This window comes from Myxine glutinosa, chromosome 9 (genome assembly GCF_964187855.1).
Source record: "Myxine glutinosa chromosome 9, kmMyxGlut1.1, whole genome shotgun sequence".
Lineage (NCBI taxonomy): Eukaryota > Metazoa > Chordata > Myxini > Myxiniformes > Myxinidae > Myxine > Myxine glutinosa.
The window spans coordinates 42,346,987-42,583,205 of record NC_136269.1 but is presented as its reverse complement, the minus strand read 5'-3'; the positions used below and the strand labels follow the sequence as shown (position 1 = coordinate 42,583,205).

Here is a 236,219-nt window from a genome sequence, read left to right as displayed (position 1 = left end):
TCATTAGAAAATTCTACACGTGGAGTTGCACCTATGGTGAAAATTTCCTGTCAATCGGACAAACGGTTGCAGAGAAAATCATATTTATTCTGTGCGGACAAACAAACAGACAAACAGACAAACAAACGGACTCAAATGCAATTCCCTCTCCTCAGGCGAGGGTAATTACTGTAGAGTTTACAGCTCATGTTAATGCTAAATATGCAGGAAGGAGACAAAACTACTTCACATGCAGACTGCGGCTGGGGAAACGAACAAGTGGTGGGGCAATTTGCCCATTAACACGGCTGGGTGTGTACCTTGACCCGGTGACAAAGGTACAACTACAAACTGTTTTGCTGCCTTGGAGCGCAGGAGTGTGTAGGGCAGGTGTGCCTTTCACACGTGTGTTGTTCTTCCACATTCTGTTCTGATCTTGAGATTGAACATCGATATCAATCACTTGTGGGCTTTCTGCTGGACTCGGTAAAAACAACCTGCTTGAGTTATGCCACTTTCGGTAAGTCACGGAATGACGGATCACAATTTATAGGTTTGTGGCGATGAAAGAGCTCAAATAGTTTTATTTTGAAAAGCATTTTGTAAACTTTCCGGGGAAATTCTTTGTTTAAATATTTTTCATGAAGGTGTTTTGACTGTTTTTGCTCTTGCTGGTCCGGTTTGGGAATTACCAGCTGAATATATCCACCTATTCCTACCTGTCCTATCACCAGCCCATCAACTGTCCAACTCTTATCTATCTATATATATATATAAAAGAAAGTTTTTGTTTGTTTGTTTGTTTGTTTGTCTGCACGCGCTAATCTCCTGAACGGTGAAAGATAGGAGGAAACCTCTAAAACAAAAAATGTCGGGACGGAGCCCGGGAAGGTTACAGCCTAGGTGGCGAGGCCGGTCGAGGCCTCCTCGGCCGGGCTAGGCCCATTTCGCAATAAATCTTCTTCTTCTTTCAAAATTATCTTGAAGTACAACTTATGCACTTAATAGGAATATCTGACTGATTGCAACACATGCTTTCAAAATTCTCTCTCGCGGGGTCCGACAGGAGAAAGAACAAGGAATCGTTGAGCACTAACTGATACTGGACTCGCGTCAGACCTATGGACAGAAGATTAAATTCATTCAAAAAGAACCCAGGCAACGCCGGGTGCATTCAGCTAGTCGAGATATATAAAAAAGTTTTTGTTTGTTTGTTTGTCTGCACGCGCTAATCTCCTGAATGGTGAAAGATAGGAGGAAACCTCTGAAACTAAAAATGTCGGGACAGGCCCCGGGAAGGTTATAGGCTAGGTGGCGAGGCCGGTCGAGGCCTCCTCGGCCGGGCTGGGCCCATTTCGCAATAAAAGCTGAGCTGAATTATAGTAGTCAATCTTCTACGGCCGCGAGTAAAAGCTGAATTATAGTAGTAAATTCATTCAAAAAGAACTAAAAATGTCGGGACGGGCCCCAGGAAGGTTATAGGCTAGGTGGTGAGGCCGGTCGAGGCCGCATCAGCTGGCTGGGCCCATTTCACAATTAAAAGCTGAGCTGAATTATAGCAGTCAATCTTCTATGGCCGCGAGTAAAAGCTGAATTATAGTCGTAAATTCATTCAAAAGGAACCCGGGCAACGCCGGGTGCTTTCGGCTAGTACAGTATAAGCCTTAATCGCTCCAATTAAAAAGTACCAGAAGTCCCATTTATGCTGAGAATTTAGGAATGATTAACTCTTTAATGGACCTGTGATGGACTAAATGGCTCCTTCCTGTGTCTCAGTTTCTTTGGACTATCTGTGATTCTCTGCCCGGAGGCAGATTCAATCCGGCCAAAGCAGCCAGACACTATGTGGTTTGCCTCTGTCTTCCCAGTGGTAGTCAGGGCAACCGGGCAGGAATTTGGAACTTAGCCAGGATGCCAGTAGTAATTCGCCAACTCTTCGTGGAAGACACCGTGGGACATTTGATGTCCACCAATTAATGCTAGCACACGGGACACCAATAGCTTATCGTCCAACCAAGGGATGACACACTTTGTGAAGGTGCCCTGCCTGGGAAGAACCAACCTGAAAGTTTATAATCGGGTCGGGAATGAAATACCGACTGTAGGTATCCAGAAAGTAAGTGCACAATCTCGCACCACCCTGTTGGATCCTTGAATTATGTATGCATTCTAATAAAAGGAGAGAGTCAGACTGAGAGAAGAAGGTGATTCTACAGGTGTAAGCGAAATAAGGATGATCAGATGGAAGTGGACAGTAAGTTTGCATCTAGGTTGAGATATAAGAATTCCGCGATAGATCGCCTACTCTTCGCGAAGGAAACCATGGTATTTTTTATGTCCACTACCTAAGGCTGATAGACAGGATGTCCAATTTAATGTTCATCATAGGGACGGCACACACATTGATGAATTGCCCTACCTACGAAACACCAGGATGGCAGTTTAGAGCTAGGCTAAGATTCAAACAAAGGCTGGCTTGGCAGCTCAAAGACAAGTAAACATACCTTACACATTTAACCCCGTCTGCTTGGTCCACATGGTGGCCCTCATGGCCACTCTTGCCCATCGCCCATACCAATTCCCGGACTCAGCTGCATTCTCCCAAAGCAAAGCAAGGTGTGTCATGAGTCATGACAGTGGGGAAAGGTGAATTTAGTTAATTCCCAAATCACACTCAGGAGTTATTGTTCAATTCTGGTACTGCATTTTGTAGCCATTCTTCCTGGTCCTCAAAGCCAATCAATTCCAGAGCACTTGCCCCAACAAGAACCTATATTAATCACAGCACACTATCTGTGGAAGGATAAGTGAGCTCATCTGGGTGTTTTTTATTTATTTATTAATTTTTTTGTATACAAGATCGAGGCTCGTGAAAGAACTAACATTAATCACACAAAAAGTCAAACCGACACATAAAACACAAAATAAGGGGAGCGGTAGACAAGACGGGGAGAGAGGGGGAAGGACACAAACACAACATTTGAGAGCAGGGACATCGAGAGAAATGTGGGAGGGCGAGGGCTTGGGGGGAGGTGGGAGAGGTATAAAACATATAGACACTGCAAGGACTTCCAGGAAAGAAGTTTGAATTTCAAAAAAAAAAAGTATCTGGGGTGAATTAGCGGGGGTAGAAAAGATCAAGGTTTTGGATGGGGGAAGATAAGAGATGGTGGTGAACAGCTGTTTTAAAGACCTGGAGGGAGGAGTGGGATTGAAGGGAGTGGGGGAGTTTGTTCCAGAGGCGGGAGAAAAGGGGAATGAAAGAGTGAAGGTGAGCAGAGAGCCTAGATTTTGGCAGTTTAACCATAAGAGGGTTGCTGGCAGATCTTGTGCGACCTGTAGGACTATTAGGGGGACAGAGCACAGAGAGAGCTGAGAGAGCAAGGCCGGAGAGGAGTCGGTAGAAGACAGAGAGACCAGCAACCTGCCTGCGGTGAGTGAGTGAAAGGCCCTCGGAGTTAGCTTCATCGCAGGAGATTCCAATGATTCTGAAAGCTTTGGTTTCAACAGCGTGAAGCCGAGCTAGGTGAGAGGCAGGAGCACCGGCCCAGAGGGGGGAACAGTATTCCAATGAGCTGCGGATGAAAGCCTTGTATGTGGTGAGGAGCTCAGGTGTGCCAAGGAAGGACTTCGCACGACGGAGGATGCCCAGTCGGCGACTGGCTTTGGAGGCCTGCTTGGAAATGTGGTTTTCCCAAGAAAGATCATGGCAGATAGTGAGACCCAAAAGCTTGAGCGACAGCACTTCTTGGAGAGGACTGTTGAGAAAGTAGATGGGAGGGTTTTCCAGTCGGTCTTTTCGGAGAGACATAGTATGAGTGTGCGATTTCTCAGGATTGAAAGACATGTTCCACTTGTTTGACCAGTCTGGGATTTTGTCCAGGTCTGCAGAGAGTGAGGAGGCTGCAGACTGCCGATCTGAGGGATGAGGGATGGAGCGGCAGATAGTGGAGTCATCAGCAGAGAGATAGAGAGGATTTTCCAGAGAGTCGGAGAGATCATTGATGAAGACCAGAAATACCACAGGGCCCAGAACACGACTTTGGGGAACTCCAGCCAGAACAGGAAGGTTTAGATGAGATGAGAATCTGATGAGATGAGATGAGAAAAGAATGGATGAGAAAAATCCATTCAGGGCCACACGTTGCCTACGACCAGAGAGGAAGTCCGCAAGCCATGAATGGAGATTACCATGGATACCATAGGAGGAGAGTTTGGTAAGCAGAGCAGGGTGCCAGACCGTATCGAAGGCACGTGATATGTCAAGGGAGACAGCTCTGATTTCCTGTTTGGCATTGAGGACCTCCATCCATTGTTGAGACAGCAGAAGCAACATGTCCAGAGTAGAATGACCTGGTCTGAATCCAAATTGATGATCAGAGATCAAGCCATTGGAGAAGAGGAAGGATTTGATATCCGAAGCAATGATGGATTCCATGACTTTGCTGATAATTGGGAGAAGGCTGATTGGTCTGTAGTTGCAAGGATCTCTTTTGCACCTTTTTTGTGTAAAGCGGTAATGTTTGCTGATTTCCAAGATGCTGGCAGATGACCTTGAGCAAAAGAGAGGGTGAAAAGAACAGAGAGAGGGTGAGATAGAGCGGCAGAGCAGGATTTTAGGACCCGTGGGTTGATGCCGTCTGGTCCAGTTGCAGAATCAGAGTTGAGGTTTGACAAAAACTTCTTCACCTTGTCAGGAGAGAAGGACACAGAGTCCGGGAGTAGTTGGGTTCGACTGGGAAAGGTGGTAACAGAGAGAGATGGGTTTGGGACACAAGATTTTGAGGCAAACACAGAGTTGAGGCATTCGGCTTTGTCATGTGCGGTGTCAACTGTGTAGCCATTTGAGGTAAGGGAGGGGATGGAGGGGGAACAAACACCAGAAACGGATTTGACCAGACGCCACCAGGATTTGGAGGAAGGAGACAGATTTGAGAGTTAATTTGGAGGAAGGAGACAAGAGTGTTACCTAATCATGCTCACAATTTAGCACCTTAACGTTCCAAGATGCTTGTTGGTACTCCGGTGGCATGAGTCAAGCCCAGTCCTTGCTGGTACACTTGTTCATCGACCAGCACAGCACAACAGTTCTCCACATTCTGGCCTATCCCCAAGCCTGAGCAAGAGGCTGCTGGACAACTGTCATGGGTGGTTTCCTTCTAAGGCCCTCACTGGCCTTCAGAAGTTCTGCCACCAAGGCATAGCACAGCCACACCTGCTGCTAGTGGTCCTCTAAGCTACATCTCTCAAGGATGACCAGGAGGGACCACCTCAGAACTCCAAGGGACTTACCCCCTATCAAGATTTGGTTGAGCATGAGTCTATACTTCAAGCTGCACCCTGAGGAGTTGGGGTGTGACACACCAATACCGCCAGGCTCCCCGTGGGGCCTGGCCAAAACCAACCACTTGGCCATGCCACACATCCAAAATCCGTGCCTCGCACGACCTAATTTACCAGAAGAGTAATTTCTCTTAAGCCTGACGATACTAGCCCTCCATCTCGCCCAACCCCCCACCTCCCCAATACTACTCACTGACTTGTGCTGCCTATGAAGGAGAAGGAGAATCTGATCTGTTGTTCTCTGTAAAATTATAAAACAAATATTAAGGCAGTGGTGTTTGCAGAGGTTTCAGGATGTGATGCAGCATCCTCTGCTTTGAGAATTTATGCTCTTCTTCATGGTAGTAATATGTTGCAAATACCACTCATCTGAGATGTTCAAATGTGATTTTGATCCTTGGTGGAGTAAAATCTCACTACAGCAACACTTTGGGCGCAATGCCAGCCAGGAAAACAGCATCCTTACATCCACCGCCAAAGGTGAACTGAGGTTATGTTTTCACCCGTCTGTCTGTTTATTTGGCTATGAGCACGATATCTCAATAGGTTATAGACGGATTCAGACAAAACTCGGTGGACAGGTTGTGTATTTGACAAGGAAGAATTGTTTTGATTTTGGTGAAGATCCGTTCACCACTACACGATAAAAATTCAATTAAAAAAAAAAGTGATTCTTTACTATTGAGAGATAGGGCCAAAATGATGAACTGTATAGTACAATATCTCAAAAAGTTGTAGATGAGTTATAGTCAGGTTCACTATGTCAATAAATTATATTTCGTTCAAAATCATGGTAGATTAGCAAACCTATACATTTTTGGAAAGGTTATAGCATAAGGAAACTAAAAATCAATGTTTACATTTGGAGAGATACCTGTATGGCGGCCATTTTGGATTTTCAAAATGGCCACTGTAAAATACATATTTTGTTCTATTTCTGCCTCTAATTACCCTAAAAACTTTTAAACATATACTAAACCTATATTTTCAGGGACAAGGAATCCAATGAAAGTATCAAATTAGTGCTATGGGGAATGGTAAGACACAAATCAAAGGTTTTGAATTGCAAAATACTGTCTTTATATTCGCGATAAGTTGCATAATCAAATACATGTTATCATTTTGTACAGGCAGTTAATAACATCAAAATGTGTCACAATAATTCATATCACCAAACATACACAGGCAGTCAGCAAAATCATATATACACACGCAGTCAGTATAACTTCACATCTACACAGGCAGTCAATGACAAAATATACACAGGCAGTCAATGGCATCAAACATACTCGATTACAGAATATGCCATTTAGAGTTCGTCATCACTGTCCTGTGTGTCGTATCCGACAATATAGTCCGCATCGTTTTCACAGTCCGTTCCACACAAGCAAAGGTCGGTCAAATTGATTGGCAAATCGAATTGGTCGAATGGTCGATCGAATCGAATTCGATGAATCGAATCGAATCGAATCGGTCGAATGGTCGAATGGTCGATCGAAGCGATTGGTCGAATGGGTCGAATGGAATTGGTCGATTGGTCGAATTGGTCGAATCGAATTGGTCGGAATTGGCAAATGTAAACATTGATTTTCAGATTTTCCATGTAATAACGTTTCCAAAAATGTATAGGTTTGCTAATCTACCATGATTTTGAACGAAAAAACATAGTGAACCTGACTATTATGACAAAACTTGGTGGATGAGTTGGGTAGGTGACAAGACCAAGCCGATTCAATTTTGGTTCAGGTCCCAATCCAGATATGACCTATCATTGGGATACAAAATATAATCTGTTCAGCCTGGCGGAGGTATGTGCTCTGCCAGTGTCACTCTATTTTAGCTTACAATACTTTGAAGGGATTACGCAACAAGCTTACAATCCCATTTGGAAACATCTGGAAATTAAATATTTTGGATTCTATTTCATGAGTCGACCTTTTTGGCTGGCGCTATCTTTGCACAGCCTTTTATCTCATGGTCTGATGTATTTCCTCGCTTTGACGATCATTGGGGTGCTGTGGAAAATCTATACGAGAAATGCCCACCTTTTCGGCCAACACAGACTCCATCAGTATCGCCTATACAGTGCCTTCAGAAAGTATTCACACCTCTTGACTTTTTTTCACATTTTGTTGTGTTACAGCCTGAATTTAAAATGGATTAAATCACAATTATGTTTTCAAGTTGTCCGTCCATCCGTCCGTGATAGGTTTTCGTTACCACGATAACTTAAGAACGGCTGAATGGATCTTAGTCAAATTGGTGCAGGTATGTATAATGAAGTAAAGATGAACTGATTCGATTTTGGGGTCACCAGGTCAAAGGCCAAAGGTGAGAGGTCATGCTAGGTAAAAAGCCTGTTACCGCGATAACATGTGAACCATTGATGGGATTTTGACCAAATTTGGTACATTTATGTAGAATGATGTCAAGATCATCATTAATCGTGATCGTCACCGTGACATTCTTCCTCCTACCGCACAATCTGTCTCTCGATATATATGCAACTCCTAAATGCTCAACATCTTGACCTACCCCTTTGCTGATGGGGTTTATCAAACTGAGTAAGATTCAGAAATACAAGAATTAAACAATTCCTTTTTTGACTGAAATGCTTAATTATGTTATGTAGGTGAATAAAATCAACTACATGCATAATATCTACCTGTTGTTCTTCTTAAATTTTCTGCTATTTTAGGTTATTTTGTTGTTAGAATTTTGTTATATATTTGATTATTGTTTGATTATGTACGTTTGTTTATTCCAGACACTTATTTTGATACATAATATGTACAGTGCATTCAGAAAGTATTCAGACACATTCACTTTTTTCACATTTTGTTATGTTGCAGCCTTATGCTGAAATCGTTTAAATTCTTTTTTTCCCTCATCAATCTACACTCAATACTCCATAATGACAAAGAGAAAACAGGATTTTAGAAAGTTTTGCAAATTTATTAAAAAGAAAAAACTGAAAAATCACATCGACATAAGTATTCATACCCTTTGCTATGACACTTGAAATTTAGCTCAGGTGCCTCCCATTTCTCTTGATCATCTTTGAGATGTTTCTGCACCTTGATTGGAGTCCACCTGTGGTAAATTCAATTGATTGGACATGATTTGGAAAGGCACACACCTGTCGATATAAGGTCTCACAGCTGACAATGCATATCAGAGCAAAAACCAAGCCATGAGGTCGAAGGAACTGCCTGCAGAGCTCAGAGACAGGATTGTGTTGAGGCACAGATCTGGGGAAGCCTACAAAAAATGTTCTGCTGCATTGAAGGTTCCCAAGAGCACAGTGGCCTCCATAATTCTTAAATGGAAGAAGTTTGGAACAACCAGGTCTCTTCCTAGAGCTGGCCGCCCGGCCAAACTGAGCAATCGGGGGAGAAGTGCCTTGGTAAGAGAGGTGACCAAGAACCCGATGGTCACTCTGGCTGAGCTCCAGAGATCCTGTGTGGTGATGGGAGAAACTTTCAGAAGGACAACCATCACTGCAACACTCCACCGATCTGGGCTTTATGGCAGAGTGGCCAGACGGAAGCCTCTCCTCAGTGAAAGACACATGAAAGCCCGCTTGGAGTTTGCAAAAAACCACCGAAAGGACTCTCAGACTGTGAGAAACAAGATTCTGTGGTCTGATGAAACCAAGATTGAACTTTGGCTTCCGTTTTATGAAATACTGTTTTATTATTGTAAACATTGACAAATTTTTGCCTTCGGACTGCCTTGTCCAGTGTTTAATGATTTCAATAAACCAAATGAAAAAATGAAAAATGAAAACTTGAAAACGACTGAAGTGATCTAATTAAAACCCGGTACACATATGTATAATTATGTAAAGATTAACTGATTCAATTTTGGGTCAAGAGATCAATGGTCAAAGTCTGTAATAGGTCTATAACCTGAGAACGGGTATAGGGATCTAATTCAAACTTGGTACAGATATACTTAATGATGTAAAGATTAATTGATTAGATTTTGGGGTGCTGAGGTGAAAGGTCAGAGGTCATGTCAGGTAAAAATGTGATAACTTGCGAACAGCTGAAGGGATTCAAATTACAACTTGGTACAGTATGTATAATGATGTAATCATGAACTGATTAAATTTTGGGGTCAAGAGGTCAAAGGTCATGTCAGGTAAAAATTTGATAACTTGAGAACAGCTGCGTGGATTTAAAGCAAACTTGATGCAAGCATTATAATGATGTAATAATGTGGGCGGAGGCATATCGGTCGACGTCGAGACGTCAAAGAGTGTCTTTCTAGTTTGTCACTGATCTACACACAATGCCCCATTAATGTCAAAGTAGAATTTTGCTTTTAGAAATTTTGACAAAATAATTGAAAATGAAATACAGAAATATCTAAATGCCAAAAGTATTCAACCTCCCAAGTCAATACTTCATAGCCTTTGGCAGCGATTACAGCTTCGAGTTGTCTTGGATATGTCTGCATCAGCTTTGCACATTTGGATTTGGAGAGTTTCTCCCATTCTTCCTTGCAGATTTTCTCAAGCTCTGTCAAGTTGGATGGATGGGGGAGTGTCGGTGAACAGCAATCTACAAGTCTTTCCACAGATTCTCAAAGGGATTCAGTTCTGGGCTTTGGCTGGGCTGCTCAAGGACTTTCACGTTATTGTTCTGAAATCATTCCAGTGTTGCTTTGGCTGTATGCCTGGGGCTATTGCCCTGTTGCAATGTAAATCAAATGAAATGAGATCTTTTGCACTAAGATCTTTTGATCTTTGATCTTCTTTGATGAAAGATCTAAGATCTTTTGCACTCTGAAGCAGGTTCTCCTCAAGGATTTTCCTGTATTTGGCTCCATTCATTGTTCCCTCTATCCTTACAAGTCTAACAGTCCCTGCCACTGAAAAGCACCCCCATAGCATGATGCTGCTACCTCAGTGCTTCATGGTAGGGATGGTGTTAGATGGATGATTAACTGTACTTAGTTTCTGCCAGACGTGCTTTGCATTCAGGCCAAATAGTTCAATTTTTGTCTCATCAGACCACAGAATATTTTGCCTCATGCTCTGAGTCTTTCATGTGCCTTATTGTAAACTCCAGGTGTCCTGTCATCTGCCTTTTTCTCAGGAGTGGCTTCCATCTGGCCACTTTCCCATAAAGCCTATATTTGTGTAGTGCTGCAGAGACCGTTGACCTTCCGGCAGATGCTTCCATCTAGGCCAAATAACTCTATAGTTCTGTCAGAGTGGTCATTGGAATTTTCGTCAACTCCCTGACCAAGTTACTTTTTTCCCAGCTGCTCCATTTGGTCAGATGGTGAGCTCTAGGAAGAGTCTGGGTAGTTTCATTTTCTTTCCATTCCCTAATGTTGGAGCTCACTGTGCTCTTCGAAACTTTCCACACTCTAGAAATTGTTTGATACCCTTCCTCAGATCTATGCCTCCTTGCAATTCTATCTTGGAGTTATACGGACAATTCCTTGGGCTTCATTACATGCACTGTCATCTGTGGGACCTTATATAGAAAGGTGTGTTCTTTCTAAATCATGCCCGTTCATTTGAATTGGCCAAAGGTGGACTACAATCAAGTTGTAGAGACATCTCAAGGAGAATCAAAGGAAATTGGATGTACCTGAGCTCAACTTGAAGTGTCATAGCAAAGGGGTTGAATACTTATTGATTCAAGACATTTCAGCTTTTCATTTTTAATTATTTTGTAAAAAGTTCTAAAAACAAAATTCCACTTTGACATTATGGGATATTATGTGTGGTATCAAAAACCAAACCAAAAGACAAAAACCAAAAATGATCAGTGACAAAAAAAATCTCAATTTAATCCCATTTTAAATTCAGGCTGTAACACAAGAAGATGTGAAAAAGTAAAGCGGTGTGAAAACTTTCTGAAGGCACTGTACTGTATATATATATTTTCTTTTAACATGTAAGGCTTATGGAGAAACTTGTACAGTAGATATAATACATGTAAGACAAAGGCATTAGAAAACATCAATGCTCTTTTACATGGGTGATACAAGAACATTCGGAGACAAATGAAAAGTCAACAAAGTATGTGGAATTTGAATGTTGGATTCCAGAATCACGAGTTGTGAACTCAGGTGGGAACACGAGACAGGCCACATTAGACACAGAACATTGGTGTTCATTTCAGTAGTTTCTTCACATGTAAGGTGTGAGCTGTAGATAAATATAATGATTTTTTCAATGGTAATGTATGGTATATGGAAGTGGATGCACTGTATTCACTTTTTTTCATGGCAGAGATTAGGTTAAATTGAAAAATAAACAGTTAATGTGATTTTTATATGACAGGATGGAGGTAAATAGCTTACTTTGAATGAGTCCTTATAAGGTGATAGGTTTGCTGCTTTTACTATTTGTCAGTTCTTTTCTGTTTGCTGTGAATTCAGACTTTGCCCAGCAACGTGATTTGGCAAACGTGAAACAAGCTTGAGAATGACACTATGTAATTCATGAGATCAATTAGAACAGCACAGTAGGGTGACGTAAGTGAACTTTTGGTTATGTGGTTTTGATGATTTTTTGAGGATGTGGGAGAGATGATTAGTAAGTCCGTGGCCGAGGAGAGAAGTACAGCAAAAAGGATACAAGGATTTTTTTGAAACATAGTCGAAGCTTGTGGAAGAGCCAGAACAGAATGGAAGGGAACAAAATGCAAAGGGGTAAACACCAACAGCAGAGTAGAAGTGAGAGTGAGATCAAGGGGAGCAGGAGATGGACATTAGGGTGAACCAGCTTCACACAAGCTGGATGAAACACAGCAAGAAGAGGAATGGGAAAGTGTGGATTAAACAGAAAAGGGACAAACCAAACGACAATTCCCATCAAAAAAAGTTGTAGGAGAGGGAGAAAACCACAATAACCTGGAAAAAAGGGATTGGTTTGGAATGGGGTGATTTGAGGCAGAAGAGATCACAAGTATGGATGAGGGATGTGTTCACCACTATACCTTCGGTTAGGTAATGGCGAACAGCTCTCTTGAAGCCCTTGATTGAGGAATGGGATTGAGCAGGTGGGAAAGTTGGTTCCAGTGGCGAGAGAAAAGAGGAACAAGTGAGTGGTCGATTAAAAAGCAAGGCACTTTAACCAATCATACATGTGATCATTCGAATACTCCTCTGAATTGATCTATCAGTTTACTGATCTTCTATGTAATTACCCCATTTATGTGCATTAACCTAATATAACTTCACATCCACATCCCTTTACACTGCAGTTAACTTACATTTCTCATTTATTGGAGAGACAGGGATTTGGCCTGGATACCCCAACTCAGTTTGAGTAATTTTCTGGGATCCTTAATTAAGAAAACCAAATGCAAAAGAGACAGCAGCCTTTCCATCCTCCTGTCTAAATTTGAAAGACAGCATGATCCTATGTAGTATATACAGTGCTCCCTGCAGGCATATTGCACGATATAATGTATGTTTTCATCAAATTTGCCATCAAAAGAGAACAAATCCAACACGAGACACCTCAAAGGTAAAATCACTGTTCACTGAGCTGTCCTTCAGCCAATAACATCGCATATTTTCCATGGAGGTCTCCCAGCTCTTTCACGAGCCTCGATTCAGTATACAAAAACAAAAACAAACAAACAAAAAAAATCCAAGTTACCTTGCAAGACCTGATAGGATTGGGCATATATTTGAGTAAATTGTATACCAAGTCATGTGTGTACATGCTATACCATCAGCGTGAATACTTCTCATGGAGAGATGTGTGGGTGAGAGAGATAGGAAACTTGACTTTTAGGTCCTTTTATTACAAAAAATATAAGAAATACAAATGTATGTATGTATGTATGCATCAAGAAAGAAGAAGCACCATTAGAGGCCATTTTTCCCTGCAGAGCAGGGGTTGGCCTTTTTCAGGCACCGTGGTCCCCTTTTTGAAGCAATTGTTACGGATTCATCACTTCCGTTGTTGTGGTTTTCATCCACTTGAAACATTTCTGGTTCCATGTATTATTATTATGGTGGTTTGAGGGAAATGACGGTTATTGTTGTCAAAAGGTAAAAAGGTTAAAGTTTTAAATGAAACCGGAACCGGACGACGAGGAAGCGGAAGGAGAAGAAAAAGAGGGCGGAGCGAAAGAGTCAGAGAAGAAGCTGGTTGCTTTGCGGTCTGGATCAAATGTTGTCAAGCAAGAGTCACGTACTTTGGATTTCCTGGGGGAAAAGGATTCCTGCGATAAAGTGGTTATCACTGTGACTGATCATCCTGCATGTCAGGTTTGGCGTTAGATTCCGAAGAATCATCGCCAGGTCGTTGCGACTCGAGAACGAGCCATCGGCCATTTTGACTCGCGCGCTTCGCGCGTCGAGCAAACTTTCCTTGCTTCGTCAACCGTTTCCACCGCTTTCAGACGTATCTGTGGTGTGTGTGTGCACCGAGGCTTTTGACGATTACTTTGCGGCTCGCCGACTGTGAACAGTGAAAGTTCATACCTGAAGGGCGCCTTTGGATTTCCCAGTCGCCGTGAGTGCGCCTTTGTGCCGCTTTAACCACGTGACCCTTTTCTCCGCTTTGGCCGCGTGCGCCTGTGTGCCGTTTTCGGCGGCGTGACTGTGCCTGTCATCTGAACGAGATTCTGGGTTCGATTCGAAATCGTTCCGTTGCTCACTGGAGGGATCAACTCTGAGCTCGAAGACGGGAATATAGAGACATTGTGGAATGTTCTTTTCCACTCACTTGGAGAACAGTGAGTTACCTTATGCATGCTAGCTGATGGTACCATCAAAGGAGATATATTGATTGTACTCTTGATTCCTATTATTGTTGTACTGTTATTCTTGTGTGATTTTTAATACAATATTTGTTTATATTATTGGTGTTTGTACTATTTGCAATTGGTGTGGTTTCACCATTAATTTTTGACACAGGATAACATATTTTTCTGCCGTGACTCCTTTCGGGGCTCGGAGGTACACCGTGACCAGGGGGTCGGGGAGCACGTAACAGAAATTGGGGGCTCGTCCAATTGGCTCGGAGGCTCGAAATTGGGTCTTCGTCCGGGATTAAATTCCCTGATAACATTCGTCAGGGATAGAATTCCCTAGCATTCCCGAAATTCCCAAACTTTGAATTTTTCTAACATTCCCAAATTTTCCAAAAAATTGGAAATTTTTGTGTGAAGGTTAACAGGTGCTCACTGATAGTCACCATGGTGTTTGACGCAGAACAGTTTGCGGCGTCCCCTAATGAGGCACAGGTCCAAGCGTTAAAAAAATCGGAACTCTTGATATTGGCCAGACATTTTAACTTGGAGGTCCGAGTCAATATGAAGAAAGCAGAGATGCAGACATTGGTGGTAGAATCTCTAGTGGGACAAGGAACATGGACAGAGGTAGCCTTGGATTGGTTACCCGAGGAAAAAGAAAATGTGGAGCTCCGGAAAATGGAGATGCAACTGCAGAGCCAGGAAAGGGTAAAAGCAGAGGAAAGGAAAGCAGAGGAGAGAAGAGCAGAGGAAAGGAGCGCTGAAGAAGAAAGAAGAGCAGGGGAAAGAGCAGAGGAAAGGAGAGCTGCAAGGGAACTCGAAGAAAGAAGAGAAAAGGAAAGAGCAGAGGAGAGGAGAGCTGAAAGGGAGTTAAAGGAACGGGACATGGATTATCAGAGAGAAGTTGAACTCAAGAAGTTGGAATTAATGAGAGAACGGGGAGAAGTAGCATCCATGCCGGCTGGTTCGACAACTAGTCAGAACACCTGGGATGTTGGTAAACATGTGAGGCTGGTTCCACCCTTCAATGAAAAGGAGGTAGCCAAGTTTTTTTTACACTTTGAGAAAGTGGCTCAAATGCTAAAATGGCCTGTGGGGTCCTGGACTATGTTACTGCAAAGTGTTCTGGTGGGTAAAGCTCAAGATATATTTTCGGCTTTACCGATTGACACATGTACAGATTATGAGGAAGTGAAGAAAGCCATTCTCAAATCCTATGAATTGGTCCCTGAAGCTTACCGGCAAAAATTCCGGAATGCCAGGAAGAGGGAGAGTGAGACCCATGTGGAGTTTGCCAGAATGAAGGAAACCATGTTTGATCGGTGGTGTGACTCCAAAGGGGTTGGAAAGGACTTCAAACTGTTGCGACAATTGATCTTGGTGGAGGAATTCAAACAGTGTGTCCACGCGGACATTAAAGTACATCTGGAGGAAAAGAAGGTACCAGAGTTGTATGAGGCAGCAACTGTGGTGGATGATTATGCCTTGACACAGGATGGGGTTCCATAAACCTAACTTCCCGCCTAGAGTTCGCCAGGAGAGTTATGATACATCCGGTGCGGAGAACGAAGATTCATGGGGGCGGCCTAGAGATGATTATGAGGACAGATCGGATACCGCGACTCTTAGGGATCAGAAGTCTACAGTTCCAAGACGGACTTATCTTCCGCGGGGCTCGAGGCAGACCACGAGTTTTTCCTCTGGGCCTACTTGCGCTTTTTGCAAGAAACCTGGACACTTGAGGTCCCAATGTTATGCCCTGGAAAGGAAAAATCAGGAGCGGGGTCAGATTAGTACAACTCTGAATGCATTGGCAAATGTGAGAAATCGTCTTTGGAGGACAGTGCCTTGTGAAGGTTCCCATGCCAAAGTTACGGCATCACAGAACAACCTTGTCCAAGAGGGTTACAAACCTTTTATGTCGGAGGGGTTTGTGTCACTGGATGGAGACTTAACGAACCAGAGGCCTGTTAGGGTATTGAGGGACACAGGAGCACATCATCTTTGATGCTTGAGGGCATTTTGCCATTGTCGGAGAAGACGGCAACTGGTGTCTGTGTTCGTTTACAGGGGGTTGGTGGCTATGTTAAAGCCCCACTTCATGTCATCCATTTGCAGTCTGATTTGGTGTCAGAACCAGTCACCGTAGGTTTACAAGCCACTCTTCCTGTAGAGGGAGTATCTTTTGTTATCGGGAATGATTTGGCCGGTGGTCAAGTTTCTGGTAACCCGATGTTTGTTGAAAAGCCTAGTATGGAAAATAACACCGCACAGTTAGAGCAGAAGATTCCGGGTATCTTTCCATCCTGTGCCGCGACTCATGCTATGGGTAGGAAGAGCTCTGAAGAGAAGAGGAAGGTACTGACGTCACGGTTTGCACAGGCACGTCTTTTCAAGTACCAAAAACGAAGTGTCAGCGCACACAAGTCATGGATGGAGTCCATGTTGGCAAGCTCTTTGTAGGTAGACTGAACTTCAAAACAAAGGAAGTTGTTTTGGATTCTGTCTTCGGCCAATATGGACCACTCTTGGAAGTGCGGCTGATAAAATATAGGGAGACGCAAAAGTCAAGAGGGTTTGGCTTTGTCACGTTTGAAAACACAAAGGACGCCAAAGATGCAGAAAAGGATTTGAATGGCAAGGATTTGGATGGTCGGACCATAACAGTAGAGAAGGCAGGCCATAGGTGTCGAGGGGGCTACAGAGGAGGAAAACGTGGAGGTAGTTTCAGGGGTGGCTATGGCTCCTGCGGTGGGAGTAGTAGTTTTGGTGGTGGCCGCAGTCGATATTGCTATGGAGGCTCCCAGAGTTACGGCAGCTCCCGAAGGGATGATTAATCAGGGTAGTGGCCGAGAAGGAGGCCGCTATTCACGTGACTACAGCCACAAGCGTTTCAACCATGATTATTATGAAAGTTAGGAAGAGTTGAAGCACTGAATGCTGCGGAGCAGCCGAGCCAAGATTCCTACACGGGTTAACCGTGAACTCCACGTTCTTAAAGGCGTCCATGTAGTGAACTTTCCTACATGGATTAATCGTGAACTCCACGTTCCTAAAGGCGTCCATGTAGTGAATACTTCCAGGCCTCACCACCCAACCACCATTAAACCTGGCTCTCAGCTCGGCCTCCCTAAAAAGTGTTATAGATTTGCTTGCCTTTGGATTTTTGATCACACCCCCTTAACCTTCATTCAAAAAAAAAAGAAAAATAAAATTAGAGGTTGATGAGATGGAGTTTGGCTTTGCAGGACTTCAACTTGGAAATTGAACATGTAAAGGGCAGGGACAATGTCGTTGCGGATGCTTTGTCCAGAGTGAACTAACTTTGGAAATATCTGTAGGTTGTTTGAAGTTTGTTGCTTTCCTTTTGGAAAATATTGATTATTGTTGCTCACGGGAATTAATGATTTGAGGGTGAGTTTACTTTTGTTTGTTGGGAGAGTTTTGCCTACAAAGAAAGTTTTCACGATGTTCAAACTTTCTTTCTTGAGGGGGGGAAGTGTTACGGATTAATCACTTCCGTTGTTGTGGTTTTCATCCACTTGAAACATTTCTGGTTCCATGTATTATTATTATGGTGGTTTGAGGGAAATGACGGTTATTGTTGTCAAAAGGTAAAAAGGTAAAAGTTTTAAATGAAACCGGAACCGGATGACGAGGAAGCGGAAGGAGAAGAAAAAGAGGGCGGAGCGAAAGAGTCGGAGAAGAAGCTGGTTGCTTTGCGGTCTGGATCAAACGTTGTCAAGCAAGAGTCACGTACTTTGGATTTCCTGGGGAAAAAGGATTCCTGCGATAAAGTGGTTATCGCTGTGACTGATGATCCTGCGTGTCAGGTTTGGCATTAGATTCCGAAGAATCATCGCCGGGTCGTTGCGACTCGAGAACGAGCCGTCGGCCATTTTGACCCGCGTGCTTCGCACGTCAAGCAAACTTTCCTTGCTTCGTCAACCATTTCCACCGTGTGTGTGTGCACCGAGGCTTTTGATGATTACTTTGCGGTTCGCCGACTGTGAACAGTGAAAGTTCATACCTGGAGGGCGCCTTTGGATTTCCCAGTCGCCGTGAGTGCGCCTTTGTGCCGCTTTAACCACGTGACCCTTTTCTCCACTTTGGCCGCGTGCGCCTGTGTGCCGTTTTGGGCGGCGTGACTGTGCCTGTCACCTGAACGAGATTCTGGTTTTGATTCGACATCGTTCCATTGATCACTGGAGGGGATCAACTCTGAGCTCAAAGACGGGAATATAGAGACATTGGGGAATGTTCTTTTCCACTCACTTGGAGCACAGTGAGTTACCTTATGCATGCTAGCTGATGGTACCATCAAAGGAGATATATTGATTGTACTCTTGATTCCTATTATTGTTGTACTGTTATTCTTGTGTGATTTTTAATACAATATATGTTTATATTATTGGTGTTTGTATTATTTGCAATTGGTGTGGTATCACCATTGATTTTTGACACAGGATAACATATTTTTCTGCCGTGACTCCTTTCGGGGCTCGGAGGTACACCGTGACCAGGGGGTTGGGGAGGAGCACGTAACACAATGTTTTACAATGTATGTATGTATGTATGTATGTATGTATGTCGGATTGGAGACTTAGGACTTGAGACTGAGACGAGGAACAACTGATATATTTATTGGATTCGTCAATACACAGGCTGTGGAAAGCAAAAGTCGAAGAAGAAGACTCACAGAGATCAACTTTCCAACTGAATGCTCTAAAAAGGTTCGATCAGGGCTTCATTATATATATGAAATATAGAGGTGTGGTTTAACATCAGGATAGGTGTTACATATTTATGTGAATGTATGTGAATTACCATTCAGGTCTTTGCTTATCCGTGTGTAGTATATTAAGTTGTTGTGTAGTTGTTGTGGTTGGAGGGTCAGGAGCCCTTCTGAGGGAGTGGCCGGAAACGGAAGTGACCGGAAACGGAAGAGGAAAAGACACGAGGAAAAAAGGACGAGTATGATTCTTCCTCGCCCCGCTCCGACCAAAAGGTGGGATCGACCTTGCGCTGCGTGGAAAAGCGGCGTTCCGAAGCCTGTCTGGCGAGAGGAATCACCGGGACGTGTACCGGCCCGGTGGAGACGTCAAGTTGACGTGGGGCCGTGCATCGACCCCGCGTCTGGTATCGTTCGCGGCACCGTCTAAACAGACGCGTGCGGGTCGCACGTTGGGGCCTAACGCGCCTTGCAAGCGGCGTGGGGTTTGGCTTGCTCTACCGTATCCGCTTCGCGTGGCCACGAGGGGCTGCAGCCACGGTGCCTGGTACGATACCTGCCCGGTGGAAACACGTCCACCCGGGGTTCGTTCAACCGCCCGAGTGCGGCGACGGCGACCATCATCTTGGTCAGGAGGGGCCCAGAGACATTGTGCGGGACCGAGACCAAAAGGGTGTCGTGAGTACTCACCGGGACACACATGTATAAGATGGCCATCTTAATCCTAGGGAATTGATTGTGAATTGGGAATTGGTGATGATTGTGTATTGTTGATTGCTCGGGGAAAATCTCCGTGGTTGTGTCATTGAAATTGTATGGTATCATTACCATTGGAAATATATCCTTGAACATCAGTTGTCTCCTGGGTGAAATTCATATGGATTGCGTGGCGAAAGCGCATATATAGTACAGCTTGCTGGCGGAGTTCCTCTCACGGTCCGGGGGTCACCGAGACCAGGTATTCACCGAGGGGACCACGTAACAATAGGAGACAAGGGGTGAACAGGTGGCCCCCCCACAATAGTCCCTTCCGGTTTAAGGAAGTTCGAGGCCAGGCAAGGGTTATGCCCTAATAAGTCTATGGTCAGTATGAGGCAGCATGATGACAACATAATCATTGAAGCTTGAAGGGACAATCATTGAGGCTTGAAGGGAAAGTATAAGGAGATAAGGAGTGGACAGCCATGAAGCTGTCAACAAGGAGAATATTGAGAAATTGGAGGAGTGGAGGAGTATAACAGCTGCAGCCGAGACCACAGTATGAGAACACAAGCTGGATTTCGACAGTAAAAGAGAACATGCCTTTATCAAGTAAAGGCATAAAGTCACACAAAGCATATATAATCCTTTAAAAGGCATTACAAACAAAGTAATGTAACATAAGTCCTTTGGTTGGGAAAGTATAGAGGGAGTGGACAGTCGTAAATGTGCCAACATAAAGGAGATTGGCAAAAGCCTCACTGGAAGGCTAGAAAGATAACAGTTGCGACCAAGGCCATGGAAGGGGGAACAGGTGGTTTTCCACAAAGTAAAGGATTATGACATCACAGGGCCTGGCTTCATAAAGCATATACTTCTTTATAAGGATATAATAAGTTTCCAAAGGATGTGAAAAGAACAAAGGATTAAAAGGATACAGAAATCAATCAAAACAAAACATATAATTGGTTATACTTGGTAATTGGTCAAACAGTAACAAGCATCAAAGGGGGAGGGGGATCTCAAGCCCCACATGTATGTATTGTTACGGATTCCGGATTTATGTGAATTACTATTCAGGTCATGGCTTATTAATGTTTATTCCATTAAAGGTTGTTGTGGTTAAATGGTTAGAGGCGCTCCTGATAACAGGAGACCGGAAACGGGATGGTGAACCGGAAGAAGAAAAAGAGACAAGGTCAGGGGAGAAGCGGCCATCTTGATCCCCGACCAGCTCCGACGCGAGCCGAGTCGATCTTTACCTGCTTTGGAACGCTGAGTTTGAAAAGCCCGTCTGGCGAGAGGAGTTACCTGCGCGGGGTGATTGCCTGTTACGTGTCAGGTTGCCGTGGGTTCCTGGAAGGAACCAAGCGTCCGGCACTGTTCGCCTCGACGCCTCCGAGGGTGTGTACGGGTCGCACCTTGGGCCTCACGCGCTTTGCGAGCCGTTCACAGCCCAGAGGCCGCGATCACGGGCTCCGACCTCGGTGGCTTGCCGAGGAGGTGTCCGCGGCAGCAGCTGTTCCCGGTACGTGACGTGCACGTTTGGAGCACGTCAGCCAGGGGTCTGTTCAACCGCCCGTGTGCGGAGAAGTCGACCTTCACCTTGGTCTGGAGGGGCCCAGAGACATTGTGAGGGACAGTGACTATTGAGGGTGTCGTGAGTGGGGAAAGGGGGGAAATATATGAGATGGCCATCTTAGTAATATTGTTGATTGATTGTTGTTGATTGATTGGGAATATATTATTGATTAATCCGGATCCTTGGTGTGGGGTTTCTTATTGACTGGAATTCATATTGATTGCGTTACGAAAGCGTATAAATCATATATCTTTCTGGCGGGGTTCCTCTCACGGTCCGGGGGTCACCGAGACCAGGTAGTCACCGGGAGGACCACGTAACAGTATGTATGTATGTATGTATGTATGTATGTATGTATGTATGTATGTATGTATGTATGTATACCGTATTTTTTACATATATATATATATATATATATATATATATATATACATATATATATATATATATATATATATATATATATATATATATATACATACATATATAAGAGAGCCGGCTAACCCCTGCTCTAGCAGGGAAAATGGCCTTAAAATTCCAGTTGTGTTGTTGTATATAAGAGAGCAGTTGGTCTGTGTTTCGCCATTTTTCTCAGAGATGGCTGAACAGATCTTTGTCAAACTTTCAGAGGTTCATCAGTGAGTGCCTGGGCGTGTTTTAGGCAAAAAAAGAAAGTTTGTTTTTTTTTATTTGAAAAAAATCGCTCTGCAATGCCTAAGCCTTTTTGATTAATGACAGTTATATACTGTACATGTACACATTCGCATAAATAAATACAAAACAATTATCAGACATTTGAACACAAATAATAAAACAATTCCGGAAGTGGACCAAGTTGGGGGTAAGGCTTCTTCTTCTTCCTGATCGTCATAATACGAAACTCAGAAACGTGATGAACAGCACATTCACCAGCATATATTAAACGAAAAGGTAAAATGATGATTTGACATTTGTGATGGATTCTGATTTGGATATAATTGCTTTTCCATTATATTTGCCCTCATTTCAAATATGTTAATGTTTCTTTTTCGCTTGAGCAACGCCGGGTACTCCAGCTATAAACGCTTTCATACTTTAATCGGGGGAACAAATACAAATACAACTTTGTCTGGGAGGTAACATCGGCTATGTGGCCGCGGCCTCATTCAGCGGTGTGGGGGACTGGGAGAGGGGCGTACATTCTCTATGTGAATGTGTACCGTACAGCGCCACCTGGTGATGGTGGCAGAGGGTATAACAATTTCCTTTTTTACCTGCAAGACACTGAGGTTATGAAGCAGTCTTCGACGGGAACATTTTTCCTCCTTCCCTTCTCCGCCTCCCCCAAAACGGAGGGGCCCGTCAAAGCTACCCACCCCCCAAAAGAGGTATATGTAATATATATCTTTCCCCTCTCCCCTCAACTCCCCCTCCCCTCCCCCTTCCACTGCACCCACTCCATTCCTCACCCCTCCTTCTCCTGCTTCTCCCCCTCCCCCCTGGCAACGCCAGGTACTCCTGCTAGTATATATATATATATACTCACATATATACATATTGTTATGAATGTTCGGGTAGGGACATATATAGATTCAGGTAGATCTTCATAGGTATCATGCTCTGGTTGTCATGATAGGGAATCTCAATGTAATAAGTTCTGTTTAGGCGGTTTGTTCGGATTAAGTGTATCTTTGTGATCATACAAGGATGATAGAATAGGGATTATGCTAATTCCCCGGTGTGTCAAACCTGTGATCATACCTGTGTCTCGTATGGCAACGCACAATAGACATTATTTAGGCCCATTAGTGCACACACTAATTAATCCCCTTCCGCCACAATAACAATGGAACTGACCGGAAGAACAGACAGGAAGCGCCCACGCATTAATCCGACTTGAAGACAAACATTGCTCAGGCAGGCTGAGGCCACGCCCACCTTGCAAAGGATTGGTCGAAGGGTTGATGGGGAGAACGAGGCAGGGCGAGTAAGAAGCAGGCCGCCGATTGGCAGAGTAAGGAAGAGCTCGTGATTGGTCAAGCGAGGGGCAAGAAGCTTCCCTCAGCTTGGGGGACGTGAGTGGAGGGCAAGAAGTGACACACTGATTGGCGGGGAGAGAGAGCTGACGTCACAAGACGGCCAATAAAACGACTCGCAAGCAGGCATTTATCCCCCTTCTTGTTCTGGTTAATCTCGTTGTTGGACTGCCTCTTGCTCTGGAGCCTGCCTATAAGTGTGTGTGGACGATTTGCGTTCTGGACCTCGGCGCAAGTGGTTGCGTGCCGGCCTCGTCTTCTCGTTCCCCTGTTCGTTTGGCATCTGGGATTGAAACAGCCGACAGGAGAGGTGGCGCGTGGACGAGAGTACGAGCGCTGCAGCATGTGAGGACATCGAGGCCTGTTTCGTGCCAACGGCCGAGCAGTTCCCGCCAACACCAGTGCCGCGTCCGGACTGCGTGCTCGAGTTGGCGACGTTGACGAGGACACACACTGCAGACGGAGATAAGCTCGCACCACACAAAACACAACGGTTCTTTTTGATATATCCCCCTTCGTCTGTTGGTTACGTCCGGTGTGGGAGTGCTCCGATTTAGGTTCATATTTATTTACCGGTGCGTTCTTTGTTCTCGGGGTCCGGCAATAAAGCCGTGTTATTCTTGTTCATTCAAAATCCGTGTTTGTGAGTTTAATTTCCTGCAGGTTTGAAGACTGCTCGGGGATCGTCAGGTAAAGCTGCCGCTTCTACTTCTTCTCTTTTTATCCCGCGCATATATATTGAGTCCGTATTTGATAACGCCTCAAAGTAAGCTCAATTGGTCATCCATGGGTGCTCCGTTGTAATAGAGCCATCCACAGGACAATCCACATGACAATACAACTCTCAGTTAACACCGAGAGTACGCCACAGATGGCAATCGAGATTAATGAAGGCGTTATCCAATTGATGGTGGATGATACGCGAGACGCAATGAAAAATACCAACTCACCTGGACGGCCGGCGCACAGGCGTCTTCACCCTGGAAATTAATAAACCACACGAAACTGAATTTATGTACAAAAATAAACGCGGCTTTATTGCCGGACCCCGATACAAAGAAACGCGCCGGTAAAGCCAAACCTCCTAGTAAGTGCTCTTACACACAAACTTGCACAACAGACAAATGGTGAGGATAAAGTAAAATAAGCGTTGTGTTTGTGGGTGCGGGCTTTTCTCAGTCTAGCTGAGATGTGTCAGGGTTCGTCAGGTCCGAGCACGTCATCCAGGCCCCAAGCGTGCAGTCCGGACGCGGCTCCGGTCGGTGGGAACTCGGCCTCGATGCACCCTCGTTCGCGCTCCACCAGGCCCACGTACGCCGCTGCTCGCACGCAAGGTTCCGCATGTGAAAAACAGGGGAGGATGATCGTTGGCGTTCCACCATCTCTCCACTGTTCTTCGTCGCCCAACGAGCAAGGGTCCAAATGGAAAGAGATCCAACGCAAGAGAAGGCAAGAAGGGAAGAGAGGTCCGGGCAGGATGGAATCCAAAAAAACGAGGGAGAGAAATGTCGGCCAGCGAGTAGTTTTACCAGCCATCTCGTGACGTCAGCCCTCTTCCTCTCCCAATCCCTGCCTCGCTTCTCGATCTCTCAAATCTTCTGCTCGCGTCCGCCCCTTCCATTGGCCGAGCGCTTGGCGCCCTTCGTGTCATGACATAGGTCGGTGGCCAATCAGTCCGGCGACCAATCAGTCCTGAAAGCCAACTCTTTCTACCTTCCTTCCACCAATCACGGGGAAGCCTTCTGCCCCTCCCCTGATCAATCACACGTCCTTCCCCACTCTGCCAATCGGCGACCTGCTTATTGTGGTGTCTTCCTTCTACCAATCCTTCGCAAGGTGGGCGTGGCCTCAGCCTGCCTGAGCAATGAGTGTTGCCATGCAAGCTGGTGATGTGGCTGGCTGTAGCTGCATCGGCGGTGCCCCCAAACTGACTTCCTGTGATTCGTATTGTTATTGTGGTGGAGGGGGGAATTTAAGTAGAGTGTGGTGCGCTAATGGGCCTAGCTAATGTCTATGAGTGTGTTGTCATACGGGACACAGGTATGATCACAGGTTTGACATACCGGGGAATTAGCATAATCCCTATTCTACCTATCACATCCTTGTATGATCACAGATATACACTTAATCCGACAAACCGCCTAAACAGATCCCTGACTTACTGTACATCGAAATGGTTCTTCTTCTTCACGAGATCGGAGCACATACCTATGCAGATCTACCTGGATCTATATATCCCCCTACCCAAAATTCATAACAATATATATACATGATTTCAAAACACACCTGGTCAATAAGTGTGCCTCACTGAGCGGTTCCTCAGTCGAGGTCCTCAGCATCATCCCGTTTTGGCCCCTCAACCTCGATACGGTCAGCTAGGGTGGGCCAACAGGGGCACATACGCCTCCACATACAGCAGCTACACCTGGATGCGTACATACCCCCACCCCAGCCAGTGAGAACACAGAATACAACAACAAAACCGCCTCCACTTCCAGAATCCACAGCCCTACACCCACTCACTCACACACCAAAAAAACCATACCTAACCAACCGACAGCCTACCCTTACAACATGCACCACTCAAACAAAAACACATTCATGCAAAACCACCCCACTCCTGCAACACACACACGCACACAACACACACCATTCATACATCTCCATTCCTCTTCCACACTCAGTCACCACTCCTTTCAGCTGAAATGAACCACCACCCACAACCTCCACCTACACCATTCGACGTGCCTCCATAAAATTCCTCCAAATCCAAAGTGAGCCTTTCAAGGCAACCTGGGCCACTCTGTCACAAATCCTCCTTCTTTCTGTCCCACACACTCCAAGCTGAGCAAGAAATGAAGAAAAGGCATTGCCAATATACCCTCTAAACCCCACCTCAAATGGCTGACATGAAACCCACCAACCCTTCTCCTGACATTCTGCCTCCAGCTCACTGTACTTTCCTCTCTTCCTCTCTTGCACCTCCTCCATGTTCTCTTCCCAAGGTACAAACAATTTCCCTCAAAATATCATCACCTGTATATACATCATCATCATCATCATCATCATCATCATCATCATCATCATCATCATCATCATCTGTATATACAAATATAAAACCGAAAAACACGGTCCGTCCGGGAAGCCGTGTGATTATATGTCTATTGATTATGTACTGTTTGAACGTCAATTGTATCCTGTCTATTAATTACATACATCTATTAATTACGGACTGTTGGGATATACTTTTCGACCCTTTAGACTGCTGAGACCTCTTCGATCTTTGGAGACCCATAAGTTCCCCAAGACCCTTAAAACCACAAAGACCCAAAACACCCCGAGGACCCAAAAGACGCTGGATACCCAGAATAGCCCAAAGACTCTTAAAGACACCGAAGACCCAAAAACCTTTACATAAATGGCTTGTGCATATCTAAAGCCACTTTCGCACAGAACTATCATTTAGGAATACTCTTTGGCACCAGGTATGCTTAACCTCTATATCGGAATGGTATTACGACAAACAAGATATCAACAATATTTTCCGATAAAAGGTTAATAAACAATAAAATTTATGATAATAAAAAAAATGATGATTGTCATCATGCTAAAAAAAATTGGGGTAATTCTTCAAAGCAAATACCGTATTGCAAAAAGCAGGAAACGTTGTGTATGTTGTAATCCCTTTATTACTATACCCTCGCCAGCGGGTTTGAGTCCGTTTGACAAAACGCATTTGAGTCCGTTTGTTTGTCTGTTTGTCTGTTTGTCCGCACAGAATAAATATGATTTTCTCTGCAACCGTTGGTCCGATTGACAGGAAATTTTCACCATAGGTGCAACTCCACCTGTAGAATTTTTTAATGATAATTATGACGTCATAGGTCACGTGGTTCTGTCGCCATCTTGGAAAAATCGAAAAACTTTGCACTTCTATATCTCCGAAAGCGCTGAATAGGAAAAAATTGAGACATGGCTCGTAAAGAACTCTCCATGGGGAATAAAATATGTTAATGATGATGTCATAGGTGCCTCCATTATGACGTCATAATTCGACAACTACAAAACTTCATCGATCAAGATGAAATTTCTTGAGCATAATCTAGGAATAAATTAGTTTAGAAATTTTTTTTTTATTATGTCATCGGTCACGTGGTTCGGCCGCCATGTTTGTTTTAACACAAAAGCCTTAAAAAAAACACTGAAAATACATCCTGGCGAGGGTTTGCAATCTCTGATTGCTCTTTTTCTTGTTATTACATGTACTAGGACGTGCCCGTACGTGGGTGCCCGTTCCTTGGTGCGGCCCAGCATCTAGTCGAGACCCAGTCACCCAGGCCGATCACCCATTCCGACCCCAAATTCCTCATCGACGATAACTAAACAATATATTATATGAATCGCACCGTACATACCTCCTTCTAGATCTTGTTCTTGTCTTGCTATACTCACTCAGGCTCACTCTATCACGACTGAGTCCTCCCAGCTCCTCCAAATGGCGCCCGCTACGCCTCGAATTCACATCGGCCACGCCTACGCAACAACGTGTTCTGTGATTGGCTGGCCTACCCCGCAACCTGTTCTGTGATTAGTTTGGTAAATAAATCGCCATAGCTCGGTAACTACTTCTCCGATTAATATGAAACCTTGAAAAGGCACATCCTCAGGTCCCCAGCAATATACCTGGCAAGTTTCAAGTATATCGGACCCGTGGTTGTCGAGAAACAGCGGTCACAGACAAACACACAGACACACACACATACACACACACATACACACAGAGATTACTGGAATTATAGATAGATGACATGAACAGCAAGCTTACGTGATATCAGGAAATATTTGTACGAATGAATTTTCTCAACAAATGTTTTTCAAAACAAATGTTGAGAGAGATATGCAAAGTGCTAACCAATGGGAGAGATGGTGATGCGACGTTTCGGGTTTGAGCCCTTCTTCAAAGCAAGAGAGATGAAGGGCTCAAACCTGAAAGGACACTTCACCTTCTTTCAAACAGCGATTAGCACACTTCCCTCAACATTTAGTTCAGAAGGTTAATTATCCTTATATTTCCACCTATGCAGACTGACTGACTCTATTCTCTATGAATACTCGTTTTCCATTGTTTGGAGGCATGATTTACCTGTGGTTGAATGAGAGTGACATGCATGAGAGGGGTGGAATAAGAAGGGGTGGGGATGTAGTGGCACTTGCTTTGAGCCTTCATATGTGTATGAACAATGCAACTATGGTCTCACTTTTGGAGATCTCATATGCCTTGTTCAGAGGATTTATCAGTTATTGCGTTCCCCATCCAGCTGGCAAACATTCACTTAAACTCTTAAAGTAACACGTCACTGGCATGATTGTACGATGACGTTTTTTCAGTGGACAAGCTCTGACAAGCTTGTGGTCAGAGCAGAGCATTCTCCTACTATATGACGAGCGGTGTTAATAGACCGCCCAAATGTTTTACTAATGTTTAGAATAGTTCCAGACACACCAAAGTTTATCTTTTGTTTAAAAAAAATTTAAATACATCATTATTAAGAATAAAATTCCAACTATAATTGTTAATACTTACGTATTGAAAAGTAAAAATATGTCGGAGTATCTCAGACAATGATTATGAGTTATATCAATTGTTTGTAGAACGCCCCTAGTAAGTTAGTTAATCAGCGTCCTGTAACATTGTTGGATACTTTTGGGCAAATGCACCGTGTAAAGAATTTAAGGGGTTGTAACGGAAGGGAGTGGTTGACAGAGCTGCAAATATCTTGGTGTAGGGGAGTGAGGAGGAGATGGGTGGAGTAAAAGCTTTAGGCCGTGTCTCCGCACGCACAGAGGAATGGTTAGCATGTACTTCGGGCACTCGGTCGACTGGCTGATGCTGAGTGGACAGGGAGTTACCAGCGGAATCTGCATTCACTATGAAGCGTGGGGTGAGACAAGCTCCCTATAAACATACGCCTGTGCTAGCGATTCTCCATATAGGTGTCTCGCATCTCCTTTCTTCACCATCTGTATCATCTTGGTTGCTTTATCCACGAATGCGTGTGTCCGTCTCTGCAGACGTTTGCTTGTATATGTGTCAATCTCTTTATCCTTTCATTAAAACATTGGTCTTGTTGATGAGGTGGGCGCAGTAATCCAAAACAGTGTTGCCCAAGACCTGTTGGTGAAAGTTTTTGTACATCGGCGTGCCCGTTACACCACTGACCGTTTTGATAGGTAGTCTGTGTTGCTGCCCTTTGGGAGCTCCTTCTCAAAGAGTGATTTGCAATATACTTGCTTGCACATTGCCCTGATAAATTGTTGTCTTTGTTATATCTATGCAGTCTCTCCTCCCTCTCTCTCTCTCTCCTTCTCTCTCTTTTGCTCGTTTTCCCTATCACTTTCTTTTTTTAACTCTGTCCGATTTGATGACCATTGGACACAACCAATGCTAATGCTGCTGAACCTGATGTTTGGAGAGGTTATTTTTCCCCCTTTGTTTTCTTCACAGAAACGAGGCTCATGGAAGAGCAAGATTAAAGGGATGAAACTGCGATGATGGACAGTTCCCAGCTGATGATACAGATGATTATTGAATCAGGCAGAAGGACTTCAGATATTTTCTTTCTTTCTCTTTCTTTCTCTCTCTCTCTCTCTCTCTCTCTCTCTCTCTCTCTCGCGCCCCCTGCTGGCCGTTTGTGGTGGGTGTGGCGTCATGGCGGCTGTGAGCAACTGCTCTGTGGTGTAGTGAGTTATTTGTGAGTTTTTCTCCTCTTCTGCCCTCCCCTGCCCCCCCCCCTCCCTCTCCTTCCTATCCTGTGTACTTTGGCATTTCGTTTCCATCCGTTCTGCACCCTTGTCTTCGAGAGAGAGAGGATTGAGAGCGAGCCCATTTTGGGTGCGGCCTACTGGCTTTGACGACGCTTTGTAAGCCTTTTTTGTGCTTATAATGCACGTTTATTATTTACTTTAGTTCGATTATTTAGGTTTGATACCTTCTTGTCCGGTTCGGACAAGGGGGGGGGGGGGGGGGGATTTCACCGGTATGGCGAATACACGCTCTCGTTACGAGGCGTTCGAAAATTTAACGCGTAAGCATGCATTCGCATGTGTTCCGCCCGAAGGAGCTCCTACTGAGGACATTATCCTTGCCGTGGGATCCATCATAGGAGACGGTAATGTTCGTGCGGCGTCACGAATGAACCAAAAATTTGTTGTCTTCGTGTCAGAAGAAAAACTCGTCCATGACGTCGTTAGTACCGGTCTAACCATAAAAGGGGGCCATTACATTACGGTATCCCCTATGGATACGCCAGCTACCAAGATAACAATATCCAACGTCCCACCATTTGTGCCAGGCGAGAAACTCCTATCCGTTCTGTCTCGTTATGGTAAAATTGTTTCCCGAATCTCAATGATTCCGCTCGGGTGTCGCAGCGATCGTGTTAAACACGTAATGAGCTTTAGGAGGCAGGTGTACATGATCCTCCCGGATCGCGGAGCCGATACAGGTTTAAATATATCCTTTAAAGTATCGTTGGATGACCGGGAATACCACATGTATGCTTCCTCAGCCTCCTTAACTTGCTTTAATTGTGGAGAATTCGGACACGTAAAAAGATTCTGTCCTAGGGCCGCTTGTCCGAAGTGTGGTGAACCGGGACATAACGAAAGGGCTTGCAAAAAGGCCAATCCCTCCACCGCGCCTTGCGACACCCCGACCACGCTCGCTGACACCCGGACCGTATCTCCTGTTACCCCTACCGTACCTTCCGTCACCCGGACCGTACCCTCTGACACCCCGACCGCACCTTCGGACGCCCGGACCGTACCTTCTGACACCCCGACCGTACCTTCTGACACCCCGACCGTACCTTCTGACACCCCGACCGTACCCTTTGACCCCCCGACCGTACCCTCTGACACCCAGACCGTACCTTCTGACACCCCGACCGTACCTTCTGACACCCCGACCGTACCTTCTGACACCCCGACCGTACCTTCTGACACCCCGACCGTACCTTCTGACACCCCGACTGAGTCGTCTGTCACACCGGTGCTTTTCGATTCCAATGTGATGACACCCACCGATGCGACTGACACAACTAGCATTGCCCCCTTTCCCGAACCCATGAACGAAGAATCCATAGTGTTTGCTAAAAAGCGAAGAGCACCAGCGCCAAGCAGTTTCGCTGGTGCTGCAAAGAAGGCGGTCATGGGCGGCACCATTCCCGGTGCACATGTGTCCGAGTGTCCCTCTGACATTCCCTCACTAACTGAGTACATGAATACCGTTGCCAATGACACCAGTGAGTCTCATTATGTAAATGAGCCAAAAAATAAAATTTGTACCTCTCACCTGGAAGTTTCCGAGTGCGAAACCTCCAGTGAAAGTATTACCATTTCCGAGCTGGGAAATGTCTTTCCGCCTGCCCCCCCTTTAAATACCGAGCAGACTAAGGATTCAATAAACATTCCCACTGTACAAACGGGGCCAGCAAATCTGAGTTTGCCGGGATCTCAAACCCAAGCTCCGACCCCAGATACAAATATCCACCAAAATGTTAACGAGTGCTCTCGGGAACACCTTGAGAAACTTGTGAAGGTGCCTCCAGACAAGACCGCGGGGGCAGCGAGTAATACCCCAGATCCCGACGACATGTTATCTGACGTGTCTGAGTCCGAAGATGACATTGAGGCAACCGCGCTGTCACAAGCGATGACAGGTCACTCGCAGGTATCCCCTCAACTCGTTCTTACCTTCCTTAACGAAACGTATCGTCACCGCAACATTGTCATTAAAGACAATTTCCCTGACTTGGCTGCATTCATGTGCACCGCAAAGTCAATAATCAAAGCGCGTGAGGATTTTGACCTGACGAAATCTCAACTCCACAGGTTAAGAAAGTTTGTTACCCGAGCAGGTGCAGAGTGTTCCCAAGCACAGGGCGATTTCATTACCACGGAATGAAAAACATTTCCTTTGCGACCTTAAACATGAATGGTGGGGGTGCAAGTCACCTCCGTCAGGCCCAAGTCAAAAACTTGTTTGACCGTAAAAAGGCAAATGTTCTTTTACTACAAGAGACCCACATCACACCTAACGTGGAACATGACTGGTGCCAAACTTTCAAAGGGCAATGCTATTTTAGCAATCTGTCAGCCTCATCTGCTGGGGTTGGGTTTTTTCTAAAGCCAGGCCTAGCTTTCGAGTCTTGTCATTTTCAGGAAGTCATAAAAGGCCGGCTTATCTCCCTTCAGCTTGCACATCAAAACTTCCGCTGTACCATTTTCAATGTGTACGCACCTAGTGAGAGCAGGGACCGAAAGGCCTTCTTCACCTCCATGGTAAACCACCTGAAATCAGTTGATCTCGACCAATGCGTGTGCATTGGTGGTGACTTTAATTGCACCTTTGACCCTTCGAAAGATAGAAACTCGACAGAACCCCACCCCGAGTCCCATGCGGACCTATCCCGTTTCTTTAAGACGGCCGGTCTACTGGATGTTTGGCGATTGCACCACCCCAACATAGTCCAGTTTACCTGGTGTCGATGTGCCAATGGCCGGGTGTCTTCGGCAAGACTCGACCGCTGGTACATAAATGTACCCTTTAAGAACGTCGCGGCCTCGTCAGGTTGTTTTCCGTCATTGTTTTCAGACCACCATATGGTAACCTTAGATCTTTCTTTTCTTCGACCCACATGCAGAAATAGTTACTGGAAGTTTAACGTTAAACTTTTAGAAGATAGTTTATTTACAGACTCCTTTCGTGATTTCTGGGCTGAAATGAGTACTAAAAAATCTTCTTTCTTCTCAATTAGCCTCTGGTGGGATAACCTAAAGGCCCAAATTCGAGTATTTTGTCAACAATTTAATTCGCACTGTACCAATGTAAAACATATCACGATGGCTTGCTTGGAAGCAGACATCTTAAGGTTAGAGAGCAAGTTGGCCAATGAGAGCAACCCAGTGAACTATCGGTTGCTACTCGAGAAGAAGGCCCAATTAAGGGATTTGATCCACGAAAAAGCAGCGGGCACACTAGTTCGGCTAAGAATACAAAATATAAAGGTTTCAGATACCCCAACTAAGGCTTTCTTTCACCTAGAAACTGTAGAGAAACCAGCACGACTCATATCTTCGGTTTTGGACCCAGGGGGGAGCATCCTAACAAATCCAAGTGATATAAGATTAAATATAATCGATTTCTTTTCTGAACTTTTCAAGGCCAAAACAGTTTCTCACGAAATGATGAATGTTTTGACCTCTCATCTTCCTTCCGTGGCTGAGGCCCAACGTCTGGAACTGGATGCCCCAATTACCCTTCCAGAGCTATCCGGTGCACTCGCTGAGATGGAGTCGGGAAAAGCCCCTGGCATCGATGGCCTACCGGCCGAATTTTTTTCGGCATTCTGGGACATTTTGGGCCCAGAGCTGCTCAATGTTCTGGATGCATCTCTTTTATCCGGCGAATTACCGCTCAGTTTTAGAAGAGCAGTACTCTGCCTGCTACCCAAGACTGGCGATCTCCGACACCTGTCAAACTGGCGTCCGATCTCTTTGTTGTGCACGGATTACAAACTGTTTTCCAAGGTCCTTGCGAACCGGTTGAAGACAGTTATTGGGGACCTGGTGTCACCTGATCAAAGTTGCGGCATCCCTGGCAGATCCATCTATGACAACATATTCCTAGTCAGAGATTTGTTAACTGGTAAATGTGTTAAAGAGGATTTCGGATTGGTGTTTCTTGACCTTGCAAAAGCCTTTGATAGCATTGATCATGAGTTTTTGTGTCATGTGTTACAAGCTTGCGGGCTTGGCACTAATTTTAGAGCCTACATAGCTTTGTTATATGCAAACATCTCCAGCTTGATCAAAGTTAACAACGAATTTTGCCCACCCATAAAGGTTCAGAGAGGGGTAAGGCAAGGTTGTCCACTTTCAGGTCTATTATTTGCCCTCGCCTTGGAGCCCCTCTTAATCGCCCTCAGAAAGGATATCCCTGGACTTGTCCTTTCTCCAGGACACCCACCTTTGACCCTGTCAGCCTATGCCGACGACCTTTGTGTCATTATAAAAAGAAAATGCGACAGTGACGCCATGGCAAAGTGTTTGTCGGACTTCAACCTTGCCTCATCATTAAGGTGTAATTGGGAGAAAAGCAAGGCTCTGTGGATCCCCTTTCCAAAAAACGACTTACCTATGCCACCGTTATTACCACCACCTCCCCTTCCTGCAGAACTAGTGTGGGCAAACGATGGCATCAAGTATTTGGGCGTCTTCCTCGGACCTCCCCAGTATGCCCAGAACAATTGGGACAGGATCATTGACCAGGTAGACGGGCGTTTGAGCCGATGGAAAAGAGCTCTACCCCACCTTTCCTATAAGGGTCGCGCGCTAGTTGTCAACAACCTCGTCACTACCCTTTTGTGGCACCGGTTCATCTGCCTGCAACCACCGGAGGTTTTGCTCCAAGCTATCCAGAGGAAACTGGTGGATTTTTTTTGGGGAGGCTACCACTGGCTTCGACCCAGCGCCATATGTTGTCCCTTGGCCGAGGGTGGTCACGGCCTAGTCGATGTGAAATGCCGCCTGTTGGCCTTCCGGCTCCGCTCCATCCAACGCTTGCTTTATGCAGAACACCTACCAGGAAAGCCCTTAGCCTGCTCCATTCTTCAACGAGCTGGGAGGCTCGGATACGGACAGGAACTTTTCCTGACCAACCTTCAACACATCGATACATCTCTGCTCCCAGTTTTTTATCAGAGCCTCTTGAATGCCTGGCAGGGCGTTTCGATAAGTCGCCAAACAGACTCGTATGGCACTAACATGTATGCACATGAGCCTTTATTTTTCAACCCACTTTTCCCCGATATCCCGAGGAGTCGCGACTTCTGCCAGCATTTTATAGCGGCCAACATCCTGAAAGTGTGTCATCTCCGACACGACTCTGGACAGGGATGGAAGCCTGCGAACGAGCTGGCGGACCTAACAGGTGTTCGGTCCAGGAGGCAAATCGAGAACATACTAAGAGCGGTGATCCGAAGGGGCCACCAGCTAGGCCTACATTGGACGCGGGACGTAGAGGTTGAGCCCACAGTCCCAAAATTAGGTGTCGTTTTTACCCCAAACGAGCTGCCCCCCATGAGCGCAGGGTCACCCCCCTTCCACGTTATGAGCAGCAAGAGTATTTATAGGTCTTGTGTGAAACTTCTTCTTGGGGACCCACCTCTAGCTGGGGTTACCCGGTGGAAAGGACTCTTGCCTCCCGGTCCCCCCTCTGAGCCTTTATGGGATACAATGTATGCTGGACTTATTTCTAAAAGAACAGGTGACCTTCAGTGGCGTTTGGCCCACTGGATTGTTCCTTCCAACGCTGTCATCCGTTTTTTTTCCCCCATTTCCGGCTGTTGCCCCTTTTGTCCGGTGAGGGAAGATTTGTTTCATGCTTTCATTAATTGTGAAAGACTTTCTCCTTTGTTTCATTGGTTAAATTTTATTTCCCATAGATTGCAGGTTACCTTTTCTTTGAAAGCTTACATCTTTGGCTTTCCTCCCAAAAAGGGAACCACATCCATTGTATTCGGGTTCCTAACCGCTACTGCTAAACTGGCCGTATACCTGTCGCGGAAGGTGAAGCTGGGCGGCAGACCCATGCAGGAATGCAGTATTATGGTGTTTTTTTAGTTCATTGGTGTCAGCAAGGCTCAAGCTTGAATTTGGCTGTGTCCAAACGGCAAACGACCTTGCTAATTTTGTTGCGACCTGGTGTGTTGGAGGGATTTGTGAGGTCCAAGAAAACAAATTGCTAATTTCTGTATAATACAGTGCGGGTGTTTCTTATCGTGTGTTGTTTTTTTTTCTGGTATTTGCACCCTTTCTGTTGCTGGGTTTGCAGTGCACCGATTGTTTTTTCCGTCCGGGATTGCTATGATTTTACTGATTGCCCTGATTGAATTGCTTTTGGTGGTACTCTTGTTTTATACTTTTATAATAAAAAGAGCTTAAAAGTCTCTCTCTCTCTCTCGCCACCTGTCGGTGCGTTGGGTGTGGCGTCATGGCGGCTGTGAGCAACTGCTCTGTGCTTTGGTGAGCCCGTTGCGTTCCCCCTCCCCCCTTCCCCTGCCCCCCCCCTCCCTCTCCCTTTTCATCCTGTGTGCTTCGGCATTGTGTTTTCATCCGTTCTGCACCCTTGTCTTCGAGAGAGAGAGGATTGAGAGCGGGCCCTTGTTGGGTGCGGCCTACTGGCTTTGACGGCGCTTTGTAAGCCATTTTTGTGCTTATAACGCACGTTTATTATTTACTTTAGCTCGATTATTTAGGTTTGATACCTTCTTGTCCGGTCCGGACAAGGGGGAGGGGGAATTTGATCTGTTTGTTGGTGTTCGACAAACATTGGGTTCTCTCGGTTCTTGGCTACGAATTTGTCTTTGGTCGAGTTAGAATGGCGGGCGAACGTTTCCGCATTGATACGTACGAATCGCTAACTCGTAAACACGGGCTAGCTTGTGTTCCTCCCAACGAGGTGGAAATTAACGATGTGCTTTCCGCCATTGGAAACATCTTTGGTGCACACAGTATTCGCGCTGCCTCTCGTATGAATAAGAAATTCGTCGTATTTTTGTCCGAAGAGCACATGGTAGCGAGTGTAGTCGAACAAGGCTTGTTCATTGAACCGAACACGTTCCTCTCTGTGTTCGCTTTACAAGCCCCGACGGTAAAGATTAACATCAGTAATATCCCGCCATTTATTAGAAATGAGGATTTACGTGAACAATTAAACAAGTTCGGTAAGGTCGTATCGAGGATTTCGATGGTGCCGATGCGAAATGTTTGCGATCGATTCAAACATGTCATGTCCTTCAAGAGAGTGGTGTACATGATACTGCCTGCAAATGTAAAAACGCTCAATGTCGTGTTGAGTGTGAAAATCAACAGCTTTGAATACAAAATGTATGCCTCCTCGGAGGCTATGACGTGTTTCGGGTGTGGGGCTTACGGGCATGTGAGGAGTGCATGCCCCAATGCGGGTACACCGCCGGAAAGCAGAGGGTTGGTGAGGAGCGACTCCTCTTCACCGCACAATGAAGGGGAGGAGGCGGATCGAGTGGTTAATCCACCCATCGCACCGACTGCGGTGAGCGAAGCGACAGACCCGACCACCCCAACCGGGGGGGGGGGGGGGTGGGGGGGGAAGTGATAGATCTAGAACGTGAGGTGACTAACCCCGCTCCTCCATTTAAGGTGGGAATGAAAGTGGTTGAACCCTCTCTCATTTCGTCCATGTTACACGACAGTGCGGACGATAACATGGAAGTATCGGTAGCGGACACCAGGAAAAAAGGTCAGAAGCGTTCAAGTGATGAATCCTGTGATTCCGAAGAAAAACAAAATAAGATTCAGATCGTGTCAGGCTCGCAGGACCTCCAGGGTGAGGCCTACACCGGAAACTCCTTGGCGGTAATGGAGATGGTACCGGAAGTGTATGTACGTGAGGAAGATTCGCTTGCACCACTTGCTGAGATTGAGTATGACCTGGAAAATAGTCGATCCTCTCAGGATGTGGTAAGTCCTTGTCCTGATAACCAAACTCGCTCAGACGAGTTAGCAGCTGGATCTGCTAGTGAGGAAAAAATAGATAAAGGGGAAAGTCCTTGCGACTGTGAGGATAACGTTAACCCTTCCCTGGCAGATAGAAATGAAAGGGATGATGAGCTGGGGGACATACTTATAGCCACTGGGGATATGGTAAATCTGGAAGGGTCTGCAAAGAGCGCGGAGGTCCTTGACCCTGTAGAATTGCTGTTTCCAAAACTAAGTGTTCAACAAATAGTAGGAAAAGGTGCAGATCAAGATGAAGCACTTGATTCTGATGAAACCTCTTCTACTCCACTCTTTCGTGCTTTAAGTGCTCAAGAGAGTGAGGCGGGTGATGACAATACCATCACCATGGTTTCTCAAGAAAATGTTATCAAGTTCCTTGAAGAAACGTTCAGGAAAAGACATGTAAAAATCAAAGACTACTTTCCGAATCTGCATGATTTTATTTTGACTGCAAAGAACATGATTCGTGAACCTTATCAGGTTAACATGTCAGAACCTCAATTCCAGAGGCTAAGAAAATGTGTAACTCGAGCGGGCAAGGAACTGTATGAATAGTTAACAGAGTGGAGATAAAAGTAGCATCCTTAAACATCAACGGTGGTCGCAGTTGTGTGCGTCGCCTCCAGGTGTTTCAAATGTTTCAGAATGAAAAAATTGATGTGCTGATGTTACAAGAGACGCATGCAAATCAGTCTTCTGAGGTTGAGTGGCGTAATATCTTGAAAGGTTGTCACTTTTTCTCCAGTGCTTTCGTTGATGCCAAGGCTGGTGTTGCAGTAGTCTTACATCCTAGACTCCAGCCGTCGGAGATCAGATGTAGAGAAATTTGCAAGGGCCATTTACTATCTGTGGAGTTTGTCAGCGGTAACCAAAAGATTTGCACGACTAATGTATACTGCCCTAGTGCTAACTCTGCAAGAAGTGCTTTTCTTCACAAGTTAGCAGGTTTTTTAAGCACTATTGACCTATCCATGTTGGTTTGCTTGGGGGGAGACTACAACTGTACCCTCAACCCACAACTTGATAGAAACACTCCTGAGCCTCATCCACCGAGTGCAAGGCCTTTGGCACAGCTCATTAAAAAATTTCAACTTGTGGATGTGTGGCGGGTACAGAACCCTAACATCCGGCAGTACACGTGGGTTTGTGCCGCAAGAAATCTTTTGACAATGGCTCGTTTGGATAGAATTTATGTTAACCATGATAAGGTAAATCTTGTCAAGAATTCTTATATAAGGCCGTCTGGTTTTTCTGATCATCACATGGTTGTTGTTGTATGTGGCTTACCTCATCACGTGTGTAGAAGTGCATATTGGACTTTCAATGTCAAACTTTTACAAAGTGAGCATTTCAAAGAAGCATTCAGAATGGTATGGAAGGAATGTGAAATGCAAAAGTTTTCCTACCTAAATTTAAGGCAATGGTGGGATTGCACAAAATCCCAAATTAAGTGGTTTTGCCAGCAATACTGTCGTTATAATACCTGTAACACACTCAGTGTGATAACTGCCTTAAAAAACGATATACTTTATTGTGAGCAGAAATCTGGAATGTCCAATGAAAATGTCCAGCAGTTGTCAGAGAAAAGAACACTACTGGCTGAAATGGTGAGAGAGCGTGCATCTGGTGCTTTCGTCCGACTGCGAATGGACAATATCCAACTTGACAAACCAAACAAAGACTTTTTCAACTTGGAAAAGACAGCCAAGATCCCTCAACAAATTCACGCTTTGCGCTCTTCTGCCGGCGCGCTTCTGTCTTCTCAAAGTGACATCAAGGATGAATTACGAAACTTTTATTCAAAGCTGTTTGCCTTGAGAACTGTGAACCAGGAAAACAGAAATGGGATGTTTGAACTGCTCCCATCTCTGTCTGAAGACCAGCAACAACAACTGGAGCCTGGCATCTCTCTCAGAGAACTTACTGCTGCTCTTAAAGGAATTCAAGATGGCAAAGCCCCTGGACTTGACGGCCTCCCAGTTGAATTTTACAAGGCCTTTTGGGACATCCTAGGCCCTACTCTACTTGACATCTTTCATGATTGCCTTGAACAAGGTGAATTGCCACTAAGTTGCCGGAGGTCAGTTTTGTGTCTCCTTCCAAAAAAAGGGAACTTGCAAGACGTCACATATTGGCGGCCTGTGTCACTCCTAAATACGGACTATAAAATATTGTCGAAGGCGCTCGCGATACGTCTAAAGGAAGTCATCCCCCTTTTGATTGATATTGATCAGTCTTATTGTGTTCCTGAGCGTTCTATTTACGATAACATTTTTTTGGTGAGAGGCTTGATCAGTCTCGGTCGTACTACATCTCATGGTTTTGGTTTGGTTCTTTTAGATCAAGAAAAAGCTTTTGACAGTGTTGACCATTCTTTTTTGTTTGCTGTACTAAGGAGAGCTGGTTTTGGACAAAATTTTGTTTCCTATGTTAAGTTGTTGTATGAAAATGCATCCTGTCTGTTGAAGGTAAACAACAGCTTATGTTGCCCTTTTCCCTTTCAGCGAGGCATCCGTCAGGTCTGCCCGCTTTCAGGAATGCTATACAGTCTCTCGGTCGAACCTTTACTAGCTTTGCTCCGAAACTCAGTGGAAGGAGTCTCCTTAACAAAAAACCACAAAATGGTTACTTCAGCTTATGCGGATGACATTTGTGTTGCTGTTTCCAGCCAAAATGATGTGGGTGAGGTCTTTCGATGTCTGTCCCAGTTTGAGCTCGCCTCCACGGCAAAAGTAAATTGGAACAAAAGTGTTGCCTTATGGGTGGGCCCCAGTCCACCTTCCTCAGCTCTGCCTGTGTTACCAGGAGGAATGCAGTGGAACAAAGAGGGGTTTAAATATTTAGGGTTATTTCTCGGAGTCCAAGCATATGAACAAAAAAATTGGGAGGGTCTCTTGGAAAGAATTAAGCAGAAACTGGCTAGATGGAAACGGTTGCACCACCTTCTATCGCTTAAGGCAAGGGTGACAATAATAAATAACCTGGTGGTTCCTTTTATTTGGCATAAAGTTATCCCCCTCCAACCTCCGAGATACTTGGTCACAGGCATTCAGAGGGTTCTAACTCAGTTTTTCTGGGGAGGCCACCATTGGCTTGGACCAGACACGGTGTGCAGACCCCGAAATGCAGGTGGCCAAAGCTTGATACATGTTCCGAGTCGGATAATGGCTTTCCGCATGTTGACGATAAAGCGTTTATTGTATGGTGAGTGTGTCCCGTGGCGGCCTCTCACAAACGCTTGGCTGCAGGAAGCAGATGGGTTGAAGTATGACCGAGAGCTCTTCCTCATGGACCTGCAGCATGTCAACACGACTCTGCTCCCCGAGTTTCATCAGAGCCTTCTGAATGCCTGGCAAGTCCTTGGAATACAACGATTAGAGGTGTCCTACGATGCAAAAAAATATATGCATGAGCCATTGGTCCTGAATCCTTTATTCCCTGAAATTTCAACCTCCAGGTCATTTATGCATTGCTTCACCTGTAATGGAATAAACAGAGTGCGAGACCTGATGAAGCCTTCCATAAATGGTTGGTTATCCACCGGTTCTCTCACATCAAAAGTGGGGGTTCGGTCATCTAGAATGGTGGACAAAGTTTTGAGAGTTGTGATTAAAACTTTCAGGGAATTAAATATCGGGTGGACTGGGGCAGATGAAGTGGTGGACTCTCGTCTCTATTTCCCCGAGCTCCAAGTCACCTCAAAAAAACAACAGTGTGTCTTCTCAAAGTCAGATGGTTGCGGTGTGTTCCATGTGATGGGAAAAAAAGTTATTTATGGGATATGCCAAGAGGTGTTTATACCGGGTTTCACAAAACCTTTTAAAAATCGGTGGGATGAGATCATTCCGGCTAGTTCCTTCCTATCTCCAGTGTGGAAAGAGATGTATAGGTCTCCAACTTTAGGTCGAACCGGAGACTTAAATTGGAGACTAGTTCATCAGGCCCTGGTCACCAAATACTTATTAATAAGTTTGATCCTTCTGTACTGAATGTTTGTCCTTTTTGTGAAGAGGCTGAAAATGTGACCCATGCTTTTGTGAAATGTAAGAGATTGGTACCCCTTTTTTGTTTCCTCCAACAGTTTTTTTATAAATTTAAGTTTGTTTTTTCTGTTGCAATTTTTGTGTATGGCATTGAAAGGAGCACCAAGAGCAAGACAGCGGTCCCTCTCTTGAATTTTCTGTGCGGAATTGCCAAACTCGCAATATATAAAACTAGGAAGAGCAAATTGAGTGGCAGAGATGAAAATGTGCTGTTTTGCTTTAAAGGAATAGTGTCGGCCCGGATAAGTTTCGGCAGTGTGAACGACGATTGTTTTACAGATGAGGTGTTGAGTTTGTTTTTGTAAATTATACTTACGCTCAATGTCCACATATACATGTATATACATCCTTTTTGCTTGTACAACTTTCTTTTTCTTGTAAAAATTTTGCGGTGTTCTTGATGTAATCTTCATCCCTGGTGTTGGGCTAGCGGCGAGGGTGCCGGCTTAGGATCCTAGGATCCTGGGTTCGAATCTCGGTCGATCGCCGAATTAATGCCAGGGGGGTTGACTCAGCCTGTCATCCTTCCGAGGTCGGCTAATTGAGTACCAGTTCACTGGTAATTCCCTGTTTGTCATTGAAGGCGGCAAAAAGGGTTGGCGTCAGGAAGGAGCATCCGGCCGTAAAACATTGCTTCAAAAAAGGGACCAAAAAACAACAACTACCACGGTCCCCGAAAAGGCCAATCTCCGCTTTGCGGGGAAAAATGGCCTCTAAACGGTGTTTTTTTTTTTTTTTTTCCATGTGTGTTTTGATACTTTTATAATAAAAGCACATAAAAGTCAAGTCTCTCTCTCTCTCTCTCTTTCTCTCTCTCTTTCTCTCTCTCTCTTTCTCTCTCTTTCTCTCTCTTTCTCTTTCTCTTTCTCTTTCTCTCTTTCTCTCTCCCTCTCACCTTCTCTCTCCCTCCTCCTCTCCCTCCACCCTAGATTGAAGGGATTAGTAACACTCTTTCTCTCTCCCTCTCACCTTCTCTCTCCCTCCTCCTCTCCTTCCACCCTAGATTGAAGGGATTAATGAATAAACACGTTATATTTTCCTGTTTCTATTTGTTTCTCAAAAGAGGTTCAATGAAATAATTGAGATGGAAAGGGACAGAAAAGTAAAGTTAGGAATCCATGAACTTGAAGCAGCTTGTGATCTGATTACGTTGCACACTATGAACCATTCGTGTGGAATTTGAGGGTTTTTTTTCTGGTCTGACCAGTTTCTCTTTCCTTGTCAGTTAACATGGTTTGCCATAAATTGTATTCCATGCATTTTTAAAACCTTTTTTTTCCCCCATTCGAACACAATTATATATATTTTTTCCAATACAATGATGATCAATGAATCAACAATGCCACTGAGTTTGCCTTACATTAGCCAAAAATAATTCAATGAACTCTGGACTAATTGGACCGTTAAAAGACCAATGGTAAAAGTTATCAGCAAACAGAAATCAAAATAAAATTCTCTACAAGAGTGAGGCTCATGGAAGAGCAAGGTAAATTTGACAGTTGGGTAGTGGGGCAACAATTGGGCACAATTAGCAAGGGAATAACAAACAAGGAATAGAAAGAGAAGCAGAGGAAACATTGAAACCTGCATATACGAGGGTTGGATGTCAAAGGATCAATTGGGGTTAAAAAAAAAAAGAAGATCATGGGTCAGGGTGGGGGAAGACAAGAGTTGGCACTGCACTGCCTGCTTGTAGCCCTGTTACACTTTCCATAGATAAATCTATTCCATTTCCAAATACATAATGAAATAGTGAATTAGATGAGAACTTTATTAAGAAGCCATTGTCTTTATTACTTTTATTATTATTATTTATTATTATTATTTATTATTATTATTTATTTATTTATTATTATTTATTTATTTTTTATTATTATTATTTTATTATTTATTACTTTATTATTGTCATTGTCTAAGTACAAGTAATCAGTCTTTTGTGATTGTCTTTTATGTCTCACAGAACGTACTTGCCAAGGCGACTTTTGACAATAAGGCCGAATCTCCAGACGAGCTGAGTTTTCGCAAGGGAGATATCGTCACTGTGCTGGAAAATCCACCGAACGATCTTCACGGATGGCTACTATGTTCTTTGCGTGGTGTGCAAGGTATTGCCCCTGCCAATCGTCTGCGCATCATATCTTGGGAGTATGACAATGTCGGTGGTGCTCGGCCTGCTTCCATTTCCACTGAAACTCCGAGCTCAGATCAGACTGTATACCAAGTCCCAAAGTTGCAAAGGGAATCTGAAAATGGTCACGATTTATACGATGTACCAGGGAGCAATAATCCTGAAGATTCCCTCTACCAATTACCATCATTTCAGGTAGAGCAAGATGAGAGCATCTACCAAGTCCCCAAAGGTGATATTGATTGCGTGGAGAGTTTCTACAATGTTCCCTCACAGCCAAAACATGCTCAGGAATCAAAAGAGGATGTTGTCGATGGGCCTTTCAAAATTTCCAAACCTACCAACAAGGTATGAAGAGGGTGTTTGAAAGATCTATAAAGGATATATTTTGTCAACAAATACTCAACATTTTGCAAAGTTAAAAGTAGTTTTAACCTTGGATGATACCAATATTTTTGTCAGTTTCCTTCAACTGAGGTTTTCTCAACAAAATGATCAATGGTTGCAGTTGTTGTTACCATGGTTGGTTGTTTACTTTACATCTTGTTTCCTGACACACTGCTGACATCTTCAATATTTTGTCTTCAATTTATCGTACATATTCTTCTTGAGTTGCCTAATCTACACATTCAGAAAAATAATTTCTGCCATACCCATCATCATTAACTTTCACTTGTACCGACAATATTTCCATCTCAGATTTCTTAAGATACCTCCAAAGTTTTCAAACTACCTGTTTCTCTTCTTACAAGCTATTCGACTCGTATCCCAGCTTACTGCCTCCTGTAAATTCAGATAAACTAATGGATTCTTATTCAGTATCTTTTCTGCAAATGACATTAATGACGGACCTAGAACTGATCCCCACTACACGTAGTTGTTCTTACTTCCTATCCTGATATATACCCATTTATTGGCACTCTTTTACTTTTCTAGAGCCATTTTTACCTCTGCCACCGAAGGCAGATGGAGGTTATGTTTTCACCCGTATGTTTGTTTGTCTGTCTGCGAACAAGATATCTCAAAAAGTTGTGGACGGATTCGGACGAAATATGGCAGAGAGGTAGTGTATGTGACAAGGAAGAAATGATTAGATTTTGCTGAAGATCCGAATTCGGATCCGGCTACGAGAATTTTTAAAGTGATTTTTCACCATTGGGAGATAGGGCCAAACATGATATATAGCAGGATATCTCAGAAAGTTGTGCACGGATTTGGACGAAACTTGGTGGAGAGGTTGGGTGTGTGACAAGAACGAATTGATTTGATTTTGGTGAAGATCTGAATATGAATTCGGATACGAGGAGTATTTTTTTAAAAAGTGATTCTTCACCATTGGGAGATAGGGCAAGAAGCGATTATATAACAATGTAGGAGTTGCGGACAACGAGGGTAAAAACTTCTTGACTTGTTCAAGGCTCCTTTATTTCCACAGAACTCAAACCCGACAGGAACTCATGTCTTTTAATATCCCCCATGACTTCCGCCCGCTCCTCTTAAAGGGGCGTGGCTCCAACACCCGAGCGCACGCCACGCCCATACCGTCAATAGACCCACTGGTCCCGTGCTAGTGAATTATGCCTCTATGGGGTATCTCCCACATGCGCCCTCCCAAAATTCACTCGCACGAGCAATGTCAGTTTTCTGGGAGCCTTAACTACCTGGCCGAAACTACCTCTGATGACCCGAGCAGGGACTGTTAGTGGCTTGGCGGTAGGCGGGCCAACCGGGGGCTTACCCGACGGGGGACGGCCCCGCCGTGGGGGTTTGGCCAACCCAGGGGGCTGGTCCAGGTCTAAGTGAGCCGGCTTGAGGCGGTCCACCGAAAGGTGGTCCGGTTTGCCGCCGATGTCGACCACGAAGGACTTGTCCCCGGCCTCCAGAATGCGGAAAGGCCCATCATAAGGCGGCCGAAGCGGCCCCCGGTGTGCGTGCGAAGCGGGACGTGGACCTGAGGCGTGGACCGTGGACCTGAGGCGTGGACCCGCTGTACGTAGATCCGGCGGGACGTGGACCTGAGGCAAACTATGTTGAGATGTGGGCACCGGTGCAAACATCTTGGCATTCTCCCGGAGAACCGACCGCTGACGGGCAGCGGACCAGGGGCTTGTGGCGTCAGGAATGAACTCCCCGGGAACCCGCAGCAGCTGGCCATAGACGAGCTCAGCGGATGAGGACTGGAGGTCTTCCTTAGGGGCTGTCCTGAGGCCCAACATTACCCACGGGAGTCTGTCGGCCCAACTGTCATCCCGGAGGCTGGCCCTGAGAGCAGCTTTCATAGAGCGCACGCCACGCTGGCGTTGTTGACGGGCAGACCACGGCTTCGAGACCTTGGCCATGGCAAAAACCAGGGGCTTGTGGTCCACAAACGCCGTGAATGGGCAGGCTTCCAACAGGTAACGGAAGTGTCGGACAGCTAGGTAGAGGCCTAGGAGCTCACGGTCGAAGGTACTGTACTTTCGTTCGTTAGGGTGGAGCTGCCGGCTAAAAAAAAGCAAGCGGCTGCCAGGCCCCGTTGACCCACTGCTCGTGCACGGCGCCAACCGCATAGTCCGAAGCGTCCATGGTAAGAGCAATCGGTGCATCGGGCGACGGATGCGCCAGCATGGTTGCGCTGGCGAGGGCCAGTTTAGCATCCGTGAAAGCCTTGGCCATCTCCTCGGTCCAGTCGATGGCGCATTTGGTAGGCTTGCCCTTGAGGGCCTCATAAAGGGGCCGCATCAGCTGGGCCGCACGGGGCACGAAACGATGGTAAAAGTTCACCATGCCCAAAAACTCCTGCAAGGCCCTGACGGTGAGGGGGCGCAGAAAACCCTTCACAGCCTCCAATTTAGACGGCAGTGGGATGGCCCCCTCCCTCATGATGCGGTAGCCAAGAAAGTCAATTGAGGCCACCCTGAACAAGCACTTGGCTGGGTTACTGATAAGGCCGTGCTGACTGAGGCGTTCAAAGAGCGCTCGGAGGTGAAGCATGTGCTGGCGCTGGCGATGAGAATATCGTCCAGGTAGACGAACAGAAATGGCAAATCCCGCAACACGCTGTCCATCAGGCGCTGGAAAGCCTGGGCCGCGTTCTTGAGCCCAAAAGGCATACGGAGGAATTTGAAAAGCCCAAACGGTGTAATCACTGCGGTCTTAGGAATGGCCTGCAGCCGGACGGGGACCTGGTGGTAACCACGAATGAGGTCCACCTTAGAAAAAAAAACTTTACCGGACAAGCGGGCAGAAAAATCCTGGATGTGCGGGATTGGGTAGAGGTCAGGGACAGTGGCGTCGTTAAGGCGGTGATAATCCCCGCACGGGTGCCAACCGCCACCCAGCTTCGGCGCAATGTGGAGAGGCGAGGCCCACAGGCTGTCGGACCATCGCACGATGCCAAGATGCTCCAACGTGTCAAACTCCGCCTTTGCAACAGCGAGTTTCCCCGGGTCGAGGCGTCGAGCCCGGGCGTAGACAGGCGGGCCGGTGGTCGGAATGTGATGCTCCACTCCGTGACTGACGACAACGGCCGAAAAGGTGGGCCGTGTAAGGGCCGGGAACTCGGTAAGGAGGCGGGCGAACTCATCAGAGGTCGAGAGCGTGCAAGCAAGCCTCGTCGAGGTGGACCCGCTGAGCGAGCATGGAAGTGAACTGAATGTCTCTGCATTAATGAGCCGCCGATTTTTAACATCCACCTATAGGCCGTTGGCGCAGAGGAAATCAGCGCCCAGCGAGGGGGTGGACACCCTCGCCGTGACAAAATCTCATGTGAACCGCTGCCCGCCAAAACACAGTGCCACATTTCGTTTACCAAAAGTCTGATTGGCACTGCCGTTGTCGGCTTCCAGAGCGGGGCCGTGACTCCCGGCCTCCCGGTCCAATGCCGACGCAGGCAGATCACTCAACTGGGCACCTGTGTCTCAGAGGAAACGACGCCGGAGTCGGTGTCCGAAATGAACAACAAACTGCCCGAACGGCCGACGCTCATGGCAGTTAACGAGCGCTGGCCACTCCGTTTCCTGACTCGCTGAAGCTGCAGGGTGGCCGGCATGCCTTGGCATTGGGACCAAACCTTGCGTGGTAAAAACACAAGCCTGGGGGCTTCCGCCGCTGGGCCGTAATGGCGGCCACAACGGTGCCCACCAGCGGCGTAGGCTCGACGGGGCCGGGGTCCCATGCAACCACACTGCATTGCTGTCTGGTGGAGAAAAACTTGTCTGCTTCCCTGGCCAGGGCGTGGAAATCCTTAACGGGCGAGTTGGCCAAGGCTGACCGTACCTGTCCTGGCAGCTGCTGCAGGAACAGCTCCTTGAAGAGAAAACATGGCCGGTGGCTGCCCAGGAGAGACAACATGTGGTCCATCAGCTCTGACGGCTTGGAGTCGCCCAGCCCGGGTAGAGAAAGGAGCTGACGGGCGCGCTCGGCCTCAGTGAGCTCGAAGGTATCAAGCAGCAGGGCCTTTAGCGTCTCGTACTTGCCGCCCTCCGGAGGATCCTGGAGAAAGCTCACCACCCTGGTCGCGGTAGAGCCACTGAGCGCAGACACGACATAATAATACTTAGTGTCGTCAGCAGAAATGCTCTGAATGGCGAATTGGACCTCAGCTTGTGCAAACCAAATGGCAGCCTGTCGTTCCCAAAACTCCAGCAGTTTGATCGAAACTGCGCTTGTCGCCATGTTCGTTCAAAGCTCCAAAAACGTTCAAGAGTAAGACGGGGTCACCAATGTAGGAGTTGCGGACAACGAGAGGGTAAAAACTTCTTGACTTGTTCACGGCTCCTTTATTTCCACAGAACTCAAACCCGACCGGAACTCATGTCTTTTAATATCCCCCATGACTTCCGCCCGCTCCTCTTACAGGGGCGTGGCCCCAACACCTGAGCACACGCCACGCCCGTACCCTCAATAGACCCACTGGTCCCGTGCTAGTGAATTATGCCTCTATGGGGTATCCCCCACAACATGATATTTAAAAAGGTTGTGGACGACTTATGAGTAAACTTGGTGGACGAGTTTGTTAGGTGACAAGAACAAGCCGAATAGATTTTGGTTCAGGTCCGAATCCAGATCCGGCCTATCACTGGGATACAAAATTGTCTGGTGGAGGTATGCGCTCTACCGAGTGCCGTTCTCGTTAAAAATCTGCTATTCTGTCCTGCCTCCTCTATTTTCTGTTCAATAAGTTGTTTTTTTTTACTCTCAAACTACTTCCCTGCGCTTTCCAATATCCTTCATGTTCTCGGTAGACCATCTATCTGTTTTTCTTTAGCTCCATTAAATGCCAGTATCTCTGTAAATCTCTGTAATTTCCTTGAACTTCACGTTGTAATTCCATAGACACTTTTTGCATTCCCTTCCAGAAAATGTTATGCTTCTTGTAAATGTTTTTAAATGCCCTGTTGTATGAATACATCTTGTGATCCAGTCTTTTTGCTAGAATAATGCCTTTTTGTGCAACAAACTGAATGTATGTATGGAGATTACCTTATACTCGTATTATTTAATGATGAAGCTGATTCTGAGGGCCTTTCTCTCTCTCACCGCAGGCAGGTAGGTGGTCTTTCTGTCTTCTATCGACTCCTCTCCGGCCTAGCTCCCCCAGCTCTGTCTCTGCTCTGTCCCCCAAATATTCCTTCAGGTCGCACAATATCTGCCAGCAACCCTCTTCTGGTGAAACTGCCAAAATCAAGACTCTCTGTTCACCTTCACTCTTTCATTCCTCTTTTCTCCCGCCTCTGGAACAAACTCCCACACTCTCTGTAGTCCCTCTCCTCCCTCTAGGTCTTTAAGACAGCTTTTCACCACCATCTCAGGTCATCTCTTATCCACCACTGTGACATGTTCTACCTCCATTAGTCCCAGCCCCCCTCCACCCCCCCCCCCCTAGTCCACCTCTTTCCAGGTTTACAGTTTTTCCTTCCAATTCTGTGATTGAGAGTTTGTTCCTGTATCCATCTTCACCTCTCGTGTCCTCATTCTTCCCCAGATCCCTTGTTTTTCCAAGTCTCCCTCTATTTTCCTTCAACCCTTCTTCAAGCAGCCATCAATCATCTGGACTGGTCTCCCATCTCTACCGCCTCTGACATCAACTCATCCTGGGAATTCTTTCAAAGTAAATTGCTCTCTCTCATGCACAGATTTATACCATCTCATCTTCAGTTGTCATACCCTTCCTCCCGTCCATGGTACACGGAATCTTGTGGTGAGGCTGTTGCCCTGAAACAACTTGCTTTCGTCTCCTGGAAAGCAAATCCAACGGAAGGAAATCTCATTTCCTTTCACAAAGCCCGAAACAAGTGTGTGTCCACCCTCAGGAGAGCCAGGAAACAATATCTCACCATTCTCAAGACCGAACTCTCTTATCTGTCTCCCTCTTCCAAATCCTGGTGGCGTCTGGTCAAATCTGTTTCTGGTGTTTGTTCCCCCTCCATCCCCTCCCTCACCTCAAACGGCTTAAAGGCTGACTCCGCACGTGAAAAAGCTGAATGCCTCAACTCTGTGTTTGCCTCAAAATCTTGTGTCCCAAACCCATCCCAGTAGGTGATAAATGTTGCTTCTGGGACACCTCCGTTTAACATGGGAAATCCCTATCTAATGTCATTTACCCCTTGTCTTTTTCAAAAATCATAAACACCTCTATTTCTCCCTCTATGAACCTATAATCCTTCTCACCTTATGAACCTATGATCCTTCTCGCCTTATGAACCTATGATTTTCTTCCTTTATGAACCTATAATCCTTCTAGCCTTATGAACCTATGATCATTCTCACTTCCATGTAATTTTTACCCTATTCCCCCCACTAGCCCCTTAATGTAGTTCCTTAGACCACTCTACTAATGAGCCTATAAATATATTATCTCTTTCTAACTTTTTTAAGAGTTCCATTCTCCTATATAACTCATCCCCATCAAGTATATTTATAAAGTATACAGGTTCCTTAACCTTTTGTTGTGAAAGTATAAAGTGGTATGTTTCACGGAGGGTTCTTGTTTGACCTCCACCTCTCCCACATACCATTTTAAAATTATAATATTTATTATCCGATTGATATAACCATTAATGTTCTCACTCCACTCTAATATATTTTTCTTCCCGCCCTCCATTACCCCACTTAACAAATGAATACGTTTATCCGTCTTGAGAACCTTCTGACCAGTGATTCTCTCAACCTCTTGAATCTGATATTTTTCACATTCGTTATGTTTTCCATTTATATACCAAGGTTGATTACACCTCCACTCTTTAGTCTGGTTGATACTTGGTTCTATCATTTATATAATAGTAAAAAAGGTGGCGGTAGCCCGTTAAAATCCCTAACCCCCCTTTTTAACTTATCACTTATATATATATATATCTTATCACTTATATATATATCTTATCACTTATATATCTTATCACATATATCTTATCACTTATATCTTATCACTTATATATCTTATCACTTATATATCTTATCACTTATATACTTATATAACCATAAGGGAGACTATCAATTCCATTTTCTAAAATAAACCTCTTATCATCAAAAGCCCCCAATGCTTTCTTATTCACCTCTTCTGAATATAATTGATGTTTATAACTTCTTATTCCATTAATCTTTCTAAACTCTTCTTTCTTTGTTGTTAAACAGTTATAATAATCCTTAAAGTTTATTGTTTCTTTAATGACATTTTTCTTTATACCTTTTAACTTCTTATCAGTCTTTTCAACGTTATTCACAATGTATTTATAAGCATAAGCCTTCGACCTCAATCCCACAAATTCACTCATAACATTTCCTCCCAATTCATCCTTGAACTTTCCAATCACCTTTTTATTTTTAGAAGAGAACAACTCACTCTCTGGACTGTAATTACTTGTATCATAGATATTAATGTCCTTTTTCATGTCTGAATAAACATCATCAGTATTAATTTTCAAAATAAAACTATCAGTATCCATATACAACAATGACACATTATCCTTATACTTTGATTTTAGATTAATATAAAAGTAATCATACATTAATGACTTTGACAAGTCAAGAATTGATGTTCCAATGTAAATAGGTTTGTCCATTTCAATACTCTCTTTAACCAAATGGATCGCACAAAAGTTCTCAGTAAAGACCTCAGCTCTAGTAAAACTCGGTCTATTAATTAATTTTGATGCTTGTTCCCAAGATGTTGCTAGTCTGATATTTTGTCTTTTCCTCACATTCTCCATGGTCTTACCAAAGACCGCATTATTCATCAATTTATAAAAGTCTTTCTCAAAATCTGTTTTTGACTCTGTTCTTCTTTGTGTATTAAAATCAATGTACCCCTTTAACCAATGACTTTGATTGAACTTTAGAACCCTGTGGATCTTCTCTACTCTTAGACCTTTTGATAAATATTGTCGCAAATTTCTTTGGTGTAGTACATAATTTTTCTTGTTATATAATGTAGTAAGTAATTTTTCTGTTGATTCACCTATATCAAACGATCGTTGATAATCACTCAACCATTCTTTCTTTGGACTTTCTTTCTCACAAGCAAATGGAAGATCTTTATGTTTGATATGAAGTTCTTCAGGATATTTTAAATCGACCTCAAAATAATAACCAACCTTTGAATCATCCAATTGTTTTTGTGTAGAGATACATACATCTTGTAAAACCTTTGTGTAGTCTTTTTCCTTTACCCATCTTAGTTTCCCATAAGGAAGAGCTTGAGACATTGCCCAGCCATACAAGTTGTTTGCGTCATAGTACATCAAGTAAGAACTCTCTTTCGTTGAATCATAATTTGGAAGATATTTGTTATTTGCTTTTGCGTATCTGCTCGAGCATACTTGTGAAATTCCACCTCTTTTTGCCTTTTCAATCATCAAAAGCATATCGACATCGGTTATCAAATCCAAATCTTGTTTTGTCATTTTCAACATCGCGCTCCAAGCCAATCCAGGTGCTGTGTAGTAGTGAGCAGGATCCAATCCATATCCAGTGCGACAAACAGATCTAAAGGCTTCAAATACATCGGCCAATAAAAGCACATCAGTTTTGAGATACAAATCGTGATACTCACCAAGATTCTTGATGTTATATTTTTCCCAAACATTTTGTGCGTGTACATAATCTTTATCAGATATATGACTGTTGTTTAATTTGTTATCGAAATTTTCTTTTAAAGGAAGTTGTGTTTCATTGAATCTCTCAAATGAGTCCATATAGTCATAGGGGTAAATTCCCTTTTGTGTTAGAAAATCTTTATCTGAAAAATACTCTGAAAGACATGGAAACTCTTTTAGATTTTGAACCAAGTTAGCCAATGGACTTGCCATGAATTTAAATGTATCAAGAAATCTGATATGAGTAATAGGAGATGTGTGAATTGTTTTTGTGAATGAAATGTATTTCTGATCTGTGTTAGGAATTGCTGAAATGTGTCCAGATGTCTTTGAAAGTTCATTAATAAATAGATGCGTATCATAATGAGCATTGTTATGAAGAAAGACAGGAATGAAAGAGGGGAGTTGATAATTAATATTACAACTTTGATGAGCTGGACCTCTATATTTACCAGTGAGATGACAATGATCTCTAACCTTTAGACCTTCACCAATTTTTTCCTCACAAATATGACAAACATTGTTTTTTCTAAATTCCCTTTTCTGTTCACTCGTCAAGGACATTGGTTTATTAGTTTCTCTCATTATCTTGGTTAATCGGACACAGTCTTTTTCTAGTCGTTTCACAAACTCATCTGGGGTATTTGAGCCTCTATACTCCTCTAACTTGTTATATTTATCACCAACGGATGATTTGATATAATAACAAAAACCGCAAGGAGTATGTTTTTGATATTTATTTGTGTATGAATCTTTTGGATCTGGAGAAGCAGTATCTATTTTTTCTAGAATACTTTCAAAATCAGCATATATAACAAATGGATGTTTGATCTTTTTCTTTTCATCTTTGAATGTGATATTTGAGCCTTCTTTAGGCATATTGATTACCGTTGATTTATGTTCACCACAATAATTTGAATGTTTATCTAATCTTTCTTGTGTATGGAAGAAGTTAAGACAACGCAAACAAATATATATTTTATTTGTTCTTTTACATACTTGTGGTTTTATTAATTTAGCAATATCTTTAATGTATGTATAATGTGAATTTTCCTCTGAATTAAAATATAGAAGATTAATATGAGTTTGTTTACAATTGTCAGAAAGCTTTAAAACCTGAATGCTGTTTGTTTCTGTTAGACCATAAACATTAACTGATAAATTATTTATCTTTTCAAATTTAGGAATATCATTTAAAGCCATCGGAAACTTTAGATCTTTCGTATTTAATGTATTCTCATATTTTTTATAATGAGATACTCTTTCATCATGAAAATGTGGAGGATGTAAGTGTGCTAGAATAGACCAGAGAAAACATTTATTGTCTTTATTTTTGATATTGATAACTGCTTTTCTATTTTTGATAACACTGGGTAAATCAATGTAGGAAGAAGCTTTTAGAGGATCTGATTTAAGAATATGAATGTCTATGTAAATAATTTTTCCTATATTGAATCCACTTCCTACGATTGAATTATCCACATCTTGCTCTTGTTTAATAAGTTCATCATAGACTCCTGATGTTTTAAAATCTTGATATGAAGATATAAAGTGTGGCTCAGTTCTCATGTATGGTGTATCTATAACTCCTTCGTCCTTTGTCATTTCTAATTTTACTCCCATATAAAATTTAAGTGGTTTCATTTCTTTTAGTGTTTTTTCAATCAACGTTTGAACAGCAGGTTTAACTATTTCTACAGCATCAACTATAGACTCTGGTTCAGGAGGTTTGAAGTTAAAGACTCTTATTTTAATATGTTCTTTGAATGCGCCATCAGAGTTTTTAGTTGTGATAAAATTTGATAAATGTAGAATTGTTTTAAGATGTATTTCGAAGCCTTTCTTGAGGATATTTTTATTACATGCAGAACAGTGTTTTGTTTCCTTCTGAATAGGAGATAGTAGGTGAAGTAGATTAAATGTGTGTTTGTTAGTTTTAAGGTGTCTTTTGTAGTGTTTATATTCTTGTTCACAAACATCACAATACGTTGCTTTGATCATATTTATTTATATAGTAAAATTATACTTAAAACAAAGTGCCTTTTTAGAGGCTTTTTAAAAGATGAAACTGTGCTTAAAGTAAAACACCTTTGAGCTTTTCAACTCGTTTTATGTATATAACTTTACTTAAAGTAAAACACCTTTGAGCTTTTCAACTCGTTTTATGTATATAACTTTACTTAAAGTAAAACACCTTTGAGCTTTTCAACTCGTTTTATGTATATAGCTTTACTTAAAGTAAAACACCTTTGAGCTTTTCAACTCGTTTTATGTATATAACTTTACTTAAAGTAAAGCGTCTATGTATTAGCCAGAAAGTTTAGATACTCTAGTTCATCAATTTCAATTTCACTATCTGAGTCATCAATAAAGCTACTCTCATAACTATCATTTGAACACAAACTATTAGTATCATAACTATCTTCAGATCCTAGACTCTCAGTATAATAACTCTCAGAGTATTGACTGTTAATATCACTCATTTACATACCATTAAACTTCCATCAATATCTATATGTTTTCTTTCATTAGAACTAATAACCACAATATTTTCTACATTAAATGTTATTTTCAAATAATCTCTAATAATCAGAGTACGGAATGATAGTTCACCACTAATATTCATATTATTAATTTCACCCACATCTTTGGGTCTATTAAAGAATATACAAATGTTTCCTCTAGAATCGTTGATGGTCTTATCATTCATTTTCAAAGCTTCTTTATCAATGACCTTTTCAAGCTTTGAGTAAATTGTTAGTAGTAGTGGAGAAACTTTTGTCAAATTTACTTTAATAGAGTTATTAATTAACATAGCTTGTCCCGTAAATTTAATAAAAGGACACATGTTATTCTCCATTATGGGTTTAATCCAAAAATTTCCATATTTATCTTTGTTCAATTTAACATCTTTGACATATTTTTCTATATCTTCCACCGAAGTAGAGATTGATTGAAATTTGTCTTTTGTGTTTTGAAACATTGTATTTATTAGCTAATAAATTTGCGTTTAGTTTAAGTAAAGTTATATACATAAAACGAGTTGAAAAGCTCAAAGGTGTTTTACTTTAAGCACAGTTTCATCTTTAAAAAAGCCTCTAAAAAAGGCACTTTGTTTTAAGTATAATTTTACTTTATAAATATGATAAATTCTGAAGGATATTTAGAATTTCCAGACTCTCCATATGATAAATTAGAGAATTGTCTGGCTTGTGGTAGAGTGGGGCTTAATACAGAATCAGAAGCATATAAACAATGTATTTTCTGTGATTATCTTCTAATTAATGATAACAAAAAATATAGAAAAATATATAACTCTTTTAAATTAGAACCAAAAATGAATTACTTTACAAGATTAATAAGAGAGATGAATGTTAAGTATTATGGTGATAATACACCATTTCTTACAAGGGAAGAGACTATTTGTATTGAGGAAATGTATAAGGGTTTAATGATATTTATTATTCAAAATAATTTTAATGGAAATGTTAATACAAGATACTATATAAACAAAATAATGGATTATTTTGAAATTAAACCTGAACTCAGGATAAAATATAGAGTTTCTCAAAAAACTCAAAAAAAGTTGGATGACTTGTTTTCCAAATATATAAATGAATGATTTTTTACCCGTTTGGGAAAATAAGATAAAATTTAATAACCATAAAAATCTTCCAAATTCATTGAGATGTCTAATAGTCGGTTCAAGCGGATGTGGAAAAACCTGTTTACTTTTAAAGATGCTCCTTAGTCCTAATTTTTTAGATTATGATAATTTAATAATTTTTACAAAGTCAAGTTTTCAACCTGAGTATCAACTACTCTCACAGGGTTTTAATGCGGGTCTTAAAAAGGAAGACATTATCGGTTTATTTAAACTTCAAAACAAACTAAATGATTATAATATTGATGATATAATACAATTATTTTGTGATACACAGAAATCAAAATCAAAACTAAAACCCATAACTTGTATTCTCAGTGATAATACGGATGATATACCTTCACCTCAAGATTTAGATAAATCAAAAAAGAACCTCGTTATCTTTGATGATTGTGTTAATGAGAGAAACCAAACAGTAATGGATAGCTACTATACAAGAGGGAGACATTCTTCTTGTAATTGTATTTATCTTAGTCAGTCATATTTTCAACTCCCTCGGCGCTCAATAAGAAACAATGCTAATACTTTTATTTTATTTAAGTTAAATTCAATAGATACAAATAATTTTTGGAGAGATAATTGTTCTACATTACGTAGTAAGAAGGAATTTGAAAATAATATGAAACACACGATCGGAAAATATAAATATATTGTTGTGAAACAAGATGAGATACTAAATGATATTTTTCAATAAATAAATACAGAAAATGAATACCGAAGAAAGAGTAAGAAAGTTTAAAGAACATCAAGAGTTGGTTTCAAAAGTTGTAAAGCAACAGGAAGACATAAAGAAGAAAAGGAGACAGAAACTAACTGGTGAAGAAGCCTTTGAAAGAAAACAAGAGAAATTTTTTAAACCACTTTTAAAAACTCAACAAACGATTTCACCTACAGTTCCCACGGTAGAATTTACTCCAAAAAAATTTCAAATGCTCAAAGATTTTAGTCAAATGACAGAGCAAGAACTTGGAGAATTAGAATATGATGATGAAGGATTATTTCGGCATCTTGAGAAGGTAAATAAACTTTCCAATTATATTGTAGAAGCTCTTCAAAACAATGAATATTTGAAGGGTTCAAAAACCAGAGCAGGTCTCATTCCAACAGAAGAACCAGCACAGTTCCATCTTGTGAAAGAAAAGTTATTGATATTTAATGATAAATTGGTGTTCTTAAGTTCTGACCAACCAAATGTTGAATTAACCCCAAGATTAATGTTTCTTCTAACAAAAGATGGACATTCTAATTCACCTTATTTTGATGAACCGCTTGATATGGAAAGAGAGGAAGATAGAGAGTATATTGAGTTGCTAAACGCACTTGATTATGGAGTTTCTGTTGCTGGTAAAAGTAAGAAGAATGAGAAGGAGAAACATATTATTGATGCTTTAAGTAAGCTTGGTTCGGGTGTTAGTTTTCTTCCAAATGACCCATCACAATTAGTTAATAGGTTATTATTGTTGTTAGGTAGTAAGAAGGCTGGAAACAACAATTGTTTTAATGAAGCATCCGCCATTTTAGATCAGTTGATGAATATGAAAATAATTAATAAATGTCAATACAAAGATATTTTATTAGATATTAAATAAGATGAGAAGCACAATTCTTAGTTTTAATTTCACAACGAGTGATTACACAGCTTCATTCCCTTACCCACTACAACTTGACCCCAAAAAAGAATATGAGGCTTCTTTGTTGTCAATGGAGACTTACAATACCCTTTTTAATATCACAGAGAAAAACAACAAGTTTAGTTATAATCCAGGAAGTGGATATAAAACTATAACCGTTTCACCCGGTGCTTACGAGATTTCTCAAATATCTTCAGAAGTCTCTCGCCTTATGAAAGAAAAAGGTGATGAACCAAAAAATATTGTAATAGATATTCAAAAACACACTTCAAAATCAACTATTAAACTTAAAAATAATTATAAAGTTGATTTCACGATTGAAAATTCGTTCAGAGAGCTATTGGGGTTCTCTTCTAAAAAGATTGAAACTAACGGGACGTTTTACAGTGATAATGTCATTCAAATATCCTCCGGTATAAATTCAGTATTAATTCATTGTGATTTGATTGATGGTGCTTATAACGATGGAATAAGAACAAATACAATATTTTCATTCAGCGCATACTCAACCCCGATTGGTTATAAATTTAATATGGAACCAAAAAATCTTGTCTATTTACCTGTGTCAGGAAAAACCATATACAGAGTAAATTTTAGGATAACCGACCAAGATAATCGTATGATATCCTTTAATGATGAAATTATATCCATCAGAATTCACCTACGTGAAGTTTTTCAATAAATAAATAATGGTTATTGTGAGAAAACACGAGTTGGGAAAATATAAAATAATTACAGGGGATGGGATGTTCCTTTCACCATACTATAAGGGTGAAGGTATGTTTCTTGGGAGAGGATACTATAAACCAAAGAGACAACGGGGTGTGGGACATCAATTTAGAAATAAAGGAGATGGGATAATTGATACTCTAATGGGTATTGGTTCAACCATCCTTAAACATAAAGACCTAATTGGTTCAACTGCTTCAGCCGTGGGCTCAGTTGCGGGTGCTATAAAGAGTATAAAAGATGCTCAAAAGGAGTCTCATAAATTACAAGCAATCAAAGAAATTAAAAAAGGTAAAACTCAACTATCTTCACAAGAACGACAAAAAATCATTAAAATACTTGGGTCAGGGTTTCAACGATTTTAATGCTATATAAATACAAGTATGGAAGCGATTGATAGTATCTATGATTTGGATGATACGATTATCATTTCAAACTCTACTAAAAAGGAAGACTATTTTAAGGTAAATGCTATAACAGGAACAGACTGGAATTCAAACGGAACAAAAAGTTTTGAAATAAATAATCAACAAACTTACTTGAATATAGCTGATAGTTTCTTGCTGTGTAAATTTAAATTCACTAAGGCTGCGAATAATACTAATGCTACACTCGTAAATGATTTCTTCTGGAAAATGTTTGATAGTGTCCGCCTGTATATTGGAACACAAGAGGTTGAAGCGGTTGATTATGTCTCTGCTATATCTGAAATGATGAAATTTACACTATATTCGTTTAGTGATAGAATGGGTAAGGGAGCTGTTGAAGGTTTTATTCCTGATATGTCAACGGGAACAAATGCTGACCCTGGTTATAGTCAAAGGAAGTCAATGTATAATGATGATACAAAAGCAGAGAATAGTTTTACGGTAGCAGTACCTCTGAAAGGTATATTTGGATTTTGTGATTATGATAAAGTTTTGTATGGCCTTAAAATTAGATTTCAACTACAAAGGAATGATAATGTAAATAGGTTGCTTTTTGGGGATGAAAATGCTTTTGGAGAAAATAATAAATTTGTTATTAATGATTTGTGTTGGTATATCAGTGAATATACTCCTAATCTTAAAACGGAAGAGATGTTAAATAGAAGACTTAACTCAAAGAAACCGCTAAATGTATCATACCTTAAAAGAAGATGTCAACACGTTAAACTGGAACACACTACCTACACTTGGAATTTGGGTGTTCTTGAAGGAAAGCCACGATACCTCTGGCTCATTTTAAAAAAACCAGATGGAGAGGAGGGTACTAATAAGAATAATGCGCTGAGTGATAATGCTAAGGTGAAACAACTTCGGGTTTCTCTTGATGGAACATTTTATCCGCGAGATAGATTGGAAATTGATTGGGAAAAAAATGATTATGCGGAAGCCTACAAGTCCTACCAAAAGGTGTGTGAAAGTAATGGTAATAATGAACCTATTTTGGATATGGTTGCGTTTCAAAAACTTTATACAATCTACGCAATTGACCTGAGTTCTCAAAAGGAAACTATAAAGTCTAATAGAGTGGATACTTCTCTATACATTGAAAGAGGAGAGAATGAAGAAGTTGATGCTTATTGTTTGCTTTTGGAGGAAACAGAATTACAGATTAATACAGATAATGGTGTTATGATTAATATCACATAGGTTTTTTCTCATAAATAAATGGTAGGGGTATATGTTAATCAAATCAATCTTGATAAATTAACATCTTGTATTCAAAATCAAAAGCCTTGTATTATTAATGTTAATACATTTCAAAGAAAAGGAGCAGTAAGAATTGATGTTTTACTCACAAGAGAGCAGGTGAAAACACTAAATGATGCTGGATCACTTAAAATTAAAATGACAAAACCTATGTTAAAGAAATATTCAATAGACGAGTCAAGAGGAGGATTTCTCCCGTTTCTAATTCCTTTATTTGCTGGTTTAAGTGCGGCAGGAGCATTGACTGGTGGTATTTCAGCAGCGATAAAAACTGCTAACGAAAGGAAGGCACAACTAAAAGCTCAAAAAGAATTGGAAAGACATAACAAGGAGTTGGAGAAACAAATTAGTGGAAGTGGTGTAATTGTAGATTTTGCTCAAAAACTTGAAAGTCTACCTGATAAAGCTAGATTGTTAGTTGGAGATATGCTTTCCTCTATCGCTCAAGCGGGTGTTAAACTAACTAAACGGGGTAATGGATTGTATCTTTCTCATAAATAAATGGATAAATGGTTTAAACAATTTGGAAAGAATACAACGTCAAATATAGAACTAGCTAAGTATTGTAAAACACTAAAAATTGATAATGTGGTTATTTGTATGAGAGATGAATTAATACATATAAATAAGAATACAAAGAATATTATTATGAATTTAGACACACAGAATGGTTCTCATTGGGTTTGTATTCATAATAGTCAGGATAAATATTATTTTGATAGTTATGGTATGCCACCACCTGTTGAAGTAATACAATTCTTACAGAATGGTGTTTATCAAACATTTCAAGTTCAAGAAATTAATTCTAAATGTTGTGGTCAATTATGTTTATATGTATTATTTCAACTCAACAATAATGAAAATTTTTATGATATCATTTTTAATCTAATATAAATGACTTATGTTGGAAAAGATGGTTCTATCTTTGGAAAATCCTCTCAGGATATTGATTTATCAAATTATTATACAAAGGCACAGGCTGAACGACAAAAATATAGTGTAAGTAAAAATATTAATATGAAGAATACTTATAAATTAATCAATTATCCAAACCCTACAGATGCGAATGACTTAATTAGATTAAGTGATTTATCACAATATATATTTTTAAAGAAAACAGCACGTTTTGTTAAACAAGTAAAATTTACAACCACAACACCTGGTTATACTGACCATACACCTTTCCTCATTGAATTTAACTACCTGCTTACAATTGAATTTTATAAAGAAGGACATTTAGTTAATATGCGAATTAATAAATGGGGGTATGATATGCCTGATTTAGGGTATAATTGGTCTTTTTCAATAAACATAGAAGACCTACATGATTTAAATCAGTCTCGTAAAGAAGAATATTATCCACTTGGTGAAGATAAGGATTTATGTGGAAGTACAATTAGTAAACAACAAATACGTGATTTTAAGAAAAGAAAAATATATGATAGTATAGCGATGGTTCGCATGACAAAGAAGGAAGGTAATGAGATAAGGATAGAAAGCCGAGGAATACAAACCGATTTGGTAGTGGGAAGATGGGGTGGTATTACCTGTCATAATATTAATCTCACATATATTTCTGATACATAAATGGCAGGAAGAAGACTACAAGAGAATTATAATTTTTGTATTCAAGGATACCTACAAGAAAAGGGTGCTCGGTATTACATACCTTATGATTTGGAGCATATACATGGGAATTTTGTCATTAAAAACTGGCCTTATACTGATATTGTTAAACCCACAAATAGAGACTTGTTTAAAATATTAAATAAAAATGAACTTCTCAAAGTTATGAAATATAAAACTCTTTTAGAAATCGTCAACAAATCTTATTGGTATCCTATTATGAGAAAAATAATTATAGATACAAGAATATCTCAAAATCCAGATGAGTATATGTATAATATTCTTTGGGGTTCAAACTCAAGGGTAGCAAGGGATGAGGAAGGAGTTGAAGAAGAGAAGGAGGAAAGAGGGAAAAAGGAGAAGGAAAGAGAGAAAAAGGAGAAGGAGGAAAGGGAGAAAAAGGAGACGGAGGAAAGGGAGAAAAAGGAGACGGAGGAAAGGGAGAAAAAGGAGAAGGAGGAGAGGGAGAAAAAGGAGAAGGATGAAAGGGAGAAAAAGGAGAAGGAGGAGAAGGAGAAGGAGGAGAGGGAGGAAAGAGAGAGGGTGGAAAAATATAAAAATATGACCATTCCTGAGATTAATGAAAGATTGAAGGTATTACGGCAAATAAATAAATCTCAACGCACTGAAGAGGAAAATAAAGAATTAATGACTCTTACGAACATATTGGTTTTTAAATTTGCTATAATGAATTCAGAGCGCAGATATACAACATATAGTTGATGATGTTGGTGTTATTGACTTTAGTTAGTTTTATTTGTAAATAAATGGAGGAGAGAGTGAAGCCATTTCTAAGGATTCTTTATGTTTTAAAAATCAAGATAGAAATGTATATGTTGAAAACCAAAAAGGTTTTGGCACTATGTAGGACTTTTTCTCATAAATAAATATGAGTTATTGTCTCAAATGTAAAAAGAAAACTAAATCTAAAAATATCTCTTATGTTAAAGCTAAAAATAATAGAGTTTATCAAAAAGGAATATGTCAAGTGTGTGGCTCTAAAAAGTGTCAATTCATCTCTCCTAAAAGTGGAGGAGACATACAAAAGTTTTTGTCAGGTAGCAAATTTACAACAACTGGAATTCCAGGGGAATTACACCTTCCAGGGTATTCTTTCTGTGGCCCAGGAACAAACTTGGATAAAAGATTAGATGAGGCTGACAATCCTAAACCTTGGTCTAAACCTACAAATAGGGTTGATGAAGTGTGTATGAAGCATGATATTGCTTATGGGAAAACCACTACGTTGACTGAAAAACATAAAGCCGACAGAGAAATGTTGTATAATTTGTCTTTGATACAAAATCCAACGTTGAGAGAGAAAGTTGATAGGTTTATTGTGAGAAATTTGATAAATGCTAAATTGAAACTTGGCCTTGGTTATTCACCCTCAAAAAACTATTAGGCTCTCATGATGTCATCAAGACTGAGGAGCTTTTGGCTGATGAATTACATAAACCTATAATCACAAAGTTTAAAAGAAGGAAAGTTTATTCTAAATACACCGACCACATATGGTCCGCTGATTTAATTGAACTAAAAAATGATAAGGGATACAAGTATGCTTTAACCGTTATTGATTTGAGGAGTAGATTTGCTTGGGTTGTTCCTTTGAAAAACAAGAGAGGTTATACTCTGATGTTAGCCTTCCAACAGATATTTAATAAAAGTAAAAGAAAACCAAAGAAACTGTGGACCGATGAGGGAACAGAGTTCTATAACAAAATATTTATGAAATTTCTTAAGGGGGAGGGTATTAAATTATACAGCACCTTTAATGAAGGAAAAGCAGTTGTTATTGAGCGTTTTAATCGTACTTTGAAAGAGAGGCTATATAAAAAATTCACACAACTCGGTTCTCAAAAATGGGTGTATTTAATTCAGGGTATTGTAGATAATTACAATAATACCGTTCATTCATCAACAAAATCAAAACCATCAGAATCATTTACAAAATTAGAATATGAAAAGGAGATTAATTTGAGAAAACCGAAGTTCAAAGTTGGTGATATTGTAAGAATATACAGATGGAAAAGCCATTTTGAGAAAGGTTATACAAAAAAATGGACTAATGAATTATTTAAAATCGTTGATGTAATGGATACAGTCCCTTGGACCTACAAATTATATGATTTAAATGGAGAAGAAATCTTAGGGTCATTTTATTCACAGGAATTACAAAAAACAAAGCTGATAACCCTTGAAAATAATAAATAAATAAAAAAATGTAATGGGGATACGTTTTTAAATCTGTGAACCCCAAACACAGAATCCCACAACTTTTTAGTTGGGGCTTAACTTTTGTGTGTATAACGGGGATACGTTTTTAAATCTGTGAACCCCAAACACAGAATCCCACAACTTTTTAGTTGGGGCTTAACTTTTGTGTGTATCATGGGGATACGTTTTTAAATCTGTGAACCCCAAACACAGAATCCCACAACTTTTTAGTTGGGGCTTAACTTTTGTGTGTGTGTGAGTGGGTCATAATAATGTACAAACCCTAACCCAACCCCCACATTAAAACACCATATTTGTTAGTCAAAACAACTGAATCCATTACATCAACCATTAAAAAAAGTTCTTAACTCCATCTCTTTGTATGACCTTCCAATTCTATTTATCTTTTCCCAACTTTTTTAAAACAATTCAATGATAATATAAGATAAATGAGTCTGTGAGGTTTGACATTCATTCAAAAATTCACCTCACATCCAGAACGCTAACCCAACCCAATCCCTAACCCATCCCCATCCCTTACCCAACCCATCCCTAACCCTCACATTCAAAATCCCAACCCTAACCCAACCCATCCCTAACCCATTAACCCAACCCCATCCCTAACCCTCACATTCAAAATCCCAACCCTAACCCTAGCATAATCTTTTTTTCCTTTTCTTTTTTTAATACGTATTTCAATATTTTTTTAAAATGTTTTTTAATACGTATTTCAATATATATATTTTTCCTCTTCCTCCAATTCTATCTTTCAAGGCTTTCAAGTTGGAAAAAGTAGAAATGGGAAGAAAGTATTTTCCAGCATCTTCTTCCCCGAACTTTCTTGATATTGCTGAAATACATGTAAAAAAGAAATATATTACTTATCTAATATTGAATGAAATAACATATACTTTAATTGATTAATTAATCAACTGAACTTACCTTAAATCAAACGTCATTAAAGAAAGAACATTGTTCATTGCTTTAGAATCCAAAGAGCCTCCAAGGTAAAACTCTTTCGTTGGATTATCAAGGTAAAACTCGTTCTCTTGGTCATGGTCTTTAAACAAATCGATCATTTCACCCCAGGTTGTGGCAAAAGTGGTATTTTCATTTTGAATCTCAGATACAATTTCCTGTGAGAGAAAATAACAACGTATTAATTAATTATTTTTTACATTTAATACACAATTATTATATGTATATTAAAATAAAATATTACCTTCATTGATGAGAAATTTGAATCGAGTTTATCAAGGTGAAGGTTTAGCTCCACACAGCTAGAGTCTCCAAAACGAAACCAGTTTTCAAAGTCTCCAAGGTAAAACTCTTTTCCTAATTTTATGAAATTTAGTGAGTCTCCAAGGTAGGCTCCACAGTTAGAACCATCTAGGCAGACCTCATAATTTGTTTTTCCCAAATTTAGTGAGTCTCCAAGGTAGGCTCCACAGTTAGAACCATCTAGGCAGACCTCATAATTTGTTTTTCCCAAATTTAGTGAGTCTCCACGGTATAACTCTTTGGCTGGGTCATCAAGGTAGAACTCGTTCTGTGGGTCTTGGTTGTTCAAAAGGTCTTCAAACAAATCAATCATCATTTCACCCCAGGTTGTGGCAAAAGTGGTATTTTCATTTTGTATCTCAGATACAATTTCCTGTGAGAGAAAATAACAACGTATTAATTTAATACAATATTATTATTTATATAAATCAAGCTCTATGAATATTAAAAGAAACTTTGATGACTCTTGCACGAGTCTTATCTAAAAAAAAAAAAAAAAAAAAAAAAAAAAAAATACAAAAAAAAAAAATACAAAAAAAAAAAAAAAAAAATACAAAAAAAAAAAAAAATACAAAAAAAAATAATACAAAAAAAAAAATATATATATATATACAAAAAAAAAAAAATACAAAAAAAAAAATACAAAAAAAAAAAAAAAAATTCAAAAATAAAATATACAAAAAAAAAAAAAAAAAAATACAAAAAAAAAAAAAATACAAAAAAAAAAAAAATACAAAAAAAAAAATACAAAAAAAATAAATAAATAAATAAATAAATAAATAAACTTACCTCCATTGATAAGAGGTTCGAGTCCAGTTCATCAATCTGAAGGTTGAGCTCCACACAGGTAGTAGGACTCCAAGGAATGTCAAAGTTATCCAACTCCTTTTCAGCATAGTAGTCCATTCTCAAGTGAAGCAGAAAGTGTGTTTGAAAAGGCCTGTGTGGTTAGTGCCTTTTATAAGAAAGACTGGGTGTGTCATTTCCTGTGGAAATTCCCTTGGGCAAGTGTGGGCAAGTCTGGGCAAGTCTGGGCATGTCTTAACTGGAAATGATGTAATGTCTCAACAGAAAATGATGTAATGTTTCAACAGAAAATGATGTAATGTTTCAACAGAAAATGATGTAATGTTTCAACAGAAAATGATGTAATGTTTCAACAGAAAATGATGTAATGTCTTAACTAAAAATAATGTAATGCTGGAGAGTTTATAAAGTGGGTGGGCTTTAGTAAAACGTGGGCGGGGCCTACCAAAACGGGGCGGGGATTGACAAAAAAGTGGGCGGAGCTTAACAAAAAAAGTGGGCGGGGCTTAACAAAAAGTGGCGCGGAGCTTAGCAAAAAGTGGCGCGGAGCTTAACAAAAAGTGGCGCGGAGCTTAACAAAAAGTGTGTGGCACAGGACCCGAACATAATCAATGATCAATGAACAACAATGATCATTGATAGTAAGAGAAAAAGGCCCATAAGACCAAGGGGGTCAGGAATAGAGGTGTTAAGGGGAAATGAAGAAAAGTGATGGTGAGAGGGAAATTTACATGGAAGTGAGAATGATCATAGGTTCATAAGGCTAGAAGGATTATAGGTTCATAAAGGAAGAAAATCATAGGTTCATAAGGCGAGAAGGATCATAGGTTCATAAGGTGAGAAGGATTATAGGTTCATAGAGGGAGAAATAGAGGTGTTTATGATTTTTGAAAAAGACAAGGGGTAAATGACATTAGATAGGGATTTCCCATGTTAAACGGAGGTGTCCCAGAAGCAACATTTATCACCTACTCATCCCTCTCTGTACCCACCGTACCCAGTCGTACCCAGCTGCTCCTGGACTCTGTGTCCTTTCCTCCTGACAAGGTGGAAAAGTTTCTGTCAACCCTCGACTCTGATTCTGCAACTGGTCCTGACGGCATCAACCCACGGGTCCTAAAATCATGTTCTTCTGCTCTTTCACTCCCTCTTTCTGTTCTCTTCACCCTCTCTTTTGCTCAAGGTCATCTGCCATCTGCTTGGAAATCAGCCAACATCACCGCTTTGCACAAAAAAGGTGCAAAAACAGATCCCAGCAACTACAGACCAATCAGCCTTCTCCCAATTATCAGCAAAGTCATGGAATCCATCATTGCTTCAGATATTAAATCTTTCCTCTTCTCCAATGGCTTGATCTCTGATCATCAATTTGGTTTCAGACCTGGTCACTCTACTCTGGACATGCTGCTTCTGCTTTCTCAACAATGGATGGAGGTCCTCAACGCCAAACAGGAAATTAGAGCTATCTCCCTTGACATTTCACGTGCCTTCGATACGGTCTGGCATCCTGCTCTGCTCACCAAACTCTCCTCCTTTGGTATCCATGGAAATCTCCACGCATGGCTGGCGGACTTCCTCTCTGGTCGTAGTCAACGTGTGGCCCTGAATGGGTTTCTCTCATCTCCTCTTCCTGTTCAGGCTGGAGTTCCCCAAGGTAGTGTTCTGGGCCCTGTGCTTTTTCTGGTCTTCATCAATGATCTCTCTTACTCTCTTGAAAATCCTCTCTATCTCTTTGCTGACGACTCTACTCTCTGTCGCTCCATTCCTCATCCCTCAGATCGGCAGTCTGCAGCCTCCTCACTCTCTGCAGACCTGGACAAAATCACAGACTGGTCAAACAAGTGGAACATGTCTTTCAATCCTGACAAATCTCACACTCTTACAATGTCTCTCCGAAAGGACCGACTGGACAACCCTCCCATCTACTTTCTCAACAATCCTCTCCAAGAAGTTCTGTCGCTCAAGCTTTTGGGTCTCACTATCTGCCATGATCTTTCTTGGGAAAACCACATTTCCAAGCTGGCCTCCAAAGCCAGTCGCCGACTGGGCATCCTCCGTCGTGCGAAGTCCTTCCTTGGCACACCTGAGCTCCTCACCTCATACAAGGCTTTCATCCGCAGCTCAATGGAATACTGTTCCCCCCTCTGGGCTGGTGCTCCTGCCTCACACCTTGCTCGGCTTCACGCTGTTGAGGCCAAAGCTTTCAGAATCATTGGAATCTCCTGCGATGTAGTCAACACCGAGGGCCTTTCACTCACTCACCGCAGGCAGGTTGGTGGTCTTTCTGTCTTCTACCGACTCCTCTCCGGCCTTGCTCCCCCAGCTCTCTCTGTGCTCTGTCCCCCCAATATTCCTTCAGGTCGCACAAGATCTGCCTGCAACCCTCTTATGGTTAAACTGCCAAAGTCTAGGCTCTCTGCTCACCTTCACTCTTTCATTCCCCTTTTCTCCCGCCTCTGGAACAAACTCCCCCACTGCCTTCAATCCCACTCCTCCCTCCAGGTCTTTAAAACAGCTGTTCACCACCATCTCTTATCTTCCCCCATCGAAAACCTTGATCTTTTCTACCCCCGGTAATTCACCCCAGAGTCCTTGCAGTGTTCATATGTTTTATTCCTCTCCCACCTCCCCCCAAGTCCTCCCGATGTCCCTGCTCTCAAATGTTGTGTTTGTGTCCTTCCCGTGTTTTGTGTGTCGGTTTGTCTTTTTGTGTGATTAATGTTAGCTCTTTCACGAGCCTCGATCTTGTATACAAAAAAAAAAAAAAAAAAAAAAAAAAAACCCTGCTGTTGGTGTGTTCCCCCACCACCTCTCCCCTTCTCGTTCTGGTGTTGTATTTGTTCTGTTATGTCCTGATCTGTTTCCTGATAGCTCCTCCACAAGCCTCAACACTGCATACAAAAAGGTGCAGTGATGCTGTTTATCCAGTGTATGGCAGGATTTTGCAATTTGCCAAGGGTACCAATACAAAATGGCCGACTCTTTTTGAAAATGCAGAAGTTGATGCACCCTTGATTTTTATTTCAGAGTAAACACTTTTGTAAATAACTATTTTCCTGCCTGATTTGTCAATCTGCTTCTGATTTGCATACAAATGAAATGGCAAATTGAACCTGTTTCCATACAGGTTGAACCCCGTCCAAGAAGTCCTGCATTCCCCACTGTTAGGGCCACAGAAGAGGGCAACTATGATAATATTTACGTCTCACCAAGCAACCAATGGAAGCGCGTGATGAATAAAGAGGAGAACGACGACAACATTTACGACTCACCAAGCAACCAATGGAAGCGTGGGATGAATAAAGAGGAGAACGACGACAACATTTACGACTCACCAAGCAGCCAATGGAAGCGTGGGATGAATAAAGAGGAGAACGACGACAACATTTACGACTCACCAAGCAGCCAATGGAGGCGTGGGATGAATAAAGAGGAGAACGACGACAACATTTACGACTCGCCGGCCAGCACGTGGAAATGTGCAATGAAGACAGAGGTCAATGATGATATTTATGACTCACCTAGCAGAACATGGGAGTGTATCGTGACTGATAATAAGGGTTTAAATGTGCATTAACTTTTCAACACCTTACTTGACCCTTCAAAATTGTTTGTGTGTGTTGTTGTGTTTCATTGGTGTCATTTTGGATTTCTAAAAAGATTCAGGCGTTGTTCAAACACGTCACTTTTGATCCCCTTCCAATATGCTCAGCAAGCGAAACATCAACACCCCTCTAGTACATTTCCTTGTTCACATTATGCAATTGCAACTTGGTTGACAGCATTCAGGCAATGTATCATCAAACTTACATTTCGGCACCACTGTAAGGCTTCAAACTGTTAAATGTGACCAAATCACCTCCATGTCTGCAGTGCATTACTTCATGCAACTATCTGCATGCAAAACTTGCCCATCTCATCTCCAAGTCCTTAGCATTTTTCCTTGATACAATGCATATTGAAGTGAATCAAAGAGAGACTTGGGGGTATAGTTGGAGGGTTGATCACTCGACTATCTCCTCACTACAACATATTCAGCATATTGAAATGACTCAGCCTATCTGCAAGAAACTTAATGGCCTTATAAAGCACCACTTGCTTCAGGTGTTTGTCACATGAAGCTGGAATGCCTTAGAACAAGCAAAGATTTCTTGAGAATCGATGTACAATAATTCTCAATGTTCCTATTGCCACCATCCAGGACAGCACAAACCAGCACACAACTTACCGTCCCATGCACCACTTTTGGTTTTTTGTCCCCCTCGGATATTGAAGTGCAGCTTCAACTTTCTATGACACCCGAGCCTAGGCATTAGCTCTCACTTTCTACAATATACCTGTGTCAAGTCTTGCTTTCCACAATAGGGCTCAAAGACAAGCTGTGTTACATTTCACATTTTCACAACAGCACTTTATGTCCCTCGTAATATATGTACAAGTTACTCCATGAGCCTTAAATCATTGAGGGATGTACACTACCAGTCAAAAGATTAGGGACTTTATTGGTGTACTTAACACTTAAAAGTGTACTTAAACTTTTGTCTGGTACTATATATACAGTCACGTGAAAAAGTAAGTACACCCTATGTAAAGTTTTGACTTTTTCAACATATTTCAACATACAGCTATTTGATCTTCATTTCAACAATATTGATAGATAAAGGTGATATAATATAACAAATATCATGAAACATTTACATTTTGTAGTCCACTGTATAATTTAAATAAACATAAATGCAAATTTCGCATGTGGAAAAAGTAAGTACACCCCTACATTTATCACTACTTCAAATACCTAAAATTAGAATCAGGTGCACCAGCTCAGGTGCAAATGATTAGAACTTCGTTAGAGAGGATCTTGGAGGAACCTGTCTTATTTAAACATCAGACATTTAGTTTGGTTTGCTCTTTGTTGTTGAAGTGTGCGGCGTCACCATGCCGAGATCAAAAGAGCTCTCCAAGGCCTTCAGAAAGAAGGTTATAAATGCCTACGAGTCTGGGAAGGGATTTAAAAAGATCTCCAAACAATTTGAAATCAATCATTCGACTGTCCGGAAGATCATCTACAAGTGGAGAAGATTCCAAACAACTGCCAACTTGTTCAGGCCAGGATGCCCCAGCAAGTTCAGCCTGAGAGCAGACCGCAAGATGCTGAAAGAAGTCTCTAAGAACCCCAGAATGTTATCACGGGACCTACAGGTAGCTCTTGCCACTGTTGATGTCAAAGTGCACGAGTCTACACGAGTCTACGAGCACTATTAGAAAGAGGCTGCACAAATTTGATCTACATGGGAGGTGTGCCAGGAGGAAACCTTTGCCGTCCAAAAAGAACATCAGGGCAAGACAAAAGTTTGCCAATGAACACCTAGGCAAAGACCAGCACTTCTGGAACAATGTGCTCTGGCAGATGAGTCAAAGGTAGAGCTATTTGGCCACAGTACCAGAAGACATGTTTGGCGAAAACCAAAGACAGCATTTGACCACAAGAACCTGATACCAACTGCAAAGCATGGTGGTGGAAATATTATGGTTTGGGGCAGCTTTGCTGCATCAGGGCCTGGGCAGTTCACCATCATAGAATCCACTATGAATTCTTCATTGTACCAGAGGGAGCTTGAGCATAATGTGAGGCCATCTGTCGGCAAGTTGAAGCTCAACCGAAGGTGGACCTTGCAACATGATAATGACCCTAAACATAATAATAATAATAATAATAATAATAATACATTTATTTTATATAGCGCTTTTCAAGAAGCCCAAAGACGCTTTGACAGAGTACAAAAAAACAAGTGCACAAAGACAAAAATCAACAGGTAAATAATCAAAGCAAAAGGAAGGAGAAGGAGAAGAGATAGTCAGGGGTTAAATGCTGTGGGTTAAATGTTGAATGCAGTGTTGAGCAGGTGGGTCTTGAGTGATGTTTTGAATGTGGTGAGTGAGGAGGAGTCTTTGATGGTGTGATAGTGTGATACCAGTAAATCCACCAAGGAATGGCTGAAAAGAAAGAAATGGAGGGTTCTGGAATGGCCAAGTCAAAGCCCGGATCTAAATCCCATCGAGATGTTGTGGGGGGATTTGAAACGAACTGTGCATGCAAGAAACCCCTCAAACATCGCACAGCTGAAATAATTCTGCATGGAGGAGTGGGTAGGAAATTCTCCTAGTCGATGTCACAGACTGGTAGACAGTTATAAGAAACGCCTACTTGAGGTTGTTTCTGCCAAAGGGGGCAATACCACCTATTAAATCCAAGGGTGTACTTACTTTTTCCACATGCGAAATTTGCATTGATGTTTATTTAAATTATACAATGGACTCCAAAATGTAAATGTTTCATGATATTTGTTATATTATATCACCTTTATCTATCATTATTGTTGAAATGAAGATCAAATAGCTGTATGTTGAAATATGTTGAAAAAGTCAAAACTTTACATGGGGTGTACTTACTTTTTCACATGACTGTATATACAGACTTGGCATTTAATATGGAATATTTTTTTTGTGGGGGTGAACCTACTTTTCAAGATGTCTTAGAACCAAAAGTTCATTGGAATTATGTTGAAATTATTCTAGGTTTTGTTAATGTGACCTTTAAAAGAAACAAAAACCACATTTGACATTTCGAAACAAATAAATTGATCCTTGAAAGTGATGTAAACTGATATCGAACTCAATTCATGGACAGTACTGTGTTAAACTTCTGTACGTTTTCCAGAAGTATCTCTTTATTTTGCACATTAGCCAAAAAAAATTTTCACAAAAACAAAAGGTAAATTACGACTGGGATTACGGACAGTAAAATTACAGTTCAGTACGTAACCCCCACGAGCATTCAGGAGAGCACGTACACGTTGAGGCATGTTGTTCATGAGATTTGCCAAGGTTTGGACAGGAATCGCTTGCCATGCAGTGACAACAGCCTGCTGCAATTCACGCACAGAGGTCGGCTGCTGGTCCAAGTGGTCGATTTGACGCGTTAATTCTGCCCACAAGTTCTCTATCGGATTCATATCCGGGGACATGGCAGGCCACTCCATATGCTCTACACCACGATCAGCAAGAAAGTGTTGGATCATGCGAGCATGATGAGGCCGTGCATTGTCATCTTGGAAGACAAAGTTTCCTCGAAAGGCTGCACGAGCAAATGGAAGCAATGTTTCTTCCAGAATGGCCCTGTACTTGAACTGGTTTAGGTTTCCATTCAGAACAACCAGGTCAGTTTTGCCCCCTGCACGAAAAGCAGCCCAAACGGTCACCCCACCACCTCCAGCTTGGACTCTTGGCACTATACAATCTTTGTTGTAGGCTTCATGCACTTGTCTGCGCACTCGGACGCGGCCATCTTGACGATAGACCAGAAATCTAGACTCGTCACTGAAGATTACGTGATTCCAGTGTCCTGGCTGCCATTGACGGTGCTCTCTGGCCCACTGCAATAGGCGCTGGCGGTGTTGTCTGGTCAGGCGTGGCTTTCTCAGTGGGCACCTGGCACGATAGCCTGCTTGATTGACTAGCCTTCTGGATACAGGCACATTTGTCAGTTGCTGCCACTCAGCCCGAAGCCAATTAGCTGACTTGGTACGGCCATTGCGGACTAACCGGTGCAGCTGGCGATCATCCCTCCTTGTGGTTCTGCGGGGACGTCCTGGCCTCGGTATTGGAGAAGGGACACCCCTCTGAGCATTTCGTTTCAGGATCTTTGACACCTGACTTTGAGTGATGCCATACTGCCAAGCAATAGCACGCTGTTTCATGCCGTAATTTCGTAAAGCCAGCACTCCATGACAAACAGCATTGTCGAGTTGACGGACCATCTCCAGAGGAAGCGGCAATAACTTTTGGAGACGTGCAGCAGTTGTTTTCCACTAATACAGAACGCAACAACCCTTGTATACCCGACTGTGAAGCCAATCATCAAATGCACCTGTCCGTACATTTTGCCACGCCACCTGTCATATAATCCTGTTGTTGACTTCTTGCTGCGACAGACAATCAGTGACATGGTTCTTCTTACAAATAAATCACCAAATTGTAAAAGAAACTCACCAGATTGATATACTGAGTTAAGAAAGTCAACCCAAGTCAAGAAAAAAAATATATTCCATATTAAATGCCAAGTCTATATATATATATATATATATATATATATATATATATATATATATATATATATATATATATATATATATATATATATATATATATATATATATATATATATATATATATTTATTTATTTATTTATATTATATATATATATATATATATATATATATATATATATATATATATATATATATATATATATATATATATATATACATATATATATACTGTATATATATATATACAGGGTGAATCAAAAGTAGCGCCCTCGCCCGATTTCTGTTTTTTCGGCTGTCATATTCTTTGTCATTTATTTCAACATGTCATTCATTTATTTATACCTTCTTGTACACTGTAATACAAATGTCAAACAAACAATCAACTGACAGAAATATATATATATATAAACAGAAATCGGGCGCTACTTTTGACTCACCCTGTATGTATACACACATACAGAAATACACACATACACACATACATATATATAAATATATAAATATATATATATATATGTATGTATATATATATATATATATATATATATATATATATATATATATATATATATATATATATATATATGTTAAATCAGAATGAAAAATATATTTTGCTTCTAGAATATAACAAAAACAATGTTTGCTTTCATATGTACCTGTTCAGAGTTGCTATTGCGTTGTAATTGTTTTTAATTTCCTTCATATTTATTTTCCAGCAGCCGGGCTTCCCATTATCACTTCAGGAAAATTTTGAATCGACAAGTAATGATGACATTTATGATGTTCCTCCTGGATGGGCCTCGAGCTCTATCCCTCCAAATCCCAGAAGTACAAACGAGCCAGTAACACAAGTGATGGAATCTACTTTCATCAATACTACTTGCGTGGATGAAGTTTATGACATCCCACCATTTAGAGCATCCCAAGACAACTATTCAGAAATCTACGATATCCCTCATGGTCCCAAATCATGTTCCACTGACTTTTGTTTTACTGAGAAAGCAAATGAAACACAGACATCAACTCCACATTTTTCAGCAGCACAGAGTCAAAATGTGAATGAAGAAAGCAGTGGGATGGTAGATTTGTACGACATACCACAGCGAGTGTACGCAGCGATCCAAAAGAAAGATGATGTACATAACATGCCACCTTCATTGTCCCTTGAGTTTGGGGGTGCGTTACACCCTACAGAGAGTGCTAACATGGATGCAATGCAGTTGGGTAATCAAACAAGGCTGCTTCCGTCTGTTCCATCCGACCCAGCTAATGGACATGTGGGAAACTCATCTGATGAATATGACTACGTCGAGGTTTGTCTATATTTCATGTTCACCTGCTCGTTGTCCTCTCCACTAGTTATGTTGTGTCACTTTTATTTAATTTAAACAAACATGGGCACCAGCCACAACAACGTTGTCGTCTTTCTTCTGTGATTTTTTTTTTTTTTTTGTATACAAGATCTTGGCTCGTGAAAGAGCGAACATTAATCACACAAAAAGTCAAACCGACACATAAAACACAAAATATGGGGAGCGGTAGACAAGATGGGGAGAGAGGGGGAAGGACACAAACACAACATTTGAGAGCAGAGACATCGAGAGAACTGTGGGAGGGAGAGGGCTTGGGGGGAGGTGGGTGGGGATGTCTTCCATCTGCTGCCAATATCGCACCTCTCTGCTTTTCCATCCGCACAACTTTTAACCACCCTTTGTCTTTGGCTTTCTTTTCACGCATGCACATTTCCCACCTTCATTTTATCTTCTGCACTTTATGCTGCATTTTCCATCTTGGATTCTATATACAATATCCCTCCTTTAAAAAAAATTGTCCTCTATATCCTCTTCCATCTATCTTTCTCATTCAAACTCACTTCCAAGTTGCGCTATACTCCTCCACTGAATCCATTTTTGATATAGCTAAATAAATGTAAGCTCTATTCTAAACCCACTAAATGGCAGAAACAGATGTCATTGAAGTATAAGGAACAGAAGAAAATGGCAGCACCTTTCCATATGTCACACAGTGTGATTTCCTGGTTATACCTAGTTATTATATTTTCCACATTTTTCCTGGTTATTTTCCTTTTATGGTGCCATAGCTTGGTTAAAGTGTCTGTCTAGTAAATAGGAAATCCTGGGTTCGAATCCCAGTGATACCTTTTATTGTTATTCATAGATTTTTTTTCAAACCATGTCGCATTTGCGTTTTTTTTAACCAGACTCGGTGGTGTAATGGTTAGAGTGTCCTCTCTGAGTATAAGAGGTTAGCAGTTCGAACCCTGGCCGAGTCATACCAAAGTCTTTTAAAATGGTAAATGCTGCTTCCTTGCTTAACGCTCAGTATTTAAAAAGGATAGAGTACAAACGTCACCTACTCTTCGCGAAGGACACCATTGAATCCTTAACGTCCACCAACTAACACTGTCAGACGGGACGCCGGTTTAACGTCGTCCATCCGAGGAACAGCACACATTGATGAATCACCTTGCCGGTGAAACACTGGGATGACAGTTTATAGCTGCATCAGGATTCAAACCCAGGCTAGATAGCTCATGAGTGAGTGTGCATACCTCTAGGGCCTAGGCCATACTGTCAGCCCAAAACTGATCATGACAATGACCACTAATTGTTCAGAGTCTGAAAGGATTGTACAAAATTAACTGCAATGTTAAGAAATTAATCCTGAAACACCTGTACAAATAATGTCTTTCTAAACCCTATGAAATATTATGTATCAGAGCTATTTGTTTTTTTAATTATCATCAAAGCAATGTTTGGCTAACAGGATTTAGACAAATCTGTCCTTAACTTCAAGTCATCCTTCGCGAAGAGTAGGCGAGTATCTCCGGCACCATGGCCAAATTCCAAATTCCTCCCCTAACTAGATGAATGTCAGGCCTGGTCAGGCCAGTTCGTGAAAAACTTGGGCCAAGCTTCTCCCGGCCAACCCCACAAAGTGGGATAATATTGGCCATTAAAGAGCAGCAAAAAAATCAAAGCAATATTTCTCACTCCTCAGGATAAACGATTTCATTTGGCATTTGCTATGGACTAATGCAAGCAGGAAGTGGACAAAACTTTGTGGCTTGATATGTGCTTCACAGACAAGTCCATGAAGTTGTCACAACAAGATAACTGAATGCATTATTTGTGTCAGTTGGTTGATTAGTACAAAGTTGATTAGTACCAGCAAACTAACTGCACATAGAATGAATGAATGAATGATCGTTTTAAGGCCATTTTTCCCCGCTAGAGCGGGGGTTGGCCTTGCGGGCCCCATGACAATCTTGGTTCCCTGTTTGAGGCAATGTTTTTATGGCCGGATGCCCTTCCTGACGCCAACCATTGGTTGCCTCTTACGATGCGCAGGGATACGGTGTACCTATTCTAACCGGGGTACACACCATGATCATTCATCCCAGCAAGCTGGTACTCAATTTGCCGACCTCGGAAGGATGACAGGCTGAGTCAACCCCCCTGGCGTTAATTCAGCGATCGACCGGGATTCGAACCCAGGATCCAAGGATCACAAGCCGGCACCCTAACCGCTAAGCCAACACCAGGTAGCTCAGCCAACACATAGCCGACTACTATATTATGATAATCTAAAATAAATTCAGGATGCAAAGGACAAATTGTGTGTACCATGTAAAAGAAAAATGTCAATTTACTTATACCTAGCTGTTGTATACATATGCAGTGGATAGAAAACCAATAATTATTGCAAACTTGCAACTGGCATTATACTGCCTAAATAACATAAAACAATTCAGATTTTCATACATTTCAGAAATTTAAAATATTGTGCTTTATCAAAATTAAAATTGTTGTTGATCGCATAAAAAGTCTTATCTGTGTACCATTCACCACTGCCGGCACAAATGAAAGCTCTTACATGAACCTAATTACAGCACTGGGTAGAGCGCATAGTCTCACCTCTCGTGCTCATTCTGAACAAAAATACCATCATTAACTGAACACGCTACGATTAGGGCCCACTGACATTATGACCCATATACCTGTATCATCCATGCAGCCTATTATGTCACATACATTGCCATTATCCGTAGCTTTATTGATTAATAATGAGGATATTTAACGACCACTTTTGTGCGCATTAAGGCTAAATTGCATCAATGAAGGAGAGTATGAAAAAAAAACTTCAAATTCTATTACCAATGGCTGGTTTCCTTTTTTTTTTATAGTTTCATTTTTTTTTGTTTAGTGGTTTTGGAGAAAAGTCCAAATTTTATCCTTCAATCCAATATGGCTGCTATGCAATGTGATATATGACGTCAGAGCTATCCATAAAGTATTCTCCATGGGAACTGGGGAGTCTCCCATGTTTAACGTTTCGCATCTATCGGACAAGCATTGCAAAAAAAATATCAGTTGGTGATGGTTTGAGACTGGATAAGACCGTGTTGATGATGATTTACCTTAGCGAGTGGACAGGCAAAAACATAAAACCTACCTGTCACTGCAATACAAGATTGCATAAAATAGTAACAGAATAACAGACCTTTTTACAGCAAATGTTTACTATTACCACTACAGGTAGAAAGGCTAAGTGGTGTGGATGCATTTGTTGATAGTGCAGAGATATTCGTTGATTTATCATGTTGCCATGACACAAAGATATTCACACACCTCAGGCAGATCTTTGACCTGTCAGTCTTCTTTTGCTTCTTCTCACATCACCCGTTCTACTTGGTTCTTTTTTTTTTTTAGGACACTGGTGAGGTTAGTAATGAAAGTCTCGGAGTGCATTGTACTACTGATATGATGGATAAAACAAAAGTAAGTATTGTGATCAATGTTTGGGGAACTTGGAAGCTTTGGGGTTTGAGGGTTGCTTCGTGTATGAAGGAAACTTTTTTGTGGTTCTGAAGTGGTAATTTCACAGCATGGAACACGAGTAAATGACGTGAAAATTAAACCCACAAGTGGTTGGGTTCATGAATTTAGGATCAAGTAACTTACAAGTGTGGTTAAAAATATTTCCGAAAGAACAGAGTGCATTGAAATTAATTTTAGCCTGACAAGTTTTACCTTAAATATAATGCTTTATATGTTATTGAAGATTTTTTTATATTAGTTTATAAAATCCACTTTTGTACATGCTTTTGTAATTGAAATTGACATTTAAAATAAAGTAAAATAACTAGAACGCTCCTCGGTAGAGAGCATACTTCCACCAGGATGAACAGTTTACGTTTTGTATCCCACTGATGGGTCGGATCTGGATCCGCACCTGAACCAAAATCGATTTGGCTTCTTCTCGTAACCTACCGAACTCATCCATCAAGTTTTGTCATAATTCGTCCACAACATTTTTAAATATCATGCTATTTATAGTTTTGCCCCCATCACTCAATGGTGAAGAATCAAATTAAAAAAAAAAAACTTCTCGTATCCAGATCCAGATCTTCACCAAAATTGATTAACTGTCCGTGTCACACACCGAACATGTCCACCAAATTTAGTCCAAATCTGTCCTTAACTTTTTGAGATATCTGGCTTACAGACTGACAAACAGACATGTGAAAAAACCTCCATCCACTTTTGGTGACAGAGGTAAAAATCGAGGAATATTTTTGAAATAACATATTCAAATATATCAAAGATTGGGATTTGTGCACTATGCTGCCGGCCTTCCGATCCCATCTACCCAGACCCTCCTCCACATCCTCCCTGGGTACACCATATAATCCCCTCCAAAATTTCCATCGACCTCCCATATGCATATATAGATTTCCTGTAGAGTGAGTGTCTGTTGGGTAAGATGTTATAGAAAAAGGATTATGATCATGTTAATGTATGTTTTAGAATGGAGGAATTTTGAGAGAAAAGCACACAGGAAAGAGTATGTCACAATACCAAGCAACAAACGAGTCTATCGATGTCTGGATATATGAACAGAGGGCCCTGGCTGGTGGAATTGACCTCAATTCTCTGTTCTGAGCCACAACATATTCCCTTTATTGTGTGAACAGCTACTGCAGATACTATTCTCATAATGACTGCTTTATTGAGAATATAGTAAGGTCATAATGGGCTGAATATCCTTTTCCACTATTTGGCTTAATCGATATTTCAAAGTATAGTCTCTAACCCGGTAACAGTAGATTGCCTGCAGAATTTAAGGGATCTAAAATGCAAGGAATAAATGATCTCTAACCCTTGGCCTCAACATTTGCTTATTCCACAGGTGAATGCACAGCAATACGTAACAGCCAAGTCCACAAATGGCAGGAATTCAGTGGAGCACAGTCCGTTGGCGTTGCTCTCTGCAAGCTCGCTGCCTCGTTATGATCGCAAATTGCTTCGATTCTACGCTGAACAAAGCGAGGCTCCACAAGCAGCACTCGTCCAGGCCTCGGAGGCCTGCATTGCATGCCTTAGTGCTGAGTCGTCGATGCCAAAGCCTCGGCAAATTATTGAACATGGACGCACACTCATTCTCAAAGGTCACAAGCTCGCCTTTCTTAGCGATGCAGTGGCTAGGTACTCACGGTCATCCCAGCTACGCACTGCGGCCTCTGCCTCGGCCGACTCGGTTAGCGGCCGACTCAGGAGATTGGCCGCTGTGAGCAAACAAGCGGCTGGCGGTCTGGCACAGGCAGGAGATGGTGGTATGGCTCTACGTGATGAGGTGGTCAGGCATGTGGCTGAGTTGGCAGTGGCAACAAAGGACATTACCACACTACTAGAAAAGCTTGCGCTTGATTAATATGGATGTCCTGTTGTCTTAGCTTCAGCTCAAAATTCTCCATTTATTATTCTTTCTTTTCCTTACATTTGAACATCTGTTATTCAGCAAGAATATTTTTCCTCTCCGACAATACTGTCTGACTTTTAAAAAATGATTTCACACCCATACGGTAAATAGCTGACATTTCTTCCAGGCAATGCATCTGTGTTTTCATAATGTCTTCATTAAAATGTGTTTGCAGAATTTGGTATATAATCCAGAAATAAAGATTCACATATGCCATATGTTATACTTATACAATACTTATGTGTGGATACAGTATGGACTGGACGTTAAATTGGCTCCCAGTCTGCTGGTATCGGACGGTGGACATTAAAGATCTCACGGTGTCCTTCGCGAAGAGTAGGCGGGTATTTTCCGGCACCCTGGCCGAATTTCAAGTTCCAGCCATAACCAGCAAGGGCACTGCATCAGCGGCACAGAGTGCTCCCAGCAACGATGTAAACCAGTAGTCACAGGCTGCACACAAAATGAATGACATATATCCCAACACAGATATACATAAATGCATTTACAATACAAAGTACAGCATACGGTCATGCAACAGCTTACATAAGAGATATCCAACAAAGCACTTTCTCCATTTTTAACAACTACTGAGCAATGAGGTTTTTTGTTGTTCAATTTGGGGTTTTTAAAAATGATTTATACCTCCAACACCAAAGGTGGATGGATGTTATGTTTTCACCCCTGTCTGTTTGTTTGTCTGTGAACAATCTCAAAAAGAGGTGGACGGATTCGGACAATATTTGGTACAGAGGTTGGGTGTGTCACAAGGAAGAATTGATGATATTTTGGTGAAGGTCCGGATCTGGATACGAGAATATTCTAAGTGCTTCGCCACCATTGAGTGATAGGGCTAAAACCGATATATATCACGAAATCTCAAAATGTTATAGATGGATTCGTATGAAACTTGGTGGGCAGGTTGGGTGTGTGACAGGGACAAATTGAAATTACACACACACACACACACACACACACACACACACACACACACACACACACACACACACACACACAACAACACAACAACATGCATTTTAAGGCCATTTTCCCTGCTAGAGCGGGGGTTAGCCTTGCGGTCCCCATGACAATCTTCTCCATTTTGCCCTATTTTCTACATCTCTCCTTGTTAACCCCCTTGCCCGCATTTCTTCTTCCACCATCTTTAGCCAAGTCTTTCTCGGTCTTCCCCGTCCTCTACTTCCTTCTACATTCATTTCCATCACTCTTCTCAACCAGTCACTTTCATCCTTCCTCAACACATGACCAAACCATCTCAACCTGTTCCTCTTCACAACATCAATCACAGGCTCTATTCCCATCATCTTTCGCAATTCATCATTTGTCTTCCTCTCTCTCAACGATACTCCGCACATCCACCGAACCATTCGCATTTCCACCCTTTCCAGCCTTCGTTGCTGCTCTACGTTCATTACCCATGTCTCGCTCCCATAAATCATAACACTTCTCACACATGCAACATACATCTTTCCCTTCAGCTTCAAAAAATATATATATATGTGTGTGTGTGTGTGCGTATATATATATATATATATATATATATATATATATATATATATATATATATATATATATATATACAGTATATATATATATGAAAGGTATATTTTTTCCTCCTATATATATATATATCACGATATCTCAAAGTTATGGACGGAGTATGATAAAATTTGGTGGAAGAGTTGTTTCTGAGAGAAAAACAAGCCGATTAGATTTTGGTTCAGGTCCGAATGCAGATCTGGACTATCAGTGAAATACAAAACGTAAACTGTTCACCTGGCGGAGGTTAAAACTGTAAATGACAGCCCGCACAGTATTTCCTCGAGAACCATGAAAGCATCGTTTACATGAAGGCCGCCATGTTGTTAAGCGGTGCCGTGCACTTCCTGACGTTGGAATGCTTGCTTGAACGCTTTGAATCAAGCAAGCCGCTTGCTAACGGAACACACCCCCTGAATTATGTGCGTGTCTGATTGAGGATAAATATTTAACAGGTTATAATTCAATAAAAATAGGAGCAATGCCACTGAGCCAGGTAGAAGTAGAACGAGGAAACCAACGGAGGCGTGGATCATGATCACACACTAAATATGTAACGGAGAAGAAGTAAATACCCATTTTGGTGGGTTAAAACAATATTAATACTGATAATGTCCCACCTCCGCAAGGGGTTTTTTTCCTCCTTGAACAAACGTCATGTCAACGTTTATAAATAGCTTATCATGGCGTTTTCGTGGGAGTAACGGCCTCTAACAAAATTAAAAAGACTATAAACCACAAACACGTATGATTAGCTTTTTAAACAGTCGCTAATGCTGTTTATAATAATAAACAAAGAAATTTGGAGGAATCCGGACATCACTTGATGCTCATCACGTCACTGAACGCACCTGCTCATAGACCTACTGTAGTTTACATACCCCACAAGGATTAATAACACGATCCTGCCACAAACGTGAAGTTCATCCAAGGCGTTTTTGTGGTGTTTTCCCAAAGCCGCTTCATATTACAAAGGTAACAAGAAAGAGCAATCAGAGATTGCAGACCCTCGCCAGAACATGTTTTCAGTGATTTTTTAGGTTTTTGTGTTAAAACAAATATGGCGGCCGAACCACGTAACCAATGACGTCATCGGTTTTTTTTTTCTGCACGAATTTATCCCAAGATAATGCTCAAGCAATTTAATCTTGATCGGATGACGTTTTGTACTTGTAGAATTATGACGTCATAATGGAGGCACATATGAAATCATCATTAACATGTTATTCCACATGGAGAGCTCTTTACAATGAGCCATGTCTCAATTTTTTCTATGCAGCACTTTCAGAGATATCGAGGTGCAAAGTTTTTCGGTTTTTCCAAGATGGCGGCCGAACCACGTGACCGATGACATCATCATTATAATTTTTTTCTCCACCAATTTATCCCGAGATGATGCTCAAGCAATTTCATCTAGATCAGATGAAGTTTTGTACTTATCGAATTATGACGTCATAATGGAGGCACCTATGACATCATCATTAACATATTTTATTCCCCATGGAGAGTTCTTTACAATGAGCCGTGTCTCAATTTTTTCTATGCATCGCTTTCAGAGATATAGAGGTGCAAAGTTTTTCGGTTTTTCCAAGATGGCGCCCCGTACCACGTGACATATGACGTCATAATTCTCATTTAAAAATTCTTCAGGTGGAGTTGCACCTATGGTGAAAATTTCCTGTCAGTTGGACCAACGGTTGCAGAGAAAATCATATTTATTCTGAGCAGACAAACAAACAGACAAACAAAGAGACAAATGAAAAATCACTCATAGTGACACTTGGCAAAACAGAACAAAGTAGAATGGCACTCAGTAGAGCATCCTTTTGACCTCAAAAATAATTAGTGATTGAATTCAGGGAGGTGTATAAACAGGCTCCTTATTTTACCTTGGTGGTTGGTTTCACTAACCTGATATGAAAATCCTTTTCAAATTTCAATCGGATGAAAATTGAGGATTTTAGAAATTCGAAAAAATTGGATCTTATGATCTAATCCGATCTAAATTCTAATGATCTAATTAAAGTGAATAAATTTTAATTCTAATATCTAATAATAATAATGATAATAATCTATTATTATTAAATAATAATAATAATTATTATTATTTATTAATTAATAATAATAATTAATAATAATCTAATAATAATAATAATAATCTAATAATAAATAAATAATGAATACATTCTAATAATATGATCGAAATTGGATCCGACCTTACGACTTATGTTGATCAAAAAATAGTTGGTGGTTGAATTCAGTTTGCTGATATGAAAATCCCATTCAAATTTCAAGTGAATCGGTTGAAAATTGAGGATTTTAGAAATTTGAAAAAAGTGGTTGATCTTTGGCCTATGTTGACCTTTGTCCTATGTTGACCTTTTGGCCTACGCTGATCTCAAAAATTGTTGGTGGTTGAATTCAGTGAGCTGATATGAAAATCACATTCAAATTCGAAGTCAATCGGATGAAAATTAAGGATTTTAGAGACTTGAAATTGTTGTTGACCTTTGGCCTATGTTGACCGTTTGGCCTATGCTGATCTCAAAAATAGTTGGTGGTTGAATTCAGTTGGCCGATATGTAAATCCTTTTCAAATTTCAAGTCAATCGGATGAAAATTAAGGATTTTAGATATTTGAAAAAAGTGGTTGATCTTTGGCCTATGTTAACCTTTTGGCCACGCTGATCTCAAAATAGTTGGTGGTTGAATTCAGTTATCTGATGTGTAAATCCTCTTCAAATTTCAAGTCAATTGGGTGAAAATTGAGGATTTTATAAATTCTAAAAAAAGTGGTTGACCTTTGGCCTATGTTGACTATTTGGCATATGCTGATCTCAAAAATAGTTGGTGGTTGAATTCAGTAAGCTGATATGTAAATCCTATTCAAATTTCAAGTCAATCGGATTAAAATTGAGGATTTTAGAAATTTGAAGAAAAGTGGTTAACCTTTGGCTTATGTTGACCTTTTGGCCTAAGCTGATCTCAAAAATAGTTGGTGGTTGAATTCAGTTAGCCGATATGTAAATCCCATTCAAATTTCAAGTCAATCGGATTAAAATTGAGGATTTTAGATATTTGAAAAAGTGGTTGTCCTTTGGCCTATGTTGACCTTTTGACCTCAAAAATATATAGCATTTGTCGGACCACGAACTCTACCATTTGGTGAAGTTTCGTGAAGATCGGTTTGAAATTGTGACCTGTAGGCAAATATAAGTGAGCGGACAGACGAACACACACACACACACACACACACACACACAAACACACACACACACACACACACACACACACACACACACACACACACACACACACACACACAAACAAACACACACACACCCAAACCGGATTGATCAACATACTGTTACGGAACCCGACGTCGGCCTATGGTTCCCCTTCGAGGGGGGATTAAGCCCCTCGTCTGTTACTGACCGACGTGGTCCCGGGGGTATGACGCCACACCCGGTCGGCGCTGGATAGGGTTTTAGGCCCACAAGTCCTATGACCTAAATACCAGCGCTTCCCGGTACGTGAAGGAACACCCCCCGCTCACGGCCGCAGCGTAATGGATGTTGCGCCGAGCGAAGCGAACCGCGGCATGAGCCGTTTACCAAGACTAGACCCGATCCTGAAACGTTGGCCAAATCGTGCCACAGATATCCAATGAGGGAAAAGACAACAACGACGGATGTAGAGGAAAGAAAACAAGAGGTAGGAAATACGAATATTATTTATTATTACTATTTACAACCAAAAGAAACCAAGGAGAAGGAAGGATAATAAAATAAAGGCAGAAAGAGGGACGGACCAGAAGGACACAGTGAAACTTAGCTTACCTACAGTCTTAATTAACCCAGGACAGAACAAACAAAAGACGGACTCACACGAATGGGGAATTTGCAGGCAGGAATGATTGGCTGGACCGGGAGGATGGTTCAGCTCGGACCAGAGGACGCCGGGCCGGGAGGGAGCAGCTGTCGCCCTTCCTCAACAGCAACGCTGCCGTCAACGCTCAAGCTGCGGCGGTCAAAGCTGCTGTGGTTCAAAGCTGCTGTGGTTCTAAGCTGCTGTGGTTCAAGCTGCTGTGGTTCAAAGCTGCTGTGGTTCAAGCTGCTGTGGTTCAAAGCTGCTGTGGTTCAAAGCTCATGGGGCATCCCTCTTTCCTCTCCTGGATCACGCAGCTTGGTGTCTCTCTCTGAAGCTCCTTTTGTGTAACTCTTAGAACTCAATGGTTCGCTCTCCGTGCTGCCGTGGGGACGTCATGTGCTTTCTCAGGACTCCTCCTCTCAAACGCAACCACCTTGGACTCCTCCTCTCAAACGCAACCACCTTCGACTCCTTGCGCAACTCCTAGGCTTCCGCGCGCGCTTATATCGCCCTCGGGCAATCAAGCCGCCGGCCTCCAGGACGCGCCCATCGGTGAGGTCGCCTCGGCCCTGATTGGTGGGCACGGGCTCTCTGGCTCCACCCTTGATGACGATCGGCGGGCCACGCCCTGGATTCGGCAGCTTCTCCCCCTTCTTCTCCGAGCCCACCTCGTGGCTAATGGAGTCGCGGTGAAAACCGCCCAGCAGCTGCGGCGAATGCAGTTGGCAATCGAGGCTTTGGGAATAAAAGGGGATCTATCTATTTGAATTCGGTGCAATGGAGTGTCAATTAATGGAAGACAAAGCCTTAGCCTAATACACAGAATAAGGAAATAACTACCAACAAGCAGGGAATCTATGATTGGCTAAACGTGATAGTATATGACCTAACTACGGGACGCCCTTTGACCTTTATACACAACAACTGGAGGAAGGAGGGTCCACAATAAAACAATAAAAAAAACACAATTCTCATATCCACAACAATACTTGCAAAAAATTTTTATTTACTTTTGCCAAGTAACAAACTCAAATGAAATACCCATCACTAAGGTGATTATTATAACACTAGGGCATGCCCGTACTATATCTATATCTAAAATTATATCCCCCCCCTCTATTTACATGAAATGGTTTGGTCCAAAGCGAACGGCTTGCGAGTACGGTGACAATCCCCCCCCTCTATTTACATGAAATGGTTTGGTCCAAAGCGAACGGCTTGCGGAGTTTGGTAAAGCAATCGCCATAGCATGCACAAACGCGCAGGAAAGCGAAAGAATCGCAAATTAGTTTTAATTAGTTTTAAAACATCGTTTAACGCCAACATAGCGGCAACATAGTTTGCCAACGTGAAATAAATGAATACGCTCTCAAATGTGCCGTCCGAGGCAGAGTCGGTTCGCCACGTTCGGCACACGTGATAGCTCGCTGCTCTCTGATTGGTTGAATCGTTTTTTGGACATAGCTCGGTAACTACTTGTCCGATTAATATGAAACCTTGAAAAGGCACATCCTCGGGTCCCCAGCAATATACCTGGCAAGTTTAAAGTATATCGGACCCATGGTTGTCGAGAAACAGCGGTCACAGACATACATACATACATACATACATACATACATACACAGAGATTACTGGAATTATAGATAGATAACAACACTTATGATCATGGCATAATATTAATGATATATTTTCAATGACCTGATCCAACATGTTATAATGTCATGAAGGTTCTGATCTTTTCAATGACCTGATCTAACATGTTATTGTTATAATGTCATGCATGTTCTGATCCTTTCCATGACCTGATCTAACATGATATAATGTCATGCACGGTCTGATCCTTTCAATGACCTCATCGAACATCTAATAATGTCATGCATGTGCTGATCCTTTCAATGACCTGATCTAACATGTTATGATATCATGCATGTTCTGATCCTTTCAATGACCTGATCTAACATGTTATAATGTCATGCATATTCTGAAGCTCTCATTGACCTGATCTAACATGTTATAATGTCATGCACGGTCTGATCCTTTCAATGACCTCATCTAACATCTAATAATGTCATGCATGTTCTGAAGCTCTCATTGACCTGATCTAACATGTTATAATGTCATGCACGGTTTGATCCTTTCAATGACCTCATCTAACATCTAATAATGTCATGCATGTGCTGATCGTTTCAATGACCTGATCCAACATGTTGTCATATCATGCATGTTCTGATACTTTCAATGACCTGATCTGACATGTTATGTCATGCATGTTGTGATCCTTTTAATGACCTTACTAAACATGTTATAATATATTGCACGGGCTGATCCTTTCAATGACTTTTATATAACACGTTATAATGTCATGCATGGTCTCATCCTTTCAATGACCTGATCTAACATGTTATAATGTCATGCAAGGAATGATCCTTCAAATGACCTGATATAACATGTTATAATGTCATGCATGTTCTATCCTTTCAATGACCTGATCTAACATGTTATGTCATGCATGTTCTGATCCTTTAAATGACCTGATCTAACATGTTATGTCATACGTGTTCTGCTCCTGTAAATGACCTGATCTAACATGTTATAACGTCATCCACAATCTTATATTTTCAATAACCTGATCTGACATGTTATATCATGCACGTATGCATGTTCTGATCCTTTCAATGACCTGATATAACATGTTATAATATCATGCATGTTCTGCTCCTTTCAATAACCTGATATAACATGTTATGTCATGCATATTCTGATACTTTCAATGACCTGATCTAACATGTTATATCATGCATATTCTGATACTTTCAATGACCTGATCTAACATGTTATATCATGCATGTTCTGATCCTTTCAATGACCTGATCTAACATGTTATAATATCATGCATGTTCTGATACTTTCAATGACATGATCTAACATGTTATATCATGCATGTTCTGATCCTTTCAATGACCTGATCTAACATGTTATATCATGCATGTTCTGATCCTTTCAATGACCTGATCTAACATGTTATATCATGCATGTTCTGATCCTTTCAATAACCTGATATAACATGTTATGTCATGCATGTGCTGATCCTTTCAATGACCTGATCTAACGTATTGTAAAAGTAATAATAATTCATTTAATTGCCAATAATAAAAAGTATAAACCCCCCCCCCCCCCCCCCTTCCCCCGCTGCTACCATAGTGAGTGGGTGTACTACTAGTACTAGTCATTGAAAAAGGGAAAATTCTCAAACGTCATCCATACATCACTGAGGTGATTAATTTTTGTTCCAGCAGAGCTAAAAAATATCTATTCATTCGTTTCAGTTTCAGTTGAGAGCAAGAAACACATTGAGGTTTTGAAGTACTAGGGCATGCCCGTACTATATATATATCTAAAATTATATCCCCCCCCTCTATTTACATGAAATGGTTTGGTCCATGAAATGTTTTGGTCCATTCGCAACGCCAAAGCGAACGGCGAACGCTTTATATGAAATGGTTTGGTCCATGAAATGTTTTGGTCCATTCGCAACGCCAAAGCGAACGGCGAACGGCTTGCGAGTACAGTGACAATCCCCCCCCCCCCCCCCCTATTTACATGAAATGGTTTTAATTAGTTTTAAAACATAGTTTAACGCCAACATAGCGGCAACATAGTTTGCCAACGTGAAATAAATGAATACGCTCTCAAATGTGCCGTCCGAGGCAGAGTGTGTTCGCCACGTTCGGCACACGCGATAGCTCGCTGCTCTCTGATTGGTCGAATCGTTTTTTGGACATAGCTCGGTAAGTAATTGTCCGATTAATATGAAACCTTGAAAAGGCACATCCTCGGGTCCCCAGCAATATACCTGGCAAGTTTCAAGTATATCGGACCGGTAGTTGTCGAGAAACAGCGGTCGCATACACACACACAGACAGAGATTAGTGGAATTATAGATAGATTTTCATTCCTGACGTAAGATCAACAATCCATTTCTTGTTATTTTCACATCTACACATGAATGCCCTCAGCCCCTCACCGCTTGTCGGAGTGGTCGGTATAGTTAGACGGTGTGGTCGGTATAGTTAGACGGTGTGGTCGGTATAGTTAGACGGTGTGGTCGGTATAGTTAGACGGTGTGGTCGGTGTAGTTAGTTATTCGGTGTAACTGTTTGGCCACTTCCTCCAGTCCGAAAACGTCACACAATCCTTCGTGAGCTGAATGGATTTCTCAGTGTCGTGCACTCTATTAAACAAAAACGATACTTTTTTGACGAAAATCCAATTTAATATTACTGTATCAAGGTTTTTTTATCGTAATGGTTTTGTTTAGAATCTTAGAATGTTTCATTTATCCTTTGTGCAATAGCATTAATGGAGGTTAATTTGTATTTAAAAAAGAATACAACGGAGTACTAGGATTATGGGAGGTGTATAAACAGGCTCCTTATTTTACCTCAGATATATTATTGATATTTCGGAAAACAGCGAGAGATGATTATTTTCAATAACCATTACAATCATTCAATATGTTTAAACGAATGAAACATAATCGTTAATCACCTCAGTGATGCGTGGGCGACATTTGAAAATCTTTCCTTTTTCAATGATTAAAACGTTGTAATCTTTTTAGAATTTCATTTTACTGAAAGTAGATGTGATAATGAATGAAGCCTTTGTTATTTTATTGTATATTCCTTCAATTAGAAGAAGACTTCCTGTGGAACAGATCTTTGTGCTTCAACTTCCTGTTCGTTGACCATCTCGCTCTCGGTGGCATTATCAGATTCAGATTATTATGGCTCTCGCTGAAGTTTGTGGCTATAGTGATATCGCCGCCCGGCTGCCGCGGCTCGGTCATCGGCGTGAATGTATCGGAGAACTTCAGGAGGCCTTGGGTAGTCTCTCTGAGCAGAGTTTCGCCATTCCACGCGGACTCGATGTGAGCGTCTCTCGATCGGCGCCGGTTTGCTGCTGAGTAACGTTAAGTCAAGTAGGCCGCAACGAACGAAACCGGTGTTCGCATGTATTGCACTGTTCGGCCTTGTCTTTGTTTAGACAAAAAGGTCGTTTTAGTTTGTTCACAGTTTGTTGTGTATATTTTATCGGGTATGCACTTTTGGTTCTGTATTTTATATCTTGATGCATTGTTGCAAACATTTATTGCCTTGCTCGGTCATACTTCAGAACGCAGTTTTATACATCATTTGTGTTAAGCTGAAGCCATGTTTTGTAGCCTTATTTATTTCTTTTCTCTCTACCCCTCCCCCCCCCCCCCCCCCCCCCCTCGCTTACATCGGACTGGTCCAGTTCAGATGACCCTTGATGTTAACGGCAGTTTTCAAAAAAACATTTGAGGCTGGTGAAGATTTGAATGACACCTCTATTAGGGTGAACAGTTTACGTTTTATATTCTACTGTTTTGGATCTGGGTCCGGACCTGAATCAAAATCGAATCAATTCTTCGTCCTCACATACCTAACTCTTCCACCAAGTTTTGTCATAATCTGTCCATAACGTTTTGAGATGACGATATGTGTCGTTTGTGGCCCCTCTCTCTCTCAATGGTGAAGAATAACTTTTAAAAATTCTCCTATCTGGATTCGGATCCGAATCTAAAGCAAAATCGAATCAATTCGTCCTCACACACCTAATGAAACGGAAAACCAAATGCTCCATTGGAGTCATCAGGAGGAACCAGAAGAAGTAAAGAGCAAAGATAAGGTCATCAGGAGGAACCAGAAGAAATAAAGAGCAAAGATTGAGTCATCAGGAGGAACCTGGATAGGATTCGTGTTTCAGCTGCGACTCCACTACCCTCAAACCCATCCAGGTGCAGCCAAGTGAACCTTAACGAAAAAATTCTGCAAAAATTCACTTCTAAGACAAAAAAAAATGAATGAATGAATGATAGATAAAAAAGAGAGAAATAAAGAAAAAGCAAGAATTAGAATGAATAGAGAGAAATACGAAAAAGTAGAAATGTGAAAAGAATGAAGATGTTGGGAAGAACCCGGATAGATAGATTTAAGCATTACTTCCTCAGGCAAAAACACAGCAACAGTGACGAGCTACCAGAGGTCCATCAGCGGGGAAGCACAGTCCACACATTATCAGGATATGGTACAATCGTAATGAAACGGAAAACTAAATACTGCATTGGAGTCTTCAGAAGGAACAAGAAGAAATAAAGAGCAAAGATGGAGTCATCAGGAGGAACTCATCCACCAAGTTTTGTCACAAATCATCCATAACGTTTTGAGATATTTATTGTGCCATATGTCGTTTTTGGCCCTCTCTCTCAAAAGTGAAGAATAACAAAAAATTCTCTTATCCGGATTCGAATCCGAATCTTCAACAAAATCAAATCGATTCGCCCTTGTCACACACCTGACTCATCAACCAAGTTTCGTCATAATCCACCATAACGTTTTGAGATATTCTGCTCACAGACAAACGAGTGAAAACATTTAACATCTCGAGCAGATATGTCTTCCCAATATTATATATATAAAAAACTTCCCAATATTTATATATATAAAACGAGATCCCTGGTGTTGGGCTAGCGGCTAGGGTGCCGGCTTAGGATCCTAGGATCCTGGGTTCGAATCCCGGTCGATCGCTGAATTAACGCCAGGGGGGTTGACTCAGCCTGTCATCCTTCCGAGGTCGGCAAATTGAGTACCAGTTCACTGGTAATTCCCTGCTTGTCGTTAAAGGCGGCAAAAAGGGTTGGCGTCAGGAAGGGCATCCGGCCGTAAAACATTGCTTCAAAAAGGGGACCGAAAAACAACAACAACCACAGTTCCCGAAAAAGGCCAACCCCCGCTTGCGGGGAAAAATGGCCTCTAAAGGTGGTTTTTATATATATAACGCACACTTATATATATATATATATATATATATATATATATATATATATATATATATATATATATATACACATACATCTTTTCTCTTCTCTCTTCCCTCCTCTCTCTTCTCTTATATTATAAAAGAAAGTTTTTGTTTGTTTGTCTGCGCAAGCTAATCTCCTGAACGGTGAAAGATAGGAGGAAACCTCGAATACAAAAAATGTCGGGATGGGCCCTGGGTAGGTTTGAGGCTAGGTGTCGAGGCCCACCTCAGCCGGGCCGGCCCATTTCACAATTGAAAGCTGAGGTGAATTATAGTAGTCAATCTTCTACGGCCATGAGTAAAAGCTGAATTATAGTCGTAAATTCATTCAAAAAGAACCAAAAATGTCGGGACGGGCCCCGGAAAGGTTATAGGCGAGGTGGCGATGCCGGTCGAGGCCCACCTCGGCCGGGCTGGGCCCATTTCGCAATTAAAAGCTGAGCTGAATTATAGTAGTCAATCTTCTACGGCCATGAGTAAAAGCTGAATTATAGTCGTAAATTCATTCAAAAAGAACCCGGGCGACGCCGGGTGCTTTCGGCTAGTGTTATATATATATATAATGTCTTCCCCAATAGAGACACAGGGCAATGGATGATGCAGCTAAAAGAGATGCAGCTGGTGGCACCCTGCTATTTAATACATTGGTGATGTCCTCCAAGCAATGCCCTTTCCTGGTCCCTAGTTGTTTGTCATTGTGACTCGGTGCGCTCCGTGCGCCTTACCGCATGTCGTTTCAGAGGGATAGGCATCTTTGACCATTTTGTGTATTTTGGGTCCTCTGGGCCTTTAAAGGTTTTTGGGGTGTTTTGGGTCTTTTGAGTGTTTTGGGTCTTTTGAGTGTTTTGGGTCTTTTGAGTGTTTTGGGTTTTTGGGGTCTTGAAGGTCTTGGTGGATTTAAAGGGTCGTCAAAGGTCTGGGGGGCCTCGCAGTGTAAACGTAATTGAGTTCACAGACTGTTTTGGGTGTTAATTTTATTTGAAGAAGAAGAAGACGTTTTGGTCGCATATAAACAAACAAACATAACAATATACGTTTGCTCTATTATAAGATGAACACTTGTTTGATTTGCTAAAATAAATTAGCTTGTGTTTATTATGCAGCAGATTGCAATTCCACTTCAATATTTGTTTTCGCTACAGAAAGCTCAGTTACTAAGCCATTGCCTCATTGTTACTAAGAAATCATGATTTACTGCTCACCTTATTACTGATTAATGATTGCAAGTTTGGCAAAAAGGGAGCGTTGAGAACTAGTCGTACCTTTCTGTACCATGCCTATGATGATTGCGGTAATGGGCCCGTGTGAGGATGTTGTTGCTGTTGCTGTGTTGTCAGGCTTTTGCTCTTGATGCCAATTCCAAAATGTATCATCTGCAAGTTTGGTTTGGTTTTTTGCTTCTTCTTCTTTTATTTTTTTAGGTGTGGCTTAGGGGATGGGAGGGGGATTTTCACATGTGGCAAGTTTAAGTATTGGCTTTGTTAATGATTTTAAAAATCTCTTCCAGCCCGTGGAGTTCTTGAAGCCTTTTGCATCAGGCGAAAGTGACGTGAAAATAGAGTTTCACCATGGAACCACCACATTGGCTTTCAAGTTTGACCATGGGGTCATCGTCGCTGTCGACTCGCGTGCCACGGCAGGTTCTTACGTCGGTAAGGAAACTGGGTTTTGCATGGGCATGTCAAAGCAGAACTTACTTGTCACAATTCAGTGAAAACGTTTTACTGTTGGGACCAGGCACTCGGGACTGTAGAGCTCCCGAGGCTGTCTTTGCACGTGCGCATGTCCATTCATCAAGAACATGGTGAAGGACGATTACTCGGACCATATCACATTCCTCCTCTGCTCATCAATCCATTGCCTCTGCTCCTTGTACCAATGGAAACACAAACAGGCATTTGCCAGGTGTTGTGAGCGGTTTGTGCATAGCAACCCAGCAATGGTATCCCGCCCTTTGAAGTTATTTTGGACCATTTTCGATGATACAGGATACTTGCGACCCGTTAAACTCCGCACACAATTTGTCCTCCATTGTTCTCCTGTTTCGCCTCACAGCCCGGACTCATGCCGAGGTGTATCACACTTGTCGAGTGTGCACTTCCGCCCTCTGCTGACATCACCTTTGAATAGTCCTCATGACATCGTAGCAATTTCCGCAGCCTTTCTCATTTTCGAAGCTTTTCTCACTTAAGCGCCTGCCAAATACGAACCAACAATTACACCCCTTTCAAAGTCGATGAAGTCTCCTCTTGCGGCCATGCTGGCTCGTAGTATTGGATTTGAGCTGCAGCGTGTCTTCGCTGTTTGTGGTTCGCGCGTGTGAGAGTGTGATGGAGGTCCTGTGTACACACACCCAGGAAGAGATGTGCTTAATTCATGTGGCGGGCCCATAAGTTGTACATATGTTGTGGTGCTTGTGTTCCCTGATGTTTCAAAATGTGTTTTTTATCCACTATCGATATGTTTAACTCGGGTTTAAAACTCAGGTAATTTATTGCAATTTGCCCATACCTTGGTTATGTTTGCCCGATTTATGAAGTGAATGCGATGTTGCAGCTTTGGATTGAGCAGGTGATTGTTCTCATCACTCCCATATGTTTTTGCCCCAGCGGTGCCTCGTTTTTCCATTAATTTTCTTTCTATGCATCTCTGCAGCATCACAAACTGTGAAGAAGGTGATTGAAATCAACCCTTACTTATTGGGCACAATGGCTGGTGGTGCGGCTGACTGCATGTACTGGGAAAGAGTACTGTCCAAGCATTGCAGGTGTGTTACAGCTTTGCTCTGAAGATAACTGCTCATATTCTTCGATAATTAAATCAAACTTTTCTTGCTCTTTTCTTCTACATTTTGGATTTTAATGATATTTTCTGCACTGTTTTATAATATTGATTCATTGTCATTGTAATAAATCAACCTTGTTGAATTTCCATTGATTTCTGTGGAGGCAGCCATGTTTTGCCAATTAGGGTCCCTGATTGGTCATTTAAAGGATGTGACAAATGTTACTCGCCGCCGATCGTGGACCTCCCAGAATTTTGTCAAAAGGACTGTTGTCAGACAAGTTACACCCTCTCTCTGTTCTCTTCACCCTCTCTTTTGCTCAAGGTCATCTGCCTTCAGCTTGGAAATCGGCCAACATTACCACTGTGCACAAAAAGGTGCAAAAACAGATCCTTGCAACTGCAGACCAATCAGCCTGCTCCCAATCATCAGCAAAGTCATGGAATCAATCATTGCTTCGGATATCGAATCCTTTCTCTTCTCCAATGGCTTGATCTCTGATCATCAATTTGGTTTCAGACTAGGTCACGTCACTCTACTCTGGACCTGCTGATTCTGCTGTCTCAACAATGGATGGAGGTCCTCAATGTCAAACAGGAAATTAGATTTGTCTCCCTTGACATATCACATGCCTTCGATACGGTCTGGCACCCCGCTCTGCTCACCAAACTCTCCCCCCCATGGTATCCATGGAAATCTCCACACATGGCTTGCCTCCTCTCTGGACCTCCTCTCTGGTCGTAGTCGACGTGTGAATGGATTTCTCTCATCTCCCCTTCCTGTTCAGGCTGGAGTTCCCCAAGGCAGTGTTCTGGGCCCTGTGCGACCGACTTCTTTCCTGGAAGTCCTAGCAGTGTACATGCTTTTGTGTTTTTAACTCAACTGGACTACAGTCCAGTTGAGGTCATCACATACTGAACCCGTCGTTGTCGTCGTCGTCTGTCGTCTGTTAATTTTTCGACGTTGACACTCCAGCGTCCACAAATATCAACTGATTCTTGTCAAACTTGACATGCAGCATCGTTACCCCAAGGACCAGGTTGGTATTACATTTCAGCCCGATCCGTTGAAAAATGGCGGACTTAGGCGACCATTTTGTTTTTGGTCATGAAAATGACGTCAACACTCCAGCGTCCACAAATATTAACAGATTTTGATCAAACTTAGAATGTTTAACCCTTACCACACAAGGTAGGTTGCTGTTGCATTCCAACGATCCGTCACAAAATGGCAGCCATAGGCCGCCATATTGTTTTCAGCTCCGAAACGACGTTAAAGGGCCACAGACACAGAAAATCATGTTTGGTTTAATTCATAGATATTGCTTCACTTAACACTTAATCGTCCTTTTTTTTGAATAAATATCACTCGATTGGCCCCCACCACCCAAAAAACGGCGATTTGATTGCTCATGTGACTGGCTACGTCATCGAGGGAATTTTTGTTGCTGCTGGTAGTTTTTAGCTTGTAGTGGAGTCCCGCCCCTAAAATCGTGATGTTCATTCATGATGTCACCTGTGTGATGTAATTGAGGGAAAGGTTTCTCAGCACGCAATGATAACTGCCTGACCAAGAATCTTCTGATAGTCAAAACATACATAAACACATAAACATGACACATAAACATATAATAAAGGGAGCAGGAGACAAGATGGGGAGAGAGAGACAGAGACAGAGACAGACAGACACAACAGAAGAGAACAGGGACATCGGGATATCTGTTGGGGGGAGGAGGCATGGGAAGGGTGCAGCCCGATTCATGAAGGGTTGGGGGGGTGCAAGAGGTATAAAACACATGGACACTGCTAGGACTTCAAGGAACGAAGTCGGTATTTCAAAAAAGTGGATCTGGGGTGAAATTAACGGGGGTAGAAAAGATCAAGGTTTTGGATGGGGGATAAGAGATGGTGGGGTGGTGAACAGCTGTTTTAAAGACCTGGAGGGAGGAGTGGGATTGAAGAGTGTGAGGAAGTTTGTTCCAGAGGTGGGAAAAAAGAGGAATGAAAGAGTGAAGGTGAGCAGAGAGTCTTGATTTTGGCAGTTTCACCAGAAGAGGGTTTCACCGCTTCACTGCAAAGCTCAGTTTTGGATGCCTTGATTTGAACCTCTGCAATGAGTGACATGCAACATTTTGAATTATTCTCACTCACTTTTCAACATCACCGTAATGTATATGGTTAATTCTTTATTTATTTATTTTAACTTACTTTATATAAGAAGATGATTATTTGAAATACCTGATACCATTTGAAATACCACTGGGTGACACTATACGATGCACATTTACATAGGAAGAATTGGATGGATTTGGGGGTAGAGGAGAAGAAGCTGAAACCCAAATCCTATCCAGGTTCCACCTGATGACTCTATCTTTGTGTATTCGGGATCCTTCTGATGACTCCATTGCAGTATTTGGTATTTCATTTGACAAGTGCAATGAGAAGCATTTATAATTTTCAAATATCTTCTCAGATATTTGATAATAATAAGTATTTACCATTGCACAAATCTTGCAGTCATTTGTTGTGGAACATGTGCATGTGTTATATTTTGAGTCTGTTTGCTTTTTTTTACATTGTATTTTGATGTTGTATACATTGTATTTTTGTATTTTTTACAAATTGTGTACATTGTTGTGTACATTGTATTATTTGTATTGTGTACATTGTATTTTTACATTGCATTTTGGTGTCGTGGTAATCCAGAAATTTGAGGAGTTTTCTCAAAAATTCCTTTTTGGGAATGTAAAGCACTTGGCACTTGTTTGGCTCTTGTGATGCTGTTCTGTCTTGCAGAATCTATGAATTGCGAAATAAGGAACGGATATCAGTGGCGGCTGCATCCAAGCTGCTCGCCAATATGGTGTACCAGTACAAGGGTATGGGACTTTCCATGGGCACCATGATTTGCGGCTGGGACAAGCGGGTAAGCTCTGCCTACTGCCTCATCTCGTCTGTTCGACATACTTGTTCACACCAGCAATTGGTTGTTTTGGATCTTTGCGTTTTGCAAACACTGTTCATCAAATATACCAATTGGGAATCTGCTATTGTAAAAGTTTCAAATACTTCAAACTAATTTGTAAACTCTTAATTTAGTGGCATTATATTTTGATGTTAAATTTCATTATAATTGGCAGCTTTATTGCATTATACTTTTCTCTTACTATAATTCACCAACTGTCTGTCTGTCTGTCTGTTCGAAGGTACCGTAAAAACTGCTGAACCGATCGCAAAGATATTTTGGGTGGATAATCCTGGGATCTCCAGGAGTAAAATAGGCTATTTAGTTTTCCCAATTTCAGCTTTAGTCTCCAGCATTCCCAGGTTTGGACTCCCGCATAACATTCGCGTTCGCATAACGTTCATTGTTCTCATTGTGACGACTAGCAACGGTACCCGCCCTATGGGCGGGGCTTCAATTGGGAGGCCCAACGGATGTTTATATGAATCGTTTAAAATAAAAAAAGCCTTCAATTTCTGATATTTTGCCTTTTCATTTGGGCCTCCCAATTGAAGCCCTGCCCTTAGGGCGGGTACCGTTGCTAGTAGAGATAATAACAGCATGATATTGCACCCATCGGGCATGTGGATGCATTGGACTGGGTTTTGTTTCTCCAGCAAGTCTACTGTTCTGAACTGTGGGTTTTGTTTCTACAGCAAGTCTTCTGTTATGAACTGTGGGTTTTGTTTCTCCAGCAAGTCTTCTGTTATGAACTGTGGGTTTTGTTTCTCCAGCAAGTCTTCTGTTATGAACTGTGGGTTTTGTTTCTCCAGCAAGTCTTCTGTTATGAACTGTGGGTTTTGTTTCTACAGCAAGTCTTCTGTTCTGAACTGTGGGTTATGTTTCTACAGCAAGTCTTCTGTTCTGAACTGTGGGTTTTGTTTCTCCAGCAAGTCTTCTGTTCTGAACTGTGGGTTATGTTTCTACAGCAAGTCTTCTGTTCTGAACTGTGGGTTATGTTTCTACAGCAAGTCTTCTGTTATGAACTGTGGGTTTTGTTTCTACAGCAAGTCTTCTGTTCTGAACTGTGGGTTATGTTTCTACAGCAAGTCTTCTGTTCTGAACTGTGGGTTTTGTTTCTCCAGCAAGTCTTCTGTTCTGAACTGTGGGTTATGTTTCTACAGCAAGTCTTCTGTTCTGAACTGTGGGTTATGTTTCTACAGCAAGTCTTCTGTTCTGAACTGTGGGTTATGTTTCTACAGCAAGTCTTCTGTTATGAACTGTGGGTTTTGTTTCTACAGCAAGTCTTCTGTTCTGAACTGTGGGTTATGTTTCTACAGCAAGTCTTCTGTTCTGAACTGTGGGTTATGTTTGCAGCTGACCTGACAGTCTGTTGTGTAGACAACAATTGACAGTTTATTAAATTGACAGTTTGCAATCCCAAACTAGTTTATGTCCTAAAGATGCTGCATAACAAGTTTCATCAAATTTGATCAATATTTGTGACTTTTAGAGCATAGACGTCGAATTGTTTACAGACGACAGACGGACGACGGACACTGGGTGTCGACAAAAACTCAGCTGGACATAGTCCAGTTGAGTTTTAAAAAAGCAAACAGACTCAGAATATAACACATGCACATGTTCCACAACAAATGACTGCAACTGCGTGTTCCACAACAACTGACAGTCTGCCGCATGATGCACAGAAAGCTAAAATGTGAAATTCATGGCATTTGTACTAGTTTTGTCTTCCACCAGTGGCCATTTTAATTGCCCTGGGATTTGCATGTATGAAAGGCCTCAATGTAGTTGTTGGCTATAGGTTGTGTTTTTTGGGGGTTTTTTTAAGCGACGAAGCTGCTTCAATATTAGGCTTTGTGCTTCCTTCCATCCATCCATTCGTCCAAAATGAAGAACAACCTTTCTAATACACTGTGTTTGATTCTAAAGGGAAATTCTAATGGGTTTCGTTAGTTTCTCGGCTTTGCCTATTTCATATTTAAAATGGCAAACTGAACCGCTTCCTTCGGACACTGGTGCGATCTTTATGCCTCAGCCGACTAAGTTGCCGGAGGCATTATGTTTTGCCGGAGGCTTGTACATACCAAAGGATGTTTATCATCTTTCGTATTGGTAAAATCTATAGCAAGTCATTTACATTGTGCAAATTCCGCAACACGTGTACTCTGTGGTGTCGCACCTTCTGTTCTGTCGAACAACAAACTTTTTAGTTGGTCTATGTAGAATACTGAGGATGGAACTGAATCTGAAAGCATTTCGAGTCTTTTTATTTATTTATTGTGGAACCAAGTTAGCCCTGTCGATACACACCAGACCCCAAGAGTTGGGAAAGTCTCATGAGAATTCCATTTGTAACTAGAACAGCACTCGGTAGAGCGCATACCATCGCCAGGCTGAACAGTTTGTTTTGTATCGCACTGATAGGCCAGATCTGGATTCTGACCTGAACCAAAATCTAATCGGCTTGTTCTTGTCACCAAACCAACTCCTCCACCAAATTTAGTCATAACTCGTCCATAACATTTTTAAATATCATGTTATGTATCGCTTTTCACCGCATCTCTCAATGGTGAAGAATCGCTAGAAAATTAAATGACTCTGGCATCCAAATCCATATTCAGGTCTTCACCAAAATTGAATCGATTCATCCTTATCACACACCCAACCGGTCCACCAAGTTTTGTCCAAATCCAGCCGTAACTTTTTTAGATATCGTGCGATGTATCGGTTTTATCCCAATCACTCAATGGTGAAGAATCACTTAAGGATTAAATATTTCTCTTATCCAAATCCATATTCAGATCTTCACCAAAATTTAATCAATTCTTCCTTGTCACATACCCAACCTGTCCACCACGTTTCGTCCAAATCCATCCTCAACTTTTTGAGATACAACAACACAACAACATGCATTTTAAAGGCCATTTTCCCTACTAGAGCGGGGGTTAGCCTTGCGGTCCCCATGACAATCCTTGCGGTCCCCATGAACATACCATCTTTAGCCAAGTCTTTCTCGGTCTTCCCCGTCCTCTACTTCCTTCTACATTCATTTCCATCACTCTTCTCAACCAGTCACTTTCATCCTTCCTCAACACATGACCAAACCATCTCAACCTGTTCCTCTTCACAGCATCAATCACAGGCTCTATTCCCATCATCTTTCGCAATTCATCATTTGTCTTCCTCTCTCTCAACGATACTCCGCACATCCATCGAACCATTCGCATTTCCACCCTTTCCAACCTTCGTTGCTGCTCTACGTTCATTACCCATGTCTCGCTCCCATAAATCATAACACTTCTCACACATGCAGCATACACCTTTCCCTTCAGCTTCAACGACACTCCCCTCATCATCGGCACGCCACTCAGTTCCCGAAACTTCTTCCATGCACATCGCACTCTAGCAACCGTTGCCGAGTCTGATCCACCTTCTCCATTCAGCATGTCTCCGAGGTAGCAAAATGTTTTCACACCTTCCAGCTTCACGCCGTCTCCAAGATCCAACTCAACATTTCCTCCATCTGCAGCTCCCTCTGTGCACACCTTACATTTGAATGTAGCTGCCACACTGGTTAATGACCCTCTCAGACCACTACATTTTTGATGAACCCACTCAGCGCACATTGTACATTGAATGGAGTTCACTCCGACACCCTTCCTACACACAGCACAGGGCCACTTCCCAGTTCTTTCCACCTCACCACATGCTTTACCACTTGCCATCACCTTCGTCTTTCCGATATTCACCTTCAGACCTTTTGTCTCCATACATTCCTGCCACTTGTTCATCTTTTCCTTCAGTCCATCCATACTTTCCACAATCAACACCAGATCATCTGCATACAACAACTCCCACGGTAAACCCTCCTTTACGTTCTGAGCCAGCACCTCCATCACAGCTACAAATAGTAGTGGACTTAGTACCGACCCCTGATGCACTCCCACCTTCACCTCAAACTCACCACTGTTCCCGTCCTTCGTCCTTACAGCTGTACGCGCTCTTTTGTACATTGCCATCATTACTCTGATCAACCATTCCTCCACTCCTAACTTCCTCAATGCCCATGTCAATACTTTGCATGGAACCCTATTGAATGCTTTCTCCAGATCAACAAACCCAAGAAACAACTTCTTCCTCTTCTCCATGTACTTCTCCTGCATCTGCCTCACAATGAAAAGCGTGTCTGTCGTTCCTCTTCCTGGCATAAATCCAAACCATTTCGTCGATATTCACTTTCTTCCTTATCCACCTCTCCAACACCCTTTCCAATACCTTCATTCCATGCTCCAATAACTTTATCGCTCGGTACGAGCCACACTCCAGAGTCACCTTTCCCCTTGTATAGAGGGACGAGGGTACTCAGTTCCCAATCCACTGGAATGCGGCCTTCTTTCACCACCAGATTACAGATCTCTGTCATTCTCTTCATACCCCAACTTCCTGCTGCCTTCAACATATCTCCCACAACTCCCGTCGGCCCTCCCGCTTTTCTACCCTTCATTGCTTTTATCGCTTCCTCAACTTCCTTCTCAGTTATCTTCTCTGCCGGTCCTAAAACTGGGTAACTTTTTGAGATATCCTGCTATATATCGTTTTTGGCCCTATCTCCCAATGGTGAAGAATCACTTTTAAAATTTCAACGAGCCGTTTCCGGATCTTCACCAAAATCTAATCATTTCGTCCGTGTCACGTACACTACCTCCCTGCCAAATTTCGTTCTAATCCATCCACAACTTTTTGAGATATCTTATTCACAGTCAGACAAACAGACAGGGGTGAAAACATAACCTCCATCCACCTTTGGTGGCAGAGGTAAAAATGGCTCTGGAAAAGTAAGAGTGCCAGTAAATGGGTAGTTGTGTTCTAGCTGAGAGGAGACAGGCGACATTTCCATCTGTTGTGAATGTAATTGAATGTAACACTTTGATATCAATTTCTTGAAAATGTACCTAAATCTGTAAGTGAAGAAAAAGGTCTATGGAAATTATTCCAGTAGCTGAAGTTAAATTACGATAGATCTCTCAGAATTTGCTACACTGTATGACTTTATTAATTTCCACAAAAACGTTGATCAAACAGAGAAATCCATAATCAGCTGTACTTAACTGTAGGCAAACAATCCAGTATGAATTTTATCGGTTCATACATTATTATCCCTCAACCGACGAAGTCGCCAGAGTTATTACGTTTTCAGGTCTGACTGTCCGTCCATGATAGGTTTTCATTACCACGATAAATTGAGAACGGTTAAAGGGATCTTGGTCAAACTTGGTGCAGGTATGTATAATGAGGTAAAGATGAACTGATTAGATTTTGGGGTCACTAGGTCAAATGTCAGAGGTCATGTTGGGTAACAATCCTGTTACCGCGATAACTTGTGAACCAGTGATCGGATCCTGACTAAATTTGGTACAGTTATGTAGAATGATGTAAAGATGAACCGATTGGAATTTGGGGTCAAGAGGTCAAAGTCTGTAATAGGTCTATAACTTGTGAACAGCTTAAGGGATTGAAATTAAAACTTGGTACAGGTATGTATAATGATGTAAACATGAACTGATTAAATTTTGGGGTCAGAGGTCATGCCAGGTAGAAATATGATAACTTGAGAACAGCTGAATGAATTTAAATCAAACTTGGTATAAGTATTGTAATGATGTAATAATGTGGGCGGAGGCATATCAGTCGACCCGTTCTAGTTAGCTCATCCAGAACGAAGTTCAGGGAGCTTATGTGATAGCGCGTCATTCATCCATCCGTCCGTAAACAATTGCAACATCTTCTCCGAAACCGCTGATGGGATTGTGACCAAACTTGGCACGAATGATATTTGTTGTGTTGTGACTAAAGTTTGTTCACGGTATTAAAAAAGTCAGGTCGAAGGGGGTTTACTGGGGTCAAATTGGATCCAGGTTTGACCCCACAAAATAGGAATTAGCTTTTTCCTCTGAAACTACAAATACTATTTCGACAAAACTTGACCACAACCTTCACCACCCGTTATGTACCAAAGTTTGTTGTCCCCCGTCGCACCGCGGAGCGAAAGGGGGACTATGGTTTTCCCCTCCGTCCGTGTGTGCGTTCGTCCGTGCGTACGTGCGTGCGTAAGCAAAGGAACGAATTCTAATTTGGTGTGTGGGTACAACCCACGTCAAAATCCAAGATGGCCACCGCCATGTATGTCTGAACCTTGTGAGCGGAATATCTTGAAAAATAAGCGAAGTACCAACTTCTAATCTGGTGTGTGGGTGTATCTAGGCATAAGGAAGAACGCTATTGAAAATTGGGTCGCCACGTCAAAATCCAAGATGGCCACCACCATATACAGTCACGTGAAAAAGTAAGTACACCACATGTAAAGTTTTGACTTTTTCAACATATTTCAACATACAGCTATTTGATCTTCATTTCACCAATAATGATAGATAAAGGTGATATAATAAAACAAATATCATGAAACATTTACATTTTGTAGTCCATTGTATCATTTAAATAAACATACATGCAAATTTCGCATGTGGAAAAAGTAAGTACACCCTTGGCTCTAATAGGTATTGCCCCCTTTGGCAGAAACAACCTCAAGTAGGCGTTTCTTATAACTGTCTACCAGTCTCTGACATCGACTGAGAGAAATTTTTGCCCACTCCTCCATGCAGAATTATTTCAGCTGTGCGATATTTGATGGGTTTCTTGCATGCACAGCTCGTTTCAAATCCCCCCACAACATCTCGATGGGATTTAAATCCGGGCTTTGACTTGGCCATTCCAGAACCATCCATTTCTTTCTTTTCAGCCATTCCTTGGTGGATTTACTAGTATGTTTAGGGTCATTGTCATGTTGCAAGGTCCACCTTCGGTTGAGCTTCAACTTTCCGACAGATGGCCTCACATTATCCTCAAGCACCCTCTGTTACAATGAAGAATTCATAGTGGATTCTATGATTGTGAGCTGCCCAGGCCCTGATACAGCAAAGCTGCCCCAAACCATAATATTTCCACCACCATGCTTTACAGTTGGTATCAGGTTCTTGTGGTCAAATGCTGTCTTTGGTTTTCGCCAAACATGTCTTCTGGTACTATGGCCAAATAGCTCTACCTTTGACTCATCTGTCCAGAGCACATTGTTCCAGAAGTGCTGGTCTTTGCCTCGGTGTTCATTGGCAAACTTTAGTCTTGCCCTGATGTTCTTTCTGGACAGCAAAGGTTTCCTCCTGGCACACCTCCCATGTAGATCAAATTTGTGCAGCCTCTTTTTAATGGTAGACTCGTGCACTTTGACATCAACAGAGGCAAGAGCTACCTGTAGGTCCCGTGATGACATTCTGGGGTTCTTAGAGACTTCTTTGAGCATCTTGCGGTCTGCTCTCGGGCTGAACTTGCTGGGGCGGCCTGGTCTGAACAAGTTGGCAGTTGTTTGGTATCTTCTCCACTTGTAGATGATCTTCCGGACAGTTGAATGATTGATTTCAAATTGTTTGGAGATCTTTTTAAATCCCTCCCCAGACTCGTAGGCATCTATAGCCTTCTTTATGAATCCTCAGAGAGCTCTTTTGATCTAGGCATGGTGACGCCACACACTTCAACAACAGAGAGCAAACCAAACTAAATGTCTGAGGTCTAAATAAGACAGGTTCCTTCAAGATCCTTTCTAGCGATGTTCTAATCATTTGCACCTGAGCTGGTGCACCTGATTCTAATTTTAGGTATTTGAAGTAGTGATAAATGTAGGGGTGTACTTACTTTTTCCACATGCGAAATTTGCATTCATATTTATTTAAATTATACAATGGACAACAAAATGTAAATGTTTCCTGATATTTGTTATATTATATCACTTTTATCTATCAATATTGTTGAAATGAAGATCAAATAGCTGTATGTTGAAAAAGTCAAAACTTTATATGGGGTGTACTTACTTTTTCACGTGACTGTATATGTCTGAACCTTGTGAGCGAAATATCTTTAAAAATAAACGAACTTCTAACTTCTAATCTGGTGTGTGGGTGTATCTCCGCATAAGGAAGAACGCTATTGAAAATTGGGTCGCCACGTCAAAATCCAAGATGCCCCCCCCCCCCCACACCTGGTACTGGTACTGGCTTCGTGAAGAGAAGGTGAGTTCTCGCTCAACGGCGTTCTGAACAAATTCTAAATCCCTGTCTGACTGATTGCTGGGAAGGCAATGGCAAACCACCCAACATAACCCGTGCCAAAAAACAGCTTTAGCAGCACCAACACTCTGCACATAGTCAAACCTGCTTTCGCAACCACCTGTTCATAGCGGTCAATTTCCCCCGCAGAGAGAGCCTGTGTTAAATCACCTGTCTAACACAACCAGCGGCCACCCTGTTGCCTCCCTTCGTAAGCTCAAGTTTGTACACAATGGTCATCGATTCCATTGTAAATCGGTAAATTTGGTCACCTTTCCATGCGTAAAACAGTTTTCACACAAAACCGATCTGCACTATCGATACCAGTCTCGGTGGTGTAATGGTTAAAGCGTCTGTTGGTGGTTCAAACCTGACCGGGTCATACCAGAGCCTTCAAAAATGGTATGCGCTGCTCCCTTGCTTGATGCTCGGCATTTAAAAAAATAGAGCACAGCCAACCAATGCTGGGAAGGCAATGGCAAGCCACCCAGTTTAACTGGAGAGAAAAGCCACACCATTGTTGTGATGGTGCTGGTACCCTGAATATCTCAGGACATGGCATCACTTCCCAAAACTCTGGCTGTGTTTGACTCAGAAGGACGTGTAAACAGATGACACTGCTGAACTTGATCAAGAAAGTATAACGTTTCCTGACTGCCAAAATGACATCGAGTGAGGTATGAATTAATCACTTCAGAAAATAATTAAGAGTAAATAAAGTTCACCATGGCAGGTTTGCTTGCTGTATACATTTGGGTACCTGTGCTTGAATATCGACGCTGGACTGCAGAAAAATAGCGACCAAGATGGCATCCGCAAACCTGTACAGAGACCACCTGTCTATAAAGGCCACTTTTTCCATTTCCCTTGAGCGGTCTGTATATATCAAACGTACCAGGGTGGATGATGATCGGGAGGTAACGGGACTTTGTAAGCACCCTGTAGAATGGGCACTGTGAAGTGCTTCTTTGTTGATCTGAATGTCTAACAAATTATTTGGTCATGAAAACATGTCGTCAATTATTGTCTCCTGTGACCTTTAACCTTTTTTCCCCACCTCACCCCCGTACTCTAGTTGTGGCAATTGAACTTTGCGTTTATCTATTACTCGTGATTATGGCACACCATACCACCTCTGTATCCTTTATGAACAGCAAATGCCATTGTTGTTAGTCAAATTATAAAAAAGTAAGCTCCTCCCTCCCCAACCTCCCTTTTATCATCTAAAGGAGTTATTTTGGCTCAATGAAGGTAGTTTTCCCAAAAAAAATTCAGAGCTAGTTTTGTTTTAATTACTGGTACATATGTTGCTGCTTGCAGGGGCCCGGTCTTTATTACGTGAACGAAGATGGGACACGGCTATCGGGTGGCATGTTTGCAGTTGGATCCGGTTCCACATATGCCTATGGTGTGTTGGACAGCAACCATCGACCAGACATGACTCCCGAGGAGGCATATGACCTTGGTCGTCGTGCCATATGCCACGCCACACACCGGGACGCGTACTCTGGTGGAGTCGTCAATTGTAAGGATAGCTCTTGCTCATTTTGTTTTGCTTTCTGGCAATATTTTTATTTTTGCATTGGCAATTTAAATGGACCGATGCCAGCCTTGCCATGTGAATCCAAAACAACTTTGTATCGAGCAACCCAATACTATCATTAAAAGCTATGGGGAGTTGATTGCCACTGACCTTTCTCATCTCGATGAACTCGAATGTGATTAAGAACTTCATTAATAACGCAATAGTCAGGTTCACTATGTTAACAAATATAATTTCGTTCAGAATTTTGGTAGATTAGCAAAACTATACATTTTTGGAATATTCAGAGCATGAGGAATCCAAAAATTAATGTTTACATTTGCGTAGACACCTTTGCGAAAATGACACTCAGGAAGGACAGTGATGAAGTCAGGTTCACTATGTTAACAAATATAATTTCTTTCAAAATTTTGGGATTAGCAAACCTGTACATTTTTGGAATCTTCAGAGCATGGAGAATCTGAAAATCAATGTTGGCATTTGCACAGACACCTGCATGGCCGCCATTTTGGATTTTGAAAATGGCCGCCATAAAATACATATTTTGCGCTATCTCGGCTTCTAGTCAACCTAGAGACTTAATTAAATATGCTAATCCTATGTTTTCTGGGTCAATGAATCTAATAAAGGCCTCAAAATAGTGCTCAGGATTATAGAAAAGCAACAAACAAAGGTAATTGAAAACCATTGTCTTTATATTTGTGATATAACTGTATTACATAATACATGATATTGCAAGTCCTTTGAAGTTATAGGTTGTTATAGGAAGTTATAGGTAGTAACAGATTGAACTATAAGTCCTATACACAGGATCTACGAGGTCTATACCGTTCAGGAATATGCTTTTACAGATCTTCATCACTGTCCTGAGTGTCATTTTCGCAAAGGTGTCTACGCAAATGTAAACATTAATTTTTGGATTCCTCATGCTCTGAATATTCCAAAAATGTATAGTTTTGCTAATCTACCAAAATTTTGAACGAAAAAACATAGTGAACCTGACTACAACATCAAGTTTCATTGAAGTTTATTGTAATGCTGACGTCTTCCAAAGTAAATTGCTCTCTCTCATGCACAGATTTATCCCATCTCGTCTTCAGTTGTCATACCCTTCCTCCCGTCCATGGTACACGGAATCTTGTGGTGAGGCTGTTACCCAGAAACAACTTGCCTTCGTCTCCTGGAAAGCAAATCCAACGGAAGGAAATCTCATTTCCTTTCACAAAGCCCGAAACAAGTGTGTGTCCACCCTCAGGAGAGCCAGGAAACAATATCTCTCCGTTCTCAAGACCGAACTCTCTTATCTGTCTCCCTCTTCCAAATCCTGGTGGCGTCTGGTCAAATCCGTTTCTGGTGTTTGTTCCCCCTCCATCCCCTCCCTTACCTCAAACGGCTACACAGCTGACTCCGCACGTGAAAAAGCTGAATGCCTCAACTCTGTGTTTGCCTCTAAATCTTGTGTCCCAAACCCATCCCTCTCTGTACCCACCATACCCAGTCGTACCCTGCTGCTCCTGGACTCCGTGTCCTTTCCTCCTGACAAGGTGGAAAAGTTTCTGTCAACCCTCGACTCTGATTCTGCAACTGGACCCGACGGCATCAGCCCACGGGTCCTAAAATCCTGCTCTGCTGCTCTATCTCACCCTCTCTCTGTTCTCTTCACCCTCTCTTTTGCTCAAGGTCAACTGCCATCTGCTTGGAAATCAGCCAACATCACCGCTTTGCACAAAAAAGGTGCAAAAACAGATCCTAGCAACTACAGACCAATCAGCCTTCTCCCAATTATCAGCAAAGTCATGGAATCCATCATTGCTTCGGATATGAAATCTTTCCTCTTCTCCAATGGCTTGATCTCTGATCATCAATTTGGTTTCAGACCAGGTCACTCTACTCTGGACATGCTGCTTCTGCTGTCTCAACAATGGATGGAGGTCCTCAATGCCAAACAGGAAATTAGAGCTGTCTCCCTCGACATATCACGTGCCTTCGACACGGTCTGGCACCCCGCTCTGCTCACCAAACTCTCCTCCTTTGGTATCCATGGAAATCTCCACGCATGGCTGGCGGACTTCCTCTCTAGTCGTCGTCAACGTGTGGCCCTGAATGGGTTTCTCTCATCTCCTCTTCCTGTTCAGGCTGGAGTTCCCCAAGGCAGTGTTCTGGGCCCCGTGCTTTTTCTGGTCTTCATCAATGATCTCTCTGACTCTCTCGAAAATCCTCTCTATCTCTTTGCTGATGACTCCACTCTCTGCCGCTCCATTCCTCTTCCCTCAGATCGGCAGTCTGCTGCCTCCTCACTCTCTGAAGACCTGGACAAAATCACAGACTGGTCAAACAAGTGGAACATGTCTTTCAATCCTGACAAATCTCACACTCTTACTATGTCTCTCCGAAAAGATCGACTGGACAACCCTCCCATCTACTTTCTCAACAATCCTCTCCAAGAAGTTCTGTCGCTCAAGATTTTGGGTCTCACTATCTGCCATGATCTTTCTTGGGAAAACCACATTTCCAAGCTGGCCTCCAAAGCCAGTCGCCGACTGGGCATCCTCCGTCGTGCGAAGTCCTTCCTCGGCACACCTGAGCTCCTCACCACATACAAGGCTTTCATCCGCAGCTCAATGGAATACTGTTCTCCCCTATGGGCCGGTGCTCCTGCCTCACACCTAGCTCGGCTTCACGCTGTTGAAACCAAAGCTTTCAGAATTATTGGAATCTCCCGCGATGAAGCTATCTCTGAGGGCCTTTCACTCACTCACCGCAGGCAGGTAGGTGGTCTTTCTGTCTTCTACCGACTCCTCTCCGGCCTTGCACCCCCAGCTCTCTCTGTGCTCTGTCCCCCAAATATTCCTACAGGTCGCACAAGATCTGCCAGCAACCCTCTGATGGTTAAACTGCCGAATCACGAGCCTCGATGTTGTATACAAAAAAAAAAATAAAAAAAAAAAAAAATCTCGGCTCGCTGCTCACCTTCACTCTTTCATTCCTCTTTTCTCCCGCCTCTGGAACAAACTCCCTCACTCCCTTCAATCCCACTCCTCCCTCCAGGTCTTTAAAACAGCTGTTCACCACCATCTCTTATCTTCCCCCATCCAAAACCTTGATCTTTTCTACCCCCGCTAATTCACCCCAGATCCACCTTGTTTGAAATTCCAACTTCTTTCCTGGAAGTCCTGGCAGTGTCCATATGTTTTATACCTCTCCCACCGCCCCCTTCCCACGCCCCCCCCCCCCCCCAAAGCCCTCGCCCTCTCTCAGATCTCTCGATGTCTCCATGTCTCTCGGTCCCTGCTCTCAAATGTTGTGTTTGTGTCCTTCCCCCTCTCTCCCCATCTTGTCTACCGCTCCCTATGTTATATGTTTTATGTGTCGGTTTGTCTTTCTGTGTGATTAATGTTCGCTCTTTCACGAGCCTCGACCTTGTATACAAAAAAAAAAAAAAAAATGCTACAGATAATTTGTGCTTGTAATTGTATTTGTACGATAATCCATTCCCTGAAGGGTGGGTTGTTTGTTTTTTTTGTTTTTTTTTGGTATACAGAGTCGAGGCTCGTGAAAGAGCTAACATTTATCAAATAAACAAGCAAACAAAGTATACAAAAAGGGGAGCGGTCGACAAGATGGGGAGAGAATGGGACGAAGCACACAAACACAACATTTGAGAGCAGGGACATCGGGAGATGTGTGGGAGGGAGAGGGCCTGGGGGGGGGGGGGCAGGATAGGTATAAAACGCAAGGACACCAAGGACTTACAGGAAAGAAGTCGGCACCTCAAAAAGTGGATTTGGAGTGAAATTAGCGGGGGTAGAAAAGATCAAGGTTTTGGATTGGGGAAGATAAGAGATGGTGGTGAACAGCTGTTTTAAAGACCTGGAGGGAGGAGTGGGATTGAAGAGAGTGAGGGAGTTTGTTCCAGAGGCGGGAGAAAAGAGGAGTGAAGGTGAGCAGAGTCTTGATTTTGGCAGTTTAACCATAAGAGGGTTGCAGGCAGATCTTGTGCGACCTGCAGGAATATTTGGGGGACAGAGCCCAGAGAGAGCTGGGGGAGCAAGGCCGGAGAGGAGTCGGTAGAAGACGGAAAGACCACCAACCTGCCTGCGGTGAGTGAGTGAAAGGCCCTCGGAGATAGCGTCATCGCGGGAGATTCCAATGATTCTGAATGCTTTGGTTTCAACAGCGTGAACAGGTTTGATACTGATAAAAAAAAAACACCGTTTGGAGGCCATTTTTACCTGCAAAGCGGGGGTTGGCCTTTTCGGGGACCGTGGTTGTTGTTGTTTTTTGGTCCCCTTTTTTGAAGCAATGTTTTACGGCCGGATGCCATTCCTGCCGCCAACCCTGTTTGTCGCCTTTTACGACAAGCAGGGAATTACCAGTGAACTGGTACTCAATTAGCCGACCTCGGAAGGATGACAGGCTGAGTCAACCCCCCTGGCGTTAATTCAGCGATCGACCGGGATTCGAACCCACGATCCTTGGATCCTAAGCTGGCACCCTAGCCGCTAGCCCAACACCAGGGACTAGGAGCTCACCTCAGGTGCGTATTCAGTTGATACTGATATCGACGGGAAATCAAACGGCAGTGATGTAACGGATGTTACGAATGAAGAAGGGTTCAGTGACTTCGCAGGTTAGGGAAGGAATTTGGAATATGACCAGGGTGCCGGCAATAGCTCACCTACTCTTTGTGAAGGCCACCGTGGGATCTTTAACGTCCCCCAACGAATGTTAGCAGGTGGGATGCCGGTTTAACGTCCGTCCGAGAGACGGCACACACATTGATGAATCGCCCTGCCTGTGAAACACCGGGATGACAGTTTATGGCTGGGTCTGGATTCAAACCCAGGCTAGACCGCTGAGAGGCGAATGTGCGTACCTCTAGACCCTCCTGTCAGCCTTAGTAGCTAGCGACGGATGCCTCGTGAAAAGTAAACTTAAAATTCTATATCTTTCGTGGGAGAATGAACAAATGCACCTGCTTATGGTGAGTTTGTTTTGGTTAACGAGCAAAAAGAAATGCATAATTGTTGAGAATCAATAAAAATTACGACCAATTTAAAAAGTCTCTACTTTGCATTGATTACTCTTTTCGATTGGATATGTTTTGATATCGTCCCTTGTGTATTTCAGTGTATCACATGCAGCAGTCCGGCTGGATCAAGGTGTCTCAGAATGATGTGAGCGAGTTGCAATACAAGTTTCGTGAAGAGAAATGATCTGCTCGGCATGTTGGCCTGTCGGTGTACCTGAACCTCTGCTGGAAAAACTCTGTGTACTGATTGCTCGTGTGTTTCTATTTCAATAAAGTCATTTTAAATGTGTGTTGGGTACAAGGCGGGTTGCTCAGCACGGTTTGAATGATGAGTGGATGTTTTGACTTCTATAAATCGTGAAAATGTTAGTCCTATCCAGGAAAGGTTGATTCATTCTTCAATTTATTTTTTATCCTCGCGGATAACGGAGTACCACATTGTCTGGGACACCATGCCAGGGACCAATTTTTTTCTTTCTTTTTAGGGACTGGGTCTCTTCACCACTAGACGATGAAGCCCAAGCTCGTTTTTTTGATGACTGGCAGGGGTACCTGGTGTTGCTCAGGGAGGGGATGGCAGGAGAACTACAAGGAAAAAAACTGAGAAGGGGCTGGAGAACCGTCTGGATGGGGTTGGGGGCAGCGGCCGTGGCGGGGCAGCAGGAATGGAGGTGTGGCTGGTCCAGACCAGCGTCCGTTGAACTCCACAATCCTGAGGGGACAGCAAGCAGGGTTCACGCTCCAGCCACAGCCGTTACACCCAAATACAAACATCCATTCCACTAGGATCTGAATGTAAAGGTCTGGACAGGGGAACACTAAATTGCGGAATAGGAGGGTAAGGGTTAAAGGTTTATCTCCGATGGGAATGAGGCAGGGCAAGGAGCTCGCCTCCATAGGGGAGGAATTTCAACGGGACAGTGCGGTTCTCACACGTCACGTGGTTTTGGGCCCGGTGGGGGGTGGAGAGGGTGGGGACTCAGGTTTGCCGTTAGGAGATGAACGGGTGAGGTCGAGGCCACACCCAAAAAGCTGCTACAATTACATTTCGCGATATCATTTTTAATGGTCATGAATAAACCAAGTAGCTGATGTTTAACAGGAGGTCCAAACTGATGTGTCAAGTTTGGTGTCATTTGACCAGGTAGTTTGGGCGTGATTTGTGTGTTCACACAAACGCAGAAAATTACATTTAGTTATAAGATTATGAAAACGACTTGGTTATTACCATCTTATTGCAGTCACTTAAAGCAAGCTCCCTCTTGGATGGGGAGCGGTGGGGGGGGGGGGGGGGGGGTGGTATACACTGGCACACCACATGGTGGCCAAACCGGCAGACCTGAGCCTTACCTGTTGGAGGTGCATTCACTTTATAATATGGGCTTCATATGGCCAGTTAGTGATCATTTAGATTTTAAAAGTTTGGGTATTGTCGGATATACAGTATATATAATTATATACACATACACACACACACACATATACTGTATATATATATATATATATATATATATATATATACAGTGTGTATAAAAAAAAAGGTAATCCGAATTCAAGGGGTTAATATGCAAAGGTTATTTATTTTGACAATTTACATGTGGTTTACTAATTAAGAGGAGATCCTGAGATCCTCAGCTTTCCATTGATACCTGCCATGCATCATTGCTGTCACACATGACCGAGTACATGTTCATTGAAAATGACAAGTTCAAATCGCATTTTTACAAGCTTGGCCAATCGATGCAAGTCAGGATAATTGGAGCAAAATGAACGTCAGATGTGAACTTTTCTAAGGAATGATTGGCCTTTATACACCCACACCTTCAACATGTCCACCTCCCCTTTCAACACAAAGCTCACAGCGGCGGATCATGCCCTGAACTGCTCGTCTCACCATAGCCGGGTCATTGCGCAAAGCATCCACTTCATGTCGAATACGGCCCTGCATTTCGTCAAGATCACGGGGAGATCATGAAAGTCGAATCACTTAGGCTTTGTCACACCCCCAACATGTCCACCAAGTTTCGTCTGAATCCATCCACAACTTTTTGAAATGTGCTATGTATCGTTTTTGGCCCTATTGCACTCAATTGTGAAGGATCAATAAAAAAATTAAATAATTCTCATCCGAATCCATATTCAGATCTTCACCAAAATCGAATCGATTCTTCCTTGTCACACACCCAACCGGTCCACCAAGTTATGTCCAAATCCATCCACAACTTTTTGAGATGTCCTGCAATGTATAGTTTTTGGCCCGATCTCCCAATGGTGAAGAATCACTTAAAAATTAAATAATTATCATATCCGAATCCATATTCAGATCTTCACCAAAATCGTATCACTTAGGCTTTGTCACACACCCAACATGTCCACCAAGTTTCGTCCGAATCCGTCCACAACTTTTTGAGATGTCCTGCTCACAGACAGACAGCTGGGAAAACATAACCTCCGTGCTTTGTCCGCCTTCGGTGATGGTCTGTCAGAGGTGACAGGTAACTATAACTAGTATGTTATATCATAACTATAAAACATTCATCAGGCAGCAGGCTTTCACCTTTGCGGACGAGGTAAGCCACAATCTAATCCGTGAATACTGCCCGTTGATTGGAGGAATTGCTCCACGTGAGGTGATCGGGGACGCGGGTGCCATGGAGATGTAACTGAGGAAGGAACGGCAACGTTCTCCAGAGCGGGTCTCCTCAGGAAATTCAAACTGAGTGATTCTGAACGTTAATTCATTCTCTCTGCAGGTAAGTGAGTTATTTGAGTTCCGTTAGCTCCCGTTTCCTTTACTGTCCAATTTGTTGTCGCCCAAAGGTAGATCCAGAGCGTTTAAGCACAGACCGAGCTCCTGTGGAAGGCCGTAATTATTATGAGCCGTCACACCTTTACTGCCAGGTACCCGAGGCTTACAAGATCCGTCGACTCCAAGCCGCGTCTTCCCGTGGGATCGAGCCAGGTTTAAGCAGGTATGCTAAGTGGGAATCGCACAAATACCAAGAGATGCTCTGGAGCCGGCAAACCTACCTGTAGATACGCAGTGGTGAGTTATAAAGATTATATAAACCTGAAATGGATTACTATGAATGTACTATGTGTTTTAAACCCGGGACAGAACCTCAAACGAGTGAGTGAGTGCTCCTTTACTGTGAAAGTGCTAACAACAGTTCGTTACCTCCGCCACCAAAGGTGGATGGAGGTTATGTTTTCACCCATGTCTGTTTGTCCGTTTGTTTGTGACCAAAAGATCTCAAAGCGTTGTGGACGGATTCGGACAAAATTTGGCAGAGATGTAGCGTATGTGACAAGGACCAAAATTATTCGATTTTGGTGAAGATCCGGATTCGGATCCGGCTACTAGAATTTTTGAAGTGATTCTTCATCATGGGGAGATCGGGCCAAAAACGATATACAGCGGGATATCTCAAAAAGTTGTGGACGGATTTGGACGAAACTTGGTGGAGAGGTTGGGTGTCTGACAAGGACGATTCAAATCGATTTTGGTGAAGATCTGAGTATGGATTCGGATATGAGAATTATTTAATTTCTTAAGTGATTCTTCATCATGGGGAGATCGGGCCAAAAACGATATACAGCGGGATATCTCAAAAAGTTGTGGACGGATTTGGACGAAACTTGGTGGAGAGGTTGGGTGTCTGACAAGGACGATTCAAATCGATTTTGGTGAAGATCTGAGTATGGATTCGGATATGAGAATTATTTAATTTCTTAAGTGATTCTTCATCAAGGGGAGATCAGGCCAAAAACGATACATTGCAGGATATCTCAAAAAGTTGTGGACGGATTTGGACGAAACTTGGTGGACATGTGTGTGTGTGACAAGGAAGAATCTATTCCATTTTAGTGAAGATCCGGTTGCGGATCTGACTGGTAGAATTTTTTTAAATGATTCCTCACCATTGAGTGATATGGCCAACCAGGTGGAGGTATATTCTCTACTAGGTGCCATTCTAGTTTTTCTCTCTTTTATCTCTTTATTACCTCCGCCACCGAAGGTCTATCTGTGTGTCTGTCTGTCTGTGTCTTTGTTTGTCTGTCTGTCAATCACCTCCAGGTCACAATTTTAAACCGAGGTTTACGAAACTCCACCAAATGGTACAGTTGGTCATAAGGAAGAAGCCAATTGATTTTGAGGTCAAAAGGTCAACAACATAGGTGAAGCTTCTAAAATCCACAATTTCCGTCCAATTGACTTAGTGGTCTGTTTGACAAGAATTGCACATCCGGTCACTGAATTCAACGATCAATTATTTTTGAGGTCTAAAGATGAAAAGGTCAACATCGGCCAAATTTCTAAAATCGCCAATTTTCATCTCATTGACTTGAAATTTGAAGAGGATTTGCATATCAGATCACTGAATTCGACCAGCAATTATTTTTGAGGTCAACATGGGCCAAAGGTCAACAAGTTCTTTTCGGGATTTCGCAAGTCATTTCAATTCACAGACTGTGATGATGGTTTTCATTACTTCCTGAAAGAACTTTAGCCACACTCACACTGTATGTAGGATCAAAATTCAAGTTTATACTCGTTGTACCATCATCTAGTTGTGAAGCTGAAGCTTTTCCAGGAAAAGCATCAGAGCAATGTGCAATTTTGCCTTCAAAACCTCCTCGTATTCCTCATGCGTAAACCTTTTGCACATCCATAAGGAGGACTTTGCGCACGGATTCTGATGCAATTTCATGGATAATTCCACGTCGGGGCCAGTTTTATGATAAGGAAATTGCACACTGAGAATGCATGGTTATTACCATTGGATGGTAGATTTGTTTAACAATTATATGTCTGCCATTTAATAAAGCGCTATATAAATTGGGAGAATTGCAGCGATTTTAACATTTATTTAACACTAATCAGTTTCCCACATGGGACACGCATGCCAAGCGAGTGAAATTGATTGTCCTCAGCATGAGCGTGTGTTTGGTTGCCCTTCATATCCAAAGAAGGCCATTCCAATGAAACGTGCACATTATCTGGTCAATGTGTTTACAGTCCATAAGCTACCCCCCAGACAGCAAACACACTCTTGCATAGCAAGTAGTGTAACCTGGTGTCAAGGAACCTCCAAGAAGGCCGGTCAAGTGGCTACCTGCAATGTAGGCAGGAGCTTGTAATTTGTTCAGGTGCGAGTAATGACATCACCTAGTCTTTGCAAAGGACACCATGGGATCTTTCATGTCCACCAAGTAATGCCGGCAGATGAGACGCCCAGTTCAATGTCCGTCCGACGGCACACACATTGATGGCTCGCCCTGCCTCCAAAACTTGGGTAAAGATTCGAACCGAGGGGTCAAGTGCACATACCTTAAAGCCATCCTGCCAATCCACATAACTTTTGGAATTTGGAAAAATAGGTCATTCAGCATATTAAAAATATCATGGCCTTCAACTCTGTTCATCAGCACACCAGCAAATGTTCCCAAGATTTGGAACAACCGTTAAACAAGCAGTATTTCTTTGAAGATATGATCCGGATAAGAAACCGAAAATGTGGGACTGACCTTGTAGTGATTATAACATGGTTTCCCAATAATGATCACTTGTACTTGCAGGTCAATGGGCGCATGAAACAGATCTCCTTGTGGCCTGCTTTTGCGAGCAAACAGCTGGCCATGGCAACTCGCCCGTTACCTGAACAGTCCTGCGAATCTAGGTGTTGCTGTTTTTTCAAAAAGGTTTATGTGCCAGGGAGGTTGACAGGATCTTTTTTATTATACGGCGTATAAAAAGCAAATTTGCATTGTGCATGATATTGTTCTGCCCTGAGGAAATGATAAAGGAAGTGACATCAACACTGGTTGAGGCATTCTGGGTAAAACCAATATGGCGGCGCGGCCTATGTAGCCTCATCTGATCTGTATCGAGAAGGATACCTGAAATAAATGTGACAATAAAAAATAATAATACGAGTTCCCTTACAAGAAAGTTCACAATGTAGGAGAACGCCATTTGGCCTATCAAGCCTGTGCAATGGTTGCCAAAGTATGGCTGTTTGGCCATGTTTTATCCAATTTTTAAATACCGAGCGGCAAACAAGGAAGCAGCACGTATTTGTAAATGATTTGGTATGACTAGACCGGCGTCGGGTTCAAACAGTTGACGTCCTAGACTCAGATTCCGTCTCTAACCATTACGCCATCTTCTGTGGAACCGAGGTAAATAGTTTAGTTCCTTGTGATGGCAAACATCCAACCAGACAGAATTCGCAGGATGCGCGACTTTCACCTAGTCGTGTGTTTGAAATGGTGCAGTAAGTTTAAAATTACCGTGAATTGCTCGGTTATCTTGATCTTTCTCACCTGCCAACAACTCAATTTTGTCCCTCAACCCTGCTGTTGCTTTTGTTCCTCCCTCTCTTCCTCCTGCTCCTTTTGTGCTGTTACCTCCTGATCCATTCTTTGTTCTAGATCCTCCACGAACCTCAACTTTGTATTAAAAAAATCAAACTGCTATCACTCAAACAAACATACAATTATTGAACAACTAATTTTGGAGAATCACAAGATTACTACACGTCAAATTGCAGAGGAATTCGATGTCAGCGTTGTAAGTGTGGAAACAATTATTTATTAACTCAACTGGACTACCGTCCAGTTGAGTTCATCACATACTGAACCCTCCGGCGTCTGTCGTCCGTTAACCTTTCGACGTTAACACTCCAGCGTCCACAAATATCAACCGATTCTGATGAAACTTGACATGCAGCATCCTTACCCCAAGGACCAGGTTGGTATTACATTTCAGCCAGATCCGTTGAAAAATGGCGGACGTAGGCGACCATTTTGTTTTTGGGCATGAAAACGACGTTAACACTCTAGCGTCCACAAATATTAACAGATTTTGATCAAACTTAGAATGTTTAACCCTTACCACACAAGGTAGGTTGCTATTGCATTCCAACCCGATCCGTCACAAAATGGCCGCCATAGGCCGCCATATTGTTTTCAGCTCCGAAACGACGTTAAGACTTTAACGTCCACAAATATTTATGGATTTTGATCAAACTTGGTGTGTGAGACTCTTACCACACAAGGTAGGTTGCTGTCGCATGTCAACCCGATCTGTCACAAAATGGCCGCCATATTGTTTTCAGCTCCGAAACGACGTTAAGACTTTAACGTCCACAAATATTGATGGATTTTGATCAAACTTGGTGTGTGAGACTCTTACCACACAAGATAGTCAGTTCAGTTGAGTTCTGCTTCCCTGGAAGCTCTAGTTTTAACTTGCGATTAAAGCTCACATTTGATCAAAAGTTAACTCATGCAGTCATTGCAACAAGGCTCCCATAAGAGGATTATGTACTTGAGGAATATTGCAACATGTAAAGAGACTTGGGTCTTTCATATCATGCCAGGGTCTAAGTGAATCAGCAGGATGTCGAGACATTCTTGGCCCCCACTACAAAAAAATATTCCAGCTGAAGCTATGAGCTGGAAAGCTTATGGTAATGGTGTTGTGGAACCATGGCAGTTTACTTTAGGTGTAATTTCTTCAACATGGAAAAAGCTTCACTACGCGGAACTGCAATGGCTTGTTTTGCAGTGAAGAAGAAGGAATACACATATGACGGCCAAACATTCCCTCTCAGGTGTGACTTTACTACACGATAATTGTCACAGGACCATTTATTATACTCATGCCAAGAAGGGGTTGTAAGTTCTGGGTCAACCTTCATCCATTCCAGATTTGTTACATTGTGATTTTAATCTGGTTTGACCAGGCGATGAACGTCTTCTGCGTAGCATTAAGTTTACAAGCGATGAAGATGTCAAGGTATACCTGCCCTGAAATGGCTGCATGATGTATATATCCCGAATACATCCACTCGTATAGCATCAAGTTGCTACCACATCAACATCCACCTAACTCTCGAGAGATTAGTGAAGTTTCATCAACCCTCCTGTACTTTTAGGTTTTGTAGAATAAAAAGTTCACATTAACCTTTTACTCTTCTCATATCTCACGACCTTCCATGAATGTTATGTTAATATCCTTTACGTTTCTGTCTTCTACCGACTCCTCTCCGGCCTTGCTCCCCCCAGCTCTCTCTGTGCTCTGTCCCCCTAATATTCCTACAGGTCGCACAAGATCTGCCAGCAACCCTCTTATAGTTAAACTGCCGAAATCTCGGCTCTCTGCTCACCTTCACTCCTTCATTCCTCTTTTCTCCCACCTCTGGAACAAACTCCCCCACTCTATTCAATCCCACTCCTCCCTCCAGGTCTTTAACACAGCTGTTCACCACCATCTCTTATCTTCCCCCATCCAAAACCTTGATCTTTTCTACCCCCGCTAATTTCACCCCAGATCCACTTTTTTAAAATACCAACTTCTTTCCTGGAAGTCCTAGCACGGTCCATGTGTTTTTTTAAACTCCCCCACCCCCTTTCCCTCGCCCCAAGCCCTCTCCCTCCCACAGATCTCCCGATGTCCCTGCTCTCAAATGTTGTACTTGTGTGCTTCCCTCTCTCTCTCTCCATCTTGTCTCCCGCTCCCTTTATCGTATGTTTTATGTGTCAGTTTGTCTTTTTGTGATTAATGTTTGCTCTTACACGAGCCTCGATCTTGTATACAAACCCCCCCCCCCAAAAAAAACCAACAAAAAAAACACGTATTCTGTCGACAGCCACGTTGCATGTCTATCACTTCACCAGCAGTGGCGGAAACCTCATCAGCGACTTAGCAGTGTTCTTAGTACACCCAACATGACCAAGAAAATGAGAACAAAATTTTCTTGGTCGGAGGTCTACTCGATGAATACTGATCTATGCTATGAGATATGCTTGTCTGTCTGTGTCGCCATTTTTCTCAGATATGGCCAAACAGATCTTTGCCAAACCTTCAGAGGTTCATAAAGTGAGTGCCTGGGAATGTTTGAGGCAAAAAAGTTGGATTTTTGGGGATTAAAAAAAATCGCTCTATCGTGCCTAAGCCTTTGTATAGACTATAGCTACATACAACAGGCATTTTTTACATGAAAGATAATATTAAATGATGCCCGACCCCATTCTTTCGTGTTTTGGGCCCCCACAAAAAAAAATAGAAAAGAAAACAAAATTCGATTTTAAAATGCCAACAGGATTAGAACAGCACCGGGCAAAGCGGAATACCTATGCTAGTTATTGAAGACTGTTTTTGAATAGTGTACACAGGTATACTCCGAAATTGTAAGTTCGCACAGCAGCTCGGTCATGCTCATCAATGTGATATTAATAGTGTGTCACTTTGCCATTTTTGTGTTCTTTCAGACAAAAGATGCCTGAGAAATGTGTCCAGATGGTCCCGAAGCCAAAGTTGCTGCGCGATCTGGAATATTCTCTACGCAAGCAACTGGATGCACTGGAAGAAGATGAACACAAGTCGGACATTGATTCCCAGGAGCAAAAGCTACAGGTGTTCTTTTTCACCATATCTTCATTTTTCACCATAATCCAAGGGTTAGAAACTTGAACAAACAGCAGTTGGTTATTTATCACAGATATGTCAAACAATTGACATCCATTGTTCTTGTATTCAAATTGAATGATTCTAATTGTGGTCTCTTCTTCTATTGCCCCTGCTTACTCGTAACATGGCTGATGTCAGCACGTGAAGACTATGGCAAACTCGCCGGTAGACGGGATGCCAGTTTAACGCATTTCCGAGGGATACCGACACATGCACTCTACCTGTGAAACACCAGGATGAGGATTTATAGATGGGCCTAGATTCAAACCCAGACTAGACTGCTTAGAGCCAAGTGTGCGCACCTGTAGTCCATCCTGCCAGCGCAATTAATATTCTCCATATCCTCATAATAAAGGTTTGTTAAAATTTTGATGACAAAAGCTCAAATAATCAAAAAGGTTATGGCCTGGACAGACACACTGAAGCTCAAATGGTAAATAAATAAAGAAACACGGAAGCGATTACAATACCCGACCGTCTCGTGCTGCGCAGCGGTAGATGTCCTAATAAAAGCTACTTGGTACTTACTGTGACTCTACCCTTTCACCCAATTATTAATTAGTCTTCTCCATATTCTCATAATAAAATCTTGCTGAAAAATTGATGACAAAAAGTCCAATTGTAAAATAAAAAGGTTTTTTATTTGACCTGTACAGTGAAAAAGGTGACCTGTACAGTCAGACACACACACACACACACACACACACACACACACACACACACACACACACACACACACACACAAACACACACACACACACACACACACAGAAGCGATTGCAAACCCTGGTATTTTGCTGTGCGGCGGACGGGCCGGCCGATTTGTACTTGAGCTCTTTGATATATTGACTCGATTATTAGTTGGCTCTCAGATGTTGGTTGGTGCTGCATGTTCTCAAAATAAAGGTTTGTTGAAATTTTCATGACAAAAGCTAAGCTCAAATGGGGAAAAGGGTATGCCATGGACACATACAAACACACACACACACACACACACACACACACACACACACACACACACACACATATATATATATATATATATATATATATACACATATATATATATATATACGAGTATATATATAGACGGCATTTAATATGGAATATTTTTTTTGTGGGGGTGAACTTACTTTTCAAGATGACTTAGAACCAAAAGTTCATTGGAATTATGTTGAAATTATTCTAGATTTTGTTAATGTGACCTTTAAAAGAAACAAAAACCACATTTGACATTTCGAAGCAAATAAATTGATCCTTGAAAGTGATGTGAACTGATATCGAACTCAATTCACGGACAGTACTGTGTTAAACCTCTGTACGTTTTCCAGAAGTATCTCTTTATTTTACACATGAGCCAAAACAAATTTCAACGAAAACTTAAGTTAAATTATGACTGGGATTACAGACAGTAAAATTACAGTTCAGTACTTCGTGTAACCCCCACGAGCATTCAGGAGAGCACGTACACGTCGAGGCATGCTGTTCACGAGATTTGCCAAGGTTTGGACAGGAATCGCTTGCCATGCAGTGACAATAGTCTGCTGCAATTCACGCACAGAGCCAGGCTGCTGGTCTAAGTTGTCGATTTGACGCGTTAATTCTGCCCACAAGTTCTCTATCGGATTCATATCCGGGGACATGGCAGGCCAACTCCATATGCTCGACACCACGGTCAACAAGAAAGTGTTGGATCATGCGAGCACGATGAGGCCGTGCATTGTCATCTTGGAAGACAAAGTTTCCTCGAAAGGCTGCACGAGCAAATGGAACCATTGTTTCTTCCAGAATGGTGTTGTACTTGAACTGGTTCAGGTTTCCATTCAGAACAACCAGGTCAGTTTTGCCCCCTGCATGAAAAGCAGCCCAAACGGTCACCCCACCACCTCCAGCTTGGACTCTTGGCACTATACAATCTTTGCTGTAGGCTTCATGAACTTCTCTGCGCACTCGGACGCAGCCATCTTGACGATAGACCAGAAATCTAGACTTGTCACTGAAGGTCACGTGATTCCAGTGTCCTGGCTGCCATTGACGGTGCTCTCTGGCCCACTGCAATCGGCGCTGGCTGTGTTGTCTGGTCAGGCGTTGCTTTCTCAGGGGACGCCTGGCATGATAGCATGCTTGAACCAGTCGTTGGTTAACTAGCCTTCTGGATACAGGCACATTTGTCAGTTGCTGCCACTCAGCCCTAAGCCGATTAGCTGACTTGGTACGGCCATTGCAGACTAACCGGTGCAGCTGGCGATCATCTCTCCTTGTGATTCTGCGTGGACGTCCTGGCCTCGGTATTGGAGTAATGGAGTAGGGACACCCCTCTGAGCATTTCGTTTCAGGATCTTTGACACCTGACCTTGAGTGATGCCATACTGCCAAGCAATAGCATGCTGTTTCATACCGGAATTTCGTAAAGCCACCACTCCATGACAAACAGCATTGTCGAGTTGACGGACCATCTCCAGAGGAAGCGGCAATAACCTTTGTAGACTTGCAACAGTTGTTTTCCACTAATACAGAACGCAACAACCCTTATATACCCGATTGTGAAGCCAATCGTCAAATGTACCTGCCCTTACATTTTGTCACGCCACCTGTGATATTATCCTGTTATTGACTTCTTGCTGCGAAAGACAATCAGTGACATGGTTCTTTTAACAAAGAAATCACCGAAGCGTTAAAGAAACTCACCAGATTGATATACTGAGTTCAGAAAGTAAACCCAAGTCAAGAAAAAAAAAAAAATTCCATATTAAATGCCAAGTCTGTGTGTATATATATATATATATATATATATATATATATATATATATATATATATATATATCTTTTGTTACAGACGCAGTTTTAGATGTTAGTTTACCGAGCGGTTTGGTATTACCGCGTCCGAACAGTTACTCCCCGATTAGAACCCTATCCCGCCCGATTCCACTCGAACGTTGGCCGAATCGCGCTATGCTAAATCAATGAAGGAAAGGACACAACGGCTGGGATTAATGCAACGACACAAGGGGTACAGTTCTCAAGACCTCCGGAGGAGGATATAATTGGTGATGCAGAAAAGGGGGTAGATTACACGGTAAGAGGTAAAGCACAGAAAAGATGGGCACTTAAACACAGTCTTATCTATCCCCGACAGACCACAGACAAACGGGACAAGACTGACTTACACGGGGATTGATGGCAAGGAAGGACAGGCAGTCGATAGCACAAGGTGCACCTTGGCTCAGGGGCAGAATCAACACGGTCCGGTCCAGAGATGCGGGGAGGTATTTCAGCGCTCGGAGGTGGCGTCTTCTCTCTCCAAGCTGAGGGCGCATCTGACGTCACCTCCCTCTTCCTGCGCATGCTCAGCGGGGAGTGACACGCCCTCGGCTCGTTGGCTCCGCCCCAGATGGAATCGGTCCGCCGCTTCTATTGGGTGCGGGGGGTTACCGGGCTCCGCCCTTGACGAGGAGCTGACAGCGAGCCCCTGCGTGGTAACCCCGTCGGAGCACATGTTCAATGGCGGCTAACCAAACCGGAGTGAGGACGCACACTCCCCACGCCGCCGCCGCTGTTGTTGTTGTTGTTGTTGTACCATGAGGAAGAGCTGCGGGGAGGTATTGGGAGGTCCTAAACTTTCTAACGGTGCCATACAATCACATTCTGGTGCAACGAAGAGTCAGAATTAATGGAAACGAGTCCTTAACTGACATAGACTAAGAATAACTAGCAAGATGTCCTATAGTTGTCTACGTGAGATGCGGTGGACCTGGATGCGACATTTAATGGGGGAAATAGGGGAAGATCGGGTCTACAGAGTGTTGTTTACAGACAATGGGACTAGGGAATGGGGGATTGGGGATAGTTGGGAAGTATTGGGGAAATAGGGGAATATTTACAAGCGGATATGGATGGATCCAAATCCCATATCCGCAACATTGCACCCTTCTCTACCTCGGGGCGTCCCGACCCGATAAATTTTTACCTACGTTAGTGTGGCACTCAGATGTAGTTCCCCCTACTATTAACTCAACCCTGAGTGCGACAGTTTTACAGATGTTCACAAATGAGTAAATATGTCCCCCTGCGACGTTGCACCCTTCTCCTCACAGAAACACACCCACAGGATAACCGAATCGCGGAAAGAATCCTCAAACTAAACATACAGCCGGTAGGGAGCATCATTTATACAAGACTACACTGATATTTACACTACGATCCAGGACCTGTTTTTGGAGGAACACATGCAGATGTTATGCATAGAGAGAGCACGCATGCCAGCATCGATACACCAACCCACGAGTGCTCTGTGGCCCTACGGCCTTTAATAATGTGCAGAGCACCCCATCCAAGCACCAAAAGCACCACCCCATACATACAGTCAGCACCATCCGGTGCACCAATAAAGTGTTCAATAATCACCGGTGGTGTCGCAGCCGGCCGATGTTCTGCCGCTGGTCTTGCCTTCATGGAGCACTTGGCCTTCTGGCTTCCTTAAAAAATAAAGAAAGGCGCCAACCGCGTCCATTTCTAAATTGTGGCTGTCAGGGGGGCCAACTATAAGTGGTTCACCTGTATGGCATAGGTGCCACGTTGACCCAGAGGTCCATCAACGGGTGGTGCTTGCCCGCAAAAGACTGCGGTCCATGGTGGGCGGCCACAAAAATTGCGGTCCATATGGTGTATCGATCCAGGCAGCAAGCAGCGAAAGTACAGGCCCACAACTGCAGAGCCAGCACCTCTCTCTCCTCTCTCTCTGCCCCAAAGCCAGATCCCCGGAGGTGGGAGACAAAAAGAAGACAAGTGAGTAAGGTGGTAAGGGCGCAAAAGTGCACGCAATATTAGGTAATGCACACTAGGGGCACATGGGAACCAGGTGAGACAGGTACGTTCCTACCGTACGCCCCCCCCCCCCCACCAGGTAACCTACATTGCCCCTCCCTTACCCCTTACTGTATCCACAAAACACAACACTACCCATAAACATCTACTTTACACATCACCAAACGTCCCTACTGTCTTCCCCGTTCCTCCCATAAACCAAATTCGTCTTCTCTCCCTCCTAACCAATCAAATTTGCCATTTCCAACTCTCATCAAAATTTGCCATCTCCAACTCAACATCAAAATTTGCCATCACCAATTCATCATCAGTCCCTCCTAAGGAGGGAGAGATGGAATCACCCCAATGTCTCATCCACGTCGTGATGCGTCTCACAAATCCAACAGCAATTCTCATTTCCTGCACACAGAACAAAGAAAACACAGGTGTGGAGTCATCATCACCACCTCAGGTAAGTGGCTGCGTATGGTGCGACAGGTTCATCAATCCTAACTATTTCCTAAATGACTTTAACAACTTTACATTACCCGGGGTCTTTCTCCTGCCAAACCATTGGCCCTCTTACACTCTGGGTTCTAAAAACCAATTCCCATTGACCAAACTGTGGTGCTTCTCAATTTGGGGTCTCACTCCCCCGATTCATCACTCGGTGCCCTCGCACAATTTCTGGGCTGCGACGTGTAGCTCTCCCAGCAGGTCTACCCACCTGCACACCTCCACCACTGTAGTTGCCACCCGAGCTTACCTAGCTCCTCACCCTAACCTAACTAACTGGGGAAGGCCCTCTCGCACTCTCACCCCCTCAGTGCCCTCTCTGGCACGGGCTGCCCGATCCACACCCGGGATCCTCAGGCACCCACTGACACTAACGGCTCCCAGAGCCCACCTGCGGCCTCACCTGGCCGACATCCTCACAGTGGTGGAGTGCCCAAACCAACTACACACACTAACAGGCTACACGCCCAGCCATTTCCACAACACTAATGCACCCATCCACAATACCATTCTGCAACCGCACCACAAATGCCAATATCCAACCACAATTTACCTATACCCTCTACCTAACACTTACACTACCCGCCCCGGGTACTCGTGAAAGGGGTCCACTCTTCCCCCATCCACACCTTCGCACCATGCACACCACTCCGTACCACTTACTCCAACTCTCTCCACACCACTCATTCCAATACTCCATGTATTCCACACACCTGTACTTGCACACCTGTGCTCTCATACTTGGTGCCGCCTGCACCCTTCTCTCCCCCAAGCGCATTTGCGCTGATCCACAACACTCACTACTCCACACACCTGTCCAGTTCTCACACAGCATCATCTCATCTAACTACTCCCCTCTGAAACTTGCGCTTCCCAGTTGTCCCTTTAAGCTATTGCGCTCCCACGTCATTATCATCCACGCTAATCTACCTGCGTCCCCACTACAGGTATCAGTCACTAACTAAACCTTAACGTCACCTAATGTCATCTTCGCTAGATCCCTATTAATATCCTAACCCACCCGGGCTAGTTTTCACTGCCATACACCCCCTAATCTATAGCGCATTTGCCCCACGGTGTTGGTGAGGGATGACAGAGTTGCCATCCCACCACATCGGGCATCTCCCCCTACCAATTTTGCACATCAAATTTCAACAAATCAAAAATTTGCCAATCACTACCCATCATCTGCCAATCATTACTGCCAATCCTTTGCCAATCATCAAATTTTGTTTTTTTTCTAATTTCGGGGCCAAAACACTATCCTCGTCATTACAGTCTACTTACTAATGCCTCTCGGTGCGCCAATTCACTTCTACTGCTCAGCTTCGTACAGCCAAGCCATGAATGCGGGTTGTTTGGTGCCAGCGGCTGGATACGTCCCGCATTCGGTGCAGGGAAGGAGGTTTACCCGGGCCGAGGTCCCACGCACCATCTCGGCAAGGAGCCATCCCATGGCCCGATCTCGACCTGCCGGAATGCCTCAACAAAAAGTGGTCGCCATGACGACCCTTCCTATCGGGCTGCCCGCTCCGCCTAGTGGAGCACGGACGAGGCCGTTCAAAGCGAGGCCCAGCGTGGATCGCGTACGGCGGTCCTTTCGAACCCGCCGTGGCTCGGATCCCCGCTGGTCCTCGCGGCACGCGAAGCCCGGCACGCACCGAGGGCCCGATTCGGCTATAAGTCGTTCTAACCTCTAACCCGGTTACCGTCGATGCTTCACCTGCATGCTTACATGCATACGCTACCCCTTTCTTGCTCATACATCCAGCCGTTTCAATGCTCCTCGTCGTACCTTCTCTAACACACCCAGGTACACTCATTCCACTCACAGCCTTGGTCACACACCTGACCACCGAACACTTTGGCACACATTCGTTGGTCGCACACCTCACCAACACACCTCTTCGCGCCCCCTCCTCGGTCACCTCCTCTGTGACAATCACAGGTGTGCTCTCACTCGCACACCCAACCACGTGCCTCACTACCAATTCCAGCGTGCATTCCCACACACGCTCTACAATTCCAGGTGTGCATCCTTCCATTCCAGGTGTACATCCTTTCTCACCTGTCACAACCAACTCACGCTCCGTGTCACTCTTACTACTCTCACCTCCACTCTTGACAGCGCACTCACCCTTACTCTCGACAGCGCACTCTTTCCTCATGCACCCGTCCGTTACACACCTTTCTCGCGCACACTCTCCCGTCACACCCTCTGTAACACTCACCACAGGTGTACGCTCTTCCTTACTTTTGACAGCGCACTCTTTCCCCATGCACCTGTCCGTCACACATCTTTCTCGCACACCCTCTCCCGTTACATCCTCTGTAACACTCACCACAGGCGTGCATTCTCCCTTTACACCCTCCGTAACACTCCTCACTACGCGCTTCCATGTGCTCCCTCGCACACGCGCTACGACCGACTCACTCTCGACAGCACCCTCACTCCTTGGCACGCACTTTTTCCTCACACACCCCAGAGTCGGACTTTCTCGCACACCTCCTTTTTCGCACACCAGACCTGTCGCACACTTCACCAACGGCCTCTCACGAACACCCGGGTCCATCTCGACCCCCAAGCTCATTAAATCACCTGGCGCATCATACGCACGACCATATTGGTCACCACTTACACCGGGTCCTCTTCCTCTTCGCTTCTCCTCCATCACCTGCGAATCCCTCATCCGGTTAATGAGCACATCATCACGATTCGAACACAGACTTTGGACCAATTCTTTTACCTCCTCTTTTATCTCTTTCTTATCCTCTCTCCGTCGCTTCTTAATTTCGCTCACCCCTTCTTCCACTTCTTCTAATTTCTGCTTCACCTCTTTTATGTCCCGGTACGTCTCCTCAAGCTCGTCCTCTAAGGCTACCTTGACCGTTTCCATATGCGTCCTCACCTGCCGGTCCTTCGTCTCCATTACCTCTGTCACCTCGTCCAACCTCGTTGTCAGTCCCTCACGTACCATCTGACATTCCCTCTTCGTCGCTATCAAGTCGTCTTTTAGTTCTTTCTGTGTCGCTTTAACCCTCCTAGTACCGCAGTGTTCCTTTGTACCTGCTCCACTAACTCCGTCTGTCCCACCGTCAGCTGTTCCACCTCCTGCGTCAGGTCCTCTATGCCCCCTTGTAACTTTACAGTCCCCTTTCTCACCTCCTTCTCCATGCGCTCCTTACAGTGCCTCACCTCCTCGCGCACTCCTCCGACCTCCTCACTCACACCTCTTCTGATCTCCTCTCCCATCACTTGCATCTCCTGCCCAGATGCCACCCTCATCTGCTCCATTTCCTCCCTGTGAGCATCCAATTTAGTTTCTACCCCCATTCTGACCCCCTCTATCTGCTGCCCCATTTTTTTTACTTCCCTTTCCGCTTGGTCCCTCATGTCCCTCAATTTGCCTTCCATACTGTTTTCTAACCCCTCTAACCCCTTTTGCATCCCTTCCATTTGATTCTCTTGAGCGGCCATTCTGTTTTCTACCCCCATTAACCCATTCTTTACCTCTTTTATCCCATTGTCTAACGCCTCACCGGTACCCCTCGCTTCGTCCCTCATTACCCCCATTTGGTTTCCCATTACCCCCATTTGGCCCTCCAATCGCTCACCCTGAGCATCCATCCGGTTCCCCATTACCCCCATTTGGCCCTCCAATCGCTCACCCTGAGCATCCATCCGGTTCCCCATTACCCCCATTTGCTCACTCTGAGCCCTCATTTGCTCACTCTGCAGGTTGAGGGACGCCTGCATTTGTACCATAAATTGCTCCATGAGGGCCTGCATTTGGGTCATCCCTCCCACTTGTGCAGCGGGTGCGGCCGCCGCAGCCATGTGCGAGGCGCCATTTTGCGCGCCCGCACCCTCGTGCGCGAGGCCGCCATTTTGCGACCCTGCCACCCTCACTGCTTCGCTCTCCTCATGTTCCTCAATTTGGTCCTGGATCGACCCTGCCTCACTCTCCTCTACCGGAACCCAGCCGTCTTGATCTGCCATAGCGCGACTTTCAAAATTCGGGTTTTTATTTTTGTAAAACAAAATCAAATTTCGCCGTTAATAATTTCGAGCGCGTGAAGCGCGCTTCGGGTCCGATCTCACTCCTCGACACCAATTGTTACTCTAATAGTACAATTGGTGTTCCAAAATTTGGGCCTAACAAATTTAGTCCCAGGTCCGAATCCAACTCCTGACAACAATTGTTACAGACGCGGTTTTAGATGTTAGTTTACCGAGCGGTTTGGTATTACCGCGTCCGAACAGTTACTCCCCGATTAGAACCCTATCCCGCCCGATTCCACTCGAACGTTGGCCGAATCGCGCTATGCTAAATCAATTAAGGAAAGGACACAACGGCTGGGATTAATGCAACGACACAAGGGGTACAGTTCTCAAGACCTCCGGAGGAGGATATAATTGGTGATGCAGAAAAGGGGTAGATTACACGGTAAGAGGTAAAGCACAGAAAAGATGGGCACTTAAACACAGTCTTATCTATATCCGACAGACCACAGACAAACGGGACAAGACTGACTTACACGGGGATTGATGGCAAGGAAGGACAGGCAGTCGATAGCACAAGGTGCACCTTGGCTCAGGGGCAGAATCAACACGGTCCGGTCCAGAGATGCGGGGAGGTATTTCAGCGCTCGGAGGTGGCGTCTTCTCTCTCCAAGCTGAGGGCGCATCTGACGTCACCTCCCTCTTCCTGCGCATGCTCAGCGGGGAGTGACACGCCCTCGGCTCGTTGGCTCCGCCCCAGATGGAATCGGTCCGCCGCTTCTATTGGGTGCGGGGGGTTACCGGGCTCCGCCCTTGACGAGGAGCTGACAGCGAGCCCCTGCGTGGTAACCCCATCGGAGCACATGTTCAATGGCGGCTAACCAAGCCGGAGTGAGGACGCACACTCCCCGCGCCGCCGCCGCTGTTGTTGTTGTTGTTGTTGTACCATGAGGAAGAGCTGCGGGGAGGTATTGGGAGGTCCTAAACTTTCTAACGGTGCCATACAATCACATTCTGGTGCAACGAAGAGTCAGAATTAATGGAAACGAGTCCTTAACTGACATAGACTAAGAATAACTAGCAAGATGTCCTATAGTTGTCTACGTGAGATGCGGTGGACCTGGATGCGACATTTAATGGGGGAAATAGGGGAAGATCGGGTCTACAGAGTGTTGTTTACAGACAATGGGACTAGGGAATGGGGGATTGGGGATAGTTGGGAAGTATTGGGGAAATAGGGGAATATTTACAAGCGGATATGGATGGATCCAAATCCCATATCCGCAACAATATATATATATATATATATATATATATATATATATATATATATATATATATATATATATATATATATATATATATATATATATATATATATATATACATACACGCGCACACACACACACACACACACACACACACACACACACACACATCTCGTTTTTTCATTTCTGGTCCTTACAATTCTATCCCTCTCTTTCACACACACACACACACACACACACACACACACACACACACACACACACACACACACACACACACACACACACACACACACACACACACACACACATACACACACACACACACACACTTATTAGTGTGTGTGTGTTCACTTATTGCAACTTGCAATAGGATTTAATGTGTTATCATATATTTGTAACTTTCCTTACACACTCTATAATATGATAATATCATTAAATCATTCACATCTTAACCTTAAACACATCAATCGACCAAACAGCATGACCACACCACCTATCTCTCGATCAAACTCTATTTCGAATGTTCAAACTGTCATTTATAACGATTTTTAGCATGCTGCCTTATCCTAGCAACCATTGATTCCTAGCAACATTAATTTGTAGTTTATTGTTGCGGATATGGGATTTGCATCCATCCATATCCGCTTGTAAATATTCCCCTATTTCCTCAATACTTCCCAACTATCCCCAATCCCCCATTCCCTAGTCCCATTTTCTGTAAACAACACTCTGTAGACCCGACCTCCCCCTATTTCCCCCCATTAAATGTCGTGCCCAGGTTCACCGCATCTCATGTAAGACAACTATAGGACATCTTGATAGTTATTCTTAGTCTATGTCAGTTAAGGACTCGTTTCCATTAATTCTGACCCTTCGTTGCACCAGAATGTGATTGTATGGCACCGTTAGGAAGTTTAGGACCTCCCGATACCTCCCTGCAGCTCTTCCTCACGGTTCAGCAACAACAACAACAACAACAACAGCAACGGCAGCGGCGGGCGCGGGAAGTGCGCGTCCTCACTCCGGCTTGGTTGGTAGGGGGTGTTGGGAGGGCACCAGGCCTTCCCAACGAGCCGCCATCGAACATGTGCTCGACGGGGTTACCAAATAGGGGCTCCCTGTCAGCTCCTCGTCAAGGGCGGAGCCCGGTAACCCCCGCACCCAATGGAAGCGGCGGACCGGCCCCAGTGGGGCGGAGCCAACCAGCCGAGGGCGTGTCACTCCCCGCTGAGCATGCGCAGGGAGAGGGAGGTGACGTCAGATACGCGCTGAGCTTGAAGCAAGAAAGACATCCCTTCCGAGCGCTGTGAGGCCTCCCCGCATCTTCTGGACCGTGCTTTATCCTGTCCCCGAGCCAAGGTGCACCTTGTGCTATCGACCTACCTGTCCCTTCCTGCCATCAATCCCTGTGTAAGTCCGCCTTGTTCCGTTTGTCTGTGGTCTGTCTGGGATAAGATAAGACGGTAATTAAGTGCCCATCTCTTCTGTGTCTTTACCTCACTGCCTTGTAATCTACCCCCTTTTCTCCACCACTGTAATTATACCCTCCTCCGGAGGTCTTGAGAACTGTACCCCTTGCGTCGTTTCCTCTTTCCCAGTCGTCGTGTCCTTTCTATCATTGATTTGGCATAGCGCGATTTGGTCAACGTCTGGGTGGAATCGGGGTCTAGTCGGGGAATAACTGTTCGGTCGCGGCAATACCACCGCTCGGTAAATAACATCTAAACCGCGTCCGTAACAATTGGTGTCAGGAGTTGGGATTCGAACCTGGGACTAAATTTATTTAGCCCAAATTTTGGACACCAATTGTGTTATTACCGTAACAATATTTAACTATTATATTGTACTGTATTTACTTAAAGATCTCATGAATAATATTATATTGTACTGTACTTGTATTATATTGTACTGCAATATAATATTATATTGTACACTTAGAATGTTCAAATTGTCATTTATAACACACACACACACACACACACACACACACACACACACACACACACACACACACACACACACACAAAGCACTGGATACTTTGAGTCCTCTTCGGGTTGAGTTCCATCTCCTGAAACCCACCTGTTTGGAGATGGCAGCCAACAACAACTTGCACGCATACACAGATACACACATACATGTGCACACACAAATATACACACAGATACACACACACACATATATATATATATATATATATATATATATATATATATATATATATATATATATATATATATATACACACACACACAGACTTGGCATTTAATATGGAATTTTTTTTTTTTCTTGACTTGGGTTTACTTTCTGAACTCAGTATATCAATCTGGTGAGTTTCTTTAACGCTTCGGTGATTTCTTTGTTAAAAGAACCATGTCACTGATTGTCTTTCGCAGCAAGAAGTCAATAACAGGATAATATCACAGGTGGCGTGACAAAATGTAAGGGCAGGTACATTTGACGATTGGCTTCACAATCGGGTATATAAGGGTTGTTGCGTTCTGTATTAGTGGAAAACAACTGTTGCAAGTCTACAAAGGTTATTGCCGCTTCCTCTGGAGATGGTCCGTCAACTCGACAATGCTGTTTGTCATGAAGTGGTGGCTTTACGAAATTCCGGTATGAAACAGCATGCTATTACTTGGCAGTATGGCATCACTCAAGGTCAGGTGTCAAAGATCCTGAAACGAAATGCTCAGAGGGGTGTCCCTACTCCATTACTCCAATACCGAGGCCAGGACGTCCACGCAGAATCACAAGGAGAGATGATCGCCAGCTGCACCAGTTAGTCTGCAATGGCCGTACCAAGTCAGCTAATCGGCTTAGGGCTGAGTGGCAGCAACTGACAAATGTGCCTGTATCCAGAAGGCTAGTTAACCAACGACTGGTTCAAGCAGGCTATCGTGCCAAGCGTCCCCTGAGAAAGCAACGCCTGACCGGACAACACAGCCAGCGCCGATTGCAGTGGGCCAGAGAGCACCGTCAATGGCAGCCAGGACACTTCCCGCACACGGACCTCCGGGACCCGTTCGCGGACTGACGAGACCAGCCAATTGAGTTAAGTCCACCACATAAATCACACCATTATTTTCCAGTTTATTCTTCCCTTCGTCTGTGTTCAAGTCTGGTGTGGGGAACATCCCGTTTAGGATTTTAGTTTACCGTCGCATTTCTTATTATTGGCATTCCATTTTAATAAACCTGTTTATTTTTGTACATTTGAAATCCTGTTCGTTTGAGTTTATTGTCTGCAGGTTCGGGAACTGCCGGCGGGACCACAGGTAAGTGCTTCAGTTTTCCCCTTCTCTTCATCTAATTCCTTTACAAGTTCTAATGTCTAATGCATATAGTAAAATCCGCATTTGATCATCGCCTCAGAGTTAAAAGTTCGCTATTGGCTATCCGTTCCTTGGAGAGATTTTTATCGCCAGGAACACGACAATATTCCCTGTGATAGGGAATTTGTAATTACTGCAGTAAATAACATTAGTTTAACCTGATACATGAAGTTATTCAATAAAAATGTATGTCTTGTGCCATTGTCCTCCATGCAGACAAAGCCATGTGGAAGGACCAATCATTGTGTTATACACAGCTGCAAAACATTATGAATCTACAGTAAGACACCATGTAATAATCACCATCTCAGGATACCATGTGCTTTTGAATCTCCAAGCACGTGTGATCAAATCTAGGAATGGTGCATCGCGGTCGAAAAAAATCATAATGTCTACCAGTTGGCCTTCTTTGATCAGATCACAAATTAAAGTGAGGTGCACATGTATGCCATCATGTCGTGTGCTTGTGCCAAGTTTGAACAAAATCGGACCATGCATGTTCAATAAATGTTTGGGGACACGTTTAAGTAACAAAATGGCCATTAGTCAGCCAACCTGGATCTGATGTCGAAAGAAAATGATGTGCATATGTAAGCCATCATTCATTATATGTGTGCAAAGTTTGAACCTGATCAGTGAATGCATGTCCGAGAAACGGTTGAGGACGTGTTCAACATCGGGGTTTTTTTTACAAGGAAAATGGCCACCAGTCGGCCATCTTTGATCGCATTGTGAAACAAAATGAAATGCATATGTATGCCATCATGTATTGTCTTTATGCCAAGTATGAACAAAATCGGTCCATACATCTCCGAGATATGGTTGCGGACGCACGCACGCACACACACACACACACACACACACACACACACACACACACACACACACAGGCACACACACAAACACACAGGCACACACACAAACACACACACAAACACAAACACACAGGCACAAACACACAGGCACACACACAAACACAAATACGCACACACAAACACACAGGCACACACAAACACAAACACACACACAAACACGCACACACACACACACACACAAACACACAGGCACACACACACAAACACACAGGCACACCCAATATAAACACACACAAACACACCGAAATACAAACACACACCCAACCACACACACACACACACACCCAAACACACATGCGTGCACGCCATTGCAAAACCCCATCTCCCGCTGTGCGGCGGAGGAGCTAACAAAGGAGTAAAATGACTGACGACCTGTTCACAATTGTCATTTTTAATGATTTGCATTATTTGCAGATTTATCGAATGGTGTTTGAGCGTTTTATTGGAGAATTCACAATCTACAAGCCATTTCTATCATCCATTAAGAAGGAGTATGACAAATGGATTGGTAAGGAGGGGATCGAGTAAACAGGAAACGTTCAATAAGATTGCAGTCCATTTGCTTTGTTTTATTGACCTTATTTGACAATTATTTTGTTGTTTTTGCTCACAGGGTCAAATCAATTTTGGATTATACCAGCAGTGATGAAAGCGTTTAGAGCTCGAAAGTACAAGGACACTTCAAATTTGACCTTCATTTTTGTGTACATTCATACAAATTAAGCTTTTGTGTACCTAAAATAAAGGATGATTACTTCTCAAGGTATTCGAGTCCACCTTGAACTTTACACGTGTCACATCACAATGGAATCTTTGGTATGTGCCTTTAATTAGTCAGGTTCACGATGTCAATAAATTATATTTCGTTCAAAATCATGGTAGATTAGCAAACCTATACATTTTTGGAAAGGTTATAGCATAAGGAAACTAAAAATCAATGTTTACATTTGGAGAGATACCTGTATGGCGGCCATTTTGGATTTTCAAAATGGCCACTGTAAAATACATATTTTGTTCTATTTCTGCCTCTAATTACCCTAAAAACTTTTTAAAATATACTAAACCTATATTTTCAGGGACAAGGAATCCAATGAAAGTATCAAATTAGTGCTATGGGGAATGGTAAGACACGAATCAAAGGTTTTGAATTGCAAAATACTGTCTTTATATTCGCGATAAGTTGCATAATCAAATACATGTTATCATTTTGTACAGGCAGTTAATAACATCAAAATGTGTCACAATAACTCATATCACCAAACATACACAGGCAGTCAGCAAAATCATATATACACATGCAGTCAGTATAACTTGACATCTACACAGGCAGTCAATGACAAAATATACACAGGCAGTCAATGGCATCAAACATACACGATTACAGAATATGCCATTTAGAGTTCGTCATCACTGTCCTGTGTGTCGTATCCGACAATATAGTCCGCATCGTTTTCACAGTCCGTTCCACACAAGCAAAGGTCGGTCAAATTGATTGGCAAATCGAATTGGTCGAATGGTCGATCGAATCGAATTCGATGAATCGAATCGAATCGAATCGATCGAAGTGGTCGAATGGTCGAATGGTCGATCGAAGCGATTGGTCGAATGGTCGAATTGGTCGAATGGAATTGGTCGAATGGTCGAATTGGTCGAATTGGTCGAATCGAATTGGTCGGAATTGGCAAATGTAAACATTGATTTTCAGATTTTCCATGTAATAACGTTTCGAAAAATGTATAGGTTTGCTCATCCACCATGATTTTGAACGAAAAAACATAGTGAACCTGACTAAATGTAGAATTCTCTGCGATACTATTCTCCCCTCATCACTTATTACCTCCAACATGATTCATACATGTCCTTTTGTGTATACAAAGTCAAGGTTGGTATGGAAGAGCGAGAACACTGAACGGGTCATGATGGGATGGAACAAAGCAAGAACAGCAGAAAGAGAGGGGGAAATGCCAACAGCAGGGTGGAAGGGCAAAATGGAGGGAGATTTGGGGAAACAATAGGTGTGGGGAGGAATGAGGGGTAGGGTAGGACGCACGAGGAGGACAATTCGGATACACAAGCAAACTCCCAGGAAGGAAAAACTGAAAATTGGGAAGAGGGAAGAATGACATTGAAAAGGATGTGGAAGTGGTTTCCACAGCCAGGAACAAATGTGGAGTTGAGCAGTGATTCTGGATTCAGGTAGTTTTACCAGAAGAGGGTTGATGGTGGACCCTATGCACCCTGCAGAAACCTGGGGTTGACAAAGCACAGAGCAGAGGGTGGAAGACCAGGAAGGATGTGGTAGAAGACATAGAGACCACTGACTTGTCTGTGATTGAAAAGTGAATGAATGAATGATCGTTTTTAAGGCCATTTTCCCCGCTAGAGCGGGGGTTAGCCTTGCGGGCCCCATGACAATCATGGTTCCCTGTTTGAGGTAATGTTTTTTTATGGCCGGATGCCCTTCCTGACGCCAAAGGCGTGATAGGCCCATATCCAATGGGACATTCCAATAATCTTGATAGCCTTGGTTTCCACAGCGTCAAGCTGAGCTTGGTGTGAGGCAGGGGAGGCAACCCAGATGGGAGAGCAGACGTACTCCATCAAGCTGCAACTGAAGGCCTTGCATGTGGATAGGGATTCAGGTGTGCCAAGGAAGGACTTTGCACGACGGACGATGCCTGGCTTTGGAGGCCAGCTTTGAAAATAATTCCCAGTTTGATAAATTTCATTACATTTGATTCGATAACGAATTCCAAGATAAAATATGAACCGGCCTCACATGTTCATAAAAAAAGTTGACTTCTTAAGTTTTTTGTTGCCTAAAGTGTTTTGATTGAACCCTGATTTTTACCTATACACAGAGTCACATTCACAATGCCTTTGATCTTATCATGCAGAGATCCTGCAGGTCCGAACACAGACGATGCAGCAATTGTGTACTAAACTGGCAAACGTGGAGGGAGGAAAACGAACAAAAGATAAGGGAAGTTCGCGCACAGAGTTTGCTTCTGGTGGACAAATTAAAAGTTGAGAAATCCGTTCTGCAGGACCAGGTGGAGGCAATGAAAGAGGAACAAAGGAGTCTGCCTCAACAGGTGTGGGAATTGCGAGACATTGAAGTTTTGCCTTTTTTTACAAGTCACCCTCGGCTTTGCTGATGATGTCTCTCATAACCATCCTGATTGCCTTATAATAGACACCATTTGAATACTTGTGCTCTCTCTATCCCTATTGAATTCTTTCCGAACTCATATGTGAGAGTTCAATATTTATATTGAGTGATTCACATTTACATAAACCTTCAAAAGTCACAAAAATGTACATATTTGGTGTTCAAAAACATTTTCCCGTTGGTTTTGATACCAGACTATCCGGGCTGTGCTGCAGGTGAAACAGCTGATGCTGGAGCTGGAGAAAGAATACGAACGATATCGGTTTGAGAAGGATGCTCGAATGCTGCTCATATCTCAGATGATCAAAGAGCCGACATGAGGATCAGCGCAGAGTTAAGGAGCGAAGAAAAATAAGGGACTGTAGTTCGGAAGAACAGTGGAGTGAGCAGAAAGAGATTGGTTGAATGGAAGAGGAAGCGATGGAAGTGAAGGGAATGTACAGGAAATGCAAAAATGAAGTATAAGGAAGTCCAAAGTTCCACCATTTTTCCTTGTATAATATTGCAAGATCGTCCCAGTTTCACATCGAGGGAAAAAAGCCATTGGTGTCCCAGTTTCTGGATTTATGAATTATTGAATCTCTCCATGTTATGAACAATAAACCATACAAGGATGGTAAAAAAATATATTTATACCAATTCTTTATTTATTCCAGATTCGCATATTTTACTGTAACACTTACGATCGTTCTTGCCATCCTACCTTGTGCAGTAAGTTATATTATTTTTATTCCATCTTGTACGGATTTAAGATTCGAAGCCTGGCGTTGGCTTAGCGGTTATGGTGCAGACTTGGGATCCTAGGATCCGGTGTTGGCTTAGCGGTTATGGAGCAGGCTTTGGATCCTAGGATCCGGTGTTGGCTTAGCGGTTATGGAGCAGGCTTTGGATCCTAGGATCCGGTGTTGGCTTAGCGGTTATGGAGCAGGCTTTGGATCCTAGGATCCGGTGTTGGCTTAGCGGTTATGGAGCAGGTTTGGGATCATAGGATCCGGTGTTGACTTAGCGGTTATGGAGCAGGCTTGGGATCCTAGGATCTGGTGTTGGCTTAGCGGTTATGGAGCAGGCTTGGGATCCTAGCCTTGCTCTAAAGCATCTTTCGCATGGAGCAGAATATGAGTGTCCGCTTCTTCATTGTTTGCACGTAAATGGGATATGTCCCTCTCGCTAGTGGTGAATGTCTCCATCACGTTCTCAAATCCCCCTGCAATGAGGAAGGGGAAGGGGTCTGAATACTTTCTGAATGCAGTGTATATATATATATATATATATATATATATCAAGGAATGATATATATATATATATACATATATATATATATATATATATACATATATATATATATATATATATATATATATATATATATATACATATATATATATATATATTGTTGCGAATATGGAATTTGACCTCCATATCCGCTTGTAAATATTCCCCTATCTTCTCCGATACTCCCCAACTCTCCCCTTACCCCATTCCCTAGTCCCATTGTCTGTAAACAACACCCATTAGAGCCGATCTTCCCCTTCATTCCCCCATTAAATGTCGTGCCCAGGTCCCCCGCACCACACGTAGACAATTATAGGACATCTTGCTAGTTATTCTTAATCTATGTCAGTTAAGGACTTGTTTCCATTAATTATGACTCTTCGTTGCACCAGAATGTGATGATATGGCACCAGTAGGAGTTTAGGACCTTCCCATACCTCCCCGCATCTCTTCCCATCATCTCAAGCTCCAACAACAACCACAACAACAGCGGCTTTGCGTCCTCACTCCGGCTCGGTTGGCCGCCATTGAACATGTGCTCGACGGGGTTACCCAGAAGGGGGCTCCCTGTCGGCCCCTCGTCAAGGGCGGAGCCGGTAACCCCCGCACCCAATGAGAAGCCATGGGCCGATGCCATATGGGGCGGAGCTAACGAGCGAGGGCGTGACTCCCCGCCGGATATACGCGGCCCCGCGCCGGATGTGACGTCAGATGCGCCCCGAGCTTGGAAGGACAAGACGCCACCCTCCCGAGCGCTGAGCGACCTCCCCGGCATCTCCACCAAAGTCGCGACCCACGAGCGCTGAGCGACCTCCCCGCATCTGCTGGACACCACCGTACGTGATTCTGTCCCTGAGCCAGGTGCACCTGAGCCATCGACTGCCGCTTTCCTTGCCATCAAATCCCGTGTGAGTCAGCGTTGTCCCGTTTATCTGTGGTCTGTCTAGGGTTAATATAAGGTTGTGTCTAAGTGCCCACCTTCCTATGTTTCCCTCTTGTCCCTGTAATCTAACCTTTTCCGCCTTAATATAACCTCCTCCGGAGGTCTTGAGAACTGAACCCCTGGTGTCGTATTGTGTGATTGTAACCCAGCCGGGTGTCTTCTCTTTCCTATTGAGCCAGCGTAGCGCGATTAGTTAACATTCGGGCACAATCGGGTAACTTGTACGGATACGGCGGCCATCCCGCTCGGCCCACCATACCATCAAAGTCGTATCTGTAACAATTGGTGTCGAGGAGTGAGATTGGACCCGGAGCGCGTTTACGCGCTCGAAATTATAACAGCGAAATTTGATTGTGTTTTACAAAAAAAAATAATAATAAAAACCCGAATTTTGAAAGTCGCGCTATGGCGGATCAAGACGGCTGGGGTCCGGTAGGGGAGAGTGAAGCAGGGTCGGTCCAGGACCAAATTGAGGGACATGAGGGACATGAGGAGAGCGAAACAGCGGGGGTAGCAGACGCACGAAATTGCGCCTCGCACATAGCTACGGCGGCCGCACCCGCTGCACAAGTGGGAGGGATGGCCCAGATGCAGGTCCTCATGGAGCAATTTATGGCGCAAATGCAGGCGTCCCTCAAACTGCAGAGTAACCAATTGGGGAACCGGATGGATGCTCAGAGTGAGCAAATGAGGGTTGATAGTGGGCGAATGGAGGGCCAAATGGGGGTAATGAGGGACGAAGCGAGGGGTACCAGTGAGAAGTTAGACAATAATTTTGAGGGGTTAGACAACGGGATAAAAGAAGTGAAAAATGGGTTAACGGGGGTAGAAAACAGAATGGCCGCTCAAGAGAATCAAATGGAAGGGATGCAAAAGGGGTTAGAGGGGGTAGAAAATAGAATGGCTGCCCAGGAGAATCAGATAGAGGGAGTGAAAAATGGGTTAGAGGGGTTAGAAAACAGTATGGAAGGCAAATTGAGGGACATGAGGGACCAAGCGGAAAGGGAAGTTAAACAAATGGAGCAGCAGATAGAGGGGGTCAGAATGGGGGTAGAGACCAAACTGGATGCTCACAGAGAGGAAATGGAGCAGATGAGGGTGGCATCTGGGCAGGAGATGCAAGTGATGGGAGAGGAGATCAGAGGAGGAGTGAGTGAGGAGGTCGGAGGAGTGCGCGAGGAGGTGAGGCACTGTAAGGAGCACATGGAAAAGGAGGTGAGAAAGGGGACTGTAAAGTTACAAGGGGGCATAGAGGACCTGACGCAGGAGGTGGAGCAGCTGACGGTGGGACAGACGGAGTTAGTGGAGCAGGTTCAAAGGAACACTGCGGTATTAGGAGGTTTAAAGGCGACACAGAAAGAACTAAAAGATGACTTGGTAGCGACGAAGAGGGAATGTCAGATGGTACGTGAGGGACTGACAACGAGGCTGGACGAGGTGATAGAGGTTATGGAGACGAAGGACCGGCAGGTGAGGACGCACATGGAAACGGTCAAGGTAGCCTTAGAGGATGAGCTTGAGGAGACGTACCGGGGAATAAAAGAGGTGAAGCAGAAATTAGAAGAAGTGGAAGGAGGGGTGAGCGAAATTAAGAAGCGACGGAGAGAGGATAACAAAGAGATAAAGGAGGAAGTAAAAGAATTGGTCCAAAGTCTGTGTTTGGATCGTGATGATGTGCTCATTAACCGAATGAGGGATTCGCAGGTGATGGAGGAGAAGCGAAGAGGAAGAGGACCCGGTGTAAGTGGTGACCAATATGGTCGTGCGTATGATGCGCCAGGGGATTTAATAAGCTTGGGGGTCGAGATGGACCCGGGTGTTCGTGAGAGGCCACTGGTGAAGTGTGCGACAGGTCTGGTGTGCGAAAAAGGAGGTGTGCGAGAAAGTCCGACTCTGGGGTGTGTGAGGAAAAAGTGCACGCCAAGGAGCGAGGGTGCTGGCGAGAGTGAGTCGGTCGTAGCGAGTGTGCGAGGGAGCACATGGAAGCGCGGTGTGGTAAGTGTTACAGAGGGTGTGACGGGAGAGTGTGCGCAAGGGTGTGCGCGAGAGAGGTGTGTAACGGACAGGTGCATGAGGAAAGAGTGCGCTGTCAGAAGTAAGGAAGAATGCACACCTGTGGTGAGTGTTACAGAGGGTGTAACGGGAGAGTGTGCGCGAGAAAGGTGTGTGACGGACAGGTGCATGGGGAAAGAGTGCGCTGTCAGAAGTAAGGAAGAGTGTCCACCTGTGGTGAGTGTTACAGAGGGTGTAACGGGAGAGTGTGCGCGAGAAAGGTGTGTGACGGACAGGTGCATGAGGAAAGAGTGCGCTGTCAAGAGTAAGGGTGAGTGCGCTGTCAGGAATGGAGGTGAAAGTAGTGAGAGTGACATGGAGCGTGAGTTAGTTGTGACAGGTGAGCGAGGATGTACACCTGGGATGGAAGGATGCACACCTGGAATGGTAGAGCGTGAGTGGGAATGCACGCTGGAGTTAGTGGTGAGGCACGTGGTTGGGTGTGCGAATGAGAGCACACCTGTGATTGTCACAGAGGAGGTGACCGAGGAGGGGGCGCGAAGAGGTGTTTTGGTGAGGTGTGCGAGCAACGAATGTGTGCCAAGGTGTTCGGTGGTCAGGTGTGTGACCAAGGCTGTGAGTGGAATGAGTGTACCTGGGTGTGTAAGGAAAGGTACGAGGAGCATGGGCACAGCTGGATGTGTGAGCAAGGAACGGGCTGCGGGATGTAAGCATGCAGGTGAAGCATCGACGTTAGACGGGGTAGAGTTTAGAACGACTTATAGCCGAGTCGGGCCCTCGGTGCGTGCCGGGCCTCGCTTTGAACGGCCGCGTCCGTGCTCCACTAGGCGGAGCGGGCGGCTGGATAGGAAGGGTCGTCATGGCGACCACGTTTTGTTGAGACGGGCCGGCAGGTCGAGATCGGGACATTGGATGGCTCCGCGCCGAGGTGATGCCTGGGATCTCGGCCCGGGTAAGCCCCCGTCCCTGCACCGAGTGCCGGACGCATTCAGCCGCTGGCACAAAACAACCAGCATCCATTGCTTGGCTTTACGAAGCCGGGCTTTGGACAGGGATTGGCGCACCGAGAGGTATTAGTGAGTCGACTGGGTGATGAGGTTAGTGTTTTGGACCCAAAATTAGAGAAAAGCAAAATTTGATGATTGGCAAGGGATTGGCAGTAGTGATTGGCAGATGATGGGCAGTGATTGGCCAAATTTTTGAGTTGTTGAAATTTGATGTGCAAAATTGGTAGTGAGAGACCCCCGATGTGGTGGGATGGCAAATCCACCATCCCTCACAGGTGGGGGGCAAAGGAGCACTAGATTATGGGGTGTATGGCAGTGAAAACTAGCCCGGGTGGGTTAGGATATGGTGTGTAGGGATCTAGAGAAGATGACATTAGGTGACGATAAGTTTAGTTAGTGACTGATACCTGTAGTGGGGACGCAGGTAGATTAGTATGGATGATAATGACGAGGGAGCGCAATAGTTTAAAGGGACGACTGGGAAGCGCAAGTTTCAGAAGGGAGTAGTTAGCTGAGATGATGCCGTGTGTGTGAGGATTGTACAGGTGTGATTGCACAGGTGTGCAACTGGACAGGTGTGTGGAGCAGTGTATGAGTAGTGAGTGTGTGGATCAGCGCGAATGCGCTTGGGGAGAGAAGGGTGCAGGTGGCACCAGGTGTGAGAGCACAGGTGTGCAAGTACAGGTGTGTGGAGAGAGTTGGAGTAAGTGGTACGGAGTGGTGTGCATGGTGCGAAGGTGTGGATGGGGGAAGAGTGGACCCCCTTTCACGAATACCCGGGGCGGGTAGTGTAAGTGTTAGGTAGAGGGTACAGGTAAATTGTGATTGGATATTGGCATTTGTGGTGCGGTTGCAGAATGGTGTTGTGAATGGGTGCATTAGTGTTGTGGAAATGGCTGGGCATGTAGCCTGTTAGTGTGTGTAGTTGGTTGGGCACTCCACCACTGTGAGGATGTCGGCCAGGTGAGGCCGCAGGTGGGCTCTGGGAGCCGGTAGTTGTGAGTGGGTGCCTGAGGATCCCGGGTGTGGATCGGGCAGCCCAGTGCCAGAGAGGGCACCGAGTGGGGAGAGTGCCAGAGGGCCTTCCCCAGGTAGTTAGGTTAGGGTAAGGAGCAGGTAAGCTCGGAGGCAACTGCAGTGGTGGAGGTGTGCAGGTGGGTAGACCCACTGGGAGAGGTACACGCCACAGCCCAGAAATTGTGCGAGGGCACCGGGAGATGAATCGGGGGAGTGAGACCCCAAATTGAAGAGCACCACAGTTTGGCCAATGGGAATTGGTTTTTAGAACCCGTAGTGTAAGAGGGCCAATGGGTTGGCCGGAGAAAGACCCCGGGTAGTGTAAAGTTGTTAAAGTCATTTAGGAAATAGTTAGGATTGATGAACCTGTCGCACCATACGCAGCCACTTGCCTGTGGTGATGATGATGACTCCACACCTGTGTTTTCTTTGTTCTGTGTGCAGGAAATGAGATTGCTGTGGATTTGTGAGACGCATCACGACGTGGATGAGACATTGGGGTGATTCCATCTCTCCCTCCCTAGGAGGGACTGATGATGAATTGGTAATGGCAAATTTTGATGTTGAGTTGAAAATGGCAAATTTTGATGAGAGTTGAAAATGGCAAATTTGATTGGTTAGGAGGGAGAGAAGACGAATTTGGTATATGGGAGGAACGGGGAAGACAGTAGGGATGTTTGTTGATTTGTAAAGTAGATGTTTATGAGTAGTGTTGTGTTGTGTGGATGCAGTAAGGGGTAAGGGAGGGGCCATGTAGGTTACCTGGTGGGGGGGGGGCGTACGATAGGAACGTACCTGTCTCACCTGGTTCCCATGTGCCCCCCGTGTGCATCATCTTGTATTGCGTGCACTTTTGCGCCCTTACCACCTTACTCACTTGTTTCTTCTTTTGTCTCCCACCTCCGAGGATCTGGCTTTGGGGTAGAGAGAGAGGAGAGAGAGGTGCTGGCGACGCAGTTGTGGGCCTGCACTTTCGCTGTTCGCTGCCTGGATCGGTACACCATATGGACCGCAATGTTTGTGGCCACCCACAATGGACCGCAGTTCGTTTGCGGCCAAGCACCACCCGGGGATGGACCTATGGGTCAACGTGGCACCTATGCCATACAGGTGAACCACTTTTAGTTAAACACCAAGTGCACCACAAGAAGAGCAAGAGACACCTGCAGGGTTAGGGGTTGTTGAAGTTATTTTTATTCCAATGAACAATGGTGACTGCACCGATTGGTGGTGGGGTGGTGCTGTTGATGCTCGGGAAGGGTGCTCTGCACGTTATTAAAGGCCGTCGGCCACAGAGCACTCGTGGGTTGGTGTATCGATGTTGGCAAGCGCGCTCTCTCTATGCATAACATCTGCATGTGTTCCTCCAAAGACAGGTCCTGGATCGTAGTGTAAATATCAGCGTAGTCTTGTAAATAATGCTCCCTACCGGCTGTATGTGTAGTTTGCGAATTCTTTCCGGATTCGGTTATCCTGTGGGTGTGTTTCTGTGAGGAGAAGGGTGCAACGTCGCAGGGGGACATATTTACTCATTTGTGAATATCTGTAAAACTGTCGCACTCAGGGTAGAGTTAATAGTAGAGGGAACTACATTGCGTGCCACACTAAAGTAGGTAAAAATTTATCGGGTCGGGACGCCCCGAGGGTAGAGAAGGGTGCAATGTTGCGAATATGGAATTTGACCTCCATATCCGCTTGTAAATATTCCCCTATCTTCTCCGATACTCCCCAACTCTCCCCTTACCCCATTCCCTAGTCCCATTGTCTGTAAACAACACCCATTAGAGCCGATCTTCCCCTTCATTCCCCCATTAAATGTCGTGCCCAGGTCCCCCGCACCACACGTAGACAATTATAGGACATCTTGCTAGTTATTCTTAATCTATGTCAGTTAAGGACTTGTTTCCATTAATTATGACTCTTCGTTGCACCAGAATGTGATGATATGGCACCAGTAGGAGTTTAGGACCTTCCCATACCTCCCCGCATCTCTTCCCATCATCTCAAGCTCCAACAACAACCACAACAACAGCGGCTTTGCGTCCTCACTCCGGCTCGGTTGGCCGCCATTGAACATGTGCTCGACGGGGTTACCCAGAAGGGGGCTCCCTGTCGGCCCCTCGTCAAGGGCGGAGCCGGTAACCCCCGCACCCAATGAGAAGCCATGGGCCGATGCCATATGGGGCGGAGCTAACGAGCGAGGGCGTGACTCCCCGCCGGATATACGCGGCCCCGCGCCGGATGTGACGTCAGATGCGCCCCGAGCTTGGAAGGACAAGACGCCACCCTCCCGAGCGCTGAGCGACCTCCCCGGCATCTCCACCAAAGTCGCGACCCACGAGCGCTGAGCGACCTCCCCGCATCTGCTGGACACCACCGTACGTGATTCTGTCCCTGAGCCAGGTGCACCTGAGCCATCGACTGCCGCTTTCCTTGCCATCAAATCCCGTGTGAGTCAGCGTTGTCCCGTTTATCTGTGGTCTGTCTAGGGTTAATATAAGGTTGTGTCTAAGTGCCCACCTTCCTATGTTTCCCTCTTGTCCCTGTAATCTAACCTTTTCCGCCTTAATATAACCTCCTCCGGAGGTCTTGAGAACTGAACCCCTGGTGTCGTATTGTGTGATTGTAACCCAGCCGGGTGTCTTCTCTTTCCTATTGAGCCAGCGTAGCGCGATTAGTTAACATTCGGGCACAATCGGGTAACTTGTACGGATACGGCGGCCATCCCGCTCGGCCCACCATACCATCAAAGTCGTATCTGTAACAATATATATATATATATATATATATATATATATATATATATATATATATATACATATATATATATATATATATATATATAATAATAATAATAATAATAATAACAATAATACTGCATTTATTTTATATAGCGCTTTTCAGGAAGCCCAAAGACGCTTTGACAGAGTGCAAAACATAATGCATAGCAAAACATAAAAACAATTGCAAAAAAGAAGAATCAATAGGGAAATATTCAAAGCACAAAGGAGGGAGAAGGAGAGGAGATAGTCAGGGGTTAGATGCTGTGGGTTAAATGTTGAATGCAGTGTTGAACAGGTGGGTCTTGAGTGATGTTTTGAATGTGGTGAGTGAGGAGGAGTCTCTGATGGTGTGAGGTAGCGAGTTCCAGAGGGTGGGAGCAGCGATGGAGAAGGCCCTGTCCCCCCAGGATCTAAATTTGGTCCGGATGGGGGGGGTCAGGAGGTTGGTACCAGCAGAGCGGAGGTTGCGGGTGGGAGTGTGTCTGGAGAGGAGGTCAGCCAGGTAGGATGGGGCCAGGTTATGGAAGGCTTTGTAGGTCAAGAGGAGGATTTTGTACTGGATTCTCTGGGAGATGGGGAGCCAGTGGAGCTTGTAAAGGACGGGGGTGATGTGGTCACGGGTCCGGGAATGGGTGAGTAGACGGGCAGCGGAGTTCTGAATGTATTGGAGTTTATTGGTGATTGTTGAGGGTGAACCATAAAGGAGGCTATTGCAGTAGTCCAGACGGGAAGTGATGAAGGCGTGGATGAGGGTTTCTGCAGCCGTGGAGGAGAGGGATGGACGGAGACGGGCGATGTTTTTCAGGTGAAAGAAGGCTGTCTTTGTGATCTGTTTAGTGTATTTGTCGAAGGAGAGGGTTTGGTCAAAGATGATGCCAAGATTCCGGATGTGAGGGGAGGTGGATACTGGGAAACCGTCGATGTTGAGGGCAAAGTTATGGGTGGACTTGGTGAGCGTTTTTGGGCCAATGATGATTATTTCAGATTTATCACAGTTAAGTTTGAGGAAGTTGATTTGAAGCCAGGATTTTATTTCAGTCATGCAGTTTGTCAGGATAGAGTGGGTGGCGGTGGAGATGGACTTGGTGGAGATGAAAAGCTGGATGTCATCGGCGAAGCAGTGGAATTGGAGACCATGACGGCGGATTAAGTGACCGAGGGGGGACAGGTAAAGGATGAAGAGGAGGGGGCCAAGAACTGAACCTTGGGGGACACCTTGGGGGAGGGGAGCAGTGGGGGATTTGCAGTTATTGATGGAGATGAACTGACGTCTGTCAGAGAGGTATGATTTAATCCAAGAGAGGGCAGTGCCGGTAATGTTAAAGGTGGTTTCAAGTCGGGTGAGGAGGATGGTGTGATCGATGGTGTCAAAGGCGGCGCTGAGGTCGAGGAGGATGAGAATGTTGAGGTTGCCAGCGTCAGAGGAGAGGAGAAGGTCGTTGGTGATTTTGAGGAGAGCAGTTTCAGTACTGTGGTTGGAGCGGAATCTGGATTGGAATGTTTCATACAGGTTATTGGCAGAGAGGTGATGTTTGAGTTGAGTGGCTACAGCGCGTTCCAAAACCTTTGACAGTAAGGGTAGGTTGGAGATGGGTCTGAAGTTATTTAGGGTGTCAGGGTTTAGTCCAGGTTTTTTCAGAATGGGGGTAACAGCAGCAATTTTGAGGGATGGTGGGACGATGCCTGTAGACAGGGAGGAGTTTATTGTTGCAATGATAAGTGGAGAGAGAGCAGGAAGGGAGGCCTTGACAAAGCTGGAGGGGATGGGGTCAAGAGTGCAGGTGGCAGTTTTCATTCCGATGAGGAGTTCAGAGAGGTCAGTAGGGGAGACTGGGGAGAATTGAGACAGGGGATGGCAGGATAAGGGGGGGGGGGCAGGTGGTTTGAGGGGGAGCGGGTGTGGCGGTGGTCAAGCTGTTGTAGATGTTTTCAATTTTGCGTTGGAAGAATGAAAGGAAGGAGATGCAGTTGTCTATTGTGAATGACTGGGTGGTGGTGTTCAGGGTGCTGAGGAGTTTGTTTATTGTAGAGAAGAGTGCTTTTGGGTTTCCGGAGCCAGAGTGGATAATTTGAGAGTAGTAGGCGGAGCGGGCGCGGGAGAGGGCATCTTTATAGTGTTGTATGTGGTCCTTGTAGGCCTGGGAGTGAACTGTGAGACCTGTTTTATTGCGGAGTCTTTCAAGTTGGCGAGCACGAGTTTTCATCAGGTGGAGTTCAGGGGTAAACCAGGGAGCAGAATGGGTGAAAGAAACTGTTTTGGTTTTTATAGGTGCAAGTTGGTCAAGGCAGGAGGAGAGAGTGTGGTTGTAGTTGTCAGTGAGGTCAGAAGGGGTGTGGAGGTCAACGAAGGGAGAAGTGGACATTTTTTCAGAGAGGGTCGATGAGAATGAGGTAGGTAAAAGAGCGTTTAGCTTACGGAAGTTGATAGTGCGATAATGCCTTGGTGCTGGGGTGGGGATGTTGATGGTCAGAGTGATGGCTAGGTGGTCAGAGAGAGTGAGGTCGGAGCCAGAGAGATGGTGCAAAATTAGTCCAGTAGAGCAGACAAGGTCCAAAATGTGACCACGGTTATGGGTAGGAAAGTTGACATGTTGAGTGAGGTTAAAGCAGGTGAGTAAATCAGTGAAGTCAGTGGTTAGCGTGGAGTCAGTGGAGTCCATGTGGATATTGAAATCACCAAGGAGGAGGATTGAGGGGGAGAGGGAACATAGCTGGGTCAGAAAGTAGGAGAAGTCAGACAGGAATGATGGGTGTGGTTTGGGAGGGCGGTAGACAACAGCCATGACTGACTGTGTGTGACCAGAGAGTTTAAAAGCCAGGTGTTCAAATGATGGAGCAGATGAGATGGAGATGAGGTTGGTCTTGATGTCTTGTCGGTGAATAACGGCAATTCCACCACCTCGGCCCTCCGAGCGTGGTTTATTGATGTAAGAATATCCATTGGGTGTGGTGAGGTTGAGCGTGTAGTAGTCCAGTGGTTGTTGCCAGGTCTCAGTGAGACAGAGAAAGTCCAGTTTATTTTCCAGGATGTAGTCGTTCAGGATGAGGCATTTGTTGTTGAGGGACCGGGTATTGAACAGGGTGAGCTTGATGTTGTTTTGTACGGCGGGTATGAATCCAGGTGATTTGGCCAGGGTTCGCAGACAGGAGGTGCGATTTTGTGCGTTGTTGTGACCAGGTGTGTTGGGACGATGAGTGGGAGTGCGCTGAGCCGACCAGAGGATGGGGATGGAGTGACCTGATTGTAAATAAACAAACTTACGACCGGAGCCACGGTGAATGTACCTGGGTCGACGCAGGAGTCCATTCGATTTGATTGCAGAGATGCATGATGGGGTGGAGCGGGTTTTAAGCAGGAGAAGCCTTGCGGCGGAGTACCGCAGAGCCATGCCAGCAAGAGCGAAGGGACGAGCACGAGGCCAAGTAGTCCTTGAGCCAGACCAAAAGTAATGCTCCGGCGGGGGGAGTAATTCTCATTATGATTTTCCATTAGACCAATGTCTCAAGTGTCAGAAAAGGTGTGATGGACATCTGAGAACGGTAGCTTAGTGCCCGGATGGACGCCATCTTTGAAACCACCCAGCTCGAAAATGCCCATTTGGTGGGGTACATTGTTGCACGTGTATCTGGACTTCTATACTAGCTATCGATGTGCGGTTGACGACTAAATATACGTCCGATGTGTACCGTCTAAATAAAAAATAATATGAAGCATTTTGTTTTAGATTAATTATTATAAAAATCAATTATCGAAAAAAAATCATATATTTTTCAATATTTTATTATTAGACTTGTACTTTTTTTAGTGAAACAACACTGGTATGATTTTCCAAATTATGCATTGTGCTACACCGTTTATCTGTCTATAAAAATAACTCAAAAACTAAAACATATCATCCACCACGAGTTTACAACAAATAAATGTAAAGAGGCATAAAATGACTTAGGCCGCCGCTGGCATTATCTATTCTGACGATAACGCAAGTTAGGAATGTCGTACGGAGAGGATTTTAACACCATACGATATCTAATAAGCAGGCGGAAATTGTTACATAGGAAATCTGCACTTTGGTGGCCATCTTGGATTTCAAAATGGCCGCCAATTATATTAATTATTCATTACTAGAGTTTGGAAAGACGTATGGAGCTGATTTTAACACCATACGATGTATATTCCTAATAAGCAAGCGGAGGTATCATTGAACATGTCATGTTTTAGTCAAATAACACCGGTATGATCTTCCAAATTATACATTTTGCTAAACCGTTTATCTGTCTATAAAGATTTTCAGGCAATTTGGCCTGCATTATAATAGAGAACAACATATGCTATACAATATACAGTGCACACAAAGTTAATCATCAGAGTCGCCATCAGAGTCATTGGCATCCTGAGCCACGATAGCATCATCCTGCACCATGTTGGAGCATCCCTGCAGCTATACACACAACAGTGCACTTCAACCCATTCAGTATGCAGGAGCAATCTGACGGTCGACACGTCCTTCTGCATGTGCATGAGATGAGATTCAAGACGACATCTGGAGCTGGTAGACCCGCCATCCATCGGATTGTGAGCGAACCGCCATCATCGAGTTCCCAACCATGTCCTGCTGATGGTGTTGGGACGTCTGGTAGGTTTTCAAGGCTGCGTCGCCAGATAGCCGCCTGATAGTTGGCCCTAAGCGTATGCTGCATCAAGGAGTCTTCACAAGGCGGCAATTGTCCAGATTCGATCTGGCCCTTCTTTGCACAGAACATGTGATAACGGAGCGAATTAACACCGACGATCTTCGTGTCCTTGGCGTACAGCTGACACGTGAAGGCCTGAATGCTATTGAAGACGTCTGTTGGTACATTCCACGAAGATCCCAGATCTGTGAATGCTTGAAGATACAGCTCATTCGCTTGCACAAGCTTCAAAGCCTTTATCTTTCCTTGGCTAGCCAGAGCACTCACAGTGTCACACCCGCTCCATGCATGAAGCCCTGGCAATGCACTGCAAACTCCAGACCCCAATACCGCAGCCAACTTTCCAACGTCGATCATTCTGACTCGAACCTTTGTTCCTCGTCTGATGAAGAGCTGACTATCGATGGTTCTGCTGAGATGAAGACTGATGATCAGAACGTCGGTGTCATCTGCCACTAAGATGATCGTCTTGTAGTGGGTAGCGGCGTGCTTTGCGTGGAGAAACATACGCGTGTCTGCTTCCTCGTGGCTACATTCGAGTGCTTGCACCAACTTCCACCTATCGCGGGTCAGTACCAGACATTTTTCACCACAGGTGACATACAGTGTTCTGTTGCCTAGCTTTTCGCGATTTGTTTCATGTTTCCACGACTCCGCCAGAAACACAACCAGTTTCTCCTTTGTCTGGCTGCAAGCAAGGAGACGCCGCCAGTTCATGATTTTGTGTGCGGGTCTGATCTCGCTGAAACTGATGCCTTCATTTGAACCGCGGTTCACACGCTCAGCTGCTTTGATGGATTCTTCTGTGTATGTGTCAAAGACAACATCGATGCGCTCACTGCCTTGACCAGCGTGAAGCGCTGCAGCAAGGATGCGGTCAGATAGTTCTTCGAACGTGTCGTTCTCGCCATGCATCTTTTGTATGAGAGCCATCGCATCAATTATTGTTGCACTTCGCTTGTCAACGTTCTCGGCTGGTTCCACAAGACCTTCCATGTGTTTCGCAAGTGCAGCTTTGTTCGTTTTTTTCATTGACCCATCAACGTTTGCCAAAGACCATGGTAACGGCCCTAGTGGGTGACAAAGGACAAGTTGCATGTCGAGGTTCCTTGTCTTGGCGATGAGTATCATGGTGGCAAACAGTTGTCTGTCAGCTCTCAGGACGATCTCCTTGTTTGTGCCCTTCACAACTTTCTGCTTGATCTTACCAAAGGTCTTCAAGTTTAGCTTGTTCAATGTGTCATGAAAGCCTGTTCCCTCTTCAAGACGTTTCTGGAAGCTTTGATACGCCGCTTCCCCCTTTTGCAGGGTGTTGAGTAGGTCATTAGAAACGTCCTCCCTCGCAGCCGCTCCGGTAGATATACTGAGAAGACATGACGGATCATCGGCGAATGGATTGGTCCAGTCATTTTCCAGTAGATCACAGATAGCTGTGACGCCAGACTCATCACGTTTGATGCGAGAAGTAGACAAGTCAGGGTGCTTGGCGTGAGATGTGTCGCTGCCATTCACAAGGATAGTTTCTCGTAGTTGCCTCAGTGCAGTAGCCCGATTTTCTGCAGTTAGATAGTATCGTGACACAGCCCCTTGTCGAAGACTAAAACCTCGTGTTCCTCCAGCTGTTTGCGTATCTTTGTTTACTGTTTCTTCTGTTGTCTGATCAACAGCGATTCTGGCAAATGGATTCCCTGGTCTAAGCTGTACGGAGAAGTAGCCTTGATTGAAATGCCTGTACAACTCGGGGCATGTTTCGTGGAGTTGCGTCATCTGTGCATAGTACACTGGTAGATATCTAGCATAGTTCACCTTGTTCATTGCGAAACACCAAGGGATCACTCTTCTGACACAAGCCAAGTGAAGCATCCAGTCGCCTTCTCTATCCGCACGAATCAACCCCAGCAGGGTCTCTACCATATTGTTGCGAATATGGAATTTGGCCTCCATATCCGCTTGTAAATATTCCCCTATTTTCTCCAATACTCCCCAACTTTCCCCAATCCCCCATTCCCTAGTCCCATTGCATGTAAATAACAATCAGTAGAGCCGACCTTCCCCTTATTCCCCCATTAAATGTCGTGCCCAGGTCCACCGCACCACACGTAGACAACTTTCGGACATCTTCCTAGTTATTCTTAGTCTATGTCAGTTAAGGCCTCGTCTCCATTAATTATGACTCTTCGTTGCACCAGAATGTGATTATATGGCATCAGTAGTGAGTTTAGGACCTTTCCCATACCTCCTTCCATCTTCTTCCCCAACAATTACAACAACAACAGAGGAGATGGCGGCGGCGCGGGGGAGGATGCGTCCTCACACCGGCTCGATTAGCGCCATTGACCACGCGCTCCACGGGGTTACCACGGAGGGGCTGGCTGTCAGCTCCTCCTCAAGGGCGGAGCCTGGTAACCCCCCGCACCTAATCAGAAGGGCGGACCGATTCCATCTGGGGCGGCGCTAGCGAGCCGAGGGCGTGTCACTCCCCGCCGGATATACGCGGCCACGTAGCGGACGTGACGTCAGATGCGCCCCCAGCTGGAGAAAGAAGGACCTGCGAGCGCTGAAACAGATGCGCCTGAGTTTGGAGAGGCCTGAGAAAGACCCGCCTGAGAAAGAACGTCACCTCTGAGCGCTGCGACGAGACCTCCCCGCATCTCTGGACCGAACCGTGTTGATCCTGCCCCGAGCCCAGGTGCACCTGGAGCCATCGCTACCTTGCCTTTCCTAGCCATCAATCCCCGTGTGAGTCAGCTTTGTCCCGTTTATCCGTCGTCTGTTGGGAATAATATAAGATTGTGTCTAAGTGCTTGTCTTTCTATGTTGTACCTCTCGTCCCTGTAATCTGACCTTCCGTAACGAATATAATCTCCTCCGGAGGTCTTGAGAACCGTATCCCTGGTGTCGTCATTTTATAACCCAGCCGGGTGTCTTCTTTTTCTTATTGAGCCAGCGTAACGCGACTTCGTCAACGTCGAGTATAGTCGGGTAATTTGTGCGGACACGACGGCCATTCCGCTCGGCCCACTTTAACATCAAAGTCGTGTCTGTAACAATTGGTGTCGAGGAGTGAGATTCGGACCCGGGACTAAATTAGTTAGGCCCAAATTTTGGGAGGGAAAATCGGTTCGGAGCGCGTACTGCGCTCGACAAAATCGAGCCGGAGCGCGGTCCCGCGGTTACTGCGCTCGCCGAAATTATAACGAAAAAAAAAAAAAAATTTGGATTTGTTTTACGAAACTCGAATTTTGCAAGTCGCGCTATGGCGGATCAAGACGGCTGGGGTCCGGTAGCGGAGAGTGAAGCAGGGTCGGTCCAGGACCAAATTGAGGGACATGAGGGACATGAGGAGAGCGAAACAGCGAGGGTAGCAGGCACGCAAAATGGCGCCTCGCAAGAGCGCGCGGTAGCCGAGCCCGCTGTATCAACGGGCTTTAACATGCAGCCGATTGACATACAGGCCCTCATTGCGCAGCTACAGGCAGCTGTACAGATGAGTATGGGGAGCCAAATTGAGCGATTGGGTGAGCTATTGGAGGGCCAAATGGGGGTAATGGGGAACCGGATGGATGCTCAGAGTGAGCAAATGAGGGTTGATAGTGGGCGATTAGAGGGCCAAATGAGGGGTACCGGTGAGGGATTAGAAAAGAAATTTGAGGGGTTAGACAACGGGATAAAAGAGGTGAAACATGGGTTAACGGGGGTAGAAAATAGAATGGCTGCCCAGGAGAATCAGATAGAGGGAGTGAAAAATGGGTTAGAGGGGTTAGAAAACAGTATGGAAGGCAAATTGAGGGACATGAGGGACCAAGCGGAAAGGGAAGTTAAACAAATGGAGCAGCAGATAGAGGGGGTCAGAATGGGGGTAGAAACCAAACTGGATGCTCACAGGGAGGAAATGGAGCAGATGAGGGTGGCATCTGGGCAGGAGATGCAAGTGATGGGAGAGGAGATCAGAAGAGGAGTGAGTGAGGAGGTCGGAGGAGTGCGCGAGGAGGTGAGGCACTGTAAGGAGCGCATGGAGAAGGAGGTGAGAAAGGGGACTGTAAAATTGCAAGGGGGTATAGAGGAGTTGACGCTGGGAGTAGAACAACTGACAGTGGGACAAAAGGAGTTGGGGGAACAGGTAAAGAAGAACACAGCGGTAATAGAGGGGTTAAAATCGACGCAGAAGGAGATGAAAAAGGACGTAGGGGTAATTAAAAAAGAGTGTCAGACGGTACATGAGGACTTGACGAAAAAAATGAACAAAGTGGTAGAGGTGATGGAGGTTAAAGAGCGGGAGGTGCGGGAGCACATAGAAAAAAATAAAGTGGAGTTAGAGGAAGAACTTAAAGGGGCGCACGAGGAGGTGAAGGAGGTGAAGCAGAAATTAGAAGAAGTGGAAGAGGGGGTGAGCGAAATTAAAAAGCGACGGAGAGAGGATAAGAAAGAGATAAAAGAGGAGGTAAAAGAATTGGTCCAGAGTCTGTGTTCGGATCGTGATGATGTGCTCATTAACCGGATGAGGGATTCGCAGGTGATGGAGGAGAAGCGAAGAGAAAGAGGACCCGGTGTAAGTGGTGACCAATATGGTCGTGCGTATGATGCGCCAGGGGATTTAATAAGCTTGGGGGTCGAGATAGACCCGGGTGTTCGTGAGAGGCCGTTGGTGAAGTGTGCGACTGGTCTGGTGTGCGAAAGAGGAGGTGTGCGAGAAAGTCCGACTCTGGGGTGTGTGAGGAAAAAGTGCGTGCCAAGGAGTGAGGGTGCTGGCGAGAGTGAGTCGGTCGTAGCGCGTGTGCGAGGGGGCACATGGAAGCGCGGTGTGGTGAGTGTTACAGAGGATGTAACGGGAGAGTGTGCGCGAGAAAGGTGTGTGACGGACAGGTGCATGGGGAAAGAGTGCGCTGTCAAAAGTAAGGAAGAATGCACACCTGTGGTGAGTGTTACAGAGGGGGTAACGGGAGAGTGTGCGCGAGAAAGGTGTGTAACGGACAGGTGCCTGAGGAAAGAGTGCGCTGTCAAGAGTAAGGGTGAGTGCGCTGTCAGGAATGGAGGTGAAAGTAGTGAGAGTGACATGGAGCGTGAGTTAGTTGTGACAGGTGAGCGAGGATGTACACCTGGGATGGAAGGATGCACACCTGGAATGGTAGAGCGTGAGTGGGAATGCACGCTGGAGTTGGTGGTGAGGCACGTGGTTGGGTGTGCGAATGAGAGCACACCTGTGATTGTCACAGAGGAGGTGACCGAGGAGGGGGTGCGAAGAGGTGTATTGGTGAGGTGTGCGACCAACGAATGTGTGCCAAAATGTTCGGTGGTCAGGTGTGTGACCAAGGCTGTGAGTGGAATGAGAGTACCGAGGTGTGTAAGGAAAGGTACGAGGAGCATGGAGACGGCTGGAAGTGTGAGCAAGGAACGGGCTGCGGGGTGTAAGCGTCCAGGTGAAGCATCGACGTTAGACGGGGTAGAGTGTAGAACGACTTATAGCCGAATCGGGCCCTCGGTGCGTGCCGGGCCTCGCTTTGAACGGCCGCGTCCGTGCTCCACTAGGCGGAGCGGGCAGGCCGATAGAAAGGGTCGTTATGGCGACCACGTTTTGTTGAGACGTGCCGGCAGGTCGAGATCGGGACATTGGATGGCTCCACGCCGAGGTGATGCGTGGGATCTCGGCCCGGGTAAGCCCCCGTCCCTGCACCGAGTGCCGGACGCATCCAGCCGCTGGCACAAAACAACCAGCATCCATTGCTTGGCTTTACGAAGCCGGGCTTTGGACAGGGATTGGCGCACCGAGAGGTATTAGTGAGTCGACTGGGTGATGAGGTTAGTGTTTTGGACCCAAAATTAGAGAAAAACAAAATTTGATGATTGGCAAGGGATTGGCAGTAGTGATTGGCAAATTTTTAATTTGTTGAAATTTGATGTGCAAAATTGGTAGTGAGAGACCCCCGATGTGGAGGGATGGCAAATCCACCATCCCTCACAGGTGGGGGCAAAGGAGCAATAGCTTATGGGGTGTATGGCAGTGAAAACTAGCCCGGGTGGGTTCGGTTATATTGATAGGGCCCTAGAAGATGACATTAGGTGACGTTAAGATTAGTTAGTGACTGATACCTGTAGTGGGGACGCAGGTAGATTAGTGTGGATGATAATGACGTGGGAGCGCAATAGTTTAAAGGGACGACTGGGAAGCGCAAGTTTCAGAAGGGAGTAGTTAGCTGAGATGATGCCGTGTGTGTGAGAATTGCACAGGTGTGCAACTGGACAGGTGTGTGGAGCAGTGTGTGAGTAGTGAGTGTTGTAGATCAGCGCGAATGCGCTTGGGGAGAGAAGGGTGCAGGTGGCACCAGGTGTGAGAGCACAGGTGTGCAAGTACAGGTGTGTGGAGAGAGTTGGAGTAAGTGGTACGGAGTGGTGTGCATGGTGCGAAGGAGTGGATGGGGGAAGAGTGGACCCCTTTCACGAGTACCCGGGGCGGGTAGTGTAAGTGTTAGGTAGAGGGTATAGGTAAATTGTGGTTGGATATTGGCATTTGTGGTGCGGTTGCAGAATGGTGTTGTGGATGGGTGCATTAGTGTTGTGGAAATGGCTGGGCGTGTAGCCTGTTAGTGTGTGTAGTTGGTTGGGCACTCCACCACTGTGAGGATGTCGGCCAGGTGAGGCCGCAGGTGGGCTCTGGGAGCCGGTAGTTGTGAGTGGGTGCCTGAGGATCCCGGGTGTGGATCGGGCAGCCCAGTGCCAGAGAGGGCACCGAGTGGGGAGAGAGCCAGAGGGCCTTCCCCAGGTAGTTAGGTTAGGGTAAGGAGCAGGTAAGCTCGGAGGCAACTACAGTGGTGGAGGTGTGCAGGTGGGTAGACCCGCTGGGAGAGGTACACGCCACAGCCCAGAAATTGTGCGAGGGCACCGAGAGATGAATCGGGGGAGTGAGACCCCAAATTGGAAAGCACCACAGTTTGGCCAATGGGAATTGGTTTTTAGAACCCATAGTGTAAGAGGGCCAATGGTTTGGCCGGAGAAAGACCCCGGGTAGTGTAAAGTTGTTAAAGTCATTTAGGAAATAGTTAGGATTGATGAACCTGTCGCACCATACGCAGCCACTTACCTGTGGTGATGATGATGACTCCACACCTGTGTTTTCTTTGTTTGTTGCAGGAAATGAGATTGCTGTGTGGATTTGTGAGACGCATCACGACGTGGATGAGACATTGGGGTGATTCCATCTCTCCCTCCCTAGGAGGGACTGATGTTGAATTGGTAATGGCAAATTTTGATGTTGAGTTGAAAATGGCAAATTTGATTGGTTAGGAGGGAGAGAAGACGAATTTGGTTTATGGGAGGAACGGGGAAGACAGTAGGGATGTTTGTTGATTTGTAAAGTAGATGTTTATGGGTAGTGTTGTGTTTTGTGGATACAGTAAGGGGTAAGGGAGGGGCCATGTAGGTTACCTGGTGGGGGGGGGGGGCGTACGATAGGAACGTACCTGTCTCACCTGGTTCCCATGTGCCCCCAGTGTGCATCACCTTACATTGCGTGCACTTTTGCGCCCTTACCACCTTACTCACTTGTCTGCTTCTTTTGTCTCCCACCTCCGAGGATCTGGCTTTGGGGTAGAGAGAGAGGAGAGAGAGGTGCTGGCTGCGCAGTTGTGGGCCTGCACTTTCGCTGTTTGCTGCCGGGATCGATACACCATATGGACCGCAATGTTTGTGGCCACCCACAATGGACCGCAGTTCGTTTGCGGCCAAGCACCACCCGGGGATGGACCTATGGGTCAACGTGGCACCTATGCCATACAGGTGAACCACTTTTAGTTAACACCAAGTGCACCACAAGAAGAGCAAGAGACACCTGCAGGGTTAGGGGTTGTCGAATTTATTTTTATTCCAATGAACAATGGTGACTGCACCGATTGGTGGTGGGGTGGTGCTTTTGATGCTGGGAAAGGGTGCTCTGCACGTTATTAAAGGCCGTCGGCCACAGAGCACTCGTGGGTTGGTGTATCGATGCTGGCAAGCGCGCTCTCTCTATGCATAACATCTGCATGTGTTCCTCCAAAAACAGGTCCTGGATCGTAGTGTAGATATCAGCGTAATCTTGTAAATAATGCTCCCTACCGGCTGTATGTTTAGTTTGAGAATTCTTTCCGGATTCGGTTATCCTGTGGGTGTGTTTCTGTGAGGAGAAGGGTGCAACGTCGCAGGGGGACATATTTACTCATTCGTGAATATCTGTAAAACTGTCGCACTCAGGGTAGAGTTAATAGTAGAGGGAACTACATTGCGTGCCACACTAAAGTAGGTAAAAATTTATCGGGTCGGGACGCCCCGAGGGTAGAGAAGGGTGCAATGTTGCGAATATGGAATTTGGCCTCCATATCCGCTTGTAAATATTCCCCTATTTTCTCCAATACTCCCCAACTTTCCCCAATCCCCCATTCCCTAGTCCCATTGCATGTAAATAACAATCAGTAGAGCCGACCTTCCCCTTATTCCCCCATTAAATGTCGTGCCCAGGTCCACCGCACCACACGTAGACAACTTTCGGACATCTTCCTAGTTATTCTTAGTCTATGTCAGTTAAGGCCTCGTCTCCATTAATTATGACTCTTCGTTGCACCAGAATGTGATTATATGGCATCAGTAGTGAGTTTAGGACCTTTCCCATACCTCCTTCCATCTTCTTCCCCAACAATTACAACAACAACAGAGGAGATGGCGGCGGCGCGGGGGAGGATGCGTCCTCACACCGGCTCGATTAGCGCCATTGACCACGCGCTCCACGGGGTTACCACGGAGGGGCTGGCTGTCAGCTCCTCCTCAAGGGCGGAGCCTGGTAACCCCCCGCACCCAATCAGAAGGGCGGACCGATTCCATCTGGGGCGGCGCTAGCGAGCCGAGGGCGTGTCACTCCCCGCCGGATATACGCGGCCACGTAGCGGACGTGACGTCAGATGCGCCCCCAGCTGGAGAAAGAAGGACCTGCGAGCGCTGAAACAGATGCGCCTGAGTTTGGAGAGGCCTGAGAAAGACCCGCCTGAGAAAGAACGTCACCTCTGAGCGCTGCGACGAGACCTCCCCGCATCTCTGGACCGAACCGTGTTGATCCTGCCCCGAGCCCAGGTGCACCTGGAGCCATCGCTACCTTGCCTTTCCTAGCCATCAATCCCCGTGTGAGTCAGCTTTGTCCCGTTTATCCGTCGTCTGTTGGGAATAATATAAGATTGTGTCTAAGTGCTTGTCTTTCTATGTTGTACCTCTCGTCCCTGTAATCTGACCTTCCGTAACGAATATAATCTCCTCCGGAGGTCTTGAGAACCGTATCCCTGGTGTCGTCATTTTATAACCCAGCCGGGTGTCTTCTTTTTCTTATTGAGCCAGCGTAACGCGACTTCGTCAACGTCGAGTATAGTCGGGTAATTTGTGCGGACACGACGGCCATTCCGCTCGGCCCACTTTAACATCAAAGTCGTGTCTGTAACAATATCAATATACATCATCCAGAAGCGAGCCAGGTCTCCATGTTTGGTTCGCAGAAAATGTAGGTATTTCGCGAACATGTCAAAGCTCTGTACACATGAATCATCATCGAGAGCAGCAGCGAGAGTCTCGTGGCAAACATCCTCCTTGATGCTGCGAATTTTGAGGTCAGTGCTTCGAATCTGGGGTTCCTTGTCAGGATGATTGCTTTCTATCCACACCTGGAAGCCCTTCCAAATGATGCGCATTAGTGCCTCGTACATCAACTTGTGGAGTCGCACAGCACGGTTGTATTGCTTGCCTTCCAGAACCCTGTTGATGGAACCTTCAGCGATTACTCCTGACTCAACAGCTACATCCCGAAGGCCTGCATCTCCAAACATTTTCCCAATGCTCGACATGAAGTTACAGATGGTATGGAAGTTCCCCATCATGAGCACGATTCTTCCATATCGATCGACATCTTTCCATGCCATTTCGGTCGCCTTAGCAAATAGTGCCTGGTCTAGCACCACCGGTATACGCTCAAGCTGAAGTGATGACATGATGTTCAGAGCTTCTCTGAGGATTTCTTGCACTGTTGCCATATCTGTGGCAGGCGCGTTTATAGTCGGCAGGTAGCCAACTACATCTTCCGTCACCTGAACACGATCTCTAGTCATGATGTTGAAACCAGTCCACGAACTGATTGTCTGGTCGCATGGTTCCAGCATGCGAGTCATAATCCATACGTGATTTCGGCGCTGCGCAAGGGATGTTGCGCCTGCAAGAGTGTCAGAAAGATCTGCAGGCTTGATTGCAGGTGGGCCCTCTCGTTTCCCACCGCTGTATATTGGAACTAAATCGCTGGATGACGGGATAGATCGCTTCTTATCTGCTTTGGATACTGCCGATGGAGGTTGGGGCGGCAAACACGACTGCGACTTCGGTTGGACGATGATACCGTTGACGCGATGCGATGTTCCGCCACCACTCAGCGATTCCTCTAGCCTGTCGATGTTATCGAATGCTAATACAGTCGGGACCGAAGGGTGCACATGTGACGGAAGTGGTACTGTATCTTTCTCCACACTTGCTAATTTGTCTATGCATAGCGCTGTCTCGATTTCTTCCAGAACTGTGTACGAACATCCGTGCCCGAGTCGATTCAATATTCTGATGACCTCTGTATTACCGATGAGCGTTTTCATGACCCACGGAAGTAGGACATGCTTCGATGTTCTGATGGTACCCCGGTGTACAGCATTGATGATATCTTGAGCCATCGACCATACCAGTGTGTCGGCACGCGCAGAGCTACCCCCACTCCCGCAAATCAAAGTATGCAGAAATACACGAAGAGAATCTGGTATCTTCACGTAATCTGAAGTGAGTTCTGCTGGCTGAGGCGGCCAACGTTCATTGTAATGAGCATCTTTGATCTGGTGTCGCAGTGAAGTAGCTGCACGCACAATGTTACTTTCACCGTCCGTTCGTTCAAATGCTTTCACTTCTGCTTTCAGGTTTACGCACTCTGCAGCAATCTCTCGCTTTGTCAGATTATCGGGCATCAAGTATACACGGTGTTTCACATTGAAGAAGATGAGCGATTCTCCAAACTCTCTTTGTAATGTGCGCTGCAGATTCTTCTTGATGGAGTCACGAACATCAACTGAAAATGTATCTGAAGACAGGATATCTGTTGCAACATCAACTATTGGAACAATCCTCGGGTTCAAGAACAAGTCAGTGCGAATGAAATTGAATATACATCGTATCATTTCTTTTTTCTCGATATTATCTTCAATGTCAGTTTCTACTTGAGGTTTTTGGGGCCGTGTGTAGTTTCTATAGCAGGAGAAGTGGTAGTGAGCCTCAGCTGCAACCATATCTCGTGTAGTCAATGCCAAAACTCTCTCATCATTGCGAGCTGTCGCAGCATCTCTTATTGTCTTATCTGCTCGATGTTCAACAGCCAAGACAACTGTTTCACGGGTACGACTGCCTTTTATGAATTTTGAAGCACGCTGGCAAAAAATGCATTTATCATCGTAGACCGTTGAAGTTGATCCTGTCTCTTCCCGTGATGATCGCCGTCGCACCGCATCGCCAGTATCAACTGAAGAACTTCTAGCTGCATTGGTCAAAGTAGCTAGGTGGTTTTTGTGAGTGAAGTCTGATCTACAAGCCCTATGGTATAATATTGGAATATTAGGAAGTTCAACTGCGCCTTCTTGGACTAGCTTTAGAATTGGATAAAAGTTTCTAACTGCGGCTGCGTCACACAATGTCTTCCAAGAACTGTTGCCCGCTGCCTTGCTTAGTTCAGAGAGTGGCGACTTCTTGCTGCACAGGATGCACGTTCCGGACTCAGGTTCAATCTTCGCCCGTTTCGCCTCGACACCGGCCATCTCAGCTGAAAGAACAAAAAGACTGACGTTAGATTACTCCGATATCCGAAAAGCTCGCCAGCTTACATAGACATACTCATCCAAGTCAGTGAACATGTTAGATGGCGCCACAATACAACTCTATAATAGAGTTGTATGTGGCGCCATCTAACATGTTCACTTTTAGTTCTTAAGCCACCCACCCCCCCCCCCCCCCCCCCTCAGAAATTAATCAGGTCATCGCAACAAATCTCAGACTGAGATATAGAATATAGAATATAGATATAGAATAGACTGACGTCACTTTCGGCACTGGGTTCTGTGGGTTGATTTATCGGCGGGAAATTCCAACTGACATAGTTTCGGTTTGTGGAAAGTGCATGCCTTTTCATATATTTTTTGTGTACACTCGTGGTGGATGATATGTTTTAGTTTTTGAGTTATTTTTATAGACAGATAAACGGTGTAGCACAATGCATAATTTGGAAAATCATACCAGTGTTGTTTCACTAAAAAAAGTACAAGTCTAATAATAAAATATTGAAAAATATATGATTTTTTTTCGATAATTGATTTTTATAATAATTAATCGAAAACAAAATGCTTCATATTATTTTTTATTTAGACGGTACACATCGGACGTATATTTAGTCGTCAACCGCACATCGATAGCTAGTATAGAAGTCCAGATACACGTGAAACAATGTACCCCACCAAATGGGCATTTTCGAGCTGGGTGGTTTCAAAGATGGCGTCCATCCGGGCACTAAGCTACCGTTCTCAGATGTCCATCACACCTTTTCTGACACTTGAGACATTGGTCTAATGGAAAATCATAATGAGAATTACTCCCCCCGCCGGAGCATTCACTTCAAAATATGGCCGGTTGGCTCAAGGACTAAAGGGTGAGGAGGCGAAATATATATAGTCTAGTAGGAAGACTAGGTCCCCCTGCACCCCCCGGAGATATACTTCTAATCAGTGTTTCTAGATTGGAAAAAATGTGTAGAAAATGACTAGCTATGGCCCCAAGCTGAAAAAATGTCCCACATACCATTTTTATGCAAATTACTGCTGCCATTATCAAAAAAAGACTAGGTCCCCCTGCACCCCCCGGAGATATACTGAAACTGGCAGTGACTGGTGATTGAAATGCGGTGCCTTTTTGTGTTTCAGGTCGAGGTACGTGAACTCCCCACGATCTACAGCAACCAGGAAGAGACTGATACCAGGGTGGTTCTGTACCTCCATCATGCTGCTACCATCGGATACAAGAACGCTGTAGTCAGAACACCGGACACAGACATCCTCCTGATCCTGCTCCACCATGCCCACAACATCAAGCTGACGGTGTACCTGGATACAGGGTCAGGGAAGCATCGCCAACTTGTCAACGTCTCTGAGCTGGCAGAATCCCTGGGAGAGGACTACTGTGCCACTCTCCTGGGGTACTATGTGTTCAGCGGAGAAGACTGCACCAGTGCCTTCAAAGGGAAGGGAAAAGTCGGGCCCTTGAAAAAGCTGGAGAAGAATCCCAGGTTTCACAGGGCATTCGGTGAATTTCACAGGGTATTTAGAAAAATAAAACTTTGTGTTAACGTCTGTGTAGACGGACCTTAATATGAGTCTATTATTTCGTAAAACTGTGATTATTTTGTAAATAAAGCACTAATTAGCATACTAGTATACCATAGACACATGTAATCATGTTATGAATAGTTCTATCATGATCTATGCCCTTCAAAACATGGGTCTAGACACCTTCATTTTTCAATTATCTGCAATATTGGCTGAGATATGTCAAAAATCGTTTTTTTGATAATGGCAGCAGTAATTTGCATAAAAATGGTATGTGGGACATTTTTTCAGCTTGGGGCCATAGCTAGTCATTTTCTACACATTTTTTCCAATCTAGAAACACTGATTAGAAGTATATCTCCGGGGGGTGCAGGGGGACCTAGTCTTCCTACTAGACTAATATACATATATATTATATGTATGTATATATATATAAAATATATATATATACATACATATATATATACATATATATATATATATATATATATATATATATATATATATATATCTATACATATGTACATATATATATACATATGTACATATATATATACATATGTACATATATATATATATATATATATATATATATATATATATACATATATATATATACATATATACACATATATATATATACATATATACACATATATATATATATATACATATATACACATATACACACATATATATATATATATATATATATATATATATATATATATATATATATATATATATATATTATATATATATATATATACATATAGTAGTATATATATATATATATATATATATATATATATATATATATATATACATATAGTAGTATATATATATATATATATATATATATATATACATATAGTAGTATATATATATATATATATATATATACATTTAGTAGTATATATATATATATATATATATATACATATAGTAGTATATATATATATATATATATATATATATATATATATATATATATATATATATATATATATATATATATATATATGCACGACATGACCAAAAGTATGTGAACACCTGAACATCACACATCTCATTCCAAAATCATGGGCATTCATATGGAGTTGGTCCCCCCTTTGCTGCTATAACAGCCTCCACTCTTCTGGGAAGGCTTTTCACTAGATGTTAGAATATTGCTGCAAGGATTTGCTTCCATTCAGCCAAAAGAGCATAAGTGAGGTCGGGCACTGATGTTGGGTGATTAGGCCTGGCTCGCATTCGGCGTTCCAATTCATCCCAAAGGAGTTTGATGGGGTTTGATGTCAGGGCTCTGTGCAGGCCAGTCAAGTTCTTCCACACCGATCTCGACAAACCATTTTTGTATGGACCTCGGTTTGTGCATGGGGGCATTGTCATGCTGAAACAGGAAAGGACATCCCCCAAACTGTTGCCACAAAGTTGGAAGCACACAATCTTCTAGAATGTCATTGTATGCTGTAGCGTTAAGATTTCCCTTTACTGGAACAAAGGGGTCGAGCCCGAACCATGACAAACAGCCCCAGACCATTATTCCTCCTCCACCGAACTTTACAGTTGGCACTTTGCATTCGGGCAGGTAGTGTTCTACTGGCATCCGCCAAACCCAGATTCATCCATTAGACTGCCAGATGGTGAAGCGTGATTCATCACTCTAGAGAACGCGTTTCCACTGCTCCAGATTCCAAAGGTGGCGAGCTTTACACCACTCCAGCTGACGCTTGGCAATGCGCATGGTGATCTTAGGCTTGTGTGCGGCTGCTCGGCCATGGAAACCCATTTCATGAAGCTCCTGACAGTTTTTGTGCTGACTTTGCTTCCAGAGGCAGTTTGGAACTCGGTAGTGAGTGTTCCAACCGAGGACAGACGATTTTTACGCGCTACGTATTTCAGCTCTCGGTGGTCCCGTTCTGTGAACTTGTGTGGCCTACCACTTCGCGGCTGAGCTGTTGTTGCTCCTAGACGTTTCCACTTCACAATAACAGCACTTACAGTTTACCAGGACAGCTCTAGCAGGGCAGAAATTTGACGAACTGACTTGTTGGAAAGGTGGCATCCTTTGACGGTGCCACGTTGAAAGTCACTGAGCTCTTCAGTATGGCCCATTCTACTGTCAATGTTTGTCTATAGGGAGTGCATGGCTGTGTGCTTGATTATATATACCTGTCAGCAATGGGTGTGGCTGAAATAGCCGAATCAACCGCATACTTTTGGTCATGTAGTGCATATACTAGCAAAAGTTCCTGGTGTTGCCGGATAACAATGAGTCGCTTCCTGACGGGAATATGAATGAGGGGGGAGAAGAGGAGGGAGGGGGAGGGGAAGGGAGAGGGATGAGAGAGAGAGGAAAGGGTGGTCACCATGTGGAGGGAGTGAGGGGAGGGGTGGAGGGAGAGAAATGGTGAGGTGAAGGGAAGGGAGGGGAGGGGGAGAGGGACAGGGAGGGTGGAGGAGAGAGAGAGAAAGGAGGGAGGAGAGAAGGTAGGGTGGAGGGGGAAAGGAGGAGAAGGGAGGCTGGAGGGGGAAAGGGGAAGAGAGGAGGAAGGAAGCGAGGAGGGGGAGGAGGAGAGAGAGAAGGGAAGGAGGGTGGAGCGAGGAAGCGGGAGGGGAGAGTGACTATATCAGTATATTGCATAAAAATGTTAGTCAATGAGAAAATGGGTACATAAAAACAAAAAGGCCTAGTGTAATGCCATAGCTTGAAAAAGCAGCATTGAAATTACTGTAATGCACATACTGCAGCTGCAATGCACATACTGCATCAAAGCAGCACCTACTGTAATGCCATAAGTTGAAATTGACAAAAGGTTTTGGTCTCCACAATTCTTTATTTCACTGTTAATATTGCAGAACCTTTGTTTTTGATTCAGAACTTAATATATCCTTTTAAATCAGAAAATACAAATAAATGGCATTGACAAAATTATTGACACCCTCGACTTAATATTTGACAAGTACACATACATTCAAAGTACACCGCCCCATGCCAAATAATTAAATATGCTGCAGCGCGGCATTGCCGGGGCGCCTCCGGCGCCCGGCAATACCGCAGTGCAGCTCATTGAGGCTGCATTGGGAGGGAGAGGTGTACACTAATTGATTGATTAATTGTATAATTAAAATCAATAAAAGATTATCACAAAATATTTTCATAATCAATTGGCTAATCGCATAACTAAACCACTCGTGCTTCATCCGAAGATGTATCTTTTAGAAATTTAATTAAATAAGTCATTTATAAAAAATTAAATAATTAATTGATTACTCAATAAATAATTAATCGATTAATCAATAAATACTTAATAGATGAAATGATTAATCAATAAATCAAAAATATCCTTGATAGCCACATCACTTGGTCACTCATGTCCAAATATTAGCTTCCCAGCTCAAAAGGTGCCTGAGATATTGGCCAAATGAGAAAGAAAATAAATAAATGATTAATAATGAAAATAAATAAATAATAATCATAAAAAAATTAAATTATTAATCAATTTGGTCAGAGAACACATAAACTACCACTATTTCATCAGAATCTGTAACTTAAAAAAAAAAAATTTTTTTGTCATTAATCGAATAATTAAATAATTAATCGATTAATTGATTAATTAATAAATCAAAAATATCCTTTGCAGCCAAATCACCTGGTCATTGGCATGTCCAAATATCAGCTTCCTAACTCAAAAGGTGCCTGAGTTAATAATGGTCAGAAGATAAATGAAATTTAATTAATTAAATAAGTACTTAATTAAACGCTAATAATTAAATAACTCCTCAATTAATTGATTATTCAAAAAACAAAAAATACCGTATTTGACAAAGGACTTGCTCACTACTGTGCCGAAATTTCAGCTTCCTAGCTCAAAGGATGGCTGAGATATCGTCCGGACAACCAAGAAAACAAACAAGAAACCAGAGTGAAAACTGAGTACTCTCTTTCAGCGTGCGTCACTGCCGAGCCCCCTTTGGTGCCCGGCAATGACGATTTGCAATGCCTGGAGATGGCATAGGAAAGGAGCGGTGTACAATAGCACGGCCTTTGGACAAAATAACTGCAGTCAAGCGCTTCCTATAGCCATGAATGAGCTTCCTACACTTCTCTACTGGCAGTTTGGCCCACTCTGCTTGTGCAAACTACTCCAGTTCTCCCAGATTTGAAGGGTGCCTTCAACCAACTGCTGTTTTCAGATATCCCCACAGGTGTTCAATGGGATTTCGATCTGGACTCATTGCTGGCCACTTCAGAACAGTCCAGCGTTTTGTCTTGAACCATTCCTGGGTGCTTTTTGAAGTGCTTTTGGGGTCATTGTCCTGCTGCAAGACCCATGACCTTCGACGGAGACCCAGCTTTCTGACACTGGGTTGAACGTTGCACTCCAAAATGCCTTGGTAATCTCCTGATTTCCTGATCTCATTTTTCCTGTTTCAAGGCACCCAGTGCCAGAGGCGGCACAGCAACCCCAAATCATAACTGAACCTCCTCCATGTTCAACTGTTGGGAAGGTGTTCTTTTCTTTGAAGGCTTCATTTTGTTTTCTGTAAACATAGAGTTGATGTGCTTTATTAAAAAGCTCTAGTATGGTCTCATCTGTCCACAGGACATTCTCCCAGAAGGATTTGGCTGGTTCGGGTGTGTTTTGCGAAACTCTAGTCGAGCTTTCTTAGGTCTCTCTCTCTCTCCTACCATAGAACCCCTTTCATTGAGTTGGTGACGGATTATGCAGGTTTAAACGGTGTTACAGGGTCCTCCCCTATCCCCTGGTCTCGGTAAACCTCCGAAGCCCGAGAGGGTCCCCGGCAGAAAGATATGTTATCCTTGGTTGAAATTAACCAATAATGAAACCACACCAAGGGTTATGAACAAACAGTATATTAAAAGCACACAAAAAGCACCATACAACAATGGGGGCAATCAACCCTGCAATCCAACCTTAAGATAGTACCCTAGCTCAGACTCACGGCACCCCCAGGGACTGAAGCAGAGCCCTTCTCAATGTCTCTAGTTACATCCGTATCAACGGTCGTACCTTATGGTTGAAGCTCAGCTTGAATCTGTTTGGTCGTTGATCGAGGTGCTTTCTGCACCAGTGCACCATTCTAACAACCATTTGCTGCAATATTCGATCAATTTTTCTCTTGCGGCCACGTCCAGGGAGGTTGGCTAGAGTGCCGTGGGCTTTAAACTTCTTGTTAACATTACGTATGGTGGACATCATGATTGTTAGACACTAGGCAATCCAGCAACTATGATTTTTGCAGAGCTGCTGAACATATTATCTACAGATACAGTGCATTCAGAAAGTATTCAGACCCCTTCCCCTTTTTTACATTTTGTTATGTTGCAGCCTTATGCTGAAATCGTTTAAATTCATTTTTTCCTTCATCAATCTACACCCAATACCCCATAATGACAAAGACAAAACAGGGTTTTAGAAAGATTTGCAAATTTATTAAAAATAGAAAACTGAAATATCACATTTACATAAGTATTCAGACCCTTTGCTATGACACTTGAAATTTAGCTCAGGTGCCTCCCATTTCTCTTGATCATCTTTGAGATGTTTCTACACCTTGAATGGAGTGCACCTGTGGTAAATTCAATTGATTGCACATGATTTGGAAAGGCACACACCTGTCTATATAAGGTCTCTCAGCTGACAATGCATACCAGAGCAAAAACCAAGCCATGAGGTCGAAGGAACTGCCTGCAGAGCTCAGACACAGGATTGTGTCGAGGGACAGATCTGGGGAAGCCTAATAAAAAAAATTATGCTGCATTGAAGGTTCCCAAGAGCACAGTGGCCTCCATAATTCTTAAATGGAAGACGTTTGGAACAACCAGGAATTCTTCCTAGAACTGGCCGCCCGGCCAAACTGAGCAATCGGGGGAGAAGGGCCTTGGTAAGAGAGGTGACCAAGAACCCGATGGTCACTCTGGCTGAGCTCCAGAGATCCTGTGTGGAGATGGGAGAAACTACCAGAAGGACAACCATTAATGCAACACTCCACCGATCTGGGCTTTATGGCAGAGTGGCCAGACGGAAGCCTCTCCCCAGTGAAAGACACATGAAAATCTACAGAATCTTGTTTCTCACAGTCTGAGAGTCCTTTAGGTGCTTTTTTGCAAACTCCAAGCGGGCTATCATGTGTCTTTCACTGAGGAGAGGCTTCCGTCTTACTATAATTCTTACTATAATTCACCAAATGTCCGTCCGTCCATCTATCTGTCTGTCTGTCTGTCTGTCTGTTTGTTTGTTCGAAGGTACCGTAAAAACTGCTGAACCGATCGCAAAGATATTTTGGGTGGATAATCCTGGGATCTCGAGGAGTAAAATAGCCTATTTAGTTTTCCCAATTTCAGCTTTAGTCTCCAGCATTCTCAGGTTTGGACTCACGCATAACATTCGCGTTTGGATAACGTTCATTGTTCTCATTGTGACGATGTTGTTTTCCCGGGTGCCGCACAAACGGCTGCACCGATCGCTGCACAGCTGCACCGATCAGAGTCGGTGACCTCGGACAAAGACCTTTTATAAGGACACGGGTTGAATCCCTGCTTGAGAGAATTCTAACCCATTTCAACTGAAGGAAACACGTATCGGGAGTACATACGACATAGCGATTGTGAACACTATTATCGATCACGATTCATGATCACGATCATCACGATCATAGTGCATCGATCACTGTGGGACATTTGGTGAATTATAGTAAGATACTGTTTAGATTTTGATGATTTGCGTGTGATATGATTAAACGGATGTTTATATTGGTGCGGGTTTGAGAATCCTGTGTTTTTTTAGTTGTAAATATCACCCTGAGTAGTGTAATGATTCCTTGTAAATATCTCCGTTTTGTGTGTAAAGGTCATAGGTCGTCCCCTTAGTTAATCCATCGCATGCACGTAGAAAATCATATACCTTTCAATAGTTATTTCTTATTCTATGTAGTTTAAGGCTCTGTTCCCACTAGTTGACACTGCATTGCACCGAATTGAAATAAGACAGATTCCCTGCCATTCCCAAAGCCTCCATTGCCAACTGCATTCGCCGCCATTGCCATGTGCTCCAGCTCGGAGAAGAAAGGCGTGTCTCCACCTCGTCATCAGAGGGTGGAGCCAGGAGAGCCCTTGCCGACCAACCAAGCACGAGGGGTTTGGCTTGAGAGGGCGGAGGAAGAACGAGTGGGGAGGTTCGCGAAGGTTCGAGGGTGTGGCCTATATAACCCGTCATGCGACACCCCCAAAGAGATGCGTCAGGGAGTTGTTGAGTACCGCAGTCCATCAGTGGAGGAAGAGCAGTCCACCAAGAGTGGAGTTGAGCCCAGTGGAGGAGGAGCAGCAGCGTGGAGCTGAACCACCGCAGCTTTGATTTTTGGACCAACCGGAGCTGAACCAACAGCAGTTTTGACCACAGCAGCTTTGAGCGTCGAAAGCGGTTTTCGGCCGCGGCTACAAAGCGACGCCGCCATGCGAACACGCCTGAGGAGGGGCGGCGGCTGCTCACTCCCGGCCCGACCATTCTCCTGCTCCAGCTGAACCTTCCTCTCCTTCCTGCCATTCCTGTCATCATCCCCGTGTATGTCGTCTGTTTTGTGTGTCTTGTCCTGGGGTATAAGTAAGACTGAATAGGTAAGTAGAAATTGCACTGTGTCTTCTGGTCCTTCCATCCTTCTGTAAATTATTTTCGTATCTTTCCTTCTCCTTGGTTACTTTTGACTTGTACATAATTAGTTAGTAATAAATTATATTTGTTCTTCCTACCTTGCCTTTCTTTCCTTTACATCCGTTCGTCCTTGTCTTTTCCCGATTGAATACCTGTGGCACGATTTGGCCAACGTTCAGAATCGGGTCTAGTTCTGTTAATGGTTCGAGCTGCGGGCTGCCATCCACTCGGCAAATAACATCTTGTCCACGGCCTCAAACGAGGTTGCTCACCTGCCTCCCCAGGAGGGAGCTGGGCAGCTTCAGGACTCACGTCGGTCAGTCACAACAAGGGGATTAATCCCCCCTTCTTAAGGGGAAAAGGGGCCGACGTAGAGATCCGTAACAATATGAATCTTTTAAAATTTTAAAAGCCTTCAATTTCTGATATTTTACCTTTTCATTTGGGCCTCCCAATTGAAGCCCCGCCCACAGGGCATTTACTGTTGTGGGCGTTGAATCCCTGCTTAAGAGAATTCCAACCCCCTCCCCGCTAACAGGGCCGTCTATCCAACTTACAATCCCACGAGATATGCGGAAAGGACGACCCAAAACCAATATGAACATCATTAAACATCATTCGCATATAAACATCATTAAAAGTAAATAATGACCTCGGGAAAAGTTCAAAGACATTTAATCTCTACATGAGAGAATTCCACATAGCTATTTGGGCGGTGTATAAGCTAACAGATCACTGTCTCCATAGATCTTGCCAAGGCCGTAACACCTATCGGCTCAAAATCCTTTTAACTGTTCATTTGGTAGTTTTTACAATGAAGGAAACATTAACAATGTTGTTAAAAGTTTATTTTGTGATTAATTTGTGGAGTTATGTTGTTTGAAATAAAAAAAGAGATATCGAGTTCAAGTGAATGACGACATGCCGTGATGGTTTCTCCTTTCTGAACGTGAACTTTGCGGATCGCCATATGCAGATTCGCCACGGACCCACGATCGATGTTTCTATACGTGAACGTACCCGTTTGTTTGCGAACGGGTACGTTTTTCATGGAAGTCCTTCACGAACTTGCTGTCCATGTCTGACATGCGACTGAAGGTGCTACAGGAATGTGGAATTTATTGGTTTCATGCTTTAACATTCGCCGTATATGCATTGTCTGTTTGCTTCTGGCCTCCCACCCGTGCGTAGCATCAACACACACGGCACGTGCACGGCACACACACGTAACATCCACACACGTGATTGTGTGGATGTGTGGAATGTGGGACATTTGGTGAATTATAGTAAGATACTGTTTAGATTTTGATGATTTGCGTGTGATATGATTTAACGGATGTTTATATGAATCGTTTAAAATAAAAAGCCGTCAATTTCTGATATTTTATCTTTTCATTTGGGCCTCACAATTTAAGCCCTGCCCGTAGGGCAGGTACCGTTGCTAGTAGAAAAAATTGAGACATGGCTCATTGTAAAGAACTCTCCATGGGGAATAACATATGTTAATGATGATGTCATAGGTGCCTCCATTATGACGTCATAATTCGACAAGTACAAAACTTCTTCTGATCAAGATGAAATTTCTTGAGCATCATCAAGGAATAAATTAGTTTCGAAAACAAGTAATGATGACGTCATTGGTCAAGTGGTTCGGCCGCCATATTTATCGAAAATGGCCGATAAAAAAGTACATTCCGGCAAGTCCTCGGTCTCTGACCAATTTTTCATGTCTGTCTGTTTGTTTGTGCGCAGTACTACGTCTACACCGTTGCACATAGAATCGCCAAACTTCACACACATATTTGTCTTGCCCTGGAATAGATTGTGCCCAATTTTTTTAACTCTGCATAGTGTTTGTGCGGTGCATTTGCCTGCACTCGGTCTAGCGTCCGTGACGTCCGGGTCCATCGACGGTCCCGCATCCCCACGCGGGAACTGCATGCGCTGGCGCAGAGTCCGTTCGCTCGTGCAGGCCCTGGCGCGCAGTTCGCTCCTCTAGCTGCCGAGTGCGAAGCAAGCAGGCCACGCCCGTCCACTCACCATCTGCTCCATGCTGCACCCAGACGACGCCCAGTCGGCACCGACGAGCCAAGGAAAGGACAAAGTGGTCGCTCGAACCGATGAAAGCCAGGGACCAGTAGACAAAATGCTGGGACATGGCCGCCCGCGATGAAATCCAGACACCGAGAGAGATGCACACGCGGCCGCTCGTCACCAAAGCCAGTACCCAAGAAGATAACTGTGACTGCACTGCACCAATATCCCAACGCAAGAGCGTATAAACTGAGTCTGCTCATAATGACTACACCCACGCAAGAGGACAATATGTCGGGGCTCCAGTCTTTTGTTCTCAAGGCTCTTACATCATCCGATGATCCCCGTGCATGCTCCTATCAGCAGGTCCCTCTCATCGCTCCACGGTACGGGGCCAATCACTGCCCTTCGGGGCATGGCCTCACGGACTAATTAACATATCTCCACCCTTCTCATGGGGACAAAGATACACTGTAACACAACATCCGGTCTAAATGGATTCCCTACTTATGGTACATGGGGGATATTCTTCTTCATTGCGACATGCGGAGCATGGTAATCTATACACTTCTACCTGGACTAAGGTATTTCATTGCCTACCCCCCCACAAACGTAACAATATATATATATATATATATATATATATATATATATATATATATATATATATATATATATGTCAGGTCGCAGATTTGTTATTGTTTAATGTTCTGTTATAGACGTCGGTTGACTAATATGTTATGATTTAAATGTTGTTTAAAAATGCTATTTCATAAGTTAATAAAGGGTTTTTCGCTTTGTTATAGGTTAAAATGAGAAAGTACTCGATGCATTCGTGCTGGACAAATGGCTCCGTTGTATACGTGTGCCCTTTCGAGGCTAGATAAGTCCGGTCGTAAAATCCCCCTTCGATCCGCAGACGGCGCTTCGAGCCGCGGGCAGGAGAACGCTTATGTGCGCGTGGAATGTGTAGCTTTATGTAGGATGCTCGGACCGCAGACATATAACCTTTGATAAACGGCCAAAACATTAATTATATTTCGTATAATCACCGCGGCGCTTGAGTTACAATAAATATGCTTTGAATTTATGTTTAAATGAGAAATGTGAACTGAAGGTGCTCTTAACACCTGGGACTCATCAGAAAAACCTCATTTACTTTACGGTCTTATCGGAACCAAGAATGCAATTCTCCTTTCAGTGAGTTACATTTTCTGTCACCTCGGAGCCCTGAAAACACATCTGGTCCGGATCCTAACGGTGCGTGCTGCACTCCCCCAAGATGAAAGAACGGATGACGGTGGGGGCTAGGGATAACGGTGGGAGGAACTCTCGTAGTTCCTTTGTTCTCTCGGAGATTTTCTGATAAACGTGTCCCTATTTAAGCGGACTGTGAATCAATGCATTTTCAGGAAGGCTAGACGTGGCATGACGGCGATTCGTGCTGTAGAAGTCTTCGCTTCCTCCAGATCTGTATAATTGGTATTTTAATAAAGTTTCGTCATTCTCAAGCTGTTTAGTTGGTGAACTTCTGTTACGATCAAGGAGTTGTTGCCCAACATTTTTGGTGCCGGGACTCGGATGCAACAGACAGAGGACGGGAGAAATGGACCCTGAACGACCGGAGGGAGGCTGCCTGAGGCCGGCGCCGGCACGCTGATTTGGTTAAGGTGAGCATTGTTTTATATCAGAGGGCTATTTTCCCAAATTCGTACCTTCCTCCCTCGAGCGGATTCAGTCCGCTTCCCTGTCTTCTGCCCTGCCTGCACTCCGAACAGAAATTGTAAGTAAAGGCTAATTTTCATGCCTTAGAATGACGGGCCTTTGTTGAAATTCACCGAGGGTAACGCTAAGGGTAGGATCTTCGCAAGATAACATTAAGAATAACGCTAAGGATAAGAATTCGCGCAGGATATCAGTAAGGATAACGTTCAGTAAGGGTAACGTTATAGTTAACAAGGAGGGGGAAACGTGAGGTCGGACAGCCATAAAGGCTGAGCCAGGTGGCCAAGAACTTTCCAGGAAGGAACAGCCCAGAGACAAGATGGGGTATGCCATTGCATGCCAGGGAAAGAAGGGCTGTGGCTAACTTAGAGGGCCAAAGGAACATGGCCAGGAATAGGGAAATGCGCAGGTACCAGGTAGGCTTGACAAGAAGGTAGTGACAACTACGAGGTCAAGCCAGGAAGCTCGAGACTGGGCTTTAGACAAGAGGGCAGGAAAGTTGCTGAAGCTGTGGGGACAGAGGAAGCAAGCAACAGAGGTCCAGATAGAAACAGGCCAGGACCAGGTGAACAAGAGAAAATAAATAGGCTCACAGCAAGGGACCAGGTAACCACAGGTAAGAAGGACAGAAGTGGTTTTTGAAATATTGAAAATTTAAGCATTACAGCTGTAGTTATTGAAGCTACAAGGACAGAGGACAATTAAGTAAGCAGTTAAGCAAGTAAATCAGCGGTTGATGCCGCTGGTCCAGGATCCGGACCAAGACCCCGCGACAGGGGAGGTAGCCACCATGCCTCTACCCCCCCAAGCCCTGAGCCCTGTCCCCGGGCCACAGGCGCCACCTCTCCCACCCCCGCCCCTGTTTCCACAGGGGTTAGACCCCCAGAAAACTAGACCAGCCGCCCCTCAGGTTCACCTTAGCCCGGGCAACCCTTTTAGAGGACAAGAAGTTAGTGGGCCGGACAGCGGGTTCGCGGCCCCAGAAGGGCTAGGAGAACTGTACCCCTCATTGGAAGGGTTCACGGAATCAGAGAACCCACAGCCTACAATCGGGATGTGTCCCTTAAAAACCATAGGACTGAACAGGGGGGCACCCATTAACATCAGGATACCCTGGAGAGAATCAGATTTGGCGTCTATGCAGGAGCGGGTGAGAGCCTTGCTGGCCGACGAGCCCGGTCAGATACCGGAACTTATGCGTTTGTGGATACAAAATACAGGCGCAGATTGGCGGGACGTCTGCCACATGGGGAAGGCTGTATTGCCCGCGCGGGTGTGGGACCAGGCCAAAGTACACGCACGCTGGCCAAATGTAGCACCACCCGCGGCCCAGACCCTCGCCGATTGGGATGCCCTAGTCGACCTATTGTTGGCCGGGGTATACACCGCACTGATGCCAACCGACCAATTAGTTGAAGCGGCCGAGCAAAGTAACATGGGCGACGATAAGAAGGCCGATGTGAAGGACGACATGTTGCAAATGCTTGTCCAGGAAAAACATGGCCCCCTCCCCAAAACTGGAAAATGCAGGGGCCCCCTCCACAGCCGCAGAATTGGGCCGTGCAAACCACCACCCCCCCCCCCCCCAAGAACTGAGCTCAGTCCCGGGGCTCTAGGCAACACCCCAACACCCCCCCGCCCTGCCTTCCCTTTCCACCTCAACCCACCCCGTCCAACCCGTCCCAAAAATCCTTTTTCCTTGAATGAGAGACGTAATATGAATGAACAAAGATTGTACATGGGAGTGACTGGAGGAGGGGCATGATTTGAGTCGATCTGATTTTCGCGCGAAGTCTGGGAGACTCACTGGTGTACGAATGAGGAATGAATGTATATTGGGATATTAATTGACGTGTGTATCTGGCCAATGTATTTGTCTGTATGACATATGCAAAGCAGAGGGTTTCGGTGTGAAGCTTTGTAAGTGGTCTGCTTGACGTGCGGGAAATCCAGGCCGGGAATGTCGATTTTAGCGTCTATCCGAGGGACCAGGTGAGGTCCTTAACTGAGTCCGGATTTTCAGTTGTTTGGGAATGTTTGGGAGCGATTTGATACAAATCAGGTCAGGAGAGCACTCGGAGTGCCCTTGTCGACCTACTGTTGATATGAAGTGGTTTCTTGGAGAGGATTGCAAGATGGGCTGCCTTTGTCTTTCGAGTGGCAGTCGAGCAGAAATTTGGAATTCGTTGAACTAAATTCAGAATTCGAATCGAAACGTGTGTTTGACTTGAATTGAAGAGTTCATTCAATGGCAGATTGAAGAATTCAGTCAATTCAACTGAATTCAGAAGTTGGATTTAGAATACGGAGTTTGCTCAGAGTGCAGGTGATAACCTGCCTACTCAAAAAGGATGTGCCCCGCACGGTGGGAGGTCCGTGAATGGTTGGCAAAGGGTTTCTTGAATTTAATGGCAGGAATTATGCGATTAACGATTATATTGTGTATTGGTGACTCGTGGATTGTATGAGTATATCCCCGAGGCCGATGTGACCTTGTGAGTCAATGGGTCGTGTAATGAGAAAGATTACAGTTTCCTGGTGTGAAATTATGTAATGGTGGTGTGAAATGCGGTCAGAGAAAGAAATACACACCTTTGATCTGAAGGGAGAGCGGAGGTTGTGGTTTGTTGGCGGCGGTTGGCGGAGGTTGTGGTTGTGTTTGTCTGTCTGTGGAGTTATGTTTCAGGATATTTCAGGATTATATTTCAGGATGAGGCATGGATTTTAAGGAGGAGGTGTGTGCCCCGAGAAGATTGTGGGTCGCAGATTGGGCACTCTGGGTGGGCACTGGGGCTGCAGTTGTGTGTGCGCGCAGGAGAGTGCAGTTGTGTGGGCGCGAGGAGGTGTGTTGATGAAGTGTGCAAATGAGGAGGGATGTGCGAAAGGTGTGCACCAGGTAGTAAGGGTGCTGCATTGTAAAGCACGTCTCCCACGGAAGTTCCTGGGCGGATTGTGATGGTTGTTTGATTCGTAGAAGCTAGCATTTTGCAATGTGGAGCCACAATAATGGTCGTTTGTCGGTCCGGATGTGGAGTTCTTGCAAGGACGGAATGTCGCCGGACTTGCATTAGTTGTGGGATGAAAGCGCTGGTTACCCCAATTTGAAGTTTGACCTTTCGAAGTTTATTTGACCTTTGTTCGAGATTTGCAAGGGTAAGAGGTCAGAGGTAATTCCCTAACCTTGGAAGAACGACAGGCGGAGTCGGTCTACTGGGTGTTGCTTTAACGGCAGGATATATAACTTAAATCTGGAGAGAATATCGGGACATATACTGTATGTACGTAATTAGTGAACAGAGAATATCGGGACATATACTGTTGATTAAAACTGAGATCATGTACGTAATTAGTGAACAGAGAATATCGAGTTCTGTTTGTTGTTGTAATTGTCGTTGATGTCTCGATTCAGGGGACTCAAGAAATAAACAGATTTCCGGTGCCGACCGGAAGCGTCAGGTACAGTACGCTTTGAATTTAATTTAACCGAGTCGAGTACAGTGACGTGTTTGATAGAGCTCTGGGGATAGTCATGTTAAATGGAGGACATGTGGGAAGATGCAAAGAGATGCAAGTAACATGGATTAAGTTGTGGTATCAAGAGGTGGGTGCCTAGGTATATTGTGGTTATTATAACTTGCTGATTATGGGGGGCGCACCGAGTACAGATCGGGCTGCATGGTGGAGCAGGCATGCATGGAGCATGGAGCAGGGTGGAACACCCCGTGTGGTTGGAGGTCGCAATTGCGTGAAATGCAGTGAACATGCCCGACTTTTGGCTTTGCGAGGCTCCAGGTAGAAGCTGGCATTTCGATACTGTGGATTATATTGTGCCTGTCTGGAGAGGTGATGTCCTGTGCTGAGGCTGGCGACACGCCTCTGTTGTCTGTCTGTCTGTCGGTCTGATTGTAAGTCTGTGATACTATGGAGGGCTAATTGAGTGCTCAGGCGTCATTGTTCCATGGAGGTAAGGTGTGAAATATAGCATAAATAAGCTATAGGTAATGGAAATATGGCAGCGTAAGCTCGCTGAGGAAGAGTTACCTGTAGTAGAGGACGTGGCAGATTAGTGGATTAAACATCGGAAAGCGCAGGTCTCAGAAGGGAGTAGTCAGCTTCGATGATGCAACAGTGTATGAGTGAGTAATTGTCATCTGTTTAAGTGTAAGAGGCGGTGGAGATGGAAGGAGGTGATGAAAGCGTGGATGAGGGTTTCTGCAGCCATGGAGGAGAGGGATGGACGGAGACGGGCGATGTTTCTAAGGTGAAAGCAGGCCGTCTTTATGATCTGTTTAGTGTATTTGTCAAAGGAGAGGGTCTGATCAAAGAGGATGCCAAGATTCCGGTTGTGAGTGGATGTGGATACTGGGAAACCATCGATGTTGGGGGCAAGTTATGGGTGGATTTGGTGAGTGGTTTTGGGTAAATGAAGATTAATTCAGATTTAGCGTAGTTCAGATTTAGCGTAGTTAAGTTCGAGGAAGTTGATTTGAAGCCAGGATTTTATTTCAGTGATGCAGTTTGTCAGGATAGAGCGGGTTGTGGTGATTAAGCTGTTGTAGATGCTGTCAATTTTGCTTTGGATGAATGAAAGGAGGGAGATGCAGTTTCTACTGTGAAGGACTGGTGGTGGTATCCAGGGCGCTGAGGAGTTTGTTCGTAGTTGTATTTGAGGTTGTTTGTTCGCGTTGTAGAGTTTGTTTATTTATTTGTTTATTTAGTTTGTTTATTGTAGAGAAGAGTGCTTTTGGGATTCCGGAGCCAGAGTGGATAATTTGAGAGTAGTAGGCGGAGTAGAGGGCATCTTTGTAGTGCTGTAGGTGGTCCTTGTAAGCTTGGGAGTGAACTGATTTGGGTTTAATAGGCACAAGCTGGTCTAAGCAGGGTGAGAAGGATGGTGCGATTGATGATGTCAAAGGCGGCGCTGAGGTGAGGAGGATGAGAATGTTGAGGTTGCCGGCGTCAGAGGAGAGAGAAGGTCGTTGGTGATTTTGAGGAGAGCAGTTTCAGTACTGTGGTTGGAGCGGAATCCGGATTGGAATGTTTCATATAGGTTATTGGCAGAGTGGTGATGTTTGAGTTGAGTGGCCACAGCACGTTCCAAAACTTTTGACAGAAAGGGTAGGTTGGAGATGGGTCTGAAGTTATTTAGGGTGTCAGGGTTTAGTCCAGGGTTTTTCCAGAATGGGGGTGAAGTTTCACGAGTTTTTTGGGGAAATCGGTATGTGAAGCTGGATTAAGTTGGAACTGCTTGGTGAGCCATGGAGATGGATTGGATGTTTTGTTGTTGGTTGTCTGGGAGTTCGGTTGTTGCATTGCCAAAGGTTTCTGTGTGGTGGACACACCTGTTGGCTGTTGTCTTGTGTGACGTGGGTGGAGATGTATGCGGCTGTGTGTGGCTGCCTGGAGTCGGGAAGGTGGCTACAGTGGTTGATATTGGTTGTGGGTTGCCCGGGGTGCTTCGATTTGCATAGGGGGTGAAGATTGGGATATTACATTATTTTAAGTAAGTATTGGCATGAGTAATTACATAAGTAATTATGAGTTATTATGAGTAATTAGTGGTATGAGTATTAGTTATGAGTAAGTGATTATTTTAGTAAAGTTACATGTTTCGCTGTGTTGTGGATCTGGGGACAAGCTAGTTTGATGGGTACCCTGGGGTCTTCGGCGTGTCTATGTGTTTGTCTGTCTGTTACACCGGACTCTTGAATGGGTTTTCATGAGACGAATTTCAGACATAACAACAGTGAGAATCTATTTTGAGCGAATCACAGTGGGTGAGAAAACATTGTGTGTGACCAGACACCAGAACTGACCATAATTGGAATTGGAATTAGACCAGGTTATTTCTATTATTTGTTTATTCGTGAAAATAAATAAATAATAGGGGGAGGTTCATGGAGGTTAACGGTGGTTTGTTTGTGGTAATTCTAGTTGAAACTCTAGCTGAAATAATTTTCGTTTAATTTTTATTTTATTTATTATTGATGTAGGAAACAGGCAAATGGGGTGCTGAGAGAAGGATTAGAGAATTTAAAATCGAATATTGGATAAAATTGGATCCACTTGGAAAAAGTGGATTAGGAAATTGGTGACCAGGTGTTCCACCAGAGGAAAAAGACCAGGTGTTCGTGGAGCACTTCACCTGCAAGAACGCCTTGGAACCAAGGTGGAAGGGACCAGTCCAGGTGTTGCTGACTACACCAACGGCTGTCTTTTGCGAGGGCAAGACCTCGTGGATCCACGCCACGCACTGTAAGTTGGCCATACAAGCACCAGACACTACACCACAACAACCACAGTAAGGATGGGCCTAATCATAGGTACGATACTATTGATAGCGACAGCAGCTAGGGGAAGCTCCGATTCCAATAGATGCGAAAACGAAACCCGACACCTCACCGTAACATGGGGACAAAGAGTATCACTACCATGTTTCGAACAGAAAGCCCTGCACACAAATTGGGTAAGCGTAAAATGGCTAGCACTGTCGGCAGGGCCTGGACGCGTTGGCATTGTACTACGAAAGCAACGAGAGTTCCGGGAAAACGGGCAAGCTAGCATTAAGACCTTGGCCCAACCAGGATACAAATGGGGAACCCCTGATTTTAAGCTACAAACACGCACGCGCCTAGAGAAAGGCATGACTATGCAGGTCCGGTGCAGCGTCTGGACCCCTGGAGCGGCCAGTGGCGAAACTAAACACACACCATGCATCGAATACATACTCACGCCACACCCCCAGGATAAGGCCCCAAAGAAGGGGGAAAACACATATTGGAAAGTGGCCAGGGAGGTGGCAACAATTCAAAATAGGACACACTGCTGGTCGTGCATGCACTTTCCCCAAGCAGGCACCACAGGAATACACATGATAGTGCTACCTTTGTCCCTCAATGACCTCTGCTCACAACCTATCGATTCCCCATGTTTAGTCACCACGCTGGAAAGAGAAGGGGTTGACAACGGCAAGAGTTGCAATCGACAATTTAATTATCGCCCGTCAATGATTGCCCATGTGGCCGAGAGGCCTGCCCCCGTCTGGGTCAAACCACAGAAAGGGACGGTCTGCCTCCAGGGTTCCGGCCACTTGCGTATGGGAGAATCAGAATGCGCCTACACTCTCCCCGGGAAGCTGGGACAAGGGAGCTCGGGGATTACATTACGAATAGTACTGCAAGATAAACACAACCACAACATAACGGCTATAACATTCTCTAGGGGGGTTAGTAGGATTAATGGGGTGGTAAAGGGACTCCAGTGCTTATCCACCCACCTGGTCCCACCCCATGGGACAATGTTTATATGCGGCGACAAGGCTTACCCCTATTTACCAAATAATTGGGGGGGCACATGTTATCTGGGTTCAGTCCTTCCTGACGTTGAGATACTGGATGAGCTAGACCCAAAGTCCTTGGACAGGCGTTATAAGAGGTCAGTCATGAACGAAGATGGAACCACTAAACTACACGGGAGCCTATGGGAAAAGGTGTTAGGTTTCTTCTTCCCAGGAGCGGGCACAGTCATGGATAGTTTCCGGATAGATAAATTGGCTTTGGCCCTAGAAAAGGTGGCAAACGACACCGCTACGGCTCATGACATACTATTGGACACGGTAATTCACATGCGTACAATGGTGATGCAGAATCGAGTGGCTTTGGACATGCTCCTGGCAGAGAAAGGAGGGGTATGCGGAATAATAGAGGGAAAATGTTGCACTTACATACCTGATCCATCCGAAGGAGTGTCAGCCGCAATAGTGAGACTAAGGGAAACTAGCCACGCCCTGACGATCGATCGGATCGCGCGCGAGAACTCTTATAAATTTAGCTGGCTCACTGACTGGTTCCGGGGATGGACGGGCACTATAGTGAAGTGGTTATTGACCGCACTGGCTGTGATAATCGGGGTAGTAATTTGGGGGGCACTAATGAAATCTCTAGTCCTCCTCTGTATGAGAAAGTACTTTACAGGATGGAAATTAAAGAAGCCGCCGACAACAACTATGGTTCTGACCACAGAGGCCGTCGACCTGAATGGGTCCTTCAACAAGGCAGATGTGACAGGTGCTCCAGAAAATTGTATTGAATTTTGTAATGACTGTGATACTTGTGTTAATCCCATGTGGGAACTGGCTGCTGCCTGTAATGATGTCTGTGATGACTGTGATACTTGTGCTGTAAACCCCTTGCGTGTACTGGCTAACGCTTCTTATGTATTACAAGCTGACAGCTGTACACCCCCTTCCGACCCAACTATGGATCTGATTGCGACGCTGGGTCTGGCGGTCGAGGGACCCGACGTGGATATCCTAGACCCGCAAGCCGACCAGGCGTCCATGGGAGACTTTGACATAAAGGAAGTCCCTCTCTTTGCTTCAAATGTTTTAAGTTCAAATGCTTCAAGTGAATCGGATTTTTACGCTCTGTACCCTGACCAGGAACATGAGACACAAGATACTGACGACATTATGTATTCCCCAGAACAGCAGCACGTGAGGGACCTCATGGGCATGATCGTTGATTAACTTCGAAGATCTGCAAGGACCGCGTCTGCAAAGGGTGGGGGGAGCAAGTTCCGCAGGGGAGGTCACGGGCCCTCTGGCGGGGCAGAACCTCATCTGGACCAGACGCCTTCGTTGTGGATCCGAAACGTTAATGGACTTTCATGTTCTGAGCCCTCAGGTTCCAAGCACGCACCACACGACACGTTCCCCAAATGCACGGGCGAGGCGCTATGGGCGCACGGTATGCCCTTGGGAGATACCCGCATTACACGATTGTCTTTTCAATAAAGCCCGATGTGGCATGTTGTCTCTTGAGATACTTTGTCTCGACGAGACAAGAGGAAGGGATGTCAGGTCGCAGATTTGTTATTGTTTAATGTTCTGTTATAGACGTCGGTTGACTAATATGTTATGATTTAAATGTTGTTTTAAAATGCTATTTCATAAGTTAATAAAGGGTTTTTCGCTTTGTTATAGGTTAAAATGAGAAAGTACTCGATGCATTCGTGCTGGACAAATGGCTCCGTTGTATACGTGTGCCCTTTCGAGGCTAGATAAGTCCGGTCGTAAAATCCCCCTTCGATCCGCAGACGGCGCCTCGAGCCGCGGGCAGGAGAACGCTTATGTGCGCGTGGAATGTGTAGCTTTATGTAGGATGCTCGGACCGCAGACATATAACCTTTGATAAACGGCCAAAACATTAATTATATTTCGTATAATCACCGCGGCGCTTGAGTTACAATAAATATGCTTTGAATTTATGTTTAAATGAGAAATGTGAACTGAAGGTGCTCTTAACACCTGGGACTCATCAGAAAAACCTCATTTACTTTACGGTCTTATCGGAACCAAGAATGCAATTCTCCTTTCAGCGAGTTACATTTTCTGTCACCTCGGAGCCCTGAAAACACATCTGGTCCGGATCCTAACGGTGCGTGCTGCACTCCCCCAAGATGAAAGAACGGATGACGGTGGGGGCTAGGGATAACGGTGGGAGGAACTCTCGTAGTTCCTTTGTTCTCTCGGAGATTTTCTGATAAACGTGTCCCTATTTAAGCGGACTGTGAATCAATGCATTTTCAGGAAGGCTAGACGTGGCATGACGGCGATTCGTGCTGTAGAAGTCTTCGCTTCCTCCAGATCTGTATAATTGGTATTTTAATAAAGTTTCGTCATTCTCAAGCTGTTGGTGAACTTCTGTTACGATCAAGGAGTTGTTGCCCAACATATATATATATATATATATATATATATATATATATATATGAAGAGTTCAGGCGCAAAAACCGATAAACGCCATTTTTGATGAAACTGAACTATGTTTACCGAAGTATATGTTTCAATACCTCCGTTTCAGTAGGCAAATCATTTTCTCCCAAAACCCGATCGCGTCCACGTATTTTAAGATACAGCCCATGTCATTTTGATGGGTTTCACCTGGAATGCACAGCAGAAAATCTTGATTTTCTCATTTCAGCAAAAATGGATATATCTGTTTTTGCATCTGAACTCTTCATATATATATATATATATATATATATATATATATATATATATATATATATATATATATATATATATATATATATATACAGTGGTACCTCGGCTTATGAGTGCCCCAACGTACGAGTTTTTCGGGATACGAGCCGTCGCTCGGGCGGTTTGTTGCTTTGGGATACGAGCCGAGATCCGATGTACGAGCTCAAAAAATTTATTTTTTTGAATTTTCCGGTTGTGGCTTCCGGTTCCGGTCACGTGGTTATCTTGCCGTGAAAGCATCTCTGCTTGGATATAAAACACGCAATCGTCGAAATACATGAGCGAGGAATCTCCTTGCTCCAGCCGGTGACGTCATCGGCGGGGATCCCCGCCTCCAGAGTGGCTGGTCACGTGACCGCCAAAGCGTGTCGCGCGTGCGGGTATAATGAGCTACACCTGTGGATCACGTGACCACGGAAGCACGCCTCGCTTGAGAGGCATGGCTTTCGGTTTGCGTTTTGCTTTATAAGGCGCGATAAATGGGCTTTTGAGTGTTAGCGGTTCATGGCGTTGACGGTTCATGACGGTTCATGACGGTTCATGGCGTTGACGGTCAAAAACCCATTACATCAATTTTACCAGGCACTGTACAGTAAGTACAGTGGACACCAAATGCACGGTGGAAGGCTAGAAGTAGAAGATCGTCCAAGACAAGTGAGAATAAGCCATACTTTGGAGATGACGTCATTCGCTGGTCCGATAACCAAAGATGTGGTATAAAAAACCAGGTGAGCTAACAATGCAGCAATGAAGGAATTCGGCCAAGGCACCGGCACACAACGACCTACCTACATCGAAAGACTCAATGCCAATGGTGACAGAAGCCAAGACGGCCGGCTTAAACACCGCCGAAAGACCACGGTGTACCAACTTACGATGCAGAACATCTTGCACTTAATATGATGACAACAGGTGCCATCCTCTGACGTACCATTACAGGTACAGGTACAGTACACGTGAGCACAGAGCAAAAGTTCACTGAAACCGAGATTAAGAAAAAAGAAAAAACACCTCGTGGTCCGTGCTCGATATCCGAGTTTCAATCTTTTCAAACACATGATGCTCTCGGTCACGGTATCTCCTGCGAGCTGCTTCTCCTTCAACCACACAAACAACAACTTCTCCATATCTTCATGGATAGAGGTCCGGAGCTTTGAAATAATCGTAACGCCCTTGGCTGGCGTTATAGCCTTTATGGACTCCTTCTGCTTCAAAATCGTACATATCGTAGAAGGAGTACGATCGTACTGCCTCGCCAAGTCGACAACACGCACACCTCACCTGGCATGCTCTTCTCCTCTGCTTAATAAAACCAGTTTATTTCTTTACATTCTCTTGTATTATGTACAGTATATACGAGGTCGTGCTTGTTTATACATTATTTGTTATTTATAAAGTACATTTTTGTTATTTAAAAGCACCTAACAAAAAAAATTGGTGTTTTTTTTTTGAGGCTGGAACGGATTAATAGCATTTCAATGCATTTGAATGGGAAAATTTGCTTTGACTTACGAGCGATTTGGCTTACGAGCTCCGTCACGGAACGGATTAAACTCGTAAGCCGAGGTACCACTGTATATATATATAAACAATTCGTGGCCAAAAATATTTGCACCCTTACACTTTTTTCAAATAAAGCACCATTTCTTCCAGAAAATTGTTGAAATTAAAAAAATATTTTGATATCCAAAAATATTTGAAAAGAAAGAAAACCAGAGAATTGTCTGAGGTCAGACACAATATTGTAGCCAAGCATGGACAATCTCAAGGCTTCAAGTCCATCTCCAGAGGCGTTGATCCATCCAAGTCCATCTCCAGAGGATCCTCCTCCGGCGTCCTCAGGGATGGTCGGGGCATCACCCCCCTCATCCTCCTCCGGCTTCCTCGGGGATGGTCGGGGCATCATCCCCCTCATCCTCCTCGGGGATGGTCGGGGCATCATCCCCCTCATCCTCCTCCGGCTTCCTCGGGGATGGTCGGGGCATCACCCCCCTCATACTCCTCCGGCTTCCTCGGGGATGGTCGGGGCATCACCCCCCTCATCCTCCTCCGGCTTCCTCGGGGATGGTCGGGGCATCATCCCCCTCATCCTCCTCGGGGATGGTCGGGGCATCATCCCCCTCATCCTCCTCGGGGATGGTCGGGGCATCATCCCCCTCATCCTCCTCGGGGATGGTCGGGGCATCGTCCCCCTCATCCTCCTCGGGGATGGTCGGGGCATCGTCCCCCTCATCCTTCCCGGGGATGGTCGGGGCATCGTCCCCCTCATCCTCCTCGGGGATGGTCGGGGCATCGTCCCCCTCATCCTACTCCGGCGTGCTCGGGGATGGTCGGGGCATCGTCCCCCTCATCCTACTCCGGCGTCCTCGGGGATGGTCGGGGCATCATCCTCCTCATCCTCCTCGGGGATGGTCGGGGCATCGTCCCCTCATCTTCCTCGGGGATGGTCGGGGCATCGTCCCCCTCATCCTCCTCGGGGATGGTCGGGGCATCGTCCCCCTCATCCTCCTCCGGCTTCCTCGGGGATGGTCGGGGCATCGTCCCCCTCATCCTCCTCCGGCTTCCTCGGGGATGGTCGGGGCATCGTCCCCCTCATCCTCCTCCGGCTTCCTCGGGGATGGTCGGGGCATCATCGCCCTCATCCTCCTCCAGCGTCCTCGGGGATGGTCGGGGCAACATCCCCCTCATCCTCCTCTGGGATGGTCGGGGCATCATCCCCCTCATCCTCCTCGGGGATGGTCGGGGCATCGTCCCCCTCATCCTCCTCGGGGATGGTCGGGGCATCGTCCCCCTCATTCTCCTCCGGGATGGTCGGGGCATCGTCCTCCTCATCCTCCTCGGGGATGGTCGGGGCATCGTCCCCCTCATCCTCCTCCGGCTTCCTCGGGGATGGACGGGGCATCGTCCCCCTCATCCTCCTCCGGCGTCCTCGGGGATGGTCGGGGCATCATCCCCCTCATCCTCCTCGGGGATGGTCGGGGCATCATCCCCCTCATCCTCCTCGGGGATGGTTGGGGCATCATCCTCCTCATCCTCCTCGGGGATGGTCGGGGCATCGTCCCCCTCATCCTCCTCCGGTGTCCTCGGGGATGGTCGGGGCATCGTCCCTCTCATCCTCCTCGGGGATGGTCGGCGCATCGTCCCCCTCATCCTCCTCGGGGATGGTCGGGGCATCGTCCCCCTCATCCTCCTCGGGGATGGTCGGGGCATCGTCCCCCTCATCCTCCTCGGGGATGGTCGGGGCATCGTCCCCCTCATCCCCCTCCGGCGTCCTCGGGTATGGTCGGGGCATCGTCCTCCTCATCCTCCTCCGGCGTCCTCGGGGATGGTTGGGGCATCGTCCCCCTCATCCTCCTCCGGCGTCCTCGGGGATGGTCGGGGCATCATCCCCCTCATCCTCCTCCGGCGTCCTCGAGGATGGTCGGGGCAGCATCCCCCTCATCCTCCTCGGGGATGGTCGAGGCATCATCCCCCTCATCCTCCTTGGGGATGGTCGGGGCATCGTCCTCCTCATCCTCCTCGGGGATGGTCGGGGCATCGTCCCCCTCATCCTCCTCCGGCTTCCTCGGGGATGGACGGGGCATCGTCCCCCTCATCCTCCTCCGGCGTCCTCGGGGATGGTCGGGGCATCATCCCCTTCATCCTCCTCGGGGATGGTCGGGGCATCACCCCCTCATCCTCCTCCGGCTTCCTCGGGGATGGTCGGGGCATCATCCCCCTCATCCTCCTCGGGGATGGTCGGGGCATCATCCCCCTCATCCTCCTCGGGGATGGTCGGGGCATCGTCCCCCTCATCCTCCTCGGGGATGGTCGGGGCATCGTCCCCTCATCCTCCTCGGGGATGGTCGGGGCATCTTCCCCCTCATCCTCCTCGGGGATGGTCGGGGAATCGTCCCCCTCATCCTCCTCGGGGATGGTCGGGGCATCGTCCCCTCATCCTCCTCGGGGATGGTCGGGGATGGTCGGGGCATCATCCCCCTCATCCTCCTCGGGGATGGTCGGGGCATCATCCTCCTCAGCCTCCTCGGGGATGGTTGGGGCATCGTCACCCTCATCCTCCTCGGGGATGATCGGGGCATAGTCCCCCTCATCCTCCACGGGGATGGTCGGGGCATCGTCCCCCTCATCCTCCTCGGGGATGGTCGGGGCATCGTCCCCCTCCTCCGACTTCCTCGGGGATGGTCGGGGCATCGTCCCCCTCATCCTCCTCCGGCGTCCTCGGGGATGGTCGGGGCATCATCCCCCTCATCCTCCTCCGGCGTCCTCGAGGATGGTCGGGGCAGCATCCCCCTCATCCTCCTCGGGGATGGTCGAGGCATCATCCCCTCATCCTCCTCTGGCGTCCTCGGGGATGGTCGGGGCTACATCCCCCTCATCCTCCTCGGGGATGGTCGGGACAGCACCCCCTCATGCTCCTCGGGGATGGTCGAGGCATCATCCCCCTCATCCTCCTCGGGGATGGTCGAGGCATCATCCCCTCATCCTCCTCTGGCGTCCTAGGGGATGGTCGGGGCTACATCCCCCTCATCCTCCTCGGGGATGGTCGGGGCATCATCCCCTCATCCTCCTCCTCCGGCGTCCTCAGGGATGGTCGGGGCATCACCCCCTCATCCTCCTCCGGCTTCCTCGGGGATGGTCGGGGCATCATCCCCCTCAACCTCCTCGGGGATGGTCGGGGCATCATCCCCCTCATCCTCCTCGGGGATGGTCGGGGCATCGTCCCCCTCATCCTCCTCGGGGATGGTCGGGGCATCGTCCACCCTCATCCTCCTCGGGGATGGTCGGGGCATCGTCCCCCTCATCCTCCTCGGGGATGGTCGGGGCATCGTCCCCCTCATCCTCCTCGGGGATGGTCGGGGCATCGTCCCCCTCATCCTCCTTGGGGATGGTCGGGGCATCGTCCTCCTCATCCTCCTCGGGGATGGTCGGGGCATCGTCCCCCTCATCCTCCTCCGGCTTCCTCGGGGATGGACGGGGCATCGTCCCCCTCATCCTCCTCCGGCGTCCTCGGGGATGGTCGGGGCAGCATCCCCCTCATCCTCCTCGGGGATGGTCGAGGCATCATCCCCCTCATCCTCCTTGGGGATGGTCGGGGCATCGTCCTCCTCATCCTCCTCGGGGATGGTCGGGGCATCGTCCCCCTCATCCTCCTCCGGCTTCCTCGGGGATGGACGGGGCATCGTCCCCCTCATCCTCCTCCGGCGTCCTCGGGGATGATCGGGGCATCATCCCCTTCATCCTCCTCGGGGATGGTCGGGGCATCACCCCCTCATCCTCCTCCGGCTTCCTCGGGGATGGTCGGGGCTTCATCCCCCTCATCCTCCTCCGGCGTCCTCGAGGATGGTCGGGGCAGCATCCCCCTCATCCTCCTCGGGGATGGTCGAGGCATCATCCCCCTCATCCTCCTTGGGGATGGTCGGGGCATCGTCCTCCTCATCCTCCTCGGGGATGGTCGGGGCATCGTCCCCCTCATCCTCCTCCGGCTTCCTCGGGGATGGACGGGGCATCGTCCCCCTCATCCTCCTCCGGCGTCCTCGGGGATGGTCGGGGCATCATCCCCTTCATCCTCCTCGGGGATGGTCGGGGCATCACCCCCTCATCCTCCTCCGGCTTCCTCGGGGATGGTCGGGGCATCATCCCCCTCATCCTCCTCGGGGATGGTCGGGGCATCATCCCCCTCATCCTCCTCGGGGATGGTCGGGGCATCGTCCCCCTCATCCTCCTCGGGGATGGTCGGGGCATCGTCCCCTCATCCTCCTCGGGGATGGTCGGGGCATCTTCCCCCTCATCCTCCTCGGGGATGTTCAGGGCATCGTCCCCCTCATCCTCCTCGGGGATGGTCGGGGAATCGTCCCCTCATCCTCCTCGGGGATGGTCGGGGCATCGTCCCCTCATCCTCCTCGGGGATGGTCGGGGATGGTCGGGGCATCATCCCCCTCATCCTCCTCGGGGATGGTCGGGGAATCATCCTCCTCAGCCTCCTCGGGGATGGTTGGGGCATCGTCCCCCTCCTCCGACTTCCTCGGGGATGGTCGGGGCATCGTCCCCCTCATCCTCCTCCGGCGTCCTCGGGGATGGTCGGGGCATCATCCCCCTCATCCTCCTCCGGCGTCCTCGAGGATGGTCGGGGCAGCATCCCCCTCATCCTCCTCGGGGATGGTCGAGGCATCATCCCCCTCATCCTCCTTGGGGATGGTCGAGGCATCATCCCCTCATCCTCCTCTGGCGTCCTCGGGGATGGTCGGGGCTACATCCCCCTCATCCTCCTCGGGGATGGTCGGGACAGCACCCCCTCATGCTCCTCGGGGATGGTCGAGGCATCATCCCCCTCATCCTCCTCGGGGATGGTCGAGGCATCATCCCCTCATCCTCCTCTGGCGTCCTAGGGGATGGTCGGGGCTACATCCCCCTCATCCCCCTCGGGGATGGTCGGGGCATCATCCCCTCATCCTCCTCCTCCGGCGTCCTCAGGGATGGTCGGGGCATCACCCCCTCATCCTCCTCCGGCTTCCTCGGGGATGGTCGGGGCATCATCCCCCTCAACCTCCTCGGGGATGGTCGGGGCATCATCCCCCTCATCCTCCTCGGGGATGGTCGGGGCATCGTCCCCCTCATCCTCCTCGGGGATGGTCGGGGCATCGTCCACCCTCATCCTCCTCGGGGATGGTCGGGGCATCGTCCCCCTCATCCTCCTCGGGGATGGTCGGGGCATCGTCCCCCTCATCCTCCTCGGGGATGGTCGGGGCATCGTCCCCCTCATCCTCCTCGGGGATGGTCGGGGCATCGTCCCCCTCATCCTCCTCCGGCTTCCTCGGGGATGGTCGGGGAATCGTCCCCCTCATCCTCCTCCGGCGGCCTCGGGGATGGTCGGGGCATCATCCCCTCATCCTCCTTGGGGATGGTCGGGGCATCGTCCTCCTCATCCTCCTCGGGGATGGTCGGGGCATGGTCCCCCTCATCCTCCTCGGGGATGGTCGGGGCATCGTCCCCCTCATCCTCCTCCGGCGGCCTCGGGGATGGTCGGGGCATCGTCCCCTCATCCTCCTCCGGCGTCCTCGGGGATGGTCGGGGCATCGTCCCCCTCATCCTCCTCCGGCGTCCTCGGGGATGGTCAGGGCATCGTACCCCTCATCCTACTCCGGCGTCCTCGGGGATGGTCGGGGCATCGTCCCCCTCATCCTCCTCCGGCGTCCTCGGGGATGGTCAGGGCATCGTACCCCTCATCCTCCTCCGGCGTCCTCGGGGATGGTCGGGGCATCGTCCCCCTCAGCCTCCTGCGGCGTACTCGGGGATGGTCGGGGCATCGTCGCCCTCATCCTCCTCCGGCGTCCTCGGGGATGGTCGGGGCATCGTCCCCCTCATCCTCCTCCGGCGTCCTCGGGGATGGGTGGGGCATCGTCCCCCTCATCCTCCTCCGGCGGCCTCAGGGATGGTCTGGGCATCGTCCCCCTCATCCTCCTCCGGCGCCCTCGGGGATCGTCGGGGCATCATCCCCCTCATCCTCCTCCGGCATCCTCGGGGATGGTCGGGGCATCATCCCCCCTCATCCTCCTCCGGTGTACTCGGGGATGGTCGGGGCATCATCCCCCTCATCCTCCTCGGCGATGGTCGGGGCATCATCCCCTCATCCTGCTCGGGGATGGTCGAGGCATCATCCCCCTCATCCTCCTCGGGGATGGTCGGGGCATCATCCCCCTCATCCTCCTACGGCGTCCTCGGGGATGGTCGGGGCATCGTCCTCCTCAGCCTCCTCCGGCGTCCTCGGGGATGGTCGGGGCATCGTCCCCCTCAGCCTCCTCCGGCGTCCTCGGGGATGGTCGGGGCATTGTCCCCCTCATCCTCCTCCGGCGTCCTCGGGGATGGTCGGGGCATCATCCCTCTCATCCTCCTCCGGCGTCCTCGGGGATGGTCGGGGCATCATCCCCCTCATCCTCCTCGGGGATGGTCGGGGCATCATCCCCTCATCCTCCTCGGGAATGGTCGAGGCATCATCCCACTCATCCTCCTCGGGGATGGTCGGGGCATCATCCCCTCATCCTCCTCCGGCATCCTCGGGGATGGTCGGGGCATCACCCCCCTCATCCTCCTCCGGCTTCCTCGGGGATGGTCGGGGCATACTCCTTATCCTCCGGCGTCCTCGGGGATGGTCGGGGCATCATCCCACTCATCCTCCACGGGAATGGTCGAGGCATCATCCCCCTCATCCTCCTCGGGAATGGTCGAGGCATCATCCCACTCATCCTCCTCGGGGATGGTCGAGGCATCATCCCCCTCATCCTCCTCGGGAATGGTCGAGGCATCATCCCACTCATCCTCCTCGGGGATGGTCGGGGCATCATCCCCCTCATCCTCCTTGGGAATGGTCGAGGCATCATCCCACTCATCCTCCTCGGGGATGGTCGAGGCATCATCCCCCTCATCCCCTCCGGCGTCCTCGGGGATGGTCGGGGGTACATCCCCCTCATCCTCCTCGGGGATGGTCGGGGCATCATCCCCCTCATCCTCCTCGGGGATGGTCGGGGCATCATCCCCCTCATCCTCCTGCGGCGTCCTCGGGGATGGTCGGGGCATCCGCCTCCTCACCCTCCTCGGGGATGGTCGGGGCATCATCCCCCTCATCCTCCTCCGGCGTCCTCACCCTCCTCGGGGATGGTCGAGGCATCAGCCCCCTCATCCTCCTCGGGGATGGTCGGGGCATCATCTCCTCATCCTCCTCGGGGATGGTCAGGGCATCAACCCCCTCATCCTCCTCTGGCGTCCTCAGGGATGGTCGGGGCATCACCCCCTCATCCTCCTCCGGCTTCCTCGGGGATGGTCGGGGCATCATCCCCCTCAACCTCCTCGGGGATGGTCGGGGCATCATCCCCCTCATCCTCCTCGGGGATGGTCGGGGCATCGTCCCCCTCATCCTCCTCGGGGATGGTCGGGGCATCGTCCACCCTCATCCTCCTCGGGGATGGTCGGGGCATCGTCCCCCTCATCCTCCTCGGGGATGGTCGGGGCATCGTCCCCCTCATCCTCCTCGGGGATGGTCGGGGCATCGTCCCCCTCATCCTCCTTGGGGATGGTCGGGGCATCGTCCTCCTCATCCTCCTCGGGGATGGTCGGGGCATCGTCCCCCTCATCCTCCTCCGGCTTCCTCGGGGATGGACGGGGCATCGTCCCCCTCATCCTCCTCCGGCGTCCTCGGGGATGGTCGGGGCAGCATCCCCCTCATCCTCCTCGGGGATGGTCGAGGCATCATCCCCCTCATCCTCCTTGGGGATGGTCGGGGCATCGTCCTCCTCATCCTCCTCGGGGATGGTCGGGGCATCGTCCCCCTCATCCTCCTCCGGCTTCCTCGGGGATGGACGGGGCATCGTCCCCCTCATCCTCCTCCGGCGTCCTCGGGGATGATCGGGGCATCATCCCCTTCATCCTCCTCGGGGATGGTCGGGGCATCACCCCCTCATCCTCCTCCGGCTTCCTCGGGGATGGTCGGGGCTTCATCCCCCTCATCCTCCTCCGGCGTCCTCGAGGATGGTCGGGGCAGCATCCCCCTCATCCTCCTCGGGGATGGTCGAGGCATCATCCCCCTCATCCTCCTTGGGGATGGTCGGGGCATCGTCCTCCTCATCCTCCTCGGGGATGGTCGGGGCATCGTCCCCCTCATCCTCCTCCGGCTTCCTCGGGGATGGACGGGGCATCGTCCCCCTCATCCTCCTCCGGCGTCCTCGGGGATGGTCGGGGCATCATCCCCTTCATCCTCCTCGGGGATGGTCGGGGCATCACCCCCTCATCCTCCTCCGGCTTCCTCGGGGATGGTCGGGGCATCATCCCCCTCATCCTCCTCGGGGATGGTCGGGGCATCATCCCCCTCATCCTCCTCGGGGATGGTCGGGGCATCGTCCCCCTCATCCTCCTCGGGGATGGTCGGGGCATCGTCCCCTCATCCTCCTCGGGGATGGTCGGGGCATCTTCCCCCTCATCCTCCTCGGGGATGTTCAGGGCATCGTCCCCCTCATCCTCCTCGGGGATGGTCGGGGAATCGTCCCCTCATCCTCCTCGGGGATGGTCGGGGCATCGTCCCCTCATCCTCCTCGGGGATGGTCGGGGATGGTCGGGGCATCATCCCCCTCATCCTCCTCGGGGATGGTCGGGGCATCATCCTCCTCAGCCTCCTCGGGGATGGTTGGGGCATCGTCCCCCTCCTCCGACTTCCTCGGGGATGGTCGGGGCATCGTCCCCCTCATCCTCCTCCGGCGTCCTCGGGGATGGTCGGGGCATCATCCCCCTCATCCTCCTCCGGCGTCCTCGAGGATGGTCGGGGCAGCATCCCCCTCATCCTCCTCGGGGATGGTCGAGGCATCATCCCCTCATCCTCCTCTGGCGTCCTCGGGGATGGTCGGGGCTACATCCCCCTCATCCTCCTCGGGGATGGTCGGGACAGCACCCCCTCATGCTCCTCGGGGATGGTCGAGGCATCATCCCCCTCATCCTCCTCGGGGATGGTCGAGGCATCATCCCCTCATCCTCCTCTGGCGTCCTAGGGGATGGTCGGGGCTACATCCCCCTCATCCCCCTCGGGGATGGTCGGGGCATCATCCCCTCATCCTCCTCCTCCGGCGTCCTCAGGGATGGTCGGGGCATCACCCCCTCATCCTCCTCCGGCTTCCTCGGGGATGGTCGGGGCATCATCCCCCTCAACCTCCTCGGGGATGGTCGGGGCATCATCCCCCTCATCCTCCTCGGGGATGGTCGGGGCATCGTCCCCCTCATCCTCCTCGGGGATGGTCGGGGCATCGTCCACCCTCATCCTCCTCGGGGATGGTCGGGGCATCGTCCCCCTCATCCTCCTCGGGGATGGTCGGGGCATCGTCCCCCTCATCCTCCTCGGGGATGGTCGGGGCATCGTCCCCCTCATCCTCCTCGGGGATGGTCGGGGCATCGTCCCCCTCATCCTCCTCCGGCTTCCTCGGGGATGGTCGGGGAATCGTCCCCCTCATCCTCCTCCGGCGGCCTCGGGGATGGTCGGGGCATCATCCCCTCATCCTCCTTGGGGATGGTCGGGGCATCGTCCTCCTCATCCTCCTCGGGGATGGTCGGGGCATGGTCCCCCTCATCCTCCTCGGGGATGGTCGGGGCATGGTCCCCCTCATCCTCCTCGGGGATGGTCGGGGCATCGTCCCCCTCATCCTCCTCCGGCGGCCTCGGGGATGGTCGGGGCATCGTCCCCTCATCCTCCTCCGGCGTCCTCGGGGATGGTCGGGGCATCGTCCCCCTCATCCTCCTCCGGCGTCCTCGGGGATGGTCAGGGCATCGTACCCCTCATCCTACTCCGGCGTCCTCGGGGATGGTCGGGGCATCGTCCCCCTCATCCTCCTCCGGCGTCCTCGGGGATGGTCAGGGCATCGTACCCCTCATCCTCCTCCGGCGTCCTCGGGGATGGTCGGGGCATCGTCCCCCTCAGCCTCCTGCGGCGTACTCGGGGATGGTCGGGGCATCGTCGCCCTCATCCTCCTCCGGCGTCCTCGGGGATGGTCGGGGCATCGTCCCCCTCATCCTCCTCCGGCGTCCTCGGGGATGGGTGGGGCATCGTCCCCCTCATCCTCCTCCGGCGGCCTCAGGGATGGTCTGGGCATCGTCCCCCTCATCCTCCTCCGGCGCCCTCGGGGATCGTCGGGGCATCATCCCCCTCATCCTCCTCCGGCATCCTCGGGGATGGTCGGGGCATCATCCCCCCTCATCCTCCTCCGGTGTACTCGGGGATGGTCGGGGCATCATCCCCCTCATCCTCCTCGGCGATGGTCGGGGCATCATCCCCTCATCCTGCTCGGGGATGGTCGAGGCATCATCCCCCTCATCCTCCTCGGGGATGGTCGGGGCATCATCCCCCTCATCCTCATACGGCGTCCTCGGGGATGGTCGGGGCATCGTCCTCCTCAGCCTCCTCCGGCGTCCTCGGGGATGGTCGGGGCATCGTCCCCCTCAGCCTCCTCCGGCGTCCTCGGGGATGGTCGGGGCATTGTCCCCCTCATCCTCCTCCGGCGTCCTCGGGGATGGTCGGGGCATCATCCCTCTCATCCTCCTCCGGCGTCCTCGGGGATGGTCGGGGCATCATCCCCCTCATCCTCCTCGGGGATGGTCGGGGCATCATCCCCTCATCCTCCTCGGGAATGGTCGAGGCATCATCCCACTCATCCTCCTCGGGGATGGTCGGGGCATCATCCCCCTCATCCTCCTCCGGCATCCTCGGGGATGGTCGGGGCATCACCCCCCTCATCCTCCTCCGGCTTCCTCGGGGATGGTCGGGGCATACTCCTTATCCTCCGGCGTCCTCGGGGATGGTCGGGGCATCCTCCTCATTTTTCCGGCGTCCTTAGGGATGGTCGGGGCCATCCTCCTCATCCTCCGGCGTCCTCGGGGATGGTCGGGGTATCCTCCTCATCCTCCGGCGTCCTCGGGGATGGTCGGGCCATCCTCCTCATTCTCCGGCGTCCTCCGGGATGGTCGGGGCCATCCTCCTCATTCTCCGGCGTCCTCCGGGATGGTCGGGGCCATCCTCCTCATCCTCCGGCGTCCTCGGGGATGGTCGGGGTATCCTCCTCATCCTCCGGCGTCCTTGGGGATGGTCGGGGCATCATCCCCCTCATCCTCCTCAGGCGTCCTCGGGGATGGTCGGGGAATCATCCCCCTCATCCTCCTCCGGCGCCCTCGGGGATGGTCGGGGCATCATCCCCCTCATCCTCCTCGGGGATGGTCGGGGCATCATCCCACTCATCCTCCACGGGAATGGTCGAGGCATCATCCCCCTCATCCTCCTCGGGAATGGTCGAGGCATCATCCCACTCATCCTCCTCGGGGATGGTCGAGGCATCATCCCCCTCATCCTCCTCGGGAATGGTCGAGGCATCATCCCACTCATCCTCCTCGGGGATGGTCGGGGCATCATCCCCCTCATCCTCCTTGGGAATGGTCGAGGCATCATCCCACTCATCCTCCTCGGGGATGGTCGAGGCATCATCCCCCTCATCCCCTCCGGCGTCCTCGGGGATGGTCGGGGGTACATCCCCCTCATCCTCCTCGGGGATGGTCGGGGCATCATCCCCCTCATCCTCCTCGGGGATGGTCGGGGCATCATCCCCCTCATCCTCCTGCGGCGTCCTCGGGGATGGTCGGGGCATCCGCCTCCTCACCCTCCTCGGGGATGGTCGGGGCATCATCCCCCTCATCCTCCTCCGGCGTCCTCGGGGATGGTCGAGGCATCAGCCCCCTCATCCTCCTCGGGGATGGTCGGGGCATCATCCCCTCATCCTCCTCGGGGATGGTCAGGGCATCAACCCCCTCATCCTCCTCTGGCGTCCGCGGGGATGGTCGGGGCATCATCCCACTCATCCTCCACGGGAATGGTCGAGGCATCATCCCCCTCATCCTCCTCGGGAATGGTCGAGGCATCATCCCACTCATCCTCCTCGGGGATGGTCGAGGCATCATCCCCCTCATCCTCCTCGGGAATGGTCGAGGCATCATCCCACTCATCCTCCTCGGGGATGGTCGGGGCATCATCCCCCTCATCCTCCTTGGGAATGGTCGAGGCATCATCCCACTCATCCTCCTCGGGGATGGTCGAGGCATCATCCCCCTCATCCCCTCCGGCGTCCTCGGGGATGGTCGGGGGTACATCCCCCTCATCCTCCTCGGGGATGGTCGGGGCATCATCCCCCTCATCCTCCTCGGGGATGGTCGGGGCATCATCCCCCTCATCCTCCTGCGGCGTCCTCGGGGATGGTCGGGGCATCCGCCTCCTCACCCTCCTCGGGGATGGTCGGGGCATCATCCCCCTCATCCTCCTCCGGCGTCCTCGGGGATGGTCGGGGCATCCGCCTCCTCACCCTCCTCGGGGATGGTCGAGGCATCAGCCCCCTCATCCTCCTCGGGGATGGTCGGGGCATCATCTCCTCATCCTCCTCGGGGATGGTCAGGGCATCAACCCCCTCATCCTCCTCTGGCGTCCGCGGGGATGGTCGGGGCAACATCCCCCTCATCCTCCTCGGGGATGGTCGGGGCATCCTCCTCCTCATCCTCATCCTCCGGCGTCCTCGGGGATGGTCGGTGTCATGAAAATCAGTTCCACAACTTTGACCTGGTAGTCGGTTTCATGACAATTCGATCTCTGGCAACATCCTGTAAGAATACAATCATGCAATATATCAGGATCATGGAATCATGGAGAAAGTTCAGTAATATCAATCAATGCAAGCAAGCCTGGATTATCTACGTATACGCACCATTTATTCCAGTCTTCGTGTCATGGATTAAATGTCACAGGAATGTTTCGGAGTGTTGGTCGTCCGAGTTCTTATAGACGCCTCTCAGCGGTTCGAGAGAGCATAACACCTGGGTTCAACTTAGATACATTTTCATTATAGTCGGGGCATCCTCCTCCTCCTCGTCCTCCGGCGTCCACTGGGGATGGGCGGGGGCATCCTCCTCGTCCTCCGGCGTCCTCGGGGGAAGGTCGGGGCATCCGCCTCCTCCGGCGTCCTCGGGGGATGGTCGGGGCATCCGCCTCCTCCGGCGTCCTCGGGGATGGTCGGGGCATACTCCTCATCCTCCGGCGTCCTCGGGGATGGTCGGGGCATCCTCCTCATTCTCCGGCGTCCTTGGGGATGGTCGGGGCCATCCTCCTCATCCTCCGGCGTCCTCGGGGATGGTCGGGGTATCCTCCTCATCCTCCGGCGTCCTCGGGGATGGTCGGGCCATCCTCCTCATTCTCCGGCGTCCTTGGGGATGGTCGGGGCCATCCTCCTCATCCTCCGGCGTCCTCGGGGATGGTCGGGCTATCCTCCTCATCCTCCGGCGTCCTCGGGTATGGTCGGGCCATCCTCATCATTCTCCGGCGTCCTCGGGGATGGTCGGGGCCATCCTCCTCATCCTCCGGCGTCCTCGGGGATGGTCGGGGTATCCTCCTCATCCTCCGGCGTCCTCGGGGATGGTCGGGGCATCATCCCCATCATCCTCCTCAGGCGTCCTGGGGATGGTCGGGGCATCATCCCCCTCATCCTCCTCAGGCCTCCTCGGGGATGGTCGGGGCATCATCCCCCTCATCCTCCTCGGGGATGGTCGGGGCATCATCCCACTCATCCTCCTCGGGAATGGTCGAGGCATCATCCCCCTCATCCTCCTCGGGAATGATTGAGGCATCATCCCACTCATCCTCCTCGGGGATGGTCGAGGCATCATCCCCCTCATCCTCCTCGGGAATGGTCGAGGCATCATCCCACTCATCCCCTCCGGCGTCCTCGGGGATGGTCGGGGGTACATCCCCCTCATCCTCCTCGGGGATGGTCGGGGCATCATCCCCCTCATCCTCCTGCGGCGTCCTCGGGGATGGTCGGGGCATCACCCCCTCATCCTCCTCCGGCTTCCTCGGGGATGGTCGGGGCATCCGCCTCCTCACCCTCCTCGGGGATGGTCGGGGCATCAGCCCCTCATCCTCCTCGGGGATGGTCGGGGCATCAGCCCCTCATCCTCCTCGGGGATGGTCGGGGCATCATCCCCTCATCCTCCTCGGGGATGGTCAGGGCATCATCCCCCTCATCCTCCTCTGGCGTCCGCGGGGATGGTCGGGGCAACATCCCCCTCATCCTCCTCGGGGATGGTCGGGGCATCATCCCCCTCATCCTCCTCGGGGATGGTCGGGGCATCATCCCACTCATCCTCCACGGGAATGGTCGAGGCATCATCCCCCTCATCCTCCTCGGGAATGGTCGAGGCATCATCCCACTCATCCTCCTCGGGGATGGTCGAGGCATCATCCCCCTCATCCTCCTCGGGAATGGTCGAGGCATCATCCCACTCATCCTCCTCGGGGATGGTCGGGGCATCATCCCACTCATCCTCCTCGGGGATGGTCGAGGCATCATCCCCCTCATCCTCCTCGGGAATGGTCGAGGCATCATCCCCCTCATCCTCCTCGGGAATGGTCGAGGCATCATCCCACTCATCCCCTCCGGCGTCCTCGGGGATGGTCGGGGGTACATCCCCCTCATCCTCCTCGGGGATGGTCGGGGCATCATCCCCCTCATCCTCCTGCGGCGTCCTCGGGGATGGTCGGGGCATCACCCCCTCATCCTCCTCCGGCTTCCTCGGGGATGGTCGGGGCATCCGCCTCCTCACCCTCCTCGGGGATGGTCGGGGCATCAGCCCCTCATCCTCCTCGGGGATGGTCGGGGCATCAGCCCCTCATCCTCCTCGGGGATGGTCGGGGCATCATCCCCTCATCCTCCGCGGGGATGGTCAGGGCATCATCCCCCTCATCCTCCTCTGGCGTCCGCGGGGATGGTCGGGGCAACATCCCCCTCATCCTCCTCGGGGATGGTCGGGGCATCATCCCCCTCATCCTCCTCGGGGATGGTCGGGGCATCATCCCACTCATCCTCCACGGGAATGGTCGAGGCATCATCCCCCTCATCCTCCTCGGGAATGGTCGAGGCATCATCCCACTCATCCTCCTCGGGGATGGTCGAGGCATCATCCCCCTCATCCTCCTCGGGAATGGTCGAGGCATCATCCCACTCATCCTCCTCGGGGATGGTCGGGGCATCATCCCACTCATCCTCCTCGGGGATGGTCGAGGCATCATCCCCCTCATCCTCCTCGGGAATGGTCAAGCATCATCCCACTCATCCTCCTCGGGGATGGTCGGGGGTACATCCCCCTCATCCTCCTCGGGGATGGTCGGGGCATCATCCCCCTCATCCTCCTCGGGGATGGTCGGGGCATCATCCCCCTCATCCTCCTGCGGCGTCCTCGGGGATGGTCGGGGCATCACCCCCTCATCCTCCTCCAGCTTCCTCGGGGATGGTCGGGGCATCCGCCTCCTCACCCTCCTCGGGGATGGTCGGGGCATCATCCCCCTCATCCTCCTCCGGCGTCCTCGGGGATGGTCGGGGCATCCGCCTCCTCACCCTCCTCGGGGATGGTCGAGGCATCAGCCCCCTCATCCTCCTCGGGGATGGTCGGGGCATCATCCCCTCATCCTCCTCGGGGATGGTCAGGGCATCAACCCCCTCATCCTCCTCTGGCGTCCGCGGGGATGGTCGGGGCAACATCCCCCTCATCCTCCTCGGGGATGGTCGGGGCATCCTCCTCCTCATCCTCATCCTCCGGCGTCCTCGGGGATGGTCGGTGTCATGAAAATCAGTTCCACAACTTTGACCTGGTAGTCGGTTTCATGACAATTCGATCTCTGGCAACATCCTGTAAGAATACAATCATGCAATATATCAGGATCATGGAATCATGGAGAAAGTTCAGTAATATCAATCAATGCAAGCAAGCCTGGATTATCTACGTATACGCACCATTTATTCCAGTCTTCGTGTCATGGATTAAATGTCACAGGAATGTTTCGGAGTGTTGGTCGTCCGAGTTCTTATAGACGCCTCTCAGCGGTTCGAGAGAGCATAACACCTGGGTTCAACTTAGATACATTTTCATTATAGTCGGGGCATCCTCCTCCTCCTCGTCCTCCGGCGTCCACTGGGGATGGGCGGGGGCATCCTCCTCGTCCTCCGGCGTCCTCGGGGGAAGGTCGGGGCATCCGCCTCCTCCGGCGTCCTCGGGGGATGGTCGGGGCATCCGCCTCCTCCGGCGTCCTCGGGGATGGTCGGGGCATACTCCTCATCCTCCGGCGTCCTCGGGGATGGTCGGGGCATCCTCCTCATTCTCCGGCGTCCTTGGGGATGGTCGGGGCCATCCTCCTCATCCTCCGGCGTCCTCGGGGATGGTCGGGGTATCCTCCTCATCCTCCGGCGTCCTCGGGGATGGTCGGGCCATCCTCCTCATTCTCCGGCGTCCTTGGGGATGGTCGGGGCCATCCTCCTCATCCTCCGGCGTCCTCGGGGATGGTCGGGGTATCCTCCTCATCCTCCGGCGTCCTCGGGTATGGTCGGGCCATCCTCCTCATTCTCCGGCGTCCTCGGGGATGGTCGGGGCCATCCTCCTCATCCTCCGGCGTCCTCGGGGATGGTCGGGGTATCCTCCTCATCCTCCGGCGTCCTCGGGGATGGTCGGGGCATCATCCCCCTCATCCTCCTCAGGCGTCCTCGGGGATGGTCGGGGCATCATCCCCCTCATCCTCCTCAGGCGTCCTCGGGGATGGTCGGGGAATCATCCCCCTCATCCTCCTCGGGGATGGTCGGGGCATCATCCCCCTCATCCTCCTCGGGGATGGTCGGGGCATCATCCCACTCATCCTCCTCGGGAATGGTCGAGGCATCATCCCCCTCATCCTCCTCGGGAATGGTTGAGGCATCATCCCACTCATCCTCCTCGGGGATGGTCGAGGCATCATCCCCCTCATCCTCCTCGGGAATGGTCGAGGCATCATCCCACTCATCCTCCTCGGGGATGGTCGAGGCATCATCCCCCTCATCCCCTCCGGCGTCCTCGGGGATGGTCGGGGGTACATCCCCCTCATCCTCCTCGGGGATGGTCGGGGCATCATCCCCCTCATCCTCCTGCGGCGTCCTCGGGGATGGTCGGGGCATCACCCCCTCATCCTCCTCCGGCTTCCTCGGGGATGGTCGGGGCATCCGCCTCCTCACCCTCCTCGGGGATGGTCGGGGCATCAGCCCCTCATCCTCCTCGGGGATGGTCGGGGCATCAGCCCCTCATCCTCCTCGGGGATGGTCGGGGCATCATCCCCTCATCCTCCTCGGGGATGGTCAGGGCATCATCCCCCTCATCCTCCTCTGGCGTCCGCGGGGATGGTCGGGGCAACATCCCCCTCATCCTCCTCGGGAATGGTCGGGGCATCATCCCCCTCATCCGCCTCCGGCGTCCTCGGGGATGGTCGGTGTAATGAAAATCAGTTCCACAACTTTGACCTGGTAGTCGGTTTCATGACAATTCGATCTCTGGCAACATCCTGTAAGAATACAATCATGCAATATATCAGGATCATGGAATCATGGAGAAAGTTCAGTAATATCAATCAATGCAAGCAAGCCTGGATTATCTACGTATACGCACCATTTATTCGAGTCTTCGTGTCATGGATTAAATGTCACAGGAATGTTTCGGAGTGTTGGTCGTCCGAGTTCTTATCGTCGCCTCTCAGCGGTTCGAAAGAGCATAACACCTGGGTTCAACTTAGATACATTTTCATTATAGTCGGGGCATCCTCCTCCTCCTCGTTCTCCGGCGTCCACCGGGGATGGGCGGGGGCATCCTCCTCATCCTCCGGCGTCCTCGGGGGATGGTCGGGGCATCCGCCTCCTCCGGCGCCCTCGGGGGATGGTCGGGGCATCCGCCTCCTCCGGCGTCCTCGGGGGATGGTTGGGGCATACTCCTCATCCTCGGGGATGGTCGGGGCATCCTCCTCATTCTCCGGCGTCCTCGGGGATGGTCGGGACATCCTCCTCATCCTCCGGCGTCCTCGGGGGATGGTCAGGGCATCCTCCTCCTCCTCCTCCGGCGTCTTCGGGGGATGGTCGGGGCAGCCTCCTCCTCCTCATCCTCCGACGACCTCGGGGATCGTCGTGGCGTCCTCCTCAGCCTCCGGCGTCCTCGGGGGGGATGGTCGGGGCATCCTCCTCCTCACCCTCCGGCGTCCTCGGGGATGGTCGGGGCATCCTCCTACTCATCCTCCGGCGTCCTCGGGTATGGTCGAGGCATACTACTCCTCAGCCTCCGGCGTGCTCGGGGATGGTCGGGGCATACTCCTCCTCATCCTCCGGCGTCCTCGGGGATGGTCGAGGCATACTCCTCCTCATCCTCCGGCGTCCTCGGGGATGGTCGAAGCATACTCATCCTCATCCTCCGGCGTCCTCGGGGATGGTCGGGGCATACTCCTCATCCTCCGGCGTCCTCGTGGATGGTCGGGGCATACTCCTCATCCTCCGGCGGCCTCGGGGATGGTCGGGGCATCCTCCTCATCCTCCGGCGTCCTCGGGGATGGTCGGGGCATCTGCCTCCTACTTCCAGGGCATTATTATATCCACTAAACGACGACGTCTTAGGAAACACCCATGGATCCAAACAGCAATTGTGTTTTCCCCCAAACCTGCACAACTCACCCCCCAGCTGTTGTTCGTCCCGTCGAGCCTTTCCGCGTTTACTTTATTGTAGGATTTGCTGGGCATTCCCTCGACGGAATATCTTTGAACAACGTCGTCATTTTCATTCACTTTGACAGATCAAAAGCTCCGAACAACTTGCAGTTTAAGCTCAGACGAGCATTTCCACCGTTCGAACGTCTTCTAACCGCGTTCTCTTTGCGTAATTAAACAAATACGGGTTGATAATTTCATCTTGGCCGTTTAAGAAAAAAGTCCACCTTAACTTTTAAACATGCAGTCGTTTATTACAACGTAAACAAACACACAATGAACGAGAGGCGTGGCTTCAACGTATCCCGGCATGCTTCACGCTTCAAATGTGTAGCTTCTTGTTGTTTACTTATATTTATTTCCTCTTCCGAGTATATATATATATATATTGTGTAAGATAGCACACTGAGCAGTAAAATAATTTATCTTTTTATCAATCTTTAAAAGAAAGAATTTTCATCTTAAAAAATTCTTTCTTGAGCCTGTCCTCGATGGACTACATCGTCCGTGCCTCGAGCCTTCGACATAAAAAAAAAATCACCTGACGTTTTGAGAACAAACTAGTTCTCTTCCTCAGTGGAGCTGAGTGTAGTGTGGTGCAGAGCCGTAGTTGAGAGAGTTCCGTCAACCCGGGTTCAACTGGTCTGCCCTATGATTGGTTAAGCACTGTCATGTGATTCACAAGCGCCATGTTGTTACCCAACCTCCGTAACTCGCTGAACGCGCATCGCATTGCATGCATTCGCTTAGTGGAAGGAGGGATGGATGAGTGGAAGTTGGGATGGATGAGTGGAAGTGGGGATGGTTGAGTGGAAGGAGGGATGGATGAGCGGAAGGAAGGATGGAGAATGAGTGGAAGAAAGGAAGGATGATGAGTGGAAGTTGGGATGGATGAGTGGAAGGAAGGATGGATGATGAGTGGAAGAAGAAGGATGATGAGTGGAAGTTGGGATGGATGAGTGGAAGGAAGGATGGATGATGAGTGGAAGTTGGGATGGATGAGTGGAAGGAAGGATGGTTGAGTGGAAGGAAGGATGGTTGAGTGGAAGGAGGGATGGATGAGCAGAAGGAAGGATGGAGAATGAGTGGAAGGAAGGATGGATGATGAGTGGAAGTTGGGATGGATGAGCGGAAGTGGGGATGGTTGAGTGGAAGGAGGGATGGATGAGTGGAAGTTGGGATGGATGAGTGGAAGGAGGGATGGATGAGCGGAAGGAGGGATGGATGAGTGGAAGTTGGGATGGATGAGTGGAAGGAGGGATGGATGAGCGGAAGGAGGGATGGATGAGTGGAAGTTTGGATGGATGAGTGGAAGGAGGGATGGATGAGTGGAAGTTGGGATGGATGAGTGGAAGGAGGGATGGATGAGTGGAAGAAAGGAAGGATGATGAGTGGAAGATGGGATGGATGAGTGGAAGGAAGGATGGATGATGAGTGGAAGTTGGGATGGATGAGTGGAAGGAAGGATGGATGATGAGTGGAAGTTGGGATGGTTGAGTGGACTTTGGATGGATGAGTGGAAGTTGGGATGGTTGAGTGGAAGGAAGAATGGATGATGAGTGGGAGTTGGGATGGATGAGGGGAAGGAGGGATGGATGAGTGGAATTTGGGATGGATGAGTGGAAGAAAGGAAGGATGGATGACTGGAAGGAGGGATGGATGAGTACAAGGAAGGATGGATGGATTGCCGTTTGAAGGAAGGATGGATGATGAGTGGAAGGAGGGATGGAGGAGTGGAAGGAAGGATGGATGAGTGGAAGGAGGGATGGATGAGTGGAAGGAGGGATGGATGAGCAGAAGGAGGGATGGATGAGTGGAAGTTGGGATGGATGAGTGGAAGTTGGGATGGATGAGTGGAAGGAGGGATGGATGAGTGGAAGTTGGGATGGATGAGTGGAAGTTGGGATGGATGAGTGGAAGTTGGGATGGATGAGTGGAAGGAGGGATGGATGAGTGGAAGTTGGGATGGATGAGTGGAAGTTGGGATGGATGAGTGGAAGTTGGGATGGATGAGTGGAAGTTGGGATGGATGAGTGGAAGTTGGGATGGATGAGTGGAAGTTGGGATGGATGAGTGGAAGTTGGGATGGATGAGTGGAAGGAGGGATGGATGAGCGGAAGGAGGGATGGATGAGTGGAAGTTGGGATGGATGAGTGGAAGGAGGGATGGATGAGTGGAAGTTGGGATGGATGAGTGGAAGGAGGGATGGATGAGTGGAAGTTGGGATGGATGAGTGGAAGTTGGGATGGATGAGTGGAAGGAGGGATGGATGAGTGGAAGTTGGGATGGATGAGCGGAAGGAGGGATGGATGAGTGGAAGTTGGGATGGATGAGCGGAAGGAGGGATGGATGAGTGGAAGTTGGGATGGATGAGTGGAAGTTGGGATGGATGAGTGGAAGTTGGGATGGATGAGTGGAAGTTGGGATGGATGAGTGGAAGGAGGGATGGATGAGTATACATTTATACTCATTAGGAAGGAGACAAAATTACAGAAAGACAGAATTACAAAAAGCACTCAAAGATAAAGTAAATGTATGCATGGTAACATGTTAACCTGCAAATTCTTAAGTGCCTGTAATACCAAGAATTTGATTTGTCACTAAATCTAGATCAACGTTACACATTAAGAGGGACTTTTGATGGCAATTTTACCATATTGGTGCTATATTTGTGACCAAATGACTTTGACCACATCCATCATTCATCATCCTCGCTTTCAATGAAATCATCAAAGTCAAACTCGTCTTCTTCTTCCTCATCTTTGCTGTCGACCTCCATGATCTCCACAGTCCAGTAGATCAACCAGAGAAGCTGGTAGGACAGGACCACAGGACCACACCGGTTCCAACAGTCCATCAGTCAGCGTCCATCCCTGTCCTTCACTGTAGGGTTTTGGCTTTAATATGAAGGGTTCATGAGCTCACTTGTACAGTGCAACACGGTGGTTTACACGTTGGACGTGTGGCTTCAGTGCAGAATGGCAGTGAGGAAGGCGAGCCAGGTCCACCTTTGATTTTGATGTAAGTGTCTTGTCCTCCCCCACCATCTTCCGCAGCAGCTTCGTACGGATGACGTCCACAGAAGACTCGCGACTCTGTCCATACATCAGGCAAGTGAACTGCTCCAACTGCTGCAGCACCTGAGGCTTGATGTTCCAGTCATCATCGAGTTGCCTGAAGTCCTGAAACCTGGGGTTCTTCTCCAGCTTTTTCAAGGGACCCACCTTCCCCTTGCCTTTGAAGGAACTGGTGCAGTCCTCTCCAGTGAACGCGTAAAACCCAAGAAGAGTGGCACAGTAATCTTCTCCGTAGGATTCTGCAAGCTCAGAGAGGTTGAGTAGCTGTCGATGCTTTCCTGATCCTGTATCCAGGTATATAGTGAGCTTGATGGTGTGGGCGTGGTCGAGTAGAATCACAAAGATATCCGTGTCAGGGGTTCTGACCACAGCATTCTTGTAGCCGAGGGCGGCGGCGTGATGAAGGTGCAGTACCACCCTTGTATCTGTCTCTTCCTGATTGGTGTAGATAGTGGGGGGCTCACGCACTTCAACCTGAAACATAAAAAGGCATTGAATTCTGTGAAAAGCAGTTTGATATGAAAGAAAGCAGGATACCTCACACATAAGGATGTGAGATTAGACAATTATCAATAAGGAGATGGGTTAACTCGATTGTTTTAGCGAAGGTAATGAATGAAGTACATACATCGGTTCATGCTTTTATTTTTAGGTTTCTTTGAAGTCTGAGTTACAACCTCAAAAGATGAGCGTCAACCCACTCAGGGATATTTATCTCCTGTTGGACTTAGTCCAAAACGAGGACTTATGGATTCGGTCTCGTCCGTGTGTGTGTGTGTGTGTGTGTGTGTGTGTGTGTGTGTGTGTGTGTGTGTGTGTGTGTGTGTGTGTGTGTGTGTGCGTCCGCAACCATATCTCGGAGATGTATGGACCGATTTTGTTCATACTTGGCATAAAGACAATACATGATGGTAAAGCGCGGCGTTACGCGCGCTGCTTGTGAGCAAGGAGGAAGCGGACAAGCGGTAACATATAAACGTCTTTATTGTAAGACTACACTGTAACACTGAAATGCTCCGGGCTGGTCGCCTGGTGTATATCATGAGGCCACGCCTACCCCTCGGGCGTGGCCACCGCCCACTTGGTGCGTGGAATGATGTCACCACGCCAGTGGGCTTTTGTGTCCGCCACACGTGCCCCCCCAGAATTCCCGCGCACCTGGAGGGCCAGTTTGCGGGGCAGACGAATGACCCGGCCGAAGCGCCCCCTGGCGATCGGCGGCATCCGGGGTGCAGGGATGCCAGGTGGGATGCCCCTGGCTGCCCCTGGGATGGGTGCAGGACCGGGGGGTGGCGTGGCGGCGGGGCTGGGCGGTGCCGGGGTCCGCCCGCAGGAGGGCGGCCCCGACGTGGGGGTCGGGCCACTGGCAGTGGATGGTCCACATCGAGGTGGGCCGGCTTGAGGCGGTCTACCGAAACGCGGTCAGGAGTACCGCCGATGTCCAGGGTGAAGTGCTTCGCCCCGGTCTCCAGCACGCGGAAAGGCCCGTCGTACGGGGGCCGCAGTGGTGTCCGATGGGCATCGTGGCGGACGAAGACGTACTCCGCCGTGCGAAGCTCCGGGGCGACGTGCGTCGGTGGGTGCCCGTGGCATGCCGTTGGCACCGGGGCGAACCTCTGGGCGGTCTCTTGCAGAGCGGAGCGCTGCTGTGCCGCGGACCATGGTGCTGTGGAGTCGGGGAGGAACTCGCCCGGCACCCGCAGCGGTTGCCCGAAGACCAACTCCGCCGCGGATGCGCGCAGGTCCTCCTTGGGCGCCGTCCGGAGGCCCAGCAGGACCCAGGGGAGCCTGTCGACCCAGCCGCCGTCGCGGAGGGTGGCCCGGAGCGCGGCCTTCAATGAGCGGTGAAATCCCTCACACAGGCCGTTAGCCTGGGGGTGGTAGGCCGTGGTTCGGTGCAGCCGGACCCCGAGCCCCTGCGCAACCGCCCCCCAGAGCTCCGAGGTAAACTGGGGGCCGCGGTCGGATGAGATGTCTGAGGGGGCGCCGAACCGGGCGACCCAGGTGGCGATGAAAGCCTGTGCGACATCGGCCGCCGTTGTCGACGCCAAGGGCACGGCCTCCGGCCACCGGGTGGTGCGGTCCACCATGGTGAGGACGTAGGTGAAACCCCGCGAGGGGGGGCAGAGGTCCCACCAGGTCCACGTGGACGTGGTCAAACCGGCGTTCCGGCACCGTGGACGGGGCCAACGGGGCCTGGGTGTGCCGGTGCACCTTGGCGCGCTGGCACGCGAGGCACGTCCTGGCCCAGCCGCGGACGGCCTTCCGGAGGCCATGCCAGACGAACTTGTCGGCGATCAGCCTTTGGGAGGCCCTCGCACCCGGGTGGGACAGGCCGTGGATGGTGTCAAACACCTGGCGCTGCCAGCCCGCGGGCACGATGGGGCGAGGACGCCCGAGGGAGACGTCGCACAAGAGGGCCACGCCCGCGCCGTCGAACGGCACCTCAGTGACGCGGAGGCCCGTGACGGCGGTCCGCAAGGCCTGGACGTCGGGGTCAGCGGCCTGGTCCGCTGCCATCCGGGCATAGTCGATGCCGAGGTGGACTGCGTGGGCGACGGCCCGGGAAAGGCAATCCGCCACCGGGTTGTCCTTCCCCGCGACGTGCTGGATGTCCGTCGTGTACTCGGACACGGCCGAGAGGTGACGCTGCTGCCGGGCCGACCATGGCTCGGTGACCTTGTCCATCGCGAAGATCAGCGGCTTGTGGTCGACGAAGGCAGTGAACGCCCGGCCCTCGAGCAGATGGCGGAAGTGCCTGACCGCCAAGTGAAGTCCGAGCAACTCGCGGTCGAAGGTACTGTAACGGCGTTCGGGTGGGCGAAGCTGCCGGCTAAAGAACGCCAGCGGTTGCCAAGCTCCACGCACCCATTGCTCGTGCACCGCGCCCACCGCGTAGTCCGAGGCATCGGTGGTGAGGGCGATCGGTGCATCGGGCGCCGGGTGCGCGAGCATGGTGGCGTTAGCCAAGGCGAGCTTCGCGCCTGTGAACGCCGTGTCCATCTGCTCGGTCCAGGTAACGTCGCCTTTGCCCGGCTTACCTCGGAGAGCTTCGTGCAGGGGGCGCAGGAGCTGGGCGATACGGGGCAGGAACCGATGGTAAAAGTTCACCATGCCCAGGAACTCCTGCAGCCCTCTGATCGTGCGGGGGCGCGGAAACCCCTTCACCGCCTCCACCTTGGCCGGCAGGGGGACGGCTCCGTGCCTGGTGACACGGTGCCCCAGAAAATCGATTGTGGCGGCGCCGAACCGGCACTTTGCGGGTTTCACAATCAGGCCATGCTGGCCCAGGCGTTCGAAGAGCGTGCGGAGGTGGCGTAGGTGCTCTTCGCGGGACGCGCTGGCGACGAGGATATCGTCCAGGTAGACGTAGACAAAATCCAAGTCGCGCAGGACGCTGTCCATCAGTCGCTGGAATGCCTGAGCCGCATTCTTCAGACCGAAGGGCATGCGCAGGAACTCGAAGAGTCCGAATGGCATGATGACCGCCATCTTCGGGACGTCCTCCGGCCTGACGGGGACCTGATGGTAGCCGCGTATGAGGTCCACCTTCGAGAAGAAGGACCTGCCCGCCAAACGGGCGGAAAAGTCCTGAATGTGGGGGACGGGGTAGCGGTCGGGAGTCGTGGCGTCATTGAGATGGCGATAGTCCCCGCACGGTCGCCATCCCCCGCCGGGCTTCGGCACGATGTGCAGAGGCGACGCCCAAGCGCTCTCTGAGCGCCGAATGATGCCGAGTCGCTCCAGGGTAGCGAACTCCGCTTTTGCCACCGCCAGCTTCGTCGGCTCGAGGCGGCGTGCCCGGGCTAGACCGGTGGCCCGACGGTGGGGATGTGATGGGCCACCCCGTGCTTGACGGCCCCCGCCGAGAAGGTGGGCCGCGTGAGCGCCGGGAAGCCGGCGAGGAGGCGGGTGAATGAGTCCGCTGCCGGAAGCGTACAGACCAACGTGGCCGGAACCGAATCGTTTGGCAAGCCGCTTGGCAAGCCGCTCGTTGAGCTGGGCAACGCACAAGCGAGCGAGCTGAACGTCTCGGCCTGGACAAGCTGTCTGCGCTTGACGTCGACCAGGAGCCCATTAGCGCACAGGAAGTCCGCGCCAAGCAGTGCCATGGGCACGTCGGCGGTGACGAACGTCCATCGGAAAACCTGCAAGCAGCGGAAAACCGGTTCGCGGCAAGCAGCGCGGGGCCCCCACCCGCAGCGTGCTTGTCTGACGTGCCGGCGGGAATGACACTCACCTGCGCTCCCGTGTCGCACAGGTAACGGCGCCCGGAGAAGGTGTCCGTTATGAACAGCAGGCTGCTCGAACGGCCGGCGCTCATCGCCACTATTGAGCGCCGGCCCGGGCGTTTCCCGACCCGTTGAAGGAGCACGGCGGATGACACCGCCGAGCTTCGTGGCCGAACCTGGCGTGGAACCAGCACCAGGTGGTGGAGCTGGAGGAGCGCGGCTGGCTCTGCCAGGCCGGTGGAGTTGGCGGGTTTCCCCGCAGTGGCGGTTTTCGCCGTGGCGGTGGGCGGGGCGTGGCGGCGTTCACGAGGTGCGTATCAGCATGCTGCTGAACATCAGCGCGCTGTAGAAGCTGATGCTGTGGAACATGCTGCTGAACATCAGCGTCGAGGGCCGTGACGGCCACGCCGACGCTCGCCCGCGTGTCCGAAGCGGCGAAGTACCTGTCCGCCTTGGCGGCCAATGCTCGGGGTTCCGTTAGCTCGGTCCCGGCCAACGCGAGGCGAACCTGCGCTGGAAGTTGGCGCCGGAAAAGCGCCCGGAATAGCGAACCGGGGGCTTCGTCGCCCAACAGTGACAGCATATGGTCCATTCGGACCGACGGGCGCGTCTCACCGAGCTCGGGGAGATCTAGGAGGCGGTCGGCCCGTGCGTCGTCCGTGAGGCCGAACGTGGCTAGGAGTAGCCGCTTGAGTGCCTCGTACTTGTGGCCGTCCGGTGGGTGGCGAAGGACGGACACAACTCGAGCGGCCGTGCCGGGCCCGAGGGAGGCGACGACATGGCAGTAGCGCAGGTCGTCGTTGGTGAGGCGCCGAAGCTGAAATTGGGCTTCGGCTTGAACGAACCAGACTTCGGCCTGGGCCTCCCAAAATTCGGGAAGTTTAATCGCCATTGCCTTGTCGTTGGCCATTGCAATGGCGTCGTGTTCGGAAGGATCGCTACGGCAGATCCAACGTCGAGGGTCACCAGTAAAGCGCGGCGTTACGCGCGCTGCTTGTGAGCAAGGAGGAAGCGGACAAGCGGTAACATATAAACGTCTTTATTGTAAGACTACACTGTAACACTGAAATGCTCCGGGCTAGTCGCCCGGTGTATATCATGAGGCCACGCCTACCCCTCGGGCGTGGCCACCGCCCACTTGGTGCGTGGAATGATGTCACCACGCCAGTGGGCTTTTGTGTCCGCCACAATGGCATACATATGCACTTCATTTTGTTTCACAATGCGATCAAAGATGGCCGGCTGGTGGCCATTTTCCTTGTAAAAAAAACCCCGATGTTGAACACGTCCTCAACCGTTTCTCGGACATGCATTCACTGATCAGGTTCAAACTTTGCACACATATAATGAATGATGGCTTACATATGCACATCATTTTCTTTCGACATCAGATCCAGGTTGGCTGACTAATGGCCATTTTGTTACTTAAACGTGTCCCCAAACATTTATTGAACATGCATGGTCCGATTTTGTTCAAACTTGGCACAAGCACACGACATGATGGCATACATGTGCACCTCACTTTAATTTGTGATCTGATCAAAGAAGGCCAACTGGTAGACATTATGAATTTTTTCGACCACGATGCACCATTCCTAGATATGATCACACGTGCTTGGAGATTCAAAAGCACATGGTATCCTGAGATGGTGATTATTACATGGTGTCTTACTGTAGATTCATAATGTTTTGCAGCTGTGTATAACACAATGATTGGTCCTTCCACATGGCTTTGTCTGCATGGAGGACAATGGCACAAGACATACATTTTTATTGAATAACTTCATGTATCAGGTTAAACTAATGTTATTTACTGCAGTAATTACAAATTCCCTATCACAGGGAATATTGTCGTGTTCCTGGCGATAAAAATCTCTCCAAGGAACGGATAGCCAATAGCGAACTTTTAACTCTGAGGCGATGATCAAATGCGGATTTTACTATATGCATTAGACATTAGAACTTGTAAAGGAATTAGATGAAGAGAAGGGGAAAACTGAAGCACTTACCTGTGGTCCCGCCGGCAGTTCCCGAACCTGCAGACAATAAACTCAAACGAACAGGATTTCAAATATACAAAAATAAACAGGTTTCTTAAAACGGAATGCCAATAATAAGAAATGTGACGGTAAACTAAAATCCTAAACGGGATGTTCCCCACACCAGACTTGAACACAGATGAAGGGAAGAATAAACTGGAAAATAATGGTGTGATTTATGTGGTGGACTTAACTCAATTGGCTGGTCTCGTCAGTCCGCGAACGGGTCCCGGAGGTCCGTGTGCGGGAACACGCCTTGGCACGAAGTACATGCCCGGATCCAGGCCTCAAGGCGCCCTCGTTCTTTATGCCGCGCCTCGTCACGCTGCAGCCCAGCAGTGCTCATCCATGCGCCGTTCCTGCCTGGAAAACTGCATCTCTCCGTCCGCGGCTCTTCCGCCTCATGTCCACCAGCAAAGTCTCAGAATGCGGCGTTTATATGATCAAGCCTCCCCGTGCAGCGAGCAAGCACAACCGTCCACTTTGACATCCAGCACGAGAAGCCAGATGTCCATCCGCGCCAACCACTTTACAAGCCGTCCTCTGATGTCATCGGTGCTTCTCCTCCAATCAGCGAGATGCTTCCTACTCGTCCTTCCCTCCACCAATCAGTAAGTACCTTCTTACTTCGGCCCTGGCCAATCACGGCTTCTCAAGGCCTGTCCTCGGCTTGACCGGGCTGTGTGTGCCTGCCAAGTCGGGGTTGTCAGCCCCAGTGCTTGATGCCTGGCTTCCGGTAGGTTTTATGATTAGGGTGTTTAAATGTGGGATTCTAGCCCTACGTGTGGGATGGTGCCAAAAGAGACAAAGTTGTAAATCACATGGGAAACGATGTACAAGGAATTACTAAACCTAATCCCGGAGCTAAATAACATGCCCCGCCCCCTCATGATGGGGACAAATATACAACTTCATCCGACATTCGGGCTAAACAGGTCCTCTACTTATTACATGGTGGTGGTTCTTCTTCTTCACGACAGTCGGAGCATGCTACCTCCACAAATATACCTGGTCCAAACTCCAAAGTCATCCCTACCCCCACCAACATAACAATATCATTGCTTCATTCAGCCAAAGTTTGAACACATAAACACTCCAAAAAAAATCAATAACTCCTGTATAAATCTACCTTCTAACAAAAACAACAGATGCCCCGCCCCCTCGTGATGGGGACAAATATACAACTTCATCCGACATTTGGGCTAAACAGGTCCACAGGTCCTCTACTTATTACATGGTGGTGGTTCTTCTTCTTCACGACAGTCGGAGCATGCTAACCACACAAATCTACCTGGTCTAAAGTCATCCCTACCCCACCGACATAACAATATCATTGCTTCATTCAGCCAAAGTTTGAACACGTAAACACTCTAAAAAAAAATCAATAACTCCTGTATGGAGCTACCTTCTAACAAAAACAACAGAAAAAAATATCACACTCTATTATGCTATAACCTCCAAGCTCACACAAAATTATATCTGGAAAGCACACATGCAATACAACAGGTTTTATAATGTAGTGACAATTGCTTTTCAAAACTGCCCATGGTTGCTCACACTAAAACAAATAAATGTGTGTAGATGTAGCTCAAGTATAAAAGCAAAATGTCGAGCTGGAACCATCTGCTCAAATGTAAAGGAAATCGGATTTCAATCAATAGCACTTGCGTGCATGTCCAAATAGCATTAAAGGATTTCCGTGCTGTCAAAGTATTTTAACTGCCTTTTTTTAAATTATTTTACTTCTTCTTTTAACCATTGCAATATATTCCACCAACATTCACACACAGTCTGCAATTTACATTTTGGTTTATAGCAATTTTCCAGTCTTTGGAATAATAATGTCAGGAACAAAAAATAATAGATACGAGAGCATCTGGAATTGATGGAAGATGTGTGGACTAGAAAAACTGTCACCGTACTCGGTAGAGAGCATACCTCCGCTAGGCTGGACAGCTTACGTTTTGTAATCCACTGATAGGCCGGATCTGGATTCGGACCCGAACCAAAATCTAATCGGCTTGTTCTTGTCACTTACTCAACTCAAAAACCGTTGAGGTTCATTCAAAACTCGTCCACAACATTTTGAGATATCATGATATATGTCGTTTTTCATGTCTCAATGGTGACGAATCACTTAACAAATTAAATAATTATCTGATTCAAATCTTCACAAAAACCGAATCATCCCGGTCTTGTCATACACCCAACCTGTCCACAACTTTTTCAGATATCGTGCTCTGTATTATTTTGGCCCTTTAGAGTTTAGACTGTATATATCTCAATGGTGAAGAATCACTTAAAAATTCTCGGATCCAGATCCTGATTCAGATCTTCACCAAAATCTAATCATTCTGTCCTTATCACACACCCAACCTGTCCACCAAGTTTCGACCGAATCTGTCCACAACCTTCTCAGATATCCTGGTCACAGACAGACAGACAGGGGTGAAAACATAACCTCCGTCCACCTTTGGTTCACTTGCTCATGGAGAAAGTGGACAAACCTTGGAAGCAATAGGAATAATCAATAATTAAGTTTAATAAAATGTGTAAAAAATATACCAGAGATTGTTCGCATAAAACAACAACAACAATTGGAGAGAAATGATGAAGAATAAAAGGTCCTATCGGAAATCTCGCTTAAAACTCTAATGGTTGTTGTGCTAATTTATTTAACCTATTGTTATGTTTGTAGGGTAGTGATATGTAGAGTCAGGTAGATTTGTATAGGTAGGTGCTCCGATGATCGTGATAAGAAACATCCCCATGCAATAAGTTTTGTTTATCCGAATGTCGGATAAGTGTATATTTGTCCCCGTCACGAGGCGGCGGGCATGTTATTTAGCTCAGGGATTAGGTTTAGTAATTCCCTGTTCATCGTTACCCTTTGTCCCTTTTGGCACCACACCAAAGACAGTATCGCAGGAAATGCCCATTAATTAAACCACACTAAATAATAAAACTAACTGGAACCCAGATGACGCACTTGGGCTGACAACCCCGACTTGGCAGGCACACATAGCTCAGGCAGGCCGAGAGCCACGCCCAGAAGGACAGTGATTGGGCAGGAATTGACCAACGGGAAGGCCAGGGTAGGAAGGGTCTCACTGATTGGCAGAGAGAAGGGCGGAACAAGAAGGCACCGACCGATTGGCAGAGAGAAGGGCGAGCAAGAAGCGGCGCGCTGATTGGTGGAGAGGTGATGGTGGCCTGCGGGCATTGGTGGAGAAGTGCCCATGACATCATGACCCGATGTTAAAATAACTCTCGGACAGACATTTTCTCTCTCTCTCTCTCTCTCTCTCTCTCTCTCTCTCTCTCTCTCTCTCCTCTCTTTCGCCTTCCTCTTGTTCCTGACGGCCACACTCGCCCTGTTCCGGCCTATCGTGTTCTTCTCCTTCCTGCCTCTCACTCACGTCTGGCCCTCGACTCTTGCTGACGGTGGTCCTTTGATGAACGACGAGCTTGGTTTCACCGACCGCGGCTGAGAGGCAAGCTGCACGCCTGCCATTCGAGATGGACGGTGAGGCCTACTTCGCGCTGGCGTGCGCGGCCTGGTGAACCAAGCGGATTGCGGCCTTCCTTCCCACCAAACACAGAGCTGCGTCCGGACGGCGCACTTGGGGCCGACACCATTCCTGACTAGATACACCAGCCAATCTAAGCTAAGTGCACTAAATAATCGCACCATTATTTTCCAACGTTATTTTATCCCTCGTCTGTGTGCAAGTCTGGTGTGGGGGATGTCCCGTTTAGGACTTTAGTTTTACCGTCGCGTTTTTCTTTGCCCCGGCATTCCGTTTTAATAAATCTGTTATTTTTTTTACATTTTAAATCCGTTTCTGTTCGAGTTTATTTTCTTTGCAGGCTTTGGGACTGCTGGCGGACAACCGGTAAGCACTTCATCTTCCCCTCCCCTTTTTCCCCTACATAGATAAAGTCCGCAATTTGATCATAACCTCCGAGTAACGCTCGATTTGCCTTCCATGACTCTCCTGGTGTTAACCGAGAGCAGTCACACGACACTATCATGAATGACTGAATCTCTCAAGGCATAGTTAGTCTGACTGATACTAGAGGATGAAGAGGGTTCGAAGATATGGGAGCATAAAATAAATAACAAGCTTAGTTCAGGCCTGGTCGAACCGAGCTAAGCACCCTCACCTAGCTTGGATGGGAGAAGCAGGCTGTGAATCCCCCACACACAATGTGCCACGAAGCAGGTCTCTGCCGGCCCGGGGAAAACTCGTTGTTGGTGTCTCCAGACTCCTGGAACAAAAGGTTGTTAATCAAATTAATAAATGAGAAATGAAGCACATTAAACATTGAAAAATACCAAGATATGGAGGAGGGGTACGGCCCTGCTGAACACTGCCTTAGCAGATCTAAAATGGGGTTTACAATATGCCTGCTCTACACATGCAACTAGAGAGTTCATATAACACGATACCGTGTGCAGTGTTCAAGTCTATACTTCAATTTTAATTTCAAAAATCGAGAAGTTTAGCGCTCCCGACGCAGTCTTCTACACCACTCTTATGCACTGTAATACGACGACATTAAGTCGCAGTTTAGGAGATGGAGGCTTTATTGATCATAGAACGCATCATCAATCAGGTTCGTACATAGCCATATCGGCAGACTCTTCTTCACCACGACACGCACCCTTGTAACCTCCGCCACCAAAGGTGGATGGAGGTTATGTTTTCACCCCTGTCCGTCCGTTTGTTACTTGCAAAATCGAAGATTTTCTAGTATATTGGTCTTTTGCGTTTGTTATTCTGTCTGTTTGTTTGTCACCGGCCTACAGGTCACAATTATAAGCAGATCGTCACGAAACTTCACCAAGTTGTAGAGGTCGTCACAATTGAGAAGTCTATTGATTTTGAGGTCAAAGGTCATCTGAAGGTCAAATTTCTAAAATCGCCATTTTAAATCCGATTGACTTGAAAATTGAACAGTATTTGTATATTGAGTCAATAAATTGGGAAGCCAACTAGTTTTGAGGTCAAAAGCTCAAAGGTCAACTCGAGGTCAAACTTCCCAAATCATCAATTTTCAACTGACAAACCATCAATTTTCATCCAATTGACTTGAAAATTGAACATCATTTGCATATTGAGTCACTAAATTGGGAAACCCATTTTTTTTTTAGGTCAAAAGGTGAACTCAAGGTTAAACTTCCAAAATCATCAATTTTCATCTGAAAAACGGTCAATTTTCATCCGATTGAATTGAAAATTTAACAGCATTTGCATAGCGCCTCACTGAATTGGGAAACCCACTTTTTTTAGGTCAAAAGGTCAACTCAAGGTCAAACTTCTAAAATCATCAATTGTCATTTGAAAAATCGTTACTTTTCATCCTATTAACCCGAGCTTTGATCGAGATCGTCAATTTTAATGTGGATGAAATGGACAATTTGATGGATCAATGGCATCCTTTTGGGGGGAGGGTGCGGATGGGGAGAGGGTGGATTTTGCAAGTTTCGTGCTTTGCATGACGTCCTCTTGTTTGATGGTGAACAAGATATCTGAAAACGTTGTGGACGGATCCGGACGAAATTTGACAGAGATGTAGCGTATGAGACAAGGACGAAATGTTTAGATTTTGGTGAAGATCCGGATTCGGATCCGGCTACTAGAATTTTTAAAGTGATTCTTCACCATTTGGAGATAGAGCTAAAAACGATACATAGTAGGATATCTCAAAAAGTTATGGATGGATTTGCACGAAACTTGGTGGAGAGGTTGTGTGTTTGACAAGGAAGAATCGATTCAATTTTGGTGAAGATTCGGATCCGGATCCAGCTAGTATAATTTAAGTGATTCTTCACCATTGAGTGACCAGGCCAGTTCTTCACCAGTGAGAGCCAACCAGGTGGAGGTATGCTCTCTACTAAGTGCCATTCTAGTGTTCATCTTGTGTACACAATGTCTTCAGCTTGTCCCTCGGATGGATGTTAAAGTGGATGTCCATCGGATGGATGGATGTTGCCAGTATTAGTGGGTGGCCGGAAAGATCCCACAATGTCCTTTGCGAAGAGGAAGAAAGTTATCATTGGCATCCTGAACTAATAATACATTCCTGCTCCATCAGACGATAATCCTCTGTTGGAGCCCTAACAGGGGTGTGTTCTATTGCCAATCAGCTTGTACAGCACTCGCCAAGTAACACTCAACGAAGCACTCTAACGAAACTGTTGATAAAGGAACAGCTGGCTTGGCACCATCTTACATGCCACGCCCTTTAACGCTATATATCGATATGCAGTGCGTATCAAAAAAAAGGTAATCCGAATTCAAGGGGTTAATATGCAAAGGTTATTTATTTTGACAATTTACAAGTTCTTTACTAATTAAGAGGAGATCCTCAGCTTTCCATTGATACCTTACATGCATCATTGCTGTCACACATGACCGAGTTCATGTTCATTGAAAATGACAAGTTCAAATCGCATTTTTACAAGTTTGGCTAATCGATGCAAGTCAGGATAATTGGAGCAAAATGAACGTCAGATGTGAACTTTTCTAAGGAATGATTGGCCTTTATGCACCCACACCTTCAACATGTCCACCTCCCCTTTCAACACAAAGCTCACAGCGGCGGAGCATGCCCTGAACTGCTCATCTCACCATAGCCGGGTCATTGCGCAAAGCATCCACTTCATGTCGAATACGGCCCTGCAATTCGTCAAGATCACGGGGAGGAGTTACGAACACCTTGTTCTTTAAATGTCCCCAAAGGTAATAATCACATGGTGTGAGGTCAGGTGATCTCGGTGGCCATTCCACTGCATGGTTAAGGGCGATGACTGGGTCTCCAAAGAGTTCCCTCAGTCGATCTCGGACAGCAATAAGACGATGTGCTGGGGTGCCCTCTTGGGCCCATCAGAGATATCTGAAGACACCATGAAGCTGTCGCTCAAAGTTCTCCTCCAGCTGCGGTAAAACTTCATCATTGATCATCTGCAGATACCTGTTACCATTGACATTCCTTTGAAAGAAAAATGGTCCGATCACCTGTCCACTTCCACAAAGTCCCAACTAAACAGTCCACTTTTGTCGATTCATGTTGGTGTCAAAATTAAATTCCGGGCGTTGTCCTGTCGGTGCATATTCAAGAACATTATGGGTATTGACCTTGCCGTCCATGGTGAAAGCAGCTTCGTCGCCGATAACGAGATACCGCAGGAAATTGACATCTGCTTCGCAACGTGCTATCAACCATCCGGCAAGCACCAGCCTCCTGGCAAAATCCCCTGGCGTAAGTTGATGCCGGATGTGAATCCGATATGGATGTTGGTGGAAATCCAGTCTTGTGATTCGGTTGAATGTTGCCTAAGGCAATGCCGTCCCATTTCGTCTCGCGCTGGTATCCCTAGGATGCTCCAAAACTTGCTGCCTTACTGCTGCAATGTTCATTTCCGATCGCCCAGTGCGCCTCCTACCAGAATTCGCCTTGTTGCGGTTGAGGCTAGTGCCATGCTCTTGGTATTTTCTAACATTCACCCAGATGGTTTTGGCTGCTGGAGGCTCCCGTTCTGGGAAACGTTCCCTGAACGCATCACGAGTTCGCTGCAAACTTCCAGTTTGGTGAAAGGTTGTAACCACGAAGGTCCGCTGTTCAGTCGTAAGTAGAACCATCTTTTCAATGACTCAAACTGTCTCTAAACCCATACACTGTAGGCCCATCTTAAATACCCATCTTAAACAAAGGATGATGCAACCGACGATTACCATACCAGCTTAACAATTTTACATAATCAACTTGGCAGTCGACAAGTAATGCGTCCATTTCAAACTGTCTTGCATCGATTAGCCAAACTTGTAAAAATGCGATTTGAACTTGTCATTTTCAATGAACATGTACTCGGTCATGTGTGACAGCAATGATGCATGTGAGGTATCAATGGAAAGCTGAGGATCTCCTCATAATTGTTAAACCACATGTAAATTGTCAAACTAAATAACCTTTGCATATTAACCCCTTGAATTCGGATTACCTTTTTTTTGATACGCACTGTATCGCTCGGTTCTTGGAAGTATTAAGAAGGCGATTTGTAGTCTACTGTGTTAAAGTATATAATTCAATTTAAATACAGGTTTAAAGAGGTTGAAAGGCATATAAATAAATTCATTATTACCACCGTTTTTACCAGTGCCTATTACATCACCCTATCAAACACGTCACATTAGTTATTCGGACCTATTCGTGTTTGTGTGCTTTATAACATCCTTTAAAACATTAAGTTTCCTTTTTGGAATAATTCTCAATTTTATTTGACTGCAAGACAGGTAGGCAGTTACCATATGGTAATAGACAGGGAGATAGTTACATATATGGTAACATAGCAGTTACCATATGAATACTAAAAGCCCAATCATATCTCTCACCCGTAATTGGAAGAACGACCAATCAGCTCTCACCTAAATCCTAATCAATTGTCCCCAAATGTCAGCTGTGACAAGGATAATGTAATTAACAACACTCAGCCCTTCCAGTCACAAAGGCAACATAAAGCATCCATTCCCAATCTGTGAGCGCTCCGATGCTCTATTTACAGTGTTCCTTAAATTCCAGAGAGGATTGAGGATGTCAGACCAACAAACGCTGGAATGAAAACGCACAACAAACCTTCATTTCTCATTGATTTTGCAGTTGTAACGAACTCACAGATCACTTTTTCATCTACGCACATATAAACCCAATTTCAGCTTTCGTGGGGATGTTCTGAAAACCCCACCCCAAAGGGGGAGGAGCCAATGAGACATCCGGTCCGACCATCCAACCAACCGATCGACCACCTGACTGACGGAACATCTATCCCTGTCCATGTACTTTTGTGTCCGCGATATTTCAAAAACCGTTCAACATTTAGCGTTCTCATTGCAGATGTCTATTCCTCATGGCATTATCTCAACCTAATTAGATCATGGCTGTGATTGGCTGAATCATGTTGCCATGGCGACCATTTTATTAACTTCGCTTGTGTACTCGATATTTAAAAAACCGTTGAAGATTTAGATTTAATATTACACAGATCTATTCCTCAAACCACCAAAAAGTCTGCAGACCTCGAGAATCATCTTCTTGTTTCATCTCACAGCAAACCCCTATGTATAGCTTTATAGAAGGTATATTTTGAAGACTCATGCCCATCAAAATTACAGGAATTGGGAAAATCTCACGTAGTTTCTTGGCATGGGTTATGTACGTCATAAATTTAATTATTCCCTTACATCGGGAAATAAATTAGATATATGAAAATTCATGTTTTACGGATAAAGATTTCAATTCAACCAATTATGGCTGGAATACTACTTTACCGATGACATCATTGTTATGACCCCACATGCCCCATGAGGAGTTGACGACATATGCCAAGTTTCAAACTTTTTTCAATGAGCGGTTTCGGAGAAAATTATGTTAAATTTTTACCCTTTACTCCAATATGGCTGCCATACGATGTGACATATGACATCATAAATTAAATTCTTTGCTCAGATCGGGTCATAGAAAGGATATATGAAGTTTCAAATTTTTGGATAAGGATTTCAATTCTACCAATTTTGGCTGGAGCACCACTTTATTGATGACGTCATTGCTATCAATCTATATACCCCATTAGTCAGGTTCACGATGTCAATAAATTATATTTCGTTCAAAATCATGGTAGATTAGCAAACCTATACATTTTTGGAAAGGTTATAGCATAAGGAAACTAAAAATCAATGTTTACATTTGGAGAGATACCTGTATGGCGGCCATTTTGGATTTTCAAAATGGCCACTGTGAAATACATATTTTGTTCTATTTCTGCCTCTAATTACCCTAAAAACTTTTAAAAATATACTAAACCTATATTTTCAGGGACAAGGAATCCAATGAAAGTATTGTAGCGGTTACCGCTGGATGTACATAATCGCCTTGCACCGGCCAGAACACGGCCAGACGCGCCTCTCCCGGGCATGCCCGGACTCACTGTTCCCGGGCACGCCCGAACCTCCCGGGCACGCCCCGGTCTCGTCTTTCCCGGGCATGTCCGCTCTCGCCTTTCCAGGGCTCGCCCAGAGCGTCCGGGCATGCCCGCTATCGCCTTTCCAGGGCTCGCCCAGAACGTCCGGGCATGCCCGCTATCGCCTTTCCAGGGCACGCCCAGAGCGTCCGGGCATGCCCGCTATCGCCTTTCCAGGGCTCGCCCAGAGCGTCCGGGCATGCCCGCTATCGCCTTTCCAGTGCTCGCCCAGAGCGCCCGGGCACGCCCAGCCTCGACTTGCCAGGCCGCAGCCAAACACGCCCGGGCAGGTCCAGACTCGCCTTTCCAAGGCTCGCCCTTGATACCCGGGCATGCCCGGTATAGCTTTTGCCGGGCAAACTTCCCGACATAAATGTGTATATATATTGTTGCCCGAAAAACGGGCTGGTCAGAATACCTGAGCTGTTTTGTTTCAATAAAGCAACTCGGACGAATTCCGTCTTTGGTCGCGTCAATTCTTTCGACTCGCGTTGGAGCGCAGTTCCTTCATTGGTGACCTACCGACATGGATACGGCAGTGACGCTTAAACTGCCTACCTTCTGGGAGACTCACGTGGCTGTTTGGTTCGCCCAGGCAGACTCCCAGTTCGCCCTGCGAGGCATCACCGCAGACGACACCCGCTTCCACCATGTTGTGGCGGCGCTCGGTTCCACCACCGCGGCCCGCGCCTTGAGCCTCCTCCAGCACCCGCCGGCTGCTGACAAATACGACGCGCTGAAGACGCTCCTCGCCCTCTCACCGGCAGCACGCGCACGGCGCCTGCTTGACCTGCCCGAGCTCGGCGACACGCGCCCGTCCGAGCGCATGGACTATATGCTCTCGTTGCTCGGCGAGCACTCTCCGGCATTCCTGTTCCGGGAGCTGTTCCTCCGTCAGCTGCCTAACCCGGTACGCCTCGCCCTGGCTGGCACGTTGATCACGGATTCCCGCGCCCTCACCAGGGAAGCCGATAAGATCTCCTCGGCGGGCCAGCACATCGGCGCGGTTACCTGGAGCCCGCCGCCGTCCAAGGCGACGCCCACGACGCCCGAGCGCCCTGCGCGGTTGGAGGCCGAACTGCCGGTGCAACTGGCGGCCGCCACGCCGCACCGCCCGCTTCCGACACGACGGCCGGGGCCTCCACCTGACCGGGCGTGGTGTTATTACCACGCCAGGTTCGGACACAAGGCTCGGACGTGCCGGCCCCCGTGCACTTTCGGCAGGTCGGGAAACGGCCGGGCCGGCGTTCATTCCCAGCCATGAGCGCCGGCCACTCGGGCAACTTGCTGTTTATTCGGGACAAAGCGTCTGGACGGCGTTTCCTGTGCGACACCGGCGCCCAACTGAGCGTCATACCTGCCTCCGAGCAGGACAGGCTGGACGCAGTTTGCGGCCCCTCTTTGGTCGCTGCTAATGGCTCGGCCATACGCACTTTCGGCCCACGCGTCGTCACCCTCTGCTTCGGCAGCCAGCGCTTTCAATGGACTTTTGTTACCGCCAGCGTCCCCGTGGCTTTGCTGGGCGCCGACTTCCTCTGCGCGCACGGGCTGCTGGTCGACGTCAAACGACGTCGCCTTGTCCATGCCGAGACCTTCAGCTCCCTGGCGTGCACAATGAGCAGCTCCGCGCCGACCGAACTGGCATGCGCCCTCCCGGCAACGAACGAGTTCGCTCGCCTGCTCGTGGAATTCCCGGCCCTCACGCGGCCGACGTTTTCGGCCGTCGCGGTGCGGCACGGGATGGAGCACCACATACCCACTACGGGCCCGCCGGTCTACGCCAGGGCCCGCCGCCTCGACCCAGCCAAGCTCGCCGTGGCAAAGGCCGAATTCGACGCGTTGGAGCACCTCGGCATCGTGCGGCGCTCCGATAGCGCGTGGGCCTCGCCACTGCACATCGTGCCAAAGCCGGGGGGTGGATGGCGCCCGTGTGGCGACTACCGCCGTCTCAATGACGCTACCACCCCCGACAGGTACCCGATCCCGCATATTCAGGACTTTTCCGCCCGTTTGGCGGGACGGGTCATCTTTTCGAAAATTGACCTGATACGGGGCTACCACCAGGTACCTGTCCGGGTGGCCGACGTCCCGAAGACGGCCGTCATCACGCCGTTCGGCCTGTTCGAATTTTTGCAGATGCTGTTTGGCCTCAAGAACGCGGCCCAGGCGTTCCAGCGCTTGATAGACGGCGTGCTGCGCGACCTGCCGTTTCTTTTCGTCTATCTGGACGACATCCTCGTCGCCAGCATGTCCCGCGCCGAGCACCTCCTCCACCTCCGAACACTGTTCGGTCGCCTCAGCGAGCACGGCTTAATTGTCAACCCGGTAAAATGCCACTTCGGCGCGACGACCGTTGACTTTTTGGGCCACCGCATCACCAAGACCGGGGCCGTGCCGCTGCCGACCAAGGTCGAGGCCATCACCACGTTCCCGCGTCCCCGTTCCATCAAGGCCCTCCAAGAGTTCCTCGGCATGGTGAATTTTTATCACCGATTCGTGCCCCGCGCTGCTCAGCTCATGCGGCCCCTTTACGAGGCCCTCCGGGGCAAGCCGGCCAAGCATGACATTGTTTGGTCCGCGGCCATGGACGCGGCCTTCGCCAGTGCCAAACGGGCCCTCGCCGACGCAGCGCTGCTGGCTCACCCGGTGCTCAACGCGCCCATCGCCCTCACTACGGACGCCTCCAACTACGCGGTGGGCGCCGTCCATGAGCAATGGGTGGACGGGGTTTGGCAGCCACTCGCTTTTTTCAGCCGGCAACTCCGGCCGAACGAGTTAAACTACAGCACGTTCGACCGCGAGCTGCTCGGGCTATTCCTGGCCGTTCGCCATTTCCGACACCTCCTGGAGGGCCGCCCGTTCACGGCTTTCGTCGACCACAAGCCGTTGGTCTACGCAATGGCTAAGGTCACGGAGCCGTGGTCGGCCCGCCAGCAGCGCCACCTCTCCGCCGTGTCGGAGTTCACCACGGACATCCAGCATGTCGCCGGCAAAGACAACGCCATGGCCGACTGCCTTTCGCGGGCCAGCGCGAACGCGGTCCACCTCGGCGTGGACTTCACGCTCATGGCGGCCGACCAGACCACCGACGTCTCGGTGCAGGCACTCCGCGTGGCGGACACGGGCCTCCGCCTGGCCGACATCCCCTTCGCGGGCACCGTCCTGCTCTGCGATGTCTCCCAGGGCCAGCCTCGCCCCATCGTGCCCGTTTCCTGGCAGCGCCGCATCTTCGCCTCCATCCACGGCCTTTCTCACCCGGGCCGGAAAGCTTCTCAGAAGCTGGTGTCGGCGCGTTTCGTCTGGCACGGCCTTCGACGAAACATCCGCGACTGGGCCAACGCCTGCACGGCCTGCCAGCGAGCCAAGGTCCATCGCCACACCCAGGCCCCGCTGGCACCTTTCGCCGTGCCTGAACGGCGTTTCGACCACGTCCACGTGGACCTGGTGGGTCCCCTGCCCCCCTCGCGGGGGTTCACCCACCTGCTCACCATGGTGGACAGGACCACCAGGTGGCCGGAGGCCGTGCCCCTCACCTCCACCACCACCGCCGACGTGGCGCAGGCGTTCATCGCCACCTGGGTCGCGCGCTTCGGCGCACCAGCGGACATCTCATCCGACCGCGGCCCACAGTTCACGTCTGAGCTTTGGGGCGCGGTCGCCCGTTCGTTGGGGGTCACGCTGCACCGCACCACGGCCTACCACCCCCAAGCCAATGGGTTGTGCGAGCGGTTTCACCGCTCCATGAAGGCCGCACTCATGGCCGGCCTTCAGGACGACGGTTGGGCCGACCGGCTGCCGTGGGTCCTTTTGGGCCTTCGCACGGCCCCCAAGGAAGACCTCCAGGCGTCCGCCGCCGAGCTCGTCTACGGCCAGCCACTCCGCGTCCCGGGCGAATTCGTGCCTGACGCTACCAGTCCCTGGTCCGCCGCTCGCCAGCGCTCGGACCTCCAGGAGGCCGCCCGACGATTTGCCCCCGTGCCGACGTCCCGCCACGGTGGCCCCCAGTCCTACGTCCCCCCGGCGCTTCGCACAGCGGAGTACGTCTTTGTGCGTCATGACGCGCACCGGGGGCCACTCCGGCCGCCGTACGACGGGCCCTTCCGGGTCCTGCGACGGGGCGACAAGTCTTTCATCGTCGACTTCGGCGGCCGGCCGGACCGGATTTCTGTGGACCGCCTCAAACCGGTGCACATGGACGTCGACCGACCACCACGATTGGCCCTTCCTCCGCGGCGAGGCCGCCCCCCGTCCACAGTTCCCCCCGCTCGACCACCCACCACCACGTCAGACCCCTCCCCACGACCCTCCAGGGGTCGCTTCGGCCGGGTCATCCGGACCCCCCTTAAATTGACCCTGCCGGTGGAGGTCGATTCTGGAGGGGCGTGTGTAGCGGTTACTGCTGGATGTACATAATCGCCTTGCACCGGCCAGAACACGGCCAGACGCGCCTCTCCCGGGCATGCCCGGACTCACTGTTCCCGGGCACGCCCGAACCTCCCGGGCACGCCCAGTCTCGTCTTTCCCGGGCATGCCCGCTCTCGCCTTTCCAGGGCTCGCCCAGAGCGTCCGGGCATGCCCGCTATCGCCTTTCCAGGGCTCGCCCAGAGCGTCCGGGCATGCCCGCTATCGCCTTTCCAGGGCACGCCCAGAGCGTCCAGGCATGCCCGCTATCGCCTTTCCAGGGCTCGCCCAGAGCGTCCGGGCATGCCCGCTATCGCCTTTCCAGTGGTCGCCCAGAGCGCCCAGGCACGCCCAGCCTCGACTTGCCAGGCCGCAGCCAAACACGCCCGGGCAGGTCCAGACTCGCCTTTCCAAGGCTCGCCCTTGATACCCGGGCATGCCCGGTATAGCTTTTGCCGGGCAAACTTCCCGACATAAATGTGTATATATATTGTTGCCCGAAAAACGGGCTGGTCAGAATACCTGAGCTGTTTTGTTTCAATAAAGCAACTCGGACGAATTCCGTCTTTGGTCGCGTCAATTCTTTCGACTCGCGTTGGAGCGCAGTTCCTTCAGTATCAAATTAGTGCTATGGGGAATGGTAAGACACGAATCAAAGGTTTTGAATTGCAAAATACTGTCTTTATATTCGCGATAAGTTGCATAATCAAATACATGTTATCATTTTGTACAGGCAGTTAATAACATCAAAATGTGTCACAATATTCATATCACCAAACATACACAGGCAGTCAGCAAAATCATATATACACATGCAGTCAGTATAACTTCACATCTACACAGGCAGTCAATGACAAAATATACACAGGCAGTCAATGGCATCAAACATACTCGATTACAGAATATGCCATTTAGAGTTCGTCATCACTGTCCTGTGTGTCGTATCCGACAATATAGTCCGCATCGTTTTCACAGTCCGTTCCACACAAGCAAAGGTCGGTCAAATTGATTGGCAAATCGAATTGGTCGAATGGTCGATCGAATCGAATTCGATGAATCGAATCGAATCGAATCGATCGAAGTGGTCGAATGGTCGAATGGTCGATCGAAGCGATTGGTCGAATGGTCGAATTGGTCGAATGGAATTGGTCGAATGGTCGAATTGGTCGAATCGAATTGGTCGGAATTGGCAAATGTAAACATTGATTTTCAGATTTTCCATGTAATAACGTTTCCAAAAATGTATAGGTTTGCTCATCCACCATGATTTTGAACGAAAAAACATAGTGAACCTGACTAAATGTAGAATTCTCTGCGATACTATTCTCCCCTCATCACTTATTACCTCCAACATGATTCATACATGTCCTTTTGTGTATACAAAGTCAAGGTTGGTATGGAAGAGCGAGAACACTGAACGGGTCATGATGGGATGGAACAAAGCAAGAACAGCAGAAAGAGAGGGGGAAATGCCAACAGCAGGTTGGAAGGGCAAAATGGAGGGAGATTTGGGGAAACAATAGGTGTGGGGAGGAATGAGGGGTAGGGTAGGACGCACGAGGAGGACAATTCGGATACACAAGCAAACTCCCAGGAAGGAAAAACTGAAAATTTCGAAGTCAGTGAGCTTGATTAATGAGGGTAGAAAAGATCATGGTTATTGTTTGGGGATGATCCGAGGTGGTGGTGAACAGCTGTCTTGAACGTCTAGAGGGAAGAATGACATTGAAAAGGATGTGGAAGTGGTTTCCACAGCCAGGAACAAATGTGGAGTTGAGCAGTGATTCTGGATTCAGGTAGTTTTACCAGAAGGGGGTTGATGGTGGACCCTATGCACCCTGCAGAAACCTGGGGTTGACAAAGCACAGAGCAGAGGGTGGAAGACCATGAAGGATGTGGTTGAAGACATAGAGACCACTGACTTGTCTGTGATTGAAAAGTGAATGAATGAATGATCGTTTTAAAGGCCATTTTCCCCGCTAGAGCGGGGGTTAGCCTTGCGGGCCCCATGACAATCATGGTTCCCTGT

General features: G+C 46.5%; 3 protein-coding genes and 1 long non-coding RNA gene across 11 annotated transcripts; 2 read left to right on the top strand and 2 right to left on the bottom strand.

Annotated features, from left to right (window-relative positions):
- Positions 1-233: 233 nt before the first annotated feature.
- Positions 234-81,692, top strand: LOC137416610 (uncharacterized). 8 transcript variants are annotated; one of them, XM_078784307.1, is made up of 6 exons: positions 234-499; positions 43,693-44,208; positions 69,711-70,079; positions 75,411-76,004; positions 79,425-79,493; positions 80,905-81,692. In XM_078784307.1, the coding sequence occupies exons 1-6, from the start codon at positions 488-490 to the stop codon at positions 81,424-81,426; spliced, it is 2,082 nt and encodes a 693-aa protein (XP_078640433.1). In that variant the 5' UTR covers positions 234-487; the 3' UTR covers positions 81,427-81,692. The 8 variants fall into 8 exon arrangements, with proteins under 8 accessions (XP_078640433.1, XP_067958356.2, XP_078640436.1 ...); XM_068102255.2 differs by having other exon boundaries at positions 75,408-76,004; XM_068102254.2 differs by lacking the exon at positions 234-499 and adding an exon at positions 28,829-29,030 and having other exon boundaries at positions 75,408-76,004.
- Positions 65,098-66,731, bottom strand: LOC144893609 (uncharacterized). Its single transcript, XM_078784304.1, has 4 exons — positions 66,566-66,731; positions 65,718-66,149; positions 65,438-65,631; positions 65,098-65,345 (listed from the first exon to the last, which is right to left on the bottom strand). Exons 1-4 carry the CDS (start codon positions 66,680-66,682, stop codon positions 65,258-65,260), a joined length of 831 nt encoding a protein of 276 aa, XP_078640430.1. The 5' UTR covers positions 66,683-66,731; the 3' UTR covers positions 65,098-65,257.
- Positions 81,456-91,036, bottom strand: LOC137416611 (uncharacterized). Its single transcript, XR_010982310.2, has 2 exons — positions 90,929-91,036; positions 81,456-81,927 (listed from the first exon to the last, which is right to left on the bottom strand). It is a non-coding gene; the product is annotated as an uncharacterized LOC137416611 (long non-coding RNA).
- A 554-nt stretch (positions 91,037-91,590) lies between these two features.
- PSMB8 (proteasome 20S subunit beta 8) lies at positions 91,591-114,555 on the top strand. Its single transcript, XM_068129252.2, has 6 exons — positions 91,591-91,831; positions 95,294-95,438; positions 96,442-96,553; positions 99,367-99,496; positions 109,012-109,216; positions 114,365-114,555. The coding sequence occupies exons 1-6, from the start codon at positions 91,688-91,690 to the stop codon at positions 114,448-114,450; spliced, it is 822 nt and encodes a 273-aa protein (XP_067985353.2). The 5' UTR covers positions 91,591-91,687; the 3' UTR covers positions 114,451-114,555.
- The last annotated feature ends 121,664 nt before the right edge of the window (positions 114,556-236,219 follow it).

Bases quoted from the DNA above. Each gene is read 5' to 3' on its own strand.
- LOC137416610 (XM_068102255.2), top strand. The intron at 70,080-75,407 runs GTCAATGATGAT...TTTATTTTCCAG, and splicing joins AATGTGCAATGAAGACAGAG to CAGCCGGGCTTCCCATTATC. The intron at 79,494-80,904 runs GTAAGTATTGTG...CTTATTCCACAG, and splicing joins ATATGATGGATAAAACAAAA to GTGAATGCACAGCAATACGT.
- LOC144893609 (XM_078784304.1), bottom strand. From the start codon at position 66,682: ATGGACTACTATGCTGAAAAGGAGTTGGATAACTTTGACATTCCTTGG. The intron at 66,150-66,565 runs GTAAGTTTATTT...TTTCTCTCACAG, and splicing joins CGAACCTCTTATCAATGGAG to GAAATTGTATCTGAGATACA. The intron at 65,346-65,437 runs GTAAGTTCAGTT...CATGTATTTCAG, and splicing joins TTAATGACGTTTGATTTAAG to CAATATCAAGAAAGTTCGGG.
- PSMB8 (XM_068129252.2), top strand. From the start codon at position 91,688: ATGGCTCTCGCTGAAGTTTGTGGCTATAGTGATATCGCCGCCCGGCTG. The intron at 91,832-95,293 runs GTGAGCGTCTCT...AATCTCTTCCAG, and splicing joins CCATTCCACGCGGACTCGAT to CCCGTGGAGTTCTTGAAGCC. The intron at 96,554-99,366 runs GTGTGTTACAGC...TCTGTCTTGCAG, and splicing joins GTACTGTCCAAGCATTGCAG to AATCTATGAATTGCGAAATA.